The sequence below is a fragment of the Lissotriton helveticus genome, chromosome 2_2, assembly GCF_964261635.1.
Source record: "Lissotriton helveticus chromosome 2_2, aLisHel1.1, whole genome shotgun sequence".
Classification (NCBI taxonomy): Eukaryota; Metazoa; Chordata; class Amphibia; order Caudata; family Salamandridae; genus Lissotriton; species Lissotriton helveticus.
In genome coordinates this window covers 56953742-57242099 of record NC_136060.1, presented here as the reverse complement: position 1 = coordinate 57242099, position 288358 = coordinate 56953742, and positions in this window count along the sequence as shown.

Sequence of the window (288358 nt, the reverse complement as noted above, 5' to 3'; positions counted from 1 at the left end):
GCGATAACATTATCATCCCTTTAGCGGCAGGAAACTGCTGCTAAAGCGGCGATAAGGGGCTTGCTAATATGCCCTATAGAATTCCAATAGAAGCCCAGGTTCTGGTGTGAAGGACAACAAACCTGGGCTTCAATTGGCATTCTATAGGGCATATTATCACGCCCCTTATTGCTACTGCAGCGGTAGTTTCCTGCCGCTAAAGAGGCGATAATGTTATCGCCCGTTCTTGATAATATGGCCTGACATTTTTATAAGAGCGACTCAGCCAATTAGTGTAAGAGGAAGAAGTGTCCAACTATCTAGTAGATCTCTGATTTTTTTCAACATAACCTCATAGTTCATTTTGTGAAGCTCTGCATAGCAATTAGTTACATGTATCCCCAGGTATCGGATTGGGTTAGAGGAAAGAACTTGCTGCAGAATAGTACTTAGGAGGATACTGCAAAAGGTGTTCAACATCAATTTTTCTGTTTTGTTGTGATTAATTTTATATCCCCCAATTGATTGGAACTGTGCAAATTCTGCAAGCATTTTTCTAATATTTTGTTCTTCAGGCCTGAGACATAAAATGATATCAAATGCAAAGAATTTTAGTTTAGACATTTCTTCGATCGGTGCTTCTATACCTAGATTTGCCCTGATAATGACAACCGGTGGTTCAATAAAAGAAAGTGAACAGTACGGTGGCAATGGGCAGTCCTGCTAAGTTCCCTGATTTATGTCCACTGTTCCTGCTAAGCTAGAATTTACGATCTTTTCATTTTGAGTGTGTTCATGTCAAGCTTCAATTTAAGCTCTCGTTATGAAACATGCATAATTCCCAACTATATTGCGAATAACGCAGTCCCATGAGTTTTTCACAGTGACTTCAGCAAGTAAATCCAGCTCCAATCTTTTGTGGAGTCAGAGGAAGAGAATCAGGAATTTCCAAGGTAGCCTGACATGTAATCACTGATTCCTGATTTACTCAGGAGATTCTCTGGACTCGACCTAGTGTCTCTATTAATTCTGCACCCTGAGATAAAAACGCCCCAAGTATTGGTAACTCGTGAGATTCAGAATTAACGCCCCCACCAGAAACTCTGTAATGTTGTTCTTAACACTTATTCTAATTATACTGCGGTATTGCAATAATGGTAGGATATGTGTGTGTGTCATTGACAAAGGTTTTGGATGTCCATGTTGGCACGGACCTGAACAGTTCAATGAGCACAAGTTTGATGTAGGAGTGTTCGGATCATATCTGGGTTTGCATTATTATATTGGATTTTTTTAAGAACCCGTCTAGTCTCCATACAGACATGAGTAAATTTGTTTGTGATGTTTCAGGCAGGAGGTTAATCAGTGGTTGTGGTGGCACATTTTCTTGGCAGTTAGCCTTTTTCAAATGCTAGCATGATGGTAATTTGGTGCACCAGGGAACGGAAGTGTCAATTTTCACAGCTGGTCTTTTGAAGGCTTGTTGTAGAAGCTGTGGTCAACTGGCAGCTTCCAGCATGTGCAAGGGAAGCACAAAAAAAGCAAAAAACGTAAACAGTGGTCAATTCTTTGGAAAGTACAAAACATATATCATATGCCTTTGCCAAAAATAATAGCATGCATTACATCGTGTAAGAATTATTACTTTTTCCTGGTCTTACAACACAGTGTTAGGGCAAAATTTCAAAATCCCTCATTGTGTATAGTCATTCGGGTTATGTGCTCAAAGACATTACACATCGCACATGAGGAGATTATCTCATCTGTGCTCATGCACACCCACTTCGCATAGTAATAGATAGACAATCTGTGCAACTGGTAATGCACATGAAGGAACAAAGGGATAGTCTTTTAATTACCCACCCAACGTCAAATGAACAAAGAATGGCAGTTCTGATAACAGGGATTCAATGCACACATGATTGTGCCTCACATAGGGCCAGATTTATATTTTGGCGTATGAAATATTCACCATTGGCAAGGAGGAGGGATTTACGTTTGCCAGGCCATGACTACTCTACCCGTAAGATTTATAAGTAACTGCCAAGAGTCAGTCCTTTATAAAGGATATTGGCATGAGCCGCTGTCACGGTGGTTCCAATCAATGCATTTTACTGTTTGTTACATGGCTGTGCCTGAAGGAAGGAGCCCTGCAACAGACACTATATATTTTTTTCCTTCTCAAAATCCCAAAGCAGGATTTTATTTTTGTAACAAAAACAGTAAGACTTCCCTCACCATGAGAGGCTTCTCCTATGGCAGAGAGAGATTTAAAGTGTTTTTTCTGTTCCTTACCACCAGGTTTTACCTGGCGGTAAGAAACAGTAAAAAATGACTACATGTTTTCCCATCCCAATTGTGTGGGCAAACGTGAAATCATTTCTCCAATGGTCCTTGCTTCCCAGGCTGATAGACCCACAGAATAGTTGCTACTCTTATTTACCCAAAGTTCCACCCCCATTTAAATACAGTGGGCAGACCACATTCTTGGGGGTGAGACTACTCTCTTAGTATTGTGATGGAGTACCCTTACTGCCAAGAATTAAAAACAGGGCTATAGTGCCAACAGCAACAATGTGAATTGACACCTGACACTAAAGAGAACAATTTTCACTTTATACAACGGAAATTGTAAAAACCACACATTATTCATAACATTTTCTCGGTTGGGTCTTGTTGGCACTCTGGTTCACAATGTTGATTGTTGTATTTGTTCATATGAGCTGCTTTTATCTAGGTAACTACAACATACCCACTGCTCTCTTTCTACATTCAGCCACTACCTCTCATCAGTGATTTCAGCTAACCAATTAAGGTTTCCATTTTGAGTTTGATGTGATTACTGACATGGAAGGCAACAAACTGGGAACCATATAGAATGCAGGGATAGTGTAGTCCTACTATTTTTCTACCTACTGGACATTTTTCCAGCTAAATGCTCTTGAAAATCTTATGTTAGAAATGACATAATACACAGCCAGATGTAGGATACATTTTTGCGTTCAGAAAATGCCCAGTTCACAGAATTGGGCCATTTGTGACTCAAAGGTGCTTTTTTATGTATAAACCACAAATTGTGATTCTGTAAAAACTTACCAAACTAAAGTTAGTGTTTACGACACGATATCTCTTCAGTATTTTGAGGAGGTGTGTTTAGAGCAGCCCTTCCAAATACCGACTCCCAGTGGTATGTATTATTGTTTATGAATTAATTCCGTTTACAAAAGATTCATGTTTTATGACTTCATCAAAGAAGGTCGTAGCCATTTGTAGATGAAAAGTGATTCCCCAAGGTATCCCTTGCCCTTTGTGAATGTTGAAAAATACATTTTTAAGAGTAGGTATTAATCCTATGTTATAGGGCTCCGTTTCATGTATTGTGGAGCAGAATTGCATTGTGGAATTTTGGGCTGCAGAATCATATGTTGTCTGTGTTCCTGCACCAAATTCTCCAAGGTGTGGAAACAACAGACCTGATTTTAATGGCTGTAAAATCCAGTCAGTTAACTTTCTCTGGGTAGGGCCACTTTGCAATTTGGAGCCATTTCCCGTCCCCTGCTCAACCCTTAGTTGAGAGACAGGGTGGACAAGAGCATGTAATGCAGTTTGGCCTCGACTGTTCCTATTGGGGCAGGATCGAGACTGATTTGCATATGGCTGTGTCCAAACTTAGGTGGCATGGTGGGCAAACAATGATAGATTGGATTGCCAGTGGCTGAGATTTATTCAACCATTCCATTTATAGACTTACTGTGACAGGTAGGCCCACACTTGAGTCCTGTGCTCACTGTGCCACTGGAACCAGGCTATACCCGGCTGATGAGCCCTAAGAGGGACAAAACCAGCCATGCAAAAATTCATCTGAATGAAAAATCGAGCTGACTAAGCATTGATTTTTTTTTTATAATCAGGGCCATAGTTGGTTGACCAGTCATTGCATTTGTCCTTCTGGTAGATTATGTACATGGTTTTCTAATAGAGGAATGCCTTCATGAGCAGCCTAAGGCATTTCTTTTGGTGCCTTTAGTCAAAGATCAAAGTTTCTTTATATACTGTGGTACAGTTGTATTATTATCTGTTTGTGTACACCAATATAGCATAGTATCAGAAAGCTGTAGGGGTGTGAGAAATTGGGAAGTTTTATCTCTGCAACCGTTTCCAATATCAATCGAAAAATGGAAATTCTTGCCCATTTTGCAAGGTTTTTCACTTTAATACATCAGGCAAAAATGGTGATTTGTGTCACTATTTATGTTGCTCATATAATTATGTAATGTTATTAAAAAACTGTTCTGCATAGTGTATAGTTAGCAGAAAATAGTGTGTATCTCCACTACAATGCCATTCTTCATATAAAACCTCTTTAAAACCTCTAAAGTAGAAACATTCGACATATATTTTACACCGAGGAAATATGATGCAAATATCCAAGAAGGATGAAAAACTTCATGAGTAATAATTGGCTATCACAAGATATTCCACCAGCTTTGTAACGAGTAGAGTTCCGGCTGCCCTTTGTAACATGGGAAGACCCATTTTCTTTACTTGCATGAGTGCCCATGACACCTTTCTTGGATGGTGTAAACACGGTTCTTCAGGCACAAAGAAATAAGTTTGAGGTCGTGGTTTGAAAAGTTCATTTCTTTCTTTTGTAGTTTCAAACGCCCTTTGCCAACATGTGTTTTGCCTCAGGCTAATCAAGTTTCAGCAGACTTCATCAGGGCTTAGCATCTACAAAAAGGTCATAGTCCGATTTGGGTGTTGTTGAGATTACTGAGATTTAATAAGTGGCCCAGAAACTGGGACAGGAGGCCCCAGACATGCCGTGTGCATTTGGGGAATATATAGCGTGATTAACACCTTCTATGCTGGTGACGGAACCACTCCGTCACCAGCCTCGGATGCGCTGTGCTGGTGACGGAGTGGTTCCGCCGCGGCGCTGATTTTGTGCCTGCGCGGCGCGTTCTATTGAGCGGGCGGGGCCGTGACGGAATCACTTGTCACAAGCACAGCGCGCCAGAGGCTCGTGATGGAGCGGTTCCGTCATGAGCATGGGAGCGCCGCGTGGCCCCCCTTCCCCCTAGCTCTACGGCGGAATTACCGCCGCAGCCAAGGGGTTAAACACATTTTGGCAAAGGACATTTGAAACTACAAAAGAAATAAATTTACATTTGAAACCACGACCTCAACCTTATTTCTGTGTGCCTGAAGAACAGTGTTTACTGAAACCTCTTCAGTCTAGAAAGATTGGATGGCTCTTCCCTCTTCAGGGCACCAGATAACACTTGGACATTGATTGAATAAGACTTTGATTAGACTACTTTGATTAGTTGGCGCACTCTACCATTACCTAGTAGAGTGCGCCAACATCCTAGCCATGGCATTCTTTTGCTTCTTGGATGGTGTAGCCTGAGTTCCTGATCTCCTTTTTTATTTGATTGGTTGAAAACAACAGGAAATGGTGTACACGGTGTGGGACATTATTGTTAATATGCAAAATATAATATTCATTTATTCATTACAATTGCTGAATGTGTGGAGGGCCATTAATCCTGAGAGGTGAAGCCTCTAGTTGGTGCTGATTGCCCCCCCTACCTTTAACAATGGAAATAAACAGCATGTTACACTCAGTGGAACATCTATCCATATGGTTGCTGTCATGATGGTTTATCATGTACATTAGTTATAAACAAAAGTATATATGAAACCCTTTCCAGAGCAGAAGAGGTTAAATACATGCAGTGAGATATAGACAGAATGCCGTGGCCTTGTGAGAATGGTCCCATTTCTGAATAAGATCTATGACACCATTTTATTTTCAATTTATTTGACTTTACTCTAGTAGTAACATGGAATCTGAGCTGTAGTAATAAATGAGTGAACGAGTGTTTATTGGTATACTTGTAAACAATGCGTTACCTCAGAAATGGATAGAAGAGAGGAATTGGCACTGCGATTCCTCATATATAAATAAATGTAGCTTGGTGTCCGTTCAACATATTATTATTGTTGGCAGATCTGAGGGCAACTGGGCCATATATATGTAAACTCTTAAAATGTTCACTTCTACAACCATTATCACCATGGTTTGAGTTCACTTGCCACTGACACTTTTCTCCTACATTTCGTAAAGCAAATCCGTTCCTTGTCTCAATTATTGTTGCTGTTCTAGTGTTCCCACTGCGACATCGTGTTATTCCTTCTGTGTGTGCGGGGTCACATGGGCGTGGGGGATGTTAGAGAGGGCGTTTTTCCCCAGTCCTGTGATTTTGTCAGGAACCCAGACTTTTGCTTCAACATCTGATGATAGAATTTGAACCAAGCCTTCTCTGTTAATGCATGCCAGCTAACATGATGACAAGTACTAGACGACACCTAACAGCTCGTTTGTTTTCCCTTTTCGAAGGGACATTTTTTAACATTTAGAAACATGTATTCGTGACATTTGGGGCCGGTAATCGCGTTTATTATCTGGTCCTGCAAAAACTTCTGGCGTCCTTCGTTTACAAACTGCAGTACCTACAAACCCTCAAATGCATCCAATTGACCAGATTCTCCACATAAGTCAATGCCGTTTTCTGCTAACGCAATACTGAAACGTATTGCAATACATCCCTTCTCATAGCACAATTGCCTAAGAGCCATAATCCCCTATTGTAACACCTAGATTTGAACTGTTGATTAAATGTTCTGGGCGGAAAAAAGTGTCCACCATGCATTCATTAATGGTACTCAAGCTCTAAACTGCAACACACATCTTGTGTTTAACAGTAGCGGATTTAGCACCTGTTATGTGGGATAGGGCCTACAGTTCAAAAGAGCATAGCACACGAGGCTCATAATGAAGAGATTTTATGGGTGTTATTTTATGTTTCTGAGGCTATTTTAATGAAGAATAAAAAAAGAGACTAATGAAGGATTGCTATGAAAAAGTTTAAAAGTGTTCTTTTTCACACCCTTTCCATTAATCTAAAAATCCATTAATAGCTTGAACTTCTTAGTTGGCTTCAAACAATAGTTTTTTATCAATTTAAACTGCTTGCGCTTTGTATGCTCATTGAATGCCAGCATTATGAGATAATAAATCAAAGGAGAGTGCTCTCGAATGTAATTTCCTCACCCACTTATTAAAATCGTTTTCATGAAGCATGAAGGCAAAACTTCTGTAGATTGAGAGATATTGTAATTGGCTATTCAATTTTTTGTTTTATGCTTAATGCCCTGGAATACATGGATTATTGTTATCTTGAATTTTAGATGTAGGATGTTGATATTGTATATTTGGCGATAATGAGTTCTTTTTCAAGTTCTTGCACACCTTACAGAAACATAACGGCTTTAGGATTCAGCTGCAATAATCTTGCTGTTCGCCAGCGTTTAATTCTACAACCATGGATAAATATCATGGAGTAACAATACTTCCATTTGTTTCATTTAGCAGAAATTAAGTGAGGGGTTAATTCGTGGATTTCTTTCTCAAAATAGTCGTGTTTTACTCCTATCTTGTGCTGATTACTTCTTAATTTCCATGCCTGGTTCAGGCAGCGTTTTCTTTAAGTAATTGTGTCTAAGTACTTACTTATGTATGTTTTATTCATACATTTTTCAAGAGTAAGACATGCTTAATGAGGCTCTGTATTTCCATTTCATTTTATAAGTAAGTAACTCCTGGACATAAAGAAACAAGGCAAACCTAAATCACCCAGACACACACATACACACCACACGCTTAAACACCATGCATAAATGAAACTTTGAATGTTTAAAAGCATATCTGTTTTCTTAATGTTGATTCAGCCAATGTCAATTATAATAATGCCAATTATCATGATTAACATGCCCAAACTCTTAAATCGTACTACTCTACACTGTATCAGTCTGTCCACCCAATTCATTTTTTGAAAAACTGCAGCACTTATTGTGATATTTCTTTGTGCTAGTTAGTAGCATTGATTGTTATCCTTTCTCCTTAAGTGGTCAAGTGCTCTCTTAAGAGCCCAAGCATTACATCATCTTGCACTGTGGTATACTGCACACTTGTTGTGTCCTTTAATCGCTGCTCTTTGGAGACAATTCATAATGGAGAAAGCCTGATCATAAGCACACAGCGCATGAGGAGTTCATGTTACTGACCTGCAGAGAGACAGTGCCACGCCAGCTCTACTAGCCTTTGCTCACTTAGCCAAAAACGTGCCTCGGAGTTTAGCATCCATATTGAATCATAAGATTGTGTCATAAGATGTTCTGTCTAATGTTGGTATGATGGAGTGGGGATCCTTGCATTTCATGGATGCAGCTCCCGAACAGCTACCACTTGAATGACATTGAGAAAAATCCAAGCTATATTGTATCCTCCTGCTAGTCAGTCCATCAACTCCCGCCACCTTGGCCTATGGGGCGGAGCTCCTAACCGGGCTTATTCCTTGAACAGTAAATTTGGATGCGAAATGTAGATTAGAGGCTAGATCGAGTGACAAAGGCGGATATCGCAACACGGCAGAGCAATTGATGTGCAGATATGGTATGTTGAAGGTTTACTGGTTCCTTAATGCCAAAATTCGACCAGTACTCAAGTAAGGACTCCAGTGTGAAGTAGAAAAGAAAACCAAATTCTCCATATGATACAAAACATATTTTAGCTCACATAGAATGAGAAATTATATTTTGAAAAGATGTAGAACAATATATCAGTGCCACACACACTTTGCCTAGCAATACGGTTCTAGAGTTTGGGAGATGTTATGGAGCATGGCCTATGCAGACAGCTCTCTTGGAAGAAGGATTCCCACCACAGTCTCTTGGCAGGAAAACTGGGTAAATGGCCACGGTATGCACACACTGAAGTCATGGTAACTCTGTACAGAGTATGACCCAAACCCAACTTATGTACTAGTCTTCCGGGAATGGCTGGATAATGGACCGTATAGCTTCTTAGGATAGGAGGACTAAACGTGCAGCTGTGGCCAGCAGACTTTGAGCACTGTGGCACTGGGTATAAAGTATAGCTGAAGGTCATAAACTCCTGAGTGTAGTAAAATGCCGTGTTCTGTAGGGTGAGTGGCTTGGAATTGGTGTGTCAGGCTTGGCTTTAAGCACACCTTGTGCTCACACCCTGCTGGGAATAGCTAAGGCTGTATAGAGGTAGTTCCTGTGACAGGGTAATAGGTGTAAGGTGTAGCTTGTTCCCTGTGACCGCTAGAAACAAATATGGTACATTACAACACAATGCATTACATCGCAAGCTTTTACAACGTCATCGTTACAGCACGTTGTTCCAAAGACCACATTGTTAGTAGGTGATGCATTTACATCACAAGTCATTGCAGGGACTTGCACTAGGGGGCATGCGGGACTTAGGAATAATATTATTTACTATTCCGACTCTAGTTTGCGGAACAGTAGGGAAGGTGTTGGAAATAATTTCCAATATCTCAGTGCCCCCTAGTGCAAGTCGTTGTAATGACTTGCGATGTAAATGCATTGCATACTAACAATGCTGTCGTTGGGACGACCGCGTTGTAATAGTATTGCAATGTAATGACAGCGTTGTAAACACTGTTTTACCTAAGAACAACTAAATAATTAGCTTACTGTGCTCTCTAAACAGTTGCACTGTGTGCAGAGCATGGCATGATTGAAGGACACACTCTATCCCCAGTCCCTACTTGACTGGAGGATAAACAAAGGAGACTCTGATGGAATGGGGACATGGTCATTCATAACTGCTATTGAGGATAGGGAGATTGGACACAAGGTACGTCTGAAGGTATATTTTGTGCTTCGAGCCGGAATAGCACAGCCCTTTGTCATGCTTCGTGATTTCTGGGCAAGGGGAGTTGGTGCAGTGTGTAACTGTGAGCTCCGAGCCATTTTACCATGGCCAAAGATGTCATATCTGTTGTCATCAAAGATATCATATATGAGGATATGTGTATTGTATTCAATAGTGATATAGTTTCCTAGCTATACTGAACTTTTAGATGCAGTAGAGTCTAACCTTGGGATGCTTATCCAATAATTTATGAGGTGATTAAAAGTTAATCTGAGTTGCATGACATAGACTACGAAACATTGAAGAATCTGGCTTGGGATATTAGACCTGAAATGGTGTTTCCAAGACCAATCAACTTCATTCCAAGCCTTTAAGGTAAAATTCAGAGTGCCCATAACTATGACATTGTCGATTTTCCTTATCATCATCATCATCATCATCATCATCATCATCAAAACAACTTTATTTTGGCTCATTTGAACCATAAAAGTGCACAGTACAGAGCAATATATATATAATTAAAACATTAAAATACTCATCCCAGTTCATAGCAATAATTACATTATCATACAGCAACAATTGTCAAATGGAATTTCACGAAGCTCAGATAAAACCAAAGGAACAAAAGCCTTGAAAGGAGTCCTAGAAGAAAAACTTGTTAGGGGCCCGCTATATCCCCCTGGGTTATCTTAAGCAGAAAGTCAAATATATTGAGGGGAGTCAATACTACAATCATAAGAATAACGATCTATCATAAGAATAAAATAAAATCCATAAAAACCACATAAGATTCATAAAACATCATATAAGTACTGTAGCCCTCTGCTTAATAGCACGATCAATATAAGTGGCAATGGAGCAGCAGATCTTGATTGTGGGTAAGGTTTGCAGATAAATAAAAGCGCCTCCACAGTAACTAATGTTGGCTGGCCTAAAGATAGGCAGCAGATAGCGTTTCCTCAACAATGCATTCAATTTACAAAGAATTAAATAAAAATGTAAGGTGGTCTGCACTGATAGGTCATCAGATGGGCATAAAGGAAGTTGTGGAAAGTAAGTACCTTGTGACGGAAAAGCAGTGAGAAAGTGCACTGTGCAAAGCCTAAGCCTCATCAAATAAGAGTTTGACGTGCAACTTAAAGAAACATTTACTGAATCTGTGAATTGTATATATAAATAAGGAATTCGGGCTGTTTCTAAGTGACCAGGTTGAAAGAGACTGAGATCTGTGTATCAGTCCAACGTTTAAATGTCTTTAAACATCCCATATGACGCTACTTGAATTCCTTTTCACATCCCCCACACCAGAGCACCCCCTCCCTTTCTTCGCACGTTCCATTGGAGCAACCTTTCCTTCTCTCCTTATCTAAAACAGTAAATAATATACTGCTCACCTGATGATAACAAATAAATTCTCGGTGAAACGGAAATTGGTTGTTAGCACTCTTTTAATTTAAAAGTGAATGTATTAAATACAGTTAGCTAAACATTATATGCTCATTAAATCATTGAAAAGTAACATTTGTAGACTCGATAAAGTCTAGAAATATAGGTTAGGACCACTGCTGTTAGTATCATACGGCACCCAGGTCCATGACAAGTATTGGGAAACCCCATTTTTTGTAATGGCCATATGAAGCAATCGCACAGGATTAGTCTTTGTATACTGTTGAGAGTTCCTTTATGTTTCTGACCAAGTTTGCGGGCAAAATTAAGGATGGCCTCTACTGATTTGGAGAAGGCAGCAGCTCAGCTTATCTTCAGTGGTCCCCATGAGAGTCGAGTGTCACAGGGGATGCCAAGGTAGTTAAAGGTTGGAAGAGAGATAACTTTCTTGTTTTTCACTTCAAAGGAAAAATTATCCATCTCCTTTTCCTCAAAAATCATTATATGGGTCTTGTTTTGGTTGATCATGAGATCTAGACTTGCCATAAATTCACAGAAACAATCAATCAGACATTGTAGACCGTTTGCAGTCCCAGTAATCAGCCGCGGTCTGTAATGGGTGTACCTGCAGGGCGGTGACGTGGGGAGGGGGAGGGGCAGGGTGGGGGTAGTAATTGATGGATTACGGAGCTTTACAGGTAAATAAACATATAAATAAATAAGATGAATTTCGTTGCGTGAACTGCATCCCCAAATGCGATGCAGAACGCGCAACGAAATTCTGTATCATCTGCGTAAATCAGAGTGCTCTGAGCACCTACACAGGGGCAAGCACCCCTAATATTAAACAGTTTCTCCTCCAGGCTGTTTATGGAAATGGAAAACAGAAAAGGAGCCAGGACACAGCATACGCCCCTAGCCAGGCTGAAAGATGGTGTGGCAGTCCGTACCTTAAGCTGGCAGTGGCATAATTGTGCAGATCTCTGAGAAACTTAATGATTAGAGCTCAATCATGATGTCCCACAATTTGGATCTGTTTACAGAGTGAAACACAGAACTCAAGTCCATAAAAGCCAGATATAACTTGCCAACCTTAGCAACATTGTATTTTTCAATTAGCAGATATAGATTTAAGGACTGCTCGACTGTGCCAATGTCGGAATGGAAGACAAATTGAAGGTCCGAAAATGTGTTACATTCCTCGGCCCAAAGCTATACATGGTCCAACAGAACTCGACCCATAATCCTCACAGTGGAATTAATCAGTGAGATAGGGACATTGTAGTGGGGGATCAATTTTCTTGATTTATACAATAAACTAATTTATGAATATTATTAGTCTATGAATAAAAGTGGCAGATGGGCTTGATTGAAGATAGCAATACTTATTGTAATTGTAGCTGCATTAATATATTGCTTTTTTACCCCTGAAGAGGCATTAAAGCACTGTACAGTGAGTAGCACACTACTCTGGAACCCAACACTAGTGGTCAATTTTGTGATCATTTCTAATTAATTTTATTTTTATCAGTTATGTGTGTTCAAAAAATGCTCATGCAATTACTTCAATTACTTTTTAATAGATCATAATAATACCACTTAGGTGTGATCATTAGTAAGAATTATGTGATTTCAGATGAATGGTTATTGAGATAGATAGGCTGGTGGAGATTAGTGTTAGGTTGCAGGGATAGGATTTAAAAGAGGTAGAGGATGTTGTCTATGGAATGAGGTGCCAACCAATTGCAGGATTATAATATTAAGAACTGAGACAGACAGGCATAAGACTTAGGGGAGACTATACTAAAAAATAGATGACATGCAGAGTATTGAAAGTAAGAGGAGGGTAACTCCAAAGAAAGAAATTAGAGAAATCAAACTGAAGGAAATCAAGTTCAATTTTTTATGCCCTGCTTTAGGGGTATCGTAGATGGCTTTATGAGATAGCCAGCAATCTAAGAATGTAAGCTGTAGAAAGAAATAGTACATACAGTGTTCCATGTCATGGGCAGGCAGCCTAGACATTCAAGTACAGGGTTACACCTCATTTAAATAATAAAAGCTGGAACATATTGTATGCCAAGCTTAGGGCATCCCTTTAAAACATAGTCAGGCTTATCCCAAGCTTGGTGCAGGGTCCATACACTGCCCAAGGGAAGGTGCGCAGATATCCACTTTGGAAAGTCTCATTTAATGGTCATCTCAAACTATTCTGCATGAAAGGAAGTTTCACTTACTAAATAAGTTATTTAACTTTGTCTGGAAGCATCTCGCCGTGCATTCAGATTTATACCTTTTTGTGCCCTAATCCCATTGTAGATCATTTCTAAGGCACAGCAGAGCACATAAAATCCAAAGTGTATGTTGTCAGTATTTGTGTATGTTGTCAGTGTTTGTGTATGTGGCCAGTGTAGTATGTGCATTGTATGCATAAGTGAAGCACAGTAACTGAGTCCTGTGGGTTCATTTGTGCCAGCCCCTCCCCTCAGTCTGTTCCTGTGCACAAGGTTATGGTCAAGGTGAGGTTATGTTCCCAGATAATGGGAGTGTCTTGCTGACATTCTTGAACCTGTAAGAAAGAGACACTAAATTGGGGTAAAAAGACACTTGTTTCCCACAGATATTCCATTACATTATTTTGTTGAAAGGGGCTGCTATTCAAATTGTGTGAGATGTGGGGTCTTTGTTTTATTTCTGGATTACTGCTGACATCTTTCAGCAGCCACCTGGCATGACAGGTCATGCAGGCGATAAGCTATTAAAGAGTGGGTTTATTTCAAACAAAGTACCTGCTGTTTACCCTTTCCTTTTCTTTCTCTCTTGGGCCAGTGATTTGACACACTCTACAGTATAAAAGCCATTCAGGCAAATAATTGGCAGTTTATGCTTTCAATTTCTTTTTGGGTTTCACTGGTAAGTGTCATTGTGAGATTTCAATTTGAACTGCACTACATATCCAAATTTGACTGTAGTGATGCATTCTGGTGTGTCTGTGGCAGAAAGATAAACAGTAATACTACAGAAATGGATTACATATGTGATGTAAGGAAAAATATTCTAAGCCAGCACTATAAACATTGATACTGAACTTCTTTATAACTGCAAATGTGGCCATTACATTTTGGCAAAAATAAAATGTTTACTAAAAGATGTATTATTTGTAAGGGAAATTACTTGCACTGGTTCAAGTACAGGGGGATATGTAAGCTTCTCGTATGTCTCCTCCTCTATCCCCATCTAAGTTAACTTCTGGCAGACTATAGGAGCAACTGAGGTACTGCCAGCTGCCAGGTGCTTAACGTGACTGGAGAAGCCCTGGAAACCAGGACGCACACTATACTTTTTACAACTCAGCTTTGGCCTAATTAATATCATGTGGATTACTGGTACTTGAAGGCAATTTCTTAATAGTTGAGGCTGAACAGATGTTTATTCAAATGCAAATGAAAGCCTACTACATGTTCTTGAATCTGAGGAAATTTCACAAATTTTGCTTAATGTGAAATTTGCAATTTGTTTCAATTTTGCAGGCTTAATTGAATGTATATTGTAAATAATCAAGAAGTACCTGATGTGTTTTTTTATTGGTACGTTTATGAATACAAATTTATTCATTGTAATTTATGCCATTTTGAAATTGCTCATTTCCATTTTATTGCTTTTTAGGTCTGACTTACCTGAGCATTGATGCGTTGAATGAGAGATCAACCACCAAGAATTACAGGCAGCATTTGTGACATCTGCCCACCTGTGGGCGGAGGAGATGTGGGTGGAAAGCAAACCACATGTCTGATGCCGGTGAGATGAGAAGGTAAGGCACCCTATCAGACTTCCTCTCTTGGAGTCACCTTTAGCAGCACAATGTCATAGTCACTGACTGTTCGTTATAATCATAGCCCAGTTCAGATAACCAACAAAATAGAACCAGAGTCCTATTTACAGTACGTTTCTCAAAGTAAATGCTTCTGACCTCTAGGACACTTAGTGAAGATTATTAAGGGGATACCAAGATGCAGGGGCTGGCCAGTTGGTAGCTTGTCTGGAGGGGTGGACCGCCAGCTTGATCCCAAGATTCTACTACAAGCTTTTTAACTGAAACAACTTTAATATATGCTATTGGAGCTGGAATTACCATGGCTGATGGCACCAGATCTTCCCTCCATTTGATCCTCAATAAAGGACTTAAAGTTTATTCATCCCAATTACAGGGCCTAAAAGAGTCCTGTATTTGTATTTTTCTTTGGTACCTCTCTGCATCGGTAGTGGATCATTTGCCCGACTGGTGCTTTCCTTGGATGTGGCACCCATTTCTGAGGCTCTTGAATCGATCACTGATTTGCCATAACCCATGATCACAAAAGCAGAAACAGAAATTACCATTAAAAGATGGTTGGGCAGAATTTGAAAAATATTGTCACCATCATTGGGACATGCAATAGGCCTGAGGATATCTAGAGTCACAAAATTGGCCTGTGGACCTGGAATGGTCTTGTCCTGATAAATTCATAAAACCTGGGAGGTCAATGCCTGCTGACTTGCATTATTTCTATGATTACCACAGATGTCCAAGTGACAGATTGAGTGAGTAAAGGAATTATAACTGATTTAATGAACTATTTGCACTTTCACTGTACTGGCCATGTGTACTTACACTATCATGGCTTAATCTTTGAGACAAGCATATGCTGCTGCCAGGATCACCCAGGTAGCTGCCCCTCCGGGAGAAGAGGCTGCATGGCCATCCCAGACCAATCTTTACACCCCTCATAAACCTGCATGGGTAGGGAGGCCCTACGTACTGCAGAGATTACCTGGACAAGGTGAGTCAACCTGCACTGGTGGTCCTGCCTACTATGAGATGATGGAATGAAGAGGCTGGGACAAAGTGTTGACTGAGCAAGACTCAAGAGTTCTGGCCTCACCACCAACATGAGACAGTGGTGGCACCCACGGAACAATAATTCCTAGCTGCTACAGAAATGCATTGGGAGGAGAAAGGGCAATGCTGTGGCACACTGTGACACCAGACTGCATCCAGTTCTGACATCAACCCCCATTTACTCTTGCTTTACCACTGAAGGTAAAGCTGCCTTTAAGTTTGGCCTTTACTGTGCTGCATGGGGAGGATCACTTGAAAAGAGAAATATGAAATTGCACAAAAGATACACACTTGATTCAGATGGTCGAGAGACTGTAGCGTCTTGCTGGGCCAGGTGAGCCTGTGGGGAATATCGGACGACGCTGAGAGAACAAGGGGGAGGCGGATCTGACCTGTGGTGAGGCCCCTCACTGGAGAGTGCACACCCGGGCCTGCTGCCTGCGCTTCCTTTCCCTCTCCCACCCTCGAGCACAACCTGCGGCAGCGGGGTCCCCCCGAGACCCTAACTGAACTACAAGGCCACAGCTTTCCATTGAAGGGAGGCTACAGCCTTTATGGTTATTGAAAAATACCAGAAGAAATATTGATCATTGGAAATGCTGCTTATAAACATGAGTTTAATACCCATTTAACTGTTTGTGTATTTTAAGTTCAAGGGATCCAACTGATACTTTCTCCCTGCCTGGTGTTTGGTGTTTCCTGCGGCCATTGCTGCTGAATTTGCTGCCAGCAATTCAGCCAATCAGAGCGCCAGGAGGTGTTTAAAAACCGGACGCGGGCTCCCGCAGCGTGGGCTCTGCAGATACTTGCTCCCTGCCTGTGATTGTGAAATCTCATTTTGGTCAAGATATGACATGCTTATCCGATGATTCTACCCGGAGGTGGTCATACAGTGTTTCAAAGAATTCTGTAAAGATGTGGCCAATAATTTGACAAGATCAGTAAGAAGAAATGAACCACAGGAAACAAGATGGTTTAATGCTGAGTGCTCCAGGTCGCAAAAAGATCTTTAAAAAGCCTTGCGCATAGTCCCCCGTGGTAAGGATTTAATTAGGATTGCGAGACAAACTTATAAACAAGCAATTGGGCTTAGGAAGGACAAATTAGGAAGACTTGCCTGGGAACATCTGGAGAAACCTAGCGCTCTCAAGTTTTCTAAGGGCTTCTGGGAAGTTATAAATCATCTCCTTTTCACTCACAAATGATGTAAGGAACATGGAATCAACAATAACAGGGGAAGCTTGAGTAGCTTATTTTTTTAATATATTCAACCCAAAAGGTGTTTCATCACAAGATCAAAGAGATAAAATAGTTGTTCATTTGGAAACTGTGAACCAACTCAGTTTATCTATCTCCCTTGGTGAGGTTGAAGACACATTGGCAAGGGGTATTCCTGCAAAAGGCCCAGGGCCAGATGGGGTGCCCCTGGACATGTTCAAAGGCAACCCCCAACTATGGGCACCGTTGATGGTAAATGTTTTTAGAGCAATAATAGAGGGCCTCATCCCTAGTTCATAGAAAGAGGCAGTGGTGGTACCAATATATAAGAAAGGTAATAGGAATGATCCTGTATGCTACAGGCCAATTTCCTGAATTGATGCTACGTGCAAAGTTCTGGGAGGGTAATTTTTGCTCTCCTGGAATCATGGGCCAATGACTCTGGTCTTATATCCCACACACAATACAGTTTCAGAAGGGAAATGGGAACGAACGAACAATGTCTTAATCTGTCCCTAGTCATGGGTAAGTACATGAAAGCCAAGGGCCTTCATGGACTTATCCAGTGCTTTCGACACAGTCAACAGGGGGAAGCTGTGGACACTTATGGAAAAAATGGGCTTTGAGGAAGCCTTATTACCCTGTTATGTAGGTTGCATGCGTCACCCACTGTCTCTACACGTTATGTACCAGGAGGAGAGAAGACCAGGCCTATTGCATCTACAGAGGGCGTACGACAGGGATGTATGTTGGCTCCTTCTTAATTTCTTTTATATACAAATGGGGGTGGAGAAACTATTACTAGAACAGTAGTTGGATTATTCGAACATAGGAGGTAAGCCGTTTACCTTATTGTCATATGCTGATGAAGCGGTTTTTATGGCTCTAACAGCCAATAGCCACCAAAAAGCTTTGATTGCTTTCACTGATTTTATGACACACTGGACCTAAAAGTAAATTTCAGTAAGTCTCTTATCATGGTTTGTAGCCCAAAACAGACAAAAACGAGAACATTTGTGGTAAAAGAAAAGATTATTGATAAGGTATCTAATTTCACATATCTGGGGAATGTTTTTAACAGCAAACTGAATTGGGATCATTTGATTGCAGCCAGGGTTTAACACACCAGTAGAATCATAGAGGGTCTGTTCCGCTTTGCGTGCATGCTGGGACATAAGTCGGTGGCAGAAATCTCTATATAATCAAAAAGCCTGTCAGTAGCAACTTATGGGGCAGGAGTATGGGGCAATCAAAAAGCAGCCAGATACAAATTCTGATACAAATTCTGGAAAATAAATTCTTGAAAAATTGCTGATGGTTCTCATTAGTTCTATCACAAAATGTTGTCACTCTGAAGTGAAATTGGACTATGTTAAAAATAGAGTAAACATCGCCCCACTGCTTCTATGGGTGAAAGTGTGGACTTCATTCACCAGGGCGATTATTGGAGATTGTATGAGTCTGGAAAAGGTCCTGCCTATTCCCTGACTCTGTTATGTCAAAGATACTTTTAATAAGATTGGATCGGGAAACTACTATGATAATCTTGATGGCATACAATCTAACATGAAATTAACTATAAAAAATGCATATTATAATGAATTAAGAATGTCCAATTGGAACAATGAGAAACTAACTTACAGGCTGTCATGCTATCAGCAATTTTATTTGTCTTTTATTTGTCTTTTACTATTCATACACAATCATGTTTCCTCTTGACCAGGTTTCGTCTTTGCACATTGCACTTTCTTGTGGCTTTTGCTAAACAGGCAAGTTGGTGTGAAAGACTGACTTCCTGTCCCTGCAATAATTTAGCCCAACAAAGCACAATGCACCTTATGCTGTTTTGCATGCTATATGAAGACATAAGGGCACGCTTTATTATGCCTATGTTGAAGGAAATTTGCCCTTGTTCAAGAATGTTTTAATTATTTACGATCTTTGTCTACTGCTGCTATCTGCAGCGCTGTGCTCAATTCATTAGAACTGCTTTATTAATTAGGAAACAATATGAATTGTGATAGGGGACCTGGGCCTCGAGTGATTTTAGGTTTTAAATTTGTTCTGTAAACCTGTGATAGACTGAGAAAATGTTGAATACTATTAAAATCTGTCTTAACATTTTAAACTGCAAATTAATATATGTACTCATCCCAATTGCTGTATAGAAAGTTTCAAGTCTTGTTTAATTATTGTATGTATGAATGTGATACTTTTATGATTCACATGAAGTTATTTGAACTTGAACTTGAATCAGATGGTCACAGGTACAGTCAAAGCAATTTCCTGCAAACAAAAGCCAAGGCTGGTGCAGCGGTCCATTCCCAAATGGACAAAATATGCCGGAACAATCATAGTATGGTGCTGGTTAGACTATCTCCAAGCAGATCACTCTGCCTGAGATGCTTACTCAGTTTAGTACATGCTCTCCAAGAAGCCTGCTCCTGAACGAGCACCTCAGGCAGGGGTGGAGGGAGAATTCGGGGCAAGAGCAGGCTGGCCAGGTCCTTAGCAGTGCCCCTGGAAAACAAATAGATGACCAACATGTCCTGAGAACCATGTCTCTACTAATATGCAGGAAGGCCACTAGTCTTTCTTGTTAAGCGTGCACACAGGGTGAGAGAGGGGGTTCATTCAAGCAAATGTGTCCTGCCTCGGCTAACCCTGTCTGGGCTTGAAGCTTTAATAGAGACCTTATCTAGATGGTCAGGCTTCCCCAAGCAGGCCGCCTGGGATGGCCCAGGATAGTTTTTCTTTGGAAACCCTTCTTGTTCTTTGGAAAATCTGGCTCTCAAATAGGCTCATCAGGTAGGGGTGGAAGTCAGTGGGGGCCTAGGTCTCTGGGGGTCTTTGGTGAGCCATCTCAGGCCTTTGTAGCACCCGTGGAACATGAACAGATTACTGAAAGCTCTGAAACACCATGTCACACCAAAAGGAAGGCTGCTAGCCTCTCTTATTATTATTTATTTATTTATTTCAGTCAATTTACCATAAAAGTGGAAATAAAAATGCATCTCAGTCATTAAGAAGTTATATAAATATGAACCAAAATGCTTTACAAAATGAATGTGCAAATGAGGTTATAATGCAAACAAAATTATGGGCAAATGTTAATAGCGAATGGGCAATGTTAAGTCATACCCACAGATTGCATAGTAGTAGGTTCAGCTTAAATGGCTGATATAGTTTGAGCGCATACCTGAATTGGATCAATTGAATATAGCATACGGTAATCTGTAGGATCTGTAGTTTGTAAGTTGACAATTGGCCCTCTGTAATAGGTTTCCAAGCAGCATGAGATACATTCAGAAACAACATATACAAGCAATACATCAAGTGAATATAAAACTTTGGAGTATAAAAGTGTACTGACACAGTACAGCTACAGTGCATATAAAATATTACATCCTAATAGCGACAGTAAAAAATTAAAAAGGATAGTGCAGAACCCAATGGAGAGAAAATTACAGTGCTTAATGGGGCATCTTCAAGAGATTGGGCAGGTGTGTTTCTAATTATCCATGCCAAAAACGGGTATTTACTAAGTGCACACCCAACACTGCTTAAGGTGTTAGTTTTAAAGACCTTAAGGGAAGCTGGATAATATGTTAAACCAAGTTGATGACAAAAAGTTTGAATCCATATCCGTCTACGTTTTATTGTAACTGGGGCAAAAGTATACAAACTGTTCGATATTCTCATTTTTGTTCTACCAGTTTTTACGAAACAGAGAGCCTTGAATCACAGTGGACTATTTAGAAGGAACACATTTAAGGGTAAAATGCCAAGTCTCAATTTGATAAAAAGTATTTTGGCAAAGGAGTAAAAATCTCATCTAAGAACACTGCTAATTTTGAGAGCGGTTTGTGAGTTAGAAACAGATCAGAAAGTGACCCAGTTTTAGAGGAACAGTGCTATTGGGTCGCAACATAATCCCACTAGGCGTTAATTAAATGTATTAGTATTTGGTGTGATGGAAGACGGGATAGTGTATAATCTCTGGAGGCCCAGTTTAGTAAACGATGTCTTTTAGTGGGAAAATCACTTGGTTTTACATCCATTACAGAAGAGGTTTAAAGACAGCTAGATGGTCAACCCCTTTGGGGCAGTAACAAATATTATTGGTAAATTAGGAGAGCTAGACGGAATTTTGAGTAATGATCTAAGGAAGCTGAGCTAATATGCCACCAGAATACTTACATAAGAAATGCCCCATAAAGCACAGCTGATTACTTTTAAAGCTGGGGAGACTGCCTTGGCTTGGGAGGATCTGTGCATTTTTATGAAAGCAGCAGCTCTATGCTGAATTACTAGGCTGCTTTTTTAATGTTTGTGGAGTCCCTATAAGTAGGATAGAATAGGATTAAATTTAAAAAGCGCACCTTTATCCAAAGGTGTTAAGGCGCTAAGCGGACAAATACATGCTGCAGCAACAAAAGTGCATCTACAGCCACTTAGGATGTTAAGAGCCAGGTTTTCAGATGTTTTTTGAAAACTAGGTAAGAGTCTGCATTGGAAATGAAGGAGGGCAGGGAGTTCCAATGCTTGGTGGCCGCTACTTTTAATGAGCGACCTCCCCATCTAGTCCTGTGAAATCTGGGAGTCACACGTTTTATCTTTAAGGAAGATCACAGAAACCTCCCAGGGGTGTACCATTGGATGAAAGTTTTCAGGTGTGCGTACCCTTACTCTGCATGGCCTTGAATAACATGCTGAAAGCCTTATAGCAAATATGCTTCCTGATGGGGAGCCAATGCAAGGAGCAAATCCTATTCCTGATGGATTGTCAACTGGGAATTTTAATAATCAGCTGTGGCCCTGTGATCTGTATCACCTGCAGCTTGTTAAGGGAGACCACATAGATGTTTAGGTACAGGACATTGCAATAGTCCAACCAAGAGGTGACTAGAGCGATTCTGATAGACTGATGCAGTTCGGCCGGAATGAAAGATAAAATCTTTCTCAGAATCCTCAATACATAAAAACAAGTAATCACTGTGTGGCTGACCTGTGCATCAAAGCCCAACCATCATCAAAAAGCACCCTGGATTTTTTGCTGACTTGACCGGAGCAGGGAGAGGACCACTGACTGCCAGCCACCAGGAGTCCGACCAGAAGGAGTTTTTCCCCGATTGAGATAACCTTGGGGACCACCCCTGTGGATCAGTATTGAGTCAGTCAGTTCTCCTGAGCTACCTTATCTTACTTGGGCATAAGTAGATTGGTGGAACCTAATAATATTGTCTAGGTTATGGCAGGGAACACCCATTGCTCTGGGAACTTCCCATAAGATATTTCTGGGTACCAGATTGAAGGCTGCTCTCAAATCTACAAAGGCCATATACAAGTGGTCTTTTTGCAGAACGGTATATCTCCAAGAGAGCATCTAAATGTTTGTTTAATGGTATTGATCTTCCAGCAAAAGTCTGCTTGGATTGGAGATAGGATTTTAGAGTCATTCATCCATTTTTCAAGTAGCTGGGAGAAAAAAATATTTTGTAGATTATCAAGAAGGCTAATAGGTATATTAGCCTTTGTATATTCCTTGGGTGTTCCTATTACCTTTCTTGTACATTGGATTGATGTAGTACCCAGCCAAGGCTCCATTTAATATCTGGGATTGTGTCGGGACCTGGGTGGAAAGACTCTATAGTCTCCCTTGTGTCAGCCAATGAGAAAGCTGGAGGATCAACTTCAGGAATTGCTTGGGCCATAGCATTCAATGTGGTATTTACTGGGTAAATAAGATCTAGGACTTTATCTGAGTATAATTCTGGAAAAAAATTCCCCAAAAATAAGGTGGCACAAATTAATCAGCATAGGCGTTAGCACCTACATTAGCTGATATATGCAGAACACTGTATCATTTCCATTCTGGGTAGCCACTACAAGGTCCTCCCAGTTGGCATTGTCTCAGCCTCGTATTAAATTTAAAATTCACCTATAAATTTACTTATCTTCTCTTACAGCAACTACATTATGAAATGTGATGGCCGGGATGAGATTGACTTTGGCCTGATTACATTGTTTGACAAACCATGGAGTAGTTGTATATCCCTTGTTAAGGCTTTCCTTGGTAGGCCTATTAAAAAGAACTTTTAGAGAAGTGAACAAAATCTTGTGTCTGTCTAACACTAATAAATTCTTGTTAGATAATTATTTTAATGAGGCCAAGATAGACAAGAATACAGCATTGATTTTAGTCAGTAATAAAAATTGCCAGCAATACATGGCCAAGTTATGCATGTTTGCAAGAATGGGTAGAATTGAGAATACCTTCTTAGATTAGACTCATCATCAAATGTTTATCGGAAGGTGATACTTCAAGAGCATTATGGTCATTGTTCACTGTCCCACCTAGATATCACCGTGAAGTCTCGGAGTACCCCGTAAAACCTAATATCCAAGATACAGTAGTCAATTCCGTTTTTCTGAATTTCCCGTTTGAATGTAAAAGTCCTGCCCCTATCAGATTTTGACATCCCATAACAGGCTCTGAGCCCATATGTTAAAGTTAAAGATGCTATTTGTAATGCAGCTGTATGCCAGATTTTAATTGGTTCGTGCTCTAAAATGGGAATTTATGAGGTCTCATCTTCCCATTGAATTATGCTGATGATACAGTCAAGATGTTCATAGATGATGTTAAAATCTCCTGCTAAAATCATAGGAGGAGGGTTGTTGCAAGAAGAAAGATAACTATCAAGAATGGCTAAGATGTTTGACTCTTTGCTATTTACTGACTGTAAATATTAAATATATTGATTGATAGCATTTTAGGGGATCTGATATTTATCCCCATGATATAAGAGATGTCCGTTCAAGACTGGGCAGGACTGGACTGGGCCACCCTACTAACTTTTGTTTTACCCCTTATTTATACTGATACCGTACGCATTGGTAATTAACTTGCACTTATTTCGTACCTAATATTTATAGTTTTTTACCTCATAATAATATATTACTGTATATCATGTCTCCTAGAACCACTAGAAACACTGTGAAAAAACAGGCCCAGTCTGCTGCTGAGGTTATCGGTCCGATAGATCAATTTATTACCAAAGCCAACGAGGCTATTGAACAGGGTATCACTCTATTGGAACGGAGAGTCTCGCAGGACCTGTATATTGCCAGACGCTCCTCGTTGGGCCTACTGGCTATTGCCAAAACACCCCAGCGCCCCGTTGAGCTCCCCCAGCCACTGTTAGTGTCCGCAGATTTGCATACAGTCCCTCGTACTGTGGATCTGTCTGTAACTCTAGATCTCTCCGATTTACACCAGTCACTCGAAAAAAAACCTGATATTTTTGGTAGCCAATCCGCTGTTGCCCCCTCTCCAACTTTTGACAGGGGCATACGCGAGGGCGCAATTCCCAAAAAAAGGAAGAGGAACACCAGCAAATTTCAACAAACGACTAACCTTCCCCCATTATCCAATTCCACAACCTCGTCCATTTCTCATCCCCCTCCTTCTCCAATTACAAATTTTGTCCCGACTCCCCATCAATCACCCCCTCCTCCACCAGCAATCGTATTAAATCCTATTACAGACAATCCAAACAATAGTTCCCCTTGCCCTAGTAGTAGTGATGACGAGGGTTGTACGATCGAGAACGATATCTTAATATCTAACCCTCGCAGCAACGACAACCAACTGCTTAGTAAATTTGAAGAATTAATTAAATTCTATTTAAAGCCTATAGAAAAGATAATGTACCAGGTCCAATCCCAGCTAACACAATTCTCCTTAGCCCTGAACCCAAGTAAGGGTACTATTAAAGACTCAAAGTCAGTCCCTGCGAGACCCCTTATTGACACCACGAAAAAACCTGATCGCGGTTCGACTGCTTCTACTTCCGCTACTATTACTCAAAAGGCTCCACAGATACTTATACAGAAGAAGTTACCCACAATTTCCACCAAGCCACAGGCACCATCTATTCCATTTAACCCTTTAGTGTCCCAACCGCTAACTACCTCCAAGTCCCAGATGCCTATTCAATCAAAACCTCCACCTGCTCTTCAGTCTTTGGCCCCCACCCTCCCCAAAAGCTTCGACGGATTTAACAACATCCCGAGCAACCGAAAGAGGAGGGGCCATCCTATACACCTCCCGCCTGAGGCATCCCCCTTTGTGGTTATCATGACAGGTGTTCCGGAACTCCCTCCTAATCAGAATGAATTGGTTTGGTCTTTAAAAAACAAAGTCATTTATTGGTTGTCCAACAATAGACCTCTACCTAACTTTATGGACAATAGAGTCACCACAGTGCGCAGAGTCCCCTGGTTGGGTACCGTGCCTAAAACTCTTAAAGGCGACTGCGTTATAGTGAACTTTGCCGACCCGAATACTGTTGAGCACATTTGCTCCTGGAGTGATCACACTTCCACAGAAGGGATAACCACCCATAACCTGTCTTACTTCTACCCCCCGTTGCCAATACACAATCCTGGCCCGACCTGGAGCTGGTCAAGAGTAGGGAACTGGGAAAGAAACAGAGACCGTGGTCACTGGTCAGGAGACCGTGGTCATTGGTCAAGCTACGGATACAGTAACTCAGCGCCTGGGAATTTTTCAAACTGGCGTGGTCCATTGTTATCCAATAGATACGATTGTTTAGATATGGTCGACTGACCATCAGTCCCCTCCGCAATCACCAAAGCTATCACTAACACTCAGAGTCATTTTAAACCTATAACCAGGAAAATTTCGCCGTCAAAATTTACTCCGATATCCTCGCCTGGCTCTCATATTGAGCCCTGTACCCCTCTGCTAAATTTATCTTCTCAACCAATAATCCCTCGGGTGCAAGATCTCGATCATGCCCATTCAACCCATTCTGAGGAGACAGATATACGGCACCAACACACCACTTCTATTTCTTTTGACACCAATCCCACTTTCCCTACTTCTCTTCCATCTACCCTGACTGGCGACTTACCACCCTTAGCTCACACACAAGGGGCAAATCCTACCCTACCAACAACCTGGGATTTTCCAGTAATCTACTGGAATGTTGCGGGGCTTAGATCTAAGATACTTCTCCAATCCTGGTTAGACGTGATTAACAAGCATAAACTAGCCTGCCTTCAAGAAACCTGGGCTATTGACCCAATTCACATCCTGGGTTATAAAACCTTTCATATTACCGCCAGTCCGTCTACCCATGGAAGATCCAAGGGAGGTTTAGCCATCTATATCTCCAATCAAATTTCATTTTTGATTAATAAAGTACCTTTGGTGTCCCCAACTTACCAAATCCTTAAGCTCACCCCTGATAAAAGCTCCAATTACTATTTTGTTAACATGTATAACAACACCTCACCCACTGACTGTGTAAAGTCACTGATCGAAGTCTCTTCATACCTGCAAGATCAGAAGGCTAAGAATACACATATGCAATGTTATGTTGTGTGGGGTGGGGATTTCAATGTTTATTTATGTAGTTGTGGAAAAGTAAATTTTGCCATGTCATATGTGCCTACGTGTTCCCCATCTTATGCTATATGTGCATGATCGATATGCATGTATTCCCTTCTGATCGATTAAAGACGCAATTACAGTTGTGTCCATCTCCAGTATGCCAGTTTCCAGTCTTCGTGAAAGCAACGAATATTAGGCCTATGTAAACCTACGTTGCCACATTTTACAGTGTGCACGTTAATTCATTGAATTGTCCCCGTTTCTAGGCCTCAAAAGGGCCCGGACTCAGATTCAGCTCCTGTCTCCTGAACCCTCTCCGAGGAGCGATACAGCCCCCACCTGCATCCCTGACCCTTCGCTTACTTCTTGCCACGCAGTGCCCGGCCCGGCCTGGCTCTGCCTCCGAGTCTGCCAAGATTATGTTATGCTTCTAGTTATCAGTCCAGCCCTCCTTCTCTGCATTCCTAAGCTACTGAATCGCATCAATAGTTTCCGTCATGGTCTAGCCTTTATGTCTCCAAGTAAGAGAAATACTGTATTAATATTCCTAGCACACGCAATACATATAGAATTATGCATGCACCAGTCTTAGTGTCTATTAGCCTTTGCCCTGATAACTTTTGGATTCTATCAACATGTACTCTAAACACCAGATACTAGATATGCCTTGGGTACATGTCGCTCTGACACTCCAGACTTTAGTCTCCTCTTCTAGCGCAGAAGTCATAGCCCCCAGTTCCCCCTGGTAATACGTCATTGCCCATTTGCGCGCACCACTAGGTTAGAGGTCCCAGCTGCCCAGGTAGCCCCCTCCATGTTTCCGCCCCGTTTATGACATATTCTGTTACGTTTACATCACATGTCTATGTATACGCCCTGTACACGCCTTCTTGTTACATCATTTTGTCCTTATCTTTCGCGACTGCTACGAGTCACGCCTACTGCTACGCCTACTGTATTGAATGTAATGTATTTGTTTAAAGTATATATACTGTATACCCATATTAAAAGTTATCGCATTATTCCCAGATCCTGCCCCCGGCAGCTGCCTTCATTCCTTTTCCGTACAGGCTGTCCTGTTACTGTCCTTTATGCTTATTAAAGCCTGACGACTCAAGATACCTCGAATCCTGACTCTTATTTATTGAGCTACCTGTTTATAGAGTATCCTGAAAAATAGAACCGGTAATTAATTATTTACTTACCACATAATGGCGCCCGAATAGGGACTTGCCCTTTCCCCACGCGCCGGAGAAGCCACGCAGGCCCCCTGATCCTCTGCAGCCGTGACGGAACCATACCGTGCACGTGCAGATATTTCTGCTTCAAGTATCCCTCAGGCCCACGGAGGAGACGGAGGTTGCGGTCCAGCGTCCAGACGAGGCGGTGAGGAACGCGGCGAGTCCCGACCAGAGCCCAAGCCGAGAGTCCAAGGTCCGAGGTATCCGGAGGCCCACCTGTAACTGAAGTCCGAAGTTCGTAGTCCGTCGTCGTAGCAGTCCAGTCCAGTCCGAGGCCTTCCGTTCTTGCTGCCCGGTGAGTACCGTTGCTGGGGTAGTATCTAGACAGGGTCAATTGATTTGTCTCTGGTCCGTGGGTTTGGGTACGCAGATCCAACACGAAGTGTTCACCTAGGTGGACGCGGGTCCTGACGTGTCTCTTTATGGGACCGGTAAGTTTCGTGCTGTTTTAGCAGTGCATCTAGTCATTCCAGTAAGTTCTGTTCTCAAAAAATTCATGTATTCTGTCCGAACTGTTATTATAAATGTTATTTCATGTGTTTTCAATGTCGTGGTATGAGTGATTTGTTTTTCAGTTATTATTGTGTTTATCGTGTATTGTATTGTGTCCAGACTCTAGCCTAAATTATGCCTCTGTTCTCGAAGTTACGCCAGTTAAAAACAAGAAAAGGATTATTAGAGGAAGCAGTTCCTGTCCCGCCTAGGGACAGTCCAGGTCATTTTATGTATCATAAGCATGGCTTAAGTGCCATATTATATCTAGACTTATGGGTGGAGTACACCAAGGAATTAGAAGAGAAATATAGATGGCCCGTATCAGGTACATGGGATGCCGAGTGCATCATGCGAGTAGAAGAAGCATTATGGAAAAAGAAATCTAGACAGTCCCAGAAAGATGCCATCGAGTTATGGCGCAAAGAATCTCACAGAAGAACGGAAAAAGAAATCAGAAAGACAGAATTAAGTAGAGAATCCTTAGAAAGAGCCCAAGAAAGGGAATTAATCGAAGTAGGTGAACGAGTTAAAGCCGAACAGTCAGACAGACAGAGAAATGCCCTTATTAAGGGTATGTATCCTCTTCTTGCCGAGGGCTTGCCGAAAGCAACCCCGGAAGCACCATGTAATTTTCCGCCGCCATTAGTTCCGATTAAGCTACGTCACAAACCGACCGCAGCTGATATTTTCCTCTCGTCCTATTTGGACGACACAGTCCCAGCCTATGCAAATCCTGTTCCGCCAGCTCCCGTAAATAATGTAATTCCTGTTCCTCCAGACACCGGGGCACCCGTTACAGCACCTGTTACGGTACCCCCGGTCCAGCCTACAGTACATGTACCCGCTACATCAGTCACTCTACCAGCACGTACAGTACACACCGACGATTCTAGTCTAGGGGCCGTGGGGGAAAGTCCTCCTGGAACCCCGCCTCAACACAGACGTGTGACATTACTCGAGCTACATGCACGAGCGTTACAGCGTTCGCCCAAAAATCAGTCAGTTGCCGATATCAAGCGAGCTCTTACCGAATGCCGTTATGATCCAGTCCCAGGCGATGATAATATGGTCCTGTATTCATTGCGTGTAAGACGGGTGACCGAATATTTGGACACCCTACCGAATATGAAAGGTTATCTAGACAATATATATTGTTTCATCCGTACAGGAGTAGATCCAGGAAGTATTGGCGACGCCATGGCTCAAAGGAAAGTCGAGATTCAGCTCATGCTTTTGAAGTTTCTAATTAATTGTTTAATAAGAGAACAAGATTATCCGGATAAAGATCCGGAAGAAATGAAAGTCCTGACCAGATGGAGTGACCATATAGCCGAGGGAAGACACAAGACTCAGAACTGTATAGAAAGTATGTACAAGAAAATCCGTAGGGAAATAATAAAGTTACACGAGAAACGGGAAGCAGCACGAGTAACCGAGAAAGAGGACGACTCTGATACCGAAGAGGTAGACGACGAGAATCCCTCCAGAATAGCGTATGTAGGTAGAACTAGACTTCCCGACCGACATTCACACCTAGAACACAAGAAAGTTTTCCCTCCTCCAGTACCAGAACAAGGTTCTCTTGAGCAAGTATTTCAAGCTACCGATCACATTCTGAAATCACGAATCGGTTATAGTGAACTTAGTACCATGCATGAACAAGAACTAGCCCGATCAGCAGTCCGATGGACTACTGATTCTACCACTTTTCCTGACGAAATAGTGGCACAAATGTTTCTGAAACTGCCCCCAGCCGAGCAGCGACTGGTGGGTATGTATATGATCCAGCACCTCATTACACTATATGAGGGACAGCATTCTGATCCAGGTCCGTTACATGATGTTCTGAACGAGTTACTCCAGTATAGATGGAGAGGTCTAGGTACCGATTTAATTAGTATCATTCTAGAACAGCGCCACAAATATCGAACGTTTCTGAATCCGCATTTTGTTCATGTCTCACCTCCAGAAAGTAAATCATTTTACATAGATAGACAGCATCCTTTACGAGAAGTACACCCAGTTAGGACAGCGGGTGGTGAACTAGAACGAGTATTTGTTTACACCCCTATCACAAAGATGGAACTCTTAGAGATGAAAAAGTTAATTCCCTGTCACGACAAAGATCCAGCAGGGTTCCATCGAGAATTAAAAGACATGCTCCGTATGGGAGAATACACGTATCCTGATATCATTAAAATGTTAAAGGTCCTGTTGCCCGCAGGGGTATATGAAAAACTCAAGGAAAAAGAATGGGAGGTGGGAGAGAAAAAGATAGATTGGACAGCTCTAGAAGCTGAAGATACTTCACGAGTACCAGGTACCGGTCTAGGGGGTAAAGTTAAAGAATTGCCCGAGTTATTGATACAGGTTTTGCCAAGATTACTAGCCACGAAAAAGGAAGATTGGGATGCAATCTCAGCTTGTAAGCAGAAACAGGATGAAGACACTAGTGATTTCTATTCTAGATTTGAGAAATGTTTTATTATTAACAGTGGTTTGAAGACAAGTAGTGAATCGTACCCTCATCTTTTTGTTACCAAACTAGTCGAGAATTCAAGTCCACAAGTTAAAAATCGAGTATTGAAAGTAGAAAGTAGTTGGCAAGCTAATACTCCGCCACAAATGCTACAAATGCTCCAGTATCACCAGAATAGAATCAGGGAAGAGCAAGAACACGAAAGGAGACGTATGAAAGACACGAAAATGAAAGTATTAGTTGCACAATCTGTTCCACAAGACAGTCAGAAGAGGGGTCCGAATCAAGCCAGTCATCCTGCAGCTCCCGTTAAAGGGACTTGCAATTACTGTAAACAGCCAGGTCATTTTATAAACGAGTGTGCAGTTCTGAAACACAACATAGCTACTGGTAAGACTAAAGAAAGACCACGTCCGCCTAGACAAGAACAAGTTTCACAGACTTCTCGGCCACAGAATGCACAACAGACAGTTCCAGCACCGCAGCCTATCGCTGCAACACAGCATGTTACACAGCAAATGTACCAGTATGCCCAGACAGAGTATCCAGAGTATCAACAGTATTCATGAAACAGCCTAGAGAGGGAGGTAGGCTTGCCTCTCATCGAGATACCTGTAGATCAAGAGGGTCCCTATGTACACAGTCAAGTATTAGGGAAAGACAGAAAGTTTCTGATTGATACAGGGGCAAGTAGGACTACTATCAGTCATGACGAGGTTCCAGGGGCTCCGCTCTCAGGCTCTAAAAATGTTTCCCTTGGATTTTCAGGAAAACCGATTGTTAATGAAATTTCGAAACCAGTTTCCCTAGAAGTTGGTCCATTGTCCCGAACTACTGATTTGTTACTTACGAAATCATGTCCAGAAAATGTGTTAGGCATTAAAACATTAAAAGAATTAGGTGCAGTAATTTGTTGCTCCCCAGAAGGAGTCCGATTGTTTTTACGTGACTTTAAAGGTCACTATGTATTACGTGATTTTGATCCAAGATTACTGAATATACCACAGCATTTATGGGCGCAAGGTCCAACTGATGTAGGATGTATGCACATCACACCCCATCGTGTGACTCTCAAACAAGGTATAGTTTTGCCACGAATCAGACAGTACAGATTGCCACCTGAGGCTGTAGCAGCCTTATCCAAAATTATTGACGAGCTTATTGCTCAAGGAGTGGTTGTAGAAACTGACTCCAATGTATGTAATTCTCCTATCATTCCGGTCCTGAAACGTACTGATCCAAATGCACCTCCAGTATATCGACTAGTGATTGACCTACGAGAGCTTAATAAATGTATCATACCCCAGTATCCAGTAGTCCCAGATATTTCTTCCCTATTGACAGCCATTGATTCTGAAGCTACATTTTTCACAGTTATCGATCTCAAGAATGCATTTTTCAGTGTCCCCATTCATCCAGATAGCCAGTACCTTTTTGGTTTTTGTTTAAATGGAAGGAGCTATAAATTCACACGAGCTCCTCAAGGCTTCACAGAAAGCCCTAGTATTTACAGTCAAGCACTCAAGAGACAACTAGACAATATTCACATGCCAACTGACACTGCCCTGCTCCAGTATGTCGATGATCTACTGATCACAGCCCGTTCTGAACGTGACTGCGAGCGTGCGTCACTTACGGTTCTGTATTTCCTGGCCGAGCAGGGGCACAAGGTGTCCCCTTCCAAATTACAATTCTGTGTACAGCAAGTGATCTATTTAGGCCACTTACTGTCCAAGTGGGGTAGGCAGTTGACACCAGACCGTATCCAGTTAATAGCGAGTCTTCCACAGCCCAAGACACAGAAGGAGGTACGAGCTTTTATTGGCCTCACTTCTTACTGCAGACAATGGATTCCTCAGTATGCATTTCTAGCCAAGCCACTGATACAGTTAACGACACAGGAGGCAGCCGTAGCGACTGTCCTCCCTTGGACCCAGGAACATACACTTGTTTTTAATGAGTTAAAGAAAGCCTTATGTCAAGCACCTGTTCTAGCAACTCCGAACTACAGTAAGCCTTTTACACTTTTTGTCACAGAACGTGATGGTACTGCATTATCTGTTCTCACACAAGATCAAGCAGGACAATACAAGCCCTGTGCTTATTTCTCGAGCACACTAGATCCAGTAGCCCAGGCTCTGCCTGCGTGCCTCAAGTCAGTTGCAGCCACAGCTCTAGCTATCAGACAAAGTGATTCCATAGTGTTAGGACACTCCCTGACAGTACAAGTTCCACACTCCGTGGAAGTTCTTTTAAACCGAACACAGACTCAACACTTGACAATTGCACGTTTAACAGGTTATGAACTGACACTGTTCCAGCCACACATAGAAATTAGACGCTGCAACATTCTAAATCCTGCTACACTGTTACCGTCAGTTATTTCAAATCCTGCCACACATGACTGTGTGGAAATTGTTAACACTATGACAAAGCCAAGACAAGACCTGACAGACATTGCATTACCTGATCCCGACCTGACACTTTATGTGGATGGTTCATGTATGAGAACTAGTACAGGAGAACTAGTAGCCGCGTATGCAGTGACTACTGAAACTGAAGTTATAGAGACACATCGTATTGACACCCTGTCTGCTCAGGCAGCAGAGCTTGTTGCTCTGACCCAAGCCTGCATACGTGCCAAGAACCAGAAAGTAAACATATATACAGATTCACGTTACGCATTCGGAGTCGTACATGACTTTGGAGTGCTCTGGCAGGAGAGAGGTTTCATGACTTCTCATGGAACCAAGATTCAGCATGGTCTCCTCATTCAAGCTTTGTTAGATGCAATACATTTACCGACAGCTATTGCTATCATGAAGTGCAAGGCACATACGAAAGTTACTGACATCATTTCCCAAGGTAACGATCTAGCAGATCGAACGGCCAAGCTTACAGCTCAGACTCCAGACATTCCAGTTAATACGACACAGACACTCACTCCAGATCCGACTATTTGTATGACAGTCAAGGACCCTACACAAGATGTCATAGACATACAGTTACATGCTACTCCCGAAGAAATCAAGAAATGGTCCGAACAAGGAGGGGTCCAGACAGATCAAGGATGGTTGACGAAGGGAAAAGCCACATGGTTTCTCCCCGACTCTATGGTTCAAGTCATTATTAATACCGCACATAGTCCAGCACATCTAGGAGAAAAAGCTATGTTAGACAGTATTCAGAACCTTTGGTTCAACAAGCACTTACGAGCTGCAGCCAAGCAGAAAGTCCGTACCTGTATGATATGTTGTCAGTTCAATCCAGGTAAAAGTGTCCCGGTGGAACAAGGTGGATTCCAACCTCCTGACCACCCTTTTGAAGTCCTCCAGATGGATTATATTCAGATGGAGCGATGTCGAGGTTTCAAGTATGTCCTCGTAGTTGTATGCGCTTTGTCCAGGTGGACAGAAGCATATCCAGTCCCAGATTACACAGCCGCGACCACTGCCAGGCAGTTGGTTCGTGAATTCTTTCCCCGCTATGGACTCCCTAGGGTCGTGTATTCTGATAACGGCCAGCCATTCTCATCTGAACTTATGAAACATGTTTCCCTTCTGTTAGGGTACCAGTGGAAGTTCCATTGTGTGCGCCATCCTGAAGCAGCCGGTCTCGTAGAGAGACATAATCAAACCCTGAAAATTCGCATTGCCAAAATATGTAAAGAGAAAGGTGTAGACTGGCTAGTTGCCCTGCCAGTTGCTTTATTTTTTATGAGGATGGTGGCACATTCCAGATCAGGTCTGTCCCCGTATGAGGTCGTATTCGGCCGCCCCCCAAACATGTGGGGTACACCTAGACCCCGCAGTATTACAGATGTTTCCAGTAATATGCTGACAGATTACCTAGCTTCCTTGATGTCTGCCCTACACTCTTGTCGTTCACAGGTTGCCGCCGCATTTCCAGACAACACCGAGGTGAAACGGCATGAGGTCATTCCAGGCAATCTGGTGTTGGTGCGGAATTTTGATCGTTCAAGTCCGCTGGAGCCCCGTTGGAAGGAGCCCCGCCTCGTCTTGTTAACAACAAGGACTGCAGTGAAGCTCGAGGGCAGGAAAGGATGGGTCCATCTGTCCCATATAAAGAAGTTCCATGGACTACCAGACAAGACTTTTGCTAAGGACTGCCTAAAAACAGACTCTGGACTCAAAGTTCCTTTGTTAGAGAAAACTCCGCAACAGGAGTATAAACTGAAACTCAGGTCTAGTAAAATAAGTCAGCCAGTTTAATTGTCTAAGTCCCTCTCGGGTGAAACGGTTAGACAGGTCCCTGACATGTATGAGATAGACCCCCATAGTGAGAGAGTTAGTCAAAACTCTATAAGATGTATCGTTTTTCTCAGTTTCATATTATTTTTGAGTCTTATGGTTACCTGCACAAGTTATGCTTTACATTTATGTTTTCCAATTTCACATGTAAACAAGTTTTCTAATGCTACAGTAGAGCACACATTTAGTGATCTGCCTCCTCACGAGCTATCCTATCGTCTTGCTATGCGAAATAATACATTTATCAGAATGTTACACTATTCACACCAGACCAGCAATGCCACTAATTGTTGGGTGTGTGGTCGACTCCCCCCTTTTAAATAATGAGCTAGTTTTGACTCGCTAGTTTTAAATAATGAGCGAGTAACATAACTTCCCTACCATTTTTTCTATTTTACAGACAGGGAGTTATTTTAAAATCATCTGAATCAACCGCCTCTGAGCGCAACCAAAAAGGTAACCATCAGTCCTTCATCTCCTTAAGAGTTTTAGTTAAGAAATTGCTATCCTGTGACTATATAGTATAGATGTTTATGCCAGTTTTCTTTCTATCCATTCTGTAGGCAATCATCACAATTAACTATCCCCACATCAGGAGGATCATACCTTTCCAGTTTCACATAAATACGCATTACTGCGGCCACTACTTTTTAACTCCGGGCGGCGGGTCTAAATGAACCCCTACTCCTTAATTAAGGTACCTTCATCTTCTAAAGTAAAAAACTATATCCTTACTAATTGTTTAGTTAAAATTAAAAAATCAAAAGTTGAAAGATCGAATATATTGAAAGATCCTATAATTTCTTTAGGAAATATAGAAATTTAAATCAACATTCGAGACCAACGAATCACATCAATGTTTATGGAATATCCATCTGCAAACCTCAATTAAAATAGGTAATACACCAATCTTGTTCGTCTATTAAGTATTGGCCATGAAGAAATCATAAGACTAGGCTATAATAATAAGGGCTCAAATGTTCATTTACTGTTTCTTTATGGTTTAGAATATCTACATAACATAAACAAAAGAAAGGGTACTCGTTGGACGTACAGACCAGATTGCGTCATCGAATTACAGCAATATATTTCGTGTTTTTAAAGTAAGTGACCTTATTTATGATATAGATGCATTGCATATTATTATTTAGGTCATGCTAGAATAACTTCCTGATAACTGCGACCATCTCTAGTGTTCTCTACTTCATCGTTCACGCTAGTTAGAGGTTCAACTAGAGAGATACAAATATCAGAATCCCTTTATTAACCATCCAATGTAAAAACCCTTTAAACTTACAACATTGGGAATAGTCAATCTATGACTATAAGACACTGTCTTCTTTCTGTGACCACTAGTGCAGATAAAAGATTATGGGTTCAATGATCTACCACAGTTACGCATGTATGATTACCTTCAAGGCAAGGAAACGAAATCCTTAATAGTAATGTTATAATATAAAAACGTTTGGTCAAAACAAAATGGAAAGTCTGAGACTACTACAATAACATTGGATTGTTCTGAAGTGTTTTTATGTTACACAACAAGAGTAATATTGTACATAATGTTTCTTTATATGATATTTTCCTTTTTGTAGATACTATCGTGGCTGCTCCAGAAGAAGGCGCTGGTTCGCCGAAACGCGCGTAGAGATTAATTTAGCCACATTTTTCTCTTAAAAATTGTGTTCATTTTATGTAACTTCTACCTCGTTGAATTATTTGCTTCTTTTTAACAGTGTTGTTGTGTATTCTCAATTCATTGAGTTACATGTGTTTAATGTAAATTGTAAATGTGTATTATTATTTCAATGTGTTTTAATAATTTGTGAATAAAATTGAACTCCCCTTTTTTACAAAAAACCAATGTTTTAGCTCAGTTCATTTCGACCTCTCGTTACGCTCTGTTGCCTAGATTGATTCATATCAAATTATTTGCTTTTCCCTGGTCTAGGAACTCTATTTCCATGCACTCAGGGGGTCCTTGATAAATATTGACGCAACGACTCCCCCCTTTCCAGACACCGAAGGGAGTTCTGCCACTCTTTCCTTATCCATTTTCACATAATGGTTCGTGTGGAGCATGGTCCACGTTAACGTCATCCTCCAATGATATGTCCCTTCTGAATAGAACTTGTTTTCCAGACAAGCAAGGTCTCTCCCATAGAACAGGGTTAGATCTAGAAAATGAAGTATATGATTTAGGTAATTATTCTTCGAATTTCATGGTCCCGAATGTTCAGTCTGATACTACTCCAGATTTGCCTGCTATTTCAGTACTACCAGTCAAAGGCGAATTATGTGTCAGAAAGAATGGTTCCGCACATGTAGGACATAGTGATTGTACTACTACTGTCGAGTATAGTGACAGTGGGAAATCCATTTTCAAAGCTTCACGTCATTCTTATTTTGTTTGTGGTCAGACCGCATATGTTCGTCTGCCCCTCGATTGGGATGGAACATGTTACATTGCCTTCCTACTGCCACCAGTTTTTCTAGCCCCATCTGATTATCACAGAAACACACGTCTAGTATACGTCAGACCTAGAAGGGAGATCGAGTCCCCAATTGTCGATCAAACTGAAACTACTCTAGAACAGTATCAAGACTTTAATAAAGGTTTCTTCTTCTTTATAGGACCTATCCAGAATAGTAAGTTAATACGTAGGTTAACCAGAACCCTTGAAGCAGTAGTGAATGAGACTACTTCTGCTCTAGGTAACTTAACTGAAGAGCAATCTGCTATGAGATTTGTCGTGCTCCAAAATCGTCTCGTTCTTGACGTCATACTGGCCGATAGAGGAGGAGCATGTAGAGTCATCGGATCTAGTTGCTGCATTTTCATTCCTAATAACGCGCCGTCTGTTTATTCAGCTATAACCAGACTTCATAAAATTGCCCATCAGTTACACCAGAATCCAGGCACCTGGACATGGTCCGGTTGGCTCTGGAGTATCATATCTGCCTGGGGATGGAAAGTATTGTCATTCCTAGGTATTGCAGTAATGATCATATTCAGTTGCTGCCTCTGTATACAATGTGGCCCTGCGATTTGCGGCATGTGTGCTACCTCTTGTATTCCTAGTCCTAAATCCCGTTCCAAGACAATTCGAGACGAGCAAATGATGCTATATGAAATGATAGATGGTATCATGAATATTGATGTTTCCTGATGGAAACGTAGGGCACAAGGAGGGAATGTGGAAAAGTAAATTTTGCCATGTCATATGTGCCTACGTGTTCCCCATCTTATGCTATATGTGCATGATCGATATGCATGTATTCCCTTCTGATCGATTAAAGACGCAATTACAGTTGTGTCCATCTCCAGTATGCCAGTTTCCAGTCTTCGTGAAAGCAACGAATATTAGGCCTATGTAAACCTACGTTGCCACATTTTACAGTGTGCACGTTAATTCATTGAATTGTCCCCGTTTCTAGGCCTCAAAAGGGCCCGGACTCAGATTCAGCTCCTGTCTCCTGAACCCTCTCCGAGGAGCGATACAGCCCCCACCTGCATCCCTGACCCTTCGCTTACTTCTTGCCACGCAGTGCCCGGCCCGGCCTGGCTCTGCCTCCGAGTCTGCCAAGATTATGTTATGCTTCTAGTTATCAGTCCAGCCCTCCTTCTCTGCATTCCTAAGCTACTGAATCGCATCAATAGTTTCCGTCATGGTCTAGCCTTTATGTCTCCAAGTAAGAGAAATACTGTATTAATATTCCTAGCACACGCAATACATATAGAATTATGCATGCACCAGTCTTAGTGTCTATTAGCCTTTGCCCTGATAACTTTTGGATTCTATCAACATGTACTCTAAACACCAGATACTAGATATGCCTTGGGTACATGTCGCTCTGACACTCCAGACTTTAGTCTCCTCTTCTAGCGCAGAAGTCATAGCCCCCAGTTCCCCCTGGTAATACGTCATTGCCCATTTGCGCGCACCACTAGGTTAGAGGTCCCAGCTGCCCAGGTAGCCCCCTCCATGTTTCCGCCCCGTTTATGACATATTCTGTTACGTTTACATCACATGTCTATGTATACGCCCTGTACACGCCTTCTTGTTACATCATTTTGTCCTTATCTTTCGCGACTGCTACGAGTCACGCCTACTGCTACGCCTACTGTATTGAATGTAATGTATTTGTTTAAAGTATATATACTGTATACCCATATTAAAAGTTATCGCATTATTCCCAGATCCTGCCCCCGGCAGCTGCCTTCATTCCTTTTCCGTACAGGCTGTCCTGTTACTGTCCTTTATGCTTATTAAAGCCTGACGACTGAAGATACCTCGAATCCTGACTCTTATTTATTGAGCTACCTGTTTATAGAGTATCCTGAAAAATAGAACCGGTAATTAATTATTTATTTACCACATAATGACTACAAAAAAGGTATTTTTGGGCTTCAGGATGAGCATCATCTTCCCATCACCCACTTTTCTCACTCTAGTATTGGGATTGGTTTTAACAACTGTCTTTTTTCACTAGCCCTTGAATTTGCGAATGAACTAGTGTGTCCTGCCGCTGAGTTTAAACCGACTTTTCATGGCAGAGGTCTCAATACTACCATTGATTACATTCTTTGTTCGCAAACTTTCCACACCCGCTTAAAAAAATTTATAACTGGCACTGATCATTCTAGTGATCACTACTCTAACAGTATCACTATTATATTCAACTCAGCTCCGTCTATTCACCCCAGGGACAGTCTTTTAACACAGCGTTCCCTGGAGATGAGTAAAACTAATGGTTTTACAGTATAATGGTCAAAAATTAACCCTACCGAGGTCACCAGTAGCATAATCCAAAAAACCCTTCCCTCAATATCAAACTGTTTGGTGGAGTCCTCTTCTCCTCAGCTGATCCTTTCAAGCTTTGCTAACATCCTAGTAGCCATTCGGCTGGAGCTTACCCGCCAACATAAGAAAAATGATAAGGATACCCGGGGGTGGTTTGATTCCCATTGCCGTAAGGCCCTTAGCGCACTTAAACGTGCATTACATAGCCAAGATAGAGATCTGGCCCTAATAGCATCATTAAGAAAGAATTACAAGCTTGCCCAAAAAACTCGTAAGCAGGAATTAAAAAACATTCTCTGGGCTCAACTGCATGAGAGTGCCAGGAACAAGGATTCCACGTCGTTTTGGCGAACAGTTAGGTCTCCTTTCCTAGCGAACGATTCAGCTGTCCGCCACCTAGACGTGGCTGTTCCCGCTGAAAAATGGGTTACCCATTATTCAGAGATCTTTGGGGACTCCCCTTCAATACTCCCCACCATTAGTTCTGAGGAGACAGTCATCACTGAGGATAACATTTATCCCATTGACCTCCACTTCGATCTTGTGGAGGTGACTGCGGCACTGACTTCCTCAAAGACCGGGAAAGCTCCCGGCCCGGATGGAGTCCCTCTCGACATCTTTGTGAGCAACTTAGATTTGTGGGCTCCTATTGTCTCGCAAGTGATATCTGCAGCTTCACAAGTCGGTCTTATCGATTCCTGGTCTTCCTCCGTGCTCCTACCCTTTTACAAAAAGGGTGACCGCGATAACCCGGCTTGCTACAGACCCATTTCCCTCTTGGACTCGCTGGGTAAGGTCGCTGGGAGACTAATTCTGGAACGTCTCCAGGATTGGGCTAAAGAGAAGAAGATCTTGACAGACCTACAGTTCGGGTTCCAAGAGGGATTGGGTACTGTTGAGCAGGCCCTTAACTTGACGCTACTTATGGGCAAATACGCTTGGGCTAAAGGCGGTAAGCTTTACCTGGTCTATGTGGACTTAAGCTCCGCCTTTGACTGCGTAATTCACTCTAAACTCTGGGAGATTTTGCATAATCTGGGCATCGATCCTCCACTCCTGAAATTCCTTTGCGAGCTCTACTCGGATGCCAAAGCACGTGTGAGATGTGGCATAAATGGTGAGCTCTCGGATTCTTTTAACATCACAAAAGGTGTCAGGCAGGGGTGTGTCCTTGCTCCATTTCTATTTAATATTTATACAAATGGACTGGAGCAAGCGATGCTGGTAGACAATAAGGATCTTCCCTGTATTAACACCCGGCCAATACCCGCATTACTGTACGCCGACGATTCAGTCATCCTAGCGAGAACACCAATCCAACTCCAGCTCCAACTGGATAAGTATTGTCAATATATGCTTTCTCTTGGTTTAAAAGTCAACAAATCCAAGACCTTTGTTATGCAAATTGGTAAGAAAGCTCTAAAATGTAAACCTCTTTATATTGACAGTACTAGGCTAGAAACTGCCAGAAAATATCCATACCTAGGGATCCTTATCGACGACCATATGTCCTGGAAACCTGCCACCTCTAGTAAGGCACTGCAGTTTCAGCGCACAACAACGGCGCTGTCTTCTTTTTCAAGGAAGCTGGGCAAACCCGCTCCTGCTGTACTAATGAAAATATATCAAGCTAAATGCCTGAGCGTGGCCACCTATGGAGCGGGTGTATGGGGCTACGCTCCTGTTAATGAGCTCCAAATAATCGAAAACGATTTCCTAAAATATGTATTAGCCCTTCCCCGCAGTGCCCCTAACTACGGTAGCCATGTTGAGCTCGGTTGGGATTATCTTTCTGACACCATTAGATACCAACCGATCCTCCTCTAGCATCGTATTTGGACTAAGGAGCAATGTCTCCTTACTCGGTTGTTAATTACCGATTGCTTGACATTGGCTTACTGGAAAAGGATCCCCTGGCTTTTGTATGTTTTTAACTTTTTGAATGACTTGAATTGCCCAGCGTTTTTCACAAATCCCGTCTCACTAACGTCTATCCCAAGAAAGACTCTGAAGAATCTATGTGCCACCCACTTAAGAGAACTACGCTTGGGTTCTGAAAGCGGCAAACATACAAATAACCATTTAATGATGGCACAATCCTCCTATGGTATTCAACCATATCTGTCTTTTTATTTATCAAACTATGATAGATATGTTTTAACCAGATTTCGGTTTGACTGTTTTTTTCGTCTTGTTTTGTTCCCCGAGCCCTTAGATTGGTCCCGCGAACTAAGCAGATGTCCCTGCGACGATTGTTCCATCCAGTCCACTTTGCACGTAACATTATTCTGTAGCCTGTATGAGACCCCGCGCAAACGCTGGTTGGTCCCACTACTCCGACAAATCGGGCTGAGAAGATGCAGACCTGCTCTTTTGGCACTACAGTTCCTAGATACTCCTTATGTTGCCAAATCTATAGCTTGCTTTCTAAAGGCTTGCTTGAAAATTCGCTCACAATTCGCTGTTTCTGCATCTTAAAATATAAAATATTTTGTTTAGTGTGTGTATGTCTTTCATTCTTTCGCCACACAGGATATCATTGTACAGTTGACCTCTAGAAAGATTCAATTTATGTTTCTGTATATACCAGTCAATATCATCTTTTTAACTGCTGTAAAACTTTTTATAATGAACTTTTATGATTGTAAACTCAATCGAAATAAAGTTTGATTTGATTTGATAAGAGATGTCTAATTTTTTGACACAATGGTGAAGAGAAATCTTTGCCCAAATAATCAATCTGCCAGAGAGCCTGCCGTTATTGGATGAAATAGCTTTGGTGCAATAAGAAATGTACCCTACTCTATGAACTGGGGACGTAGCCCAAGATTCCAGTATTAGGACAATATGGAATGTGTCCATAAAATGATTCAATGCAAGATCAGTGACTTTTGTGGCATACCCCAGCAGTATTGAATGAAAGGATACAAATGTTAGGAACACATGCAGAATCATCGTTAGGAAAGGCTGGATTAGGCAGTGGATTAGAAAGAGAGGGAGAAGTATTTGTAAGGAGATGACATGTGGAATCAGTGTATATAATGCTAGCAATCTCAGCAGAACTCAGTTAGCCAATATCCTATAGTGGGCTGCTGAGATGAGACTGGGGGCCTGGTAAACATTTTTACACAGCAGGATGATCTTCATCAAATTGTATTGTTGAAGATTGTGGACAGTCAAGTGGGCAGTTAGATTGCAGATGGGAAACAATAGACCTTTTTTGCACATCAGAATGTCCCACCATAGAGAGCATGCAAGAGAGCTGAAAACAATCAGGTGCTATGTATTGATGGATGTTATATTTTAATTGGATGGTAGAACCTAATGGTGAAATCAAACAAGCATCCAGGTTCATTAAGCCCTCAGCCAAGTTCTGGTGAGTAAAATCTAATCTAATGTATTCTAAAGAGTTAGATCTTCACATTATACATTGGCAAAAGGGGATGTCAGAATGGATAAGAGATACACAACCCTCTGGAACTTGATCCAGTGATGACCTTGCTGATCACAAAATATAACTTCACTTGAGACTTTTACCTAAGTTTAGGGATACTGACCACGTAAAGATTAAAACCCTTTCTACAATAGAAAGAGGAATTATGAAGGAGTGTAGTGTGTTGATGAACTTTCTTAGAACTGTATAGATTAGTGTCCCAGAGAGGTTTCCTGAATGTGGCCTGTCTTGCCTTGGAGAGGGGATAAAAAGTTCCTGTTCGCTGGCCATTTTCCCAGTTTAATGTTGTTGCCATTAGAGATTTCATTCCCCATCCTCCTGTAATGAAGTTGATTAATGATCAATGGAGGCTCGATTGACGGTACAACAGGATTTGGATATTTACTCATTGGGGGCACAAGTGGAACAAAAGTCATGGCATACTGTTCCATTATGGTTCTTGGAGCAATGTGACAGCCCCCGGGGGGGGACCCCTTAATAAAAGGTCCTGCAGCTTCTTGGACAATTATGTACAGATTTGAGCTCTCCTGTCTCATCTTTAAGTTTACTAGTGGCATAGAAAATATATTTTTATAAGGGAATATGTTTAAGGATGGATTGTCGAGTAACAAAATAATCTGTAGGATTTTATGAGTTTGACATCTGTGTGCCCATGTGGTTCTTAAACACAGCAAACCTATTGCTACAAGGAAAAGGGTGTTTACATGTTTCCTTTTCCATGTGTGCATTGGAGTCTTGGGAGGGAGTGGTAAGACAAGTTTCAGCCAAAGGGTTAAGAGGGGAGGCTTATTTAATGGTATAGGCGTGGCAGGTGAAGTTCATTTTTCGGATTGTATAAAAATGTGGGTAAACTTAGATGCAGATGTGGTGCCCTTCTGAGTCGTGCCATCATTAACAAGTAATTCAACCTCTTCAAAAAGGGTTTTGATTTCCATAATAGTGCAGTTTTCTGCTGTATGTCCCAGCAATTATTGTTAACTTACCAGATCCAAGGGGAACCTCCTCTGCCTTTCTCTTCCCCATAAGAACTGTAGACAATAGCTTCAGGGTGAATGTCAACTATATGCAAGAAAAAGCCAGTTCTTTATTACTAATGATAAATGAAAATAGAATGAAAGCAGAAAATAATTAAAGACAGAAATTTGTCCAACTGTGTTTCAGGTGAAACACTGTTTTTGAATTTCGAGGAATGGCTCTCCTTTCAGAAAAGGAAAGCATGAATAATGCCTCAGTTAAAAGAAAGGGAGCCCCAAAACAGAGACAAAGAAAACAAAAAGGTGTGGCCCAGCCCTGCCTCCTCCGAGCGGTGACGGGCTTAGGACAGGATCACCCTTGGCCCATGTGTTGCCAAGGCATGGCCTGCACGCATCCCACGCAGCGGGTGTTGAAGTGGTGCTCAACGTCGCTGGAGGGTCAAGCTTCTCGTTCTCCTCATTAGGTGTTGGTGCCACTCAATCATGATCTATTGTGGGGTTTGGAGTCCCAAAACAAAAACTGTGGTGTTCAAGGCAGCTGCAGTTGAAGTGGTGCTAAATACCACTGAAGGGTCTAGCTACTTCTCCCCCTCGTCACACTGGGTTTAGTGCCACTCAGGCAGATGTATTGCGAGGGCTTTGAGTAGTCTGTGGCCTTTCTTGTTATTTGTGGACATCAAGTGACGGACAGTGAAATTCAAGAGAGTGTATCCAACCTCCTGGTGATGGGACCAGGCTTAACTCTTCAAATAAGTCCTCATCAGAGTTACGAGGAAACACGGCAATCTGGTAGTGACCGTCTCTCCCACTGGGTATGCCACAAGGACTCAGAGGAGGGTCACTGAATTCCTCCTCTAAAGCATTTCTCTCTAAACTGGAGGGGCACAGAGGGACTCCATCAGCTTGGACTCTGAACAAAGACCCAGCCTGAGGCATAGCCTAGCATGGGCACCACCACAGAGCTCCAAGCTGGAAAATATATTTTACCACAGCAGAGCAGGTGAGCCCTTCCTGAGCCTGAGGAAGCCTGTCCTGGGCACTACAGTTCCCATGATTCCCTTTCATATGACTGCAGGAGCTCTGACATGGGCCTGATCAAAATATTTTCACTCTGGTGAATCTGGGGAGACCTCCATGGGTTTTTAGTCTCCTGGCACTCTGAGACATGGTGAGCCCTGGGAATTCTGAGACATGGCAGGTCAAGGGATGGACTCCATGGTTCATGAGATCACCAGAGCTCTGGCTTGGGGCCCTGGCAGGTGTTTCCACTACTCCAAAAAGCAGAGACTGGCGATTTTGTTGCTTGCATGAGGCTTTGGAAAACATTGCACCATTCGAGGAGATTAACCATATGAGCAGCAGCACAGCTACACACTTGCCTTACTAATAAGAAGGCTGCCCATTTGCAATTATTTTAATTTGTGCACACTGGGTAGCAGAGGAGGACATCCGAAAAAAAATGTATCCAAACTCCTGGAGCCCTTTCTGATCTTGAAGATTAAATGAGTTCTCAACTGACTTCGAGGGCAGCCCGGTCGTATCTTCAAACCATTCACTCCTATTTGGCATAGCACAGACGATTGAGCCCGGAGGATGGCGATCTGCTAGAGCCATGCCTTCTGTAATCCATTTCTGCTTATATTTCTGGGGCTAAGCAGGCTACAGCTCAGGCCCTCGGTCAGACTTGAGATCCCACCAGACAAAGGGACTCCCTCGTTGGTCTGCTCAGAGCATTTCACTGCAGCAGAGCAGAGGATCCCTCCAGGGCCTGAGAAAGCCCAATCTGGGCAACCTGAGACCTCACATGAGCCCCACCACAGCCTGATGCAGGGCCTGGACAAGGCTTTTCAGTCCAATAAAGCCCTTTCCCGGCCAGCAAAAGCATGTCCTGGGCACTCTAAGACACTGCAAGTGTGGGGCATGAACTTAAGGCAGGCCAGTAAAAGCTCTTACCTAGGGCTTAGTCAGGGCTTCTTTTTCCAGCAAAGTTTCAAAGCACTCTCCAGGCCTGTGGGATGGTCCACTCCAAACACAGGTCTCAGGGTTGCTTCCATTTATGCTCAGAGGCCTAATGACTCATGAAAATGAAATAAATATCAGGCCATGCACTCATGAGTCACTGAACTGAAGCATGGGCATATGTTTGGCAGAGTTCTTAAAGAGTAAATAGCCATGCACATAGATCAGCCATGTCCTAAAGAACCACACCTACATCTGTTTCATGGACTCACAGCCCTCACATCTTGTGAGATGTGCAAGAGTGGGAGAATAGTATTAGGATTAAGCTTGATCAGCCTTACTGGGCGGGTAGTTTGCTGTTTCAAACATCCAGTTCTTATTCTTGGAAGCATCACACCAGGTTTCAGTGGTCCTGCACGGCAGCAAGATCCTTGTAAGTTTTGGTAGCCACTGTTCTAGCAGACTTGACTAAACCATTTAAATTAACAGAATCATAAAATGTTTTTATTTTATTTTGAAGGTTTTATAGAGCGCGAGCAAGACTCTTGCGGATATCAGAGCGCTTTATAATAGGTAAGATTAGTTATACAATGAATAAATGCAGGTAAATCAAGAATACATGACATCTTGTGCAATGTAAAGCAATAAGGTGTAAAACAGAAAAATTCTGTTAAGTCATGAAAAATGGCAAATATAAAGACTAGGTTGTATAGTTGGAGCCTTTCCATAGTAAGGAATCCTTTTGAGGGTATGAATGTTCTCAGACTTTCCTTAGTTTATGTTTACATGAATTTAGCCATGAGAATCGATTTTACTTCCTTTTTGAAAGATGAAGTGGAGGAATTCAGTCTGGTTTAATGGGGTAGAGCATTCCATATCCTGGGTGCCATCCCAGAGAAGGAGCGATTATACGTTTTCTTCTTGTGGAATATTTGTGGATTCAGAAGAAGGTTTTCGGCACTTCTTGTGGATCTTAGACCACAGTGATTGTCAGTTTCTGTCAGATAGCTGGGTGCATTGTGGTGTATGGCCTTGTGTGACATGCACGCTATTTTCAGGTGAATTCTGGCTTCAAATGGTAGCCAATTCAAGGATTTTAAGTCTGGAGATATGTGGGACCTTCTTTTCGAGCCAGTGATGAGTCTCACTGCAGCAATAATAGAGGCTCTTAGGGGTGCTGTTGTAGCTTTAGGAAGGTCGCAGAGAGAGATACTTCCATATTCTGCATGAGGGATAACTAGAGCTTGAACTGCCAACTTCAAGTCATTGCTTGGCAGGAAGTGTTTCAACTTCCTCAGAGTATTTATCTGGAAGTTTGCTCCCTTTGTAGCGTTGCTAATGTGTTTCTGCATATTGAGGTTGCAGACAAGGGTTATACCCAATGATTTTGCTGAGTTCACAATAGTTGGTTGAACATTGAATGCATTAAGATGTTGGAACCAGTCATGCATTATGGGGACTTTGGCAGGTGGCGTTATTAGGAGAAATTCAGTTTTTAGAGCATTCCATTTGAGATGGTTCTCTGCCAGCCATGTCTGGGTAATCCTAAGCGTTGTGTTAAGCAGTTTAATGTCTTCTAGGGTGTGGATCTTAAGGTAAAGGAAGAGAAGGCTTGTACTGTTCTGATAAAGGATTTGTAGCGCTTCGTCAATTATGTGTGTCATGGCTGATTCTGTGCTGTGATATGCTCAGAAGCCTGATTGGTATTTGTTAAGAAGGTCGAAGTGATCAATATGTTTTGTCAATTGGAGCTGTACACATTTTTCCAATAGTTTGGCCAAGGTTTGTATATTGGAAATCGGGCGATAGTTGTTTAGGTCTGTAGGGTTAGCTTTGGGTTACTTTAGTATGGGTGATACCTGTCCCACTTTGAGGGTGTCCGGGATGCAACCTTGTTGAAGTCAACTGTTAATGATTTTGGTCCAGAGAGGCTGAAGCAATGGGGTTAAGTCTTTGACCGCGTTTGCAGGGAGAAGGTCGGTGTGGTGATTAGCATGCTTTAGAGCACTGAGAATCTTGCCTATAGTTTCTTCAGTGTAAGTATCAAAGGAAGACCAAGCTGCGTCATTTTTTGGGTCAAACTTTGAAGTGATTTGTTGTGACGCCGTTGGGAGAAATGGAGAGGTTTTGGTGTGTGGACAGGAGTGTAGGATTAGATCATTGAGGAGATCTTTCTTGATGTTGTCAGTCTTCAGATTAAAGAAAGTAGAACATTCTTCACAAGTGGGTTGTGGACGGGCTATGTCTTGTAGTCGTTGAGGTGCATGCTTAGATGGGGTTTTGATTAATTCAAAAAGTTTTTTTGACGATTTCTTGCTTGGTCTAGTTGGTGGCTGAAGAAGTTGGCTTTAGTGTGCATTTCTCTTTTTTCTTAGAATCTTAGGGTGCTTGGCGGATGGGAGTGATCTCCAGTTGCGTCCCGAAGTTCTAAGAGAGCGTCTATCCTCGTTAAGTAGACCACTGTACCAGGGTTGGGAGTCTTTCGTGGAGAATCTCTTTAGTTGAATGGGAGCTACCTCGTTGATTATCGAGGTCATAGAATTGAGGTAGTGGTTGGTGAGATCATGTACGTTGGAAGAACCAGTAGGGGGCAGAAGTAGATTGTAGCTGGAAGAAGGCAAATTTTTAGGGTTGAGTTTTTTCAAGTCTCTTTTCCATACCTTTGGTTTTGTGGATTGAACCGAATTAAGTTTCACTGTTTCCTTAATGAAGGTGATGATATGATGGTCTGACCAATCACAGGGTTGGATTGCCTCAAGCTGGGTGGTATAACTTTTGGAGATTATTAAATCCAAGATTGAGCCTTTTGTCTGTGTAAGGCTGTTGCAAATTTGGGTGAGGTCTAGGGTGACGAGGACGTTTTTGAGACTATTGACCACTGTATCGTTGTGGTTGTTCCAATGGAGATTGAAGTCACCATGGAATATTTAGGTGTTTTGCCATACGGTGTTCATTGTGACCATATCAATGAAGTGTTCGGTGAAGATGAGATTGTCCCCAGGTGGGTGATAGATGATGTGTAAAGAGCATAATGGTTTGCCATTGCTGTTGATGTCGAGGCATACGCATTCGTAGGAGGGAAATACCGGGGATATGGCTCTGTTAACGGCGATGTTACTATGGTGTATACATGCAATTCCTCCCCCTGTCTTACCACTCCTGTCCAATCTGATGATGTCATAATTTGAGGGTACTAGAATGTCGATGAGTGGCATGGAGGATTCTGTTAGCCAGGTTTCGGTTAACATTATCAGGTCCAGATCATGTAAGATATTTGCATGATCTGGAAATTTGGTTGCGATCGCCGCTCTGAGGCACATAGGTGGTTCTCTCAGGACCTTAAGAAACAAAAACTTGCACTGCGCCATACCAAGAGGAAATGGAGATCCAGCTACTCTGTCAAAGACAGGGAACTCTTTATCATTTCCCGCAGAGAGTACAAAACTGCTATTTCTTCCATAAAAGCAGCTTATTTTTCCTCTAAATTACTCAATGCTCCCAATAATTCTGAAGTGATCTTTAAAATTGTTAACGACTTGTGCAACGACACCAGAACCACGCTGACACAGACTCCTACCCAAGAGCTCTGTAACTCTTCAAATCACTTTTTCCTCGATAAAATCTCTGCCATTAAAGCTACTCTCCCCAACACCTCTAACTGGGAACCCCCACAAGACATTGCAAGTAACCAAAGTACCATAGATACGCTTCAACCCATCTGTACTAAAACCTTAGCAGCACTTATGACTCGTGTTAAATCAGGTTCCCCCGACGACTGCTGTCCCCCGTACATCGACAAAGACATATTTACCACCTTGCCCCAGAATGAGCTTCTTTTTCTTAATGAGTCTCTGTCCCAAGGCATGGTCCCTAGTGCCTTCAAGCACGCCATGGTTGTCCCCCTTCTAAAGAAGCCTGAGGCAAATCCCAGTAACCCTATTAATTACCATCCTATCTCCCTTCTGCTCTTCCTCGCTAAAGTCTTGGAAGCCCACGTGGCCAGCTGTGTGTCCAACTTCATTGAACGTTCGGATTACCTAGAACCAAACCAAGCTGGTTTTCGCCCAGCACACTCCACGGAGGCTGTGATCTTAGCGGTAATGGACACCAAGAGGGCCAACGCAGACAGAGGTGAACATCAAGCACTGGTGCTCCTGGATCTGTTGGCCGCGTTCGACACGGTTGACCATACCATCCTTCTTAACCGTGTCGAGCAGGCCGGCCTGTGAGGAGCCGCCTTAGAATGGGTTGAATCTTTCCTCGCAGACCGTACCCAGGAAGTCAGGCTCGGAGAATTTACTGCTCCTAAACTTCCTTCCACCTGCGGGGTCCCACAGGGCTTTTCTCTGTCCCCGCTGCTTTTTAATATCTACCTCAGTCCTCTCATTCATTCACTCAAAATCAGAAACATTACATTATTCAATTATGCCGACGATCTCCAGATCATCTTCTCCCTAAGCTCCCCTAACGCCGTAAGCGAGTTTCAGGCCATCTTACTCCACATTCAGCGCTGGATGGACATAAATCATTTGAAACTTAACCCAGGCAAGAATGAGCTGGTCCTGCCTGGAAATAGTAAGTCCAGCTGGGGCTCGCATTTTTGGCCACCTGAACTCGGGCTCCCCCGGTCCCCTCCTCCCCCGTGATAAGTCTGGTGATCATTATTGAGGCTGACCTCTCGCTTCGCGGGCAGGTGGGCGCTGTGATCTCTTCCAGCGTCTATCAGCTACGGAAAATAAGGACGATTGCCCACCTGCTTACTCACTCCGCCTTGATTCAGGTGGTAATAGCATTGATACTCTGACGGCTCGACTTCTCCAACTCCATCTACCTTGGCCTCCCTGCTGGTTTGCTAAAAAGGCTTCAAATGGTCCAAAATCAAGCAGTCAGACTGATATTCAAACTCCCTAACTGGTCCTCGGCCAGCTCTTGCCTTGCTCAACTCCATTGGCTCCCGCTGGCCCATAGAGTGTCCTTTAAGACTGGCTGTTTTGCCTTCAAATCTGTGCATGCAACTGCCCCAAATTTATCAGCAGCCGACTTACCAAATACATCCGGAGGCGCTGCCTACGCTCAGCCCACCACCTCCTGCTTACCACCTCGTCTTTTAGACGGAAACGTCTGGGTGGCTGCAGCTTTTCCCACCTGGCTCCAAAATTCTGGAATTCTCTGCCTCTGGCACTCCGAAGCTGCAAAGACCTTATCATCTTCAGAAAATCTTTGAAAACATGGCTATTCGTGCAAGCGGCTGGCTAAGCGTTCTGGCCATAACAGCCTTCCTCTCAGCGCCATGAAACCCAAGGGTGTACGCGCGGTCAATAAATACTTGTTAATATAACATAACATAACAGATAATGAGGTCAGCTATGTCAGCAGTGTGTCTAGTGGCCGATCTACAATTTAGGAGTGAGCATTTAAAACGAGTGTGATGAGGGAAAGATTGTGGTCATGACTGAGTGGGATTCTTCTTAGATAATTGTCAATGATTCCTCTATCGTTGTGTGTAGAGGATCTGTGAGGGTTGGGGAAGATAGTATGGATGGGCATGTGGGCGGGAGATATGGGGATCATTAGAGAGGGTTCGTAGGAGTACAGAAGAGAGCGAAGATAGTTCTCCGAAAAAGGATTGATGCTTCGCATTGGGTGGGTAGCAAAATTACGGGAGGGAACTGATTTCAAGCTGGGTAGGATACGTTTTGGGGGGAGTGGTAGGTGAGTCTGGAACTTGCTTGATATAGTAGTTCTTGAAGTGTGATGTATTCCTATAGGTTCTGTATCGATCCCCCTATTCCTGACCCTGTTCTGGTTAACAAGTTAACTAGCAGCCATCCCATGATGCAGAAACCGTTATCTGATTAAGCCACACCACGGCACAGGAACATGTTATCTGATTAGGTCATAACGCTTGCCATCTAATTAGACAAGCAATATTCCTCCAGCCCCTGATAAGGCATACGGAGTTCTCAAAACAAATCAAACCTATGACAACCTGGGAAAAACCCTGCGGCCATTGTTTTGATTTCACCGAGAACTTCAGCAAAAGAATGTGCTAACGACCAGCTCGTATGACATCCTTATTGACGTATCTATGTCCATCCTTACGTCAATCTCGGCACCTTACAGGTATAAATATTACCGGTATTGCCTTAAGCAAACACACGCGGTGGTGACGAGATCGGAGCAGCCAGACTTGCCGAAGCCCAGAGCAGAGCAGACCCCGCTGGCGCAGCCCCGCCTTCCTGACGCGCTGAGAACGAGACGCTGCTTTCTCCTGCCGAGAAATCCAGCTCCGGCGCTTCCGAGCAGCCCTCGCAGGCAGCTTGGAATATCGAGACCAGAGACGAGAGATACCATCCCTCATTCATCCTAAATTCCAGGTACAGAACTGAATAACCCCTTGCAGAGAATTCTTGAGTCAGTCACTTGGCAAAACAAACTTAACTTAAACTGCTACTTTCTATTCCCGCCCACGTATTAGGCTTAGGTCAGGTACACTGGGGTAGGCGTAGTTAGAAACACCAGTTGAGTACGATTAGTCAAATGTATATGTGTATGTATCTATTTTATCCATTTGAAACCACCTTATGGCTTAGAAACCATATAAATGTTTTACAGTATTATTTTATACTTCTGCTTTTATTGTATGCACTTTACTTAACCATAAGTATTGCGATAATATCGATTCATTTCTCTTGTATGAGAAAAGAGACTGATCAATAAATACCATCTTTTTATTGAACACGCCAGTCTCTTCCTTTTCTCTACAATCTGGTGAGACTAAGAATGCACGTACTGACTGAGTAAAATAAGTTGTCTTTTGTTTTCACACGACTCTAGAGATACACTCTTGATTAGGGGAGAGCAAAGTTGTCATGTTCTATGGTTGTCAGAAACTAAATCCCTTCTTGTCTATCCAGGGAGGTTCAACTCCTCCTTGCCTATTCGAGAAAGTTTCTAGTGAACTCTGAGCTAGCTGGCAAACCCAAAACTTTAAGTCTAATATCGACAATAGAAGACCTAGTTAATGTCTGGTCTAGGCCTATACTATTGAAGGTATTATTCCAATGCGCAGAGCCTATTGGGATAATAGGAACTACACTACATGGCGCCCAAACGTTTGGAAAGGCGATAAAACTAACGCAAGACATTAGAGTAACTCAGTCGTGCTTTTTCACTCAGACCCCTTTTTTCCCATAATACTCCAAAGACGTCTGGAGTGGGTGAAAGGTCATATCCGCCAAACCTCGCAGGAGGAAACTCCTATGTATGGTTCTTGGTTTAGTCAACGTTGAAGGATACACTGTTCCAAAATATTGTGCATCTAATCTTTGTTTCCATAAGAAACCTGATCTGCAAACAAACGGAATAACCTTCCTGACGGTAAAATGGTAGACAGTGATGAAGAAAGAGAAACAGTTAGAATAGCAGCTGAACTCGCAGCAGCTGAAACTACTATGCAAGAAGCAGACCCGGATATAATACTCATCCCGGTCAACATAAGAAAATCTATAACTTTAAAACTTATAGAAAATGGACTGACACCTAGAGGTGGCACAGTCATATTCGTAATAGAGGCACACGAATATCGGCAGACAGAGGTATTCTATTCATGGATACACTTTCCAGCAGCAAACGCTGTAACAAAGCACTTCCACTATTACAAAACAGAGGAACCTCCTGAAGAGTACACTCCTTTCGAGGAGGTGGAAGTACCACTTTAATTTCAAGAGCACCTGCTCTTGTTTAATGGCGCCCTAAAACATAATAATCACATCACCAGGCTCGGTCCACTAGGTAGACCAGGAGCAACGTGGCCGGTCCTAGCCGGATACACACCACATCCAGACATCGAAAGAATGTCTGCAGCAGATCTTTTAATACAAATAAAACAATTAATAAAAGTACATAGACAATTAGTCCAATATGTAATGCGGACTTCAACAATTCAACCAGCAATTAAAATTCCACAGCTGACCCCTCATCAGGGGAACACAAATAAAATTACACCACAGAACATACAGTCCTGCCTAGGTAAAGTACCAGCTAAACGGGAACAAATACCATTCTGGTTAGCACAAAAAATCACCCAAATAGAGGCGGTGTTTCCAGACACCACCCCGTTGGAAAAACACAGGATTCTGACTATCTGTCTTCCAATGGGAATCGCACCACACGTGGAGGACTGTGACACTTGGGGTACAGTCTTTGCTTCCATTTACACAAAAACGCATGGTGTTCCATCCATCTCGGTAATACCAGATGTGCTAAAACAAATTCAAGATGAATACGGTCCAGAACCCGCTTTAACTCTTGGTATGAAATTACTAAAAGACTTCAAGCAGGTCTCGGCAATACTATTAGCCAACATAAAGGGAGAAGCAGCAAACGTGGCGATCCGCCAAAGGTTAAAAGAAACAGATATAGCAGACCAACCAGCTGAAATTGCCAGAATTATAGAAAAATCCTATGAGGAACTAGGTAGAGATAGTTTAGGTGGAATACCGGTAAAATCCCGACTGATTGAAAGTCCTGAAAAAGTATTTTTTAATAATTTAACATCACAAAAAAAGAGCTGGGATGGAAACAAACAATCCAATCCTAAAGAAAAGAAATTCCAGTCCAGAGGAAGGTCTCCTCGGCGGAGAGAAAGATCTCCAAACCAAGGACACAGGTCTCCCCAAAGTGAGCCCTCTGGGAAAAGATACAATCTTAGAAATAGGGATAATATTAAGAAGCCTGATAGATATCAAGAAATTGATACACGCCCCTCTCAATCTTTTCAGACTTCCTCGCAGAAATCGGAAAGAAGAGGACGATCAGAACAAAGAGAAGAGCACGCCAAGTCCAAAGACAAGGAACCTGCTCATCTAAAAAAAGAAATTACAATTTCCAAAAAAGAAGGTAGCCAGTATTAAAGTAGTTAACAATGCCGAGAATACTGAGGACACAACTGAAAAACGGAGAATGGGCTCAGACAATGCTAGACAGCGCAGCAGAAGTGAGCATAGCTCGCAAAGTCCTTATGAATCATCTGGAGACAGTGGACACGAATGAATATCTTCAAGTGGAAACTACAGACACCAGAGTTAGCAAACCTCACAAAATATATGAAATAACTTTACGTATAGAAGGGGATAAGACTAGAAAAATAAGGGGACTATTTTGGGATAATCTCTCCAAGGGCTATTACATCCTTCTAGCTGAAAAAGACTGGCCACCAGAGTTTGTCAGGGACTGCCCTCATGGTGAAGAAATAATTATGCCTGCCTTCTCAAATCATATCCCAATTCATAAAAAATACACACTTGCCAGAAAGTGGGCAGTAGCTCAAGCTCCTGCTTTATATAAAAATCACGTAGGATGGGATGAGGACTCTCCTCCTCACAAAATCCAGTTAAAAACACAACCTACTGCACAAAGACAGTACCCAATTAAGCAAGAAGCTAAAAAACAGGTAAAAGAAATCCTAGATCAACTAGAATACCAGGGGGTGATTGAAACTTGCACCTCACAAATGAACAACCCTTTGTTTCCAGTTTCCAAACCAGACAATACATATCGTCTAGTTTTGGATTACAGACACCTTAACTCATGTTGCAAAACTTTTGCAGTGCAAAACTCGCATAGTGCTGCACTAATGAATAACATAGTGCGCAAAAAATACAAAACAACATTAGACATCTCTAATGGATTCTTTTGTCAAAACATAGCACCAGAGAGCAGATATTTGTCCGCGTTCTCAATAAATGGCGCTCAAAAACAATTCTGTCGGTTACCCCAGGGGTTTAAGAACAGCCCAGGATTATTCTCAGCGAGAGTAACAGAGTTACTACAAACATATGATGACGAAGCATTATCTTATGTCGACGACATATACCTGACAGATGATGACTTGGATACTCACTTGAAGAGAGTGAACACCATAATACTTGGGTTCGCAGCAGAGGGTTACAAATTCAACTTTAAAAAATCTAGAATTGCCCATCTAACAGTCCTGTTCTTAGGATATGAATTATCAAGTGAAGGCAAAAGCCTGGCTGACAATTTCCTCGAGAATTGTGCCGTACTCCAAGCACCTAGAACAGTAAAAAACCTACAGTCAATTCTAGGCTTCCTAAATTTCGGAAGAACATACATTGCAAATTACGCAGAAAGGGTCAAGCCCCTTTATGATCTAATAAAACCAGATTTTAAAAGAACCAATTGGACTCAAATACACACAGAAATTCTGAGATCCTTACAAACAGACATGTTAATAAAAACAAAATTAGAAACACGTGATAACACACGCAATCTTGTGATTCGAGTCATCCCAGGAAGATGCGGATTCACATACCTGACCTCTAATGAGGGAGAAAAGGTACCAATTGCATTCAACTCACACTTGTACACAAAAGCTGAAAACAAGTTCAGCATTAAAGAAAACATTGTTCATGCAGTTCAAACCGCAATAGCTAGAGAAAAAGATAAAGCTGACGGTAGACGTATTACAGTCAGAACAGCAGAATCAGCCTTTGAGGCATTAACAACACCGTGTAATTTACCAACAACAGCATTGAATCCGGAATGGATACAATGGGTGAATTTAATTACAACGGACAAAGTAAAATACTACTTTGATCCAGAATTAAAAGAATTGAAAAATCTAGAATATGAAAGAACATTCCCTCTGCCAATCGACATTCTGCCCTTACGACAATACGCCTGTGTAATCTATACAGACGGACATGCTCAACCCTCCGTTTGGGGAGAACAAGCATACAACCCCACATGTGAGATTACAAAACAAGTGTGGCGCGGAGGTAAACTAAGACCTCTATTAACAAAAACACACTCAGTAGAAACTAATTCAGAACGACAGACTGAAATAATAGCATTGAAAATGGCGCTAGATAATGCAGATCGCGAATTCCCGACACTCATAGTGTCCGATTCATATTACTGCATCAAATCATATAACAACGATTTGCAGACATGGATTCAAAACGGTTACAAAGATGACACAGGTGCAACAATAAAGCAAAAACTGCTTTGGGAACAAATAGTTCTGTTAAAAAAAGAACTACCAAAGACTCACGTGATACACTCACTGAGTCATCATGGCGTTCACGTTGCAGGGAATTCATTGGCTGAGACAGCCACAGCGGTAGCAACTAAATCGGCTTCCGTAGCTAGAAAAAAGCGTACAGTGAAATACATTGACGGTGAAACAATGCTGGCGGTGAAAACGTCATCAAAAGGCGACTGCTCAGCGCTACCGATCAACTATCCACTCAATTATACATACATAATCGATGCAAACTCCGTCCCTTTTGCTCGAATCCCTGGAGTGGGGGATAGGGTAATTCCAAACAAGGACAGGAGAACGTTGTTAATAGCAGATGCACATATGGGCGAGGGTCTCAGACACCTCAAACTAAAAGATTCTCTGGAAGAATTACAATCAGTGTACTGGTGGCCAAGTATCACATTTTTGTAAAAAATTGCCCGAACTGCAACAGAAATCGCAGTGGCGAGAGAAACGGTATACTACTGTGGCGTTTCACTCCAGAAAGGATCAACAGTAATAAGCCAAGCGTCCGATTAACATATACAGGCTAGTTTCCACTTATAATGTAGATCCCCAGCACTCGGCTGACGTCTGGACTGTTATACAAAGATTTGCGAGTCTAAATGGCATATACGCTAGGAGCATGCTACGTTTGACCAATGTTTTCACTTTAGCCCTCAAGCCTGTGGGGAAACATGGCTAAATGAGCATAGCACAGCGGGATTCTTCTCACTTCCTTCCTGAGGGATACGGGATGGTGTAAAGAAAAAACCAAGGCATAAAGCTATCTATAACGGAAAGGATATTAGGTTCGGGAGCTGGGTGGGTCAAACATCTAATAAGTGTCCAACGTAGTCTAAACGACCTGCCAAGAAATTCTCTGAAGGGATTCAGTCCGTACGAATTATTGTTTGGAACTAGGATGTTAGTCTTAGATCTTGACAGTCAGACTTCAGTGGTGAAGGAAAAATGCTTTGATATCAAAGATCGTTTGGCTATTTTGCAGGACTTAAACAAAACAAGAAAAGACCTGAGCAACATAAAGTTGAAACAGCAGCCAACAACCACTGAAGAACCACCACCTGTCCCAGCAAGACCTGTCTGGATTCCAAAAGTCGGGGATCTAGTCAGAGAAAAGATCGCGGTAAAGAAGGAATTTGGGCCTTCTTACAGAAAAGCAGTTCCTGTCTTGTCTATCAACGGGACAAGATCAGTTGTACTACCGCCGCTTGCTGGTAAAAAGGAGAACCGAGTTGTATCCATCGACCTGGTAAAACCTCAATCATGTGGCCGATAACAAACAGTAGGCCAAGTGGACTCCCGATAAGTAGTAGAACACCAAGGTTTGCTACCAATACAGAGGTCCTAACTAAGAGGCTAATCACATTCGAAACGCCTACAGAAGAACAACAAGGACTGTGCAACAATGCAATGGAACTTAAACCTCTGAAAACCCAAATAAAAACATTTAGTAAAGACACACCAACCTACAATGAAGTAACAAACGAATATGCAAGAAACAGTAATCCTGAAGCAATTGGAACAATTGACAGAACTGCATCCGGCTACTTCATAAACTTCGATGATTCCTCTGAAGACCTCAGTGAATCAAAAACACAGCCATCAACAAAAACCTTTAAAGATAAAGCTAAAGAACTTTTGAAACAACTGAAAGAAACCTATCTGATTTCTCCATGGATTGAATTTTGGGTGGGCTTTGGTGCATTTATCCTCATACTTTGGCTCATCATGGTACTAACTTTGGGACGCTTCATTGAGGGAAAATATGCTAAAATGGACACAGCAAGTCAGAAAATCAACTTGATCCTCAAACCACACACATCTTCACACGTCGAGAAAAGAGAACTTTCTTCAGTCAACTTCACAGCCAATCCTATACCGGGTGGGGTAGCATGGGACAATACTGACTACGAAATTTATGGTCCGGTCGAAATCCTGAAATATCCACACCAAATCAAGATCTCATTGAGTGACTTTGTAAAACCAAGCTCATTTGCTGATGATTGGGACTTTGAAAGTATAAATAATATGATGTCTGACCTAGTGATGTCTGCTAAATTTACCAAACATGATTATTTGCAGGGTTCGACTAATTATGATAGTATGTACTGTTAACACCACTATGGTACCCATTTTTTACATAAATCGGCACAACCTAGAAATGTTTTAAATTATAATCAATGGGAACATTGTGCAACCCCTCCAAAAGGAAGCTCAAGAACCTTTTATGACAAATATTCATACTTTTCAGGGTTCAACACAAGTAATGCTGAAACATTTTATTTCAAACTGTCAAATAAGACAGGGACAAAGACCATGCTTACAAACACGAAATTGATATATTCAGACTCATTTTTTGAACAAATGAATACTTTTGGTTTTGATTATTGGGACAAAAATAATGAAGTAAAAAGTGTTTGGGGTACAAAAGAATGGCAAGTAGAAGGTATAGAATCATTGTTTAGAGCCTGCATGATCCCAGAACAAATTATATTTTTTAATGACACTGTTCAACAAACCACCTGTCTTGGCTTAGCCAAAATCAAAGACTTAAATAAACCGTCTATTCCAAAGCCAACAATGAACAGCAATAGCTCTACAGATGAAGAGATAGACGTAAACTATGTATTAAACCAAAACAGAACACATCCTGATTGGAAACAATGGTTGATCTGGCCCACAGATACTAATAACTGTCAAGATAGATTCCTGAACAAAACACAGGGGTTCACATTGACCAGGCCAGACCCTAGATATTCCCAAAGACAACACCCAGGGATAATAACCACCTACAGTGTGGGCAAATTATGCCTTCAATGGCTACAAACTTCCACACTGACAGAAATTAAGCAACACCTAACTTTACTTACAGATGGTGCTGACTTGCGTGATTTCATTATGGGACCGCGCAAACAGCGTCAAAAACGCTTCATAGCAGCCTCTGTATATGCAGCTTACAACGAGGCCTGGAAGGTAACTCAAATTGAGACAGCGGAAAGTATACGGGAAATTGACCGTATTAATTTGGAAAAATCACTTTCTGTAGTGGACAATGGGTTAATGACTCTGTCCTCCAGAATTTTTTCTTTGGACAGCATTGTGTCTTCAGCAATCGACATAATATCGCAAGACTTACTGTTGTTACAACAAGGTCAGTCTCAATTGCGTTCTATTGCACAGCTTGGCTGGACGTTACAAAATCTGCGTTCAGGCTATGTGCCTTGGCGTTTAATCAACACAACGTCACTATTCAATATCTTTAACCTTACTGATAAACAAATCAGTATGGCACAGAAGGGTGCTGATTATACAATCCTGAGCATTGAGAAACTCGATAGATTACCAGTGACAATGTCAGAACGACCTGTCAGTGAATGGATAATACATGGGATAATTAATATTCCAATATCAACCTTCAGGTTTCAATACTGCCAAAAATATATACAGGCTGGCATGTACGAAAAATTGGGAAAAGGGTACATTAAGACAACATGGAATTTGCCCTATTCACATGCATGTGTCAGTAATAAAGGACAGAAAGTGTTTCTTAGTGGCAATAATTGTGCGATGTCACTAAGCGGTACACTTCTGTGTAATGGAATTAGTTTGCATGGAGCCTGTGAAGGGAACTCAAATAACCTTTCATGTCACCAGCTAGGCACACCTGCAACAGAGATAGAACCATTTTTTCAAAGACTCTATAATGGGAGTTACATTCTAATTGTGGACCACAGATGTTGTAGTCTTATGCCCGGGACTCCTTATCTCGTAACTACGACTGCGAAGGTCAAGTGCTGTGGACGCTTATTGTTCCCCAGCTCCTTTCCAGACAGGGAGGCAAGGGCATGGCCTAACTTGAAAATTACTTCTATTCGAATAGATACTTTAAGCAGAATGAAAGCAGTGCTTCTTCAGACGCCGACCAGGCTCACGTCATCAAAAGAAACGTATGATCTCCTAGTCGCAAGGACGACTGCAGAGATTCACTCATTGTTATCAACTAATTCCCCCATACATTTCGCGGAAATCCTGAATGAAATCTTAAATATTTCTGATACCAGTGGAGTCTCAAAAGTATTTAAGACAGTATTTTCAATGGCATTAACACCATTCAAAGCCATACTGGGTATTTTTCCTGATTTCGTCCATTCGATTTTTGGCGGACTTCCCCTCATTTTGGGACTAATTGCAGGAATCCTATTCTTAGTCCTTATATTTCGTTATGGCAAACCATGTCACAGACAAAACACCTGCGACAAGGGAAGAAACAATCCGAGCCATTGGATACCGGGACCGGATATCAAAAATCCTGGGACTTTCCCGGCTTAGAGACCTGAACATGACTTGGTTTCTTTCATTTCGACCAATATGGCATTGATGTGTTTTACCTGTATTAAGGTGCTTGCTGTGCGGAGAAGAATGCGTGTTGGACACCTGTCTGACGCTACAATCAGATGCGCCAATGGATGCAGAAACATTGTTGAGTCCAATAACGGCTCATGCTTTGTGCTGCCCTCAACGGCTACCAATCCTGATGACGGCATTCGTGGAAACTTCACCACTACGATTTAGGGGTAGTGAAGTTCAAGATGAAAGCAGCATCGATCAGGTACGACCTTCTGTCAGCAATACTAATCAAAACGTCAATGGACACAATCATGCGCACAAATGCATGGTTACACCTTTTTCCGAGTTAGTGGAACTCTCCCAGGAAGCTGTTGACAGCTTTTTCGACAGTCTAAATGATATGATGTTCTCACCAGAGCAGAAATAGAGACTTTTGAGCAAGCTAGCACACGGCGTTCCAAACACCCTGAATTTGGCCTTCAACTTTAATGATAAAATTACATGAACAATTTTCCCTCCAGTTCACGGACAGCAAATTTTTCGGCAGCCCCAAAATATTTTTACGATTTTTTCGGGACACTAATCATCTGCTTAAAGTAAGAACTATTCTTAGAGAACTAAAATTTCTATTTTTAGAAACTTTATAGACATTAGCTGCCCGCTGGTATGTTCATAATTATGTTTATTCTGTGATGAAATGGTCTCGAACTTTTTTTCTGTATTAAGAGCCATTTCATGTGTAAATTCTCATATACAACTTAGCAATAGTGTATACATATGCGTGATTACTTTAGCATTATTCTACAGCGTGAGTGCATATAATACATATGACTGCTTTTTCCGTATATTAGATAATTTCGAAATGCATTATGTGTATTTTGGGGTGGTAAGGTATACACGATACTCTACAGTATGTTTTACTATGCCTAGATTCGTAAATATGGCCATAGTTAGCGTGGAGTGGGTGTGATGTATTCCTATAGGTTCTGTATCGATCCCCCTATTCCTGACCCTGTTCTGGTTAACAAGTTAACTAGCAGCCATCCCATGATGCAGAAACCGTTATCTGATTAAGCCACACCACGGCACAGGAACGTGTTATCTGATTAGGTCATAACGCTTGCCATCTAATTAGACAAGCAATATTCCTCCAGCCCCTGATAAGGCATACCGAGTTCTCAAAACAAATCAAACCTATGACAACCTGGGAAAAACCCTGCGGCCATTGTTTTGATTTCACCGAGAACTTCAGCAAAAGAATGTGCTAACGACCAGCTCGTATGACATCCTTATTGACGTATCTATGTCCATCCTTACGTCAATCTCGGCACCTTACAGGTATAAATATTACCGGTATTGCCTTAAGCAAACACACGCGGTGGTGACGAGATCGGAGCAGCCAGACTTGCCGAAGCCCAGAGCAGAGCAGACCCCGCTGGTGCAGCCCCGCCTTCCTGACGCGCTGAGAACCAGACGCTGCTTTCTCCTGCCGAGAAATCCAGCTCCGGCGCTTCCGAACAGCCCTCGCAGGCAGCTTGGAATATCGAGACCAGAGACGAGAGATACCATCCCTCATTCATCCTAAATTCCAGGTACAGAACTGAATAACCCCTTGCAGAGAATTCTTGAGTCAGTCACTTGGCAAAACAAACTTAACTTAAACTGCTACTTTCTATTCCCGCCCATGTATTAGGCTTAGGTCAGGTACACTGGGGTAGGCGTAGTTAGAAACACCAGTTGAGTACGATTAGTCAAATGTATATGTGTATGTATCTATTTTATCCATTTTAAACCACCTTATGGCTTAGAAACCATATAAATGTTTTTACAGTATTATTTTATACTTCTGCTTTTATTGTATGCACTTTACTTAACCATAAGTATTGCGATAATATCGATTCATTTCTCTTGTATGAGAAAAGAGACTGATCAATAAATACCATCTTTTTATTGAACACGCCCGTCTCTTCCTTTTCTCTACAATCTGGTGAGACTAAGAATGCACGTACTGACTGAGTAAAATAAGTTGTCTTTTGTTTTCACACGACTCTAGAGATACACTCTTGATTAGGGGAGAGCAAAGTTGTCATGTTCTATGGTTGTCAGAAACTAACAGCCTGATTCATGTAGGTAAATTGCACTCGCAAAGGGCCAGATTCTGAGAATCTGGCCCTTTGCGAGTGCGATTTTTGCATTTGGTATTCATGATACCAAATGCAAAAATCGCTATGTAAGAATTCGCATATTTGCGTGGAATGGCATTTAAGGAATCTCTAATAGAGATTCCTCAAATGCTATTCATGACACAAAACAAAATAGCGATTTTGGACTTTTGGGGCCGCTATTTACCGACAGGTCAGACCTGTCGGTAAATAGCAAAAACTCAGAAAAATGCTTTTAAAAGCATTTTTCAAAGTTGCATGTAGCACACACACATGTCCTTTGGACATGTGTGTGCGCAACACCTGTCCAAAAGTGCATTTTAGGGGTGCTACAGGGCGTCCTTTGGACACCCCTGGCACCCTTAAAATCGCTATCTTAGTTGCGAGTAGCAATTTGCTACTCGCAAATCCCCATTCATTCCTATGGGCCTCTTGGCCCATAGGAATGAATGGGGAGTATTTGCGAGTAGCAAATTGCTACTCGCAAATAAAGAACATGTAGGAATCGCTATTTAAGTAGCAATTCCTACATGAATGCCGTTTTGCGTGTCCTCAATAGCGAATCGCTATGATTCGCTATTAGGGACACGCAAAACGGCATGTACATGAATCAGGCTGTAAATCCCTTCTTGTCTATCCAGGGAGGTTCAACTCCTCCTTGCCTATTCGAGAAAGTTTCTAGTGAACTCTGAGCTAGCTGGCAAACCCAAAACTTTAAGTCTAATATCGACAATAGAAGACCTAGTTAACGTCTGGTCTAGGCCTATACTATTGAAGGTATTATTCCAATGCGCAGAGCCTATTGGGATAATAGGAACTACACTACAGAAGATATAGAAGTTCTTGAAGATCTAGTGTGCCATGGTTGTCTCAATATCATCTCTTTAAGAGCTTGGAGTTCCTCTTTGATTTGGTGAAGTGCGGACATAATCTCCGCGAGTCTTGTGTCTGGAGCGGTTATGAGTGGGGTAGGTGGTTGTGATATGAATGTGGATGGCTGGAAAGTGGAATGGTTAGGAGTGTGATCTGGTGCAGGAGTGAGTAGGGTTGGAGGCGTTGCTGTGTGTGCAGCTGGGACAGTTGTTGATGTAGATGGCTGAGTTGCTAGTGTAGCTGGCTGCTGAGTGGGTGTGGGAGGTGTGATTGGGAGTGGTGGGTGTTCATAGGGTGGTGTGTTTTCGGAGTGGTAATGGGGTGTTCTGTTGTGTGCCCACAACTGACCTGTGGGGGGTTGACTGGAATGGAGTGAGTACTTGTTAGGATTGTTAATGTGGGGCAAGGATGAGGTAAGGGGAAAGCTGATTAAAGAAGGGGTGATGTTAGGGGGAGCTATTATCATGCTCGGAGGGGGTTCAGTTTCTATTGTAGGTGTGTACGTTGTACCAGTAAGGGAATGGGGGAGTATGTATTAGGAGTGTCATTGTGAAGCAAGGATGAGGTGGGCGAGAGATGATTATGGAAGGGGTGATGTCAGGTGGGGCGGGAGCTATGATTGTACCCGGAAGGGGTTCAGGTTCTATTGGTTCAATATCTATTGGCGGTGTGTATGTTGTCTCAGGCGTGCTAGGTGGAGTTAAAGTACGTGGGTTAGGTGAGGTGAAATGGGGAGAGTTGGTGGAAGGGGTGGTCAGGGTGGAAGAAGCATATGGAACCGATGCCCATAGTGGACGTGGTAGTGTAGGGGGGCTGTCAGAGGGGGTTGGAGATGTGACATCTTGTCTGTTGTAGGTGGGAATAGCTTGGGTAGTAATTTGGGGATTAGACATTTGTTGTTTAATAATGGGGAAGTTGTTGTCCAGGAGATTTAAACTACGGTCCATGGATTGAATGAGGATTGTTCCGTTATTGTAGATGGTGATGGTTGCTGTCGCATGGAAGAGCTGGGATGGGGCAATAGAAATGACTAGACCATGTGCAGATTTCCTAGTGGAAGATATTGTAAAAGTGGCTAGGAATGCTTCCCTCCCTTGGGCTCTTCGTTTTGTGTGGAAAATTATGTCAATGCTTGTGTTCCCGTAGTGTAGTGAGAAATAGGGATCAGCGAAGAGAGTGTCAGGGTGCGATTTTATAAAATTGTGCTTGAAACGTTTGGCAGCTTTTTTTGAGCAATTGTGGGGATAAATGATGTTGTAAGTATGTGTGCCTGTGAGTTCCATGATATGCGCAGAAAGGTAGGTGCTGTGAAAGAGGCGCAAAAGTGTGTATGGGTGTAAAGGGCTCAAGAGGGATCTGTGGAATCCGGTGAGAAGAATTTGGGAAGGCGGCCGGTTAGGGGAAGGGTGAAATTAGCAGCTGCGGCTGTGACTCATTTATTAAGGGATGAAGGGGAGACGGGGGATTGTATCAGAGATGTACTGATGGTTGCACCATGGGTACCAGGTGCTGGGTAGGAAGTGGGGTAAAATAAAAGAAAACACACAGGCCATAGAGATAGAGAACGGGGATAAAAGATGAGGGAAGATTGTTACTAAAGTCTGGCCTGAAGTGAGAGAGAGGAGACATCGCTAGCTCTTAAAAACTAAGGGTTATAGCACTGTGGTGATGGCAGTCTAAGATGGCCGACTCTTTAGTAGAGGTCTTCCAAAACAGACATATGGTCCTCTGTTTGTTTCCATTAAGTGAGGGAGAACCAGCGAAGTCCAATTTTACTATCCATCAAAGTGTAGGGGGACTGAGGGAGAGCCTTTTCACTGATCCTCAAACTGTTATGGTCTATAGTCCTATTTCCCCTGCAATGAAATTAGAATCCAAAAGACGTGTTGTCAAAGCATACTTAGAGTGACCAGTGGGTGGGAGGGGGAGGCCCCTTGCCCTTGTTAAATCAGATATCGTCAATTTTGAGATAGTAGAAAGCCCAGATCCACTCACCTACTAATGAATATGTACATGAAAATAAGGTAAAAAACTTTACAAAATATCTTGAAACACAACATCAATAAAAAAGTGCTGAGAACCCCAGTGGATGTTTTTAGAAAATGAAAAGATTTATTGTTCCTATGGACTTAAAAGAGTAAAAAAATGTAGCCTGATCGGGGCGAAGCACAAAAGACTGAAGCTTCATAGCAACCTGTGGATAAACAAGCTGCCAGTGTTTAGTCTTTTACTGTACTGAGTTTTAGGGCCAGTGAAAGAGATTCAGAGTAGACATAAAACATCGTTCAGACTTGTTCCTTCTACAGCACCAGCATTGTTCTAAAGAACAGTTGCCAGGACAGGATAGCATTCGGACATCCATTGTACAATGATGATATATTGCTTTCCTGTTAGGCATCTTTTGCATGGCAGAGCAGAACCAGCATGATGATTGCTCTAAGAGAAGAAGGACATTCTTTTTCTAAGTCACCGAAAAGTAGGACCTTCAGTCCACAAGGTAGGGTGCCTAGTATTTACAAGTAGTATCTGCAAGAATTTAATGTTGGCATGTTCCTACAAATGCTAGCACCCAAAGGTTATTTTCACTGTTAGGGCTGGTGCTGTACTATCAAAAAATATTAAAATTCAAATAGCACAGTCAATCTGCTATTTTTAATATTTACAAAAATTTGATGCATTGGTAAAGTGAGGTTTTTAAAAAATATTTAGAAAACATGGCTTTAATCCTTTCTCTGCCACGTTTGTAATAGTTACATCATCGGTTGTGGCGCTGGTGTGCTGAGGACGTAACCATTACGTCCTTGGCACATCACTTTTGTTTATAGTTCAGAGAATTCCTTCTTTTTTTTCAGCCTCAGGCGCTGGAGAAGAGCTTGCCCAGCCCTCCGGGTGATTTTTTTTAATGAAATGATGATTGCATGCTTGGCATCATTACATTGAAAGTGAAACTGAAATGAGCCAATCGGCTCATTTCACTTTTACTGCTTTGGTGCTTGTGGGGCTATCTCAGACACCTGAGCACCAAAGCACACGGGAGAGACATCATTGTTCAGCAATGTTAACCTATGTGAGGAAAACAAGAATGCTGTTTTGCAGGTAAGCTTACAACTTAAAGTCTTGGTTTTCAGGATGAAGAATCAGCATCAGGCACGGTTCAGGTAAGTAGCAAATCTACACCTTCAACAGCACAGGGGCGGCTGGGTGCAGAGTTTATCCAATAGAGACAGGGAATAATCAAAGAAATGCTGCTCACAGGTGAGTTATATGGCCTAGTAACACAGTCTCCAGGGGATAAGGTAAGCACAAGGCGGGGGTTCACAAGGCAGCACCAAACTTACACCATCAGCGGTACAGGGGCAGCCAGGTGCAGAGTGCGATCAGAATGTTGGGTGCCCAATGCAAACCAATGGGGAAAATCGGTTTTAAAGACAGGTTACAGACTCAGGACAGAAGGCCGGATGAAGAAAACCCATAGCTGCCCAAGTAAGAAGAGATGCTAGAGGTCATATGGATACCATTGGTCATGCTCCCCAAGGACCAGTGGATTTGGGTGCAGGGGTCTCATTAGGCATCAGAAACGTCTTATCAGGTAGGTCGTGGACAGGGGAAGTCTTTGAGTTGACGCTGCAGCTATCGAGGTAGAATCTAGCAGGGGTCAGCCTTCGGTGGATTCTTGCTCAGAAGTGCTGGAGAATGTTCACAGGACAGGTGGGCCACTTAGACTTGGGCTGTGGGCATCAGCACCGGCAGTGGTTTTGCCGTGCTTCAGGGTAGAGATCTTTGTTCATTAAACTTTGTTTCTTTTGGAACGGTCCGCTGTCCACAAGAGCTCTTGGTCTTTGTTGAAGGCAGGCAGCCCTCCTAAGGCTTTCGAGGTCACTGGGCTGCAGGATGGATCATCTTTTGATGCAGGATCATCAAGGGCTGCAGACAGACCTGTAGGGCTGGGGCCATTCAGTTGATGTCTGTAGTCTTCTATGCTGGTGTGACCCTGTAGTGTTATGCTCTTCTTAGGTCATCAAGAATCTGATTTCAGGGTCTGGGGGTGCCACTTAAATACTAGATTTAGGGACGCTACGGGAGAGTGACAGGTAGGGACCAATGGTTCTCTTACCTGGGGTGTCTACAGTGCACCCTCTATGATGCCACCCTGCTGTGGGAGGAGGCAGAGCCCTAGCCCTGATTGCATGAATACCACCATCTTCAAGCTGGTGGGAACTGTAAAATGTGCTTCACTTCATTTCTTGTACCTGATGGGAGGCGTTGGTGAAGGGAAGCACACCTCTTACTCTTACTAAGTTTTCACACCGGTTCTCCTGCCAAAAGTGGGGGTTTGAACCAGGGAGCTGCCATCTGCTGCTAGCTGCAGAGGCTGGGATCAATTTACAAAGGCGGCAAGGCCTTTCAAGCTTCCCTCTTGAGCACTGTGCTCATCCTGGAAAAAGGAGATGTGACACCTCCACCCACGATGTCCTTTGTTTCTGGCCTCAGAGAGCAGAGACTCTCGACCCAAAGGTTTAGTATACCTAGCTTGTATAACTTAGGGTCAGATGTACAGACATTAGGAATACTGATTTCCTAATCGCAATTATCTCTGAATCGTAATTAGGGAATCTGTATCGCTAAGGTATAATTTTGTTTCCAAAATTGAAAATCCTAGTAGGTCGCAAATCAACCTACTTCATGAATATTAATGAGGCAGGTTGCAATTTGCAACCCATAATAAACTCCAGCCATCACACAGATGGTGGCCTGCTGAGGTAAATAGACCACCATGTCTGATATTGCTTTATAATAAAGCAATCTTTTTTGTTTTTTAAATGCAACTAGTTTTCCTAAAGGAAAATGGGATGTGTTTAAAAAGAAAAAAAGAAAACTTTGAAGTTGAATTTTTTAAGAGTGGGCAGTGGTCCCAAAGAAAACTATCTGCTGATAAAAAAATATTTTTCAACATTGTCAAAGGGGAAGGGATCGCAAGAGGACTTCTTACCTTTTGCAAATGGATTACAACCAGACTTCAATTGTAAAACAGTAATACATATCATAAGGTTTCGGTACTTGGAAGGGAAGCCTAAAACACGTTACTGAATCTAAATTAGCATTTTGTATATGTGAAAAATAATTTTTCCACTCACTCATGGCCCATTCCTGTGAACCAGGCCATTTGAGACTGGACACAATGATTTGAACATCTGGCCCCTAATGTCTTGATTAGTGTACTTAGTTAGACATCAGACATCATCTTCACTTGTGCTGTTAATTATTTCAGACAGGGAACTCAAGTGGCTTATCTACTAATCAGCTAAATTGTTTAAATCTTCCTATGTTCTCAAATGTACTCATGATAGACCTGTTAAACATATGTGTGAGGTCTTAAAATCTGATGTCACCTCTTATGATATTACTTCCTGTAAAGTTGTGATGTCGCTTCATGTGATGCCACACAAAATATCAAGCACAAATTATGCCACTTGCATACTGCCTCACTTGGTTAGTTCCCACACTTCTTTTTTGGGACGTGTGCCTTGTAGACAGCTCTTGTCCAAATACATATTAGGTGAACAGCCCTGGTCTGTACTGGTGTGCAACCCGAAGTTGTAAAGCTGCTGCAAATTGGACCAAACTTCCAATTCCCGAACAAAATGCTGACTGTTAAAGGAGGGTTTTATTTAAGCTCTTATGTGCAATGCCTACGCGCACCTTATATTGAACTGGCATGACATTTAAAATGTGCAAATGTAGCATGTAGCTATACTATTAAGTATTTGGCCTAAAAATTGACAAAGCAAGCTTCATTTTACAAGTGGCCTAAGTAGATGGGCTAAGACATGTATAAATTATTTAAAAGCTGGCCTTACCTTGATATATCTTTCATGAAAGCTTCACATAACACTGCAGAATGTTTCTGATCAAAAACAATACATTTTTGAAAGTCTTTGCTAAAAATTGTTTATTGTTATATGAAATGAAAACTTATTTCACAAAGTTACAATGCATGAATAGAAATGTTGACCCTTCTACCACATTTAACTCATTTAATAATGAAAAAACGTGGTGCTGAATAATATTCTTTTGCTGTTTATGTTTCTATTTCACATAGTCCATTGTTTAGCTGACATACAATTTATTTTAGTAGAAGGTTACAAAGACAATTGTAATAATGTTTCACATTTCATGATTAGTGACTGTAGTCCATTGTCCACAACGTAGGAAAGGAAAAAGAGACTCAACGCAGAAGAATACCGAGAGCTGTTCAGACAAGAGGAGAAAAAGAGACAACTTGAACTGTAACATTTCTTTTAGACTATTTATATTAAGGGTAGGTTAATGCTTCCCATTTTCCGTTAGACTATTACCTGTTCCACTCTGAAACTAAACCCTAACTAATTTATGCTGAAGGCTGAACACTGATTTACCACCCTTTTTCCAAACCTATTGCTGATTGCAGTTTGCTTGTAAATTATTATTTTTGTCTTATTTGCTGATCTCTACTGGCATTCATGAACCTCTCTTTAGGGCAAGTTCTGCTGACATTTATTGAGTGACTTTGAGCTTCATGCACTAATTACTCTTTTCATTCAAACTTGAACCCTTTATGGGTTCCTCCTAACACCATTTTTGCCCCATTCTTACAATATGGATTATTTCCTTTATGGAATGCCCTTGATGAATTATTGATATGATTTGATCTAACAATATTTTTATAATCAATGTTATTGAACTGATCTATTGAAGTACCTGAATAAGAGATTTTACTAAGCTGAACGTAGAAATAGAACTGTGATTATGATGGTTTGTGATGCTAAGCTCCTAATCTTCTCATACGTGATGGGAGAGGTCTGGTGAAGAGAAGTAAGATCAATGAACGAGTAGGGGTTAACCCTGTTTGAGTAAGATAGAGATATTATGCCATTTAATTTAAATTGATTCCTGCTCCAGCTTTCTCCAGCACAGGAGCTAAGAAAACTCAAAGTTAGTACTTACACTGGAGAGAACACAGCTGTAAAAGATGGAATTGGATGATTTTTTTTACACGAATAACTGTCCACTCTTTAAAAATGGGCAGGGCCCTGATGGAGCAAGGATTCACACGTACAGCGACTTGCTTGAACTCATGAACCTCGAATAACCCTAATAGTAATAATCAACTTGTTTGTCTTATTAATTTTCCCTTTATTCTGACATCGGGGTGTCCCAGTGAAGCTTGCCTATGTGTTTACTAATCCTAATACGCTTGCTACTAAGATGGCTGCTGCTACCATTTCATGATACATTACAAAATATGGCCTGATGACCCATGCTGTACTCCATTTTGCTTGACACTGAGTCTGCGCGAGATCTACGAGTCTCCACAGCAATGACCTTTGGAACTATACCAAGTGGCAGTCCCAGCCAAGATGCGCCTGGGAAGAGGCATCTTCACCTAGTAGAAGATGCGGATTTGTACTAAATGTATCACAATTGTATAAATTGTTAAATTCACCATTGTTATGTGTAAGGAACATGTCATGGGAACCCGAAATTCAATGGGCCGGTATGAAAGATTCAAATGAGGGGCTTGAGAAAGTCAAATCCTAGGAGGTGTGATGACCTGTCCTCTATTTTGCCCAATCGAAATTGGGGATTCTTACACTTGCAACATTTGGGGGGGTGGGACACTGATCCAAAAACAGTATAACTAGCCTAGTTTAGCTAGAGAAATTGTCCGACTTGTCCGAATAGCTGACCTGTCACTGACCCTACGCACTCAATAGCTGATTGAAACAGAGGTGCTGCGGAGCACTCTGTCCAACAAACTCACAGACCCAATCGGGGTTTTGAGAACCTTAAGTGCTGGCGAAGCACTTTGCTGGGGAATTCGAGAACCCAATCGGGGTTTTGACTGATAGCTGCAGAGAAGGTGTAGCACAGGCATTGCAACTGAACTGCGGGTGCTGATCTTACCTTGGTGATCCTGTCCTGATCCTAATCTGGTTTTCCTGTCCTGGGTTTCCATGCTGCACCTGCTGGCCTACTGGCGACTCTATTCCTTGGGGTTTTCCTGTCCTTATCTAACCCATGGCCAGGGTTGTTCTCCACACTGTTCTAGGTAAATATAAATCTGTTAGGGAAATACACTTACGTCTTTTCTTGCTTCCTGAAACTGTTAAAAGTCTTATTTGCACTTTGTTCCTTTTCTCACCTTCCCTGTGCTGACCAATAAATAAAGTTTTACACTTTTGCTGTTTATTAGCGTGTTCCATTTCTCCCCATCCTATAAGTCAATTGTGAAACACTGTTCATGAAAATATAGATGTTCCCTTTCTTTACCTTCCTTTAGTCCAATTCAAGTGATTGCTCTGAATTTTAGCATGTTCCATTTTTCGTACCTTTCCTATAGCTACATGGTTATTTCAAAATATTCGTAATTATCAATCAAGTCCCTTTTTCCTGATTCTCCATTCTAGTGGTACATATTCTAGCATGTTCCTTATCTTTCCCGTACTCTAGATACTAAGTCAAATTTCTGAAAATTCTTATTAGCATGTTCCCTGTTTTTACCTTCCTTTAGAATTCCAATGGTTGGCATAATCTATTTTCTACATGGTTATAGGATTTTTATGTTTTTGGTCATTGATAGTCTACTCACTGTGAACTTTATCCTTCCTACTTCTAATGAAGACTAGATAAAGGATTTTCAAAACTTCCTGAGTCTGTGGTTATTATAAAGAGTGCACATATTATAAATGTTATTGTATTTTGGTGACTGTTTATCTTTTCCAGCTAGCTCCCTGATCCATTATGATCATAGGTACCTGTGACAAGGATTGGTAAGTCAGGTACATAGGAAATAGGTAGGAACGAATTAGGGTTACTGGTAGTAACGTGTAGGTTACCCGATTAATAAATATGGTAAATTGAATTTATGGGCCCAAAATGTGCATATGGTAAAAAATAATAGTCGGGTGACCTGCGCGCGCTATCAGTAATTTTCTGGTAGCAGAGCTATGGTTAGGGACTAGTTAAAGGTAGGCAGGACTAGTTAAGATAGGTAATAAACTGCTGCTAAACTGTGAAAATGTTATTGCTGCTAAAAGTATCGATCGATCAAATGAAATTGTTTTGAAATGTATTGAAATGTTTTGATTATTCTTTGAAATGCTGCTATATTGATTTAATGTTCTAACCAACTCGTTAGTGAATGTTATATGTTGTCTGGAATCCCCGGGGGCAGAATAGCAAGTGGTAGAATAGAAGCCACGTCGCAGTGAGGTCAGTTGCTCAAGGAAAATTGATGCAGGTTGGGCAGAACTGGAAGCACTAATTAGGGTTTCTGTATAAATGTATGAATGCATGGTAGCAAAGAGTTCGCTGGGAAAACTTCTATTGTGATATCACCTAGTAAGTGTCACACGAAAGGAGTAGCAGGTTCGTCTGAGCTTGATTGTTAGCAAAGGGGTTCACTGGTGAAACTTTTGGCTTAGTATATAACCCAAAGTGGATGAGTCGAAGGAGCAGCAGGTTCTCTAATGCTTGTGTGAAGAGTAGGCAGAAGGGATCTACTCGTAGTATATGAAAAGTAAACAAAAGGGATTTACTTGCAGTGAAACAAATCTTTTCTTTCTAGACACTCGAGTACAGTGGCGAATGTTTTTGCGTTGTAAAATAAACAAAGCACTTGCACTTTAATTAAAAGAATTGAGTTTACGATACCTTGTGAAGGAGGGAGTCAGTTGCGGAGCTGCGCTGACATCCCTCAGTTTCTGGCATTTCAGCTGTCTTCAGCCCGGCTTGCTTGAATTCAGTGGCAAAGTGAGCAAGGGACTCACGTCTGAGCATACCCTGCCAACTTATGGCGAACCACTGGATTCAAGCAAGCCGGGCTGAAGATGGCTGAAATGCCAGAAACCGGTCCTCGGAAGCTTGTTTCCGGTCCAGGGAAGGCATGGCTTGGCAGTTCGGGCTGGACTGTTCCCATGAGGCACAGGGTCAGACTGATTTGCATATGGCCATGTCTGAACTGGGGTGGCAGAGTGGGCTAAAGAACGGTGATGGATTAAACCCAGATCTGTTGACTGGGTGTGAGTGTTTGATTGGTTCAGATGCTCCGTCCATCACCACCCCCTTTTGTACCACTTTGTTCACCATAACTTGGCAGGGTATGCTCAGACGTGAGTCCCTTGCTCACTTTGCCACTGGATTCAATCAAGCTGGACTGAAGACGGCTGAAATGCCAGAAACCGGTCCTCAGAAGCTTGTTTCCGGTCCAGGGAAGGCATGGCTTGGCAGTTTGGGCTGGACTGTTCCCATGAGGCACAAGGTCAGCCTGATTTGCATATGGCCATGTCTGAACTGGGGTGGCAGAGTGGGCCAAAGAACGGTGATGGATTAAACCCAGATCTGTTGACTGGGTGTGAGTGTTTGATTGGTTCAGATGCTCCGTCCATCACCACCCTCTTTTGTACCACTTTGTTCGCCATAACTTGGCAGGGTATACTCAGACGTGAGTCCCTTGCTCACTTTGCCACTGGATTCAAGCAAGCTGGGCTGAACACGGCTGAAATGCCAGAAACCGGTCCTCGGAAGCTTGTTTCCAGTCCAGGGAAGGCATGGCTTGGCAGTTCGGGCTGGACTGTTCCCATGAGGCACAGGGTCAGACTGATTTGCATATTGCCATGTCTGGTCTGGGGTGGCAGAGTGGGCTAAAGAATGGTGATGGATTAAACCCAGATCTGTTGACTGGGCGTGAGTGTTTGATTGGTTCAGATGCTCCGTCCATCACCACCCCCTTTTGTACCACTTGATACATTATTGGCAAAAGAGGGCGGAGTCTGCAGAATGCTGAAAGCGCAGCATTGTTGCACCAACATACCTGACAAAAGTGTGGAAATTAAGGGGTATGTGAGGAACATTACTAATTTGGAAAAATAGCTTAAACCACTGGAGGTTGACAGTGCCTGGAAGAGACTGACTGATGGTCTCTATGCTGTAGGACATTGGTTTTCTAACCTAGGAAAAAGTCTTTTGAGTAAAGTACTGATGCCAATTGCGGGAATAGGGTTAGTAATGTTTATAATAGTAATTTGCTTTAAATATCGAAAACACCAAAAGAAGTATACTGTGAACAAGAGAGGTGTGAAACGAAATGTTGATGAGCTTGAATTAGAAGAACTAAATAATCAGATTTATAAAAGGGTTAAAAATTCTCACCCTAATAAAGAAACTGAGAAAAAGCTGAACAGAATGTTTGAGGAGATTGAACTGGGTAAAATGTGAAAAAGTTGGCATTTGGTTCTATTAATTTGTAAGGATATAAAATATCATCAAAGAGGGGATTGATGGAGCAAGGATTCGCACGTACAGCGACTTGCTTTAACTCATGAACCTCGAATAACCCTAATAGTAATAATCAACTTGTTTGTCTTATTATTTTCCCTTTATTCTGACATCGGGGTGTCCCAGTGAAGCTTGCCTATGTGGTTACTAATCCTAATACGCTTGCTACTAAGATGGCTGCTGCTACGCGGGAATTTCTTCTGCGCATGCGTCGGTCATACCCATGTGATGTGACGTACTCGCAGTTCTAGTGGGAAATCTTTTGCACTTGCGCACTAGAATTAAAATGGCCACTTTGTGTTCTCACATGCCTGCAAGCTTGCATCGCTGCTTTTGCTAAGCTGTTCGTTCTGCCTAATCTTAATACTATAGTTTAGTATAAGGTAATGGGAATAATGTAGGGATTCCTGGTATACAGTGCATTCATTTTTTCTGTGTTCTAAAACTGTTTCTTTTCCATTTCATGATGCATTACGAAATATGGCCTGATGTCCCATGCTGTACTCCATTTTGCTTGACACTGAGTCTGCTCGAGATCTACGAGTCTCCACAGCAATGACCTTTGGAACCATACCAAGTGGCAGTCCCAGCCAAGATGCGCCTGGGAAGAGGCATCTTCACCGAGTAGAAGAAGCTGATTTGTACTAAATGTATCACAATTGTATACATTGTTAAATTCACCATTGTTATGTGTAAGGAACTTGTCATGGGAACCCGCAATTCAATGGGCGGGTATGAAAGATTCAAATGAGGGGCTTGAGAAAGTCAAATCCTAGGAGGTGTTATGACCTGACTTCTCTTTTGCCCAATCGAAATTGGGGATTCTTACACTTGCAACATTTGGAGGGGGTGGTACACTGATCCAAAAACAGTATAACTAGCCTAGTTTAGCTAGAGAAATTGTCCGACTTGTCCGAATAGCTGACCTGTCACTGACCCTACGCACTCAATAGCTGCTTGAAACAGAGGTGCTGAGGAGCACTCTGTCCAACAAACTCACAGACCCAATCGGGGTTTTGAGAACCTTAAGTGCTGGCGAAGCACTTTGCTGGGGAATTCGAGAACCCAATCGGGGTTTTGACAAAGCTGCAGAGAAGGTGTAGCGCAGGCGTTGCAACTGAACTGCGGGTGCTGGACTTACTTTGGTGATCCTGTCCTGATCCTAATCTGGTTTTCCTGTCCTGGGTTTCCATGCTGCACCTGCTGGCCTACTGGCGACTGTATTCCTTGGGGTTTCTCCTGTCCTTAACTAACCCGTGGCCAGGGTTGGTCTCCACACTGTTCTAGGTAAATATAAATCTGTGAGGGAAATACACTTACGTCTTTTCTTGCCTCCTGAAACTGCTAAAAGTCTTATTTGCACTTTGTTCATCTTCTCACCTTCCCTGTGCTGACCAATAAATAAAGTTTTACACTTTTGCTGTTTATTAGCGTGTTCCATTTCTCCCCATCCTATAAGTCAATTGTGAAACACTGTTCATGAAAATATAGATGTTCCCTTTCTTTACCTTCCTTTAGTCCAATTCAAGTGATTGCTCTGAATTTTAGCGTGTTCCATTTTTCGTACCTTTCCTACAGCTACATGGTTATTTCAAAATATTCGTCATTATCAATCAAGTCCCTTTTTCCTGATTCTCCATGCTAGTGGTACATATTCTAGCATGTTCCTTATCTTTCCCGTCCTCTAGATACATCATACTAAGTCAAATTTCTGAAAATTCTTATTAGCATGTTCCCTGTTTTTACCTTCCTTTAGAATTCCAATGGTTGGCATAATCTATTTTCTACATGGTTATAAGATTTTCATGATTTTGGTCATTGATAGTCTACTCACTGTGAACTTTATGCTTACTACTTCTAATGAAGACTAGATAAAGGTTTTTCAAAACTTCCTGAGTCTGTGGTTATTATAAAGAGTGCACATATTATAAATGTTATTGTATTTTGGTGACTGTTTATCTTTTGCAGCTAGCTCCTTGATCCATTATGATCATAGGTACCTGTGACAATTGGTAAGTCAGGTACATAGGAAATAGGTAGGAATGAATTAGGGTTACTGGTAGTAACGTGTAGGTTACCCGATTAATAAATATGGTACATTGAATTTATGGGCCCAAAATGTGCATATGGTAAAAAATTATAGTCGGGTGACCTGCGCGCGCTATCAGCCCCAACTATCAAAGGATGTCAGAAGGATTCCTAAGACAACCCTAACCAACTTACAAAAGCATACTTACATTTGTGCAAAACGTGGGACATTTCTTAACTGTGAAACAGTTATTATGTCTACCTAGTACCTCTTTATCTCTGAAACCACTTCAGTAATATGTCACAGAAACACAAAGGCATTCCTGCACACAAGTGAACAAATATTACAATGGTGTGAATTGTACACCCACACAACCAGTATTTGAGATGGGCTGTGCAAGTATTTCATGCAATACTGAATCACAAAAAAGGCACATTACGGGGCCGATTCTGATTTCGGACGGTAGGGCTCGGAACGATGGTCAGAGCCCTTCCGCCCGAATCGGGAAAGTGCCGGCCGGATTCCTTTCTGACCGTGCTATTCCGATGGGATCGGTCGGAAAAGAATCTGACTCGGATTTCCGGATGACTTACAACAGGCTCAGAGAGACAGCCCGCCGTCTGGAAATCGTTCAGTACTCCCCCGGTCGCCTCTTTCCAACCTTTACTGCCTTTTTGTGCCGGTGTTTACGGCACGAAAAGGCAGTCAGAAACTGTCTTTGGGGGTCCCCAGTAGGGCCCCAATGGGTGCGAGGCTGCCGAATGGCGGCCTTAGGGCACCTGTGGTGCCCCTCTGTTGATCCCTACACCCGGTGGCAGGCACAAAAACAAACAATAAAAAGTACAACTTGAGATATGAATTATTAAAGATTAAATGCAAAAACAGTGCTTAGAAGTCACTAGCCTTCAAAAGGTTCCTTGAGATCACAAGTGACCAGTACAAATCCATAGTTCAGGCCGATTGCAATGGAGGGCAGGCCGGCTACAGAACCTATCCAATGCCCACTAAAAAAGTACCTTGTCCAGAGCAAGTGTTGGCATCGACAGCTTCACTACATCGGTTTCAATCCACGCAGATGGGTCATTGTGTCAGAGTCAAGCCTTGCAGTCGGTGTCAAAGGATTGCACTGCGTAATCATTGATCCTTTCAGACAGGACCAGCATCGTTGTCGAATCGACACTGCATCAGCGTCAGAGGGCACTGCATCAGTTATGATCAGCACAGTGTCACTGCATCCATTTTTGCAGAAAACAGCTGCAGAACCCATTCCTGATGCCAAGGACTGGAGTGGGCACCTCAGACAAGAGTAGGACTCACAGATTGTAGATTCCAGCAGCACCAACAGAGTTGCAAGAAGCCTTTCAGGTCTGGTCTCTCTCACTCCCAGGCAGAAAGCAGCAGGCAGCTGCCCAGCAGAGCAGGAAGCAAAGTGGTAGTCCCTCCTAAAGCACAGCAATCAGTAGGTAATAGGCCAACACACTAATGCAGTTACAAAAGTGGCAGTCCCTCCTGCAGTAAAGTAGCTCTACTTCCTGGCAGAATCTCCTTGGTTCCAGTGGAGTTCTGAATTGGTTGTGTCAGGTTTCCGGGACTTCTACCCACATGTTCCTTTGAAGTGAGGGTGACATCAAAGAGGAATTTGAAGATCACAGAGTCCCTTCCTTTCCTGCCCAGACTCCAGGCTTACTACAGGAGTTATCCAGCTCTTTGTGTGGGGAGAGGCACAGCCCTTTTCAGGTGCAAGTGTCAGCTCCTCCCTCCCAATTCACCTCAGGAAGGCCCAACAGCCTGGTGATGGGTCATCAGGCTTGTACATGTCACAACCTTCTCCCTTTGTGTGACTGTCAAGAGGGAATGCACAAATCCCACCTGTTGCCCATCCCAAACGTGTATTCAGAGACAAACAGAGGCGGCAAATTGTTAAAGTAAGAAAAAGCCAAAACGAATTTAAGAGTATTTCAATACCAGGACATGTAAACTTAAGAAACGTTTTTAATGCGCGGCACCCTGCCCATGGGGCTACCTAGGGCCTACCTTAGGGATGACTTACATGTAATAAAAGGAAAGTTTTGGACTTGGCATGTAATCGAAACATCAGTTTAAAACTACACGCACAGGCTCTGCAATGGCAGGCCGGAGATATGTTTAAAGGGCTACCAAGTGGGTAGTACAATCAGTGCTGCAGGCCCACTGGTACCATTGAAATTACATGCCCTGGCACATATAGAGCACTTTACTGGGGACTTATATGTAAATTAATGTATCTAGTTGTGGTTAAGCCAATATTACCATGTTTTGAGTGCAGTGCATATGCACTTTAGCACTGGAGCAGGGGTAAAGTGCTCGGAATCCTAAAACCAGCAAAAATGAAGTCTTCAAGACAGGAGGTAAGAAGGCAAAAAGTGAGAGGAAACCACGCAAAGTATGCCAGGTCTAAAAGGAGACTATCTTGTAATGAATCTCTATGGGAAGAAAAGACACAGACTGTCCTGGTTGGAGGTTGGTAGTACGCACAATGATCAACTAATTCAAATAATCGATATGTTTATTTTAGGAAGGTATGAGAGCAATGTTATCTTCCTATTACTGTTCAATACATCATCACTCTGTTACAAAATCAATCATACATGGGATAATTTAAATTTATAACTTGCTGATGTCAACTGATTCTGGAATTGTATGTCTGGTGTTGGAGTCCTTTGTTATTGATATGCTTGAAGAGAATGCTTCATCCTCAGTGTCTTCTGCTGTTTTAGAATGGTTTTGTTTAAATTGGAAGGTGGACAGTTGAGGCCCTGAGTGCAGGGAAGAAGAGGAGTTTACACTAGGGATGCAATAAAGAGTTTAAGTTACTTCTGTGCTTATATATGCACATCAACGCTGCATGATCTGAGTCCAAGATTTGTCTATTATATCGATTTTAATCATAGCTCTGTTGCATTGGAGGAAATAGTTTGATTAGATCAGTGGTCAAAGTGGGGGGAAAAAGTAGGGGAACTGTGGCTAGAGCATCAGGGGGTGGGAATAACCAGAGAATTGGGTCAGTGGGCGGAGTCAGAGGTGTGGCTAGAAAGAGCACAACATACCAATTTTTAGTATGTTTGGTATTTCACTGACTAATTACAGCTTATAACTTTATTTAATGCAACCAATAGATACACTTTTATTTGAGGTTAATATATGAGTTGTTGACATTAAAATACATTTACAATGTGGGATATTTTTTCAATCATAGAATGTCCCAAATACACTTATAAGTAAAAATATAAGCCATTTGTCTCCCAGCCATGCAGTTTCTTTCATCAGCACGTCTCCTCCCTTTTTCAAACCATTTCTGAACATAAAATTTGGGTTTAAATTCTATGACAGGAGACCCCGCGTTTTAGGGAACACTGTTGTTTACATCATTCTGTTCCTCACGGTCAATACAAGATTGTAGTCCTACAATTTTTTATGTGCTTCACGCAACATGTCATGAAGCCATCATTAGATGCCTCTTAGTTTCCTGTTATTGTATCTAGACGTAGCACTCAAAAGTGAGTATATACACCTAGAACAACCCAGACATGTTCATTTTGCAGATGCTTTATGTAGTATATCAGATGAATGAGATACAACTACTATATTAGTAGTTTGTGTAATTACTACTCAAGGTAGTTAGCAATGAGAATTGCAAATGTATCATTTCAGGAATTCTAAGTGTAGGAAGCTGGCTCTATATATACTATATGAAAGTAAGGTATAGTGTACACAGAGTCAGTGGATCCTCAAAGGCTTACAAAGGGTCAAATTAGATAATACCTTACTCTCTATTTATAGTAGTGTGGACGAGCAATACGGCTTTATCAGAGGGTAGTGGTGAGCATTTATTGTAAACATTCAGGCAAGAAATGATAGCACACACTCAAAGAATAAACTCAGACCAATCGTTTGTATAAAACCACTTCTTTTATTGTATTTTATTTTTAGAACCAAGCAGGACTTGGTACTGGTAAGTAAAATTGTACTTTCACAAACAGGTTGATAAGAATGTGCAAGTGCAATGATGTGTACTTTGTTACAGGTCGGTACAATGCTTAAAAAACAGTTGTACTTACTTTTGGATTACTTTTTGATTACTTTCTTGGTCAGTTGTCCTACTCAGTGTGATATGCCTAGATAGCACACTGGGACATTTTCTAGACGAAGGTAAGTAAAACACTTTTACATTAAAAACACATTTACTTAGGTTTCCATACAAACACAAATCAACACAGAACTTTTTCAGAGGTAAACAGTCTATGCAATCCTATGGAGGAAAATGTGGTTATCGGTTTGCAGGTAAGTAATCCATCTTGAGTTTCAGGGGTTAGAACAAGGAATCCCCCAGGGTGAAGGATGCACTCAAAAAGCACCCTCAGCGGCACTAGGGCAGCCGGGTGCAGAGTGCTGACGCCCAATGTTAGCCTATGGGGCTAGTGGGCCTTAGGTTGGTGGCTGCTCTCAGGCAGGCCACTCGTTCTTGGAGCCAAGCTCCTAGGGCTAAAGTCAAGGCAAAGGGGTCCCAGGTCAGCACTATGTCAACAACATGAGTGGTGCTGGGGCGGCAGAGGGCAGAGTGCTTAGGAGGGGTCATGAGTCGATTGCAATCCTATAGGGATTGCCTGTTTTGTGTTTTAGCTGTAGACTCGGTCCAAGAAGACTTCTGGTAGGAACCAAAAGCTGGGCAGGTAAGTTTGGGGGCTCGGAGACGTAGGTGCACGTCAGGTCCTCTTCTCCAGGTTGCAGGGCTGCCGATGCAGGGGTGCCTTTGAAGATCGAATTTCACCTTACCGGGCCACTCACGGTTGGGGTTCTCCGTGCAGAGGCTGCAGGCAAGGTCAGGGAATCATGGAGGGGTCAACCCATGGTGAACTTGGACTCTGGAGCACTGGGGGACCTCGCTGGGACTGGTGTGCCACTGAATCAAGTTTCTTTGTCTTCAGCAGACTCAGAGTCTTTCTTTGGAGATTCTTTTGAACAAAGTTGCTGTTCACAGGAGATTCTTTTTTTATGGCAGTCAGAGGTTGCTGGCTGCAGGACAAGACGACTGCTGGCGCAGGACCTCTGGAAACTGCAGATGGGCTTGTAGGGCTGGGCCCAAGTCAGTTGTTCTCTGTTGTATCCTCTGCTGGGCATCTTCTTTCATTCTTCTTCCTAACGGGTAGGGCAGTCGACCTCGAATCTGGGGAACTGGGTTAGAGTCTCGGCAATGGCACTGAACATCCTGTGATTCTGGACAAATCACTTAATCTCACCGTGCCTAACAAAGAAAATTAATCTGTCCTCATTTAATGCAACTGGTTCTATGTAAAGCGCTCTGATACCCGTTTTGGGTCAGGTTTGCGCTATATAAAACTGTATAAAAAAAATATATAAAAAATAAGATGTGGGAATCTACATTCTGGGTCCAGGGCAGTCCCTAAGACGCAGTATTTAGGGGACGTTTTAGGGGTCTCGGATTAGTAACCAATGGGCTACTGACCTTAGGGGAACTTAACCCTTGGTGTGCTCACCCCACGTGGGGGAGTGGGCACAAACCCTAACCCTGATTGGCGAGTGACTGGCATCTGCAAGATAGTGGGCACTGAAGAGTGGGCTTCACCATGCCTCCCCATCTGAGGGGTGGGGTTGGCAGAGGTGGGCACACCTTCTAGGCTGTTCTAATTGCGCCTGCCTGTCTTCCAGCCGAAAAGGAGGTGAGGCAGGAAGGGGGCCTGCTCCTAATAGCAGGAGAGGCCAGGGGGTGGCGTTGCAAAGGCAGCATGGCCTTTGAAGCTCCCCTGCCACAGATGGATCTTCCTGACCTAGGAGAGGTGTGAACACCTCGGCCCAGGAATGGCTTTGCTCCTGGCCTCAGAGAGTGAAGGCTCCCACCCCAGGGGTCCAGACACTTGCCTCGTGGGGGAAGGCTGGTATCTACCAATCAGGGAACCCACCAGAGGATGGCTGTTTTTCAGATGGTATCTCTAAGATGCCCTGTGAGTGCAATCTAGAATAAATCCCACACTGGCATCAGTGTACCTTTCTGCACAAAAAACAATCCTGAGAGGCTTTTTTCACTTTCTATGTTTGCTGCACATATAGAAAGAAGAAAAAGCAGGGAGAAATAAAGATAATTCTCTTTGTTGTGCCTCAATTGGAGAGGCGTAAGATTTTGATGCATTCCCAGGTTTACAAGTCCTTGTAAATCTGGGAATGCATAAAAAACCATTGGAGTTGAGTGGGAATACCCACTGCAATGCCTTCCTTGTGCAGAGTAAGTCAAAGCAGTGATTTGCACTGTTTGCATTACTTCATATTTATGACACCATTCAATGCAATGCAAAGTGGCTTTGCGTGGCTTCATAAATATGACTTTGAGATTTGTGTCATGCATTTACCATGTTCCATGGCGCAAACATGACGCAAGTCCTTCGTAAATGTGCCCATTAGTTTGGTGTGTGTGCAAATCCTGAATTGCTGATCCTTGGTAAGTTGCACTACTACTGTTGGAGCAAGGCCAATGGAGGCACCAATGGATGAGGCAAACTGGCCTCATCCTATGTGGTCCTATAAACTCAATGACAACGTCTCTGTTGATCTAGGGTGTACTGCTTTGTAGGCCTGCCTGCAAGACTGCATGTGAACTTCAGTATGGATTGTGGTGGACAGGACTTAAAGGTTAAACCACACTGGCCACTGGTAGGTCCACCTGCTGGTTTTAAGAGACCAGGGCTTCTATGGCCTAGCAGCGCCTTCTAAAGTCCAGTAGGGAAATGTGCTCCCTCAGGATAGTGGTCTGGTGGACTGGTCAAGAAGCCTGATCCTGGTTCACCAGTTCCAGATATAGTAGCTCTGGCCATAGTGCCACATCCTCTTCCCCCTGAACACCTTTCTGCCCCACTGAGAGAAACACGCACTGCCTTCAGCTACAATCCAATTGTGCCCTGTTATAAACACCTGATTGTGACTCAATTAAAACTACACACTGCCTGGAAAATAATAATAACATCCTGGAAAAGGCAAACATTCATAGGCAATGCAAGATTATGTAAAGCATGCAAAATATAAGCAGGAACAACATGATTACCTTAATGCTTTAACACTAACAGTTCAGGAATCAATGAGTGATCTTTGCCTCAAAGGTTGAGGACATGAATACAGGGCTCCTCTTGTACAAAGGTGTGCCTTTGTTGCACTTATGGACAGCAAGGAAGGGGTTAAGCAGGGGCCAGAAGATAAAGGGACTCTTCAGGAAAATCTTATCTGACTCATGGAAACCCACAAGGGCTTCTCAACATTCATGTCATCCAGTTAGCTGCTCAAACATCAACATTATGTATTCAAGTGTCCTGAAAAGGATACCCTTGGACCTGTCCGGCTTGGCTAACTAATTTGGGAAGTGAAGGATGCATCCAACTTTATTTTTTTGATTGACATAATAGTATGCTAGTGATGCTAAAAAGCGTTGAAAAAAAATTCACAACCTAGGAGGTCCCAAAGGCAATACCCATTGGCTTTGCTAATGCTTGTTTAGATATCTCATTATCTAAATGGGGCACTTTTAATTTGGTGCCAGACAGGGCTGAACTGGGAACCCAAAGCAGCCCTGGTACTTTGTCCATTACCTGTATGGTGAGTTGCGAGCGAACACAGTGAGCGAGCCGGACCACTACAAATGGGACATGGAGAAGAGGGTGTTCTCTCCCCAAGAAAGTGTTTGGAAAAAATGTGATTAATGGTGCATTCTACAACACATTTAATTATATATTCAATTGTATTGACATTTAGTGCACAGTAAATGATGACCTTACAGTGCACAAGGTTCCAACAATCTTGTTGGGGCTCTCCAATGTTTCCCTCACAAACACCCTCTAACACTACCCCCATCTCACCATAGCCCCTCGCACATGTATTCAATTTGTTTTATAGTGCCTCTCATACCAGTGTAGGGACTTAGAGAACTTTACATCATGCACACATACATACAGGGACAATGAATCATACATGTGTTAATCAGTGTAGGATTCACATGCCATCTATTCTGGTAGGCATTTTTAAAGATCTGGAGAAGCACAAACCCAGAATTCAAAACGTAACACAGTTGTTGGCTTGACTATAAGGAATGTATTTCTACCCAAACAAACTCCTTTTAGCAGTATTAGGATAGTATAAGGCTGGGGGAAAAAACATAACTTCCAAATCTGCACTATGCACTTTGCATGCAGCTCTTAGATAGCAGGTCATAGCTCAAGGTGCTAGATTTATTACAATTGTAAGTTATGCACTGCAAGTAACTAAAGGATCTCAGTGACAAAAGCAGTAACCCACTGAGCTATGCACATTAAATAAAGTTCTCTGATATGTATGGTACACGTTCTTTGCGGGAGGCATATTAACCCTCAGGGCTACAATAGATGAGTCAAAACTTGCAATCAACAATACTCCGATGTCTCTTCAACAGGAAGAGAAACCACCAGAGATATAAATATTGACTGCTTTATTGTTGCATGAAAACTGCTGTGTTTACAAGGAACTCTGTAGTGATGTATGCGTTTTTGAGATTGAGAAGGGAGTTAAGGGGAGATTTACCGAATCTCCATGCAATGCAGCGCAGCCCCCCACGAGGCAGCGCTGTGTTGCGTGACAGGGAGGGAGCAGGAGTGAGACATATTTTCAGAGATATGGCTCACTCCACCCCTTTCCCTTGTGCCAGCACTGATTACAGCTGCTTTGCGCCACACATACACAACTTAGCGCCATAGTGTTAGGCTGTGTGAGTGAGTCCAGCATAGGATTTGTACAGGAAGTTTATTCTTCCTGTACAAAGTGCTATGACCTGACACATGCAACGTTTTTCTCACATTGTATGAGTGCTGCACAGAGCAGCACACATACAATGTCGGAAAAGGAAGGAGAAATTAAGGCTCTTCTCCTTCCTTGCGCCTAATTGACAAAGGCGCAGTTTTCTCATGCTAAATCCAATCTACTTTATTTAGTAAATTGGGTTTAGCCTGAGAAACCTGGGTGGTTAGTTGGGAACACCCATGCTCCACCTTTGGTACGCCCCCATGGCACTACGTAATGCGAAGCAGAGCAATGCGCTGTTTCGCATTACTTTTCAGCTAGAAAGTGAATTGGGAAAAAAAGATGTTGTTCCGAATTGTATCACTTTTGTGATGCAAACACAGTGCAAAATCTTAGTAAATCTGCTACTTAGTGTGCAGGACAGCCCTTCTGGTTTTGTCATTGGGGGCGGTTTTGCTGCCCCAGTAACAAAACCAGCCTCCCACTTCTCTAGCCTACCTCCCGATGCCCATTACGCCAGTCCAACCTCCTGGGCCTATTTGTTTTCACTGTCTGACCCTTGGAACCCAAAGCAGCCCTGGCACTTTGTCCATTAGTATGGTGAGTTGCGAGCGAACACAGTGAGCGAGCCGGACCACTACAAATGGGACATGGAGAAGAGGGTGTTCTCTCCCCAAGAAAGTGTTTGGAAAAAATGAGATTAATGGTGCATTCTATAACACATTTTATTATATATTCAATTGTATTGACATTTAGTGCACAGTAAATGATGACCTTACAGTGCACAAGGTTCCAACAATCTTGTTGGGGCTCTCCAATGTTTCCCTCACAAACACCCTCTAACACTACCCCCATCTCTCCATAGCCCCTCGCACATGTATTCAATTTGTTTTATAGTGCCTCTTATACCAGTGTAGGGACTTAGAGAACTTTACATCATGCACACATACATACAGGGACAATGAATCATACATGTGTTAATCAGTGTAGGATTCACATGCCATCTATTCTGGTAGGCATTTTTAAAGATCTGGAGAAGCACAAACCCAGAATTCAAAACGTAACACAGTTGTTGGCTTGACTATAATGAATGTATTTCTACCCAAACAAACTCCTTTTAGCAGTATTAGGATAGTATAAGGCTGGGGAAAAAAACATAACTTCCAAATCTGCACTATGCACTTTGCATGCAGCTCTTAGATAGCAGGTCATAGCTCAAGGTGCTAGATTTATTACAATTGTAAGTTATGCACTGCAAGTAACTAAAGGATCTCAGTGACAAAAGCAGTAACCCACTGAGCTATGCACATTAAATAAAGTTCTCTGATATGTATGGTACACGTTCTTTGCGGGAGGCATATTAACCCTCAGGGCTACAATAGATAAGTCAAAACTTGCAATCAACAATACTCCGATGTCTCTTCAACAGGAAGAGAAACCACCAGAGATATAAATATTGACTGCTTTATTGTTGCATGAAAACTGCTGTGTTTACAAGGAACTCTGTAGTGATGTATGCGTTTTTGAGATTGAGAAGGGAGTTAAGGGGAGATTTACCGAATCTCCATGCAATGCAGCGCAGCCCCCCACGAGGCAGCACTGTGTTGCGTGACAGGGAGGGAGCAGGAGTGAGACATATTTTCAGAGATATGGCTCACTCCACCCCTTTCCCTTGTGCCAGCACTGATTACAGCTGCTTTGCGCCACACATACACACCTTAGCGCCATAGTGTTAGGCTGTGTGAGTGAGCCCAGCATAGGATTTGTACAGGAAGTTTATTCTTCCTGTACAAAATACTATGACCTGTCACATGCAACATTTTTCTCACATTGTATGAGTGCTGCACAGAGCAGCTCACATACAATGTCGGAAAAGGAAGGAGAAATGAAGGCATTTCTCCTTCCTTGCGCCTAATTGACAAAGGCGCAGTTTTCTCATGCTAAACCCAATCTACTTTATTTAGTAAATTGGGTTTAGCCTGAGAAACCTGGGTGGTTAGTTGGGAACACCCATGCTCCACCCTTGGTACGCCCCCATGGCACTACGTAATGCGAAGCAGAGCAATGCGCTGTTTCGCATTACTTTTCAGCTAGAAAGTAAATTGGAAAAAAAGATGTTGCTCTGAATTGTATCACTTTTGTGATGCAAACACAGTGCAAAATCTTAGTAAATCTGCTACTTAGTGTGCAGGACAGCCCTTCTGGTTTTGTCATTGGGGGCGGTTTTGCTGCCCCAGTAACAAAACCAGCCTCCCACTTCTCTAGCCTACCTCCCGATGCCCATTACGCCAGTCCAACCTTGGTACCTGGGCCTATTTGTTTTCACTGTCTGACCCTGGATGGAGTCCACAAGGGGTTTTGGTGCTCTGGTGTCACAGAACCGGACACCTGGGGCTGCTTTTATGTTATATTGTTACAAAAGGTAAACAGTATTTTTAAAAGTACCACATCCCTGAACTTAGACAGAGCAGCAGTACACAATGTATCAAATAAAATAAGGAAATAAGGAAGACATTAAACGTTTTCTACAGGTTTTTTTTATAGCACCAAGGTTTGGACACAGTTTGCCACACATTCCACACTGGAGTCCTCTTACTTCTCTTGGTGCGTCCTCAGTCTGGATGAGCCCGAGAATAAATGGCAGATCAGGTCAAGGGCGGTGCCGCCAATGCATCCTGATGTGACAAATTGTATTAGTCACAGTGGGGGCAGGCAGGTAGCATCATCAGTAAATGGGATGTAAATCATTGCAGCAGCAGGGCCATCAGAGGAAGCCTATTTCTTGTGCTGCTTGATTGCTCATACAGTGCAATACTGCTTCTACAGTGTTGCTGGGCAGGACCCTTCCCATAGATACAGAGGGGAAGGGGGGCAGGTCCCACAACTGCAGAGCCTTTTTCAATGTGCACCACACAGGGCTCATAATATCTTTTCAAGTTCAGACGATTCCTGCCGTCCAGGAACACTTTAGAAATATAAAGGAGTAGGGAACGAACTTTGTTAACCCCTTCCATGCGCATGACGAGCTGAGCTCGTCATGAGTTGCGCCGCTCGCATGCTCATGACGAGCTCAGCTCGTCATGTAACGCGGCTTTTCGCAAAAAGCCGCACAGCGCGAAAATAGCGGCCGCACGCATGCGGTTAAAATTAAAAAGTAGGGGCATGCCGTGCCCTTCCGATCCCACCCACTTCGACCACTGGATTAGATCATTATTAAGGAAGCTAAACAATGTATTTCAAAACTTTATTAAATTAACTCTGACTTTAGAACTCTGTGTACTTATTAATGCATTGTCCTACTACTGCTCTCCAGATGTGATGTCAAATCTGCATCTGAAAAACAATGTAGAATGTTGAGGATATAGGCAAACTCATTTAATTGTATGCTGTGATATATCTCAAAAGAATAGGGTCCCCCCACAGAATGATGTGATAGACCCTTAAAACTCCCTTATCTCTCAGATAGCCATCAGATTTAGGCAGGATTGGGGGACATGTGAGTGGTGCCCCCTTTGCGATGCACAAGACTGCAGAGGTCTATGTGATGGCCATTGCTGTATGGTAGTAGAGTCCCTAGGCAGAAGAAATTCTCAATTTTCGACTTGAAATCGTTGAAAACATCAAGTTTTACAAACTGTTGTTAGCCAGAAGGATAGGTTTGGGCTGGTGGAACGGAGGTGTCATGGTAGACACAGGTTTGTTACAAATTTGAGAATCATCGAGGCTTGGACTGTTGAAATTGAGTGTTATGTTAAAACTGCCATTCGTATCTCGTTGTCTATGATGTAGCATGCAAATGAGCATATTCTACATAAAAATGTCAAGGTGTATTTTCTGAGAATTATAGTTGAGCTAGTAATCTATTTTATTAATTCTTGTGTCCTTTCCAGCTCTTGAAATTACTTCTTTTACTGAGTATTTTGAGCCTGTGACAGTTTATTGAGGATTTACATATAATTATCACAGTTGCTAGATTAGAATAATAAAATACTGTTAATATGGATATGGATGTGTTTATCAATAAAAATGAACTATCGTCTTAATTAATAGAATCGCCAGTTTGGAACTCCACATCGACGTCGACACGCAAGTTTATAATCAGGCAGGCCCAGTGATCTCGGCCCGGGATTACTGATTGATGGGTCACAGGTGGGAAGATGAATTGCTGGCATGCAAACGCTCGGGCAGCAAACTCCAAAGCAAGTCCACAGATTGGCACAGCGACATTCCAATGGTCAGGGAAGATTGGTCCAATAAAGCATACATGGCCGGCGGAGGTACTCACACTTCTAAAAACACCATAAAGTCAAATGCCACGAGTTAAGAACACAAAGCCAATCAGGACAGAGCACACGCAGTGATCACACGCTCCCCATGCCGGAAATCTGGATACATTCACCACTGGCCACACTGAGTCCACGTAGGGTGGAGACTACCTGTAATAACCATTTGACCATTCATTTATGACTCAAAGGCAGCAACCAATATTCCACACCATGTATGGCACGCCGGAAACTTTACTTGAAGTCATTTTGTATGTAAGAAGAGCATAAACCCAATGTAAATTGAGACAGTCCTCAGACTTAGTGCCTGTAACTATTCTCCCGAACTGTTTAATTAAACAAACTGTTACTGTTTTGCCAAAAGCCTATCGCCCGAGATAATCCAGACCCAATGCAATGAGACAAACATCACTGGTAGCATAAAAGGCCACTTTTATTCGTTAGATCAGGCAATTTATAAATATCCGTAAACCTTCAAACAGTTGTAATTTTACATTTATCTTCAGAACCGTTGAATTTGCATATTGTACCAAAACCATAACATTTATTTCTGCACTTGTTTGCTTATAACTGTATTGTTCCAAAACCAATATAACTTCCTTTTTCTTGAATTCACCACCATGTTTCAAAATCTTTCACTTTTCCATCTTTTCTTTCCTTTTCCCCCATCCTGTACCTCCCACCACCCTCTCTCATGAAGGACGGTCAAGTCCGCTCTAGATCTTGACCTCCCCCTATTCCGCCACTCCCAGATAATAGGATACACATCAATTGCCTGACCTACAGTGGCATATTGCATGTCTAACATCTCTGTCTTTGCATACAAGCTTGTTAACAACATAAACCATTTTATTGAACATCTTGTCATCAAAGGGTGGGTGGGTGGGCCTCGCCTAAAAACTCCTACCTCCTATGCCTGTAAACTCCCATGGCGCCTCTCCCCTGACTAAACTCCTGCGCAGCAATCTACGCGCGCGCCCTGTCCTAACGCGTCATTGCTCCGGGTCCGTCCACCCGGGCGAAAATCCGCGGGGGGAGACTGCTTCGCTCTGCTCCCCCCGAGGATCGCATCGCCCGAGATAATCCAGACCCAATGCAATGAGACAAACATCACTGGTAGCATAAAAGGCCACTTTTATTCGTTAGATCAGGCAATTTATAAATATCCGTAAACCTTCAAACAGTTGTAATTTTACATTTATCTTCAGAACCGTTGAATTTGCATATTGTACCAAAACCATAACATTTATTTCTGCACTTGTTTGCTTATAACTGTATTGTTCCAAAACCAATATAACTTCCTTTTTCTTGAATTCACCACCATGTTTCAAAATCTTTCACTTTTCCATCTTTTCTTTCCTTTTCCCCCATCCTGTACCTCCCACCACCCTCTCTCATGAAGGACGGTCAAGTCCGCTCTAGATCTTGACCTCCCCCTATTCCGCCACCCAGGAAAAACCTTGGATTTTTCCTGACCCCACCCGAAAACCAAAACCATTCTTATCTTACTTTGTTGTTACTCAGTTCAGCCCGCTTTTTTTTTTTTTGGAAGACACCCACAAATCCACTTCCGAAAGTTTGTATAACATGTCTCTAATTTCAAGCATGTAATACGCCATCCCCAATTGTGTGAGGTGGACAAACAAACAAATGGCCTTCCTTCCCAGTGATGCTGTCATGGGCTGTCTGTATCCCCAAACCCACACAGAAAATCTGCATAGCCTTGTTTAACTGTTCTTGGCTTTTGCCATGGCACTATGGCACCTTGCATTCCTCCACTGTTGTCTAAACACAAATTTGTTCCACCCTAGACTGGTCCCTAGCCAATTCTCGTATACCACAGCTAAATCTAATTGCATGCGTTGAATAAACTTAAACCCAATAATGCCACAAGGTCATTCTCCCCTAGATGGAGGATTAGCATGTCAGGGCCACCTCTGTCATACCCGATCTTTGCCAATAAAGGGAACAAAATCTCTCAGCGCATTCCCCCTTTGCCGCACCAGTAAAGTTCATGTCCAGCACCGGGGATACCCAAATTCCTTCCCTAGCTTTGGTGGTCAGCAAAAATCACGACCCACTTCACAAATGAGTGTCCCCTGATCCAGATTTGTTTTTTGGCCAGACTCAAGCCCCAAATTGCACTTAGAAATTCATGCCATGCAAGCTACCTACGCATAGAACGGGAACAACCATCAAACTTCCAGCCACCGGGTAGTTTTTTTTTGTTTTTTTATTTTTTTATTTATATATTTAAATATATATATATACACATACACACATATATATATATATATATATACACACACATTTTATTTTTATTTTTTATTTTTTTTTATATCCCAACCATGACGCCTCCGCTCACCTCTCCAAGTCTAACAGAAATGGATCCCATACTATAGGGGTTCTGGACAACTAACGTCAACAAATTTACGGAAACACCTCCAGCACCAGAAAAAGATAATATTGTCCCAGTGTGCAGGACAAAATCCCACCCGTGACTGAAATGAGGGGGTAGTAAAAAGGATTCCCATTCTTGCCGTGGAAAACGAACCCCAATACCACTCCCACTCAGTGAAAACCATGCCCACCTGCCCCTTTGATCCGGTTGTACTGTCACGACCAAAATCCAAATTACCTTCTGGAACCTATACATTTGTAGATTTCCTGCCCAAAGGACCCCTTAAGCCCCTCAAATCTGAAAACCAAAAATGCCCCAAAGAACTAATATCATATGCAGCCGAACACGACTAAGCTCCCACCCAGCAAAACAGCAAACGAGCAAGTACCGTAGAAGCTGTTGTAACCAATCAAAAGAAATTGGTTCCCGCTAAAGCAAACTGAATGAGCCCTCCCCTTACTGAAACTTGGAACCTTCGCTTCAATAAAACCACACCCTTCAACTCTCTACCCCAACCACTGCCCATTAAAAGAAAGCCTTGAAAACTAGCCCGCAAAACGTGGTATAATGACAAAACTTTGCACGCTACCGGTCGTGCCCACACAGCCTACTAGCTATTACCTATCTGACTTTAGCTGCGCAGCCCGCTGCTGAAAATTCTTGGGGATCATCACGCCCACGATGTCCCACTCGCTGACCTTGATTCATCGTGAAATCCGCTCGTGACCTCTGAAAAATACTGGCAGACATGAAGTTACCCCGAAAAAACCCCGACCCCAATTCCGGATTGACTACCACCGGAACCACATTTCCAATGTATACCCCATATTATCGACACCACTGTTCATTCATAGCCAAAATTTTACTCCGTTTGATCAACCAGAAAAGTTGCAATAGTATCGTAGTATTTGGCAATTCGCCCTCACCAATTTGCCATCATACACCATCAAGAGGTCCCTGCCTGCGTCGCGACTGGTAAAAATACACCTTATGACCCTCCCTAGTAGCAAGGTCCTCCACCAATTTCTAACCGCTCCAGCTAGAAACCGCCATATACTTACCCTTCGCAGTAACCCTGCGAAATACCTTTCATCACCGCAGTTCCAACGTCCGAGTGTGTAACCCCACACCCGAAGCGACCACATTGAGGATTAGCAGCAGAGACCACCGCACTAGTAAAGTCTCGTGAATACTGTGACCTACGCAAAGCCGCTCCTGCTTCGCAATGTTGATAAAGAAAAACTAGGACCTGCCCAAGGAACAGGTCCGCCACCAAATTTTAACCGCTCCGGTCAAAACCGCCATATACTTACCCCTCGCAGGAGCCCTGCTGATACCTTTTGTCTCTGCCGTTGTTACAAGCCACCCCCATTGAATCAGAGTCAATGTCCACTTGAGGGTGGCAGGTGGATGACGGGGTTCCCTCTAGACGCTGCACGCCGTGGCCACTTAGCTCCTCCGTCTTCTTCCATAACCGAGCCCATCCGAAGCAAGTCAAGGACGATGGAAATGCCGTCCCAGTGTGTCCTTGAGGTTTGATAGACTGCCATTATTGTAGTACTACCCTGTACCTGAGTTCTGCACTCTTTGGTAACCTGCACATAACTGTTCTTCTTGTAACACAGTTGTCTACCACCCGCTTTTGCTTGCTGACGATACCTGCACCATTGCCGCCACTGCCTATGTCATGTGCATTCCCATGGTTGAGCGCCCCCGACCCACTGCAGCAGTATACCACCGCTTGTACGTAGTACGCTTCATAACCTGCTCATAAAACATTTTGTTCCTTATGTAATGCACTGCTTGCCAACCCCTGTACCCCGTTCTATCCGGACCGTCACCCCGCCCCAATCAATGCCACCCTCGCTTCTGCCAGTTGTTCAGCTACAATGCTCCCCCACATCTCCAGACATATGCCTTCTCTATGTATATAGAGCTAACTCTAATCACTAGTATATGCAATAGACCTTTGTACTATCTACCCTGCCTCTGAGGCTTCTAGAGTATATACATTTGTATCTCCTCCTTATCCTTATGTGACTTTACATCTTGTACATTTGCAATAAAACATTTTTTTTTTACCTGTATGTAAAGCATGTAATCTAAATTCCTTAAGTTTTTCAACCAGTTCCCCTGTAAAGCGCTCTGACACCTTCGGGCCAAGTTCGCGCCACACAACATTGCACAAATAAAGAAATAAACAATAAATCACTGTTCCCCTGTGAAGCACTCTGACTTCCCTTGACAAAGTCCACACTGTACAAAAACGCCCAATTAAATTATTGAATAGCGGCACACCGCCCTGCCTGCAGAAGCGCTCTCGTCGACTTCCTCGCCTAAAAACTCCTACCTCCTATGCCTGTAAACTCCCATGGCGCCTCTCCCCTGACTAAACTCCTGCGCAGCAATCTACGCGCGCGCCCTGTCCTAACGCGTCATTGCTCCGGGTCCGTCCACCCGGGCGAAAATCCGCGGGGGGAGACTGCTTCGCTCTGCTCCCCCCGAGGATCGCATTGTCTTCTGTTATTTAAGGAATTATACTTCGAGCACCAATACATTAACATCTGAAGTTAACCCACTTGGCTCTTTTCGATGTACAGAATTGTCTAAATTTCACTGATATAAAAATTGTCTTTGTTTCTGTACTTTATACAAATGTCTTCACACTAAAAAGCATTTCCTGGTTTCGCCATCTGCACAGAATACATACATCTACAAGCCAATAAAGGTAAACATAAGGGCACATGGGTGCACGCTGTACGTCACTCTGGTTCATTTCGATTTGCGTGCGATATATTCGGAGAAAGACAGTCTACTTTCAGGATAGCTCGATTAATGAAATATATTTTTTTTAAACAAATGTCGTACAGTAGAAGCAAGTTGCCAGCCCAAGTGACTGGATTTATTATACAATTGCCAACTTCACAAAGCTGCAAATTGTCGGATCGAAGTGGCCAACTGCAGGTGGGTAAAATGCTGGAGCTTGTTTTTCATTACGTGGGTGAGGTGCAAGATGTAACATCCCCCTCCATGCGGTTTTATGTCACTTCACTAAAAACATAATGAACCATTTTTTTGTCCCAAAGCTTTGAAACTATGATGAGGAGACGCTTCCTGCAACAGGTTGTTCGCGGCAGTCTAACTCACCCCGGAAGCTTAATCGATACAATAAAAACAGTCTGAACTACTTAAGGACAAGCAGCACTAATAATTAATTGAAAACCCCGCACCTGCATCCCATCCTTAATAGAACGAGCCAGCAGTATCCACGGCCAGGTCTTTCATGGGCTCCGTAACATTACAATCCAATTTCGTCTCACACAGCTGCATCGTGCGTAAAGTCTCCTGCGCCAGACTGCCTGACACATGAAAGTGCCGCCAGCACTGGGAGCGACACCAACCATAAATCAAAGCGCCAGGACTGGCTTCACTCGCAGCCCTAACTAAACATAATTAAAACACGCGCCATTTTAATGACGGTGCGTGCATGCGGTGAAATCCATGTCTGCCTTTCATGAACCCCGCTCTCGGTGAGCCTGCGCGTGCAGCATCAGGAAATCAATTACTGACGCAGCTTCATCAGTTAGCCAAAGCGAGGTGGAGCTAATGTGCTGCAAACACAATTATGTTATCTCATTATTGAAAGCAAAGCATTCAAGCAAGTGCTTTGTTTACATTTCAGCTTATTAACGGGACGTACGCCACTGAAAGGCCACTGCATTCTGTCAATAGATTACTCTAAAGAATCATCAAAATGCAAAAATGCAAATCATACTAACAATACTAAGAAAAGAATAAATACAAGTAATTTGTTTTATATAGCTCTATACATCTCACATCCGTGGCTTATAAGCAATGACTACTAGAAATGTATAACATTTAACAAGTTTCTCCTTTCTGCTTATTCTTCAGGGGCACCATGGGAAAGAGTATGCATTGTCATTTTTTTTATTGGGTTGAGAATATTTATGAGGATGCAGCCTATTTTATTTGAGTTTGTTCTTTATAAAGGGATCTGCAAAATCAGTGATTCTGCAAGTGTATTTAGCCGATCTTACCTATGCTAGCCCTCGGCAGCCAATCCACTTGTTCTTGCTTGACAGAATATGCAACAATGCTGCCAATGCCCGCCATTAATATACATGACACAAAGGTACACCAAGGGATAGATTACTGAAACGTTGTGCAAAGCAGTGGGGCAGCCAAAGTTGTCATGCTCCTCTCTCCTTGAAAACGCCACGCAGAGCTACATTTTCACAGCTTTGGGGCTGCTGTCGTTGCCTGCTCTGACTCTCAAACAGGCTGGCTAGTGTCACACATACATTTGCAACCTAGTGCCCCCCCCCCACCACCACCCACCAGCAGCCTCAAAGCTTGAAAGATAAAAGGATAATAAAACAGGTTTATTATTGTCTTATTTTTCAAGCACAAAGCGCTGAGTCTTGGGGTAGGGCCATTGTGGAGGCAGTCACAGAAAGAGAGTTGTGGACACTGCTGTCAGTGCACATGTGGGTTTGGCCAGCCATCTTAGGTTGGCCAAACTGACATGCGCACTGAGATGTCACTAAACTGTGCTGCATTGCTGGGTTGGAGACAGCAGGCACAGGCTCCCACTCTCTCTGGGAGTGCACTCAGGCCAATCCGGTTGCTGATGTCATGCTGCCAGCAGCATGTGAGCAGCATCTGGATTGGCCGCAGGGTAGTCTGGAAGCCTGTGCTGCTGTGGAGCCCGAGAGGAGCAGAAGGGTGACAATGTGGTGGGTGCCAGGTTAGTTTTTTTTTTAATGTACTTTCTTTTCGTACCCCACCCCGCTTGCCCACCACTCTCCACTGACACCAGCCGCAACTGCAAATGTGTAATGTCTATGATATATTCTAACCCCTTCCCTGCGGGGGTAATTTCCCCACGGTGCAGGGGGGCGGTGGGTGAACGGGGCGCCACAGTGCTCGTGACGAGACCAGCTTGTCATGAGTCACGGTGGAGCTGTGGTCATGAGAAGCAGGTCTTGTCACGACCCCGCCCACTGATTATTTTGACTGCACAGGCAGGGAATCAATCGCGCGTGGGCGGCGCGCAGCGGATATGACGAGACCAGTTTGTCATGAGCACAGCTCCACCGTGACCCATGATGAGCTGGTCTCGTCATGAGCACCGAAGAGGCTAAACTAAAAAGAAGTAAGACACAATTTTAAAAAAATCAACAGTTTTATATGGGCTGTACAGTGCAAACACATGCAATATTTTAAAAGTTTGGAGAAATAGAAGCATTTCACTAAGTTAATGCCTACTTCGAGGAGTTATTATTTTTTTGCCATTAAACCTTGTCTACAACTGTTAGACTGTTAGTGCTAGGGCTTCCTGTGAACAACCTTGTGTAGTAGCATAGAAATGCATATGTATCACCCATGGTACACTCCAAGACAGAAATAATTCAAAGTAGTGCAAAGTAGCATAAAGCGTTACTATTTGTTACTTATAGGCAACTTTGCAGAGGAAAAAACTTTGTGATGAACAGTAAATAAAAAATCAATACTGCTTTGCATCACATCTGGTGACTTAGCACCGAGAAAAAGTGTTGCTAAATCTGCCCATAAGTCTTAATCTTTCTTGTCACATACTTCAAGAATATATAGGTCCCTTGCTCACTGTGCCACAGGAACCGAGCTACAACTGACTGAGGAGACCCGGTCAGAACGAATAATTAATCTAAGGATCACTTTTATGAATACCTAAATAAATAGCCCTGCACGTTGCAAGCCACATTAGACATATCAAACCAAAGTTCTAACCTCCTCCGGAAGTCAAAGATGCCTTAATATAAAAACATCTAATTACTGCAAACTCTTAAATTCACAATGTCCTTTGCATCAATCCAGTCCTTCAGCAGAGCTGTAAGAACTGTCTGGAACTCCCTGACTCTAATAATAAGGTCTCAGACACATCTTTTTCGGACTCCCTCAGAAATAACTTGAAGAAGCAGACATTTAAATGCATTCTGTCAATCCCCCATTATCTCATGCGTCTTGAACTGCACAGCTATAACTCAATGTAATTCCCTTCTTTTTCTAAATATATCTGTTGATGAAATTTTGTATCTGTTACTTTTACTGTTCTGTTTAGTTCTGTCTGTTTATGTAATCAAATTGCTCTCTCTAAAGTAGGAAAATGCCACACTAGAAAAATGTTCAATTACCCATAATAAGGCACTCAAAGTAAGAACATTGTTCTTAACCAAATATATATGCATTCGAAAATATGTGTCCCTTGTTGTGAGCTATATTAATAGTTACTATAGTTGTGATTTGGAAACAACTCCAAAATGGACACCTGCAAAGCAGTTAAAAGTTTCAAGTTATCAGTTAAATATCTTAGTTACTGGTTAAAACCCAACAGTCTGTATCTAGCTATTTGCCTATGGGTTTATGTACATATTCACTGAACAACCAAAGGTTAAAGTAACGTTATAGTTAGGTCAAATGTTCAGTAGCAACATAACGTTTTAAACTCTAAAAACACAGAAATTCACCAGTTATAGTTGCAGTAATCACAAGTAACTATGACTCGTACCCTAAGGCAACTATAACTCACACCCCAATCAACAAGATGCAAGGCGCAAGCAGAGTCAGGACCCAAGAAACAACCAGGGAGAAAATGAGTACTCTAGAGATAACCAATTAGAGGCCGAAACACAGGGTTAGAGCCTGTGCTGCAATAGAACGACGGCTGTCAAGAAGATACTCACTGTACCTTCCCAATAGTAGGCAGATGATGCTGGTGGGGGAAGGGTGGGGGAAGGGAGGGAGTGAGGAGCTGGTAGCAAACAAGATGTTTGGAAACATGTTCTTTACAGTTATGGACTAAAATGTTTGAACTGAATGTAAACATGCTATACAAAGCGAACTAGAATGCAAAATATGTTGAGGCTAATAATATGAGGCTTTGTGTTCTAAAATCAGATCGGGCTCCCCGGCGGACCCTATGCCACACGCCCTTTTCTGCCAACTACACTCCTTAAACTCTCCAGTGAGTCTCGATCTGGCCAATCTGTCCTTGAGCTCAGTTTCTGTTCCTTGGGCATGGAAGCATGCTAAAGAGGTCCCACTACTCAAAAAGCCCTCATTGGACCCAGGTGACCCAGAGAATTATCGACCTATCTCCCAGCTCCCCTTCCCGGCCAAGCTGGTGGAATCCCATGTGAACTTTACTTTGGCTAAGTTCCTTGAGCAGAATGCTATTCTTGCTACAACTCAGCATGGTTATCGGCCTCTGCACAGCACCGAGTCTGCTCTACTGGCTGTGTTAGAAACTATACGGGGCAGTCTGGATGTTGGGGACTCTGCGGCACTGGTCCTTTTGGACCTAAGTGCCGGCTTCGACACTGTTTCCCATGAAATTCTTCTGAAACGCCTCAAGGAAGTGGGGTGAGAGATGTGGCATTAGCCTGGTTTCGGTCCTTTCTTGAAGACAGGTCCTTTCAGGTCTTTGTTCCTCCATACCACTCTCGGGAGGCTGCTCTGGAGCTAGGAGTCCTACAGGGCTCTGTTTTGAGCCCTCTCTTGTTCAACTTATATATCAGACCCTTGGCAGAGGTGGCTAAGAGCAAGGGCTGTCCTTGGTGTCTTACACCGACGATACCCAACTGGTATTTACTTTCTCAAAGAAGTGCAATACCAATGTGGGTAAGTTTAAGGACGACCTCTTGCCTGACACAACACTCCCGAGGCGGAAGCCGGGAGCCTGACACAACACTCCTGAGGCGGAAGCCGGGAGCCACGAGTGCCGTTTATTTTTTAAAGAGCACTGAATTAATAGCTGTTTTTTAAAATAATCACCTGCTGTTGCACTTTATCCTTGAGCACTCGCCCCTTCTTAGAGCTGCTCCCACACCGCGCAGCCAAGCTGAACGCTACCGCGGACCTGCCAACTAATTGCCGCCATAGTGCAGGGAAGTGAGCCACGCCCACTACCCTTAGGCCACGCCCCACCCCGTGACTACATAAGACGCACTGTGTAAACAAGCCGCATTAGCCTGACACAACACTCCTGAGGTGGAAGCCGGGAGCCACGAGCGCCGTTTATTTTTTAAAGAGCACTGAATTAATAGCTGTTTTTTAAAATAATCACCTGCTGTTGCACTTTATCCTTGAGCACTCGCCCCTTCTTAGAGCTGCTCCCACACCGCGCAGCCGAGCTGAACGCTGCCGCGGACCTGCCAACTAATTGCCGCCATATTGCAGGGAAGTGAGCCACGCCCACCGCCCTTAGGCCACGCCCCCCCTCCTGTCCTCATAAGGATGTGCCTCCACCGGACGCGCAGCGGACGCGCGCTACGGGCGCGACGCCAGCGCGCCGAAGGTGCACCAAAGGTAAGCCCGTCTGCACCCGTCCGCGCCAGTACGAGCCCAGAGCCCAGTCCCCCTGTTCCTATCACGGTAGCACCCATTACCTACTCGGCAGACACTCTTCGAAAACTGGCAACAAACACTCCGGATCTCTGTCTTTATTCAATCTTTCCTGAAGAGTATCATAACAAATGTAACCACTGTACTTACAAACACACGCCGCAGCCCAACCCCAAAGTACGGACAGTCAAAATGGCCCTGCTCAACTGTTGGTCGCTTCCTAAACACAGCACCGAAATAAACTCACTAATTTTGAATTATGACATTGAAGTGCTGTTCCTCACGGAAACATGGATCAATTCCGCATCTGACCCAGATATAATTCAAGCACTTCCGCCAGGCTACACAATTAAACATCTGGATAGACCGCAAGGATCAGGAGGTGGATTGGCAATAATCACGAAAATCCACCTCACCTGCCATTTCAAGGACAGTCCAATCCTCAACTGTGAAAATGTTCAATTTTCCCTACATCTCTCCCCGGAAAAAACTCTGTCGGGTATACTTATATACAGACCCCCGGGACCGCTTGAACAGTTCCCTAACTCTCTGGTAGAGACTGCAACTTCCCTAGCCTGTCTATCGTCCAACTTTACAGTGCTAGGAGATCTCAACATCCACTTTGACGATCCAGGGAACAAAACAGCGGATGACCTCAAGGAAGATCTCGCTGCAATCTCTCTCTCTCTGAAAAACCTACTGCCCACTCATAAAAAGGGCCATCTTTTGGACCCCATCTTCTCAAATATCCAAGAACTCTTCACTTCCTCTCCCCTACCTATCCCCTGGACTGATCACCATCTTATCCTCTTCAGTATCCGCCCTATCACCAGTCAAACCAGGCCCAGCCTTCCACCCCAAGTGCCTTCGCGCCCGTGGAATAAACTCAACACTGATGCCTGGACCCACCAGCTCATAGCCTCCACTACTACCTTGAGCCAAGATCCTTCTCTAGCAGACATCCAATTCCGAGATTGGATAGAATCGTCGCTGGACGTAGTTCTTCCCGCCAAACAGCTCCCTAGTAAAAGAAACTCATACAAATCCCCCTGGTTCACCTCGGAACTACGAGACCTCCGTAAAAAATGCAAAAAACTGGAACGTATCTGGAGAAAAGACTGGTCCCCCAACAACAAAGAAACCTATAAATCGGCTATAAAACAATACAAAACTCTTATCAAAAAGACACACACCTCCTATTATGAACAGAAAATATTGGCTGCATCCAACTCCTTCAGAGAAACCTATCGCGTGGTAAAAAGTCTCTTGAAAATCCCTGAACCGCAGCCTGCCGCTGATCCCACCGGTGCCAGGTGTACTTAACTCGCAGAGTTTTTCTCAGCCAAAATTTTAAAAATCATAATGACTTTCCCCAGCACCCACCCCCTAACCGTCCCCCCAGATGGGCCCCTCGACCCAGACGCACCAACTCTGATAGCCTTCCTCCCCGTCTCTACTGAGAAGCTGATGGACACTCTCAACCGGGTGAAGAGTGGATCCCCAGACGACCCAGCCCCCATGAGCAAACTTAAATTAGTAGCCCCTACTATAGCTCCCCATCTCACGAGTCTGATAAATGCCTCCCTTTCCCGCGGCACAGTCCCCGCCAGCTGGAAAAGTGCAGTAGTGCGTGCACTCTTAAAAAAGCCTCACCTAGACCCATTGGACCCTTCTAATTTCAGACCCATCTCCCTCCTCCCAGGAATCTGCAAAGTGGCTGAGAGAATTGTAAATGAACAACTTTCAACTTTCCTAGAGACTAACAACCTTCTTCGCCACTCACAGACAGGTTTCAGACCGGGACAGGGGACTGATACCCCCCTGCTGGCTGTGACTGAGGAAACAAGGTCCATTCTAGACGCAGGAGGATCAGTGGCAGTGATCCTCCTGGACTTGAGCGCAGCCTTCGACACGGTCGACCACACCATCCTTCTCCACCGCCTCCCAAAATCGGGCATTTCGAACACTGCTCTGGCGTGGTTAAAATCCTACCTGGAACACAGGACCTTCCTAGTGGCCGATAGTCACGGCCACTCTAAATCTCTTCCCTTGAATTGTGGAGTCCCTCAGAGCTCCTCCCTGAGTCCCACTCTTTTTAATGTTTACATGGCCCCTCTTGATGACATCGCCTCTCCATTCGGCATAAAAGTGGTCATGTACGCTGACGACACACAATTAGTCGTCTCCATCAACCAGGCTGATCAATCAATGGATAATCTAGTCTCCTGCCTGCATAACATCTCTGTATGGATGGGCGACTCCAGGCTCAAACTCAACGGAGATAAATCTGAAATTATGCTTCTGGGCAACCCAAACATACTCCCCAAAACCCTTGCCTGGCCAGCTAGCATGGGCACCCCTCCTATACCAAAACAAGAAATCAAAAGCCTAGGCTTCTGGCTAGACCAAGACCTCAGCTTCAGAGCCCAAGCAAGGAAAACAGCCGGCACTTGCTTTGGGCTCATGCGAGCAGCCCATAAGATCCTACCGCTCATCCCCCCCCAATCCAGAAAAATTCTGATTCGGGGCCTCATCTTGTCTAGATTAGACTAAGAAAACGCCTTATACCTAGGGGCACCTGTAGCGGTCATAAAAAAACTGCAGCATACTCAGAACGCTGCTGCAAGACTACTGACTGGAACAAAATCCAGATGTTCAGCCAGACCCTCCCTCAAGGCTCTTCATTGGCTTCCCGTTCAAGAACGCATCTCCTTTAAAGCCTTGTGCATCTCCCATAAAATCCTACAAGGCAAAGGTCCACCAATACTGAGACCCCTCATCAAACCACACAAATCATCCCGTCAGCTCAGATCGGACACCCTGTTTCTAGCAAGCGTCCCCAGAATAAGGAAAGCTCGTGCTGGCGGTCACCGCTTTTCTTATAATGCTTCCAAACTTTGGAACAGTTTACCCCTCAACATCCGCAAAGAAAACAATCTTCTTGCATTTCGCAGATTATTGAAAACCTGGCTGTTCCCCCAATAAACCAGCCCCAGGAGTTCTGTCAAGCTTCATGTTTAGCGCTGGGACGCCCAATGGGTAGCTACGCTCTTTAGAAATCCTAAATCAAATCAAATCAAATCAATCAAATCAAATCTTGGCTGTCTCAGACTGGATGGCGGCTAACTGTTTACAGTTGAACGCCAGCAAGTCTGAGATTCTCCTCTTTGGCAAGGACCAAGAGCTTTGGTCTGAGCAGTGCTGGCCTGATCGCCTCAAGCCCACCCCCGCCCTAAAGAGGCGATTAAAAATCTGGGCGTGTAATTCGACAGTGACTTGACTTTTTATAAACACACGAAAGCCGTCGCTGGGACCTGCTTTGGGCTATTGCGTGGCCTCAGACCATTGCTCGGTTTCTTTCCCCCCAAAGTGCGTCAGACTATCATTCAGGCGTCCATCATGTCCAGATTGGACTCTGTCAACTGTCTTTACTTGGGCGCCAACAAGGCGAGCATTAAACGCCTTCAGAGGGTTCAGAATGCGGCGACTCGGCTTTTGGTTCCATTGCCTAGATCTCACTCAGTTGCACATGTGCTGCCAAGGCTCCATTGGCTGCCAGTTGACCGGCGTATTGAGTTTAAGGCCCTTTGTTATTCACATAAGATCTTGACACTTCAGGCCCCACCAGGGATACTCCACTTGTTGGAGTACTATATGCCGGGGCGCCTGCTCCGATCTGCTGACCTTGCGCTAGCCCGTGTTCCACGCGTTTGGAGAGCGAGGGCTGGTGGTCGTTCCTTCGGTTATCTGGCTGTGAAACTCTGGAATTCGCACCCTCTCACCATGAGAGCAATGCCGAACCATCTGGCATTTCAAAAAGCCTTAAAGACCTGGATCTTTCCCCCGCAGGTAGGCTAACTATTGCTGCTTCACTGTTCGGTCCTGGATTCATGGGGTTTCTGTTTGTGCTGGGACGCCTCATCGCTGAAGCAGCTACGTGCATTACAAATCCTAAATAAATAATACATTGATCAATCTAACGATGATTGTAAACAGAATAATGTTTGCCTGGAAAAAAATTAATAAAGAAATCTTTAAGAAGAAACAAAAAAACTCACACCTCAATGGTGACTACAACCTTTGTCTTTTTCAGTGAATTTCTAGTTTTTTTTGTAAAGAAATATTTTATTACTGTATGTAAAGCCAACCCTACTCCCAGCAATGCAGACAGGCCTTGCAACCAAACCCCCTTGCAAACAGCCAACACCCCATCCCCAAAGCATTTCTACTTTAAATATGGGTTCCCAGGTGCCCACCCAGGGTAGGCACCAAGTACCATGTTTAGTGTTAGGGAGGGAGTGCCGGCTCCCTTCATGGTGCGGGATCCAGCATTGCTCCCACCCAGAGGGAGCAGCTGTATTCTGCTTGTTATCTTCGGGCGAGAGTAGTGTTGGTTCTATTTCCCTGCAATCAGGAATGTGGACAGGGAAACAGAGCACGCATCTGCTCCCAGCTGCTAGAGCATTTTTAAACGGCAACCGGTTAGGAGCCGACTTGCATGTTTGCTCTCATTTTGGTGGGAGATTTAAAAATGCTACTGCTGGATGGGAGCAAACATATGTGTAGGAAAGTGCCTCTTTTGGACATGGTTAGCCCCCACATTTTGCCTAGAAAATGATGTAGTTTTAATTAAAAGTGCACAGAGTCCCTGCCAACAAGGTCTCCTTTGCTAGATCTCCTTTCTTAAACTGTACCTTTTGTGTCTACAATTGGCACTCTTTTATCTCACATATATGTCCCTCGTAAAACGTACCCCTGGTACCAAGAGACTTGTGGTTAAAGTAGGTCTCTAAAGGCTGCAGCACGAATTGTGCCGCCCTAAAGGACCCATCACCAAATCCATGCATACGGCCACTACAGCTTGTATGTCTTGCTGCATGTATGACTTGACCCTTTTTGCAGGCTCATCCCTGAACTTTTTGCCGTCCTCCTTGTTAGACCTGGCATCTTTGGTGTGGTTTCCCCAGACTTTTTGCCTCTACCTCCTGCATCTTTGCCGCTGTGCTGGATTTTGTTTTTGCTGGATTAGATGCATTGGGCACTTTGCCACTGCTGATCAGTGTCAAAGTGCAAGTGCTCCCTAGGTAAATTGTTATTGTGATTGGTTATCCATGATTGGCATATTTGTTTTACCAGTAGGTCCCTAGCAAAGTGCACTAAGTGTGCCAGGGCTGGTGATTCAAATGCTACTAGTGGGCCTGCAGCACTGATTATGCCACTCACAGGAGTAGCCCTAAAATGTTGTCTCAGGCCTGCCACTGCAGTGCCTGTGTGCAGTTGCTAACTGCCATGCTGATCTGACCAGTGTCCACACTGGCCAGGCCTAATCCTTCCCTTTCTGCACACATTGGACACCCCTAAGGAAGGCCCTGTGTACCTCACAGGGCAGGGTACAGTATATGTGAAAGGTAGAGCATGTACTAGTGTGGGTTACATGCGCTGGTAGTGAATTACATCCATTTTCGTTTTTCACTATTGAAAGGCTATCTTGCCCATTGGCTATAATGGGGAATGCTGTGTATAATGTTTACCTGCATATCTTCCCATAGGAGCAAGATAGAAAATAAAAGTCTGGTATCCCTGAACTCAGAATTTAATAACACACCGTTTAGGAAGGATGTTTTTTAAATCCTGTGTTTGAAAACAGCACTTATAGAAAGTGGCTGTTTTCTTGTCTGACCTTTCTTTGTGCCTTGGCCTGTTTGTGAATTGACTGTCTGGTTTGTGAGTGACAGGGGGTGGGGTGGCTCCCAGAGGCTGAGTGAGTCACCACTGGGCTGAATAGCTCAATCTGCATCTTGAGTGGTGGGAGGGGATAGCACCTGGGCCTGAATAGGGCTGTGCCTGCCTTCTACAATGCTGGCTCCACCTCCTGCTGGGCGGCTGACAACCCTGCACCTATTTCTCAAAGGAAAGAAGAAGTCAAGTAAACAAAGTGCTCCAGGGCTGAACAGAACTGGTTCTGACTAGGCCAAGGCCTCTCTGCCCTCAGAGAACAAGAGAATATTGGTATAAAAAGGCTACCCAGACTACAGAAAATTAGATCATCCTGGAATCAAGAAAGAACCTCTGCCAAGGAGAAAGCTGGTAGACTGAAAAAGAAGGACTGACCTGCTGTAAGGATGACCTGCAGTTTCTTTGCTGCCAAGGAGAGGGGAATGACTTTGCTGTTGCTGTGTCCCCTTGCTTTAAGAGATCTCCAAGGGCCTGAGGAGAGCTGGCTTCCTGTTAAGAAGTCCCAGGAACAAAAGGACTTCACCCCCAGTTTCCTCCCTGAACTCTGCTGTGTGAGTTCTGACCTGCCTGGAGTGCTTGATCCATTTGTGGGGCCTCTGGAGGTTGTTTCCTGCTGTTTGGGGAGCTGGACAAGAAGAAAAGAAGAAGAGCTACAGTTTGCACGCATCGCTCCCTTGCGGAGCGCATCGTCAACAGTGCAAGAAAATTCCCGTCACCGCGAAGACCGTTGCAACGCCTGTTCCCGCTGCAAGAACCGACGCATTGTTTGCTTGTGGAGTGCATCGCCCTGGTGCGGGAAGATTCCTGTCACTGTGAGTATCGTCGTAGAACCTGTAATTGCTGTGAGAAACCCTTGCACCGCTTGCTTGCGTACCGCATCATTTCGCTGCGAAGATCGTCACAGAGTCCAGCGCAAGCGCATCGAGGTGCCGCGGCAGAAGAGGATAAGCGCTGCGCCGCTGCACCAAAGATTGTCGCCGCCCCAAAGATTGTCGCATCGTGCCTGTGTGAGACGCATCCTACTGGGGAAGCTGCGCTCCGGAATCCACACAAGGTATCGCCTCGCTCCCCATACAGACCGGATTCGTCACAACACTCCCGCTGCGTGCAGCGGGGTGTGTTGCATCACCTCCCAGGGTCTCAGGAGTGACGCATCGCTTGTTTTTTGACGCTTTAGTTGCCGCTTGGAACTTTTGTTGCATCTGCAGGTACTCTGGGCTAAAAGTGACGCAACTGTGGTTTATTGTGACGCAAACCCTTGAACTCTTTGAAAATCATATTATTGAACAGTGTATGTTGGATTTTTGTTGTTTTGGTCTTCTGTAGTTTAGATAAAGATACTTTATTTTTATAAACTGGTGTGGAGTCCATGTGTGGTGTTTTTACTGTGTTACTGTGAGTGTTGGTACAAATACTTTACATATTGCCTTTGATAAGCCTGTCTGCTCGTGCCAAGCTACCAAGGGGGTCATCAGGGGTTATCTAAAGAGTGTATCCCCCTTACCCTGACTAGAAGAGAGGGTCCCTATTTGGACATTGGTACGTACCTCTGCCAGCTAGAGACCCACAAATCTAACACTCCTATATTTTTTCTGACCTGTTGTTGGCTATTTTATGACTCTGGGCATTTTACCACTGCTGATCAGTGCTAAAGTGCATAAGCTCTCCCTATTGTAAATTGATGAATGAATTAGTTATTCCATGATTGGCTGGTTTGGTTTACCTGTCAGACCCTAGTACAGTGCACCAGGAGTGCCCAGAGCTTGTAAACCAAATGCTGCTGGTGGGCTTGTAGCACTGGTTTTGCCACCAACAGAAGCAGCCTGTAAAAGTGTATCTAAGGTCTGCCAATTCAGATCCTGTGTGTAGTCTGGTACTGCCATGTTGTATGAGCACGTGCACCCACTTGCCAGTCCCTAAACCTTCCTGTTTCTTCATATCAGACACCCCTATGGAAGGCCCAAGGGCAGGGTGCAATGTAGTATAAGGTAGGACAAGTGTGTGTGGTATGCCCTAATAGTGAACTACAATCATTTTCGTTTTTCACTATTGCAAGGCTACCTGCTCTCCATAGGCCAGAATGGGCAGTTATATTATAACATCTTATAATCCTAACTGACACTGAGAACACTATTTAAATTAGAGTTTAGTATGTCTGAACTGAGAATGATAAAAGACATATTTTAGTGAAGTTGATTTTAACATTCTGTGCTTGAAAATACCACTTTTGGAAATTAGGTATTTTCTTGTCTAACTATCCACGCCTGCCTCTGCTAGGTTGTGTATTCCTTGTCTGGAGTTTGAGTGACAGGGGCTGGGGATTACAGGAGACAGGGTGAGTCCGCCCGTTGGTGAATACAGAGATCTACCTCTAGATGGGAGGGAGGAGTAGCACCTGGGATCTTAAGAGGACTTTGCCTTCCCTCCACAATGCTGGATCCACCCCCTGTTGTGCGTTTGGTGTATCTGGCCTACACTGTGAAAGGAGAGAAGGAGTCATGTCAACAGAGTGCTCTAGTGTTGTGCTTTCCCTCCACAATGCTGGCTCCACCTCCTGTGGGGAATCTGATGTTTCAGCCATGCACTGTGAAAGGAAAGAAGGAGTCATGTAAACAGAGTGCTCCAGGATTGACCAGAACTGGTATGGACTAGGCAAAGGCCCCTCTGCCCTCAGAGTACAAACGATTTTGGGGTATAAGTATTGGGACTCTGATCCCTAGAATTTTGATCACTTTTGGACAAGAAGAAGAAACCTTTGCTGAGGAGAGGAACCAGAAGAAACTGAGGAGAGACTATCCCTAAGCTGAAGAGCTGCTTGGGGGATTGGCCTGCAGTGGTTGCCTGACTGCCAAAGAAAGGAGAAAGGTCTTTGTATGCGCTTAATTCAACTTGTGAAGGATCTCCAAGGGCTTGAGAGAAGAGCTTGCCTACTGCTGAAACCTCTGGGACAACAGACTTCAACCAGCAGCTCCCAAGAGTTCTTTGGAAGAGCCTGCTGCTGTTTTGGGCCTTCGGAGGGACAGCGTGTCACAAGGAGCTGGAAGCGTGGCTCACAGAGAAGAAGTGTGTCGTCGTTGTAGCCGCTGCTGTCACATCTCTGAACAAAGGTGTCGCCGCTGTATCTGACATATTGCACTGCATCACAAGAAACGTCTCGCAACATCGAAGAAGCGTGTCGCCATCGCAGCCGCTGCCGTCACATTTCTTAACAAGGATGTCACCGCTGTAGTTGACGCACTGCACCGCAGAAGCGCCTCGCATCCATGGAGAAGCGCGCCACCGTCGGAGCCGCTGTCGTCGCATCTCTGAACAACGGTGTCACCGCTGCAGCTGTTGCATCGAGCGGAAGCGTCTCGCATCAAGGGAGAAAAGTATCACCGCCAAACCCGCTGTCGTCGCATCTCTGAACAAGGGTGTCTCGTCTGCAGCTGACGCATCGAGTCGATACATTTCACAACATCAGAGCGCGCTGCATCAAGAAGAGGCCGTCTTTATTTCTTTGCACCAAAATTTCTACGCATCACCATCTTTGCAACACTTTTGTTTGTCGCATCTAAAGCTACATTGACTCAAAGTGTCACATTTTAAGATCTAAAGAGAACTAAGCTAATTCTACCATTTTAAGTACAGTATTGTGGATTTTTATCATTTGTAGTTTTGTGTTAAATCTATATAAAGAATACTTGTTTTTACTATACAACTGTGTGGTGTCCATCTGTAGTGTTGTCACTGGACTACTGTATGTGTTCACAAATGCTTTACACACTGCCTCTGAGATAAGCCTGTCTGCTCGTGACAAGCTACCAAGGGGGTGAGCAGGGGTTATTTTAGGAGTAAGCTTAGAGGCAAGGGTCCCTATTTGTCACAAGTACCTTCCTGTGCCAACTAGAGACCCCTAAATCTAACAATGCAGATAAAACAGAAGAGTCAACATGGCATGTATCCCTGTGTACCATGCCCACAGACACTGCATGAGATGTAGGTAAGTCACCTCTCTAGCAGGCCTTAGCACTTAAAACAGGATGCTCTATATCTGCTGTGAGGTCATACCTGAATGTGCAGATATGTCTCTGCACTATCCTTGTAGATTCCTGGATATTGTAAGAGACCAGGGAAGCCGTAGGAAGTGTATGGGCTGGATACTCGTCATTACCGAGGTTCCCAGCTCCATGATGGCTTCACTGAAATATGGGATGTTTGGTACCAAACATCTCAGCATGATAAAACTGCACTGATCCCAGTGTTAGATTTATTTTTAAAAAGTGCACACAGAGGACCACTTAGAGTGGTCCCTTGTCAGGGTGAATACTGTACTCACAGAGGCCCGAGGTTCACAGGAGCAGAATGAAGCACTTATACCAGCTCCCCACCAAAATCCAACGCAGCCTCACAATCGTAATTGAGGTCTCAGTAAAAATCTGTCTTCACTTAAGCCCCTAATTGTATGGGAATCCCTTTTCGAGCCCTATCAGAAGGCTCTCAGGAAGACACAAACAGAAATTCAGTGTGGTTACGTATTGCCTGTTTATTGCCCCAAGTCACGTCTCCTCACCCTTGGTGTCATCCCCTCTTGTTTCTGGATTGTCTGTCCATAGTAGGAGTTTGCCTGATTACTGCCTTGTTTATATGCCTGCATATATACACTGTTTTAGCACCATGTTGAAACTATATCTACCATTTACTCTTTTGGTGCTTGTAATCACTTTCTTCTGCTTCTGTCTAAATGATTATACCTGTACATGTATTCTATACAGGAATAACGTTGGTTCAATAAATATATTGAAAAAGGCCCACTGTGTATTCTCTGTATATTACTCTGAGCACAGGTCAGCAAGAGTGACTGAGTGAAAGATTCTGATCTGTTTCCACAATCCCTGAGGGGTCAGGGTTGTCATGTTCAGTGCTTGCCAGAAACTATTTGCACCCTGTTAAGGTTAGGCGGGGCTTATGGTGGCATTGTGAGCTAATTGGTCTCTTGGCCAACATTTCCTGCTGGGTTGATTGGAATTAATCTATGTACCTAACCCAAAGTTTATGTTGTCTAACAAATGCACAGGTCCTACAGATTAGGAGTAACTACGTGACACCACCCTCTAGCATTGTGCTCTTCTGCTACTCTACACTGCAGGCACAGGCTCCCAGACTGCCCTGCAGCCATTCCTGAAGCTGCTCTCATGCAAGAGAGCAGTTTCAGGTTTGGTCTTAGCGCTGTGAATTTGTGCTCCCAGACAGACCGTGGGCCTGCTGTCTCCAACATGTCAACGCAGCTCGGGTTGGAGAGATCTTCAATGTGCATGACGGTGCGGCTGGCCTGAGACGGCCTGCTGAACCATCATGCACACTGATAACAGTGCCCACCACTACCCCTCTAGTATTGTCACCATCCTGGCCCCGCCCCCAAGACTCGGCCCACAGTCACTTTGAAGAAAAATAAAGTGATAACAAAACAGGTTTTAAACCAGTTGTATTATTGCTTTACAACGCTCTTTCGCCATAGAGGAGGAGCCTCCCCTGCTGTCTGATAATATCCAGTCTAATTCAATTCAATCCATTATGCTTAGTGTTTAAAGCCTTATATGAAACTGGCCCGATGTTTCTACAAAGCGCTCTTTCAATCACTCTCTGAGCACAGTATCCATCCTTCTCTTGACTCCACTTTGTTTTAAAAAATCTTGACAGGGAGGAAGGGCCTTTTCCATCATTGTGCTTTCACTTTGGATTGTTTTAACTCTCTGGCTGCATCAAATAAAATGCCATAAATCATTCTACAAAACAAGTAAGGCTGAGCTCTTCTGCTTAGTTGCCCTGAATGGATAATTACCCTGTGCTTCATAAATACTTCTTTCATTCATTATAAATATTTCAATTATCTAAGCTGCATTTTGAAACTCGTGCAGTGTGCATTTGGAAAGCAGGTGCCACCCTAAAGCAAGCTGGTCAGATGCATTAGATGTGGACTAGGAAGAAATATGATGATGACCCCCTTAATTGTGTGCAAGTGGACCTAAACCACCTATTCTAATTCTCTCTCCCTTTTCACCTAGAGCTGGTACCCTGTACCCATTTGCTAATTGAAGGCAAAAGCAATTGCAAGCAGTTCGATTCCGAAATCCTTTGCATATCCTTAGTTTTCCTGAACTATTTTGGAACACGCATTAGCTTTGTCCTGAATCCTGACTCTGATTATTGTGAACTTCTAGAAAGACTTTTTAAAAATTCTGCAGATAGAGAAAGTAATTAATATAACACAGTGCCCACACGGAAAGGGGCAATAGAGACACCAAACCCCAACTTGCCAAAGGCTGTGAAGGTCATTCCTTTGCCCATGGATGGGGCGGTGTGTCACACTGCCCCAGGGACAGCTTAAGGATTTTGGGGGCCCTGGGCCAAATGTATTTCGTAGGCTCCTGTTCGGAACAGCTTTGAAGTTATGATCCACTTTCAGCTCTGTCATGCTCTCTTTTACAAAGGTAGACTGGTCCAAATTCTAAATGTGTTACAACTAATATTTATGGACAGTGACTTGTGTTTTCAATAGAGTAACAAAGCAGCGACTCACCAATATGACTGCAAATAATCTCAGTGACATATGAATATGTGAGGTCCTGTTTTGATCTGAAAGAAAGAAACCTTTTTATGGATGTTGTGAAATGAAACATAAACACAACATTTCTCAGAAAATGTCTGTTATGGACTCTCACTTATCACACATTTTAGAAATAAAGTAAAGGAAAGCGATATTTGAAATAATCTGCTTAAGAATTATTGAATGTGATCAGAGCGATTGTCTGAAGAACTGTGCTGGCTCTATCAGGAGGTACCCTGAAAGGTTGGGGCCTAGGGCTAGAGCACACTTTGCCCATGCCATAAAACGTCTCTGCTCTGCCCTGCTTTGTTAAGGATTAATGGGAGTTGAATTAAAACCCTTCTCGCCTTTCCCAGCAGCAGGGGTGGGATGATGCCCTGTCCCCTTAGTTCGCCTAAGGGTGATGGAGGATATGTAGAGGGTCCCGCGTATATCTCAGGAGCTACTTCTAGTCAGTCAATCAATTTTATTCAGAAAACCCCCCACAAAAGTTGCATTAAAAACATACAATTTCATATCGGAATACAGTTGGCTTATGCATACAAAAAAAGTTCATCCTTTACTAATAGCACATACAAAATATTTCAGATCAGCACATTTTGCATACCAAGGTCAGTGAGAGCCAAATAAATAAAAAAAAGCATGCAAATATTAATCATGCCACTAATTTATAGCTTTTCCTCACTGCTAAAATGTTGCATCTAAAGAGAAAGTGCTAAGACAAAAGTGAGTCAAATAAAAGGTTTGTGTAATGTCCTGATATGTGCTGGGCGTTAGGACCAGCACATGAGGCTAGAAGGTTGGAGGAGAGGCGAGTGGCGGAAGAGGAGGAGCGGGACAGAGAGAGCAGGGCAGTGCAGAGTAGGGATGATAGGATACAGGTGGTTAAAGAATAAATCTCCTGTACAGTAATAAAAGTGTCGGTGTCATCTGTGACAGTGCAACGATACTACAACTGGCGACGTAGGTGGTGAACTGTTGCCTGCTGCTTACCTGCATCCTGCGTGTGCTCTGCTGCCTCAGAGCCTTGCTGAGTCACGAACTGGGTGCCCACCCCGGTCGCGTTGTGCCTGCCGTGTTGGACAATCGCTCCGCTTCCTTGGAGCTGGGAAATCTACAGCCGCGCTCTGGGAGCTCACCCAGCCGCGTGTATTCCCGGAGAAAGTCTGGGCTCGTTGCGACCCGGGAGCTCACCCCGGTCGCGTGTGCAAGGGAGGCGGCGCTGTCCTTTGCTTGTGATCCAGCAAAGCCCACCCCGGTCACGTCCCTAAAGCTGCAAGTGCCCGTGATTGACTGCCGCCTGTACAGGAGTGCGAGGTCTGATGCTGTGCCCGGTCAGGGGCTACCAGGTACCGGCGTCTATGGGCTGCTGTTCTCACTGACTGCATCGGGTCTGAAATCTTAAAGTCAGGCGCCTCAACCAATCCCCTGTGAGCTGTGCCCAGCGGCCATTTTGAGGTCAGGCATTTGCTCAGAAGTGCAACAAGTATTGGCAAAAGACTGTCAGAAGTGCTTTCAGGTGCCTAATAATACGCCAAGCGGCCATATTGAGGGAAGTATGGGACTGCCAGCTCATCTGGTCGTCTGCCCTTGATGGGTATTGATGCAAGTGGCAATAATCACATTTCAAGTAGTTTGTGGACTATTGTTGTTTTTTTTTTTCTCTTCAGTGGTGCCGGCTATTGACCACACGCCATAGCAGGGTAAACAACCTTTACAACGCAACTTTTACATCGCAGAGCCTTTACAACGCAACCATTACAACGCAAACTATTACAACGCATTGCTCTGGGGGGCGCTCTAGGATAGGGAATAGGTTAATTTACTATCCAATAACCTTCCCTAGTGTCCACGGGGACTGGAGTTGGAATAGTAAACTAAACTATTCACTATCCAGCACCCCAAAGCACTATGCGTTGTAATGGACTGCGTTGTAATACTTGCATTGTAAAGGCATGCAATGTAAAAGCATGCGTTGTAATGTCATACATCCGCCATAGCACAATTGAGAAGTGACGCTGCCGGTGGCGTTCTACACCAGGTGGCAGACGCTGTGACTCAATTATCCAGCACGCAGCATTTGCTCCACCACATTCCTCTGCGATGTCCGGATCGTCATGCCTCTGCTCGCGCCAGCACCAGGCAGGAGTCACCTACATCCACCGCGCAAATGGGTGGACAGAGACATGGGTTGCTTGGAGTCCCTTTTCTACGCCCACCCACACCCCTGGTCCTCATTTTGGGAGGAGGTATGGGCCTTCGCTGGCAGGAATGGCTAGAAGATTTTGAAGACTTCATGAAAGGGTCTCATGTGACCGAGGAGGAGCAACGACTGATTGCATTACGCAATTTAATTGGGAAAGATGTTGGTCAGATTATAAAGGAGCTTCCAGCTGATGCTGCTTTGTCCTATGCCAATGTGCGTGATGCACTAAACAGATAATTTCTTCACAAACGAAACATTGACTACGAAAGATACATATTTAATCTAGCTTCTCAAGAAAAAGACGAGCCCATGAGTACCTTCGTCACGCGACTTAGGCGCTTGGCCCGCTACTGTGAATTTGACTCTTTCTCGACGGAAGACGCCCTTCCCCTGCGAATCATAGAAGGATGTCAGTCTGAGTCGTTACGCAGACGCCTACTAAAGAAAAGCTACTCCCTGGATGAGATAGAAGAAATTACGCGAGTACACGATCAGGCAGAAGAACATGCCAAGAAAATGGAAGCTGGAAGAGGTGAAAAACGTAAACAAGCATTCCGGCTTCAATCACGCAACACTAACAAGTCTTCCTCTGCAAAGCAGCGATCATCCAGATTCAAAGTTCCGTCTCATTATGCAAGTCGTCAGCATCACAGCTCGAGCCGGACTGACAAACGACAAGAGAGACAACGTAAATGTTATCGCTGTGGATATTACTTTCCTCACACAGAGACTTGCCCTGCATTGGGCCAAAAATGCAGGAAGTGTGGCCGGGATAACCACTTTGAGAACGTCTGTGGAGCTCCTCGAAAAGACTCCCATAGAGACAATTACAGACAATCCAAAAAGTCTAACACTCGCCACCATGCCAAAGCAGTGTGGGACTACAGAGATTCTTCCGCTGGTTCTTCGCAGTCTAGCTGCCAGTCTCGTGGGACATATCGTTCCCGGCGATCACAATCTCGTGAGTCAAGGTCGCTGTCACCAATATCCTAAGACTGCATGGTTGCAGATCCGGACCGGTTAAAGAAGTACCTAGACTAGATCTGAAAATGGACACGCACTGGGCCAAATTGGTCCTGGATAGCGGAGCATCTCTTAACTATATTTCAGTTGCAGAATACAAGAAAATGAATACACCACCAAACTTGCATAAAGCCAACGTGTGGCTGTACACGTGGATGTCAAAGAAACTTCTTCCATGTTTAGGTTACTTCCTGACCAATCTCACATACAAGGACAGAACTATTTCAGCTCACATTCATGTCATTGATGGTCCTTAAACAGATTGTCTCCTTAGCTTGCCCACAGCAGAACGACTTCGACTAGTAGACATTTTGTATAAAGTCGATGATGAACCTGACATAGTTCACAAGTTTCCAAAATTGTTCACCAGACTTGGAAAGATGGCTCACTGCCAAGTTCGATTGCACATAAATGAACAAGTGACTCCTGTTGCACAACATCACGGGAAAATTCCATTTCACCTTCAACAGTTTGTAGAGGAGAAACTGCAGGATCTTCTCCAGGCTGACATCATTGAGAGAACACCAGGACCCACTCCCTCGGTCTCTCCTGTGGTCGTTGTGCCTAAGAAGGGCTCACCTGGCAAAGTGCGCCTCTGTGTGGATATGAGGGCACCTAACACCGCCGTTGAAAGTGAATGACACCCGGGGCCTCATATCAGCGACATGATTGCATCACTCAACGGGGCACAAATATTCTCCAAACTAGATCTCAATAAGGGCTATCACCAACTGGAACTTCACGAAGAGTCGAGATACATCACCACATTCTCGACTCATCAAGGCCTATTCAGATATAAAAGACTCAGCTTTGGGGTCTCTTCTATGACCGAGATTTTTCAGGAGGCCATCAGAAAGGTGATTCATCACGTTCCCAAAACTCTAAATTACAGTGACGACATCCTAGTTTATGGAGCAACAATGCAAGATCATGACACAGCGCTGGATGGAGTTTGTCATTCTCTATTGTAGGCCAATCTCACTTTACATTAAGACAAGTGTGAATTGCACAAATCCACATTAAAATTCTTCGGACACATCTTCTCAGGTGCCGGAATGAAACCAGACCCAGAAAAGATTGCCGCCCTGAATGATACCCCGAGGTCACGAGACGCGGGGGATGTGCGTTCCTTCTTAGGCATGGCCGGCTACTGTGCACGCTACATCAAGGACTATGCCACCATCAGCTACCCCCTGAGAAAGCTGACTAAACAAGGACACCCATTTCAATGGACCATGAGATGTGATTAAGCTTACCAAGAAATCAAAGCGCCGATTGAATCTACCAACAATCTTGCATTCTTCAATCCGAGAAGAAAGACTGAATTCACCGTGGATGCGAGTCCTGTAGGACTGGGAGCGATATTAGCTCAATATGACAAAGAGAGTGACCAACGGTATGTTGTAGCATATGCCAGTAGAAGCCTCACGGACACAGAGAGAGCATACTCACAACTGGAAAAGGAAAGCCTGGCGGTAGTCTGGGCCTGCGAGCATTTCCACATCTTCATAAATGGGAAACACTTCACACTGCTAACGGATCACCAGGCCTTAATAACCATTTTTCGAAACCCCCGAGCCAAAATGCCACCTAGAATAGAGCGCTGGGGTATCCGCGTTCAAGAATACACCTATACTATCATTCACAAGCTGGGAAAAGCTGCCAATCCTGCTGATTACATGTCCCGACATCCCAAGGCAACGTCTAAATCCAATCCATCATTAGCTGAGGAATACATCCATTTTGTGGTGGTTCAAGCCAAACCACCTCCAGTCCCCATGGAGGCCATCCGCTGATGCTACCAATGACGATGCCACACTACAAAATGTCAAACGTCGCATTCAAACAAACAGTTGGAGGCATTTGGACGAATCGGGGCACAGTGAGCAGATTGACAATCAGGAACTGTCCTCTTTCAGATATGTGAAGGATGAGCTGTCCATCACCTCGGAGGGTCTCATACTAAAGGACAAAAGGATCATCATCCCGAAACAGTTGCGCCAAGGAGTCATCAACCTAGCACACGAAGGGCATAGAGGCATTGCAGCCACGAAAAGAGCGTTGCGGGTACGGGTCTGGTTCCCTATGCTGGATCAGTTGGTGGAACTGACACTGAAAGACTGCCCACAGTGTCAGCTAGTAAGTCGAGAAGATCCCCCTGCTCCACTTCAAATGTCTGAACTGCCGGATGGCGTCTGGCAACATGTCGCAGGGGACTTCTTTGGACCTCTACAATCTGGCAAGTATGTCCTAGTCATAATGGATGAATACTCTTGTTTCCCAATTGGGCACCTCACAATGTCAACCAAAGCTGCCATCGTTATACCGATACTTGATGAGGTTTTTGCAGCATGGGGCATACCGAAGGTAGTGAAAACAGACAATGGCCCCCCATTCAATGGATAAGATTTTGCTGAATTTGTCAAACACTTCAATTTTAGACACCGGAAGATCACTCCTTTGTGGCCCCAGGCCAATGGCATGGTGAAAAGGTTTATGGCCACTTTAAAGAAAACCATCCAGCAGGCTGAGCTTTCAAAGTGTGATGTGCAAGTGGCCCTAAATGAAGTATTACATGCCTACCGAACCACATCGCATAATACTACAGGCAAATGTCCGACAACTTTAATGTTGGGTCACACTGTATGCACCAGAATACCAATTTGGGAAGACGCAGCTAGAGATCTGTCTCAAGACTCTGAGCACGAAGAATCAGCAGCCACAGACAAAAGGAAAAAGGAGAAGATGAAAGAATATGCCGACCAATAGAGAAAAGCGATACAGCCTTCCATCAATGAAGGAGACTGGGTTTGGTGCGAACAAAAACAACAAAGAAAAGCCGACTGTCGATATCATGCATGCCAGCTGCTGGTGACAAAGCAAAAAGGGACCATGATTACAGCCGAGTCGGAGAACAAGAGGGTTACAAGAAATGTGACGCATTTTCAGAAACGCACACCCAATATCGGAGAAGCGTTGACTGCACCCCACAGCGTGGAAAAAAGAGATGCACCCGAGTCAGTAATTGGCCATCGACCTTCCACAGCTCCTATTGAAAGGGAACAGGCGTCTCAAGAGGCCCATCTCCAGCCGCAACGAACTCATTGAAGACCAGATCGACTGATTGAAGAACTGTAACTATGGTGTTTGAAATATCGTTAATTTAGCATGCTCGGACATATCTCAAACAGTTAAATTTGTTTAAGAAGGAGGAAGATGTAATGTCCTGATATGTGCTGGGCGCTAGGACCAGCACATGAGGCTAGAAGGTGGGAGGAGAGCCGAGTGGCGGAAGAGGAGAAGCGGGACAGAGAGGGCAGGGCAGTGCAGAGTAGAGACAATAGGATACAAGTGGTTAAAGAATAAAGCTCCTGTACAGTAATAAAAGTGTCTGCGTCATCTGTGACAGTGCAACGATACTACAGGTTGTAGTAAATAACTTAAAGTTATCAAGTAGGGTTCTATACTAGGAGAAATTATGAGGGAACTGTACGAGGCTACACTCGGCATGTATTTGGGATTGTTCTGCCCTCTCCTTTAAACATTGGCTTAGGCACACACTTCTAATCCTTTATTCTGGGACACCAAGCTCTAACACAGACTGTTTGATATAAGCAAGCAAGGGATTTTTAGTGAACTATTCAGCTCTAAGCAATCTTTTAATACAATCTTGAAAATGGTGCCTCCGTTTTAAACCAAACTTTAATACATAGTGATAGAGGGGCTAATCGTATAGGATCGGATGTGTAATTGATCCCTAATTCAGTGTGACAAATGTGAGTGGCAGAACCCATTGCTACCTAAAGAAGTCTACACATAAAAGTATTTTCCTCTCTTTGAAGAGCACTAGAATGTACGTGACCCCCATGTGCTCACCTTGTATAGAGCTACTGGAATGCATTTACTACTACACAACTGTGGCATCACAATCTGGTGTCTGAGTCCAAGCAAAGTGAAAAATTGCCTTGGTCACCCTTGCAAATTTCTGTGAGCTAATATTTATTAAATGTCCCCACTGCAACGAATTGACAAACATGATTACCAAATAATTAAATATAGTGACCTTATTAACCTCCACCCCCCAAATAAAATGTGACTTACATTTCATAATCTCGGTCCACTCATCGTCTAAATGGTTTGCTAATATTCACCTTTCAAGCAAGATTACTCTTGATGACGTGTGCAGTTCTGGGGCACAACAGAACCATGTTGAACAAGAAAGGATTGCAGACCATTAACGTACAATAGAAGCAAGAATCAGGCTAGGATACAGTCTTAGCATATGCCGCATTCAGAGCTCAGTGGAGGTGACATTTTCCATTTGGGCCATATCTAATTCGGACTACAGTATCAATATGGCATTTCTTCCATAGGATGATCAGGGCCTCTTATACTTCAATAGGTGCTAACATAATCCATAGTTTGGAGCTATTTATATTGTCAAAGTCACAAGAGAATATCTAGTCATTCTTTTTTGCAAAGATTGGCATTCATGACAAAGTTTGGTAATGAGGCAGGATGCAGCATTGTACTTTGTGCCTAGAGAAACAGCTTGGTGCCAGAAATTAAAATACATCTTCACCATGTAGCCCATCTTTTCAAAGGGTGCCAAAAGTTTTGGCAAAGTGATTGCATACCAGGCAGACTGATTGCACACGAAGCAAGATTATGGTAGGAGTAATTGCTGTAGGTATTTGATTTTAGCAGGACACAATTGTGGCATGGGCAGTCAAAGGTATAAATACATTGTTAGCATCTCTTTGAGCTCCTCTACTTCCTCTGATGCTTTTTGCTGCACTGTCTAATTCTTTGGCAGCAAATACATGTTAATTTTAAGCATGGATTTCCTTTATTCATTTGAAGGCAGGCAGGGGACAGATGATTGCCCCCAGCAATACTAAAAATATACTCTAGGTATGCATGGGTTTCAGAATAGACCAAATCTATTATTGGAAAGCAGCATATTGCTATATAAAGCTCAATTTCCCTTTGCCAATATATCAACTGTTCTTCGTTCATTGACAACCCCTTTTTGTCCAAGTACTTAAGTACCATTCTCTCTGCTGGTTTGCCTGACAAAGATTCCTTTTTTAGCTTTCGGAGACTGTAAGATTGTCCAATTGCCCCTCTTGAAAAGATTTCCCTAACAAGGTTTGTTGCCATTGATGATGTCAATGAACTAGCGGTCACAAGTGAGAAAAGACACTCTTGAAATTAAGCTGATGTTGTTCTAAATGCTGGCTGCAATGCCAGGAATCTGGTGCCAATGCCGCTATTTATCTTTGAGGAGGACAGTAAAAAGGACATTTCTCTTGTTGTTTGGCTATCGAGTTATACATATTCTGGTTCACATACCCACAACCTTCGAAAGCTCTCTAAGTGTTAGCTATGGGGAGCAGCCTTCAGGCTTAGTTCAGAAGAAGTGTAAAGCAGCTTGTTTTACCAGAACATAATCTCATAGGTATGGATAAAGTGAAAAAGAACCTCCCGTTACATTTATAAACATATATATTTATTATAAGACACTCAGTAACACATTTAAATATCTCCTAGCTGGAGATATACTCAATACACACAATACTTTGCAATAGAAACAGGTAAGTGGCACAAATACACAGTGGTCCCCAGGTAGAGAACAAACCATATACTAAAATAGTGGTATGCAAACTACGACTCGAGTCAAGACAATGGTCAGAGGACGTAGAAGTGCGGGGGAGCCAAGGAACCACCCAAGGTGAGCATCTAGGAGCCATACGGATGTCATGTGCAGTGTAGGAACACAACAGCGTTCTCCATACAAATCAACGTGTAAGTTGCGGTTGCAATTTTAAAGACAGAAGACACCTCCCAGTTTACTCTATATAAACCCCATGGAAGACAAGAGGCTGGAGAGCCACACCACCCGCGGATACCTTAGGAGCCAGGATACCTGCAAAATGGAAACCGGGTGCATAAGTGTGAAGTGGCGTCCGAAACCGTCATCGAACTCAGTGGGAGACTTCAGAAAGATACTGCTGCTGCAGAAGGTAAAAGTGTCCAGTGGAACTCAAATATGGATTCGAGATGTGAAGAACTTGCAAGCAGAGGGGACAGAGTCTATGACTCTCAGGAGTGTCCAGGAGGCACGGAAGGTGGATGCCCACTGATATCAGGTGTTGCAGGAGAGATGACAGTGAAATTCAGACTGAAGCTGTGTTGACCAGATCATGCTGTGGAAGACCAGAAGCTGTACATGATCTGTCCCACACCGGATGTCGAGAGTTGAGGGATCGGTGTCTGGCGGGAGCACCAACAAGCCTTGGCAACTGCACTCAATGAGGAAGTTGAAGGAGGTACAATGTCGGGACCAGCAACGTCCAGGGGACTCAACACAAGCAGGGGAGTCAGGGCAGGACCCAAGCAATTGGGGGAGCCCAGAAAATCCAAAGGTGACCCTCAATAGAACCCACAGGCCAAAGGAACAGGAGTCCCAAGAGGACCTCGAGCAGTTTACCAAAAAAGCAGTCCAACATTGCAAGTGATGTGGTGAGGACAGAGATCTTGGTCACTGCAGATGCTTGACATTGGGGCTACTAGGAAACTGAAGATCTTGGTGGAAGAAAGCCAACAAGTCAATGTGGTACACAGGGGTTCGGTTCCTCCGGCTCCAACAAGGGATACTGGCATCAAACTTGGTGAGAAGACAGGGCAGGCCTCGATGCAGGTGGAGAACTACCACCTGTATAGCTGAGCCTTTCAGAGTCCATATGAGGCCAGGACTAGCTGACCAGTCAGCTTAGTTATGGTGTCTGCGGATTCAAGGAAGTGACTCCTTCACTTCAAAGAAGATTCCTTCAGGTGTCTTGGATGTCTGCACGCCCTGTACAGGTTCCCATATGTAGCACAAGCACTGATGTTGCAGCTGACAAGCAAGGTGGAGAGATCAGGAGCAGCAGGAGTCTTTCCTGTTGTAGCCTTGATGCCCACAGCGAGATCCAGCAAAGTCTGAGTGCCCAGACAATGAAAGTTGAAGTCATGTCTGAATTGTATTGTCTCCCATGACAAATCTAGAGACCGACCCACAGGTAAGCCCTTAAATTCCCTAAGGAAAGGGTTGGGACGATACAGGGGGGCCTCCCTAAGGAGGGTCTTGACAAGGGGGAGGATACTCCCTTGTCCTTTGTCCAGTTTCGTGCCAGAGTGGGAGCCAATGGCTCTCAGAACTGGTTTGAGCTGGACTATGCATGGAGGGCACCAAATGTGCCCTGCATGCAGACTATGTGGAGCTGGCAAGTGCTCCCACCCTGCCCCAATACACTAAACCCTGTCTCGGAGGTGGTCACACCTCCCTGCAACAGGATGCCTATTGTTCTGCCTTCCCCTACTCGACTTTGGCTCAGCATCAGGAGGGCAGAATCATGTGTCTGGTCGGCAGCAGCCATGTTGTGCTGGCCCTATCTGGAAGAATGGTATCAGGAGCACTGAGGGCCTAACAGAGGGCCTTTACAGTGCCTGGAATCATACCTTCCACACCATTTATGGTGTGGGGGTATGATTCCAACATGTTTGATACCAAACATGACAGGGTTAGTTACAGCCAGTTTCGAGATGGTCATCACGTAATGACACGTTGGTAAGTAAATAAGATAGGTTAGCTAAGTAGGTAAAGAATAGTATGGTAGGTAAAGTATGGTGCAATGTAATAATATTAATGTCTAATAATTAATACTTTTTTTAAAATCTTTTTTATTATAGAACTAAAACTAACAATACAACAAAAAAACAACAATAAACAGAAAGCAATGGTCAGGAAGGGTACATCACTGAAAATAAATGTCTCATACATGCGATCAATAAAAATTAAAATAGACAGTAACAATGACATTCAGGCAGATCATAGTTTTCGATCTCTAAAGGGATCCTCCATCTACATTGTCAGGAGCATCATCTGCAAAGGGGGTACACAAAAGTCCTCTGTATTCGTTCTATGGGTCCCATATTCTACTCCATTTACCCGGGCTGCCTCTGCATTCGTATATCACCCACTCAGCTTGCATGCACCAGTCCATATCTGCAACCCAATCCGTACTTCGGGGCACAACTCCTCCTTTCCATGTTCTGGCAATATTTCTCTTTGCTACAATACAACCCAGAGAGACCCACAGTTGTTCGGTATGGTTCAGATATGTAGCTTCCCAAATGTATCTCTCCAGGGAGGCAAAAAAAAAAGGCCATTCCATCACATCAAACACCATTTTAGTGTCTAAGGAAACAATTGTCGCGTCCTCCCGTATGGTGGAGGCCGTGCCCAGCACCCCATAAGTGCGATGGAGATTGAGTGCTGTGTTTTTTTCCGGCATAAAGCCGAATTGGTCCAGGTGGATCAGCTTATGTAAGTGGGGCGATAAGCGAAGGGCCAAAAGCTTAGCTAGGATTTTGACGTTCGAGCCAAGAAGGGAGATCGGTCGCTAGGAGCCGCATTGGTCTTGGGGTTTTCCTTCTTTGTGTATAACTGCAATGTTAGCCAGACGTTGCGGCTTGACCAAGCCCCCATGCTCTCCACTTTCATTATACATTTGCAGGAGATATGGAGCTAGGACCTGCAAGGCTGCTATGTATAATTAGATTGTGAGGCCACTGGGCCCCATGGCCTTTCCAGAGCGCAATGCCCCAATTTCTTTAAACACCTCCTCAGAATTAAGAGGGGCATCAAGATCAGACACATCTTGGGTAGAAGTTGATGTAAGGACATAGAGACGTTCAAAATAGTTGGCAAAAATCTCCACAATTCCGTCCCGGTCACTACATCTCTCTCCGTCCGGAGCAACAATTTCAGCAATCCATCAATTGACCGTCTCTCGTTTATCCAACCATGCCAGTATTTTACTGGCTTTATCTCCCATTTCATAAGCCCTTTACTGAGTAGAGTGATAATGCACCCGGGCTGCCTCTCTAGCAATATCATGGTATTCCTTCTGCTTCACTGCAAGCCTATGAGAAGTGTCTAGGGAGGTAGATGCGATAAGATCCCATTCAAGTTTAACCACCTCTAATTCAATATCTTCTAGTCATTTACTTTTTTCCTTTCGATGGCTTGCCACAGCTGCCCCCCCACACCCACGAATCACCATTTTGTACGCCTCCCACAGTGTTATATCTGAGTCTACGGAGCCCTCATTTTCTGCAAAATCATCAGACGTGGCCTTTATCAACTTAGCCCGTATGTCCGGGACTTGGATATACCATGCGTTAAGGGCCATCTCTTGCTGTGAGCGGGGAGAAACCCCACCATAATCTGCTAGGATCAGGGAATGATCGGATATGCCCCTGGGTAAAAAGGATATGTCACCCATCATGGAAAGGTGAGAGACCTGGCAAAACAAATAATCAATACGGGACAGACTCCCATGGACCCTGGAAAAGAAGGTGCATTGTCAATCTAAGGGGAGAAGAGTACGCCAAGTGTCAATCTGCCCAAGGGCTGCTAAAAAGTCCGATAGCAATTTTCCCTGTGGCTCAGGTCGTCAGGATGGCAAACGGTCTATTTCTCTGGCTATAGCGGCGTTACAATCACATCCCAATAAAAGGTCTCCCTCAGGTAGATTTAGCAGGTGTGAGCCAGAGCGGTCAGGGTGGAAGAGTGAAGTTTGGGGGGAATATATAGAGAGGACACATTGAGGGAATGGCCCTCCCAATCCCCAGATACAGTGACAAATCATACATCAGGGTCAAGGGTGACCTTCTTGACATGAAAGGGAAGGGAGGATCTTGCAAGGATACCCACCCCCCTGGGCCCCGTGATATAACCTGCATGAGCAAGTCATTTGTAACCCCAGCGGTTCAGTGCCTTATATGAAGTGCCCAGTAAGTGTGTCTCCTGAAGAAGTATAAGGTCTGGGGAGTGTCGCTTCAAATATTGCAAGACCGAACCCCTTTTGATCCGATCGCCCAATCCATTAACATTCCAGATAACCAATTTGAGTCGCCCGGGGGCATGGAAACTGCAGGAGTGTTACCCATTAGAACCATGAAACCGGAGCCCCAATTCCCACCAGGCTCGATGAACCATTTTACACAATAAGGCACAATGCATAAACATACATTTGGAATTCCTATAAGCATCAGCTACCATCGTATAAATGCACATAATCTACATAGGCAGATTGCTTAAAACATAAAATAAAAAACAAACAACCCCCTTTGTAGAACACCTTGAAACCTCTCCCCACCCTGCCTCTCTGCAACGTGGACTCAGAACTGCCCACCACCCCAATTTGCAGAGCGCTTGAATACCCATAAATAACCCAAAGGGAAACGTTACCTAACCAACATACCCCAAGATTTAACCCTCTTCCCCAGAACATCAAAATATGTGCACAAAATAAAAATAATAATATCTGGAACTGTGAGTGGGAGTCTATAACCCCGAGCACATCAATAAACCATGTCCCAACGTTCCTATTCTTCCCAGAGAGCAATGACAAATAAACAAAAGTTGTGCGAAAAATACCATTTAAAGACATATGCACTAAAGTCAATATGTGCATAACAGACGATTCTTGCCCCTAACTCAGCCATTTGCAAAATACAAAAAATGTATCTCAGCATGTAATGGCTTCTATGATACCTGCACCATATGAGTTCAACCAAGCCTCCCTGGAGTCGTGTGCTTGTTCCCGGGAGGCAGCGTCCCGACTGGGAGCCGATCTCCACCTCTCCAACCAGTCCTAGGTCTCCTCCGGGGAGTGGAAGAACAGCGACTTGCCGTCTGCCTGCACCTGTTGCTTTGCTGGGAAAAGCATGGCATATTTCAGCTTGTGTCCCCTAAGAGCATGTTTGACTTCCAGGAAGTGCACCTTATGAGTTAAGTCTGAAGAAAAGGTTATACTGGAATTCTCAAATTTTAGGGGTGGTCCATTCCTAGCAGCCTGGAGGATGACGTCGCAATCCCAAAAATTGAAAATGCGCACCAGGATGGGAGGCCCGGTTTCGGAGGGCCCCCAGGTACTCTATGGGCGCGCTCGACGGAAAAGTAGATAGAGAAGGATCGAGGGTGTAGATGATTTTGGATTAAGTCCTCCACAAAAAAGATCAGTAGCCGGCCCCTCTGCCCGTTAAGGAACACCTAAAATGCATATGTCGTTCCTTTGTGCGCGCCCTTCATAGTCCTCTAGCCGGGCCTCAAAGTCAGTCGCCTGGGTTTGTAAGTGCTTAACCACCGACCACAGGTGTGTGGTGGAAGTCGTGAGTGTATCGATGAACCCTTCATTTGCCTTGACTCGGTCCCCCATATTCCGGAGGTCAGTACGAATCAAATTGACATCAATGAAGACAGTGTCAATTTTGAGCTCCAGCGCAGTGCGGACCGCCATTATGTCCGCTAGAGATGGGCCTCCATCAGTTGACAGTTTCTTCATGCCGCACCTCAGAATCGGCTGATATGGAGTTGGCATATTTGATCATTTTTGGAGCGTGGATGGCTTGGGTCCCCTCGATGTGGCCATTGTGCCCTACGTCTCCACCCCAAGCAAGGAACGGCAGAGATCAGCCTCGTCTGAAGACATGTGAAGATGACCACAGACCGGCTGTAAGTTGTTAGGCTCTAGTCTTTATAGTGATGGGTCACACGCGCCACCGGAATTTACGTCAGGCGCAGCCTGGGCCCCACAGAGCTTTTCTCCCCGGGATAATACTGCCTTGATAACAGTGGGTAAGAAATGTCGGGGAATGGCACCTTTTGTTGCTGTTGAATGGTGCCCCCCACTCCCTGAAAGTGGAGATCTTCAAACTGATAGAGGACAACGGAGGGGGTAGAGAGAGTCAGAACCACTAGGCTCGGCCTCACTGCCCTCTGAGCAGCCACAAATCTTCGCGATATCCCCCAGAACAAGCGGTGGCGCGGGATCGTAAATGTCGTCCCTCTGCTGCCACCCATTAATCCGGCCATCGAGGCAACAATGCTCCGTGTATGCTGTTCGGCCCCAGCACGTTGATTAGGGTGCCCAGGCTCATGAGACTTACTGGCAATCCAGAGCCCCTCACATTGGCTCCCGGCTCAGGAAGATGCACCCAGTCCACGCCCTCCGTCAACAATACGGTCTGACAGACGGAGGCTTTTTCCAGGGATGAAGTCTTTCAGCTCGTTCCCGGGCCACGACGCAGGCCGCGTGGCATCTATGCCAGGTCCATCCCTGTCTTGCAGCCATAGGATGTATTTGGCGCTAGCGTCGGCATTCGGCCACCAAATTGCCTCAACGAAGGCTCCGGGCAGACAGAAGCTCGAGGCACACTTCTGATCTCGATAGTTACGGGCAGTTGGATCTGTGTAGCGGATTTATTCGGGGAATTAGCCTGTGGCCGACCGGAGCTTTACCCCAGAGCGGCCATCTTGGTCATCGGCTAGCCACGCCCCCCCTAATAATTCAATATTTGAGTTATAAAATAGTTTTCTAAATGCCTTGCTTATAAACCATACCATTGGTAATGAGAGGGAGAAACAAGTGCAGGTAAACTGTTGTCAAATGGATGTTATTTTCATTACAACTTAAGAACTCCTGTGTGCTCCCACATCATTTCTAGGTTAGCAAACTTTGCTGTAACTACAAAAACAGGTTATTATGACTACATAGTAAAACAAATGAATGATCAAAGACCACTAGTGGTTAACACTGTAGTGTTTTATAATGGCTTAAACATAAAACAGTAAAGCTTTAAATCAGCAGTCAAAATAGAGTTGTGTCACTAAAGTAAGTAGCAAAGAACACACACTGCAACTCAATTTAAAGTTACTCGTCATCTTGCCTATGAAGTTTAACAAAACCAGATCACCAATCTAATGGTAACACACTAGGGCAATGGAGCTATAATCAAAATATATGGCCTTGGTGGAGAGCCAATCCAAGCAATGGCAAGTCACAAAAACACATCCAAGCATATGGATAAGGAGAAGAGGACTACCCTAAACCATTTCTACACTTCTGAGAGAAAAGACTACATTTCTAGAATTCAACATATTTTAGCACATTAGAAATGCAATTTAGAACATGTTTAAATACAAATGAAATGCACATTTTGGAAATGACTCACAAAATGTGTGAATACCTTTTAGAAGAACAAATAAATAAAAACAAACAATATTGTATGGTGATAACTATAGACGTGAAAGATGTTATTAGAAATGCTTCATTAATAATTTGAAACATTGGCACCAACAATCTATGCTTTAGCCTGTGCAGTGACTAGGTCCAAATCCTCCTTTTGACTTTTGATCATAGTAAAGCATTTTGTGCAACAGCCTAACATTGATGTCATCCTGGAAAGGTGCTGACTTTAATATTATGTTCTTGAATTCCTCTTGCCCCATGTTAGATAATTTCTACTGAGAATAATATACTTATTGAAACTGTAAGGAACAAATGATGGCATAAACTAATAAATGTTGATTCAAATTAACTTGATCTATGTTTTCATATTTGCAGACTAGCCTTTTGTTTCTCTATTGAAACTCATAGTGCATCTTTAGTTTAGGTAAGACGGATCTCATGGGAACTTTTCCTCATGTAACAATTTGCTAGAAAACGTTATCAATCGAGGTGACAAGGTGACAAGAGTGCCGACTATAGGAATCGGAAGAAGATGCATCTGATTGGACATTGAGTGAAGGCATCTGATGAATTGATGCATGTATTAAAGGTTATAATAATCAGTGTTCCCACCTAGTTAAACACCACACCTCTACTTTCCCTTTGCCATCTGGCAGTTTTGCTGCTGGGTTTCTCTTTTACCAGAGACTCTTCTTGTTGGAGAGTTGATTTCTTTTTAGATATCTTGAGGTGATTTCCTTTATTAATTTGTGATCAGGGCTACTGTACAGCTCGGCACTCGAAACAGTTGCTTCTGCAAATGAGGGGAACTCGTCCGAGTTTACCAGAACTACTCTTCATGAGAAGTTCGTCCTTTATTTTCAGCACTTTTCATACCAAACTCTTTATGGGTTTTTATGTAAAATAGATCCCTTAGCTTGTGTTTTGTGTTTCTTTATGGAACACGTCTTGATTGCTGGTTTCAAATCTCTTTATTATATCTGTAAATTACTAAACAGAGTAAAGATATTTGAGATTTGAACCTTATTGATAAAATAAAGCCTTTAAAAACTATCTTAAACTCTTGTCATTGACTCATCGTAAGTTATAAAAGACCATAATGTTTTGATTACTTTAAACCACAGGGAGATCTAATTATGAGCACAATGAAAAAGGTCCAGTGGCCTCTCTGGAGGATTCCCTATGGTGCTGTTTGTAAGTGGGTATATGGAAAGGTTTAAACCATTGAGGTGAGCTGTTCCTACAAGTGTAGGATCTAGTACCGATACTGCCAATTTCAAGAAAGTTACCGCTTGTCACATTTGCAATAGGGTGGGGCATTGGAAGCGAGAATGCTGATTTATTCCTGAAAATATTGCAGAACAAGTAAAAAATTCACAGGGAATGACAGGTCAAAGAATGCAGATATATAACGGTTTCAAAAACAAATGCATAGTCAGAACCAAATGGCACCGGTTGTATCAGGTCAAATAGGAAATCCCCAGATGAATATAAATCAGGTACCAAAATGAAACCAAATCAAAATCAAAATGTTATACCACAAGTTCTGAACTTGAATCCAAATATATTAGTACAACTTCCCTTCTTTGAAAATTGATGAGTTTGGTTCTGAAAATTCACAATGACTGTGCCTGAAAGTGGAAGAGGACTGTGTACTGGGTGCAGTCCTAGAGGTAGATCAAAGTGGTCCCTATGTAGATGCAAATGTCTATGGTCACAATGTATCATTCTTGATTGATACAGGAGCCACCGGATCCACAGTTAGAAAAGTGGAAGTTCCAGTCTTAACTCTTTCGGGAAGAACAATCCAAGTACACAAATGTCAAATCTAATTTCAGAAGAGGTCCCCATCAGAATAGGAACCTTTGAAGAAAAACGCAAATTTGTGATTTGTGATTCCAGTCCAGTGAACCTATTAGGAAGGGACTAATTGGGCAAATTGAATTGTACAATTTATTGCATACCAGATGGTGTTTAATTTTAGACTCATGATGAGGATGGTGATTTCAAATGTTACCCTTTTTACAGTTGCTGAACTGCCAGAGTATCTCAAAACTGCAGTGAATACTGAAGTTTGGGATTTTACAGGAAAAGATATCAGACTCATAAAAGGGGCAGAACCAGTCTATATCCACATAGAGCCAAATACAATCTTCCCAAAAACACCACCTTATCAATTGTCCACAGAAACAATTGCTAGGATACAACCTGTAATTGAAGATATGCTTTAGAAAGGCACATTGAAAGAATTAATTGACAGTCTGTGTAATTCACCTATATTAGGAATTCAGAAACCAACCAGGAAATGTAGAATCATACAGGATTTGAGAAAAACTCATGATATTGTGGTGCCTTGTTAACCTGTTGTGCAAAATCCTGAAAATGTGCTTTTTCAAATTCCATTTACTGCAGAATGGTTTGCAGTCATTGATCTGTGGCAGGCTTTCTTCTCAGTGCCTTTGTACGAAGACAGCCAATTTTTATTCTCATTTGTGTTCAAACAGAGAACAATCACTTGGTTGTGTGTCTCTCAAGGGTACACTGGAAGTCCTTCTATTTTTAGTCAGATGCTAAAGAAAAACCTTGAGTATTTGCAAATGCCCTGTGATCCTGCTCTTTTTCAGTACATTGATGATTTGTTAATACCTTCTGAATCTCAAGAAGCTTACAAAAATGACACCTTTGAATTATTCAACCACCTGTCAGAAAATGGACATAATGTGTCTCCAGGTAAACTGCAGTACTGTCAAAAAGAATTTCATTATCAGGGACCCTTGATTATGAAAGGAGCTAGAAAGGTGTCATAAGCGAGTGTGGAAGCCACCCTGCAGATTAATCCACCACAAACACATGGAGCACTCAGAATGTGTCTGGGAATATTTGGCTACTGTCGACAATGGATTCCAAATATTTCCCTGACAGCAAAACCTCTCCTGAGGTTGACACATCAAGATGTGTTAGACCCAATCCATTGGGATAGGAAATGTACCAAAGCCTTCCTTGAGCTGAAAGAAAAATTGTGTCACGCCCCAGCTTTTGGAATGCCAGACTATACAAAGGATTTTACCTTGTTTGGTAGAGAAGAGATGGGTGTGCACTTTCAGTTTTAACACAGATGCATGGAGGAGCCTGAAGACCTGTGGCTTACTTTTCAACAAGCCTTAGCTCTGTAGCATCAGGACTCCCCGGCTGCTTGAAGGTGGTGGTCGTGGTGAGTGTAAGTCTGGAAAAAAGCAAAAACATAGTGATGGGACACCTATTGATTGTGAGGATTCGTCATTCTGTTGAGCTGTTGCTCACCGGAAGAAAGCCACAGTAACTGATGCATAACAGACTCAGTAAATATGAGCAGTCTGTTTGCACCAGATAATGTCACCATTAGGCACTGCAATGTGCTAAATGTTTCTACCTTGCCTGTAATTGATCAAGAAGACAAAGATGAGGATTTTGGTCATGATTACCTGTGTCACTGAACTATGCACAAAGCAACGACCAGACATAAAGGATAAACCACTGATTCCACCTGATTAGGTCCTATTTGTTGATGGTCTATGTCTGCTAAGTAATGATGGCATACTGAGAGCAGCATATACCTTGTGCACTATAAATGATGTGGTTGAAGCCTCCTGGCTCCAATCTAACTTTTCTACACACGCTGCTGAACTAATTTCTCTTACCCAAGCATTTAATTTATCTGCACCATTGAATGTCACCATATTTACAAATATCCATTATGGCTTCAGTGTAGTTCACGACTTTCAGCAATTATGGATGCAAAGGGGATTTTTAACTTCTACAGGATTGCCCATCAAAATGGGCACCAGTGGAGAACTAATTGAAAGCATTAAAGTTGCCTAAGGAGATTGCAATTGGGAAGTGCCTGGGACATCAAACAGGTAGTGGATATGTTGCCATTGGCAATAGATGCACTAACTCAGTAGCTAGGTATTGTGCCTTGCTAGCAGCAAAATCAATGGAGATTTTACAGTAAACTATGGTTTCACAAACTGATGAAGAGTGTGCTCTTGCAAAGAAGATGGAAATAATTGGCAGTTGGGAAGAATTAAAAGGAGTACAATAAACTGTAACAGAAACTGAAAAAATGGGTTGATCAAGGCAGGTTGTACCAAAAATCCAAACAACATTTGGATGTCTGAAGACGGGCGACCAGTGTTACCAGACAGCTTGTTGTTTCCAAAGGTAAGGTAGTGTCATGGGTACCTAAACAATTGTAAGGCTTTTCAGACAAAGTTGCATTAATCCAAGATTCTGAATAATTGCTGGGGAAAATTGCACGAGATGTGTCACATGTCAACAACTGAATGTAGGGAAAAAGACAACAGTCAGAGGTACGCACTTAGTGAGATCAAGTGTTCCTCTTAACAGGTTATAAATGGATGCCTGTCTAAAACAGGCCAAGATACATCCTTGTGATTATCTGTGTAGTCTCCCAGTGAGGGGAAGCCTACCCAACGAGGAGAAACGACAGTCTCACTGTAGCCAAACAGTTACTATGAAAAATCATTCCGAGGTTCAGAATGCTGGTCCTTCTTGAGTCAGAAAGAGAAACACACTTTAACAATGAAGTGATGAGCATGCTATGTGCTGCATTACAGATTGAAAATTACATTGCAGCTACAAGACGCATCAGGCATAGTTGAGCAAATTAATGGAATAATAAAGTCCAGATTGGTGAAAGTTTGTGCTTCAACACCATTGAAATGGCCAAGTGCATTGCCTTTGGTGCTGATGAGTGTCCAATGTATGCCAGATAGAAAGACTGGCTTATCTCCTCAGGAAAACCTTATAGGGAGAACCACAAGATTACCTGCTGTTCCAACTAATGCCATGGTGAACATCACTGATGACGTGATTATGGACTACTGCAAATCTCTCACTGATGTGGTTCATTCTGTTTCTCATCAGGTGTCAGTTGCTCCATCAGATCCCCATCACAAGCAGTGCCACAACCCCAATTCGGGTGACTGGATCATCATCAAGAAGCATATTTGAAAGACTTGTCTTGAACCCAAATGGAAAGGCTCCTACCAAATTTTGCTTACGAACAACACTGCTGTCAAATGCGTAGGAGTTCAAAATTGGATTTAGGCCTTACAAACATGGAGAGTGAGCAGTCCAGAAGAAGCATCGTTGGTCTATTATCCTAAAAGAAGAGCATCAGTGGTTGCACCACCTGTAGAGAGACCAGGCCAACCTGTGGCACCTGCAAGAGAGCAGGCAGGAGAATAAGCAGCAGAAGAAGCAGAAGTGCAGGAAGAAGTAAGGGGTGAAGGCGAAAGACAAGTACAAATTTCTGAAATATCACTAAGGGATATTGAGGCTTCCAGTGGAGAAATTAGAAAGGCTGAAACAGAATTCGGAAACAAAGAAAATGCTGCTGAAGAAACAAGCTCTGAAACTAAGAGACAGTGTTGACAAGCTGAATGGCCAAGAAGTTAAAGTAAAAGGTAAATTAAAAGGAGTTCATCATATGCCTGCATTCCAGAAACAGTACCTGAAGAAAGCGAAACAGAGGTTGGCAATTTGCTTGATCAAAATCATCAGGTGGTGAGAAGATGTAAGAGAACTCGAATTCCTTGCAGAACATATTCAGCTCCTGAATGGCTCTACTACGTGAACTCAGCATTGAATGTAACTTTGATACACATTTGCAAGGAAAACCCCAAATTGCTAGAACCTCCATACAAAGAGAATTAAGACTACAATTTGGAAAGTTTAACAAAAATAAAGGAAGAAGTCCAACAATACAAGTTTAACATTGAACTGTATCTGTCAGAAGGTTGTAATTGTAAGTACTTGTTTTACAGAAGACTAACCTTGGTCTGAGAAGAAAGTTACCGAAGATTAGGGATAACATATTAGAAGAACACAGAGTAGGGTCAAGGATTGTCTGATAGAGATCTGTCTAGAAGAAAAAAAAGAAAGAGAAGAAAAAAAATGTCAATTACTGACTCAAAAGGATGTGTGACATTAGAAGGCATTGTAAATACATTATGTGTGTGGTTTTCATAGTGACAGTTATCATGATACCCACAGTAATAATAGGGTTTTATTTGACAACTGAACCTAAAACCCCTTAACATTACTAATGATTATGCACAAAATGTTAGAGACAATGTCTTTACTAAAGACTTCAGGAATTTTAAAGGAAAAGATTACTCTACTAATGTCTATTCTAGGTTAGTGCAAGAATATATGACAGCTTTGGATGTTAAGAGTTGTTAGGCTTGTGCACACTTGCCATCTTCAGTTTCTGAGGAAGTCACCTATTATCTCTTACTCTTATCTTATGCATTCTCAAGTAGCATTTTACTGTCAATAGTATGTAGGCGAGAACATTTTGAATATTTATACTACAATTATGACTTAGTACTATCAAAATCACCTCTGAGAAAAAGCATGAATGTACACCCCCAAAGAAAAATAATGGACACAGCTTGTTATTATCTCTTTCCCCCTTTACCATTTAACATTTTAGAATCTTACAAGAGAAATGTAATGTGTCTGATGAATCTCAAAGAAAGGGCATACAGTAGGACTCTAGAATAAAGAAACATATACATGAAAAAATTGCTGATCAGAAAGAATATGTATTAGGGAATGTATGGCTAAAGGAGAAAATCAATTTAGGAAGATAGTGACATATCCTAAACTTAGATTGGACGCCCAACTTAAAGGGAAGGTTTGCTGTTATAAGAGATGAACACAAAAGACAGCAAGACATGTAGGAATTAGCATTTGTGACCACACTTTGAATTCTTAGGGGGAACATGGCAAATTTTACAGGGAGCTGAGAACATCATTCCCGAGTCATACTACATTTGTGGACAAAATGCTTATTTTTTATAACCTGTTTTATGGGAAGGAACATGCTATCTAGGTATATTAATCCTAAAAATGTATCATGTCAATAGTTAGAAGCATTAAGTGTAACACAACCACATAGACATAAGCGATCGCAGGGAATGGAGCTTCATTAACAGTAGATATATTTGGAGCAGTAATACCACCAGTGGGGATAAAATAATATGATGAAAAGATCCAAAAACTAGCTACAGTGGTGGCAAAATTGCAACTAGTACATTTGGAGTTAATTGCCTATTAATACAGAACTAATCGCTATACGGTCCATGGTTTTGCAAGAACGTCTAGCACTTAACCTCCTTCTGGCCGTGAAGGGGTGGTCTGTCACATGCTGATGTTAACTCACTGCTTTTTTATATCCCAGATGAGAGTAGGAAAATAGAGGAGTTTGCAGGAAATATATCAAGGTTGAGGCCCAAATTCCAGGAATTTAAAACATGAAGTCTGTATGAAAATTTCAGGAAAGGTTTAAATACAATTGGCAACCGGTTCTCAACAGCAGGGAAGGGGATAATAAATTGTATATTGATGCCCATACTAATTGTTGGATAATGCCTGATACTCCTATATGTCCTATATTTGACCTGCAGATATGTATTGTATAAGAGACATGATGCTTAACAACAAAAATGTTTTGATAAACACATGAGTTTAGTATGAATAATTATTGGGGAATACATTAGGACATTAAAAGACGCAAGGGGGTAAAGAGAAAGAAATGGGATACATTGAAGGATGAAACTGCATTTCAGATTTGGTTGTGAGGGTGAAACCAGCGATTATTGTATGATATACATCATCAAAAGGGGGGATTTTGAGAGAAATGACTACATATTTAAAAACCTATGCATTTTAGCACATTAGAAATGCAAGTTAAAACATGTTTAAATACAAATGAAGTGCACGGTTTGAAAATGACTCACAAAATATGTGAATTCTTTTGAGTAGAACAAATAAGTAAGCCCAAAAACATTTTGTATTGTGACAAATGTATACGTGAATGATGTTTTTAGAAATGCTTCAATTTTATTTGCATGTTTTTCTATAATTTGCAACAAGCAACTATACTTTAGCCGGTGCAGTGACTAAAACTGAAGCTTTCTTATGACCTTTGCTCATAGTAAAGTATTATGTGCAACAGCCTAGCATTAATGCCCTCCTAGAAATGTGCTGACCTATAATATGTTCATGTATTTCCTTTCACCTCATGTCAGATATTTTCCACGATGAATAATAGGCTTACTGAAACTGTACGGAACAAATGGTGGCATAGACTAATAAATGCTGATTCAAATTAACTTTATATATGTTTTCATATTTGCTGACTAGCCTTTGTTTCTGCACTGAAACTTATAGTGCGTCTTCAGCTTAGGTAAGAGGGTTCTCATGGGAACATTTCCTCGTAACAATTTGCTAGAAAACTGTTTCAATTCAGATGGCAAGAGTGTGGAATGTGGGAATCAGAAGAGGATGCATCGTATGATTGACAGCATGACCTCACGAGCTGTTTTGATTGGACATCGAGTGAAGACCTCTTCGATGAATTGACACATGTATTAAAGGTTACAGGTTATAATAACGAGTGTTCCTAGCTAGTTAAATGCCACACCTATACTTTCCCTTACCCGTCCGGTAGCCTTTCTGCTGGATTTCTCTTCTGCCCGAGACTCTTCTTGGAGAGTTGATTACCTTTTAGCTGTCTTAAGGTGATTTCCTTGATTAATTTGTAATCAATACTACTGCACAGCTCGGGACTCTAAACAGTTGCTACTACAAATGTCGGAAACTTGGCTGAGTTTTCCAGAACTACTCTTCCTGAGACGTTTGCCCTTTATATTCCGCATTTTTCCGATGAAACTCTTTATGGGTTCTTATGTAGAATACGTCCCTTATCTTGCACATTGGGTTTCTTTATGGCACACATGTCTTGACTGCTGACTACTACTAATCTCTTTTATTATTTCAGTCAATTACTAAACAGAATAAAGATATTTGAGATTCTAACTTTATAAATACAATAAAGCCAATAAAAAATATCTTAACTTCTCTTCATTAACTCTTCATAAGGTATAAAAGACTAAAACGTTTTGATTAAATTATTCTGCAGGGAGCTCTTATTCTGAGCATAGTGGAAAAGCTCCATCGACCTCTCTCTCGAGCCTCTCCGGAGCCTGGAGGATTCCCTATGGTGCCATTTTTGAGAGGGTGTATGTAAAGGTTTGAAAAATTGAGGAGAATCCTTTTGGGCTCTAGCACTTCTCTACAATTCATTTTGATGAACACATGACCACAGAACTCTCAGCAAACTTCTTAAGCCGTCCGTAGTGGGTCCCTGAAAGGAAATTACTAAATAAATAGGGAAACTTCTTACTTGAAGGAATATAACACCAAATATAAGACCGAGGCAACTCATCTAATGATATCTCTTTTGGAAGTAACGTTTCCTTAAATATTGGAGTTCTTTCCATTACCAGATGAACCCTAATCAGACCCTAACTACTACGTTTTGCAATCATAGTAAAATGAGTACTACACTATTAAAGCATATCTGAAATTAATTATACACTTTGTTGTTGCTCTTGGTTTTATTTTATAAAGAAAATGCTGAAGGACTCCTTGCATGCAAAGGTGGCGTCATTGAGCTTCATTAATAGATACATATATGTGCTAATACTTTTTCATAGCAAGAACAAAAATTCAGTGGTCAAGTGCATTATGATTCTGGTGTTACTATTAAATGGTATGAAAAATGTTTCAGAGGGCAATAGGTTTGTCCCAGGCTTATTAATCATCTGAGGTTGATCATGGAGTGGGCTGTTTACTCTTGGAAGAGAGATGTTTTATATGATATTTTTTTGTCTAATGTGTTGCTCTGTATTTCTTTTGAGATGAAAATGGGCAGTGCCTGTTAAAGTTTACTTTCTGATGGGGGAGATTTTGAGAAGGACTACTGAATAAAGATTAGCAAATACGATAATTTCATAGTCGTTTGTTAATGGCAAATGGCATTAATTCTGCACTTATATTCCGCAGTCCTGTGAGTTATAAGCAAATAGCAAGACATATGAAAGAAACTGTATGTGTCCTTTACACAATGATAGATTTGTAAAAACAATGCAGGAAATCATGATTCACCAAATATATGAATCACGCTTAAGGTGACAGAAGAAAATCCTATACATTTTTTTTGGAAGTTTTTCATTTAGTTTAAAAAAAGTCATTCAATTTCCAATAAGAAGAAACATTTAATTTCCTGAAACTAGGTAAGTATTCGTTCCTCACAATATTCAACGATGGGAATTGAATAATTAAACGTCTATAATCATAAACCTAATAAATTATTCCTCAACTAGGTAGGACGGTTTCCGTTCTAGTTGGAAGGCAAGCCAGTGATGAGGTTCGATGTATTCCTCAACTTCGAATCTGTTATAACCAACAATTATAATTAACCTAAGGAAACAGCTTAAATATTTAAAAGCAATACTAGTATTAACACTAATTCATGTTCCAGCAGTCTTACCGGTGAATAAAGTTCGATCGTCCTTACTCGTGCACGCATCGGCGTCTAGCATTGGCGCCATCTTGAATTGGGTTTATATACTCTCGTCTTGATTAAAATAGAGATCGGACTATACTCTCAGAGGTATATCGTACATTATAATTAGGGAAGATCAACATTCTAAACTGTATAATAACTCACTATTTAACAGAGATAAAGTTCAATTATAATTTAGTTGTTAATATTAAAAAGTAGTGTTACCATGGCATATTTAAATTGCACTCGAAGCGATGTCCTAATAATATATCGCAGATTAAGACCCCCCATTTATTTAGGACAACTATGATGTTTATTTGGAATTATTCTACCGATTATTTTATTGAGGACTAAAACTATTAAATTCTCGTGTAACCCATATTAGGAAACGTGTTTGAGGCTATCGGGGCTATTGTTACGAACGGTGACGCCATCTTAGCGTGTTCCAATAGCAAAGATTCATGTTAAAAGCAACTCTATCATGAATAAGCAAACAATAGTCAATCTTACCTAAAGTCCTAATTACACAATACAGTAAATATAGTTCGACATTCTAGCATCCCTAATTATATATTATTAAATCTTATATATTAATAATATTAGTAACTTATAGTACTTGCATTTCTCATTTTAGATAAAGTTGTGTGATGAAAAACTCCAGGAAAAAAGAAATGAATAAAGAAATAAATAGATAGAAGGCTATCAATTAATTTAGTGAGTTGACCCTTCACCATAAGGTTAATATCCAGAATGCAGTAACGGAGGAAATAGATATAGAGACATATAAGAGAAAAGATTCCTCAATATTTACAATAGCTAGTTTACGATCCAATCTCTACAGTTTTTTTACATCATATATAATAATTTTCTATAATCAATGTATACATTAATATTCTACGAGTTTAGTAGCCGCTCTACATATAATAGAATCAATTAATAATTTTCTAGGTGTAACACAGAAGATGAAAAGTAATACACACACCTAACTAAAGGATTTTTTTGCATATATATATAGCTGTCAACATTTTAACTTAACTCAGGGATGTTGAACCCTCCTATTTACCTAAGAAGTATTGCATTTCGCTATCAATATTTATCCCCATCTCTACCGCGTGAAGTCTAAATATCCAACGTACTTCAGCTTGCCTAAACATGAGTTCTCTGTTCCCACCTCTAGCATTAGTAGGAATACATTCTAATCCATGAAAGGAAAGGGCTAGCTGTTTGTGGGGACATATTGCGGCATGTAACCCTATTGGAAATCTAGGATCCATATTTTTAAACGCCCTATAATGTTCAGATATGCGATCTTTCATACTCCTGATCGTACTTTCCACATATATCTTGGAGCATTTACATACAATGATATAGACCGTGTACTTGGTAGTACAGTCTATATGCTGTCTAATGGTATAGAGCTTAGAACCATTATATCTGAAATCCTTTATATCTTTGTAAGCAAATCTGCACATGCTGCAATTTGTACATTTATAGGATCCTATATTATGTCTATGCAGCCATGTTTGGCTTGCACTGTCGTTCTTAGGGTAGCTGGGGCTAATCATATCTCCTATGGTTCGACCTTTTCTATATGTCACACTCGGGTATTTAGAGACATAATTATTTAATTTTACGTCCGCAGTTAACAGATGCCAATGACGTTTCAAAATATTAAATATTTTGTGCGACCAAGGGTGGAAATTGTCACTAGTCTAACTGGTGATAACTTAGATTCTTTCAATTTTCGTGGTTTGAGAGTATCCTACCTAACCAATGCAAATGCTTGTTTTTTTGCTTTTAAAACAACTTTATTATCATATCCTCTTGACAGGAATCTTTTTTCCATGTCTTCAGTAACATTTTTAAATTCTTCATCTTCTGAGCAATTTCTGTGTGCCCTAGAAAATTCTCCATAAGGAATAGAGTTTATCTGGGTTTTAGGATGGGCACTATCTGCATGAAACAGTGAATTGCATGATGCCTCTTTTCCGTACATTCTACTTTTAATTTTACCTCCTTGTATAAATAGTTCGACTTCCAAGAATACAATAGATTCTACACTATAGTTCATCGTGAATTTCATATTAAAATCATTGTTATTTAGAAATGTAAAGAAACGTTTCAGTTCAGAGACTCCTCCGGTGCATATTAGTAAACAATCATCAATGTATCTTCCAAAATAAACTATGTAATCATGCCATGGGGCACCGGACCGGCCCCAGATATGCGCCGCCTTGAACCATCCCATGAAGAGACAGGCAAAAGACGGTGCAAATTTGGAACCCATCGCGGTGCCATGAGTCTGTTGATACCAATCTGATTTGAATGGGAAGACATTATATTCCAATATCATACGTGCCATATCCACCAGCATATTAGAGTGGTCAAGTAACTCTATAGGTCTTTTATATAAAAAGTGGTGTAGCGACTCTAGGCCCTGTTCATGTGATATCTATACTACTATTATAAAGAGAGAAGTCTGTCCTTTGAGCCAGGTAAACTCGAAAAGTACACCACCAATCTAAACACCCAAGACATCTATGAAAACCTCAGGGCAAGCAGAAGGACATAGGCGATATAAAAATAAAAAATATACGTTATTTAAAACATTTACAAATAAAAATAAAGTAGTCCCTAGAAAGTAGCGCCGGCCGTGGCGTCTGCGTGATGACATCGGGAGCGCGGGGAGGAGCGGCGTTCAGGAGCAACAGGAAGAGCGGAGGACATGAGCGCGGGGAGGAGCTGCGGAGGACAAGCGGAAAGGAGCCGCGAGAAGCTTAGGAACAGTGGCAGCGCGGGGAGGAGCGGCGGATGAGGTAGTGGACAAGCAGTCAGGAGCGGCGAGAAGTGGAGGAGCAGTGGAGCGGTAAACAAACCAGCGCAGGGAGGAGCGGCGTATGAGGTAAGTCAAGCAGCCGCGGGTGCGCAGCAAGGGACGGGCGGGGGAAACAAAGCGTGGGCACAAGTGGCCAGGACCAACAAAACGGCCGCTCTGCAGCACCTCTCCTGCTGCGATGCTGCCCCCAGCCCTTTTCTGCCCCGGGCAAGGCCGGGGCGGGCTGCTAGTATTGGTATAAATAGCAACGACATCTAGGGTCACCATAATCATAGAGTAGTCCCAAGGAATATCCATAATGATATTGAGAATATGCTTAGTGTCATGTATAGTCGAAGAAAGATTATTCACATTGGGTTGCAGAAAGGGGTCCACAAATTCAGAGATTTTTTCAGTGGGTCCACCTACACCAGACACTATTGGTCTGCCTGGTGGTCTAGTAGCATTTTTGTGAATCTTAGGGAGGCAGTTTAGACAAGGATAGCATGGCCTATCAACAGTTAAGTATTTAAATTCATCTTCGTTTAGTAAACCAGAAGAAAACCACACTTTCATTTGATCATTGATTAGTTTCACTAATTTAAAAATAGGGTTACTGGATAATTTTTTATAAAAGGTCTCATTACTCAATTGGCCTAGAATCTCGCTCTCATAATATTCTTTATCTAAGATAATGATATTGCCTCCCTTGTCTGACTTCTTTATCATAATATCCTTATTAGATGTCAAATCTTTCAATGCTGTACGTTCCCTTGTTGTCAAGTTATCTGCATAAATCGTAAGTTTATGATTATGTATCCGACTTTCAATTTGATCAAGGTCATTCTTTATCATTCTGTAAAATGCATCTATATTATTGCCACTTAAAAGTTGAGGTGTCCACTTTGATTTAGGTTTACGACCACTATCAACCCTGTGATCACTACTATACTCTAAGTCTTGCAAAACTTTATGCATAGTGATTGGGTCTTCCTCATTCTCTGTGATGGATAACAACATGGCAGTATCTCGAATTTCTTGAATACATACATCTCCAACAATATTATCTGGTGCTTGATTTTTATTCACATTATCATCATAGGCAAAAGTATTTCAATTTTAGATTTCTGATAAATTTATACAGATCAATTTTAACAGAAGTTAAATCACATGATGCTGTCGGACAAAAACTCATTCCTTTACTTAATACAGTAATCATATCATTAGATAAGGAAAAACTAGACAAATTGACAACTTGGATATCATTATTACCATTATTCACTGTTTGCTCTTGCTCCAAGAGCATGTATTCACTCTCTCTCTTGCTACTGGATTTGTCCTTTCCTCTGCATCCTCTCTTTATCTTTCTCTCTGATCTCCTCTTTTTTTTCTGATTGTTTTTCTTGTTTCCAATTCGGATTCTCTGAACCTCGCGTAAAAAACTGTTCCCCAAGGATGTACTAGCCGTTGATTCTGCATTACCATCTTCAACCACCACTGAGACATTACTAGATGAAGCGGAACTTACACCACTCATCAAAGAGGTCTTACTAGTGCTGTGTTGCAAATCTTGTCTGACTAAAGTGTAAAAATGTTTGGCAAACGTAAATACCCATCCATTACGGTAATCATTTTCATCTCTTTTCAGTTTACGTGCCTTTTTATCTTTGATTTCATCTTCATATTTTATTAGAATACCTTCCAAGATCGCATAGTTTTTCTTTGTAGCATGTGCTAATTTCAAATACTCTATTTACTTTTCAACAATATCTGCCTGTTCAGCTGCTTGTGTAGCCTTTCTATCCGAATTTTCAATAAGAATATTCATAAGTCTCATGGAGTTCCCTGTAAGCTCTTTTTCCCAGGTGAGGAGCAAGTCCTCCTCAAGGTCATCATAGGTGGAAAATATATTTGAACGGAGACCCCTCGGAATTCTCTCAAGATGCATATATTCTTTTAGGGAAGCTCCATCCCACCTTTTTGTGATTTCTGTTTTTTTAAGGCGCTCTAACTTTAAAAATTTAATTTTGAGACCCTCATTAATTCTATGTGTACCCTGAGTGACTGCCTTACTAATCGATTGGCCTGCACATAGATTCTTAAACAGATCTTCTGCCACTTTACTCGTGTCCATTCTGGAGCACATATTAACTTCTATTATGCAATCAGGTAGACACTAATTGCAGCAATCCCTATACATTAAACATTGAACAGAATTGGCAGTAGGGAAAAGATGCGCAAATTAGTATAACAATATTTTACCGTACTGTGATCAACAAGCATATGCTCAAAGGTCAAGATACAACCACTACCATAGATTGTAATTATAGATAGATAAGTTTCCACCTTAAATTCAAACACAATTTCTCTTCCCGAGCAACTCTAGTGAATTCAGATTGTCCATATCACATAACAGCACTTTCACTTAGTAGAGTTATCCGTCTTATCTTTATTTTTCAATTTGAAATCTTGATTCATTTCAATCACCGGGTTCCTGACATAGATGGTTCAACAAATTTTGCCAACAGATTTTGCCTGCCAACACGTGTTTCGTCTGGCTTCTCAGCCAATGACTTTGTCAGGGCTACAAATGAGCAAATTCGTTTTTAAGTTCATATACATTAACCATGACAGATCACATGGTTAAACGATAGAGTGGACTCTTATAAAGTGAAAATAAATAAGTGAAGAGATAGGCCTACAGGGTGATAGTAGTGGTCAAATAAGTGCATCTAACATCATGAAAAAGAAAGATTTCAACTATAAGGGGCCTGTAGGCCTATCTCTTCACTTATTTATTTTCACTTTATAAGAGTCCACTCTATCATTTAACCACGTGATCTGTCTTGGTTTATGCATATGAACTTAAAAATGAATGTGCTTATTTCTAGCCCTGACAAACTCATTGGCTATGAAGCCAGACGAAACACGTTTTGGCAGGCAAAATCTGTTGGCAAAATTTGTTGAACCATCTATGTCCTGTACCCGGTTATTGGACTGATCCAAGATTTCAAATTGAAAAATAAAAATAAGACGGATAACTCTACTAATTGAAAGTGCTGTTATTTGATATGGACAATCTGAATTCACTAGAGTTTCTCTGGAAGAGAAATTGTGTTTGGAGCACCATTGTCATTGCTTGTGCCTTTGGGTGTATTTATGTTCCTTGTTACTGTCCCTCCACACCTACTGATGAGCGATCTCTCTCTCCTATTTTCCACCACCATACATGCTTTTGCCTCACAAACAAATGTTATTAATGATGAATATTTTCTCCAGATGTCCGTGCTTATTGTATCGTGTGCAAAACTATGTGCTGCATATGTTTTAGATGGCTCCACTTTTTGTGTTATTTAAGGGACATAGTTAAACAGACTTGAAATATATATATATATATATATAAATATATATATATATTCACTGAAAAAACCATAGGTTATAGACCATATATAGTTAGGAATTAGCATTTACAAAACCTTGAAAATTCACTGAAAAAACCATAGGTTATAGACCATATATAGTTAGGAATTAGCATTTACAAAACCTTATTTTACTCACACAAAACCATTGAAATTCGCATATATAGTTAGTTGTACTAACTATATATCGCGCACCCGCAATCCACTGCTGATCATGTCACATATTACATCATTCATGACATGGTCAGTGACATCACTGATGACATCACTGATGACATCTCAAATGACATCACTGATGACATCACTGATGACAACATCCAGTGACTGTATGTTTCTGTAAAGTTAAAATATGTCTTACATATTGAAGAATGAGTGGATGTATAAGTGTCTGGACGAAGGATTTAGTAGGTGCATGACTGACTGTATGAGTGAGTGATTAAATGTGTCTCACTGAGTGCATGGGTTAGTGACTAAACTGTCTTAATTTGTGCATCATTATGTCTGTTGTTTTGTAAACTGCTGCATGTGTTGATCAGTAGCTATATGAGTAACTATATGGGTTATTGATTGGTTGCCCAAGTATTTGTATGGGAGACTGAGTGTGTGTGTGAGTGGCTTGCAGGTGTCTGACTCTGTGCATAGATGTGTGAGCAGTTGATTCACTAGATGTATGGGTTCAAAAGTGCATGTGGAAACAGCTGTATGGGCGGTTGACTGTGTGCATGAGTGTATTGGTGAGTGAATGGATATCTCAGTGCTACATGTCAAAGTAAGTACATATGTAAAACACAGTACATGTGAGAGTTGACATATATAAATAACTGTGCATAAGAGCCAGTGAATGTGTGAGTGGCTGTATGGATCATTCTGAAATTGTATCAGGGATTGTATAAGAGAGTAAATATGTGTTAGTATGTGTTTGAATAAGTAAGGTGTGTATAACTGTATAGTTGAGGAAATGGAGGTGTGATTGATTCTTTGCATGACTGACTAGGTGTGTGAGTAACTCCATGGATGAGTGACAGTCTGTGAGTGTCTGTTTACACTGAGTGTATCTAAGGTTATATTAGAGTCTGAAGAGGTTCATCGTATTATCACATGAATGATGTCATCAGTGATGTGCTCAGTAATGTCATCAGTGATGTCATCAGTGATGTCATTTTAGATGTCATCAGTGATGTCATCAGTGATGTCATTTGAGATGTCATCAGTGATGTCATCAGTGATGTCACTGACCATGTCATGAATGATGTAATATGTGACATGATCAGCAGTGGATTGCGGGTGCGCGATATATAGTTAGTACAACTAACTATATATGCGAATCTCAATGGTTTTGTGTGAGTAAAATAAGGTTTTGTAAATGCTAATTCCTAACTATATATGGTCTATAACCTATGGTTTTTTCAGTGAATTTTCAAGGTTTTGTAAATGCTAATTCCTAACTATATATGGTCTATAACCTATGGTTTTTTCAGTGAATTTCAATGGTTTTTTAATAGCAAATATCAAAAGCTTTAAAATGTATTCTTCTTTAATTCGAAAAATATATTTTATATGTTTTTAATACCATTTTTTTATGTATTTTCTTTTTATTATTTTTTTTTGTTTCGCTCCCGGTCCGCGAACCGGGTAGCTTCCCGTTAGCTCAATTTGGTGCCGCGACCCGGTCCGCGAACCGGTAAACGTTCCGTTTGCGCAACTGCCGCGTTAGAAAACAAATTCGTGACGCATCTCGTAATCGCGACGTATGGCGTTCTCGCGTAATGCGTCTTATGACGCGCCGCGTTAGCGCACCCGGAAGTGCTCCGGAGCGCGAACCGAGGCGCGAAGCGCAGCGCCCCGGAAGCGATCCGCGGCGCGCAGCGCGTAACGTAAGCGTAACAGGTCATGTAACTTGTTATCAAAACTTTTCATTGGTTCATTTCACTTTTGGTTTCCTAATGATGTAAAGCTAGGTCATGTGACCTACAAATAACACTTTTCATTGGTTTAGAACTATTTTTTTCCCAAATGATGAAAACCCCTCCTTGTTTCCTCACTCTGACTTTCAACTTTGTGAGAGGAAGACCTTTTTTGATTACTAGAAATGGCAAGTCTTGTAGCTGCAGCTGGTGCACCCTCACCACCACCACCACCTCCTAGGAAGAGAGGACCACCTCCTCAGATTATCATTCAGCAAGAGGAGGAAGAAGAGGAAGAAGAGGAAGAGACGCAAGGGGAGAGGCAGTTTTTGCCTGAGGAGCCAAGAACTTCTCATATAAAGGAAGATTTCATATGGCAATTTTTTTTCATTTCCTCAGGGCCAAAAGAAAGTAAATGCCCGCTATGTAACTTGCCTTATCTGCAAGAAAGATCTGTCCAGAGGGACATATAAAAAATATAGCTATGGCAATTATACCATGCATCGCCATATGCAGAGGTGGCACCCTAATAATTATAGTGCTGCACAAGTACGTGACCTGCAGGCTAACCCCCCTCCTGTGGCCAGAACATCAAATGTAGAGGCAGTGACGGGACCAGAGGCGAGGGAGACGGTCCCAAATATACAGATGAAGTTTGGGAGTATCAAACAAGTCTGCGTTTATTGCGGCCAATTGATTTGCTACAGAGAAAGTAGCATCACTCTAATCAACAGAGCTATCGACAATCATGATTGTCCAAAACGCCCCAGAAAATAAATTATCTTTTTTTTTTGTTGCTCCTGTTGAGCCCTTTATAATGAATCATTTTCGTTTCCTCCCCCCCCAAAAAAAACAAAAAAAATATAAAATCGTTAAAAAAATACAAAAAAAGTAAAAAAAGTTCAGAAAAATAATAAAAAAAATATAAAACAACAAAAATAATTTAAAAAAAGTTCTTTTCAGAACTACCTCCCCTGTATAAAAAATTGCTAGAATGTTTAGCACTCTGGCAACCTGTATTTCTTTTGATTTGCTTCCCGGTTCGCGCGCCGGTACGCGAACCGGAAGCGAACGAAAAAAAAAAGAAGAGTAAGTATAAGGAAAGGAAGCAGAGAGTAATGTTAAAAGAAAGACAGCTAGAGGGAGTAACACAGAGATACTGTTTAATAGATCTATTTACCGAAGAAAAGATGGAAGAGGGTATAATTGTGAAAAACAAAATAGATAAGGAAGTGAAAGAAAAAAAGGAGAGTAGAAGAATAATAAACAAGAGTTTCTTAGAGAATGTGAGTGAATGTTCAAATTAAGAAGAAAAACAGTAAAGGATGTGGAATGAGAGGTAGGGATAGAACCGGATTAAAAGAACAATCCTGAGGGAAAGTGTTAAGGAAACAGTGAGCAAAAGTAAATAGGAATAAAACAAGATGTATGATAGTGACTAAGGTTAAAACATGTGGAATAACAGAGAGAAAAAACAGAAAGCAGAAAAGAAGAAGTGACAGAAAAGGAATGATTGAAACAGCAAAGAAATGTAAATAACATAGGGGCATATTATCAACACAGGCGATAAAATTATCGCTGCTTTTATTGGCAGAAATCTGCCGCTAAAGCCGCTTTTGCAGCAGAAAACTGCCGCCTAAGCCGCTTTTGCGGCAGTTTTCTGCCGATAAAAGCAGCGATAATTTTATCGCCTGTGTTGATAATATGCCCCTTAGTGTGCTTGAACTACAGGGAGAAAGCATAATGAACAAGTAGTGAAAGAGTGATCAGTCAGAGACAGTGAGAGTAATAGAGACGGAGTGAGTGAACAGGAGTGACGAACTATGAGAACAGAGGGACTGAGAAAAAGAGTGGAAGGAGTAGAGTAAGTAAATAATAGAGAAAGGAATGAGGGAATTAGCAAAGGAAGGAAACTGAGGGTTAAAGAAATGAAGCAGTGGAACTAATAGAAGTTAAATGTGATAGAAATGTAACGAAAAGAGTACAAAACATTTACCTTATAATTGTCGTTAACTTAGTCACTTGTTATTTTTATACTTTCAATCTGTGAAAGAAAGAACAAAAATTTGAAAAATATTAAAACATGTATTTAAAAATTAGAAAAGACAAGGGAAAAGATTGAAAATCATCCAATTTTACAAAGAAATAAAGTTAGAGATAAACATGCAGAAAAAAAGAGAAAGAAACGGTGATAGACAGTCAGAGACAAAAAGAAATTGTAATTGAGTAAATTACTAAGAGAAAAAAGGAAGATACTTTCAGTGACAGAAAAGAAGGATAGAAGAGAAAACTAAATTGAAGTTGTGAAAGCTACTAAAAGAAACTGAGTAAGGTAAACTATATAAGGAAAGGGTGAATAAGGAAAAGAGAGTGAGCGAGAGAGGAGACAGAGGAAGTGAAGGAAAGAGTGTCAGATACAGACTGAGTGAGGCATCTACACAATGTGATTCATAATGTTAGGAAACACAGGTAATGTAATTGAAAAACGTTCAATTTTTTTTGTTTATTCCACAATCACATCACTTGTGTTTCCTTTGCTTAGGTATCTCCTTGTGCAGATGTAGTCTAGTATATGAAAGACTACGCAGAAGGTGACCACTGTATGCAACAACTTTGACACTTACAGAAGCCTCTGCTTCTCCATGCCCCCTACACAGTCCTAAATATATACATTTTAAACTAACAGTATCTTGTTGCAGATGAAGTGAGGCCTATCTTGCAACATGGTGCATCTTTTGCACTGCTGCTGTGTCACAAAAGTGACACAACGGCAGCGCAAAAGAGGTGCACGGCCATCATAAAACTGCCCCTAACATTTTAAATGATTGTTTCAGGATGCCGATAAGGTGTGGCCTATCCAGAGATTTGTTTGAGGTGAGGTCTACTCAGAGTTACAGATTAAATGTATGCTTGTTGAAGAGTACAGAGGAGATAATACATGTGCAGGCCTACCAACGAAGTGAGTCATGTCCACTGCACTCTTGAACAAAGTCCAGACCTCCTCTGTCTCCCTGGACAGGCCTAAACCTCATCTGCACAATGTGATTCGTAATGTTAGGAAACACAGGTGATATAATTGAAAAACGTGCAAATATTTTTGCTCATTTAACAATCACATCACCTGTATTTCCTCAGCTTAGGTATCTCATTGTACAGATGTAGTCTAGCATATCCAAGAGTACGCAGAAGGTGAGGACTGTATGAAACAGAGCAATGTACATTACTCACCTCCCTTGACACTTACAGAAGCCTCAGTTTCTCCATGCCTCCTACACAGTTCTAAATGTATATCATAAATACAAAAAGTACAAAATTAATTATACATGTTAAATGGTTTATTTTTGCTGTTCTGAGAATATATCACATTTCACTAAAAACAGTGACTTGAAGGTATTCATCATATAACAGCGGGGAAAAAAAACACAATCAAAATGATTGTGTTTAAAAAACCCATATAACATAACCAATCAGAAATCAGAACTCCTCAAAAGTAACTTACTTTCCATGACGTCGAAGGATGTCCTATGAACAGCTTATACTCTGTTGTGCTGTTATTATTTTCAGCCCGCCACTTTCTGAAAGAAAAGCTCAATCGTTTTGACAAATATGTTACATACAATAAATGACTTCTCGCTCTCTACCGCACTTCTCCTCAAGGCAAAATCGTGTAAGAGCCATTTATAACTCTTGGAATTCTTCTAAGCAAATCCCGTCATTTTCTTTTTCCGCAACTTTCAGAAAGAAAACGTTCAAGATCACTTTCACAATCCTGTACTAGTAATATCTCACCCTTCTTGCTCACTCATGTTCCACATTTCCTATGACACTGATACTGCTTACTATGAAGCAGACTCACACTACCTCTATGACTACTACAATTATTTAATTCTCTACATCAGTTTTAATCACAAAGCAATTTAAAACAGTACATAAAATTATATCAACTCCTAGAATCATTATAGGCCAGTTACCTACCCTAAATTCTTTCTTCTGAAAACAGAAAGTAAGAATATTTTTAAATAAAAAGGCAACATTGTTTCATAGTGAAATGTGAATAATTTCCGGAACATCAGCTTTTTTTACATTTTGAATAAGATGTGTAATAAGTGGATGTTGTCAAAGGACCATCATGTCATATAATACCTGCAGTTAGAAATGTTCTTCCTAAAATCAACGACTGTGTAGCCACAACATTTTTAATTAAAGTTGAAAACTTATTTTCATCAGGTTTATATAGTTGGAATTTTTAAATGACATTATAACCAAAAGTTTGTTCAAAATATGTCGACAGCATTGCAGACTTACATTACCTCTACTCCATGTTTTGATTGGCTGCTTGAATTAGCTTATTAAAAGAAACAGTTTTTCTGAGCTCATTCAAAGTGCAGTTATTTTTCCATGACGTCAAGTGTTATGGTAAGAACACCGTTTGCTTTGGGAAATACTCTGTTGTCCTTTAACTAATCCGTGCCCACCACTTTCTGTAAGAAAACCTTCTTTTTTTTCAGTAACTACTTAAAACTCAAAAATTAATTTTGACTCTGTACTACACTTATCCTCAAGGCCAAATAGTGTAGGAGCCATTAGAACCTCTTGAAATTCCTCAGAGCAAATCCCGAGATTCTTTCCCTAAAATTTTAGTTGTAAAAACACCAGGTAAGAATTTTTAAGGTCAAAAGGCAATTTTTTTTTTAAAGTTAAAACAGAATCATTGCAGAATGACCAGCCGTTTCTAGACTTCAAATAAGCTGTGTAATGTCCTGATGTTGTTGAAGGACCGTCATGATATATAATTGCTGCAGTTACAAAAGTCCTTCCTGATATTGACAACTGCGAAGCCACAAATTTTCAATAAAAGTTGTCAATTTTGTTCCATCAGGCCTACATCGTTGGAACATTAAAATGACATACTGGCCATATGTTCGTATAAATAATGTGGACAACATTTCAGACTTACATTGGCTACACTCCATGTTGTGATCGGCTGCTTTTACTAGCTTATTAAAGAACACTGATTTACTGTCTGGCAAAGTTAAATATATACATTTTTCTGAGTCTACACTAGTAGTACTTGATACCCTACAGTTCTCGCAGTCATGCTGCCATTGATAAAAAAAGGCCAAATAGGTGATCTACATCTACACCTTCATCTTGCAATACATCAAGCATATACATTAAACACTCCTGACAATCTTGCTGAATATTTTGAGAGAATTGCGTTTGACCTGAACATTTGTCTAACAGATTTCGAATTTCAGACACACTTTCTATTTTTGTTCTATCAGTGCTACATTTCTCTAACACAGAATTCAACAAACTGCAAAATCTTTGATCCGAATTGACCACAATCTCTTCTTTTAAAGTTTCTAGAGAAAAGACAACATTAACCACAACATTAGCATAGCAGTTGACACCAGAACTATTTTCAAATTGAAAACCAACAACATCTTCAACAGAATCCATTTTTTTTCTCCTTATAATTTCAGGTTCATCGAGTTTTCGTCTTTTTGCTACAACCTCCCTACTATTGGTCACATTTCTTCGTTTCCGGCCTACCACACGTTTCTCAAACAAAGGATATTGAGGCAAATGTGGCGCATACTCTCTTCTTAACCTATTGTATTCCTTAACACAATCTAGATCCGCACAAATGTTTGTGACATCACAATCAATCAAGTACAATCCCAATAAAGTTCTGACTCGTGACAATGCCACATATGCCATACCCTCCTTGAACACAGAACTGCCAATATTCACCAATGCACTGTCTACACTTAAACCTTGCGATTTATGGATTGTCACCGCATATGCCAAGCAAACAGGAAACTGCTTACGGCGAACATATAAGTCTTTTACAAGCAAAAACCTAGCAGAGCAACGACCAATTAGCTGTACTTCCTCAATGCCATCAAATTTAATTTTTTAAAATTCAATTCCACCTCTATTTCTGTATTTCTCAAAATCAACAACATTACCCATTGATCCATTTACCAGACCTCTTTCAACATGTAAATTCCTTTTAAAATTATACGGCAATTTAAGCACACATTCAGAGTCTTTTCAAAACCAGCAGTTTTAGATATAGTCTTCTCTAATGAATCCAATTTTGATTTCAAATTCTCAGACAAAATAATTGTTGCTCCCATATGCTCTATTCTGTCAATAGCTTCCAGTTTCACAATCTCTTGGTTTTCTAAATTCAACATTTTGTTGTTGAAGATGGCACATTCTGCAAGAGTTGGCATCAAACATATTCCAGATTTCTTCTCAGTAATTTTCCGAAAAATATTCTCAGGCACAACCTCTTCTTCTGGATACAAATTTGACAGTAATCGTGCATGTAAAGCTTCTTTCCCATGCTCAGTCACTTTTCCAATTCTAACATCTTGTAGAATATTCTTATAATCTTCATCCTTCGCTTGACGCATATTTTCACGCAGTTCAGCATAATTGAAGTTTAACCATATAATGACAATGCCAATGCTCCCTAGGCACTTCCTGGTATCTTCATGCGTGAGCATTTTGAACACAGGTTGTCCTTTCACTGGTGTCAGCTGCAGAAGATCACCGAAAACAATGATGTGTTTGCCACCAAATAACACATCATACTCTGTTTTGAGAACTTCTTGCATTCTCAAATGCACAAAGGCAAGCATGACATTGGAAACCATGCTTACTTCGTCAATGATAAGAAGTTTCATTTTCCTCAAGACTCTTGAAACTTCACAACAAGCATCTCCAGATAACTTGTGGTATTGTAATTTGTTATCATGCTCCACTGGCAGCATCAGTAGACGATACAAAGTAATACCTTTAATATTATGTGCTGCCAGTCCAGTTGGAGCGGTGACAACACAAGACAGTGATGACTCAGTCCTTTTCTGCAAATAACATGAAATTGCTTTAATGAGGAAACTTTTTCCAGTTCCCGCTTCTCCACTCACGTACAGTCGGATAGGCTTCAACGACGTACATGAGCACTCTTTCTTCTCATGACTTAATCCATGATCTATTTGCTTGGTAACTTCGTCATATATTTTCCTCTGCTCAACGTTGAGTTGTCTTTCCAAGTCTTCTAAGTTAACCGCATCCTCCTGAGCATGTGCCATGGCTCTTTCCACTTCAATCATGGCAGTGGCAGCTTCATTTTCGATAACTGGTCCTCCTAGTGGATCCTGACTCAATGAAACAGAACTCTGACTGTCCTGAGAACTGTCTTTAGCAATCTCGGCTGCAATCGTTGCTTCCTGCTCGATTTCCGCATTCAACATTTCTAGATATTTGGGAAAAACAGGACATTATATGGTCTCCTATGCGGCATTGAAAGAGTCTTCGTAACAGAGGAAATCTCCAAGCAGTTCCTCTTCTGTACGCCAAGGCTTGAAAAGTTGCAAAAGTGCTAATTAGAAAAACTCTTTTCTTTCAGGAGATTCGCCACTCAATTTTCGATGGTTTACCAAGTGGCATTTTCTTTGCTTGACCAGACATCCCTCACTTCCAATTACAGCATACACTCCTTTATCAATATCTTCTTTGATGTTCCTCTTGAATATGTAATTTTGTAGAACCTCATACAGACAAACATTCTCGAGGTGACTGCTTCTATTTGGATAATATGTATCCAACATGTTGGTCTTCAAAATATCTGTACTGTTTGGCTCCTTTTCCGCCAAATACTCAATTTCCCGTACAGGTTTCAGAACTCGATTACGCGTTGCAGCAAGACCAAGACTCGCCCAAATGATACTCCTGGATTTGGCATAGAGACTTGCTGAAGACAACCGGTCAGAACATTCGTAAGCTACGATTTCTCGATGCGACAACATCTTCAGACTGAAACTGTACAACTTCTTACTGAGGCTCTTTTCATGGGAAATGTCCTCCCACATATCCTTCAATTCTGTCTTTTCTTTTTTGGTGATGTAAGATGTCACATACCGAGCCACAGCCATACAGTTATCAGCCACAAACTGTATATCCATGTTAGCATTCCACATGGACAAAATCACTGGGTTGTAGTCGTTGATGTACTTGGACTCTTCATTCCTTTTCAAATTGTAGGTATTTTTGGGTGATTTCTTCATCACATTATGTCGCAGCGAAGACATCAAACTGTTCACTCTTCCTTTAGAAATCACCGGTCGTGGAAAGGCGAAACGACATTTTGTGTAGAACTTGTCCTTGTTTCTGAATTTATGACGACAGTACTTTCCACAACGATGGCTTTGGAAGCGTAAAACTTGTTCTCTTAGGATTTTGTCTTCCTTTGCCTTTGGAACAGCACATGTAGAATACTGTTCTATGAAACTCATTACTAAGTCATCCGGATCTGTTCCAAATTTGGGTGCATCTTTGATCCACAGCAGCATATGTATATGAGGAGCACCTCTTGCTTGGTACTCCTTTCTCCAGAAGAAATCCAACACCTCTCCAAGAGGTGGATTTTTCTTGTTCATGATGAAAGACATCATAGCTTCAAATCTATGATTGAAGTACCTGCATACATTCACTGGATCCAAAGAGCACAGTTCTCCGGGTGTCTTGAATTCGATATTTTCAATGTTTCCATTTGCCTCTCGTAGAAATTCAAGTAAGTCTTCCCAGCCATACTCGGCACAGCTGAGAGTGAGGAATCATGTGGGAGTTCCTAAGTTCCTCAGCATACATTTTAAATCACCATGACGACGGTACCAGTACTCATTAGTACCACGCTGACACGCCATGAGATTAATCAGGTGAGAATCCAAAATACTGTCTTGCACATTGACTTTATCCATAAAGTCCCTTGCCGAGATATTTTGCATGTGTACACCACTTTTCAAGTTGTGGTTAACTGCATATGACAGTCCAGACAGATCGCTTTCAAACAGTAGATGAATTAAATAGGGAATGCATTGACGAAACCTAGGATCTTCTGCATACAATCGTAAAGTCCGGTATTCAGAAGCAGGAATTATATCAGGTCGCTCATCATATCTTCCTCCTTGACCTGTTGGAAATAGCTGTGGGAAACACCGAGCTTCCAAACTTTCCTCCCAAACACTAATGGGAGTTCCTTTGGCTTGTTTCATTTGAAACAACTCAATAGCATTCCCCATGACTTCCTTGGAATGCACAGGATGAACACTATAATGTTCATATATTTCTTCATTTTTAGAGGCTTCTACTTTCTCAATTTGACCAGCACACACATCGCTATCCTCTTCTTCACTTACTTCCTCTTCTGCAACATATACATTCTTGTAGTACTTATTGTTTTTCTTCAAATACAATGTTGCCTTTTTGATTTTCCTAACATCCACTAAATCTTGCCAGATTTTCTTACTCTTTGTCGGAACCCCATTAACTAAGATAACCAGAGGTTCCTCTTCCACTTTCTCTACTCCAATTGTATTAATGTTTTTCTTCAAATCTAGAGGCAAATAAACAACTCTTCCCTTTAATCCTCTCTGTAAATCTGATGGAGGCAATTTCCCTGTCTTTGGCTCCATTCGTACAATAGCCTGAAAGGGATGGATACTTTGAATCAAAATAGATTCATAAGTATTTAAATCCTTCAATTCAGAAGGAATCTCAACCAATTCCAGATTATTATTAACCGCTCTAGCAGGCATCCGGTTTTGATTTAATTTGTTACAACAATAAGTACACACACGTTGATCCGATCCCAAATCAAAACAATTTTCTACCATCAAGTATGTTGCAAAATCCTTCCATTCACTATTATTTTCCCTTTCACTTTTCGCATATAAATCCACTAACTTAGTCTGATTCTTATAATAAGTGCGTCGACAACACACACAAGTGAAATTAGGCCTCTCACTTGATTTCACCTGAAACGTGGCAATTTCTTTCTGAAAATTATCTGTACTGGAAACCTGTACACTATCTTCCACATTACCTTCTTCTTCTGGGTCAATTTCAACATTCTCCTCTTTACTTGCAAAGTAACAAAACTCAATTTCTTCACAAATATTCTTCACATCTAATTCAGAACCATGCAAAAGAGCAGTGCATAATTGTTTAAGCATAATTGCTGGACTCTTAGCATAATACAACATTCTAACTAATTTCCTCACTTTATTATGATGCACTGCTAGCATCCTGAAATGATGAAAAACACTCTGGCATACTCTCCTGGAAAGACAAGCCAGTGAATGACCATGCAAACCTGTCACTTCTCTCACTCTGCAAGGATCTAATTCTTGCAACAACTACTTTTTCTGTTTTAAAGTTTTCTTATTAAATGTCCGTACAAAATCACAAAGCAAATTGATGGAATCCTGTCGCACACTGCAAATACTACTACACTTCCAGGTGTACACTGGTCCCTTAGGACGTCTTCCTAAAACCTCATTACCTAACACCTCTTCTGCCTCTGTTGTCACAAGTTTTTCTTTTTCAACTGGACAACGATCTTTCACCTCATAAGCTTGACCACTGGTGTCAACTGCATGCACCAAATCGGTATCCTGGAAATAACTCTCCTCATTAAAAAATGCCTCACAACTTGAACTATGCATCCATTCTCCTGAAAAAACTTCACAAAAATTACTACGATTAACTGTTCTCTTCCATCTACTATTTGTTTTGAAATCATAAATTGCCTTGTTTAGTTTCCTAAATCTATTGATTATCAAAATAAATAACTTTCGCTTAATTTCGAATGCCTAATCAATAATTTTCTCAACTTTTTTTTTTCTCTTATAAAAAACCACTTTCTGTTGACCTTTCTTAATATTTTTTAACAAATTGCCAATTATCCTGTTGCGGAACGGTCGTCTACGAATGTCCCTAAACTGATTTTTCCTTCTACTACCATGCACAGAGTTATCTCCTGCTCTAGCAGTAACATTTTTGATTGGCCTTTCCTTTCCGTTTAAATTGGCTCTCTTTTTCTGGAGTAAAACATGTTCTGTAGTAATACTTTTTTTTCTACAAATGTTTCTTAGGAATGATTTCGTTGTCTTACTCGGAGCTTTCTTGGTGACTTGACGAGTTTTTATTGTAGAGGACTGCTGCAAGCATTTAGTAATCTGCTGTCTTTGATGTTTTGTAGCCTTTCGGCTTCTTTCTTTAGATGGCATATTGTAATTTTGAAATGATCTGCAGTTGAATCTGTGGTAAAATATAATAAAAAATGTTATTAACCACTATTACCAAACAGTAAATCAATAACAGTCGTCAACAATTTAACACACTACTTGTCAATTTTACATACAATAATTTTTAGTGCATTGGCAAATTTAGTACTCACAAATAGTAGCAAAGAAATAGAATGCTTCTACATTTGACCTTTGCTCTTTTATATGTGAATCTGAACTAATTTTTATCAGCATATTTCCCTATTTTATTAAAGACACTTCACACAAGCTGTTTTTGAAGATGTGTTTAATTTTAAATGAAACGGTTAACATGGTTACTTTTCATTTCCAGTAACTTTTAAAAATAACTGTTTATAGTTCCACAGGCTCGAGCAGGTCAGCTTCCCACCCTATGTCATACAATTCTGACAAATCGGCATCCTCATCATGTTCTTCATCATCCTCAGGATTTAAATCATCCAAGGGATCTACTTCCACTGATGTTTCAATCACAATTTCAATGATAATATCGAGATCAACAGATTGCTCATTATCACTCATGCTTGATGTTGTCGTTATCTTTAAAGAAAGAGAACAACAATGAGATGTTGCAGAGTAAGAGACAAATCTCAGAGACTATAATTGTAAAATTGTTTAACAAGAGTAACATTTTGCAGATATTATTTAACCATGTCCAGCGATGCTGAGGAGGTGAGGCCTATGTCCAATTTTTCAGTGAACAGGACTCATCTCTTCTTAACCTTGGATAAGCCTCACCAACACTGTGTCCCCTGCTAATACTTAAATTTAAAGGAGCAGATTTATGTTAACTGGCGCATCCCCAGGGATGCACCAGTTAACGTGCGCCACTGCTCTGCCACCCATGATGTGCCGCATTTACAATGCAGAGCACCATTGAGCAAAAACAGCACAGATGCGTCACGCATCTGTTCCATAAAAACGGCGCATTGCAGGAATCACGTCGTAAGCGCGACATATCTACTGCAATGCACAGGGGCAAGCCACACATTGCATGGTGCATCACTCCTTATGCCTGTTTCAAACAGGCGTAAGGACTTGATTCAGCAATGCCATAAATGTGACTCAGTGAAATCTTCTTAATTTTACTGTGTTAGTTTTACAGGGCTTTCATGCAAATGACTGCCCACCCTACAACAAAATGCTCACATGAAATCTGACGCAGGTTTCATGTGGCACAGGACTTTACAGCATGACACATCTGCCTAGATGCATCAAGTTGTAAATATGTCGCAACATAGCAAATCTTTTGCACCGCTGCTGCGTCACAAAAGTGACGCACAGCGGCGCAAAAGAGGCACACGGCTATCATAAATCTTTCCCTAACATTTTAAATGATTGATTCAGGATGACGATAAGGTGTGGCCTATCCAGAGGTTTGTTTGAGGTGAGGCCTACTCAGGGTTGCAGATGAAATTTAGGCTTGTTGAAGAGTACAGAGGAGATAATACATGTGCAGGCCTACCAATGAAGTGAATCATGTCCACTGCACTCTTGAACAAAGGTCAGACCTCTTCTGTGTCCGTGGACAGGCCTAAACCTCATCTGCACAATGTGATTCGTAAAGTTAGGAAACACAGGTGATGTAATTGAAAAATGTGGAATTTATTTTCCTCATTTCACAATCACATCACCTGTGTTTCCTTTGCTTAGGTATCTCATTGTGCAGATGGAAACTAACATATCAAAGACTACGCAGAAGTTGAGCACTGTATGCAACAATTTTGACATTTACAAAAGATTCAGCTTCTCCATGCCCCCTACACAGTCCTAAATGTTTACAGTTTAAACTGACGGTATCTTGTTGGAGATGAAGTGAGGCCTGTCTTGCAACATGGTGCATCTTTTGCATCACTGCTGCATCACAAAAGTGATGCAACAGCGGCACAAAAGAGGCGCACGGCCATCATAAATCTGCCCCTAACATTTTAAATGATTGATTCAGGATGACGATAAGGTGTGGCCTATCCAGAGGTTTGTTTGAGGTGAGGCCTACTCAGTGTTGCAGATGAAATTTAGGCTTGTTGAAGAGTACAGAGGAGATAATACATGTGCAGGCCTACCAATGAAGTGAGTCATGTCCACTACACTCTTGAACAAAGGCCAGACCTCCTCTATCTCCCTGGACAGGCCTAAACCTCATCTGCACAATGTGATTCGTAATGTTAGGAAACACAGGTGATGTAATTGAAAAACGTGCAAATATTTATGCTCAATTCACAATCACATCACCTGTGTTTCCTCAGCTTAGTTATCTCATTGAGCAGATTTAGTCTAGCATATCCAAGAGTACGCAGAGGATGAGGACTGTATGCAACAGAGCAATGTACATTACTCACCTCCTTTGACACTTACAGAAGCCTCAGTTTAATATTTCTGAGTTCAATATTTATTTAAAGAAGCAGACACCAAAAAGACCTTCTCATAAATGTGAAAAGCGTTTAAAAAAAAAAAAAAAACGATGTTCTGGTCATAATTTGAAAACACAACACAGGTCCTATGTAGAAGCACACCCTATCAGTACTTAAATTAGCCAAGCACACATGGGGGCGTATTTACAAGGACCTTGCACCACGGGGAAATAACTTAAATTAAAATGGGGAAAATAACATCAAAGGGACTCAAAGGCCTTTTAAATATGCCCCAAGCAGCCTATGAAACTCTAGCAGTACATATCAAGAAACTTAAATGACTTCAATAAACGTTTTTAAACACATCAAGTAAAGCAGTTATTCAACTACATTCAAGGGGAAGTGACTTAAAATGCCCTAACACACATGAAAGCGTATTTTTAAGGCTCTTGCACCATTTTTCCATCACTTTTAACATGGCTATGTAACTCAAAGAAACAAAATCTAAATTTGCCAAGCACACATGGGGGCGTATTTACAAGGACCTTGCACCACGGGGAAATGACTTAAATTAAAATGGGGAAAATAACATCAAAGGGACTCAAAGGCCTTGTAAATATGCCCCAAGCAGCCTATGAAACTCTAGCAGTACATATCAAGAAACTTTAATGACTTCAATAAACATTTTTAAACACATCAAGTAAAGCAGTTATTCAACTACATTCAAGGGGAAGTGACTTAAAATGCCCTAACACACATGAAAGCGTATTTTGAAGGCCCTTGCACCATTTTTCCATCACTTTTAACATGGCTATGTAACTCAAAGAAACAAAATCTAAATTTGCCAAGCACACATGGGGGAGTATTTACAAGGACCTTGCACCACGGGGAAATGACTTAAATTAAAATGGGGAAAATAACATCAAAGGGACTCAAAGGCCTTGTAAATATGCCCCAAGCAGCCTATGAAACTTTAGCAGTACATATCAAGAAACTTAAATGACTTCAATAAACGTTTTTAAACACATAAACTGAAGCAGATATTCAACTACATTCAAGGGGAAGTGACTTAAAATGCCCTAACACACATGAAAGCGTATTTTGAAGGCCCTTGCCCCATTTTTCCATCACTTTTAACATGGCTATGTAACTCAAAGAAACAAAATCTAAATTTGCCAAACACACATGGGGGCGTCTTTACAAGGACCTTGCACCACGGGGAAATGACTTAAATTAAAATGGGGAAAATAACATCAAAGGGACTCAAAGGCCTTGTAAATATGCCCAAGCAGCATATGAAACTCTAGCAGTACATATCAAGAAACTTAAATGACTTCAATAAATGTTTTTAAACACATCAAGTAATGCAGTTATTCAACTACATTCATGGGGAAATGACTTAAAATGCCCTAACACACATGAAAGCGTATTTTGAAGGCCCTTGCACCATTTTTGCATCATTTTTAACATGGCTATGTAACTCAAAGAAACAAAATCTAAATTTGCCAAGCACACATGGCGGCGTATTTACAAGGACCTTGCACCACGGGGAAATGACTTAAATTAAAATGGGGAAAATAACATCAAAGGGACTCAAAGGCCTTGTAAATATGCCCCAAGCAGCCTATGAAACTCTAGCAGTACATATCAAGAAACTTAAATGACTTCAATAAACGTTTTTAAACACATCAAGTAAAGCAGTTATTCAACTACATTCAAGGGGGAGTGACTTAAAATGCCCTAACACACATGAAAGCGTATTTTGAAGGCCCTTGCACCATTTTTCCATCACTTTTAACATGGCTATGTAACTCAAAGAAACAAAATCTAAATTTGCCAAGCACACATGGGGGCGTATTTACAAGGACCTTGCACCACGGGGAAATGACTTAAATTAAAATGGGGAAAATAACATCAAAGGGACTCAAAGGCCTTGTAAATATGCCCCAAGCAGCCTATGAAACTTTAGCAGTACATATCAAGAAACTTAAATGACTTCAATAAACGTTTTTAAACACATAAACTGAAGCAGATATTCAACTACATTCAAGGGGAAGTGACTTAAAATGCCCTAACACACATGAAAGCGTATTTTGAAGGCCCTTGCCCCATTTTTCCATCACTTTTAACATGGCTATGTAACTCAAAGAAACAAAATCTAAATTTGCCAAGCACACATGGGGGCGTATTTACAAGGACCTTGCACCACGGGGAAATGACTTAAATTAAAATGGGGAAAATAACATCAAAGGGACTCAAAGGCCTTGTAAATATGCCCAAGCAGCATATGAAACTCTAGCAGTACATATCAAGAAACTTAAATGACTTCAATAAATTTTTTTAAACACATCAAGTAATGCAGTTATTCAACTACATTCATGGGGAAATGACTTAAAATGCCCTAGCACGCATGAAAGCGTATTTTGAAGGCCCTTGCACCATTTTTGCATCATTTTTAACATGGCTATGTAACTCAAAGAAACAAAATCTAAATTTGCCAAGCACACATGGCGGCGTATTTACAAGGACCTTGCACCACAGGGAAATGTCTTAAATTAAAATGGGAAAAATAACATCAAAGGGACTCAAAGGCCTTGTAAATATGCCCCAAGCAACCTATGAAACAAAGCAACATTTTAAATACACAACTTTCTTCATAATTTTCTCCCTAAAGCATACTATTCTCTATCTAAATTAAATGAATCTTTTCTCACCTTAGCAAATACTTTTTGAGTTTCAAAACAGTCTCAGACACACACCAATTTGTCTTCAGCAGAGCAAAAGGTATGCACTCCAGAGGCTGCAACCAACAATGGCACAGAAATGCTGTAATTCATCACACATATCTCTCATGTCACCCAATCAAAACTCTTCCCTCACTTTTTTCAAATCAACACCCTTCCCCCTTCTTCCCTTTCTGCCTTTTTTCCATAGCAACCACCTCCTGAAAGACCTCTCATGTTTGCAAGTTCACACAACAATGTTTCAATTGAACTCTGAACTCTCAGTACACCTGCGTATCCAGTGCAATCTTTCATAAAATGATTTTTTCTTGACCATTCAAATTACATCTTTCAAAGAACTCATCCATGCACCCTAACTTTCTGTTTTCAGCAATCAAAATCCACAAATCACTGCTACTGATCAATTACCACAGAAACTCCACAGTTTTTTTCATTACATACTCCTACTGTTCCAACTGCCATTTCATTCCCACACTTCATCTGACTGCAGCAGAACCTCCTCTCACCATGTTTTCTGTCTGGATTATTGGACATAGTTACATCCACTGGGCTCAAAGGTATGCTGATAACAGAAATTTACACAACCTCAATTTACAAAATGTGGAAATCAACTGGATTGGCCACATAGGATTAAGATGTCACCAATTGATACCATTGGTGAAAACCTTTTTGCATTTGCCAAAACCTGACCTGTTAATTGTGCACTGTGGAGGAAATGACTTGGGCACTTTGACTGGGGTAGGTCTGGATATGCTTTTAAAAGACACCTTTGACCAATTGATGGCACTTTTCCCTCAAACTGCCTTCGTATATTCAAATATATGCCAAAGACAGAAATGGAGGTGGTCCAACCAATTTTGTCCACAAATTGAGAAATCGAGGAAGCATGTAAATAAGTCTGTTTCAGCTTACATGAGAGACCATGGAATGGGCTCCATCTACAACAATAACTTGCGTTACTACATGCAAGATATCTACAGAGCAGATGGAGTTCACTTCTCAGATGAAGGGAACAGAAAATTCATCCTGAATTTAAGACTGTGCATTGGTACCTACTTGTAGGTACCTAAATCAGCCACAGGACCCAAAAGCTCTTTTCAGAGCTACCCTACATCTGATCACTCACAATTATTATTTTACTCTAACTTTTTTCACTAATTTTCACCAAAGTACGCTCCCCGGAGCGCTACCCGGTACGCGCACCGGACGCTAACCGTGCAAAAATTTGAAAAAAAATGGTTTTTTTTCACACATATGGGCCTCCTCAGCGACCCTCAGAAAACCTAGGGGGTCAGGATACGTCTACCGTGCCCCCTTCTACCCATTCTCAACATTATTTGCCCTCCATCTTGTATCTCAATTCTACCGAAACACAAAATGGAGGACTCCCGTAACGCTGCCGGTTCGCATACCGGGGCGCGCACCGGGAAGCGCTCGCTCAAAAAAGGTGGGAAAGTAATATACAGAAAAACCACTGGAGACACTTTCACCAAATATAGATTAGCTCATACTACATACCAATCCCTACCATTTTCACAAATTTGGTTGGAATTCCATTTAGCTATTAAGCTGTAGACCTCTCTAAATACCCTGAGGTAAATCACTTCACAAAACACATCTGAATTGTTGGAATTGACAACCAATTAAAATGTTACTGTCATTTTCTACTTTTTTTTACCTGACATTTGATTGGTTATGTACCTGAATATATATAAAGAAAGAGAGAGAAGCACAGCCATTTTGACTACTACTTCCTGAAGTATATTGCAAGAGCATTTTCACTGACAACTTAAACTTGTTTTTAAAAGGTAAGATGTTATTTTGTAAATTTGAAAGGAGAACTATGTCATGCACTTTAAATTAATTTGGGAAAACATTTTCAGATAGTTATATACTGTCCCTCTGTAAGAGTTAGACATTGAGAAAGGCTTGTTTATTATAATTATGGATTGATTTAGGTTTCTGTGGTATAAATATGAATTTACTTAGGCTTCTTCACAGGCACTTTTTAATAGTACTACTTCACGCCTGAAACCATACAGTGCCCATAGATTACTTCTCTGTTATAAACTCACAAGTACCTGTCTGAACTTAAACCCAACAGTGACCTATCTCTACTGATATATTTATTTTTTATGCAAATTACAGCAAGAAAATGGAAGGAGAGCAGAATATTTCCTTCAAAATTGTTCTGGAGAACAACACAGAAAAAGATATTGAGGACAATGATGACTCAGATTTCATGGATGAATCACGGGACCATGAATTAGTTCAATGTGTAGATGCAGTAGATTCGCTGATTGAAAATGAGGACATTTCCGACAATGTGTTGTTAAATGTTCTGTTAAATTTGGAAAAAGAATCACAAAAATAAATGTATATTTAATAAAAAAGGCAACAAAAAAAAACAACAAAATGAACAATCAATAAACATACAATATTTAAAAAGTCTATCATTCTTTTTTCCTTATAGTACGCTCCCCAGACCGCTTCCTGGTGCGCGTACCGGGCGCTCCCCACGCGGGGCCCTTTTAAAGCCTCCACATCAAACCTAGGGGGTCAGGGAGGATCTGCTATGCCCCCTTATGGTCATTTACCCCTTTGTTTTGGCCTCCTCTTGTCTCTCGATCCTACCGAGAAACAAGATGGCGGCCGCTCCGGACTGTTTAGAATGTTGACAGACACCGGAGAGCCAATCAGCTTCGCTTCGCGAAGTTCCGTTACGCGTCAGGTACGCGAACCGGGGCGCTGCCCGGAGCGCGCTTACAGATATATATATTTTTTTGAACGTTAATTTCTCAAAATCCACAGGAGCACATATATTGAGACCTAGCAAAGGCACATCGGGCTACCAGTCCCTACAATTTTGCCAAGTTTCTTGGAAATCCATTCAGCCGTTCGACCTAAAAGTGAGTCCAACCGCCCTATGGAAAATTGCATGGGAAAAACGCGTTTTGGGACCCCCCTTTTTTCTCGGCCTCCCCTTGACGAAACACCCCCAAATTTTCAGGGGCTGCTCAGAAACAAAATGTTCCCTTTTCCTGAAAATTTCAGCCAATTCCGTCCTCAAACGCCTAAGTTATTTGACATAGAATTTTCAAAAATCCCTTAGAGAAAAAATCCTAACTATATATACCTACTGGCGACCGCCAGTAGGTAATATATATATATATATATCGACTCCACAGCTTCCCAGTGCCTGGACGCACTTAAACAGGAACACGGACTCGGTAATATGCCAAAATCAGATTTTATTTTCTCATTGCTTTAAATCAAAGGAACGGTGCATGCCTCAAGACAAGTTTTGGACACGAAGCTGTGTCCTTGCTCACTTGTTATATATATGTATGTATACATATATATACAAAAATAGGGCATATTGTAATTTGGTTAATAAACTAAAGAAAAATCAGGAGGTAGTCATCAAGAAATCCGACAAAGGGGGGAATCTTGTGTTATGGCCCAGAAAAGATTACATAATAGAAGTCCAGAGGCAACTTGATGATGTAAACTGTTATATAAAAATGAATGCTAAGGAGAATGAAAAATCAAAAAAATGTTTTGTATAAACAGTTGTCTTCTTGGAAAAGAAGAGGTCTTATTTCAACTGATGAGTACAACTACATGCATAATGAGTTCTCGGTACTGCCCATCTTGTACCTTATACCCAAAATCCATAAAAATGTTACTCCCATACCTGGGAGACCGATTATCTCTGCCATCAATAGCTTAGGAGAAAATGTAGGGCGTTATATAGATTTTTTCCTACAAAACTTGGTCAAAGAGTTACCAAGTCAAAGATACCGGTGATTTCCTACAGAAAGTAGAACAGCTTCAGAGGTCTAATGAATATATGTTAATTACACACGACATAGAAGCTCTTTATATGAGCATTGACCATGGGCAAGGGATGAATTCAGTCAAACATTTTTTGGGTACAAGATCTAGCAGGTTATATGAACATAGTAAGGTGGTTCTGGAACTCATACACTGGTGCTTACACAACAATTACTTCCTGTTTGACAAAGACATGTATAGACAGGTGAGAGGCGTGGCGATGGGGGCCTGCTTCTTCCCCAGTTAGGCATGTCTACATGTGGGCTGGTGGGAGGAGCAGGTCCTCAAAACCACGTATCAGGCGGAGTGGGCGAGATACATTGACGATGTCTTTATCGTCTGGAGAGGAAGTGAAGAAGAAGCGTTGAACTTCATAAGGAAGATTAATCTGAACACCTTTAACTTGAAATTCACTTCCTATATACACAGAAACACAATAGAGTTTTTAGATGTACGGCTGTACACTAATAATAACAAAATTGAAAGTACTCTATACAGAAAACCCACCGCGAGAAACATCACTCTGCATGCCATGAGCTCTCACCCAAAGCATCTCATTGCTAGCATTCCCTACGGAGAAATCCTTAGGTTGAACGTATTTGCAGCAATGAGAACACATTCAAGACCTGCCAAGAAGAGCTGTTAGACAGACTTAAGGCCAGGGGTTATACAGACAGGATTTTGCAGGAAGCAAAAGACAAAGCGGCTGGAAGATCTAGAGCCAGTCTTTTCGAATCTGAAACCGATACAATTACAGTTCCTGACACTATTGCTGCTTACAAAGTGATGAATACTCCCAGACTTATTACCACCTACAATAGGGAGGAGAGGCAGGTAAGGGCCATTATCAATAAACATTGGCCTATTGTGCTAACAGGCAACGTTCTCCATGACAGGGTGGTGAACAAACCAATCATCACGTTCAGGCGCAGTAGCACAATTGGTTCAGTTTTAGATAAGGCCTCAACAGAGATTAAGAAGGCTACTATTTTGCTGCAACCTGCGAACGGGTTCAGGAAGTGCTCCACTTGTCGGGCCTGTAAATTTGGTCGGAGCATGTCCACATACACAACCCCATTTAGTGTCATTCCTAAAAAAATTGAGGGAACATTCAACTGCAAGACCGAGTGTGCTGTATATGTCCTGACGTGCACCTGTGGGCTCAACTACGTTGGTAGTACCAAGCTGCAGGTGCACGTCAGGATCTTGCAGCACATAAGGGCCATTCTCCACGGTGATGTGACATATCCTGTGGCGAGACATTGTAAAAAAACTCATGCCAATGACATTAACTGTCTCTCGTATTACGTTGTGGACTCTGTAGCCAAACAGAGACGTGGCGGAAACAGGGAGCGTTCACTCCGGCAGTTGGAAACTAAATATATCTTGGAGTTTGACTGTAAATGGCCCAACGAGTTAAATACGACGGAAGATATGCGCCATTTTTTAAGAACTTGTAGTATGGCGTAATACTATGCTCCGAGCAGATGATGTTTATTGTAACAAGATCCTGTTTCTAGTCTGATGACTACATATTTGTAAATTTGTAAATAGATGAGGATTATTTGCTTTGGTTCCCAGTCAGTGGTCATTTTAGCCATCTCTCTCACTTTCTTCCGTCTAATGATCTGTAAAAAATCATTTATTACGATATATAATTGAATCAAAAATTATCCTTGATGTACATTGTCAGCCCATAACAGTATTAGAGTTTGTTTTCAAACCTATATAATAATATGGGAGAATACTGTGGTTATAGCAATTGACATGACAGATCGCGACGTTTTTATATTATCCATCTTTTACACTTTATATTTATATATGCACCGGCTTACACATTAGGCACATAGTTTACACTTTGGGGGCAACCTTTTTTGTTGGATATATATATATATATATTCACTGAAAAAACCATAGGTTATAGATCATATATAGTTAGGAATTAGCATTTACAAAACCTTGAAAATTCACTGAAAAAACCATAGGTTATAGACCATATATAGTTAGGAATTAGCATTTAAAAAACCTTATTTTACTCACATAAAACCATTGAAATTCCATATATAGTTAGTTGCACTAACTATATATCGCGCACCCGCAATCCACTGCTGATGATGTCACATATTACATCATTCATGACATGGTCAGTGACATCACTGATGACATCTCAAATGACATCACTGATGACATCACTGATGACATCATCCAGTGACTGTGTGTTTCTGTAAAGTTTAAATATGTTTTACATATTGAAGAATGAGTAGATGTATAACTGTCTGGACGAAGGATTTAGTAGGTGCATGACTGAATGTATGAGTGAGTGATTAAATGTGTCTCACTGAGTGCATGGGTTAGTGACTAAACTGTCTTAATTTGTGCATCATTATGTCTGTTGTTCTGTAAACTGCTGCATGTGTTGATCAGTAGCTATATGATTAACTATATGGGTTATTGATTGATTGTCCAAGTATTTGTATGGGAGACTGAGTGTGTGTGTGGCTGGCTGGGAGGTGTGTGACTCTGTGCAGATCAATGTGTACTTGTATCGATGATTGTATAAGAAAGTAAGTATGTGTTAGTATATGTTTGAAAATGTAAGGTGCTCTATGTTTAACTGTATAGACAAGAAAATGGAAGTGTGATTGATTCTTTACAGGACTGACTAGGTGTGTGAGTAACTCCATGGATGAGTGGCAGAGTGTGAGTGTCTGTATAGGTGTATGAGTGCATATGATAGTGTTGTAAAGATGAGTGATTGTATGTATGAATGATTGTATGGGTGAATGAGTGAATGTGTGTGTAGACGTAGGAATCAGTGAGTACGTATGTAGTAACTAGTATTGGTGTGTCAATGGTTTCAAAAATTATACTCTGTATTTAACACTGGGTGAAACAGAGGTTATATTAAAATGTGAGGAGATGCATTGTATTGTCACATGAATAATATCATCAGTGATGTGGTCATTGATGTCAAATGAGATGTCATCAGTGAGAGGAAATAAAATTAAGTTGCAGGTTAATGGTACATGTGATACAAAAAACATTATCTACATGATCAAATGTCCATGTGGGCACGCTTATGTTGGCCAGACAGAACGGAAACTTAAAATAAGGTTAACAGAACATAAGAGTAATATCAGGACCAGAGTGGTAAAATCAGCGCTTGCCAACCACTTCATTGAACAAAATCACCAAATCAATCAGATTAAAGCTTGCATTTTGGAAGTGGTCCAAAAAAATGAGGAGACTGATAACAGGAAAGCTCTACTAAAACGAGAAAACTACTGGATATTCCACTTACAGACCTTGCGCCCACATGGGATTAATGAAAGGACAGAATTTGGTTGCTATCTTTAAATCGTTACTTAACTAAATTGAAAGTTTCATTGTTGTGCTGTGCATGTTTTTAAGTTATTATTCTGATTTACTCATATTCCCTAAACTGCCCTTTGAAAACTATGATTGCACCCTGAGCCCTTTACATCATCTGTAACTCTGGCCCTTTAATCAAAACGCGCGAAACCTTTTAAATCAGCCTGGCCCATAGACGTCACACGCTAACTTTCCAGCAGCGAGATGCAACTCGAAGGGCTGGTTTGAATCTTGATTACATTGTAACCCGGTAAGAGCATTGCATTGAGTGTGTTACAGTGCGCTCCCGTTTAGAGTAGAATTGATAGCAGCGCAAATTAAAATATGTCACAAACAATCGTCATAATGCATGCTTTTGTTATTCAGCACTCTGAACCGTCAGTTTTAATTGTGAAACGCCATTGCGCACAGTTAACTTGTTGTAAAGCAGTTTGTACTCTTCCCGGTAGAAATATATCGCGCTGAAGTTTAATTTGAAAACGAATGTTGTGCATATGAATAGAACAGGACAACATGTTTATTTAGAAATAGAATTACGCTATGGGCTATAGAAATGACACAAACAGAGTGTGTATTTATACATGAGAACATGAAGGACTGTTAGGAATACCGGAGTATTGGAACCACGTGTTTTTGTAGATTTGGTGACTGAGATAGGATGTTGTTAGGAACGTATATAATGTATTGGTTTAATTATTCTTTACATTTAGTAAATACAGCGTGATAGACACAATTTTTGCTTGTTTCACAGGTTTCCCTGATGAAGGCCTTTTCAGGCCGAAATGCATTGGAATATAATTCTTTGAATACAATTCTGGCATATGTAAATATAACTGGATGAGAAATATATATGTGGACTGTATGAATATGACATGGAGAAATTTATGACCACTCATGGAAACAGTCACAAGTATGAATAAAATACTTCAGAAAATTACAAAAGACAAACTTTGTTGAAAACTTTATTGTTTAGAACATAGCTGAGGAATTCAGCGCACAACTATCAGTGCCCTAGGGGACACTCGCACCTGCCGGTGCCAGTGCGACTATTTTGATGTCATCAGTGATGTCATCAGTGATGTCATTTGAGATGTCATCAGTGATGTCATCAGTGATGTCACTGACCATGTCATGAATGATGTAATATGTGACATCATCAGCAGTGGATTGCGGGTGCGCAAAATATAGTTAGTGCAACTAACTATATATGGAATTTCAATGGTTTTGTGTGAGTAAAATAAGGTTTTTTAAATGCTAATTCCTAACTATATATGGTCTATAACCTATGGTTTTTTTCAGTGAATTTTCAAGGTTTTGTAAATGCTAATTCCTAACTATATATGATCTATAACCTATGGTTTTTTCAGTGAATTTCAATGGTTTTTTAATAGCAAATATCATAAGCTGTCGAATGTCAAGTACGTGGTAAGTGAAAACATTTTCGTGTTTATGCACACTGATCTGCTTTGAATGGTGCCCCCCCCCTCATTTCTATTAGGAGTACTCTCTCTTTGCACATAGTGAAGGGTAGTTAACGCAGGCCTTTGCCCCCGTTGTAATACGTCGTGCCTGCTTCTCTCTCCATTTGATTGATTGTTATCCAAGTATTTACTGTTTTAGAATTGGTTCTCTTTGGTTCATTCTCTATTTACAAACAAACACAGAGTCGCAATACTCTGTTTAGTCTTTGCAGATAACGAAAAATCGTGTAAAAAAAAAAAGAAAAGGAATCGAGCAAAATCAGTAGGCCACTAACGGGATCTCTTTTTGACCTCGCTAAAATAGAAACATTAGGAACAACCCCTCATGACAAATACAAAACTAGTGAGATGAACTGAACTCCACACAATGATGGCTGCAAAACAGCTCGGCTCCGCCACCCACCCCGCCCAAAATAACGATAAAGAGCGGCTGCCATGATTGGTTGCGGAATGGCCACGACGGAGCTACGAAATGGTACTGCTCTCATGCTAACCCCAGCTTCAGTCTGAAACATCCAGAAACACTGTAGACTACCAATTCGATCAGTTCCGGTAGCGCCCCAATGTAACCCGGTAGAGATGAACTAGCCCTCCCCTCTTTGACTGATGGTTCTTGTTGCCTGTCCCTTCTGTTGTCATTTAACAGAACTATTTAGCCTGCTGAAAGGGGTTGTGTTCCGACCGCTGGTTGGTGGAGACATTTTGACTATATTCTGGACCTGCGTTGTCACGTAATGCGTCATATGACGCGCCGCGTTAGCGCATCCGGAAGTCATCCGGGGCGCGCAGCGCGTAACGTAAGCATAACAAGTCATGTGACTTGTTAATAAAACTTTTCATTGGTTCATTTTACTTTTCTTATTCTAATGATGAAAGGCTTGGTCATATGACCTAAAAATTACGCTTTTTATTACTTCCGAACATTATTTTTTCTTAAATATATGTTATAATGTTCCAGGCTAATGTACTTTCCCGGAAAATTTACAACTGTCCTGCAAGTAAAATATATTCTTTTTTCGAAAAAAAGAGCGTTTCTTCGTCCCATGACGGAGCCAATGAGCAAAAGAGGGTCGACCTGCTGTCTTAGTCGCCGATACGCCTGAATATGAGATTCTTATCGATCACTTTATGTTGCAGGAATAGAAAACACAACAGCCCTTGACCATTTATCTTTACTGCGTTCCTTCGTATTATACCTTTTACCCTTCATGTAATTGGTCTGCTTTATTTCACTTGCCTTTTAATGATTCTAAAACAGTGACTATTATTAAAAACTTTACCAATGTATATACTACTACCATGTTTTCTTTTAAAAACCTTTATTGTGAAAATGTCATTATACAAATACGAGCCTATAACCACGTGGCCGGCCACGGAGCAAACTGTAATCGTATATGATGAGTAGACATTTACACTGTAGAGGAACGTAACGGGCGGGCCATTAGGTTGCAAGAACTAAGGTGTCTAACAGTTACGGAATCGGTGGACGTACATTTTATAATTAAAATACGACAGGGCCAGTTAGAATAAAATTATCTAGATATACATTTGCGGGCAAGTACCATGGGTGACGTTAATTCGAACTTTCAATAGTACAGTAATCAATAACACATCAGAACTTAATATCAATAGGGATGTCGAAATATTCAATCAATTCTCATCCCCGCCCGCCATGTGCTTCAAAACTGCATACGTATCTCGTGATTTCAAGGTTCTGCAACCAGTACACAACAAGGAGTTACGAGTCCCATTTATTCCGGCGCCATTTTGGGCAAGGACGGGCAGGTCCAGGATATAGTCAAAATGTCTCTACCAACCATCGACTATGATGATGTTCATATGCTGTATTTATTAGAGTAACACTCATCTGTCCACATGAAATTAATTTGCCACAATCTAAACATGTCATTTTAATCTTTCCAAAGTTCTTCTAAATATTTGGGACCGTTTCCCTTGCCTCTGATGCTGTCAGTGCCACTTCTTTGATGAATATACTAGCAGGTCAGGGGTTCTCCTCCAAATCTCTCTTTTATGCAGCACTATAATTAATTGGTGCCACCTCTCCATATGACGATGCATGGTATAGTTACCATAACTATATTTTTTTTCGGTTCCCCTGGAGAGTTCATCGTGGCAGATGAAGCGTGTAACGTACCGGGCATTTACCTTTTTTTGCATGTACAGGAAAGGAAAAAAAAATCGAGCGTCCGAGTTCTAAGGTGTCCCAGGGCCATTTTAGTGGACCAGGCCCAAATCCAAAGAACAGGCCGCCATTTTGAGAGTCCTGTTGCAGCCGCCTGTCGCTGTAGCATCAAGAGCAGCCGAAACTCAGCTGAATGGCAACTGAAACGGTAAAGGGGCGCCCCACTACAGCAGACGAGCCTCCACCTAGGAAGGCCCGTTCACGCCGCCTCCCCCCCCACCCCTTCGGGCACCCCACGCCGTTATTCGGAGCAGTATTGTAGGATGGCCACACCAGTGCGGCAACTTGCTAGACATCACCTCGGTGGTAACCGAATCTCAACGCCTTGTGGTGTCTTCTATTCAGAAAACATTGTTATGCTGCCTTCGACCTATTCGCCGCAAGTGCGCACACAACTCAACTGCATAGCTTGCTAGACACCACCTCGATGCCATCCGGATCTTGGAATCTCAGCGCCTTTTGGTGTCTTCTCTTCAGAAAATATTGTTGCGCTGCCTTTGGCCCCATTCGCACATCGGTCCGCTACTGACGCCATCTCACAGGCTAATGGGGCGCCCCACGCCGACTTTCAGCATTGTAGGATGACCACACCAGTACAGCAACTTGCTAGACATCACCTCGGTGCCATCCGGATCTCGGCGCCCCACTGCAGATGAAGTGCCTCTCAACTATGAAACCACCACGGTGACATCCGGATCTTGGCGCGTTGTGCTGCCTTCGGCCTATTCGCACATCGGTCCGCTACTGACGCCATCTCACAGGCTAATGGGGCGCCCCACGACGAGTTTCAGCATTGTAGGATGACCACACCAGTACAGCAACTTGCTAGACATCACCTCGGTGCCATCCGGATCTTGGCATCTCAACGCCTAGTGGTATCTTCCATACAGAAAATATTGTTGCGCTGCCTTTGGCCCCATTCGCACATCGGTCCACAACTTAGACATCACCTCGGTGCCATCCGGATCTTGGCATCTCAGCGCCTTGTGGTGTCAGTCAGAAAATATTGTTGCGCTGCCTTTGGCCCCATTCGCACATCGGTCCGCTACTGCCGCCATCTCACAGGCCAACGGGGCGCCCCACGCCGACTTTCAACATTGTAGGATGGCCACACCAGTGCGGCAACTTACTAGACACCACCTCGGTACCATCCGGATCTTGGCGCGTTGTGCTGCCTTCGGCCTATTCGCACATCGGTCCGCTACTGACGCAAACTCACAGGCCAACGGGGCGCCCCACGCCGACTTTCAGCATTGTAGGATGGCCACACCAGTGCTGCAACTTGCTGGACACCACCTCGGTGCCATCCGGATCTTGGCGCGTTGTATTGCCTTCGGCCTATTCGCACATCGGTCCGCTACTGACGCCGCCTCACGTGCCAACGTATTTTCTCCGCATTTTATAGCCTATGCCGCATAACAGGTATGTGACTTGTTTATAAAACTTTTCATTGGTTCATTTTACTTTTGGTTTCCTAATGATGGAAGGCTTGATCATATGACCTAAAAACAACACTTTTCATTGGATGAAAACTTTTTTTTTTCCCAAACGATGAAAGCCCCACCTTGTTTCTGGATGTTTCAGACTGAAGCTGGCGTCAGCATGAGAGCACCACCATCTCGTAGCTCCGTCGTGGTCATTCCGCGAGCAATCATGGCAACCGCTCCCCCACAAGAAGCCTACAGGAGTCGGGGGCCCCCAAAACTTTTGATGAATCCTCAAGGCTGAGGGGACGCTTTCGAGAATGGGGTCCAAGACCTAGCAGACAAGCATCCGATTTCCAAGGTGTCCCAGGGCCATTTCAGTGGACCAGGCCCAAAAAGGAAAGAGCCTGCCGCCATTTTGAGAGTCCTGTGACAGCCGCCTATCGCTGCACCGCAAGAGTGGGCGCAACTCACCTGAATGGCGGATTTTGACACAGTGGACCAAAAACGGACGGAATGGCAACTGAAACGGTAAAGGGGCGCCCCACTACAACAGATGACACTCCACCTGGAGAGGCCCGTTCACGCCGCCTCCCCCGGGGCGCCCCACGCCGTTATTCGGAGCAGCATTGTAGGATACCAAAACCAGTGCGGCAACTTACTGGACATCACCTTGGTGCCATCGTTCTGCTGCCTTGGAACTATTCGCACAACAGTTTGCTACTGATGACCCACCCCCCGCGACGCCCCACGCCGGAAATCTGGACGTTGTGCTGCGTTGGGACTATTCGCGCAGCCGATTGCTACTTCGTTGTTTTTCCCTAAAAATGTTTATATGTTATTACTATTTTTGTTTTCTTGTATATATTTATAAGTTATTAAAGTTTTATAATCTTACTACTTTGTCGGAGTGCTATATATTTTTAATGTGACACATAATTGTAAAAACTTTGATGTACAAAGAGTCATCCCTGGAATCTTCCGCTTCAGGCTCGGTCCCCTCCCCAATCACAATAAAGGATGGTTTTCAGATAATAGGAACGCGTCTGCTGTGACGGATCTCATCGAGTGTGGGCCTTGATCTACTATAACTCCTTTGAAGAGGGGTGATTCTTTACAGCTGGGGCCATAAACTACATCTGCAGGGCTAGCTGATACCCTAGGACCAGCCTGGACAATCGGGCACAGAGGAAAAGGAGTGTCAGAGGGTGCGGTAGTGAATAGGGTGAAAGGGAGGTGTCGGGCGGGCACAGGGTGTGATTCTCAGGGAAGAGCAGCGCAGATGGGGGGAGGTTTATTACCCATGCATAAGACAGAGAGCGGGGGTGACCACTGCCTGGGGGAGATGCTTGCGAGGGTGGGGAGCCATGCTAAGGATCGACAGCGTGCACAGAGTGGGTCTGGTCAAGGCATCTAAAATGGCTGCCGTGCACGACAAAAGTGTGGCATTTGAAAAAAGACAAGATGGCGCAGACAATGTTTTTCAACACTTCCTGATTTCCTTCGAATCGAACGTTAACAGACGTTGGGGCATATTACCAAAGTTAAGCGATATTTATCCCTAACGATGCTTAGCAACGATTTTTTTACCGCTAAGCATCGTCAGAAATTATCGCAGATTAACCTTGCTATTATCAAGGTTTATCGCAAATACGATAATAAACGACCGCAATGCATTAATATCGCTGAAAACTCAGCGATATTCATGCATTACCGAGCTAATGCTCTTAGCCATGTTATCCACCTCCCATTGGATAACATGGCTAAGAACTGCTCAGGGCAGGTGCTAGCTTTTGGAGATATTCGCGCTTATCTCGAATATTTCCAAAAGTTGATAATAGGAGATAGCGATGTTAGCGACTGTTTCCAGTCGCTAACATCTTGGCATGCCCACTTTGCATGTCATTAGTTATAAATATCACTCACATGCAAAGTGGGGCCCAAGATGGTCGCTATCTCCTACTAGCCGTCGCTAACTGGTGTTAGCAACAGCTAGGTAATACAGATATAATTTTATCTCCGCGAAGCGGAGCGCTGTTACAGATATATATCTTGTTTTTGAACGTTAATTTCTCAAAATCCACTCAAGCACATATATTGAGACCTAGCAAAGGCACATCGAGCTACCAGTCCCTACAATTTTGCCAAGTTTCGTGCAAATCCATTCAGCCGTTCGATTATTATTATTATTTTTTTTTTTCCCGCGGGGCCCTTTTAAAACCTCCACATCAAACCTAAGAGGTCAAGGAGGATCTACTATGCCCCCTTATGGTCATTTGCCCCTTCGCTTTGGCCTCCTCTTGTCTCTCGATCCTACCGAGAGACAAGATGGCGGCCGCTACGGACTGTTTGCAATGTTTACAGACGCCGGAGAACCAATCAGCTTCGCAAACCTCCGTTACGCGAAGCGGAGCGCTGTTACAGATATATATCTTTTTTTGAACGTTAATTTCTCAAAATCCACTGGAGCACATATATTGAGACCTAGCAAAGGCACATCGGGCTACCAGTACCTAATATTTTACCAAGTTTCGTGCAAATCCATTCAGCCGTTCGATTATTATTATTTATTTATTTTTTTGCCCCGCGGGACCCTTTTAAAACCTCCACATCAAACCTAGGGGGTCAGCGAGGATCTACTATGCCCCCTTATGGTCATTTGCCCCTTCGCTTTGGCCTCCTCTTGTCTCTCGATCCTACCGAGAGACAAGATGGCGGCCGCTACGGACTGTTTGGAATGTTCACAGACGCCGGAGAGCCAATCAGCTTCGCTACGCGAAGTTCCGTTACGCGTAAAGTCCGCGAACCGGAGCGCTGCCCGGTCCGCTGTTACAGATATATATCTTTTTTTGAACGTTAATTTCTCAAAATCCACTGGAGCACATATATTGAGACCTAGCAAAGGCACATCGGGCTACCAGTCCCTACAATTTTGCCAAGTTTCGTGCAAATCCATTCAGCCGTTCGGGCTAAAAGTGAGGCCAACCGCCCTATGGAAAACTCAATGTTAAAAACACGTTTTGGGATCCCCCTTTTTTCTCGGCCCCCCCTTGACGAACCCCCCCCAAATTTTCAAGGGCTGCTCAGAAACAAAATGTGCCATTTTCCTGAAAATTTCAGCCAATTCCTTCCACAAACGGCAAAGTTATTAGACATAGAATTTTCAAAAATCCCATAGAGAAAAAATCCTAACTATATATACCTACTGGCGACCGCCAGTAGGTAATATATATATATATATATATATATATATATATATATATATATATATATATATATATATATATATATATATATATATATATATATATATATATATATATTCTCACCAGCCATACTTCACAATTCAAAGAAGGCGCTGACTCCGTGAATCTGAATCCAAATGTTTTATTCTTAAGATCAGCTGCTGCTTAGACGCGTTTCGGCGTTACCGCCTTGTTCACTACATCTGCTGTTATGTTTAGGGCATGTATATATACACAAGAACATGGGTGTGTCTAGCAATTAGTATGACAGGTTTAAACCAGATGTTGCCATGGTTACATAGTGGCAGTACCCGAGTGCGGAGTGTTTGGTGGTTCTTAATGAGGGCGTTGATATGGGCAGAAAGCTGTTGGACATTCAGATGCCTACCCACTGGGAGCATAATTTTGGCCGAAAACGGGAGCAACATGGAGACCCACTGTGGCTGTAATCTTGCAAGACCTCAAGTACCAGAATCGTTAGAACCCGTTGGGGGCGTGACAATTGTACAAATTCAAATGAGGTACTGCACTCTTTGTTTGACTCCTGGCCTGCCTGTGACCAAGGGCGTGGGAGCCCGAAACGTGTCAGGCTGTACTGAAAGGGCCCTGTGTTGTTCATCATGCTGGCTGCACCTTCCTTAAAAGAATTACCACCTACCTGTGAGGCTCTTTCCATTTGGGGGCAACCTTTTTCGTTGAATGTATTACGGCTGGTCCGGCCGTGGAAATTGCTCGCCGCCCGAGTGCGGAGTGTTTGGTAGTTCCTAATGAGGGCGTTGATATGGGCAGAAAGCTGTTGGACATTCAGACGCCTACCCACTGGGGATCATAATTTTGTCCGAAAACGGGAGCAACATGGAGACCCACTGTAGCTGTAATCGTGCAAGACCTCAAGTACCAGAATCCTTAGAACCCGTTGGGGGCGTGACAATTGTACAAATTCAAATGAGGTACTGCACTCTTTGTTTGACTCCTGGCCTGCCTGTGACCAAGGGCGTGGTAGCCCGAAACGCATCAGGCTGTACTGAAATGGCGCTGTGTTGTTCATCATGCTGGCTGAACCTTCATTAAAAGAATTACCACCTACCTGTGAGGCTCTTTCCATTTGGGGGCAACCTTTTTTGTTGGATATATATATATATATATATATATATATATATATATATATATATATATATATATATATATATATATATATATATATATATTACCTACTGGCGGTCGCCAGTAGGTATATATAGTTAGGATTTTTTCTCTATGGGTTTTTTGAAAATTCTATGTCTAATAACTTTGGCGTTTGTGGACGGAATTGGCTGAAATTTTCAGGAAAATGGCACATTTTGTTTCTGAGCAGCCCTTGAAAATTTGGGGGGGGTTCGTCAAGGGGGGGCCGAGAAAAAAGGGGGGTCCCAAAACGTGTTTTTAACATTGAGTTTTCCATAGGGCGGTTGGCCTCACTTTTAGCCCGAACGGCTGAATGGATTTGCACGAAACTTGGCAAAATTGTAGGGACTGGTAGCCCGATGTGCCTTTTGTAGGTCTCAATATATGTGCTCCAGTGGATTTTGAGAAATTAACGTTTAAAAAAAGATATATATCTGTAACAGCGGACCGGTTAGCGCTCTGGTTCGCGGACTTTTCGCGCAACGGAGCTTTGTGAAGCGAAGCTGATTGGTTCTCCGGCGTCTGTCAACATTCCAAACAGTCCGTAGCGGCCGCCATCTTGTCTCTCGGTAGGATCGAGAGACAAGAGGAGGTCAAAACAAAGGGGGAAATAACTATAAGGGGGCATAGTAGATCCTCGCTGACCCCCTAGGTTTGATGTGGAGGTTTTAAAAGGGCCCCGCGGGGCAAAAAAAAATAATAAAAATAATAATTGAACGGCTGAATGGATTTGCACGAAACTTGGCAAAATATTAGGGACTGGTAGCCCGATGTGCCTTTGCTAGGTCTCAATATATGTGCTCCAGTGGATTTTGAGAAATTAACGTTCAAAAAAAGATATATATCTGTAACAGCGCTCCGCTTCGCGTAACGGAGGTTTGCGAAGCTGATTGGTCATTCTGTCACTGGGCTATAGTTGGGCTACATCTGGCTGATATTTGGGCTACATTTGTTTTTTTGTGTGTCTGGCGGCCATCTTTGGGCTACATTGGGCTACATTGGGCTTCATTGGGCTACATTCGGCTAATTAGCAAATAGCTCATCGCAAACTAGGAATGGTAAAGAATCGCTATTTATTCCTTAAAGTTCGCTATTTAGGAAATGCAAATAACTTTGATGATACATATGGCGGTTCATCTCTAACAAGATAAGAAGCATAGGGATAGATTTATGATGACTGGCGCATCACCAGGGATGTGTTAGTCATTCTGTGCCGCTGTTCCGTCACCTATGGTGTGCTGCATTTACAATGCGGCGCATCACGGGGCAAAAACAGCACAGATGCGTGATGTATCTGTGCCGTAAAGGTGGCGCATTGCTGGAGTTGTATCGCAAGTGTGATGAAGCTCCAGCAAGGGTCGGGGGTGCCCCTGTCGCAGGGTTTCTGTTCTCACACAGAACTGTGGACAGAGGATTGGAACCTCGGCGAATTAGGGTGTCCCAAAACTCACGTTAGTAATCAAAAACTATTTAGCAAGCTAGGTACAGTGTCACATTGGATATAACAAACTCTCAATGTTTAGACAATCCAGAATATGAACTTATAGTACCTCAGGATACGTGGAACTCATGAACAGTCGGTCGTTATATATTTCTTAGAAACCAGAACATGGAGTTAAGAAGAACACATGTGTATTTGAAATGTTTATTTACTAATGCCGTCTTCTCAGGCGTAGTACCTTAGATAATAAAAGTACACATATTATCAGTAGCAAAATTACCAGCATAGTTACTAGTACATAAAAAGTGAATGGTGATAGTATGTTAACATGCTGTAAATGAATAAGAGTTAGCAACACTTATAAGCAGCCGCGGGCCGTGGAGGGAGTTACGGTGAGGCATGGAGGCGGGGAGGGGGAGAAGCAGGGTGGAGAATACAAGTACACATATTATCAGTAGCAAAATTACCAGCATAGTTACTAGTACATAAAAAGCGAATGGTGACAGTATGTTAACATGCTGTAAATGAATAAGAGTTAGCAACACTTATAAGCAGCCGCGGGCCGTGGAGGGAGTTACGGTGGGGCAGGGAGGCGGGGAGGGGGAGGGGCAAGGTAGAGAGGGCTCCACCCTGCTTCTCCCCCTCCCCGCCTCACCGTAACTCCCTCCACGGCCCGCGGCTGCTTATATCTCACCCTCCCTAATACACATATTATATTATTTGCTAAGAAGGTCTCTTTGTGTTGGTTTAGGGCGTGCCCATACTTTAGTGTCTTAGATTTGAAGGAATCACATCAGCATACACCAGCTCTCTCTTCATGTGAACCGCATCAACTGTTGTGTATGTGTGTTCGGCAAAGCAATATAAAACCCGCCTCATGCCCAGAATTGGCAGAAGTTGCACTTATGTTATGAGTATGAAGTCGTGGAGATCAGACCTCATAACAATTCTGTATCGTGTTGTTCTTGAAACTTTAGCACTCGCTGTACAGATATAGTTTAACAAGCAAAGCAGATAGTAGAGCAATAACATATTATTCTCATGTAAACCACGATGAACTACTAGGTGGAAAGCTAAAGCAACAACTAAATGTCGTGTGCAGAAGTTGCAAAAAAGGAAAAATGGCGTTTAAACCGGTAATGAGCCCATGCTAACTTAACACGGTGTAAAGATATCCAGGACCTAGATGACACCTCCTCATGATCCGGAAACGAACTGAATAAGATAATAGAAGTGCCATCTCATGAGAGCAGATTGCAAGTTTATATGTGGACGGTCCGCAAGGTAAAGCATTAAAAACTAGGAAAATTCAATGCTAAAGAAAAATAAAACAGCCAAGTACTTTATCGAGTCTTAAGCCAATAGGCAAGGTAAATAATAAAAACTTGACAATTAAGTCAATGAATTGTCAATGAAATGCTAGTACTCAGCATATGAAACATGAAAAAGGTCTATGACATAACTGTGTATGCAAAATAAGCTGCAACAGCCTCCAACAGGAAGTCACCGTCTTCATCCGAAAACAGTTCAGCCATCCAATTTAAAAGCGGAAAAGAACATACGTGCTCTCCCAGCACCGGATCCTCTATCACCATCAGAGGACAGCTCGGTGGGTTTTCAAGAAAGCTGTGTTCCAAGAAAGACTGTGCTGCCGCCAGTAAATTCCAGGGACCAAGTAGTCCATGCATCAATGCCACAGCCATAATCCTTTCGCCAGGACAAATCAACTCGTGAGTAATGATAGGAGTCATCAGCTGATTAAAGTCGACGTCAGGAGAAACCGGTCCGCAGAGACACAAATCAATGGCCCAATCGAAATCACAGGTCAGGCAGTGAAATACAGGCTGGACACAGGTGAAGTAGGAGAACCGAAAAGATAATCCATATGCCGTGCTTAATATCGCCAACGGCATTGTGCCATAATATTCTAGCATGCGATTGCGGAACAGTGTCAGCAGCTGCAGGGTCGGAGGTTGCATAGGAGGGACATCCATATTTAAAAATGTAAAAAAGTACAAGAGCGTCCGCTGGTAATGCAAGTAAAAATGCAATCCACGAACCAGAGTGGAGAAAATGGAATGAAAGGGAGTAGGGATGACTCCAAAGATTTTCTCAAATGAAGTCACGAGACCACTGGTAACAACTTTAAAAAAGTGTGCCAGGGATTTTGTGGAGGATGCGTTAAAGATAGTCGGAAACATGTTGCTGAAATTGAAAGGCAAACCTGTGTACGGGTGTTCGCTATGTGAAGTACGAAAGTTTCACGGGCCGAACTCAAGGCCACCTCTCTCTGAGACAAAAGAGCTCTTATTCTTGTCATGCTGTTGAAACGTGTCCCAAGGTTGGTATTTGTGGCCAGATTGAAAACTCCCTATGTTCATGTGTGGGAGGAAATAGAACATTTCTGCAGCAAATAACCCGTTCACTTACTGTTACGATAAAAGGAATACTTTTAATTAACTCAGAACAATCTTCATTATTGAGCATCAAATAACTACCATTTTCCAACAACTTGAACGTGGGGATGATAGCAGGAACTGGCGTGCCTTGCATCACGCAAGCCATATTTGGTCGCTGTTTGTTGCATGAATCGTGTAACTGTATGTGCCTACACATTAGTGAATGATCTGGCGTCTCAGTGCATTCCTCTCCATTCAGATAAACTTCTTGATCATCTTTGAAACATCTGTATGTGTATGGAAGCGACCAGACCTCATGAACAAAAGCACTACCTAAAGGTTCATAAAGACCTATTGGTATATATTTCATACAATTTGAAAACTTATATAAAGCAAAAGGCAGCGTTATTAAACCGTCGATAAGGCATGTTGCCAAAAAACCCGCAATCCTCTGCTGATGATGTCACTGAGCATGTCATGAATGATGTAATATGTGACATCATCAGTAGTGGATTATGGGTAATAGTATCTCTAGTTTACTCCCCTATAGCTGTCTTTCTTTTAACATAAGTGTGTGTTTCCTTCCCTTATACTTACTGTTTTTGGTTCGCTTCCAGTTCGCGTACCAGCGAGCGAACTAGGAAGCGAACTAAGAGAAATAGAGGTTGGCACAGTTCCAAATATTGTACCAATTTTTTAATAACGGGGAGGTAGTTCTGAAAAGAACTTTTTTTTTTATTTTTCTGAACATTTTTTTACTGTAAGGTTCCCGATTCGCGAAGCGGGAACGAAGAAAAAAAAATATTTAAAAAAATAATTATTCATAAACATATAAAATATATTTTTGGATTTAAAGAAGAATAAATTTTACAGCTACAGATATTAGCTGTTAAAAAACCAATGAAATTCACTGAAAAAACCATAGGTTATAGACCATATATAGTTAGGAATTAGCATTTACAAAACCTTGAAAATTCACTGAAAAAACCATAGGTTATAGACCATATATAGTTAGGAATTAGCATTTACTAAACCTTATTTTACTCACACAAAACCATTGAAATTCCATATATAGTTAGTTGCACTAACTATATATCGCGCACCCGCAATCCACTGCTGATGATGTCACATATTACATCATTCATGACATGGTCAGTGACATCACTGATGACATCACTGATGACATCTCAAATGACATCACTGATGACATCATCTAGTGTCTGTGTGTTTTTGTAAAGTTTAAATACGTTTTACATATTGAAGAATGACTGGATGTATGGAAGACTGAGTGTGTGTGTGGCTGGCTGGGAGGTGTGTGACTCTGTGCATATCAATGTGTACTTGTATCAGTGATTGTATAAGAGAGTAAGTATGTGTTAGTATATGTGTGAAAAGTATGGTGTTCTGTGTTTAACTATAGATGAGGAAATCGAAGTGTGATTGATTCTTCACAGGACTGACTAGGTGTATGAGTGCATATGATAGTGTTCTAATAATAACTGACTGTATGTATGAGTAATTGTATGGGTGAATGAGTGAATGTGTGTGTAGACGTACGAATCAGTGAGTGCGTATGTAGTAACTGGTATTGGTGTGTCATGATGTCATCAGTGATGTCATTTGAGATGTCATCAGTGATGTCATTTCAGATGTCATTAGTGATGTCATCAGTGATGTCACTGAAGTATGGTGTTCTGTGTTTAACTGTATAGATGAAGAAATGGAAGTGTGATTGATTCTTTACAGGACTGACTTGGTGTGTGAGTAACTCCATGGATGAGTGGCAGTGTGTGACTGTCTGCATAGGTGTATGAGTGCATATGATAGTGTTGTAATAATAAGTGACTGTATGTATGAGTTATTGTATGGGTGAATGAGTGAATGTGTGTGTAGACGTAGGAATCAGTGAGTGCGTATGTAGTAACTGGTATTGGTGTGTCATGATGTCATCAGTGATGTCATTTGAGATGTCATCAGTGATGTCATCAGTGATGTCATTTGAGATGTCATCAGTGATGTCATCAGTGATGTCACTGACCATGTCATGAATGATGTAATATGTGACATCATCAGCAGTGGATTGCGGGTGCGCGATATATAGTTAGTGCAACTAACTATATATGGAATTTCAATGGTTTTGTGTGAGTAAAATAAGGTTTAGTAAATGCTAATTCCTAACTATATATGGTCTATAACCTATGGTTTTTTCAGTGAATTTTCAAGGTTTTGTAAATGCTAATTCCTAACTATATATGGTCTATAACCTATGGTTTTTTCAGTGAATATATATATATATATATATATATATATATATATATATATTCTCACCAGCCATACTTCACAATTCAAAGAAGGCGCTGACTCCGTGAATCTGAATCCAAATTTTTTATTCTTAAGATCAGCTGCTGCTTAGACGCGTTTCGGCGTTACCGCCTTGTTCACTACATCTGCTGTTATGTTTAGGGCATGTATATATACACAAGAACATGGGTGTGTCTAGCAATTAGTATGACAGGTTTAAACCAGATGTTGCCATGGTTACATAGTGGCAGTACCTGTCTTTAATAGTCTTTTTACACTTTTTTTACCCATATTTGCAAGCATTGTATTGGAAACAATTTTTATAAATGTCTTAAAGATAACACAAAAATAACACAAAACATAAGGTGTCTTTAGCTTTTCTGGAACCTATTACTCATTCAACAATGTGCCACAGTGATAGCTGAATTAAGGTTCACAGAAACCAAAAGCAAATAAAGAAAACATTATTATAACGTGAGTGACACCATTCAAATTAACACATTATACTTTCCCATTACACTAGTCCCTGCCATGAATGTTCCTGTATATAGGCCCTATTCTAGTAGCCCATCTGGTTTGCCTGTCAGCCGTGTACATCAGCCGTGCCATGTGGACGCTGGAGCATGCACCGGGATACGTCTGACTCAGCCGTTTCCCGGGGAAAGAGAGGGTATTTGTGCATACTCAATCGGACAATGCTCGGCTACATTAGGGTAAGTGTTCAGATGTGTGGTATTCCTCCGAAAAATGAATCGATATGCTAATCTGATATTTGCCGAATACTAGTCTGAGTCAGTGCTCGGACCGGGCATTCGCGGATGAGTGTGTCCGCGGCTTGCCGTGCAGAGCTGTCGGTAAACGATTTTTACAAACAGCCTGTCTCGTTTAGCGCTTCCTCTGTGGGAATCTGTTTACAACATGCTGGGCTTACCGCGGTACAGTGTGTAGCTAATAGTTAACGCTACGCGGTATTCGAGTAATAGGCACCACATGAATGTGGGTCTAAACTCAAGGCTAATTATTCGGGGTGACACAGTGGTTTCCGAATTATGGGGCTACTTGAAAAAAAGAAGGTGGAATATCACTGGGAGCATAATTTTGGCCGAAAACGGGAGCAACATGGAGACCCACTGTGGCTGTAATCTTGCAAGACCTCAAGTACCAGAATCCTTAGAACCCGTTGGGGGCGTGACAATTGTACAAATTCAAATGAGGTACTGCACTCTCTGTTTGACTTCTGGCCTGCCTGTGACCAAGGGCGTGGTAGCCTGAAACGCGTCTTTCTGTACTGAAATGGCGCTGTGTTGTTCATCATGCTGGCTGCACCTTCATTAAAGGAATTACCACCTACCTGTGAGGCTCTTTCCATTTGGGGGCAACCTTTTTCGTTGGATATATTTATATATATATATATATATATATATACATATATATTACCTACTGGCGGTCGCCAGTAGGTATATATAGTTACGATTTTTTCTGTATGGGATTTTTGAAAATTCTATGTCTAATAACTTTGGCGTTTGTGGACGGAATTGGCTGAAATTATCAGGAAAATTGAACATTTTGTGTCGGAGCAGTCCCTGAAAATTTGGGGGGGTTTCGTCAAGGGGGGCCGAGAAAGAAGGGGGTCCCAAAACGCGTTTTTCCCATGTAAATTTCCATAGGGCGGTTGGCCTCACTTTTAGCCCGAACGGCTGAATGGATTTGCATGAAACTTGGCAAAATTGTAGGGACTGTTAGCCCGATGTGCCTTTGCTAGGTCTCAATATATGTGCTCCAGTGGATTTTGAGAAATTAACGTTCAAACAAATGTATATATATGTAAGCGCGCTCCGGGCAGCGCCCCGGTTCGCGTACCTGACGCGTAACGGAACTTCGCGAAGCGAAGCTGATTGGGTCTCCGGTGTCTGTCAACATTCTAAACAGTCCAGAGCGGCCGCCATCTTGTCTCTCGGTAGGATCGAGAGACAAGAGGAGGCCAAAACAAAGGGGGAAATGACCATAAGGGGGCATAGTAGATCCTCCCTGACCCCCTAGGTTTGATGTGGAGGCTTTAAAAGGGCCCCGCGGGGCAAAACAAAATAAAAAAAAATCTTTTTTTTGCGTGGGGAGCGCCCGGTACGCGCACCGGGAAGCGGTCCGAGGAGCGTACTATGAGGAAAAAAGAGAGACAGGGTATAAAAATTTTAGCAATTTTGTTATAAATGGAAGGTAGTTCTGAAAAGAACTGTTTTTTTATTCTTTTTCTTTTTTTTTCTTTTTTTTCTTAATTTTCTGAACAATTTTTTGATTTTTTTGATTTTTGAAAACTATTTTGTGTTTTTTTAGTGTTTTTTTAGGGGAAATAACAAAAAAGCAGGGTTTGAACATGTCTCAACAGGAGCAAAAAAAAATAAAAAGGATTCATTGTTTTCTCATCTTGTTGCATTTATGATTTTCTCCAGCTCGGTTAATCAAAGTAATACTCTTCTCTCCATAACAAATAGTTCCTCCACAATATATACAAACTATTTTGTAGTGTTCAAAAGGAGCTTGAATATTGTGGATTATTTCTCTGCCTTCTGGTCCGGCGAATGAGCTTTGTCCACTGGAGGTGCTGGGGATGACATTTGGGGGGTTGGCAGCAAGATCCCTTACTTGTGCTTGGGAAAGATTATTAGGATGCCATCGCTCCATGTGGCGAATCATTGTATGATTCCCAAAGCTGTATTTCTTGTTGGGGTTGCCACGAGAAAGTATATTTTTACATATCAAACAAGACACATGGGGTGCATTGACCTTCTTTTGTCCAGGTGGAATTTTAAAAAATTGCCATATGTAGTGCTCTTTAATATGACTCTGCCTTGGTGTTTCTGGCAGGAACTGCCTCACTTGCTCTTCCTCCTCCTCCTCCTCTTCGTCCTCATTATCTTCCTCTCTACCAAAGTCCAGTGTTGGAGGTGGTCCTTTTGGTGGTGGTGGTGGTGGTTGCTGAGAAGCACCAGCTGCAGCTATTACAGAAGCCATTGTCAAAAATAGGTCTTGCTCTCTGGAAGTAGAAAGTAAGAATGAGGTAAAAACAAGGAGGGGTTTTCATCATTTGGGAAAAAAAAATAGTTCTAAACCAATGAAAAGTGTTATTTTTAGGTCACATGACCTAGCCTAACAACATTAGGAAACCAAAAGTGAAATGAAGCAATGAAAAGTGTTATTAACAAGTCACATGACCTGTTATGCTTACGTTACGCGCTCCGTGCCGCGCCCCGGATCGCTTCCGGGAAGCTGCGCTTCGCGCCTCGCTTCGCGGACCGGAGCGCTTCCGGGTGCGCTAACGCGGCGCGTCATATGACGCATTACGCGACAACGCGATACGTCGCGTTTACGCGACGCGTCACGATGTTGTTTTCTAACGCGGTAGTTGCGCAAACGGAACGTTTACCGGTTCGCAGACCGAGTCGCGGCACCAAATTGAGCTAACGGGAAGCTCACCGGTTCGCGTACCGGGAGCGAAACAAAAAGAATAATAAAAAAAAAATACATTAAAAAAATGTATTAAAAACATATAAAATATATTTTTCGATTTAAAGAAGAATACATTTTAAAGGTTTTGATATTTGCTATTAAAAAACCATTGACATTCACTGAAAAAACCATAGGTTAGAGACCATATATAGTTAGCTGGACATTTTATTGACATAAAACCAATGAAATTCCATATATAGTTAGTTGCACTAACTATATATCGCGCACCCGCAATCCACTGCTGATGATGTCACATATTACATCATGCATGACATGGTCAGTGACATCACTGATGACATCTCAAATGACATCACTGATGACATCACTGATGACATCTCAATTGACATCACTGATCACAACACTGATGATATCATTCATGTGATAATACGATGCACGTCCTCACACTCTAATATTACCTTTGATACACCCAGTGTTAAACACAGACAACCATTCTTGAAGTCATTGACACACCAATACCAGTTACTACATATGCACACACTGATTCCTAGGTCTACACACACATCCACTCATTTACCCATGGAATTACTCATACATATAGTCACTCATCAATACAACACTATCATCTGCACTCAAACACCTATACAGACACTCACATTCTGCCACTCATCCATTGAGTTACTCACACATCTAGTCAGTCATGCAAATATTCAATCACACTTCCATTTCCTCAACTATACAGTTATACACAAAACACCTTACTTATTAAAACATATACTAACATATACTTACTTTGGTATACAATTACTGATTCAAGTACACAATGATCCATACAGCCACTCGCACAATTAGTGGCTCTTATGTATAGTCATTTATGTATGCCAGCTACCTACACACACACTCAGTCTCCCATACAAATACTCGGGCAACCAATCAATAACACATATAGCCTGTCGTATAGCTACTGATCAACACATGCAGTAGCTTACACACCAGACATACTGTTGCCCACATTCAGACAGTTTAGTCACTAACCCATGCATTCAGTAAGACACATTTAATCACTCAATCATACAGTCAGTCACGAACCTACTGAATCTTTCATCCAGACACTTATATATCCTCTCATTCTTCAATATGTAAAACATATTTAAACTTTACAGAAACACACAGTCACGGGATGATGTCATCAGTGATGTCATCAGTGATGTCATTTGAGATGTCATCAGTGATGTCATCAGTGATGTCACTGACCATGTCATGAATGATGTAATATGTGACATCATCAGCAGTGGATTGCGGGTGCGCGATATATAGTTAGTGCAACTAACTATATATGGAATTTCATTGGTTTTATGTCAATAAAATGTCCAGCTAACTATATATGGTCTCTAACCTATGGTTTTTTCAGTGAATTTTCAAGGTTTTGTAAATGCTAATTCCTAACTATGTATGGTCTATAACCTATGGTTTTTTCAGTGAATATATATATATATACATATATGTCGCATAGGCACTCTCCTAAAAAAATGTTTTAACTTGTCAGATACTGCTCTATGATGTCATTGTATACACCACAAGCCCGTTATTTTCATTACTTCTTATAGAGAGCATCTGCTTACAATTAAATTTGAAGTTTTTGTCATGTTTTTCACTTCCAGCCTGTGCCCTTGGTCTTCTTTGTTCCACCATTCATTTGTAACTGTTGTCTTCCACTTTTTGTACTTTACCTCCTGATATTTTTTCCAGTTGTTTGTTGATTCATGTTATTTTGTCTCTTAATATTTGTCTTTTGTTGATGTGAATTTTCACATTTTTGTTTTCTTAATATTTTGGCTGCAACATGACAGAGCAGGAAGGCCAGAGAACGGCCCACCACCACTCTAAGTAGCATCAGATTGTATCAGTGGGGGAGGCTGTTATTTATGTTCAAACACCTCCCACACATGTGAATGGCAAGACTTAAAGGCTTCCTGTCCTCCCAGAGGACTGTGTCCAATCTAGGTGTGTGCTAATGATGCTGCTCGCAACTGGCATTTCACATTGCCTGCAACAGATTCAACATGCCTGGGTGGACATTTTTGCATGGTTGGGCACCCTCTTCAGCAGCACAGCTTAGTTATGGGCGTGTTAGCTAGTAAGCAGTTGTTAATATTTGTACTTTTTTTTTAAAGTAAATCAATTATTTACTGTAGGAAAGTAGGATCTGCGTTTATGGTCACCCCTACTTTTTGCTTGATGTAATGCTGTTTCTGACTAGTCTGACTGGGATCCTGCTGATCAGGACCCAAGTCTCTGTGCTTTCTCCTCTAAATTGGTATGATAAGTACTTAGGTACATCCCAGATTGGACACTGGTGTACATTTATCAGTCCCTAATATATGGTACTAAGGTACCCAGGGTATAGGTACACCAGGGTCCCCGATGGGCTGAAGCATGTATTATGCCACTAATGAGAGAGCAAACAATTTGTAAATACAGGCCTGCCATTGCAGCCTGTGCAAGCTGGCGCTAGCACCACTTACGATAAATATAGATTTCCCTATATCTAAGGTCACTGCACTTAAAACCTATAAGTCACCCTCTGAGGCAGGCCTTTCAATCCTGAAGGCAGGGTGATTGGTTCTAATCTGCTCCCCCCAGCGCCTTGAGAACCACATGGGTAAAATAGCGCGCTTCCAAATTCCCTAATTGATTGGTTGCCGGTGCCGATGCATGAGCCGAACACCCCCACAGCCATCGGACTCTATTCTCCTGGGCTGTGAGACAGCCATATAACATATAGAGGGGAACGGCATTGTTACGCGCTAAACATCTCGAAACTGGCTGCAACAAATCCTATCATGTTTGGTATCAAACTTGTTGGAATCATACCCCCACACCATAAACGATGTGGGAGGTATGATTCAATGCACTGTAAAGCTCCTCCGGGAGGACCTTAGTGCTCCGAGTGCCAGTCTTCCAGACCCAGACAGCACAACATGGCTGCTGCCGACCAGAGACACGATTCCGCACTCCTGCTGCTTAGCCAAGCTCAAGCAGGAGAAGGCAGAACAATGGGTATCCTGTCACATGGAGGTGTGACCACCACCCAGTCAGGGCTTATTGTATTGGGACCAGGTGGAGGCACTTGCTAGCACCACTTTGTCTGCTTGAAGGGCACAATTGGTGCCCTCCTTGCATAGTCCAGTTCAAACCAGCCCAGGGAGCCATTGGCTTCCGCTTTGTGGCGAAACCTGAAAAAAGGACTTGGGAATCCCGACCCCTCCCCTGGATGGGAATCCTGAATCATCCCAACCATTTCCTTAGGGTACTTAAGGACTTACCTGAGGGTTGGTCCCAAGATTAGTCATGGGACAAGATTAATTTCAAACACCACTTCTTCTTCAACCATCCGGGCACTCTTGACTCCGCTGGACTTCGCTCTGGGCATCAAGGCTGCAACTGGGGAGGCTCCTGCTGTTCTTAATTTCATTGCCCTGCTCGCCTGCTGCAAAGTCCGTGCCTGTAAACCATACAGGAACCTTTCAAGGCCAGTGGCTATTCAAGACACCTGGTTCCTAGAGTATCGACAGTTGTGGTGGCTCTCCAACCTTCTGTCTTCCATGGGGTTTCTTCAGGGTCCACTGGGAAGGGTCCTTCTTCTTTAAAACTTGCATTGATCCCGCAGTCATGTTCCCACTGTGCACATGGCCTCCATGAGGCTCCTGGTTTCTTTCCTTCTGGTTACTTACCTTGGGTGGTTCCTTGGGTCTATGGCACTTCTACTTCTTCTGGGTATAGTCATGGTTTGTATACCACTATTATAGTACATGGTTTGGTCTCCCCCTGGTGACCACTGTGTATTACGTGCTACATACCTGTTTCTATTGAACATTATTGTGCGCATTGTGTATATCTCCGGCTAGGATATATCTGTATGTGTTAGTGAGTGTCTTATAACAAACGCATGTTTTTATAAATACACTGTGTGGCTCTTTTATACTTAATCTATACCTATAAGATTATGTCTGTTAAAACAAGCTGCTTTACACTCCTTCTGGACTGAGCCTGAAGGATGCTCTCCACTGCTACCACTTAGAGAGCTTTCTAAGTTTGCCTGAGAACAATAACATTACCATAAGCGCTGTCTCGATTGGTGCATGTGTACACCATATAGCAAGCCAGCTTCCCACATTCACTATGCTGGATGTGGGACCTGGAGATTCTTTTCACTTGCACACCATTGTAACTTTACATATTGTATGCCAGCTTAGTACATTTGTGAAGCAATGTTAAAAAAATCAGTCAGCAGAAAGGTGCATGCCTGTTTGTGTCAGCGTTTTCTTTCAACTAGAATGCTACTCATCAGTGATGACCTGTTGCAATCACAGTCTCCCTGCGTGTGTCCTCTCTGATGAGCCTTGTAATTCTAATTCCCCTGCTACTGGAGGTACTAGGACAGGTGTTAGGGGAATGGAATTCATGTTGTAGGCTGCACACTTGTAATTAAAGATGTCTGGATTCTCCTCCAGGATCCACTGGCGTCATGAGTGGTGCAAACAATCCCTAGCAGTCTCATGTACCGTTGTGTGCAGCATCAGGCTGCGGAGATATGTGTTGGGGACAGTGTATATAATTCTTTCTCGGAGGAAGACAGGAATTTTCGCACAGCTTTGCGAAGGACCAGGTTATGAACCTTTGCGGACACAATCAAGGTGTGATAAAAAAAAAAATTGCCACTTAACCTACATATACACTTACCTTGCTTAACACTTAACACTTTACTTTTTTTTTAAAAATGTGTTTAATAGATTTTATTCAAATGATAAGAAAATTGCTACAAATAGCGTAGCAGGTAGAGATCCGCCGCAACATGCGGCACATGAATAAGATATACATTAATTGATGTGCTATCGGCTTTATCTCTGTCGTCATCATCAATATTAGACACCAACATTGCAAACAGAGCACTATAACAAAAATAATATGAGAGATAAAACATGCTCTTGAGATTATGTGGAGACAATAAAGGGTCCAGCCCTAGAGAAGGGGGTAGGAGGGTATGGGAGGGCTCCCAGACAAGAACCTGAGATCGCCAGACATTCGTAAAAATTGTGTATATGTCGACAGGCGGGGAGGGTTAACTCTACACTTTACTTAACATGCACATAGAGTAACTAATGTTAGTATGCTCTCCTCGACTTAAACTTCCTTTCTTAAAATTGGAGTAAAAGTGGTAGGTCTGGTAGTCATGGATTCATATCCAGGTGGGTCCAATCAGTCTTTTATCAATATTCAATCAAAGAGCTTGATAAAATGAGTACAATTAAGATGGGTATCAATAAACATCCTTTTCATCTCATCAATCCCAACAGTCAGAGACTTTTTTTGTGTTTGCAGATTGTCTATGTGTAGTAAGTCAGATATATGAAAGTTGCAGGAGTGTTGAGTTGTTATTAGTTGTATGAAGGATTATTCACTGTCAAATGCCTGATGAATCTCTGTCTCCCATTCTGTTGCAAGATTGATGTATATGGGAAATGTACCCCCTGTTGTGTATTATAAGGATATTGAAAGTTACCACGGACTTCAGCGACCACCTAGACGAACAAGGTCAAAGTCTGAGTTCACTTATAAGTAAATGGAACTCTGAGGTGACCTTGAAATATCCTTACACTCTATGGTGGTGGGTACCTTACTTCTTTTAATAAATGGCCACACCATCACACTTTCCACAAACTATTTACATGCTTGATGTTGTAGTTTATCATATTAAAGAGATGGCATGTTTGCTAACATGAAGACTTTTAGGTATTTTCTGTAGTGCAAAATTAAACACACCAAACAGCATTTGGATATGAATTGCAAAAAGCTATTAGAATCAGTTTAATATTTGTCAGTTTTCAATCAATCAATCAATCAGGGTTTTATAAAGCACACTACTCACCCTTGAGGGTCTCAAGGCGCTGGGGGGGTGGATGCAGCTCCGGTTCAGTCGAAGAGTCAGGTCTTGAGGTTGTTCCTGAAGGTGTGCAGGGTGTTAACAGGGAGCACATTCCAGACCTTGGCTGTGAACTAGTAGAGGCTCTTCCCCCTGCTCTGTTTCTGCGGAAGCGTGGGATTTCTGCCAGGGTGAGGTCGGCGGAGCGGATGTTCTTTTTGGGTACATGGAAGAAGACTCTATTGGGTCCGATGTTGTGGAGGGATTTTAAAAACAGTTTGTATCTCAGAATGTAAATACATTGGTAGAGATTCTGCCTTTCCAATAATTCCCCCCAAATTACAAAACAAAAAACATGTTGCTATAACTATCTTCTTTCTGCTTATCACTGATCATGTTGAAAAATAGAGCAGAAGAAGCAAAAGCCACATTTAATTTGCATTTACTACAACTTTCATTATGCTCTGTGACTTGCCTTTCCCCATGTCTGCTGGCTCTGGCAGCAGGCATTGTGACATACGAATTCAATTGTAATACCTGATTACAGTTGAACAGCACCATCATTTCTTTATTACAGGCGACTAGGTGTGTCACAAATAGCCTGTAATAAGCACATTAGAGGCATACTTTTATTCAGGGATTGCAGCATCCCTTGTATTATAAACTGGTGTTTTAGAGGTAATCCTGACATTTGATTGACTAGCTCTACTTTTGTCAGATAAATGCTGTCAAAGAAAAAGATTATTTGCTCTACTATATTTTCATATTTATTAATCAAAATTATAATTACCCTTTTGATAAATTACCTTTTTAAGCATAGGCAGCCATTGTTACTAGTTAGTGAAGCTGCTAAAACAAATGCGTTGTAGCTTCACAAACTGCCAAATGTTTACCAAAGTTGAAATCTTGCTCTAGAAGCTTCAAAGAGGTCGCTGTGTGACTAGGTGAGGGTTCACACTGACATTCAGATCTACAAGGGGAAGCTTGAAATACAGCAGAGAAAATCAGACAATTCTCTACAGTCTGCTGTCCTCTGAGGGACTTCAGGTCACAAGTAAATAATGTTCATGCTTATGCTGTATTAAAGCGTTAATTACAGAATAACGTATTTCCAGGTGTTATTAGAGAGAGAGCAGAATAGTACTGAATTTGCATTTTTACTTTTACAAAGTCTTTCATACTGCCTAAGAATATAAGCAGACTGTTAGCAGACTGTTAGTGTGTTCACTATGGGAGGCACTTTCATGGTTGGAACAGTTTTTGCAGGGTGGCCCAGGTGACCATTGTTTTGTGATGATTGGCGGGGATGGTGCATCCGGTATACGAAGAAGACCGAGGGATGCTTTGCATGCACTTTACATTTTATTGGTGTACCTTGTTGCAAAAGAATGGTCTATATGGGTAGTGTACTGGTGTCAGATGTAGTGAGTAATGGGATGCATTACTCCAACTCTTTGGATTGTCTAGTTTCCCTCCTGCGTGGTATTGTGAGGTAGCTCAACTTGTTGGACTGGAAATTGCAAAGTATATTGGGTCATATCAGACAGTTAGTATGGTAGTTCCTCTTCCTTTATGTATCCAAAGCAAATGGATGGATCAATTGTTTGTAATGTATATGTCAATAAAAAACTAGAGCTATAAACCCCATACCAAACATTGATAGCTGAGTAAATTAAAACATGCAGAGGTAAAAAAGCTGCATTACCAATACTTTTCTGATTTGTCGACAGGCAAACTCTAACAAGTAACCTAAATCCTGTTTTTCCCTCCCTGACTCCAACCCTAAATTTTCCTTTTACATCATCGGGTGGTTTTGCCATTTTATGGTAGTCAAAGTTTTAAAAACCTTTATTCTACACTCTCTTTTACACAATCCCAAACACATTCTATTACTGTAACCGTAATCGAACCAAAATCTAAACTAATACCTCTTCGTCTTTCACTCATTTAGCGCTGCTATTATACTTACCTAAACTATAATCCCAACTCCAACAATACCCAGGAAATTCACCCTTGCTTCCACTATTCCTTACTTACTAATTTCCCCTAAAAGTTAAACTACCAAATCTAACCCAGAAATGATAATGAACCAAATTTTTCTGAAATGTTAATATTCAAATGCTAATCTGCAACCTAAATCCATTTTTCCCTCTTTGAATCTAACCCTAAACTTTTCCTCTTACATCCTCAGGTGGCTTTGCCAATTTATGATAGTCAACATTTTAAAATACTTTCTTCTTACACTCCATTTTGCACAATCCCAAACATATACTATTACTCTAAACGTAATCCAACCAAAATATAACCTTAACCCCCTTAATCTATCACTGATTTAGCAATGCTATTACACTTACCTAAACTATAACTCTTACTCCAACAATACCCAGAACAAGCATTTGCAATGCAATAGGTCTCGCATTTGCAAGAGTTTAAGCTATTGGTATTGTAAATGACCATCTGGCACATGCATCAATGTAGACTTTTGCGATTACTTAATTGCGGTTATTTAGGAATCGCAATTAAGGAATCGCAAAAGCCTATGCATTTGGGAATCACCATAAAAATAGCGATTCCTACACATTCCTAAATTGCGACTATCAAATTGCTAGTCGCAATTTAGAAATGCTGTCCCATTCATTCCTATGGGCCTCCAGGCCCATAGGAATGAATTGGAGATTGCATGAGCAATTTGTGAGTACCAGTAGGTACTCGCAAATTGCTCATGCAATTTCAAGGGTGCAAGGGTGTCAAAATTACACCCTGTTGGACCCCTGAAATTGATCTGTGCACATATGTTGCACACACACCTGCCCTAAGGGCAGGTGTGTGCGCAACATGAAACTTTGAAAAATGCAAAAAAGTGAATTTTTCAAAGCTTTTGCAAATTACCATGAAGTTCAACTTCATGGTAATTTGCTACTCCTATTAGCGGAATCGCTGAGTTTTTTTACTTTAATGCATTGCATTTAAGGAATCTCAATTTGGGATCCCTTAAATGCAATTGCAATTTAAGGAATCACAATTAAGAGATTCCTTAAATTGCGATTTTTGCATTTGGGATGATGCATCCCAAATGCAAAAATACCGGTCGCAAAGGGGCAGATTCTGAAATCTGCCCGTTTGCGACCAGTTTTTCCTTTGATGAATGTGCCTGCATGTCTTTTATTTATGTATTTTGAAAATCTGTAATGTGGTGCGTAAACACAAATTCTTTACGAGAAGCAAGGCTTTCAGTAATTGCATCTCTTTTACCACCAGCCGTCCGTCTGGTAAGCATGGACTACAAGTACAAAGAGGCACAGTTACTGCCAGCCTTGCTTGTCGGAAGAAATGCCTATAAGGACAAAGTGCGTGTTTATAGTATACTTGCAGGTTTTCAAAACACATAAATAAAAGGCATTGTCATTTACAATGCCAAAAGCTCAAACTCTCGCAAATGCGAGACCTATTGCATTGCAAATGCTTTTTTTTTTTATGAATGGGTGCCGGAAGCTGTCCCACTGTGCCATTGGCAGTGGGTGTGTTTTTATGAATGGAGGACAGCTGAATAAACTGCAGTGTGCATTGCCCCCCCCTTACTGTATCTCCTGGGAAGGGGGATGGGATACAAGCTGCAAAAAAGAGGGGGAGGGCTGATGCTCGAGTAAGATGGGGCGGAAACGTATCAGGGGGAAGAAGAGCAAAGGTGGCGGAGGGCAGTAGAAGAGGATAATGAGAGAGAGAAGAGGAGGGTAGGGTTTTGAGGCAATTTAGGGCACAAAGAAAGAGGGCACGGATGAGTTAGAGGTAGTAGGCAACACCAGTGAGAGAAGCAGGCAAGTGAGGAGAGAAGGGTGGTGGGTTTCGGGGGAAGTCGGCAGTGGTTTGGAGGTGAGAGGTTGTGGGGAGTTAGAAGAGTGTGTCGCTTTTGATGACTACAGGATTATCGTAGAGAGGGTGGGGCATGCAGTTGGTTTAGAATGACACATGTACCAGGGGTTCGGGAGGGGGATAGGTGAAGTTGGGGAGTTCAGTCGGATAGAGGTAATGCGATGGTGAAGATGGGTCTGAGGGAAAGGTATGGGCAGGAGATTTAAGATGTAAGATGGTGAATGAAAGGTGCGATTGAGAAGAAAAGAGTGACGTGAAAGATGAGCAATGGAACTTCTGAACATGAGCTTCACAAGCACACCATATTTTGAGTGGGAGTAGCTGTTCAAGGGCACCCTGGGCAGGGAATGCAATGAGTAGGGGTGTGCCAGTGGGAAGGAGAACTGTGCAGGAAATGCCAAGAGGTGTAAAGTTAGAAAGAGGCGGCGCATGCAGGGCCAAAACCGAGGGAAGGTTCTCAGTTCGCTGTGCCGCCAAATACAGAGCACCCGAAGTTTCTTTGAAAGAAGCAAAGGACTGTGATCATCTTAATGCACACGTGTTTCTGGGCACATATGAAGGCCTGACTGGGGCTGAGTGGAGTGTTAGACAGACAAAGATGAGGGCAGGGGATATAATGGTGAGAATAGGGCAGAGTGTGTGTTGAGGTGGGTAATGAATGAGGCAATGAAGGTATAATAAGAAAGTCCGCTCTCGCCTGTTGCCGCTCAAACCTTGTCGTGGCGTTGGACAAACCTGCAATTAATGCATAATAGAGGAGGGGTACAGGGAAGGGTAATGGGAGAGAAGGCAACAGCCCCCATCCTCTCCCGCGAGCGAGAGGACGCTTAGCTTGCACCATGAAACCTGCCATAAACCCGCAAGGGGCAGAGGAAGTGAGGGGGAGGCACGCAGCAAAAGGCTGGTGTGGGAGGCAGTAAAGGCATACTCTCCCCCGAGAGGATGTGAGACAGATATGCCACAGAGTGTTTGCAGCGCATGTGAGCAGAATCCACGTCCAGATGAGCTTTATTTTTTATTGGCAGTTTTATATAGCGTAAATTTGACCCCAAGGTATTAGAGCGCTTTACGTGAGCACCAGTTGCGTTAGGTTTAAGTATTTTCTACCAAAAGGTATTAATCTTTTAATACAGACACGCCGACTTGCTGAAGGTAGGTTGTATGGCGCACTGATTTTGGTTGGGCTTGCTGCCAGTGTGTAAGACCACCTGGCAATGTGGGAGGGGCCCACTGGAAGACTATTACAGGGTAGAGGGTGTAGGGGCTGCCAGGTGCTTTCCTGCAGATATTACTTTAGTTTTGAGAGACCCGTGCATGCCAGCGCAAGTACCTGTTGTGCATGTGCAGTGCATGCCAGTGAAAAGACAGCGAAGGCACACTGCCCTCAGTGCATGTCTGTGTGGAGCCAGTGCATGCCACATTAGGCCATCTGTGAAGAGACAACGCAGCTTCGTTGTATGTAAAATAAAAATCTATTTCTTTACTTTTTCAGCAATCGAGGCACCCACGCTTTAGCTTAACATGGCTAAAGGTAAAAAGCGCTAGTGCTGCCAAAGCGAAAAAAAGTAAATAAATACAAAAATGGATCGATCAATTGTATGTAATATATATGTCAATAAAAAACTAGAGCGATAAACCCCATACCAAACATGGATATCTGAGGAAATTAAAACATGCAGAGGTAAAAAAGCTGCATTACCAATACTTTTTCTGAATTGTCAATAGGCAAATTCTAACCTGTAACCTAAATCCTGTTTTTCCCTCTTTGACTACAACCCTAAATTTTCCTTTTACATCATTGGGTGGCTTTGACATTTTATGGTAGTCAAAGTTTTAAAAACCTTTATTCTACACTCTCTTTTACACAATCCCAAACACATTCTATTACTTTAACCGTAATCCAACCAAAATCTAAACTAATACCTCTTCGTCTTTCACTGATTTAGCGCTGCTATTACACTTACCTAACCTATAATCCTAACTCCAACAATACCCAGAAAATCCACCCTTTCTTCCACTCTTCCTTACTTACTAATTGTCCCCTAAAAGTTAAACTTCCAAATCTAACCCAGAAATGATAATGAACTACACCTTTCTGAAATGTTAATTTTCAAACGCTAATCTGTAACCTAAATCCTGTTTTTCCCTCTTTGACTACAACCCTAAATTTTCCTTTTACATCATTGGGTGGCTTTGCCAATTTACGATAGTCAACATTTAAAACACTTTCTTCTTACACTCTATTTTGCACAATCCCAAACACATACTATTATTCTAATCGTAATCCAACCAAAATCTAACCTAATCCCCCTTAATCTATCATTGATTTAGCAATGCTATTGAATTTACCTAAACTATAGCCCTTACTCCAACAATACCCAGAACAAGCATTTGCAATGCAATAGGTCTAGCATTTGCAAGAGTTTAAGCTATTGGCATTGTAAATGACCATCTGGCATATGCATCAACGTAGGCTTTTGCGATTCCTTAATTGCGATTATTAAGGAATCGCAAAAGCCTATGCATGTAGGAATCGCTACAAAAATAGCGATTCCTACACAATCCTTAATTGCGACTCGCAAATTGCTAGTCGCAATTAAGGAATGCTGTCCCATTCATTCCTATGGGCCTCCAGGCCCATAGGAAAGAATTGGACATTGCATGAGCAATTTGCTAGTACCAGTAGGTACTCGCAAATTGCTCATGCAATTTCAAGGGTGCAAGGGTGTCAAAATGACACCCTATTGGACCCTTGAAATTGATCTGTGCACATATGTTGCACACACACCTGCCCTAATGGCAGGTGTGTGTGCAACATGAAACTTTGTATAATGCACAAAAGTGCATTTTTAAAAGTTTTTGCAAATTACCATGAAGTTCAACTTCATGGTAATTTGCTACTCCTATTAGCGGAATCGCTAATTTTTTTACTTTAATGCATTGTATTTAGGGAATCTCAATGTGGGATCCCTTAAATGCAATTGCAATTTCAGGAATTGCAATTTAGAAATTCCTTAAATTGTGATTTTTGCATTTGGCATGATGAATCCCAAATGCAAAAATACCGGTCGCAACGGGGCAGAGTCTGAGAATCTGCCCGTTTGCGACCAGTTTTTTCTTTGATGCATGTGCCTGCCTGTCTTTTATTTATGTATTTTGAAAACCTGTAATGTGGTGCGTAAACACAAATTCTTTACGAGAAGCAAGGCTTTCAGTAATTGCGTCTCTTTTACAGCCAGCCTTCTGTCTGGTAAGCATGGACTACAATAAAAAAGAGGCACAGTTACTGCCAGCCTTGCTTGTCGGAAGAAATGCCTTTAAGTACAAAGTGTGTGTTTATAGAATACTTGCAGGTTTTCAAAGCACATAAATATTCGGCATTGTCATTTACAATGGCAAAAGCTCAAACTCTCGCAAATGCGAGACCTATTGCATTGCAAATGCTTTTTTTTTATGAATGGGTGCCGGAAGCTGTGCCACTGCGCCATTGGCAACGGGTGCGTTTTTATGAATGGTGGACAGCTGAATAAACTGCAGTGTGCATTGCCCCCCCTTACTGTATCTCCTGGGAAGGGGGATGGGATCCAAGCTGCAAAAAAGAGGGGGAGGGCTGGTGCTCGAGTAAGATGGGGCGGAAACGTATCGGGCGGAAGAAGAGCAAAGGCGGCAGAGGGCAGTAGTAGAGGATGATGAGAGAGAGAAGAGGAGGGTAGGGTTTCGAGGCAATTTGGGCACAAAGAAAGAGGGCACGGATGAGTGAGAGGTAGTAGGCAACACCAGTGAGAGGAGCAGGCATGTCTGGAGGGAATGGTGGTGGGTTTCGGGGGAAGATTGGGGAATGCAATTGGGAAAAATTTTACCGTTCTAAAAGTCACTCTGTAGCTCGTTAATTTGCCGGTTCTGGGGCCCTTGTTGCTCCTGGAGATTCCCCTAGCAGCAATCAATTACGCTGCGAGAGGGCGGAGCTGAGGACCGGAATTCCGCGATAAAGGCGGCTTGAATCGCCAGGAAGCGCTCTTTAGGCCAGTTGCTACTAAAATACTTTGCTGCACATGTTGTATTGGTTTTTAAATTGGGGAATGATTTTACCGTTTTAAAACTCACCCTGGAGCTCGTTAATTTGCCGGTTCCGGGTCCCTTGTTGCTCCTGGAGATTCCTCTAGCAGCAACCAATCACGCTGCGAGAGGTCGGAGCTGAGGACCGGAATTCCGCGATAAAGGCGGCTTGAATCGCCAGGAAGCGCTCTTTAGGCCAGTTGCTACTAAAATACTTTGCTGCACATGTTGTATTGGTTTTTAAATTGGGGAATGCAATTAGGAACGATTTTACCGTTTTAAAACTCACTCTGTAGCTCGTTAATTTGCCGGTTCCGGGTCCCTTGTTGCTCCTGGAGATTCCCCTAGCAGCAACCAATCACACTGCGAGAGGGCGGAGCTGAGGACCAAAATTTGGATTTTAAATGCAGTGTGTCAGGCGGCAGCGCAGTGGACGGGCGCAGCGGGCGCGGCGGCGGCGCGCCAATGGCACGCCCGTCTGTGCCCGTCCGCGTCCGGTCGTGCCCAGGGGCCATTGATAATGCCTTTATTACCACTTACACTTCTGAAATGCTTAAAGGCTGGCACTCTGTTGATATACATCCCACTGATAATATTTTGTCACTTCTTTCAGAATCTGAAATTCTTACTAGCCGCACTACTTTCCCAGAATTACAGACGTCTACTGCCTATCAGAGACCCTTACAGATACAGTCTAGGTTAGGAAATATGCCCCTGACAGTTAATTATCTTAATACCCGTTCTCTTGTTAGACATAGGTTGGACATTCTTTCTCTGTTGATCTCAGAGAAACCTAGTGTTCTTCTGCTAACTGAGACATGGCTTACCGATGACTCTGGCCCTGATATGTTAGCGGCCATCCCTAATAATTATTATATAATTCACGCTAATTGCACATCAGGCAAACTAGGTGGTGGAGTGGCAGCCATTATCCGCTCTGATCTTACGGTCTGCTCTTTACCTAGTCTCTCCATCAAAGACACTGAAAACATTGTAATAAAGTCTGAATCTCCGTGTGATTGCTTTGTTTGTGTGCTACTTTATAGGCCTCCTGATAAGATGCCTTTCTTTCCTTTAGCACTCAGTGATCAGATGGCTAAATTAGTTACTGATCATGCTAAAGTCATAGTTGTGGGTGACTTTAACTATTGGTTTAATGACCCTCATGAAGGTCCACACTCGTCTGAAATGTCGGACCTTCTTATGAACTTAAACTTCACACAACAGGTACTCTCTCCTACTCACCAGAAAGGGCACATTCTGGATCAAGTTTGGACTAATGGCATAAGTACTTCTACTCCTACCATTATGCCATGTTGTTGGTCCGATCATCAACTATTGAAATTTACACTCAGCTTTCGGCCAATGAGAAACTTAGCATACCTAAAGGTGGCCTTGTTAGGAAATGGAATTCTATAAATGAAGAAGACTTTCTCTCCATGCTTTCTGACACTGCTCCGTCTCAGGGGACAGACATTGAGACCACGGAAGCTAATATCTCTGAATGGTTACTGAATGCTAGCAATAAGCATGCTCCGCTGATAAGGCCAAAGACAGCGCGTCCGACTGAGGCACCAAGATGGTTCTCTTCTGAGCTTAAAAATCAGAAACTGTCGTTGCGTCACCTAGAGAGACAGTGGCGTTCAAACTATTGTCCGGAGAAAAAAAAAGTATCTATATTGCGGCCAGGAAAGATTATAAGAAATGCATACTGACTGCTAAAGCCAGCTACTTTTCTTTACATATCACCAATTCCAATAAAAACTCTAAAGAAATATTTAATATAGTTGATGAACTCTCCAACCCAGAGAGAATCCTGTTAAAGGTTCCTCCATCCCAGACATTGTGCGATGCTCTCAATGATTACTTCATTGATAAAATCACTACCATAAAGGATAATATCCCTAAGCATCCTTTCATTCTACTAGCAATATAACACTTAATCACTTTCCTAGTATTAATACTGAAACCTTCCAGAAACTCCTAACTAAGGTCAAATCGGGTGCCCCCTCTGACTGCTGCCCGCCCCACATATTCAAAGACTGCCTTACAGTTATCTCTGGCCCTGTTCTTACCCTCCTGAATGTCTCCTTATCTACTGGTCAAGTTCCTAGGGCTTTTAAGAAAGTCATAGTGGTACCCCTCTTAAAAAAACTTGGAGCTGATCCTACGCTCCTATCCAATTATCACCCTATTTCCTTGCTTCCGTTTCTTGCCAAGATATTGGAGGCCCACATAGCGAGCAGCCTTTCTGATTTTCTGGAGGAATCCAATTATCTTGATCCTCATCAGGCAGGGTTTCGGGTGGCTCACTCCACCGAAACGGTCATATTGGCAGTCCTGGATACTCTCCGGGATCGGGCTGATATGGGCTCTCCCCATGCTTTGGTACTGCTGGATTTATCCGCGGCATTCGACACGGTCGACCATGCTATTTTGGTCGACCGTGTCGGACTTGCGGGTATTGGAGGCATGGCTGCTGGCTGGCTTGCTTCATTCCTGGATGACAGGTATCAGGCAGTTCACCAAGGGCCTTTTCTGGCACCACCGTGGAAAATCACTTGTGGAGTCCCACAGGGATCGGCACTCTCGCCGCATTTGTTTAACATTGACATTTCTCCCTTGATTAAATCTCTTATAGATAGGAATGTGACAGTTTTTAGCTATGCGGATGACCTACAGTTGGTCTTTAAGATAGATGGCTCCCATAGCTCGATGTCGGACTTTCAGGCCACCATGCTGCATATACAACAGTGGATGGACCATAACCATCTTAAATTAAACCCAGGGAAAACAGAGATCGTTTTGACAGGGGACAGTTATAAATTCTGGAGCCCTTCTTACTGGCCCCCAGCGCTGGGTCCTTCACCTTCCCCTTCCTCTTCGGCTAACACCTTGGGAGTCTCCCTCAATAACGAGCTTACATTAAAATCACAGGTTGGTAATGTGATCTCTAAATGCTTTTTCCAGTTGCGAAAGATTAGGTTTTTCACTCACGATGCCCTTATCCAGATCATAATTGCCACTGTTATGTCGCATTTGGATTATGCCAACTCAGTATATTTAGGGATGCCACTCTATCTTTTTAAACGGATGCAGCTGGCCAGCCAAGATGGCAACCAGTTACGCCTCTGCTTAGAAAATTACATTGGCTCCCTATCCTGCAGCGCTGTGCATTCATAACGGGCTGTCTTGTGTTTAAAGTACTGCAGGGGAAAAGCCCTGCCTTTGTCAACAGACTGATTCATAGACATATTCCTAGTCGAAACCTTCGCTCTGCCCACCTGTCGTTACTCACTATCCCTACTTTCAAACGAGTTAGACAGGGAGGCCGCATATTTGCGGTCCTTGCCCCCAAACTCTGGAATTCATTCCCCTTGGATATACGGTTCTGCACTGACTTCTTGCAGTTCAGAGGCCTTCTTAAGACCTGGCTGTTTGTGCAAGCATACAATTAAACTCTTTTTTTTGTAGTTACTCTGTCTATTCAGCGCCATGAAGCCACCCGTTGAAAGTGCGCTCTACAAATGCCCATTAACATTAACATCAACATTAAGATGGCAGTGGTTTGGAGGTGAGAGGTTGTGAGGAGTTAGAAGAGTGTGCCGCTTTTGATGACTACAGGGTTATCGGAGAGAGGGTGGGGCATGCAGTTGGTTTAAAATGACACCAACTTTCTATAAGGGGCATTTTCAAACTTATAATGTTAAATCTGTCTTTAACTTTAATAATATTAAATTGCAATTCATTAGGGTGTAAACATACTTTCTCAACTGCTCCCAATCTGAATTTAGGACTTACTAATTAAAATAAGGTAACCCAGTGCTTGCCTGCAGGAAAGATAGACCTTTTAACAGAGAAACACAAATTTAGGAGTTTTCCACTTTCTAGAAAAGAAAAACTTAAACACGCGTCTTATTTCTTAAATACCATGCACCCTGGCTTACATGCCTTTACGGCCTACGTGGAGGTGTCTTACAAGGATTGAAAATGAAGGTTCAGGCCTGGCAAAATATTTATTCGGCCAAGTTGAAAATAGCAATTTAGAGGCTACCTTATTGGGTGGCACAATGAGTTCTGCAGCACACTAGTAGCATTTAATTTACAGGCTTTGGGCATATGTAGTACCATATACTAGGAACTTACAAGTAAATCAAATGTGCCAATTAGATGTAGTCCGAGAGCACCATGTTTTAAGGAGAGAGCACAAGCACTTTAGCACTAACTAGGGAGGTCTCAGGAGAATTAAACAGATGACAGAGTTATCATGTAAAACGTAGCATACAATGGCTTACATTACATTTATAGCGAATGAAGTACCACTCCCAGCATGTGCCATGTGTATTCATACCCACAATATTAAACGGATGCTTGGAAAGCATCTCATGCTATATTAATCATTGTGCGTTAATGCAGCCACTAGCAATTTGTTTAACGTCACTTATTCCTATTCCAGGAAGGTGTAACACTTTTAAAGTCTAACACTGCCAGAATTCTTTTGTTGCTTAAACTTTCTCAGGGAGCAGGTTTGAGTCTGCCTCTTCAGCCACTGACTTGTTTGGCTAAGTCTCTTTCAACCATTTCATGAAAAAGAGTCTTTTAAGGTTCTGCTCAGCCCAAAACATTTTTGGCACATTTACATTTTACTTTAAAGTAGCTTCTGTCTGCATGAGCAGGGATGCATTTCAAGAACTAAGGATCACAGCATACCACAAATGGCATGATGGGGTCCTTTGCATGAGATTGTTAGTCTAGTATCAGGAGCAATTTCAAAATGCAATATCTTCAGTCTATACGAAGCATGCTTGTGAAGAAATTTGGCCGACCAGAAATACAGAAAATAACCTCAAATAGAATAGTCAGCAGCCAAAAACAAAACTACTATAAAACAAAAAGTACTTTGTGTTGCTCTGGTTCGCTTTGGAATCGACTAAACGTTGTTCACTTGCCTAGTTCAACCATTTCAAATAAGAAGATAACAAGTTACTTTAGAAAAAATAATATTACATGCGATTGTTTATGTGAAAGTAGCAAGTGGAAGTTGAATATGGTAATCACTTCTCACTTTGAAGTAAAAACTGTGCTGGAAATGCTTGGCTAGTTATAACATTAAGAAAAACACCTCACAGACATAATATGCAGAAGTTCGCACTTAGTGGCACAGTCTAAACCTCACTGCAATGAATATTAATTTTATTGAGTTTCTGACATCTTGTGTGAACACATCTTACAGAAGAACATTATAAATCACAAGGCAACATAATTGCTTCTTTTTTCAAGCCATTTCTAAACAGAATTATGTTGACATCATTTACTGTGTTAATGAGGGTAGTTGTGAAGGCATGGAGGTATTGAATTGAAGTAGAAGGGAGATAGAAAGATATAACAGAAATGAAAAGAAGCAATTTCCAGAGGCATAGTGTGCTATCGGTAATATGGTGGGTCAGCTTCTCACAAAACATAAATAGACTTTTAAGGCGATACAGTGAGCGCAATGTAATTCGTTATAATTATTCATTTTTGTACTTAACTCTGTACTGCCGTATGCCAGAGTTTACTAATCCCCACCCTGCTCCTTCCCTGTCCCGCCCCCACCGCCTCGCAGCACACCCTTGAGGAGCCGCTACTGCTGGATCTACTGAAACTACTGGATCTAGTCGCATCTTCGCAAAGGAGGACCTCTGCTGATTGTACTCTGTGCTTGGTGCTTGGTATTCATGATGGACCGTGACCATGGGGAAAGAAGGGAAAATGGGAGTGTGAGGCGATCTAAAGAGAGAGAAGGTCACGAACAGTCAGTGGAGTGTGTAATATTCAGAAGTCCTGGGGGAGCTGCTGTGGGCGATTCCAGTTAGAAGGCGTCTAACGGCAAGTTTCTGATCAGTCTCCGTGTTCGGAGCATATACAGTATTGGCGTGGAAGTGGTAGCATGCTAAGAGTCCCGAGAGAGGGGTGATGGTTCATCACATGTCAACGAAAGTCATTTGGTCACTATAAAGTGTGGAGTGGCAGAGAAGGTGGTGGCAAGAAGCAGCCATTGTATACTTCTACCACTACATGGTGGTTCCAACTGAGGTTGCATAGATTGATAAGGGGGTCTCTGAGTACTCTCCTGGGTACCTACATGGGTGGGATCAGATGAAAGGTTCTCATTTTTGTGTAAATATCTCTACATTGTCTAGAAGCCTGTAAGTTAACCTTTTATATGATGCTAATTTATACATTTCAGTCAGGAATGTTTCAGATGTAGGACTTTGTGGTGCTCTCCAGTGTTGGCGGCTGCATATTTTCACTAAAGTGAGTTCAATGGCTAACAATCGTCTCTTGAGACCTATGAGTGTCTGGAGGTTGGCTGTATCATACAGTAAAATCAGCATATGTTATAAAGAGATAGGCATATGAAACGACTCATTCAGGGTACATTGAATGGAAAACCAGTAGTTCCTCAGGTGAGGCAATGGAAAAGTATATGTGGGATATACACTTTCCTGGGAGCATCTCCAGAAGGAGGTATGGTGTAACAGTCCTGTGTCTGGAGTTTTTGTAGAGTTCAGTAGCAGGTTTGAAGTGCTTTTAGAGCATAAATTTAATTTTGGACTCCATCATCCCCTTTCTAGATTCCTAATTATTTCGGTTCAATCGGTGTCTATGTATTCTATATGGAGTAGCCATTGAAAGTACTGCGTAGGTACATTAAGAGAGGCCGTAAATGTAGGTGGTGTACTGTGAGATTTTTGAATTTGCAGACCACTTCTTTAAACATTCCCCAGTGCGTGAAGTATTGCAGAACAGGAGGGTCTCCAATCACCCATGTAAATGGGTACACCCAGTTAAAACGTGAGTCCTTTAATTTTAAGTATTTCCACCCCTGGGTCCAGAACAAGTGATTTTCATCTTGCAGGACTGCAAAGGTTATACGGTCTCTGCCAAGTTCCCAAGAGACAGCCCGTCCCCCACCTCAATGCGGCATTATGCCAGACGGGAGCTTTCGCATGTATTCTAGCATCATTCTTAAGCAGTTTATGGGTGTGTATGTCTGGACATAGTTTCAATGATAGGGTTGGTGGTTTGCAGAGTTGACGAAATATGGCTATATAGCATTTGGCCAGCACCCATGATTTCTCACTCATCAAGAACCCAGAGGGCGTTGTCATCCAGTCTTGGCTGTAGGCATACCATATGAGGCAAATGAAGTTCTAGCTAGTAATGCTGTACTCATGGGAGGCTCATGCCTCTGCATTGTCTGAAGACAATTTCAGTGTCAGCCTCATGGACTCCAATAAATAAGTATTTAATAATCCCTCGTAATATAGAGGTTTTGATCATGAGGGTTATCATGAGGTTTAGCATGCCCAGAAGTTCATCCCCATTTTACTGCCTGCAATCTCCCTGACAGTGATAGAATTAAATGGGTCTATTTTGCATAGGCTGCTTTAGTCTTGGCCATGAGATGATCAATGTTGACCCCTTGTTGCTATCCATACCCACTGTTAGATAGCTGCAGCTACATATTCCAAGGCAAGGAGAAAAAATAGGGGTGGGGCACCCCTGGTAGGTTCCCTCCCATGACATGGAAATGGTCTGAGACAAACACTCTGCAGTTAACCTATGCTGTGGGGGTTCTGTAGAGAGATCAAGTCGTCTCCTAGTCCTAGCCCCCAACCCATATGGAGACTGGTGATGTGGTTGTAGTGTGGGATGTTCAGGATAAGCCTAATGGAGGTGTTCTGGATGGGCTGCAGTTTTTTTGGAGTTACTGTGGGGTACCTGCATATAGTCTCCTGCCGCAGTTGAGTCTGCTGCTGACGAGTACATTGGTGACCATTTTCCTGTACTCAGTGGGGGATCACTGAAACAATATCAATGTCAAGAATATCGATTTACAAAAATATTGAGGAAAAAATATAGAATACCAAAATATCGACCTCCTATCTCCAAACAGGTGAGTACAAAAATATCAAATCAAAAATATCGATGTAAAAAATATAGGGCCAGATGTAGGTAATTCTATTTTACCGATTCATAAATACCGAATTTTACCGATTCAGTATTTATGAATCGGTCAAATAGAAGTAGTGAGATGTAGGTAAATTTCTATTTCAATTTACCGAATCTGTAAAAATCGGTATTTACCGAATCGCTAAATACCGATTCGGTAATGCCCATTGATTTCTATGGGCATTGAAGCCCATAGGAATCAATGGGCATTACCGAATCGGTATTTACCGATTCGGTAAATACCGATTCCAGCAAGGGAGCAGGGGGTGTCACTTTGACACCCTCTAGCACCCCAAATACAGGCATGTGTGCCATGTGGCAGACAGACATGCCCTAAGGGCATGTCTGTCTGTCACATGGCATAGGTGTGCATGCACACATGTGCATGCACACCTGGATTCGGTATTTTACCACCCAATTGGATTGGGTGGTAAAATACGGAATCTGAAAGGCCTTTGGGACTCAGAGGAGTCCCACCTACATTTGGAAGTGACCGAATCGGTAAAATTACCGATTCGGTATTTTACAGAATCGGTAAATTTACCGAATCAGTAAATTTACTGATTCTGTAAAATCTGAAAAATTCTGTAAAAGCCAATTCCTGAATACCGGTCGATAACGGCCAAAATCGGCCGTTACCGACCGGTAGTTTGTGTCCTACATCTGGCCCATAGTTAGTCAAAATATTGATTTTTTTTAAATGCTTTAAATTAATTAAAAATTAATGAAATAATAAATATAATTAACTTAAACATACTTAAAATACTTAAATAACCTTAAAAATAATAAATAATTAATGTAAGTGAAAAAAAACATACAAATTGATTTGTTAATACATATATATATATATATATATATATATATATATATATATATATATATATATATATAAACGTAATATTAATAAAAAAATTACAATATTATTACCGTAGGATAGCGGAAAGGGTAAAATTTACTATTCCCACTCCAGAGAGTGCAACAGTAGAGAAAGCGTTGGATAGCGTAGAGATAAAAATTACTATTCCAACTCCAGAGAGTGCAACAGTAGGGAAAGCGTTGGATAGCGTAGGGTAAAAATTACTATTCCCACTCCAGAGAGTGCAACAGTAGGGAAAGTGTTGGATAGCATATGGGTAAAAATTACTATTCCCACTCAAGAGAGTGCAACAGTAGGGAAAGCGTTGGATAGCGTAGGGGTAAAAATTACTATTCCCACTCCACACAGTGCAACAGTAGGGAAAGCGTTGGATAGCGTAGGGGTAATAATTACTATTCCCACTCCAGAGAGTGCAACAGTAGGGAAAGCGATCGATGGCGTAGGGGTAAAAATTACTATTCCCACTCCACACAGTGCAACAGTAGGGAAAATGTTGGATAGCGTAGGGGTAAAAATGACTATTCCAACTCCAGAGAGTGCAACACTAGGGAAAACGTTGGATAGCAGAAGGGTAAAATTTACAATTCCGACTACAAAGAGTGCATCAGTAGGGAAAGTGTTGGATAGAGTAGGGGTAAAAATTACTATTCCCACTCCAAAGAGTGCAAAAGTAGGGAAAGCGTTGGATAGCGTAGGGGTAAAAATTACTTTTCCCACTCCAGAGAGTGCAACAGTAGGGAAAGCGTTGGATAGCGTAGGGATAAAAATTACTATTCCAACTCCAGAGAGTGCAACAGTAGGGAAAACATTGAATAGCGGCAGGGTAAAATTTACTATTCCCACTCCAGAGAGTGCAACAGTAGGGAAAGCGTTGGATAGCATAGGTGTAAAAACTACTATTCCCACTCCAGAGAGTGCAATAGTAGGGAAACCGTTGGATAGCGTAGGGGTAAAAATTACTATTCCCACTACAGAGAGTGCAACAGTAGGGAAAGCATTGGATAGCATAGGGGTAAAAATTACTATTCCAACTCCAGAGAGTGCAAAAGTAGGGAAAGCGTTGGATAGCGTAGGTGTAAAAATTACTATTCCCACTCCAAAGAGAGCAACAGTAGGGAAAGCGTTGGATAGCGTAGGGGTAAAAATTACTATTCCCACTCCAGAGAGTGCAACAGTAGGGAAAGCGTTGGATAGCATAGGGGTAAAAATTACTATTCCAACTCCAGAGAGTGCAACAGTATGGAAAGCGTTGGATAGCGGGAGGCTAAAAATTACTTTCCAACTCCAGAGAGTGCAACAGTAGGGAAAGCGTTGGATAGAGTAGGGGTAAAAATTACTATTCCAACTCCAGAGAGTGCAACAGTAGGGAAAGCGTTGGATAGAGTAGGGGTAAAACTTACTATTCCCACTGCAGAGAGTGCAACAGTAGGGTAAGTAAATACTTCATATATAAATAAAAATAAATTAAATATGAATACCAATTAAAAATTATTTAAAAGTAATTAACAATTTTTATAATATAATTAATCAATTGAAAATACAAATAAAAATTAATTATTAAAACTTATTACCTATTAATACAAATTATTTACCAATTAACAATTAATTAATTAACAATTATAAAATAATTAAAAATTAGAACAAAAAAACAATAAATAAATTAAATATTTAATTAATTACAATTAAATTACTTCCCACCCTATTCCCCTATAAACACACAACAGAAAATAAATTATTAAAATTAACATAATTATCAATTAATCAATTAATTAAAATTATTTACCAATTATATTTTAATTAATTACCAATTAAACATTTAAATAAGATTTAATTCAAAATAAATACCAATATATACATTAAAAAATTAAATTATTTATAATTAAATGACTTTCCACCCTATTCCCCTATAAACCCACAACCCGCTACAGAAAATAAATGAATAACATTTAAATAATTATCAATTAATTAATCAATTAAAATTAATCACCAATTATATTTTAATGAATTACCAATTTACAATTAATTAGCAATAATTAAAAAAAAATACCAATAAATAAATAAAAAAATGTAATTAATTATATTTAAATTACTTCCCACCCTATTCCCCTATAAACTCACAACCCGCTACAGAAAATGAAATAATACAATTAATATAATTAGCAATTAATCAATCAATTAAAATTATTCACCAATTATATTTTAATGAATTACCAATTAACAATAAATTAACAATTAATAAAAAAAAATACCAATAAATAAATTACAAAATTTAATTAATTATAATTAAATTACATTCCACCCTATTACCCTATAAACCCACAACCCGCTACAGAATTATATTACCCAAAAATTAAATACCATAAAATTAATTAATTAAAATAAATTATAAAATAAATGTACGCTTTTCACACATATACTAACTAAAAAATCACTTTAACAAATTGGATATTATTAACCGGTTCCATGCTGATGACGGAACCGCTCCATCATCAGCCGCGGTGGCGCTGTGCTGATGACGGAGCGGTTCCGTCATGGCCCGCCCGACGCGCCAGCGTGGCGCTGATTTCGCGCCTGGCGGGGCTGATTTTGCGCCTGCGCGGCGCGTTCTAGTAAGCGGGCGGCGCCATGACGGAACCGCTCCGTCATGAGCACAGCTCAACCGCGGCTGGTGACAGAGCGGTTCCGTCACCTGCATGCGCCCACCGCGCGGCCCCCCCCGCCCCCTTAGCTCTGCGGCGGAATAGCCGCCGCAGCGATGTGGTTAAAAAATTGAAATTAACCTATCTTACCTCAAATTCGATATTTTGGTTGTCTATATTCTGTCCATTCTATATTTTTGTTGTCTATATTCTGTCCATTCGATATTTTGTCCATTCTATATTTTTAATTTGATATTAATGCTATTCTATTCAATTTTTTGTAGTCTATATTCTGTCCGTTTGATATTGTGTCCATTCTATATTTTTAATTCGATATTAATGCTAATCGATATTAAAAACTCGATATTTTAAGTGTATACCCTCAGTGGGGATCCACTTGAAGATCTTGCAAAGGAGGCAGTGCATGGGGAAGCTGGAGGATTAAACGGCATTGAGTTGGCGGTTCATCGAAAGCGAGGAATGCAGGATGATGCTGAGGTTTAGTGTGTGGCCTGTGGGTGTGGGGTGATTCTGAGCGCTGTGGACCACCAAGAGTCATCCCAGGTGGATGGGGAGGAGCCGAGGATGAGGACTTCAGTCTTGTCCGAGTTAAACTTCAGGCAGCTGTCTTTCATCCAGGTGTCACCTTCCTTCATCCCATTGTGGAAGCTGCTCTTGGTGGCTGTGGGTTCGTCTGTGAGGCAGCGAGCAAGCTGGGTGTTTTTGGCCTAGGAGATGATGTTGAGTCTGTGGATTCTACTGGTGGCTGCAAAGGGGCCATGTAGATATTGAGAGGGTGAGGCTCAGGGTGGATCCCTTAGACACTCGGCAGCTGATCTCTGTGGGTTCTGAGTTGAATGGGGGATGTCTAACTCTCTATTTTCGTCCGGTAAGAAAGGAGTGGATCCATTCTAGGTCTCTGATATGAATGCCAGTGTCATGGAGTCTTGTTTATAAGGTGTGGTGGGAGATAGTGTTGAAGGTGGCTGAGAGGTCCAGGAGGTTGAGGGCTGCAGTCTCGGCTCGTTCAAGGAGGGTGGGGATGTCATCTGTCATTCCGAGGAGAGTGGTCTTGGTGCTTTGATTGCTTCTGAAGCCTCATTGGGAGAAGTCCAGGATGTTCGTTGATTCAATGAACTCAGAGAGTTGGGCTCTCATGGTATTCTCTATGCCTTTGGCTGGGAAGGGAAGCAGAGAGATGGTTCTGTAGTTCTTGAGGTCTGTCAGGTCAGCAGAAGGTTTCTTCAGCTTCTGTTGAAGATGTGGTGAGGGCAGAGCTCTGAGGGGGGTCCAGACTGGATGCTCTTCATGACCTAGAGAGTGTCGTCCAGAGGTGAAGGTAATCTAGTTGGTCAAGGTCTGCTGGGGGCTGGATCCATTGGGTGTGGTGGTTGTGGGTGGGTGGGTGAATCTTGGGTTGCGAAGCTGTTGCAGATCTCCTTTATCGTGATGTGAAAGAAGGTGGCAAGGTTGTCATAGAGGTATTTAAAAGTGGATGTCTGCTGTCTCTGTGATTGGTTTAGTGAATTATTTGACCATGGTGAAGAGTTCTTTGCAGTTGTGTGCGTAAGCATTCATGCATTCCTCAATGGCTGATTTCTTTGTTCTTATGATGCGTTAGTGGCATGCGGTGATGGCAGATTTGAAGGGTGCATAGTCTGCTATGATCTTGCTACGCCTCCATCTTTACTCAAACCTTCTATAAGTACTCTTGGACTCTTGGAGGGTGGAGTAGAACCAGCTGGCTTCCTTGGAGGGCTTCTTGCCTGAAGGTTTCCTGAGGGGGAAAGAGTGTTGGCACAGTCAGCAATATAGCGGTGTAGGTTGCATGCTGAGATGGTGGCACTCATGGATGTCTGTGGTGGGGTCTTGCTGGGGGAGGAGGTGAGCTGGTCATCGTTGACCTTGTTCCAGCTTCTTCGAGGATTGCAGTGGGCATGGTGGCATGCGGTGGGTTTGGTGAAGAAGAAGTGGATGCAGTGATGGTGATCCAGTGTGGCTCAGAGGTGTGGCTGAAGGAGATGTTGTTGCTTGCAGAGAAGATGGGGTCAATCATTTGTCCTGTTTAGTGGCTTGCAGTTGCGACCAGTTGTTTGAGTCCAATGGTGGTGAGGTTCACAAGTGGGGATGAAGTGTTGTGGTCTTCCAGGTTGTTCAGGTGGAAATTGAGGATAGCGAGGAAGATGTAGGCCTTTGAGGCTCGAGCGTGGTGAGAGATGAAGTTGGTATGGCTTCGCTGAATGGGGGCGGGGTCCGGGAGGTCTGTAGAGAAGGGTGCAGTGGAAGGTGGTATTCAGGTTGGTCTGGATCTGGAAGTGGAGGTGCTCCATGTTTGCTGAGTGGTCGTCGAAGCTGGTTGTGAGTCGGAGGGTGTCTTTATGTACGATGACAATGCCTCCTCCCAGGGTCGCAGTCCATGTGTATGATTTTGTGTCCGTCGGGGCTGGTGGTCGCAATGTCTTGGACTGAGCTGGGGTTCATCCAGGTTTCTGTGAAGAAGTTGATGTCAGGGGAGATGGAGTCAAGCAGGTCCCAGATCTCCATGGTGTGTCTTTTGAGGGAGCCGGTGTTGAGTATGATGCATCTGAGGTGGTCGAGTCCAGTTCTTGAGGGTCATGACGTCGGTGGGTCTGGTGTACAAAGGCCAGCTAAGGTTCAGTTGCAGGTGTGGCAGGTGAATGGGCCTTGGGTGTTCTTCGGTGATGAGAGGTGACAGGCGGCAAAGGAAACAGGCAATGATAGGTCTTGGTCTGACCAGATTACCCTTGAGAGGGGCTATGTACCATATGCTGTGGGACCTCCATAATTTGAGTTGGTCGGTGTAGGTTCATCCAAAAAGCAACATGATTCTTTGGAATGCTTTGATTCCTTGTACAAATACACAGTAAATCAGATAGGCAATGTGTGGATGATTTTGGAACACATATTTCTGAAATATAAGCAAAAGGTTATGCAAAGAAAAAAACCCACAGCTCAATCCTTTCTATCTATTTGAATGCCTTATTCAAATACAATATTTGCAAAATAAAATGTCTTACTATTTAGAAGTTCAGAAAAATTAGTAGACACACATTAAATTGTGACAAGTTGTGTAAAACTGCACAATCTCAGTTCTTGTAAGTAGGGATATAGGATCCCTTTTAAACAAGTATATTTGATGTGTAGTACAGAGAATATGAATTCAAAGTATCTCTCTTTTTCATATTCCTTTTTAGTGGAGCGGGCTGGCTAAGGATCATCTCAGCAGAACCTGAGGGAAAGTAAGAAGGTCCTTGACTACTAGGCAGGTACAACCACTTGACACCACGAGGGGGAGGACGAAGCCACCAGAAGCAGGGGGAGTGCACCAGCCCAGAGAGAAACTAAATCTCTCATCAAAGGACTCCAGGCAAATATTGAAGATCCAAATGGAGGAGTGGGGAGGTGGACAACACTGGAAAGGACAAAGCATAAGTAAGATAAAGGCAGACAAAAGTGGGAGGTGGGCTATAGCTCAGCTGATAATTAGGAAATCGAAATTTGTATTTTGTGTATTGTACAGTTCTAACAGCGATGACCCTTCTATATTTGATGTGATGAATGTTGAATTGTTGAACTGAGAAAGGGGAACGGGTGGTGATGGGCGATTTTAATTGTATTATGGATTATGGGATGGATACAACTAGGCGGGGTGCATTTCATAGAATGCGAAAAACAAGGGCTGCAATTAAGGAATTAGGGCGTTTACAGTGTTTGAAGGTTGTGTGGAGGGCTTTATACCCTTTGATTACAGGGTATACTTTTTATTCAGCCCCACACAAACTCTAATCGCGGATAGACATGGAAATATGCCCAAAAGTAACTTAAGATCATAACCCTAATCTTTTAATAATGAAAATAGAGGATAAGACAAAGAAACCCAGAAATTTCTCATTTCCCAGGTATCTGTTGTCAGATGAGGAGTATGTCGCTAAAACAAGAAATCAGCTTGAAGTTTTTTTCAGGGAAATTATAGGATCTGCCTCCCCAATAGTAATTTGAAATACTTGCAAGGCTGTTATCAGAGGCCATACTCAACAATATATTTATCAGCAAAATAAAGATCAAAGCAGTAAGGATAAAGAGATTATTTTGGTAATACGTACAGCAGAAGACCAATTTGCAAAAGTAGTAATAAAAGGGGCTAGTGATCTGGAAAAAATAGAAGAACTGGGATCTCTCTTAATAGACCTTCGGTCGAAGCTCAAAAGTAAATTTAGGGAGAAAATTATGGCAAACTATAATAAGTACCGTAGATCGCAATATGAGTTTAGTGAAAAAATAGGCATGATTCTCACCTATAAGGTTGCAGATGATAGGGCTAAGGCTCACATTAAGGCAAATAAGGGAAGAGATGGTATTTTGTATAAACAATCAAAACAGATATTAGATCAGTTTGCTTTATACTATCAAGCACTGTATACTCCTCTATCTGACCCTCAACAAGAGGATATTACTAGCTACATTCAAACTAATCTTCTAAAAAGCATGGAGATGGAGACTTCGAACTATGAAAAATTGGAGAGGGCAATCAGTGGTCTGCCTTCAGGTAAGGCAGTAGGGGAGGACGCAATTCCCTTGGAATTTTATAAGATCTTTAAAGCTATTATGCTGGAACCTTTTAGTAAGGTTACAGAATACATTGGCATTAATGGTAAAATTCCAGACTCTTGGAATAAGACTAAAATAATCTTTTTTTTTTTTAAACATAAGCCAACGGAGGAGTTTGGGTCATACCGGCCAATTTCACTTTTAAACGCAGACGTAAAAGTATATGCGAAAATTCTTGCAAATAGATTATCCCCTATAATGCCCAATCTAGTTTCCTGTCATCAGCACGGGTTTATTCAAGGGCGTGACACAACAGCGCATGTTAATTTGGCAGTGACCACTTTCGATGTGGAGGAGAAGGCAATCACCTCACTCGGTATGATATTATTAGACGCAGAGAAGGTGTTTGGGGTGGAAGTTCTTATGGGCAACATTATCAGCCGTTGGGATTAAGGGCCAATTCAAAAAGCTGATACTCGCTCTATATGATACACCTTGTGCTAAACTTGCATACTTAGGAATACAATCATCCACTTTCTCTATATTATGTGGCACTCGACAGGGCTGTCCCCTCTCACCTTTAATATTTGCTTTGTATATAGAACCGTTTATACAAGCTCTTTTAAATAATCCCGGTATAAATGCTTTTGAGGTTGGAACTAAATCGCTAAAAGTCATTGCCTGCACAGACGATGTGGCGGTCTTTTCTGTAAAGCCTGCAGAAGCGCTAATAGCGATAACTGAAACAGCCCAGGAGTTTGGACTAGTAGCAGGCTACAAACTAAACGAAAACAAGACTCAAGTTTTGTTAAATTATGAGCCAACAGATTCTATTCCGGGGTTATGCTCGGTGGCTATATATTTGGGTATAAAAATAACTGGGCAAATAGGTAGAATATTCCCTCTGAATTATGATGAACTATTGAAGGAAACAGATAAATCATTGAAAAAATGGCACAAATTGCTTATAGGAATTATTGGCAAAATCAATATAATAAAAATGAAGGTATTACCTAAATTTCTTTATCTTTTTCACGCTATACCATTGGGGATCCCTAATTTATTTTTCAAATGATTAGACGGTATTCGAAAGCGCGTCGATCGATAGAACAATTAAAACTACCCTTCACACAAGGGGGTCTAGAATTTCTTTTTAAGCTGTACTTTAGGGCCACTTGCTTTGTTCATCTTCAGAGCCTTATAAACCCTGAGAATATTCTTTTTTGTCATGAGTTTGCTTTAAGTGACAAGACTAATATGTTTCTGTATAGGATAACTGACCCAAACTATTTTAAAAGGGTCAAATTTAAGACTATTCGGGATAACGTTTTTATATGGCATATTATTATGAGTAAAAATAATATATCTGTGTATCATGACGACTATCCACTATGGCATAATCCAGGATTGCCAGAGATATTTCAGGATGCAAGGGGTAGCAGTTGGGAGAGGTGTGGGGTTAAAAGCCTGGGGGACTTATACGATTATTACGGTTTGATGTCTTTTGAGATGCTGCAGGTTGTATATAGGCTACCTGATGATATGTGATTTAAATATTATCAGATACGGGATTATTTCTTAAGAGACATAAAATTGCTGAATACAACGGATTCGGAGGTATGGGGCTTTTTAATTACAGGAGACATAAAGAAATTGATTAGTAGGGTTTACAATTGGCTAAATAGCCATACAATAGAGGAAGCTGGTAGATTAGTGGAACAACGGAGAAATGTGTTAGTGGAGCCAATAGTGGCGGGACTTATTTAAAAAGCTTTTAGCATATAGATAAGGCTGTTCACTTTACAAATTTATGACTGCAACAACATCGTACGTTGTGTCTCCTGTATTATACTCCAGAAAGAATAGCTAGATGGTCTAAAGATAATGCTATGACCAGCGAACGTTTAAAATGCCCCAGTTGTAAATTACATGCCTCTGATACAACACACATGTTTGTAACTTGCCCAGAATTGGATATTTTTGGGTTAAATGTTTGGAAGGTCTTATCTCAGAAGTTTGGGATAGAGGCATCTTTACTGCTTAGGGAGGTCATGTTGGGTTATAGCTCCGAGCATCCTAAAAATAATAGCTTATTTTCTATACTGTTAGTTTCGGCTAGACTAACCATAGCCAGATAATGGATTTCTCCAAAACGACCATTGGTTATGGATTGGTGGCGGTTGGTAAGACAAATTTATGATATGGAGCAGGCGCTGGCTAAAGTAAGAGGCCATAAGTCAATGGTAAAGTTTCTGACAATTTGGTGGTCATTATTTTTGAACGACTTAAGTATTGTGTTAAATTGATTTAGGTTGGAAGCATGTAAATATAGTCGATATGACATTTGTTTCTTTTTCTTTTCTGATATCTTTTGTATACACTGTTGAATGCTTTTGTACTAATCTCCAGTTGACCAATAAAAAAAAAAGGAAAAAAAAAAAAAGGAAAGGACAAAGCAGATCTACGGGCTCCTTGTGACCTTGAGCGAGATCATCCAGTGGTGTCCAAAGAGTAAGCCTCACCACTCACTTGGTCTGCACCCACCCCTCTTTAACTGAGAGGCCCCTCATACCATCACAGCTTCCAGCTGCACATCCTGCACAAGCATCATTTTCTCCTTCCAATGCCCATGCAGAATAACACCAACAGTTGACAGCAAATTTGGCCACCAACACCCCTCAGCCCATTTAGCTGTCCATTCCCTTTCCCTAGAATGTGTGTCATTGTCAGCTCTCAAGGATGTAGTGGCGTAAATTGGAGAGGTTCATTGTTTAATCTCTGGAACATTTGGGACTGAATTGGAGATGTCCTGGTGCTCCCAGTCACTTAACAGCTCTGAACTATATGTTTTCTTGTCCTCCATGTCATTACATCGCATTTGCCTCCCCACACCTCCCTACCTACTGCTGTCCTATTTTCCAGTTTGTCTGTTATTCATGTTTCCCCCACCCCTGTGTTACCTTTTTCTATGGGTCCTTCCACACCTGCCCTTTAACATCTGCATTAGAGGAGGTTGTTATCATCATTGTGGTGAAGGCAGAGAATGAGGATTTCCAGGTACATGTCCCTCCAAGTTAGTAGTGTGACTTTGAAACCTTCTCTGGCTAGTGGGGTTGACTTTTTTTTATATTTTAGGGCAGTGGATTATTAATTCTGTAGTCTTTATGGACTTGTTTTGTAATTGAAACCCTCTTTGCATAGACTGCTTCCCTTGACGCTTCCTGCTTTTATTACTTGCCCACTTTCTCAATGTTTGCATTCCCCCTCTGCAGCAATACTCCACTTTGTTTACTTTTGCCAATTCCGATAGAAAGTGTACATTTCCCAAATGTTGATTTTGTGAAAAAAGAACTATTTTGTATTACATATCAAATATATATATATATATATATATATATATATACAATAACATAATTAATGTATTTCTTGATTTTTCCAGTATTAGCAGATTAATGCATCGTAGGTCAAGCTCAATACATTTCACGCTATTTAGAAAATGCATTCAAACTCATATTGACTTTCACACACAATACACTTTGAATGTAAACAAATACCAGAACACAAATGAATCTATCGTATGTGCCATGTCAAGTATTCAAAATAGATTAAAGATAAACACAGGTTTTGTGTAAAACCGATATAAAGACATTTATTTTACAAGATATTGTCAGGGCATGTGTAAGAGATAGACTAGGCAAATTGTACAAATGAACAGTTATGTAGGGTTTATCCTACTGGTCGGCCTATGAAATACTTGTGGTGAGAAAATTGATTGAGAGTGCTCTTGTCGCTGTATTATTAAAGGCTGAGTTGGTGTGGGCGGAGTGTGAGGTGATCCATGTGTAGGTTGGGGTTATGCAGGTGGGGGTAATAAAGGCGGCTGTGGCAGAGTAGTGAGGTATACAGGTTCTCCCCTAGGTTGACGTGCCTCTCTAGAATCTTGTGCTTGTATTGGCTGTATTGGCTGTGGAGAGCAACACTGGCATGTTATGTTTATTTATCCACCAAGGGAGAGATAGAAGAGTCTACAAGTGCCATGTTCTCTTCCATCGTATGCAGTTCATAACCAATAGAGATAAGCCTCCTATCTTCATAATATCTGTTTTAGAATCTCTTGGCATCCTGTTCCACTTCTTCCATTTCCTAATCTCAGATTCCACTGGTTTTATAAAATGAACTATCACCATTGAGTTGTCATCCAGTTGAAAAATGTCACTGGATGGGTTTGACCGCCCCTGAGGGAGCTCTTAATTTCTTAATCTGAGAGACTTTGTAGCAAACGATTCAAAGTTACCTAGTGGCGTGTCCTAAACTATTTATTTTATTTGTAGGTCCCCTGGTAATAATGAGATCCAGAGTCACATTATTATTGAAACGGTTACTATAATTCTTAAGGGGCTTATAAGCAGACACCAGTCAGATCCCCACATCATCCCCTTCATGATAAAAATAAGGTAAAAATATACATTAATAAGAAAAATAAAAAAATATGGGGAACTGTTGAGTGAGACAATAGTAGTAGGAATAAGAGTGGAACAAAGATGGAGGAAGGGGAGACATATAGTGATATCAGGAGGCAAACACAGATGGGTCGACAGAGTGATAAGAGGAAGACAGAATTTGGAGAGGGCAGTGGGTAAACAGGGAAGGTAGAAAGAGGAGGAAACACAATTTTCCAAAGATTAGACGCAGCACAGTATGACACTACTCATTTACACAAGCCCTCTTGCACAGCCACAAAGGCACACAGTAATGTAGCCACAGAAAACAGTTGATAACATTTTTTAAAAATGACATTTTGCTTATATCCTAACTATTTACCCCCATGGTGTTCGGACACTGAGATGACCGACTGAGGAGTCACCATGGAAAATCAGGAAGCCTCGTGATTGGGTGAACATTGAGATCAAGCTTTCCAAGTCAGTGACATGCAGGTGCTCTGGTAGTGTGTGATTGCTGATCTGAAAGGGGTGTGAGTGTTGTATGTAGTGTGACTGCAACTCTATGAGGGGTGTGAAAGTCGTGGCAGTAGTGTGTGCCATGGTAGGCTATGAGGGGTGTGAGTGTGCTGTCAGAAGTGTGTCAATACTAGTTTGGGAGAGGTGGGAGAGTGCTGCCTGAAGAGTGATAGTTGGGTTGCACGATTACTATTGATGGTGTGAAAATGCTACTTAGTGAGAGACATGGGAGTGAGGGTGCTGTCTGTAGTGTGTTTGTGAGAATATCATTGGTAATGTGCGACTGCCAATCTGTGAGAGTATATGCACGTTCTGTCAGGAGTGTGTGACTTAGTTGGGGAAGGTTGTGAGAGCAATGTCTTTAGTGTGACAGTTATTTGAGAAATATGAGAGTGCTCTCCAAAGTAGTTGACTAATAGTCTTTTACAGGTGTAAGAGTGCTTTCATTAGAGTGTGACTGATGCTCTGTGAATGGTTTCAGAGGTCTAGTGACAGTGCGACATAGCTACTCCATAAGGTATGGGAAAGTGTGGTCTGTAGTGTGTGACTGCTAATCTGTAAGAAGTGTAAGTGATGTCAGTAATGTGAGATATGTCATCTCTGATAGATTGATTACTCTCAATGTGAGACTGCTTCTTTGGAAAATGTATGAATTATTTCAGTGTGAGGGCAGCAAGAGTGCACTTTGTAGCATGTGACTGATATTCTCTGGAGGGTGTGAGAGTGCTGTCAGTAGTGTTTGAGTACTACCCTGTGAGGGTTGTGAGAGTCTTATCTGCAGTGCTAGCTTGCTACTCTGTGAGGGGTGTGACAGTGTTGTCTTAAAAGGGTGTGAGTGTTGTTGTGCGTATATATTATGAGAGTGCTATCTTTAGTGTCGTTGCTAGGCTGTGAGTGGGTGAGAGTGTTGTTGGTACTGTGCGACTGTTATTCTGTTAGGGGCAATACAGTGCTGTCTTTAATGTTATTGGTAGTCTGTGAGGGGTGTGAGGGGTGTGAGAGTGTTGTCTTTAGGCTTTGAGAAGTAGTATGAGAGGGAAGTGCGAGTACTGTCAGTAGCGCAGGGCTACTGTTCTTTGATGGGTGCGGGTGTTGTTTGTCCCACAAGCCTTCTGCTTTATGAGGGGGTAGTATTGTTTTATTGCTACTCTGTAAGTTGTTTGAGAGTGCTACTTATGGAGCGAGATTCAGAAATGAATTACATTTCCACTCGTGAAGTTACACTTCCATAATTAATTAATAATATTAATGATCTGTGCTGTGTGTGTATTAATTCATCCTACTTTAAAGTTGCATCTACACAGAACACGCGGGAAACTAACATGTGTGCTTATAAACGTGCAAAATGTTGCATCTTCATGTTTGTGGAAATAATAAATTAATTTTGTCTATTGTTGTGTCATTACTAATAGCGGCTGATTTAAAGAATAGCATGTGCTTATTTTGCCTTTTGTCTATGTGGTGTTACTCTATTCTTTACAGGTGCATAAAGAATCCTACTGGATTAAATGAAGAATGGTAGATATAAATGCTGCATTATTTGTTTGCTTCTGCTAGGTAATTTAGATTAATGGGTTAATTATTAGCAATAGTGGGTGGCAACAGAACAAACTGTATTTCTTTCATTAATTTCTCTTTTATGTTTGTTTATATAATAGTTTTACAAATGAAGCTTAGAGATGGCTGCAGAAAAATAGTGCACTTTTAAAAAGTGACGCAAGAAAAAGGTGGCGCAGAAAAATGACGCTTTCTGAAAAGAGGCCGGTTGATGAAAATGGCACAAGAGAAAATAATTCTGAAAAGGATGAAAAGCCTATGAGCTTTTAATTTGAAATGGTTTTGGAAAGAACTGCTAAAAGTGACTCTGTGGAGAGGTTTGTAAATGTACCACGAGAGCTCAGAACGGACAGGCTCAAGGTTGGAAGGAAGAGACGTGATAGATTTTGCATTGCTTGAACTTCTTTCGCTACAAAATGTAACAGCCTGAGGAAGTGCTGCCAAGACTTCGTGTATGAACAATGGACTAGTGAATAACGCGGTCATGAGGAAGAAGATGTCATATTTTACTGTGGCATGAGGTGTCTCAGCCAATGGAGAGCTAGTATTCATCTGCTGGAATGTGAAAAATAGTTAGCTCAGCTTATTTTAGGGTATAAGAATCAGCTCAAAAAGCAGACATTTGGCTTGCGCTCGAGATTCCTGAGGGACGTGTTATGCTGATGGACAACATATGTAAGGAAAGGAGCTTTTTATTAAATACTTTATTTCTAGGTGATGAGGGTAGAGACAGAGAGATAGTTAGGGTTTGGAAATGCTTAATTTTACTTATTTCTGCTAATGAATAATAATTCTTGTATTTTGCTCTCTTTATTAATTCTGAATAAATCTCTCTTTATGACTTTTTCTAATTGCTTGTTTAATAAATTTCCAAAACCTGAGTTTTTCTAGATATGTTTAAATAAACTTTCTAAATGACAAGCTGGTCTTGATTATTGTGGATAGTTTAAAACAACATCTTATCGCCTCATGATTCAGTCGCTCTGTTGTTGATATGGGTCTAGTGTTGTATGGTAAATTTAGTGGTAGTAGATAGAGTCATTTATGCAAAATTTTGGTGAGAGCGCTGGATCAATTTCCTGGTAGCAATCGGACGGTTATATGTTGTTTTTGACATACATGTTACATGCATGACACCTATATGTTGGTATATTCATAGGATGTATGTTTAACATATGTTGAATTAGTGATTTTGTCAGTTTGTTTAATGTAAGGAATTTTTCCAGCAGTGTGAAAATTCCCAGATTAGCAATGGCTAGATTAGTGTAACGCTGTGATCAGGACGCTGATATGTTAGCAGGTTACACAAGTACATTTGTTCTGCTTCTAAAGGTGATATCGCCGCATATCATCGTGTTGTGGACGGACAACACATGTTAGGGATATAGGTGTGAATGTATGCATAGTGAGGATTGTCTAAGAAATTTGAGCAGCATGAGTATAGGGACAATGAGCCCGTTCTAAAACTCACTGTGAAAAGAGTAATAGAATATATCTAAACTTGAATGAAGGGTAAGTGTTGATTTTTCCTTCCAAAGGTTAGAGTCCTAAGGATAGAAACATTTCTCTTCCAAGATTAGGTTAGAGGCCTAAGGAAGAAAAATAAGCGTTGTTTTCTCTCCTAAGGTGAGAGTCCTGAAGATGAAAATAAGCGTTGTTTTCTTACTGGCGATTCTGGATTACTACGGTTGGTTAGAGTCCATACCGAAGTTTTCATGTATGTATGTTTTAGGGTTTTCCTGTTTGAAAGTGCGTGAATGCTCTGTAATGTCAATTGAGTTGAATTTGAATTGCTAAATGTACCTGCATTCAACTGAAATAATTTTGATTATTATCTGTTAGAAGGGTAGGGTAAGAATTGCTCTATTAGCGATTGAAATTATTCTGTGAGAATAGCGCCGTCTATTCCAGGCTGAGAATACTTGAACGAATGTATAAAACTATCCTTTTTAGAGAAGCAGGCAGATGAGTTCGTTTTATGTAATTACTAAATTGTACCAAAAGTAATATTAAGGTACTTAGGAACGTTCAAGATAAAGTCTGTGCTATTTAGAGACTTTATAAGGTGTTGGGCACTATTTAAATACACTTAAAAGTACTGCGCGCTAATAAATATCAATTTAAAAGTATCACGATCCAAATTGTGAAGGAGGGGCCAATATTAGGAGCGAGAGCGTGTGGAGAGAGCCTGAAGCTGCAGCAGCTGTATGCGTCAGAGCCGCCGCGCTCTGATTGGGTGAGGCGTCCGGAGCGTCATAGTAAAGCTGCGCTCTGATTGGTTAAGACGCCTAAAGCCTCACAACAAAGCAGTGAGAGCATTATATTGATTTAGAGTGGTCGTGCAATGATTAGTTGATGTGCGCCACCACAGTCATCCAAATTGTTTATAAATTTAAATGTCCCCGTTTTTAATTTTCTTATTTGGAAACAATAACGCAAATAAATAATGCCTGTATCACAGCTAAATAAATTATTACTATTTAAAAAGTATGCCCGATTTAGTTGCTTCCTAAAGTGTGATAACGGCCGGCGAATATTATTGTCAACACATCTTGTAAGGGAGGGACTGTCTAAGGAGTAGAAGCGCTGAGAGAGAGCTGGAAGCCACAGCGGCTGTGTGTGTGAGAGCCGCCACGCTCTGATTGGTTAAAGCTCCCGGCGCGTCATAAATAGAGCCGCGCTCCGATTGGCTAAGGTGACCGTAGTGTCATAAGAAAAGCTACGCTGTGATTCGCTGACAGCGTTTTCTGTGTTTAGAGTGATTACGTTCCAATTGAATAATGCGTGTCACTGCATGCCGAAATTTTATTAAAATTTAGTAAGTGACTACAAGTTAATTACATATTAAAGAGTATATCATAGTGGATCGACTGTCTGTATGGTCTGATCCCCAATACATAGCAGGAATACACTTGAACATAAAATTAAGCCCTCGCTTTAGTTTCCCTCGCTATAATCGCGCTGTTGTTTAAAAGAAGAAGCGTGTAAAGGCTTATACGTGTGGCAAGCATTTTGTAAAGGAGGGGGGGCTGCTTGGAGCGTAAGGGGAGAGCTGCCAGCTGCAGCGGCTGTCTACGTAACAGCCGCCGCGCTCTCATTGGTCGGGGTACCGTAGAGTCATAACAGGGCCGCGCCCTGATTGGTTAAAGAGTCGCAGTGTCACAGAAGAGCTGCGCTGTGATTCGCTGACAGCGTTTTAATGTTTAAAAGTAGTTGCCTGTGATATTTACATTTGCAAGTGTCAACGTTCCGAATTTTGTCCTCGTCACAGATTGCGCTATTAATTTAAAGAAAGAAATGCTGACTTGTATGCAGCCACTGACGAGTGTTGCGCAACAATAGAAGGGGCTGAGCGTGAGGGAAGGAGAGACTGCAGTGGCAGTGTGTGTTATAGCAAAGGTAGAATGTGATTGGCTGGGACATCGCCAACAGCGCTGTGATTTGCTGAGGCGCAGGGGTGTGTTACAGCTGATGCATGTTTGGGCTTTGGAGCGGCTGGAGAATGTCACGCGTTATGTCTAATCTAAGTGGCTTGTTGTTGTAAGCCGACGAGCTCCGAGTGTTTTGGCTTTATTTCTATAAATGTGAGTGCCCTAGCATAAAATTTTGAGTTCATCCCTGAAAACTGTAGCGGCTGTACACTAATTGGCTAAATGGTTTGGCGTGTCACAGCAAAGAAGCATTGTGATAGGATAAAACTTCATAGATGGTGTATTTTGATTGGCCGAGGCAAATTGAGTTATTGTAATAGCGCGAGGGAAGGGAAAAGGATAGAAGCAGCAGTATATAATACTAAAGCTATACTGTGATAGGTCAAAACATTTGTTGTGATATAATTGGCTGATGTATGCTGTTTTTCTTCTGCATCAAGTGTTTTAGTTTTAATATTCCTTAGCGCTAATGCCCAGAATTTCGTTATATCTAAACAGATCACATAACTGTACAAAGTTTTAAATGTACTTTGGGAAATAGGTATTATTATAAAGTAGTGAATATCACAATAGCCACCCTGATTAGGACAAAAACAGCAGAAGTAATTAGAACAGGGGTCTAAAGGGTTTTTTTTGCAGCAAGACTTTTTATTTAAGTTAAAGGCAAACACATCAAGTTTTCTTTTTCCACAGGTGTGTAAGTGCAAATAAATACATTTTAAACATACCACATTATATTTAGGTGTTTTGTTGTTGTAAATTGAATACTTTATATTGCTGTTTTTGCAAATTAATGTTTTTCTTTCCAGGTTTATAAAAATTTGTGATGCAGGAAAATTAGGAGATATATTAAATTGACCAAATTATAAGATTTTTCTACACGTAATATTGTTAAATTAATTAATTAATTGATCAGCAAACGCTATAAGGCCAATTAAGTTAATACATTTACCTATTATAATTATATTTAACTATTTTTAACATGGATAACAAATTTCTAAAGAAAAAGAAAATGATTTCTTGGTACATGAAAATGAAAAAGGTTGTTGCAAAATGTGAGAGTAAATTAATGATTCCCAAATTAGCAAAAATAAATAATAAACAAGTCAGAGTAGAAAATATTGATCAATGTAAAATTTATGTTGTAAATACAGATCAGGACAGAAATTCAAGAAGACACCCAGAACAGATTAATGTAACACCAAAAGTCACGATTCAGATTAATAGAGTCCTAGCTCAAACTTCTTCTCAACGTGACGCAACAGAAAAGCATGATGAAATGACTAGTACTTCTGGAATTAATATTCCTGATCATGTAAATTCATCAAATGATTTAAAACAGTCCATGAATAATATGGAAGCAATGACAGTACCTGTGTTTGGAAACGATGAAATTAGTTCCACAGATTTATCAGTCTCATTAAATTCTGAAATTAAAAATTTTGCTGAAAAACTTTATTCTAATGTACCTGAAATTGAACCAGTAATGATTCCAACTGAGCAAGAAAGAGGGATGACTCCAGTTCTAGCTAGTGAAAAGTCTGATATTGATCTGATTGATTTGACACAGTCTGATGAGTCAAAATTATGGTCAAAGGAAAAGGAGATTGAGATAAATGAGCTAAATAAACAGCTAAAAATACAGCGACAGGTGATGATTCAGCAGAATGAGATGGCTTCACCGCCATTGCAAAATTATGTTAATAAGCAGACAGACAATACAGATACAGGATTAAATAAAGAACAAGAAAACAGTCCACAAAGAATAAATGTACTCCCAGTATCTTGGAATGAATCTGATGGTTCTTTTAGTGAAGACATCCAAGCAATAGATGAAATTGATCCACAGATTAAAAGAAACTTGACAAATGATTATAAATGTCAGGATGTATTAGAATTTCACAAAAAGCCCAGACAGGACATTAAAGATGTTCCTCTGCCAGAGTCAGGTTATGTCTACTTCACTGATGGCTCTTGTCTAAGAACAGAGGAAGACTTTATGAGAGCAGCATATTCTGTCTGCACAGTTGTTGATGTTGCTGACAGTGAATACGATTATAGAGTTGTGCATTATTATGAACAGCTCTGGTCCCAAAGAGGTTATTTAACTTCTGCAGGTTCACCTATCATAAATGCAAATTTAATTAAAGGATTGATTGATGACATTCAGTTGGCAGAAAGGATTGCTGTCATAAAATGTGCAGCATACAAAAAGAATGATGAACATGTTTTGAGTTCACTAATACTAACGTCTGTAGTTGAAACATGGCAGGGAGTCAAAGATTTACAAAATGAAGCAACTCATGAGGAAAAAAATACATGGTTGAGAGCAGAATATAGAAAGCGAGATGAGGATGAGATTTGGACACACAAAGATGGCAGAGTAGTTTTACCAAATAGCATGATTGCTGACATGGTCAGAATGTACCATAGTTTTGAACAAATTGGAAGAGATTCAATGGTCAAGCTTTTCAGAGAAATTTGGTTCAATACAAAATTTAGAAAAATTGTAGAATTTCTTTACCAGAGGTGTCTGTCTTGCCAACAAATGAACACAATTAAGAAAACAGTTGTGGGAATGGGAACAGAAGGACACGAGAGTGGTTCATTCACCAGATTACAAATGGAATTCATTGAGATGGCACTGCATAACAAACTGTGCTACGTTTTTGTGATTATCTGTTTGATTCCAAGATGGGATGAAATATTTCTTATGCGACATAATGATGAAATTACTGTTGCAAAGTTATCAGATGGCAGAAGACATATTGAAAACAGACAGCTCCATTGTACAGATAGACCAGAAATTTCAGATTTGTGGAGCAAGAGAATGGTACTATAAGGAACAGAGATGTAAAATTGTACCTAGCTACAGGTATAAAGTGGACAGATGTCCTTCCACTTGTTTTGATGTTTCTGAGAAGTACTACTGATAAAAAGACAAGTTTAAGCCCACGTGATATTATGATGGGCAAGGTCATGAGTCAGGCATTCATACCAGTGAAAAGAATGATGACTATTAATGATAGCATCAATTTGGAGTACTGCAGGAATTTATCAGATGTAGTGACTTCTGTGTCTAATCAAAATGGAACTGAAGTGCAAACAAGAGAAAAAGAGCAAGCACATGATCTGTTACCAGGTGAAAGGATCAGGAAAAAGGTTCGTCTAAAAAGAAATTGTCTAGTGCCAAGGTGGCAGAAAGGGAGGCTAGTTAGTCTTGTCACAACAAATGCAGTGAAGTGCAAAAGACTGAAGAGATGGATTAACACTGTCCATACTTTTCGTGTACTTAAACCTGAAAATCCTGATGAGGATAGTGTCATCATTGCTGATTCAGATTCTGAAGAAGAGACTGAAAGAAATCCAGATCTTGAAGATCGACAGGTTGGTCGACATCTGGAGAATCTGAATAGAAAACAAGCCTTGAATGAAGAAGACTTGAAAGTTGTGACTGAAGATTCAGAAAATGATGAAGATCTGTTAGACAAAGAAGCAGAAGACGAGTCTAATCAAGTTATGATTGAAGACCAGGAGAGTATTGAAAAGCAGAAAAGAAGCTCTGAAAGCAGGAACAGGAATTCTGAAACTGGGAAGTTGAAGGTAATGGAAGAAGAAAATGAATTGCCAAGTACCAGCTATAAAGATGATGTTCCTAACGGAGTGAACCTGCCGAGTAAAGAAGTACCTGAGTCTAAAGTTCAAATTTCTGACACTGAAACTGATGAGAGTGATGAAGATTCTCAAATAAGAAAATTGAGAAAAAGAGCTTGGAGAACAGAATATAATGTGACCGAGTCAAAGAAGAAATTACCAAGAAAAGGTGAGAACTGGCCAGGAGAAAATGAAGGCCTAAAATTCAAATTGGTACACAGATCAAAAGAAAAGTTTGATGAAATATCAAGTAAAAAGATTCTGAAAAGAAAAGTGAAACAGGAAAGAAATTAGAAGTGAAACCTATAGTGGAGGTAAATAGTAGCAGTCAGAAAGAGATTGAAGACAATAGTGACAATGATTGAAGTACATACCTGTCTAAATTTTAGGTTTCCTGTTTTTGGCGTTAGGCTGAAAAAAAAAAATGTGTTAGGTGACACAAGGTCGAAGAAATTGTGTTAGCTGAAAAATAACTTGTGACGCAAAGTCGAAGAAAAACTGTTAGAAGGTTTAGGGATATATATAAAAAAAATAATAATAATAATAATTTGAAAAAGGGGGGTGTTAGAAATTTTTAGAAAATGTAGACAACATTTTTGTTTTATTTTTCCTTGCAAGCTTAATGAAATTACTTTCATGTTTTTGTAAATAACAGCTCAAGATGCTCAATCTTTAAGGGATGTTGTAAGATGTCTCTGATATGTATGCTCCTAATAATTCTACTTTAGTTAGTTTTAGTTGTCATTTTCACTTGAGGAAAAGAAGAGAATTTACAAAATGAGAAAGGCATAAGAGAGAGGGATAGAACTGGAGGAGTTTCTTAAAACTCAATATGAGAGTTGTAGGCAAACTGATGAGACAAGTCTTTAGAAATACTAACACAGGCAAAATCGAATCATGTTCATCTTAGATAAAATTTTTGCTAACATTTTTGGTGGTGTTTGGTGATTTTAAAATCACCAGATGAGGGAGTTGATGGAGCGAGATTCAGAAATGAATTACATTTCAGTTCGTGAAGTTACACTTCCATAATTAATTAATAATATTAATGATCTGTGCTGTGTGTGTATTAATTCAACCTAGTTTAAAGTTGCATCTACACAGAACACGCGGGAAACTAACATATGTGCTTATAAACGTGCAAAATGTTGCATCTTCATGTTTGTGGAAATAATAAATTAATTTTGTCTATTGTTGTGTCATTATTAATAGCGGCTGATTTAAAGAATAGCATGTGCTTATTTTGCCTTTTGTCTATGTGGTGTTACTCTATTCTTTACAGGTGCATAAAGAATCCTACTGGATTAAATGAAGAATGGTAGATATAAATGCTGCTTTAATTGTTTGCTTCTGCTAGGTAATTTAGATTAATGGGTTAATTATTAGCAATAGTGGGTGGCAACAGAACAAACTGTATTTCTTTCATTAATTTCTCTTTTATGTTTGTTTATATAATAGTTTTACAAATGAAGCTTAGAGATGGCTGCAGAAAAATAGTGCACTTTTAAAAAGTGACGCAAGAAAAAGGTGGCGCAGAAAAATGACGCTTTCTGAAAAGAGGCCTGTTGATGAAAATGGCACAAGAGAAAATAATTCTGAAAAGGATGAAAAGCCTATGAGCTTTTAATTTGAAATGGTTTTGGAAAGAACTGCTAAAAGTGACTCTGTGGAGAGGTTTGTAAATGTACCACGAGTGCTCAGAACGGACAGGCTCAAGGTTGGAAGGAAGAGACGTGATAGATTTTGCATTGCTTGAACTTCTTTCGCTACAAAATGTAACATCCTGAGGAAGTGCTGCCAAGACTTTGTGTATGAACAATGGACTAGTGAATAACCCGGTCATGAGGAAGAAGATGTCATATTTTATTGTGGCATGAGGTGTCTCAGCCAATGGAGAGCTAGTATTCATCTGCTGGAATGTGAAAAATAGTTAGCTCAGCTTATTTTAGGGTATAAGAATCAGCTCAAAAAGCAGACATTTGGCTTGCGCTCGAGATTCCTGAGGGACGTGTTATGCTGATGGACAACATATGTAAGGAAAGGAGCTTTTTATTAAATACTTTATTTCTAGGTGATGAGGGTAGAGACAGAGAGATAGTTAGGGTTTGGAAATGCTTAATTTTACTTATTTCTGCTAATGAATAATAATTCTTGTATTTTGCTCTCTTTATTAATTCTGAATAAATCTCTCTTTATGACTTTTTCTAATTGCTTGTTTAATAAAATTCCAAAACCTGAGTTTTTCTAGATATGTTTAAATAAACTTTGTAAATGACATGCTGGTCTTGATTATTGTGGATAGTTTAAAACAACATATATAGATCTTATCGCCTCATGATTCAGTCGCTCTGTTGTTGATATGGGTCTAGTGTTGTACGGTAAATTTAGTGGTAGTAGATAGAGTCATTTATGTATAATTTTGGTGAGAGCGCTGGATCACTACCACTAGTGAGTGACTACAACTCTGAACATAGTGATAATGATGAATTCAATGAGAGAATTCTAATCTTCGGCGTGTTTAAAGAGTGCATCCAGTAGTGTGAGCCGTCTTCTCTGTGACCGCTAGAAGGATGTTCTTGTAGTGTGACACTGCTATTCTAATCGGGGTATGAGAGTGCTCTTGGTAATTTATGTGTGGATGCAAGACTGTGAGGCATATGAAATTGTGGTCTGTATTGTAGGAAAACAACTAGAAAAGCTGTGTAGACCATCAAGGGTCGCACCAATGTATATATTTTTGTATTAAGTAAATTCAACTTGTCATGCTCAACTTTCAGTGACACCACTGCTTAGGTAGGAATCACACTACATCCGGAATTTTTCAACACAAACTGAAAAAGGAGTGCTGATAATGACACATTGTCTAACTCATTTTAGTAATGGAAGGTCAATAGAGAAAAGAAAAAATCTCAAATATCAACTATCCAACCAAATTCAGTCGGTCATTGATCGAAGTAGTCGTGTGTTAATATCCAAATCCAGATTTATTGATTTCATTGATAAATGTCATTCAGCCCACCCAACGTGTTTCATCCACAAGGAACTTCATCAAGGTTAGAACATCCATGTGTTAAGTATCTCAATATAGTTTAAAGCCTTCCATGGCCAGAATAATGAGCAAAACAATCCTAATTCCATGTGGCCAAATTCTCCCCTAGTGGGCTCTTCACTATTTTGGACACAGCAATAAACACAGGACATCTTTCGTGAAAAAGGTCTGTAGTGTTTTGCTTCTCAGTGATGAGTGTGAGAGTGCCATTTGCAGTTTGAGTCTGTGTGGGGAGGGGGGGATTGCAATCCGCATGAGAGTGCTACTTAGAGAAGTGTATTATTATTGTCATTGCAACTCTTTGAGGGGTGTGGTTGTTCTCTCAATAGTGTTGCTATGTGTAGTATAAGAATAATACTCTATGAGGGTTTAGAGTGTACTGTCTGGAATGTGAGATTGCTAGTCCATGAGGGTGAGAAAGTAGTCAGAAGCCTGACGGCTATTCTGTGATGGGTGTGAGAATGCTGTCAGTAAAATATGTAACTGCTACTCTTTGAGGGGAGTGAGAGTGATGTTGGACATGAATGTATGTCGTTCCTTGAGTCATGTGAGTGCTGTCAGTAGCATGTGACTGTTAGGTTTTGAGGAATGAGTGTTGCTGGCAGTGTGATGCTTCTTAATGTCATAAACAGGCACTAGTGACGTGCTCCAGTGTCTCGGTGAGCTAGGGAGTGCGGGTAGAATACTCACAGCAACATATTGCATAATAAAAACAATTGATAATATGCCAGTCTTTTCCTTATGTCTTTAATAAAGCCTGTGTGCACACATGCATTTACTGTATGAAGAAAAAAACTGCAAATCCATGATGTTACCATGCGAGCAAAGAAAAACCAATACACGTGAGAGTGACTAGCGTATAGTATGCTGTCTTTATGACAGGCTAAGACATCCGAATAGCGTTCAGTTAATAAATAAAAAGAAATTAACCAGGAAAGTAAATACATAAATATCATTCCTGCAGTGTAATAAAAGGATTACTAGTGTGATAAAAGGACTACTAGTGGAATGATGTGACCAGCTATAATATGCCATGGTCTTAATAGACAGCTCAGCCAAGCAAGTGCAAACATTCAAAACCACATAAAAGATAATGGGTTAAGGGCCTGGCATTGACATACTTTCTATGTTTTTTCGATTGACTATTTATTTTTTGGATAGAAGAGTCTAATACTTATGTTTCAATACACATTCCGACCCATTAAACTGTAACCAGAACATTGGCAGCAAACAGGATTCAGAAAGCGGTTGTGTGGTGGACTAGGGAAGGCTAGGGCTACAAGGCCATGATTATGAAAGGAAGCAGGGGATGATTCTAGTTTCTATCCAGGTGGCTGGCAGTTGCATTAGACATTCGTTCATCAGTGCCATCGGTAGTTGTAATGCCACGGGGAGCCGGGGAATTCAGAGGCTCATACCTCTGAGATGCTTTGTCATTCTCTGCGCTTTGTCATTCAGTTTTTTGCATGCCACTTGCTTAGGAAGATTAGGCTCCCACATGGCGGTAGGGCAGCTACAGACTTGAGGGCACGAGCAGCGTAAGATGTGGTCACACTTCCGCTGTGCAACCCACTGGTCCTACGTGCACTTCCAGCGTCAGGACTGCTTGCACCCACTCAGTCACGAGCACATCCCATTGACTATATTTAACAATGGATGCTAAGGGGTCTGTATGCCTTTTTACACATACAAAACTCAAGGACGGTTCTGACTGAAAGATAAAGTATTGTCCAAAGACTGGGCTGCCTTTTGTGGTGAGAATTATGGTGAATTGATTATCCAAGCAGCTAATTATGTCTAAAAATATACCACTCGGGTGGTGGGTGGGTAGTTCGGGGGGTGGAGGAGTTCGGGGTAAAGAGTTTAATTGTTGTTTTCTTTTTTGATTTCAAGAAGATTTTATTGAGAAAGAAAATTATGCAAATAGTAAAACCAAATACAATATAAGTGATACATTCGGCCATAAGCTGAAAAAATACAAACATGAGCTCAACTTGGGAAGTTAGTAAAGTATCCGTGAATAAGATTAAAAAGAAATCGATGAGAAATAGAGGATCCGATCCAATATAGGCCTTCCGCAAGCGAAGGCAAACCGTATCACTTTCTGATTTGGGAATGGGGACAAGGGATGAAACAGAAGAAGAGAAAGATAAGTAGAAAAGCAAAGAAGATAGTAGCAGAAAAGATGAAAGGGGAGAGAGGACAGGAAAGCAGAAATAAGAGAAAGAAGGAGTCCCACAGGACTAACCCAATCTAGAACAAAGAACAGATACTAATTAGACAGACAAATCAACAGGGAACTGAGGGATTAACCCTTTCGAGGAGAGTTCCATATAATCATCCAAGGCTGTCCAAACCCCTTTAGAAATGGAAGGCGTAAGGTGTGCTAGATCGACCGAGGTGTGGGCACTGCGTAAAAAGGATATCCACGCCCACCACGTATGGTAAGAGACAGACGAAAAGGATTTCCATTCCATAAGAATGATTTTAACCACCACAGTCAAGAGAAGATCTAGTAACTGAAATTCCAAAGGGTCCAAAGGGAGAGGGGTAGGAGCAGCCAAGGGACCTAATAAGACTAAGGGAAAGGAGAGATGGAGCTCAATGTGAAAAATAAGAGATAAATGTTTCTGAATGAGGTCCCAAAAAGGTTTAAGTTAGGAGCAATGAAAAAACATATGGGGAAAATCACCAGCTTCCAAACCGCAACTCCAGCAGAGATCATCGTCTTTAAGGTTGAGCGAATGAAGACGTACAGGCGTCCAATGGAGGAGATTAATCGAGAAAAACTTGGATTGCATAAGGGAGGGAGCTATTTTATTACGGAGAGCTAATTTACCAATGGATTGCCAAGCTTCGGATGAGATATGGTCCGTGATGTTATGATCAAAATGACGTGACCATTTTTGTTGTACAACCGTCTGATCAGGAAGCGAAGTAGAGGACAGCAATTTATATATTTTAGAGGCAACATGACCAGATTTGATCCAGATGTGGAAAAGCGAAACTGTGGAGGAGGAGGGGTGAAGACGGACTTTAGAGACGGCAACCTTGATTTTAAGAAAGGTATAAAAGTCGAGATTTGTCAAAGAGTGTTTGTGAGCCAAGGAAGAGAACGGTAAGGGGTCCCCAGAATCACTATACAGATGCTGAACAAGAGAGATACCCTTTGCTGCCCAATATGCCATGAAAGTGGGAGAAATATTAAGCTTGATTTTGGAGTTTCTCCAAATAGAAGACCATCTAGTTTTATGCAGAGGAATGGCCGCCCTCCTATCTAATTTCTTGACCGCAGCAATTGTATCAATAATAATAGAACGGGAAAACAGAATATGCAAGGACGATGTAGTACAAAAAGAGGCAATAGGTAAAGGGGATGCCAAATCTTGTTCTATGAGCAACCAAGAAGGAACATGACGAGTTGGAGGAGCGAACCACAACGCACCCTGAGAGGCCAAGAAAGCGGTTTGGTACTTCTCCCAATCAGGAAAGTTACAACCTCCCATATCACAGGGTCGACGCAAATATTTGTACGCTATACGAGCTCGTTTGCCATTCCATAGGAATTTAGATGTTAGAGTATCAATTTCTCGAAAGAAGGAATCAGACAATTTAAGCGGGAGCATGGAGGAAACAAAATTAATAATCGGCGTGATCATCATTTTTAGAGTTTGTAGGCGACCCCACCATGAGATATGTTTTGGAGACCATGTATCCAAAAGACTACGCAGTTTGAGGAGAGTCTGAGATTCATTATAAGCCACAGTGGCATGAAGAGTAGAACAGAAATAAATTCCCAGATACTTGAGATGTTTAGATTGCCACTTAAAACCAGCCAAACCCATATGAGCAGGAAAACAATAGGCATTTAAAGGGAACATCTCCGTCTTATCCTTATTTAGGGTGTAACCCGAGACCGTTGAAAACAAGGAGATGGTGTCAGAGATAGCAGGGATGGCCAAGGCGATATTGTCCGAGAAAATAAGAACATCGTCCGCGTAAGCGGCAGTTTTAAGACAATGAGGGCCAAAAGAAAAACCTTTTATGTCTGGGTGTAAGTCAATCATCCGAAGAAGAGGATCAATAGATAATAAAAAAACGAGAGGGGACAAGGGACATCCCTGTCTCGTGCCCTGACGAAGATTAAAAAACGAAGACGTAGCACCATTAACTCTAATATTAGCTTTAGGTTGGGAATATAGGGACATTACCATATTAATGAAAGAGTCTCCGAGGTTATGCGCGCATAAGACAGCTCGAAGGAATGGCCAAGAAACCTTGTCAAAGGCCTTTTCCGCATCAAGGGCCAAGGCCGCAGCAGGGAGATGCGATCGCTTGGCAGCCCCGATAATATGACAGAAAGTGCGTATATTATCCCTTGCAAGACGACTTTTTACAAAACCAGTTTGGGAAGGATGCACCAGATGGGGAATAAAAGATTCTAACCGTTTAGCTAGGATTTTAGCAAAAATCTTTGCTTCCATGTTTAGGAGGGAAATAGGACGGAAGTTTTTAGGATCCGAATGATCTTTCCCCTCCTTCGGAATCACAACAATGGTGGCTTCAGCAGCCGAACCAGAAACAGATCCATCCTGGACAAAAGAATTAAAGACCGATTGTAACTTAGGGACAATCGAAGGAAGAAATGTTTTATAAAATAATATTGGATAGCCATCAGGGCCAGGGGCTTTACCAGAATGGGTGGCCTTAATCGCAGTCACTATTTCTTCAGAAGAGATAGGGTCATTTAGAATAGAGTGATCTTCCTCAGAGACTGACTGAATCGGAATTGATTTTAAAAAATCTTGACATTGGTCAAAAGAGGATTGGTTAGAAGGAGTATATAATTTATTATAGAAGTCGCGAAAAACTTCAAGGATTTCTTCTGTTTGGAATTTTTTAGATCCGGTGTGATCCGTAATAGAAGAGATTTGCGAGGACTTAAAAGAACAATCTTGAAATTTTAAGGTAGCAGCCAGAAGTTTCCCAGCCCTATTCTTTAATAGTAGCTTCTTGGACTTTTGTGCTTGGACACCAATATGAGCCCTTTTAGTAACAATTGTATTATATTTGTACTTTAGGAATTTTAATCGTTGTAAGCAAGACGGATCCTTAGTATGCCGGAAGGAGACTTCAAGAGCTTTGATTTCAGAAGATAAATCTGTAAGTTCTTTTTTAATCGATGAGTTACGCTTGGACATACATTTGATAACCTGACCCCGGAACGTGCATTTAAAAGAGTCCCATAAAACGATCGGGGAAGAAACAGAACCCCCATTTTCACGGAAAAAAGTATCTATAGCTGTAGAAAATTCAGCAACCTGGGAAGAGTCATGTAGCACTTCAGTATTTAATCTCCATGAACGAGAACGTGGTTTAGGGGCAGAGGATGATAGCGTGAAACTGACCGCAGCATGATCAGAGACCACAATAGGGTGTATAAGCGGAGCGGAAGAGGATGAGACAAGAGAAGAGTGAACTAGGAGATAGTCAATACGAGAGAAGGAAGAGTGAGGCGAAGAGAAGAAAGAAAAATCACTACCAGTGGGATTATGAAGACGCCAGATATCCTGAAGATGAGAGATGGAACACATGTTAAGCATTTGTTTGTGGGACTTTGGAGGACGAAACTGAAATGAAGAATTCCTATCTAAGAGAGGGTCCATCGGTAAATTAAAGTCGCCCCAACAATGAGACTACCAGCATGTGGGGTGTTATTCAATGTGTTGGTAATGGATTTCCAAAAAGTGGGATCATCAGCGTTCGGAGCATAGATATTCATAACATATAAATCGTGCTGACCATCCGACAATTTAGATAACAGCCACCGACCCTCAGAATCGTGATTAGAAGAAGTTATTGATAAACCAGAGTTCCTCGAGATTAAAGTAACAACCCCATTCCGTTTGCCAGAGGCATCAGAACAAGAAACATCCGAAACCCAATCCTTCTTCAAAAACAAGGCTTCTCTATTAGTGATCTTGGACTCTTGAAAAAGAACCAAATCTGCAGAGAGAGACTTACAATAATCCAAAATTTTCGACCTCTTCACCGGATGATTCAACCCCTTAACATTGAGGGATAACACATTTAAGCCTGGCATGTAGAAGGAGAGGGGTAAACAGAAGACGACACTGATAGTAGAAATAGAAAATACGTCATAAAGACAAAGGACCAACCATGGAACAAAAGAGATACAGTGGGAGCGTGCCTGTGGGAGAACCAGGAGAAAAAAAGAGAAAGAAGAGATGACAAGAGAATAGAAAGGAGAGAGAAAAGAAGTAGGAGGGAGGGTCTAAAAAAGACCCACATAATGCAAGGGAGAACGTGGAAAAAGCGAGCAAGGGACCCGTAAAAGGAGCAACAGTGGGTAAAAACACTAGCCCAATTCTAAAATATAACAGCTGAAAGCAGGAAGAACAGAACTGGTAACAAGGAACAAGTGCTATCGGAAGACATCATTACCATGTAAAGAACAAAATTAATAATGAAAGAGTGCCACATTTCAGTGTAGGATATGTCACAATAATAGAATAAATATCAACAAAAACTCATATGAGAAAAAGCCTGAATAGTATATAAAATTGAAGTGAATAAAATATATATCATAAAAGCTACCACATATTTAAAGAACAAACTCTAACAGCATATGTCAGTACTATGAAGTTGAATTATAGAAGTAAGAGAATAGATATGCATGAGAAAGGAACGGTCAAAAAACAGCACCGTAAATGAATAAAAGAGAGAGAGAAGAGAAGTAAAGGAACAAGAGAAATAGAAATCAAACCTAATATTGCAGAGAACTACACCAAATATAATATACCAATATCTTAGCAGTAGATATATGTATAATGAATATGATTAGTAAAATAAGTAATAACACAGTAAATATATAAGGTACATCCTAAACCGTAGATAAATGCAAGGCATATAATATACTCATTGTAAAAGATAACATCATAAATGAGGAAAAGGCATAACTGTAGAGGATAAGAATAAGCAAGTCAGAATAAATAAGGAAGAAAGTAGGAATGTAGGGGAGCAGATATGGAGAAAAAGAGGAGAAATGGTAGATAAAAAAGAGAAAAAGACCCGGACTAGAAAAAGGAATGAAATGTTAGAGAAGTGATTAGGAGGGACAGAAAAGGACAACAGCTAAGAACTAACAAAGTGAGGATGTGGAAATGAGTATAATACAAAAGAAGAAAACAGTGGAGAGACAAAAAGCGTTCACACAGAAAAAGAAAAACATACGAAGAAGAGAGATAAAATCAAAAGCGTAACCAACAAGACTCAGAAAGAAGGAGAGAGTACAGAGATAAGAATACGCAGGAGAAGGGTAGAATATAAAAAGACAACTATAGTAAAAAACAAGCAACCAAAGAAAGCTGTCCTGAAAAGAAGGTAGCGTGAAATATACACCCCAAGGGGGAATCTGAGAAAGAGAGATGAAAAATAATGATTGACTGAGAAGCAAACAATGAATATATAGTGATAAAAGAAAGCAAGAAAGAGAAGTGAGAGAAACATCACGGAGTATACGACATGTCTATGAGGAAAGGAAAAAGTACGAAACAAAACAGATAAACTCCAATACTGAAGATAAAAGTCAATGTAGCATGAGACTACCAGCAAGAACAGAAAGAGAAAAACATAAGAATGCAGAAAACCACCCTAAAGGAAACCGAAGAAGACAGTTCAAGTGCCCGAGGCACCAGGATCCTGTGAAGTCGCCCTTTGAATCTCCATCTGTATCTCCATCTGATTATCCAGGAAGGTAGCTAAGTCCGTCGGCTCATCGAAGATTCTGGAACGTCCCTTGTAGGAGATGCGGAATTTGGAGGGACCAGCAAAGGAAAAGGGAATGTTCATCTCAGAGAGACGTTTTCTCAGATTAAGGAAGCCCTTCCTCCGTATGACTGTGTCCCTGGCAAAGTCTTGAGAGATTGAAATCCGATGACCTTCCCAAACGACATTTTTAATCTTGCGCATGTGAGAAAGAATTTGTTCCGTATGCTGGTGACGCAGTGGCTTAAAAATGATTGCTCTCAGCTGGGTGGCAGACTTAGAACGAAAAGTTGGAACACGATGTGCTCTTTCTATCTCAAAGTCTCTCTGAAATGAGATTTGTAAAGTATCAGGAAGCCAATGGTACAAAAACTCAATCATAGAGGAAGATGACTTCTCTGCATCTTCCGGCAGGCCAAAAATGCGTAGGTTAGATCTACGATTACGGTCCTCCTGCTCAGTGAGATCTTTACGCAAAGCTGCCATTGAACGCTCCAAGTGGCTGAGAGACCTGGTTTGCTTCTGTATAGTATCCTCAGAGGAACTTATACGTGACTCAGTGGCCGATACCCGAAGCGAAAGGGCTTTGAAGTCATTCCTAATGGCGGACACCTCTACTTGCAGTAAGTCCGTATTAGTCTTTGTAGATTGGGCAATATCATGCACCTCATTAAGGCGCGCTAATATCGCGTCAAGAGTTGTGGTGTCTGACTGAACAGTCTCAGGTGTAGGAGACAATGACTTAAGGCGTTTAAGCGAAGCGCCAGCATCCTTTGGGTCTTTATGAGTTGTGGACCGACCCATACTTGCAGCCATGAGAGACAGACCCTATGAACAAAAAAATACACAGCCACTTGAGAAAAAAAAAACTGCGTAGTTGCACCCCCAAAAAAGAAATACAACACGCCAGACTTAAGGAGCGCTAAATCAATGACAATGGCGGACTTATATGGCGAGCAGGCATCAAAATGAATGGCAGAGCCTCTTATAAATCGAGAGGACACAGCAAGAACATTGTGAGAAAAAAGCAGTTCCAGCCACAGAGAGCAGTGGTGAAGTAAGAGAGAGCCTGCAACACAGTATCTAGCCACTGAGCACAAAAAGCATAAAAAAGGAAAAAAAAAAAAAACGTTACCAAATCAGCACCGTGAGGAATAGTTGCCAGAATTACCCTACACCTGCAATATTGTATCCAAACAGGCCATTTGATGTCAGGGCGCCGGCTCCGTCACAAGCGATAAGATGGCGGCCAGCCGTGAGGAGATCCAGCGTCAGGGCAGCTGACCGGGGAAAAACATGCAGCCGGCCGGCAGAAATCGCCGAAAATGGTATCAGTCAGCTGTCGTCACCTTCCGGCACCAGGAGATGTCATTTTAATGAAGAGGGGCATTGAAGAAGCGGCTGGTAAACTCCGACATCCCCCGCTCGCTGAAGAGCTCAAGCGCGACCCGCCATGTTCCAGCGGCGCGCAAGCCACGCCCCCTAATTGTTGTTTTCTTTAATGGACACCACTATGAAGCCTTAAATGGACCTGGCCAACATAACAACTGGCTTGTAATGATATTGTACGCATTTTACACTGCCGCCAACTGTCTTCGGGAGTTCTTTTTTCCTCACTTGATACAACTGTCATGGTCCCGAAAAATGCAAATAACTGCTTATGTCTGTTCTTTAATGTCAATAAACAGATTTATTACAAAAAATATACCACTCAATCAGTATTAGACTTAGGGCATAGTACAGAAACATCCACATTAAACATCTTTGACAGTGTCTACAAAATGAAACATTCTTACTCATCTTACGTACGTTTTGAGCAGTATTCAGTAAGGTTCAGTAGGATATACTACTAAGCACTGCAAGAAATTGGGTTATTGGTTAAAGAGGTGGACGCCCCACTTAGCCAACAACCTCAATCCTTGCCAGGGTGAACCACAAAGAGCCACTAACTTAACCTATTCTTAAACCTCTGGTAGCTGGAACAAATCAGTCTATCTTAATTTAGAGGCAATTTGTAAAGTGTTTATGCAGCCCACAAACAGTAATAAAGTAAAACCAAAGCACAAGAAAAGTACCAAACCAATTAAGAACAAGCATTTGCAATGCAATAGGTCTCACATTTACTCAAGTTTAAGCTATTGGCATTGAAAATGACAATGTGTTTTTATTTATGTTTCAAAAACCAACACCTAAATAAAAGTCATTGTCATTTACAATGCCAATAGCTCAAACTCGCGTAAATGTGAGACCTGTTGCATTGCAAATGCTTGTTTTGAGTTGTTGTCCTTAATCAGCCCATAACAAGTTCCCTTGTGGGCAGTTTCACTCAAAGCAAAGAACTAGTCTGAGGAATAGCTCATCTCAGTGCTAATTTTTGAGTCACACTTATTATTTCCTCCTGTGTGAGACAACTGGATAGTTGCCAATAAGAAGTTGCCAATAAGCGTATCACTGTGATCTTTTCATAGCTGCATCTGGGCCTTCATCAAGTATGACACATTCAGTCTGTCCTGTCTTAAACTGACCAACACATTTAATTCTGGTACTTGTAGTTTCACTTTTTACATTTTATGGACTGATAATTTCCAGCATGCAATATGATTTGGGCTTAAAAGCTGGGACTGGTTGACGTTGTGACATGTGACCTGAGGCCACTTGGTAGCTATGTTTTGTGAAATGTCGATGTCTGCATTATATGTAAGTGCTTTGCAATTCCAAAACAATGGGACTCCTTGGCTGGAGTTTTGTTCATCAAGATGGGGATCAAGAATTGATACACTCACAGAATATGTATTTTTTGCATCGGCAATCTGTATGGGATTAACTGGTGAGGGATGTAAGACCTCTGAAACAGTAAGGTCAACCAAGCGTTCTTCAAAGAAGTCGTGCTGTTTTAGACCAGTGACACTTTCTGGCAACCTATTAAGTTATTGAATTGGAAATATTTAGATGTTCAATCATTCATCAAGATTGGGTCGCAGTGAAAACCCAGGATTCCTTAAACGTTTAACTAACAAACTGCTCGTGTTTACTCTGTTCGGATCACCACATGCGCTTCTAATACCTACACAGATGAATGTTTGAATGGCCACCTCCCCACCCAGCATGGATCAAGAGAGATCTGTACAATCAGCCATCACACTGGGCTTGTTGACAACGGGCCATGAGCATTTTGACACAGGTGGATACAAGTTCAGGCATTTAGTGGAGGGATGCAATAGGTGGCGATGCCAAATGGAAACAATCACTGCCCCAACACACGTTCTGGGTGCCGCCCACACACCAGCAGGTGCGCAACACACATTGGGCTCACCGGGCTTCAGCCCCCCCGTCGTCTGTGTCAGCCCTTTCGCGGGCTGGCGACTGTCTAATTGCAGCCGCACCTGAGTGCATCACAGGTCTTTAACCGCATGCGTGCGGCGGCTTTTTTCGCGCTGCGCGGCTTTTTTTAAAAAGCCGCGTTACATGATGAGCTCAGCTCGTCATCAGCGTGCGAGCGGCGCAACTGATGACGAGCTCAGCTCATCATCAGCGCTTAAGTGGTTAAAAGACCATTTGCTTGTTAATGAGGCTTTTGTTTTCACCTTTTCTTAGAGCCACTCTGCCTATGGATGGATGAATAAGCCCCCCACCAAAATCTTTTTTAGCCCCCCGAAATTTGGCTCTAGTTGCCCGCCTGCATACCAGGTTGCACATATAGTCAAGGCACAGTGCACAGACGGGCACAAAATCTTCCAGGTCAACCTAATTTACATGTCACTTTAATATTCAGTTTTAGAAGCATCAGTTCTACTCCAGTGAACAATAACACAGTCCCTAGCAAACTGGGCCGCATGCCCTCAAAATAAGAAAGAGAGCTGTGCTCCTCAGTTCTCTTTAGATAAAATTATTTGTCAAACAAGAGTACTCATGTACAGCTGTACACAGAAACACTCACAATGTATAAAGGGTATAGGTAAAGGTGTACATTGCGCAAAAATAAAAACAACAGCAATTAAGAAATACGCATTCCTTACAACAATAAATACACCTAATCACCGACCAACTACAAGTCTCAGATGTGCATTCTTAACAAAGCCCATCAGGACTGCAATGTCACATGCAGCATCAAAGTCCATCAATAATTAATCAAGTCACCTAAATACCCACACGCCCTGTTTACACCATTCACTGAGGCCTTTAAGGAAGAGCAAAACACACAAGATGATGGACAGAATGTTGCACAATGGTAAAACATTCACCCCCAGTCACAGATCTGGGTTTAATCCATCGTTATTTTGCTCGCCAAGCCACCCCAGTTCAGACATGGCCATATGCAAATCAGTCTTAACTCTGTGCCTTTAAGGAAGAGGCCTTCGCTGCCTGGAGGAGCTCGAGAGGACAATAGACGTGTGAAGTCAATAACAAAGCAGCTGCCGGATGCAAGGGGGTGGCGGGGCTGGTTAGGATTAGGCTGAGGGAGACGGGCATCCTGCAATCAAAATCCCTCACTCCACAAGGGGCAGCTCAGCAAGGCACATTCCATTGGGGGACAGGGTGTGGCATAACCCCAGAGCTGCCCACTCAGCCGAGGTTGTAATTGGGAACCACGTTCAGGTCTCGGTGTTGGCTCAACGTCCTACAATTCTGGTAAAATCACTTTATCTCCTGTTGCTACAAAAATGAATGTGTCTTTGTGTAATGGGTGCTCACATAAAGTGCTCCAATACCTTTGCTTCAAGTTTACGTTATAGAAAACTGTAAAAAAAATATATATGTATATGCTGCTGGCTACGAAGACATAACTATCTAAAGTTGCACACAGGGCATGGGAACATTCAGGAGCTATACGGAGTAGCGGCCCCAGTTCCCCTCCCCAGCTCACTGTAACCCCCAACGCATGTTTTAAACCACCTCTCCAGACTACCGGCCGCTGCTCCTCACCTGCTCCCTGTCCCTTACAGGATCCTGTTAATTTTTCACCGCACACGTTCCGGAAGGTTATTCACCAGAGCTCATTCCACCGATCCCATGGTGAGGCGCTGCGGGGCTCAGTATCTCAGCCAAGTAGGAGCATCCAGAGCAGGGGGAGGAGCCATGGGGGAAAATGGAGAACCCCAGGGAGGGTGCCCGGGGAGAGTTAGCCCTGGGAAAGAGAGGGGTAAAAATTTGAGAGCTAAAGAGAGAGACCGGGACAAGGGTCAGACAAGCGACTCCCACACTGATGAAAAGTAATGCCTGTGTTCTTACAATCGATCACAGACAGACAGTGAGGAAGTGGGCGAGCCTAGGAAGGTTTGGAGGGTTTGAAAAAAATTAAGAAAATAACAAGATAAAGGCACGTAAGCAGCATGCGTGCAGCTGCTCGCTCCGGTGGCAATACTTAATGGGAGTTAACTTTCACAAAAAGGGACATACACCAAGCATCGGCCATTACTAAACTCCCATTTTTAAATGACACATAGATAAGCCAATCCTAAGCAAAGCAGGAGTCAAACTCCACAAACTAAATACAACAGATCGCCTACAACACAAGCGCTGTTTAGGCTCAACCTAAAAATAGAGGACATTTTTATAAATTATTTGACACCAAATCAAACAATAGTGCATAGAAGCAGAAACAACTACTCGTGGTCATCTGGTCATGCTTGACTGGACCGTCAAAAGTTCAGGTAGACCATGGTGGAGCAAAGGGACCAGGGTAGGACGGCTGAGGAGTTCTTTTCTCAGTTCCGCTGTGAAGAGTTCCATTTGCAGGGAACAGTCGTTCTCTGATAGTGGTGCAGGAGAGCCATAACAAAATAGTCTGAGCAGGGACTGCCGTAGTCCCGCTCAACATATTTTTAGTACTTGCACTGCCCACCTTTTCATGGCTTATCTCTGCCATGAAAAATCTGGTAGTGCAAGATGTCCCCCAGGCCATGGGAAAACATTCAGGGCGGCATTCAGGGTGGCAAACCATATGGCTCCTGTCCCAGCACGGCATGGACATCACCGTCTATGCCATGCTAGATTTTTTCTCATTGATCTCCCCATTTTCAAGGCACCGCCATGGGAAAGGCCAAAGAACCACCAATCGTATTACAAGTTGCACATTTGCAACTCGTAACGCGGTCGGTGGTGCTTGCATGGCTTTGGGGCAGCGAAGGTGGCATTGTGCCATCGCCGCTGCTCCAAAGTCGTAATCAGGCCATAAGTTCCTACTTGAAATCGTTGCCAAAATCAATTGACTTTGTGATTCTGATTATATGGTATATACTGCTTCCTCCAGACAGATAATGCCACATCACTCTATGAAGTATCCCTAGTGTCTGTCTTTACCCTGCAGCTTGTTTCAGGGGACCAGTATGTACTAGTGAGTCAGAATCACTTCTCAGACTTTTGCCCCTTTAGTGTGAAAGCATGGGTTTTGGAAGATTCAGAGGGCCAATGTTCAAAATTCTCCAGTTCTTATTGATGATCTTGCTTATCTTGTCAGTTGCAATATTGTATGTAGTGATGCAGCTCCGGTGGTCATCTGAATTCACAATATATTTTTCATTAACATACTTTTTCAGATTACACTATTTTGTAATAATTGGCAATATTTTTATTATATTGTGTATCTTTTGGTGATCAGCAACCTTTTTCAATCCATCGATCAAAATTCTCCATCATAAACTTCAGTGCTGCGTGATTAAGCCTGCAATGGAACTCATACTCAAGACTCACCTGAAATGATGTGCGGAATGCTGACAATGCAAACATTCTCCCCCAGTCAAAAGATCTGGGTTAAATACATTATTGTTTTGCCCACTACCCCACACCAGTTTGGACCCAGTCATATGCAAATCAGTCTTGACCCTGTGCCCCATGGGAACACTTCAGACCGAACTCCCAGGCCAGGTCCTCCATGGACCGGAAACAAGCATCCTGGCACCAGTTTCAGGGTTTATCACCCTTTTTCAGCCAAGCTAGCTTGAATCCAGTGGCACAGTGAGCAAGGGCCCCACATCTGGGCATACCCATCCCACTTAGGGCGAAAAGTGTTACAGCAAAGAAATGATGGATGGAATGCTGACAATGCAAACATTCTCCCCTAGTCAAAAAATCTGGATAAAATCTATTGTTCTTTTGCCCAGTATGCCACCACAGGTTGGACCCAGCCATATCCAAATCAGTCTTGACCCTGTGCCCCATGGGAACAGTCCAGACTGAATATCCAGGCCAGGTCCTCCCTGGACCAGAAACAAGCATCCTGGGACCTGTTTCAGGGTCTGTTACCCGTCTACAGCCAGGCTAGCTTGAATCCAGTGGCACAGTGAGCAAGGGGTCCACGTCTAGGCATACCCATCCCACTTAGGGTGAAAAGTGTTACAGCAAAAAAATGATGGACGAAAGGCTGACAATGCAAACATTCTCCCCCTGTCAAAATATCTGGGTTAAATCCATCGTTCTTTTGCCCACCATGCCACACCAGGTTGGACCCAGCCATATGCAAATCAGTCTTGACCCGGTGCTCCATGGGAGCAACCCAGACCGAACTGCCAGGCCAGGTAGTCCCTGGACCAGAAACAAGCATCCCGGGACCAGATTCAGGGTTTATTACCCTTTTTCAGCCAAGCTAGCTTGAATCCAGTGTCACAGTGAGCAAGGGACCCACATTTGGGCATACCCATCCCACTTAGGGCGAAAAGTGTTACAGCAAAGAAATGATGGATGGAATGCTAACAATGCAAACATTCTCCCCTAGTCAAAAAATCTGGATTAAATCTATTGTTCTTTTGCCCAGTATGCTACCACAGGTTGGGCCTAGCCATATCCAAATCAGTCTTGACCCTGTGCCCCATGGGAACAGTCCAGACTGAATTGCCAGGCCAGATCCTCCCTGGACCAGAAACAAGCATCCTGGGACCTGTTTCAGGGTCTGTTACCCGTCTACAGCCAGGCTAGCTTGAATCCAGTGGCACAGTGAGCAAGGGGTCCACGTCTAGGCATACCCATCCCACTTAGTGCGAAAAGTGTTACAGTACAAAAATGATGGACGAAAGGCTGACAATGCAAACATTCTCCCCCTGTCAAAATATCTGGGTTAAATCCATCGTTCTTTTGCCCACCATGCCACCCCAGGTTGGACCCAGCCACATGTAAATCAGTCTTGACCCGGTGCTCCATAGGAACAACCCAGACCGAACTGCCAGGCGAGGTCCTCCCTGGACCTGAAACAAGCATCCTGGGACCAGTTTCAGGGTCTGCCACCCTTCTTCAGCCAGGCTAGCTTGAATCCAGTGGCACAGTGAGCACGGGACCCACGTCTGGGCATACCAATCCCACTTAGGGCGGCAAGTGTTACAGCAAAGAAATGATGGACGGAATGCTGACAATGCAAATATTCTCCCCCAGTCAAAAGATCTGCGTTAAATCTATTGTTCTTTTGCCCACTATGCCACCCCAGTTTGGACCCAGCCACATGCAAATCAGTCTGGACCCCGTGCCCCATGGGAACAGTCCAAACTGACTGCCAGGCCAGGACCTCCCTGGACCGGTAACAAGCATCATGGGATCGGTTTCAGGGTCTGTCACCCTTCTTCAGCCAGGCTAGCTTGAATCCAGTGGCACAGTGAACAAGGGACCCACTTCTGGGCATACCTATCCAACGTAGGGCGAAAAGTGTTACAGCAAACAAACGATGGACGGAATGCTGACAATGCAAACATTCTCCCCCAGTCAAAAGATCTGGGTTAAATCTATCGTTCTTTTGCCCACTACACCACCCCAGTTTGGACCCAGCCACATGGAAATCAGTCTTGACCCGGAGCCCCATGGGAACAGTCCAGACCGAACTGCCGGGCCAGGTCCTCCCTGGACTGGAAACAAGCATCCTGGGACCGTTTTCAGGGTCTGTCACCCTTCTTCAGCCAGGCTTGCTTGAATCCAGTGGCACAGTGAGCAAGGACCCACGTCTAGCAATACCCATCTCACTTAGGGCAAAAAGTGTTGCATCAAACAAATGATGGATGGAATGCTGAAAATGCAAATATTCTCCTCCAGTCAAAAGATCTGGGTTAAATCCATTCTTCTTTTGCTCACTACGCCACCCTAGTTTGGACCCAGCCATATGCAAATCAGTCGTGACCCTGTGCCTCATGGGAACGGTCCAGACCGAACTGCCAGGTCCTCCCTGGACTGGAAACAAGCATCCTGGGACCTGTTTCAGGGTTTGTCACCCTTCTTCAGCCAGGCTAGCTTGAATCCAGTGGCACAGTGAGCAAGGGACCCACGTCTGGGAATACCCATACCACTTAGGGTGAAAAGTGTTACAGCGAATAAATGATGGACGGAATGCTCATAGTGGCAAACATTCTCCCCCAGTCGAAATATCTAGGTTAAATCCATCCTTCTTTTGCCCACTACGCCACCCCAGGGAGGTCCAGGCCTGGCATCCGGTCCAAGGAGGACCTGGCCTGGCAGTTCAGTCTGGACTGTTCCCATGGGCAAAGGGTCAAGACTGATTTGCATATGGCTGGGTCCAAACTAGGGTGTCGTTGTGGGCAAAAGAACAATGGATTTAACCCAGATCTTTTCACTGGGGGAGAATGTTTGCATTGTCAGCATTCCGTCCATTATTTGTTTGTGGTAAGTGTGGGAAAGGCACCTGCAGGGTCAAGGCTATTGGCGTCGTTAGAGGAGCGATGGGATACTTCCGCTTCTTCATGATGGCCTGTGCCATGCCTCACAAGACCTTGTCGTCTTATTAAGGTAAGGTGATTTGTTTTTAGGATGGATTGTGGGTTTAACTCTGAGGATGTTTTTTTTTAAATGCAACTGGGGACCAAGAGGATGTCACGCTAGGTACAGATTTAGGGATCAGGGTAGGGGCTGGGTATTTTTTTAAGGGCTGGGGGCCATGAGGGTGTCACACTGGGATGTAAATTTAGGACTTAGGGCTGGTGTCATGTATTTTTTAAAGGGCAGAGCAGTGGGGTTCATGCTGAGGTCTAAATTTAGGGATTAGGGCAGGGTCGGTAATTTTAAAAAGGGTCAGAGTAGGGAAGTGCCAGGAACCGGTTTGAGGACAGAGGGCAGGTTTCAAGGACAACCTTTATCTCACATAGGCCTTTAACATACATGCTTTACAACAAAATACGTTGTAAAAGCATGCATCGTAACGTTTATGTGTGGTAAAGGCATTCCTCTTGTAACGCATGCGAGGTAAAGGCATGCGTGCAACGGAATTTCATTGTCCTGTAATACAACCGTGAATCCTCTACATAAGATCATACATATTCAATCTTAGTGATTATTTTTGCCTCCCCCATTTTACTTAGAGTGCGACAACAGCTCACCTCATCACCATGAGACCTATGAAACACTATTAGTGCTTTTTATATGTATGTAGTGTTATTTTACACATGTATTTGTATTGTCCAGTGCGTATGTTCAATGTGGATGTTCTATCACAGGAGTTTTGACCAACGTGTGTATTAGATGTGCTCTCCTTGTTTGCCCCATATAACCAGCATTGAGGACGTTTTTTAGGTGCATGGGCAAATACTATGATATGGTGTATTTGAAAGCAAGTGGCGCTTCACTCTAGTTGTGGATCACTCATTCCTTTCTATGTGCCCTCCACATTGGCAAGCTAACTATTGTTTTCTATATTTCAGATATTGCAGAACAAAACACAAAGTCCGCCCGCCATCGCATCGTTAAATGGGACCGCCTGCTATGTGTGTTGTGGTCCTGCATACACAATTAGGATGTGTCCGCCACACTGGTGGGCGTATCCCGCATTTTTTAAATAGCGGCGGGCGGTGCTGTCAACAGCACCCGCTGCAATGCAAAAAAGGCATTTTGCATTTGCATGCACAATATGGCAGGCACTGCGCGGTGCCTGTCACATTGTGCATGCAACTTCCATGTGCCCAACCCCCTAACATCCTGGGGGCCCGTTGAACTGCGAAAACCGCATGCCTTTCCGTGGCAGCAATGCCACCATGGAAAGGCTGCTACCCGCATGCATTGCAATATGGATGACGGTGTCTAGCAGACACAGCCACCATATTCAACCCTTTTCCACCCGGTCGTCTTGTTGAACGGGCGGAAAATCGGCGGACGGTTTTCCCACCCGCCGCAGTACCCCCGCCATCATAATATGGCAGGGGGGGAAATGGGAGGCAGGTGGGACATAATGTTGGGCAGAGCGCCACCGCAATGCGGGCGATGGCGTTCCGCCTGACATTATAATAGACATCTATAGGTGATCCCACTTAGCAGCATTTTATTCTGGATGCAATTTTAATATCACGCACTTTGTTTTAGATGGGAAGGGAAGGGGACACCTGAATAGTTGAAGGGCATACTTGCTGTTGCTGTACACGCGCTTCCTGGCTCTTTAGCCTTACCTGGAAGGATCACACGCCTGATCTCAGTGACCTGTCCTACCCGCCCTGGTCCGACGCAGTAGCTAGTACCGTTGCGCGGAGGGCGTGGTAGGTAGAGTCAGGCACTTCCGGTTTGGAGGGTTAGCGCTCTAGCTGCAGGGGAGAATCCTGCATAAATTCCACATGGCCCAGCGTCCGCGCATCGTGCGCTCCGCCGGCACGCCGAAGCGCGCCAAAGGCAAGCCCGTCTGCACCCGTCTGAGGCCGGACGGGGCTCGGGCCCAGGACCCCTGGATGAGTTCAGGTAGGCCTTACCTACTCACGGCAGGAGTTGTTTGCTTTCCACACTGGTACTGTGTCTAAATGCAGACACAGTATGGACCTTAATGCGAGAGGCTACATTGAGAAGTGTACACACTGTGGGTATTCTATTAGCCACTGTGTTCGTACAGGGCGGACTGATAGGGAGCTTAGCTGTGCCCTAATTAAATGTAGGTCACTCAAGAAACACATTGTGGAAACACGGGACCTTCTGATTGATAGTCAGTTGGACATTCTTTTCGTAACGGAAACCTGGTTAGATGAGGATTCGTCCCCTGAAATATTGGACACTCTGCCCCCTGGATATGGGATATGCAGGTCAGGATAGACCCTGCGGGAGGGGGGAGGGATCGCGGTGGTCCATAAGGGCAATATTAAATGTACTATGGAGCCATTAACCATATCCGATAGTGAAGCTGGCGCTTTTTCCATAACTGTATCGAATAACTACATAATTAAATTTCTTCTTGTTTATAGACCTCCGGGAGGCAGCAATCAATTTTCCGCTAGCCTCATACATAATATACTGAGCCCAGCCATGCGGTATGAGAAATTCATTCTGTTAGGGGATCTTAACCTGCATTTCAACGATGACTCCAATGCCCTGGCCCAAGAGGTTCGTCAAGATTTGCTAACCCTGAAATTAGTATTAAAATCTGAGCTACCCACTCACCGTTTAGGACATCTGCTGGACCCTATTTTCTGCAACTGGGAAGCCCTTAAAACTGATCCTCCTGTGCCGATGGTTTGGACGGACCATTTTTTGGTGCAATTCCAAATTAAGTATACCAAGGGAAATATCTCTGGGAAAGCAGGAGGTACCAATAAAAGGCAGGGAAAATGGACGAAGTTCTCCCCAGAAAACTTCTGCACCAGTCTGGTGCAGGGTGGGCCCCCAGAAGGATTAGGCCCAGCAATTGATGGGGCTTGTAAAGCCCTGGACCAAAGTATTCAGCTTGCCTTAGATACAACGGCTCCCTGGTCCAGCACGGGTCCCATGCGGCGAACTAAATCTGCAGTGTGGTTTAATGCTGAATTAAGAGAGGCTAAGACGGCATGCAAGCGTCTTGAAAGAATCTGGAGAAAGGGCTACTTGCCAGCCCCGGAGAGGGCGTATAAAACCAGCCTCAGATAGTACCATGCTTTGATAAGGAAAATTCGCTCTGCCCACTACACTGAGCGGATTGACAAGGTAGACTGTTCCGCTAAGGAACTTTTTGTGGTCTACAAAGAGCTATCCTCACTGGCCTCTATTGGGGAACAGAAGGCGGGCTCTGCGCAATTTTGTAATCAAATAGCAGAATTCTTTTATAATAAAATGAAGGACATTTATTCTACCTTCCCAAAAGAGGCTAGGGCTTGCTCCGGTAGTGAGGAGACACCAGTGAATGGACCTATAGAAAATGACTGCCTAAGGGCGTTCAGGGTTCCTGATGAGGATCTGCTGATTAAAGTAGCTAGAGGTGTGAAATCTGGCTCACCTAAAGATCCGGCTCCAGCTAAAATTCTGAGAGGAAATATTGAGGCGTTAGCACCTTATATAAGTCACCTGTTAACATTGTCATTTGGATCTGGTAGGGTGCCGATAACCTGGAAACAAGCTGTGGTGCTTCCACTCAAGAAAAAGCCTCAGATTAGTATGACCCAACTGAACAATTTGCGGCCCATATCACTCCTTCCCTACTTTGCCAACATAGCTGAAAAATTGGTTAATCAGCAACTTACAGCAAATGTTGAAGCTCATAGGCTCCTACATCCCTCTCAGGCGGGTTTTCGTTCCTGCCACTCAACAGAGTCTGCCTTGCTGTTCTCTACAGAGGCCTTGCGGAGACATGTGGATGAGGGTCAGACCGCGGCACTGATTCTCCTCGATCTCAGTGCCGCATTCAACACTGTGGCGCAGCACACCTTGCTACAGTGTCTGAGGAAGGGAGGAGTGGTAGGGAACGCATGGGACTGGCTGGACTCTTTTCTCCACGAGCGCAGCTTTCGTGTTGAGCAAGGACCCCACAGGTCGGAGGCTTTTGACTTGAATCAAGGGGTTCCTCAGGGTTCCAGTCTGAGTCCTACCCTTTTTAACCTTTATATGGCGCCTGTGGCATTAATAACTGAGCAATATGTAGTGGAAGTGGTGACGTATGCAGATGATATGCAGCTGGTTGTGGCTTTGACACAACCGGCTGAGCATGCAGCCAGCAGGTTTGCGTCCTGTCTCCAAGACTTGGCTGGATGGATGTCTGATAATTGTCTAAGATTGAACGGGGACAAAACTGAGGTGTTGATTGTGGGCAACTCTCTGTCTCTTTGGACATCAGCATGGTGGCCTCAATCTTTGGGCCCTCTACCTGTACCCAAGGATCAAGTTAAAAATCTTGGAATCTGGATCGATTCTAAAATCTCCTTCGAGTATCACACCAGACTTGTCGCCGGAACCTGCTTTGGCATTCTACGGAGTCTTAGAAAGACGCTTGATTTGCTCCCCGTGTCAGCTAGGAGGGCCCTGGTCCATGCCTTGGTTACTTCCAGGCTGGACTATGGGAATGTCCTCTACTTGGGAGCAAATGTGAAGTGTCTTCAGAGAGTACAGCATATTCAGAATGCTGCCGCCCGACTGGTGTTGATGCTACCTAAGAGATCCACCTCTAAAAAAGCTCTGGAGACTCTTTACTGGCTGCCTATTAGGGAGCGCATCCAGTTTAAAGCTCTCTGCGTCAGCCATAGGATTGCGCAGGGGAAAGGCCCTTGTTTCCTGCGCAACTTTCTCACATCGTACACTCCTACTCGGCTGCTGTGGTTGCAGGGTGCTGGTTTAATGCAGATTCCTAAAACCAAAAGGGCCAGAATGGGAGGTAGATCCTTCGGTTTCCTGGCGGCACGCAGATGGAATACCTTACCCCTCAGGCTCCGTGTGGAGACTTCGGAGGTGGCTTTCCAGAAGGAATTAAAAACCTTTCTTTTCCCTAGGGGCTAGTTTGTGGACGGGGTCACGGAAGCTGTAAGGTGGGATGCTGGGGCCATTGACTAGCGCGGGGACACACTGGTTAGTGTAACCAGGTGCTGTATAAACTCAGGATTATTATTATTATCTAAGTAGGTTTATGGTTTCTTTTTGCGTGCAGTTTATGTGATGTAATAACACTTTTTGCTTATAAAATAAGTAGTGGTCTGAAGGAGTGACATTTACTGTCCTGATGAAAGACACAAGGAAGGGTGGTAGAAACAGGCAGACCGAGCTTAAAAAAAAGGAGGGTCATTAAACCCGAAATAACTTTTTACTTTTTCTTTCCCTATTTTAATCATACCATCTGGAGGACAGAATACAACAGTTTTTCCTACCAGACAGGACTTTTCAACTTTACTTCACAAACCTCTCCATCTCCTATCCACCATCATTTAGGTGGATGAAATACAAAACATGCTTGTGTAACCCACAGGTCGCATTACACCCGTAAGTGATGAAGCATGCCACAGAGTTAACCCTGGTAGGTGAGGGTTACACTGTAAAAAGCTTTTTGTTTTTTTGTCGCAAGGGATGATTGCCCCCATGGATGACTAGGGCACCTTGTTTTTGATGTACGTTCATGTTTAAGAGGATGAGCTCTGCTGTATAATACCTCTTATCATCCCCTGTTTTTGATACTTTCAAAATTGTACTTCCAACCTCAATTTGGAGCAGCCTGTTTGCAGTGAAAATCCAAGATTTATGGAACTGATCTTATAATCAATCATAGCCCATACACTCCTAATTCATCATACTGCACACACCAGTTCTACATACATGTGCCTCATCTACATGAAGAGCTTGGTTACATAAGCCTGGGCAGCCCTTTGGAACCTGCAAGGTCAGAAGACTATTGTCTCTTCAAAAGGGAAACAGTAAAAAAAGACCTATCCAGACTTTATGAATTAACACAGTAACACCACTTCCAGTCTTCTGTACTCTGTTAAGCTGATGGCAGTCATGCTCAGTAAGGAAGACATTTGTGTTTTATCCACAAAGCCTCTCTCTGGGTAACAAGGTCATATTTGAACAGTTCTTATTCTCTTATGAGAGCCATGTGTGGGAGGCTAAAACAAAAGGTTAAAACCACATTGGATACTGACTTTCTGGTAATTCTGGCTAGCATTGTAGCTGATTAAACAATACACTGATGAGTCTGCACACAGCACAACAAACTGCAGGCACTTGTGTTAAGGGGACCTGCTGCAGGACATGGCAGAGCGGCAAACCCTCAGCCAAAAGCCGACATGACTTGGCTGATAACTATGGTCTACAGCTTCTAGGGGTAGTGGGTAAGTAACCAAGACAAGTCCATATCCACAACCTCTGCCCAAGGCAGTCTCTTTGTACAGTGGTACTGGGAGAGGGTGTGACTCCATGTTTACTGCTCTCTGGACATTGCTGAATGTCCTGCAGTCGTTAGCAGCAGCGGGGCAGGCACAGCACATGGCCACAGGGCCCTGCCCGACTCCAATGTGGGATGGGTGTGTCTAAAGGACTCTTGGGAAAAGAGATATGGCTCAGAGTTTGGCCTAAGACTATGTCTTGCAAATTGTGTCGACATGTGAGTGGGCGGAGGCACATGGAGACTATGAGTTCTTGTGGCAGGGTATGTAGTACAGGATCAAGCTAAAGTCAAACCAATGTGTCAAGTGCTCTCTGTGTGGAGACGTGCACCGGAGGCATAGCATATGTTCCTAGTGCAAAATCAATGGACCTTTGCCTGTTGTCAGTGGCAAATTGTTGCTTGGGGTTTCGGCCAGCCATTTATTGTGTCCCATTCTATTGTCTTTAGAACCTGCAGGGCCAATCATTTGGCTTCGCAAATTGTACTGTAAGGGCAAAATGTGGCATTTAGACACACATTTTGTCCACGTCCACTGCTGTCAGAGTCCAATGGCCATTACAAAAGTGGTCTCTAACAGCAAGCAGACACTTTCTTTCTACCACACTTTTGGCCACTATGTCAACATCACTTGTTTTGGTCACCTCTGGTTACACTTTCTTCACTGGGAGAATCTCATACATTCATGTATTCAAAATCTATGAATGCTTTATAATGTACACGCCAATGCAGAAGATGTACATGAAAAACACCTATTGTAGTAGATAATTTCAGAAAATATAGAGCACATAATATTTCTATATATTCTTCTGTTTTTATATGTAACTAAAGTGGTTCCAAATATTAAATGCTTTAGCAGGAGAAACGTTTTAGTAAGTTAATTTCTATTTCTATGCCAGTCAACAAGTTTACCGCTTTTTTCCTTGGTCTATTAAAGGCAGTGCCGTCTTAAGGATGGTTGGGACTGTTGGCAAGACGTTTTTAGAGCCTCCCTGATGTTAAGTTTACTGCCCACTTGCTGCTGATTGAAGCCAGCTTGAAGCCGAACAAACTTTCAGAAACGGAAAAATATGGCTTTCCAAGACCCCCAAATGTCCTTCAGATGCTACTGGGCAAAACGAGACGACTTCATAGGTAGAAGAAGGAAGAGGAGAGAGTCTAAGATATGGAAATAAAGAGAGAATAAGCTAGAAAAAACAAAATCTTTACTTTTCCACGGGTAGCTTTGGAAGGTGGGTGTCGTGGGCAATTGCCCACTTTGCCCATGTCTTAAAAAGTCTCTGTGACGCCCCCAAAATTGTGTTCACTTCCTAAACATGCTTCCTCAATCAATGAAGCTCCTGGCGCGTGCTTTTTCTACCTGGGAGTCATTCTCAGTTGTTAGTGATTGCTCTTTTCGTATTGCTGCTCTCATTGTGTCTAAAGCATCATTTTTGTCAATAGCTCTTGTGCGCAAAGCTCCGGATTCAAAAGCTGCATTAAAACAAATGATTGTAGAAGGAACGCTTCCATCTTACTGCCCACAATGGAGTTTTGTAGAAGCTCAATAAAGACCGCTTCTGAACCTTGACACCCTTCGCTGAGAATAATTGCACTCGAGATGATGAATCCGTGCAGGCGCTCTGTATTTATAGAAGTCAAGAGGAGAAAAATGTGCTTAAGGCCCCGAAAATGGAACTAGTGGTGCAGTATGCCATTAAGCTTGGATCCGTCTCTTGCAAAGGACTACAACAACGGTCGGAGAAGCCAGACATGGGGTTTTACAGCCAGGGTATGCGGCGTCGCTGCTCCAAGATTCAAGATGGAATGTATGAAGAGAGAATATTATATGGACAAATGCTAGCATAGAAAAGGTGTTTGAAAGAAACCCACATGCAGTATATTATACATGGCATCGTCCGATGAAGAAAAGTCCTTATGGCAGCCTAACTGAAAAGCACATAAGCCTGCTAATGTAATTGTTCTGCCGTGAAAAACTGCAAGGAAATCCGGCAATACACCGTGTGCCCTCCTTTTCTGGTTGTAAAATTAAAACAAACATTTGTATTTTAGGAATTCGTATTCGGCTAAAAATAGGAACACGTGCGTCTGCGTACTTTCTTACGCGACTGTGTAGTCAACACTTCAGGAGTTATTGGCCTCGTTAATCAGAGAGATTTGAACCAAATAACTACTTTTTGTTGCAAAAACGTCAGATGGTAAAAGTAGTAACGCATTGAATCATCTTCAATATGTTAACTGTCTTGGTTTCCTTGGTGATCTTGCAGTGATACTATGCTTATTCCAAAATCAATTAAAAATCTTTTTCTGTGTGATTGAATTGGAGATGGATTCAGAACACGTTCTTGGGCACCAATGCCCTACTAGGTCTACCAGTCTGGGATGCAAAACTGGTTTTCTAGATCGAAACATGGTATATATTTGATTACAAATTACAACAATTAAGAATATTTACGTAATCGGTGCTGATCTTCAAATCTGTCAGATCTGACCGTGTGTGAGCTAACATTGGACACCCAGCTTCACCTAAAACCCGCTTCACCTAAAAGAGTTAAATATAAGCATGTGGATTTGTATAGCTCACAGCTACATTAGTCCAAACACTCGAGGCACTTTTGATTTGAGGTGAGAGTTAAAAATGTAGAAGAGGAACATGTTTTGGCAATATAAAATAGTTATTTCTTTTGTACTGCAGTCTGTTTCAGAAATAAGCAGCAGGGGGCTTACAAAGATCATTGATTATTTAGCTTTTAGTCTATTTTAGAGGGCTACAGAAAACTTTGAGGATGACACAGTGTTAAAGAAAAGCTTGTGGAATATTTCGAGGTGTGGGTCGATGGAGTATTGCAGATTGTTTTCTTGCATCTGTATCGCTGCAACATTTCAACAGCCATGAGATGGGAGGAGATACAATGCTATGAAAGATTGGTAGATAGGGTTCGCATAGTAAGTAAATATTTATGTGTTGATTAATTAAAATCATTACAATCGATAAAAAAACCATGCATGAGCAATAAAAAACGACATTATAACTTCAAATTCACTATGAAAAGAAAAAAGACTTTACCAAGTCCTGTTTTAAGCGGCCACAGCATAATGTTTCATAAGATTAACATTTACAAAATCATTATGTACACAAAGAAACCACTTGACCCAGTTAGCAACAGTAAGAAGCATAGGTAGTGAGAAATGTTCATGGTGACAGTTCCTAACAGGTAAATATATATTACAAAAACCTGCAAATTAGATGATATCAATAAACTTTACAATCGAGGTATATGGCAGAGTGCATTTGTGCTGACATTATAATCACAATATAATCCAACTAAAAACCAAGCATTTTTATTCTCTAGATATACTTATTACCACATTAATGGTGTAAGTACCTGTTTTATAACACCACATCATCACAAGATAATAGTTTTTTTCAGCTATTAAAATAAACTTAGCAAAACTAAAAGTCATTTGTGGTGATACCCCAGTAAGACATGTGATGATGGAATTTCTACAAGGTCTTACCCCCAATTCATTAAAAATGGATTTTGTTTTTTAGTTCAAATCATTTTTATTGAAAAAACACACAAGAACAAAGAAAATACATACATGAAATAAAGAGAAAGAAGAGAAATGATATAACAATAATGATGGGGTCTGGCAAAATAATACAAGATAATCATTACAAACATGCTGACCAAAAGATATAAGCTAATCAAAAGATACATAATATCGTGCTCAAGTGCCTATTATTTGCAGTCATTGTACACCTGTGGGTCGCAGGATAAGAAAATAAACATAGAAAAATACCAAGCGTGAGCAATTGCATAAGCATTATGATGACATATGAACGAATTAGATAAAGTTACAGCATACACCATCATAGCCATATAGATACAATATAGGACTATACATTTCCACAATAGGTTATATTCACGGGGGAACAAATGACAGTGATGAGGCATCTAGAGATTTCCAAAGCTTCCTGTAAGACTTGCGCCATGGAGAAGAATGCAGTGCTGGGTTGTCCGCACCTCTCAGGAAGGACAGCCACTCTTGCCAAATTCTAAAGGACACTTCATTAGCATTTTTCCATTTGCACAGTATAACCTTACAGGCTAGGGTAAGCAAGAGGTCCATCAGGTGTCGATCGTTATCATTGACCAGCATTGGATCCAAGACGCCCAATAAAATATATGAAAATTCCCTGGGAGGATGAATGTTAAAAATGTAACCTATGCATTTGTACATTTTATCCCAATATGGCTGTAAGGTGGGGCAGGTAAAGAACATGTGGGTGGTCACCAACAGCAGAGTTACAGTTCCAGCAAGTCGGACTGTCTCGTAGATGGAGTTTAAAAGGTTTTTCTGGCGACCAGTATGACCTATTGAGTAACATGTACTTAGTCTGTGATAAAATAGGGGATATTTTATTTGAGAAGGCTGTGCTATATATTTTTTCCCAATCGAATGAGATATTAGTGGAGTTAGGTTTTGATTCCCACTTAACTTCATTTTGTTTATGAGCTTTCCTTTGGTTAGGTGACAAGAGCTTGTATATTCTGGAGACGGCGTGGCCAGATTTCATTATCAATGTCATTTGAGTGAATAAAGATGGATCGTAGGGGAAACACCCATTACATCGATGTCAAAACATCGTGGTGCCATCGCACCGCGACTTTTACATCGCAGGATCGTTGGCATCGCATGCATTCACTACGCATGCAACAACGGCACGATGCCATTAATATCGCACGCGATTACAACGATACGGCGTTGCCTGCGGTTGAATTCTGCTTTGAAAAAATGTAAGTATGATTAGCTAACTACAAAGACAACGGAGAGCATGCGCGGACAATGACATAACTAAAAACACAAGCACGCAAGTAAACGGACGATGAAATAATTAAAAACACAAGCACGCAATACAAAGACAACGGAGAGCCTGCCGCGGACGATGACATAACTAAAAACACAAGCACACAAGTACGATGAAGTACGATGAAATATGTCAAGATGTTGAATTCGGCTTTAAAAAATAAAAACATAAGCACGCAAGTACGATGAAATATGCAGCGGAAAGGGGTGCGGGGCTGGTGATGTGTGGGTGGTGGATGTATGGGTGCATGGATGCATGATGTGTGGGTGGTGGATGTATGTAACTCGCTTGCAGCTGGAAAGGGGTGCGGGGCTGGTGATGTGTGGGTGGTGGATGTATGGGTGCATGGATGCATGATGTGTGTGTGGTGGATGTATGGGGGATGGATGCATGATGGATGGGTGGATGGATGCATGATGGATGGGTGGATGGATGCATGATGGATGCATGAGGGTGGATGGATGGGTGGATGATGGGTGGATGGATGGGTTGGTGGATGGGTGGATGGATGGGTGGATGGAGGGGGGATGGATAGGGGGATGGATGGATGCATGAAGGATGGATGGATGCATGCATGATGAATTGATGCATGGATGGATGGATGGCTGGGTGGATGGATGCATGATGGCTTGATGGCTGGATGGATAGATGGATGGATTAAAGTGTGGATGGGTGCATGATGGCGGCTGGATAGATGGATGGGTGGATGGATGGATGCATGGATGGGTGGATGGATGCATGGATGGGCGTATGGGTGGATGGATGCATGGATGGGTGTATGGGTGGATGGATGCATGGATGGGTGTATGGGTGGGTGGATGTATGAATGGGTGGGTGCAGGATGGTGGATGGATGGATGAAAGGGTGGATGAATGGATGGGTGGGTGTCTGGATGGATGTATGAGTGGATGGATGGCGGATGGATGGATGGATGTAAGGGTGGATGGATGGGGGGTGGATTGATGGATGCTTAGCATTTGCTGTTTCCGTCATTGCATCCAAATATATGATACAAGTCACATAATAAATACAAGTCAGGACTATTGGCTTTGTCAGTGGTTGTAGTTGCACAAGATAAATAAGCAGCAACTATGGCTTGTTTATAATATTGGAAAAGCTTTGTTAGTTGCACAAGATAAATAAGCAGCAACTATAGCTTGTTTATAATATTGAAAAAGCTTCCTTCAAAGCCCTGGTGACACCACGACAATGTTGCCTCTCCTGAGATTCAAAAAGAGAAGGGAAATCCAGAGAGGAAATTACTCTCCATAAAGAATTTCCCTTCCCCTCCAACGCTCACCTGGCATGACGTCATGCCGTAACTTCTCCAATAGTGGAGAAGTGAGCAGCGCACATCGATGTGCCTGCTGTTACTGCAATCTGGGAGAAAACGGACCGCCTGTGACAGGGCACAAAGCAGAGCCCGATAGAGACCAGTTTGGAGAACTCCTTTCAAAAACAGCCCGTGCTCAGACCAGGTGGGACCCGGCCCACTTAAAGCCATGCCCCTTTATAAAGAACACTAGCGACCGTAGGTAGTCTCCAGCTTTTTCCTAGCTCTTCTAACTTTTAATCCACCTTCGAGAGTATCAGGCATTTTGAAGTTGTCTCTCTCTGTACTCGCACTGACCACTAATAATGTTCAAACTTCACACCTGAATATTGCTTGCTGCCCGTGTCCACAGCTGGGGAAAGATTTACGTGAAGGAGAAACTATTTTTGGGGGAGGTAGAGTGTGACAGGCAGCCATGCTCATCTGAGACTGCCCGGGCGGTGGTATGCACGAAGAGCTCAAGCTGGCAAATTCTTTGTGCGTGAACCATCGCGGTCAGGGGTGGCCGGGGGAGCAGCGGGCATCCCTGGCACTGGGAGCAGTTGGCATAGCTGGCGTGGAGCCGTGGTCACTCAAAACAAAAAACAAAAGCATGACTCATGAGGCCACATGTATTTACAGAAAACAAACCATCTGCACAATACATCAGCATTCCTTGTGCTGTTTTCGAAGCCAAATATTGAAACGTCCAGTGTGATTCTACCAGGCACAGAGGTTTTTCCTAGACACATAAAAATACCTGCAGCTGGTATGGATCGCTTACAAAACGAAACAAAGCATTGGCAATACCAATAGGTTTTGCATTGGTATGCATACAATGTTTTTACTGAAGCGGTGACTGACGACTGGCAAGCATATGCCATTGACAGTAAAATAGTAAATTAATAAAGATTAGAAATTCTGTAATGCAATGGTGCACCAAAAATAAGCAATCTATGACACTTCAAAGGTAAAGAAAACACTTCAACAGACCAATCATCTGACCAAAACCGCTAATATGAAAATTATTAAGTATGTGTGTGTGTTTTTATTAAACTTTATTCATTTATTTTGGAAAACATGAACATACATGAATATAAATATTTCTATTATTCGTTTCGAAAACATGAGGCTGGAAAGAAAGTTTAACCTGTCTCTAGGCCAAACCTACAAAATGGAAAAGTAGAAAGTGGCAGATGCTGCTTTCAGGGTGTCGCTTGTATTATGAATGTATGTGTCTCACTTTGACTGACCCAGAAGCTTGAGGCAAACTACCATGAAATTCTCCTGTATCCAAGAGCAAAGAACGCGTTGTCCTGACGGCGATTTAAAAAACTGCGATGTAATACGCGACCAATAGGAATCACCGCAGTAGCGATGCAACAACGTGCAATGTGAAAACTGCCGGGGAAAGACACTTTGCGATGTATTTGCCACGTTGTAAAGGCGCGCGAAGAAAAGATTACCGATGTATCATCATACAACCGATCGTAGGGTTTAATAGAGCGTGTGGAAAGGAGAGATTTCAATTTCAGGAAGTCATAGAAATCCATGGGGGTTAAATTGTGTTGGATCTCGATGGTTGAGAAAGGTAATGGGTGTGGTCCTGTAAAGCGGTCTTTAGCTAGGCTTATACCTTTGTATGACCAGTGCTCCCAGTAGAGCATGCTACCTTCAATCCGGAGCGAGGGGTTTCTCCATAAAGAGGCCATGTTGGACTTATTTATTTTAAGCCTATAAAGATGGTCAATTCGTAGAAGTGCTCTTTTGGTGTTAAGGAGAACATATCGCGAGTGGAGAAGGTGAGATCGGTCCATGGTAAGGAGAGCAGATAGAGGCATTCTATAAATGAGTGACCTTTCTATGTCCAGCCATACTGGAGTATAGTCCGGGTGTACTGTCAGCCAATTGGCTCCTTGCTTGCAGAGAAATGCCGTTTGATAGTTCCTAAAGTTAGGAAGACCCAGACTGCCTTTTCCTTTAGAAAGCTGTAGCTTACTCAATGATATTCTGGGCTTCTTACCCTGCAATAGGAACGAGTTGAAGAGCTTATAGATCTTGTTTAAAAAATTCAGAGGAGAAAATCATCGGGAGCATGCTCGCAAGGTAATTGACCAAGGGAGTCACCATAATTTTCAGGGTTTCAGCCCTGCCCCACCATGAGAGGTGTTTAGGTGATCACCCTTCCAGTAATGTGGATATCTTCTTATAGACCGAAGTTTCATTGATATGGAGAGTAGAGATCAGGTTTTCTCAAAGTCAAGGCCTAAATAATTAAAACTTTTAGATTGCCATGACAGGCCATTATCGTTTTACTGTCGAGATTGTTTAAGAGTTTTACTTCAGTTTTATCTTTATTTAGTTTATATCCAGACACCTTTGAGAAACTGTCTATTGTAGACATGAGTGCAGGGATAACCTTATCAGCCTCTTCAGAGACAACTAAGACATAATTGGCGTAAGCCGTAATCTTGACCGTGTAGTCATTAAAATGGACCCCAGAGATATGTTCCCTGTTCCTGATGTGAAACAAACATAGTTCAATGGCGAGTAGGAATAGGGAGGGGGAAAGGAGACAGCCTTGTTTAGTTCCCTGTGGGAGTTGGAAGGCAGACGAGATCGATCCTCCTGCATGGATGAAAGTCTCGCCAAGTCCAAACTTATTCAGAGCCGCTTCTAGGTAATTTCAGCCAACTTTGCGGAATGCCTTTTCAGCATCGAGCGTGATGGCTACTGTAGGCGAGGTGGTAAGTTTAGCTCTTTCCAAAACATGTGCTAAAACCCTGGTGCTGTCGCTAGACAATCTATTCTTTAAGAAACCAACCTGTGATGGATGAGTATGTTTAGGTAAGAATTTTTGTAGGCGGTTAGCTAAAATCATAGCGTAAAGCTTACAATCTAGGTTAATAAGGCAAATCAGATTATAATTTTTGGGGAGTGTCGTATCTTTCCCTTCCTTAGGTAGTACTGCAATAATAGCTTTGGCCAGTGTTCCTGTGACTTTACCTGTCTCACTAAATTCGTGAAATAAATGTAAGAGGGGAGGAATCAAAAGCGAGGGGAAGAACTTATAACATTTTGCACTAAACCCATCAGGACCGGGGGCTTTCCCACATTTAAGCAATTTAAAAGATTTTTCAATTTCCAGGGCCTTAATTGGGCTGTTGAGTTCTAATCGTTCTGAATCTGTCAGGGGTGGAAGGTCACATTCATTAAGATATTCCTGAATTTTAGTTCCGTCAACCTCTTTGTTCTTAGAATATAAGGTGTTACAGAAAAGTTTAAAAATATCAGCGATCTTATCTGGCTCTAAGTGAACTACCACCTTATGGTCTTTTATACTATTTATCGTATTTTTCTGTACTTTAAACTTTAGATACGCTGCGAGGCTTTTACCAGCCTTATTGGATTCACAAAGCCTTGCTTCTTCTGCTTATTAAGCCACACCCCAGCTCTATTACTTAACATTTTATTATATTCATATTTTTTGTTTACCAAATCATTCATTATTGATGCATCTCTAGATGCAATGTGTTGATTTTCAAGGGTTAAGATTTCCTTCTCGAATTCGTCAAGTGTTCTGTTGTAATCCTTATTCATGGCTGATCTGATTTAAATGATTTCACCCCTGATTGTGCTTTTCAGAGCCTCCCAGCAGGTTAGGTCGGGCGTGTGATTCCGTTTATTATTCAATAGGTAACTCTAAATTGCATGCTCTATGGTTTTCCTATGTTGTTCTTTCTCTAGCACTTCCTCGTTTAGTCTCCATAGGGATTGGCGGGTTATCAGTTTAGTATTAGAAATGGACAAGGAGATGCAGGAATGGTCTGAGACCACCTTGGGCTCAATTGACGTCTCTACTATTCTAGCAGTGGCATTACTGGTAATAAATAGATAATCTATGCGTGAGTATGAATTGTGAGGTGGCGAGTAAAACATGTATTCTGTACCTGTGGGGCTTTGATATCTCCATGAATCCAGCAGGCTGAATCGGGAGCAAAGGTTAGTAAAGGCTCTATGTGAATTGTTACTGCGATAAGCACATCGCGAGTCCCTGTCCAGGGCGGGATCTAAGGGTAGATTAAAATCTCCTGCCAAGATATGCTTACTAGTGTCTGGGATAGTTTCGATCTGTTTAGAAAGATCATTCCAAAAGTCTAACTCAATTTTATTTGCCGCATAGACAGTGGTGATAAAGAAGTCTGTATTGTCTTTAATCAACTTGGTTGTGATCCATCTCCCATGAGTATCAGCCGTGTAAGATGCTTGTTCAATGTTTGAGTTTTTTTGCTACAAGGGTTAGGGCACCCTTTTTCTTGCCCACCGCTTCATAGCCAACAACTTCATTTTAAAATCTATGTTTGAGCGTGTTGAATTGCTTTGCCTCGATTTTTGTCTCTTGTAAGAGGACAACATCCCCTTTCTGCCTCTGGATGTAGTCCAATATCTTCCTCCATTTAACCGGATGATTAAGTCCTTTAACGTTAAGCGAAAGTATTTTTAGACTATTCAAGGTGGAGGTCCCCGGAGGGGTTTTGGGTGTAGTGTTTGACAGTATAGCGAGTTATAAGAGTGATCGAACGCTGGCAGTGAGTCCGAGCCACAGCAGTGGAGGATTGGGAAAGTAGGACGCTGGGACTGGGCACAGGACCCCCTATTGTTCTTGCGGTATGATGTACACTTAAAGGGATGTATAACCGAGACAGACCTGTATTGTTGAAACAAACAATTAGTGTGTGTTGCATATTGGGACACCGTGATAGTCGAGTTTGTAACAAAGTGCCCCATCAATCTGACACCTGAGGTTACACACAAACATCAGGAGGTGGATATTGGCGTTTGAGCAAAGAATGGCTCTTGAGCAATAAAAATAATAACAACACACATGAAAAAGCAAACAAAATAAACTAACAGAGCATAAACCCCTGCCCTCCCCACCCCCTCTCCCAAACCCTCCCACCCTACCCAGAGAAAAACTAGTAAGCATGGTGACCAGGGGAAAATAGCTCCCCTCCCAAGGCATTACTAAAACCATGTTAGACTATTGAGAACATAAACATCCTCGGAACAGTGAAAGTTAACTACGCAACTGACATTTACTGAATGTGAGGGAGCCAATGACTTGGACCAGTGGAATGGCCGGAAGCACAATGTGTGTTGTCGCTAAATCCCTGGCTGCAGGGACTATCAAATGTGGGTATTTGAATAACATTTGTACTGGTAGATAAACGTTGGTTAGGATACCTTGAAACTAAGCTCCCAACATGATCAAGAGCGGGCCAGCGGCGTGTTAGAGCAGACATGAAACACATATATGGAGTACATAAATGAATGTTCACCTGGTTTGGGGGGTCGTGGTTTGGACGCGGGAGAAGATGGCGGCATAAGCGTTCACCTCCTCACATGGCGTAGCTTTTCATTGCCTTTCGAGGTGATATTAGGCAGAGACAACGTATTTCTCCACATAATTACGTGTCGGAATGTGAAGAGCAGTCTCTGGTCCTAGTTTGACTGAAATCCCTGCACGATCGGACTGGATCCAGACGAGGAACAGCAACGCGGTCCTGGTCTAGTCTCCTCCGCCCTCGCCGGAGGTTTGACCGTGGGAGGACTCCACACAGAAGAGCCCAACGGAGCAACACCGTAGACGGCGGTTACGTCTGCATACCATGATTCAAGACCACGATTGAGTGAGCAAGTAGTTTGAAATTCAATGACCGTATGAGCCCCGAAGACAGAAACGCAGCGTTTAAGTTAATGCGCGCCAATGCACATGCTGTCGGCATAGGAAAGTTAAAGACTACCGGCGATCATGCGATCTTGGGCACAACCGCTTAAAGCTGGCACATATTGTTGGGTTTGTTACAGTCAGCTTTATGTTTTCTTGAGCTCATGGACACCCTACAACGTTTTTACGATCCCTGACACGCAATGTGCATGCTATGTGCAAGCAATCATAAAATAGCGGGCGCTCTTGGCGCGGCGAGGCTGATGAACAGAACCCATCCTGCTTTTCCCCCACGCCTCTATAGGCTATAACTGCACCTTGCGAGGCAAAAGCACGTGTTCACCCATCGACGTAGTTTTCACTGGATGCAGTGCTGGGCTACTATTCATTGCGGTCACATTCCTTTCAAAGTCTTTGTCCCAATTATGAGGCAGTGATCATTTTGGTTCGATTGCGCTGTAGTGTATGGGCTGTAACCACTGTAATACTTTGCCACCATTTCCTTTGTTGCTTTTGCTGCCTGACCTTAAAATGGCTGCCTCCAGGGGGTGTCTATGCTTGTCCTTGTTCTGCCTGACCTTAAAATGGATGCCTAAATAAAAACTAGAATTTTTGGATCCTGTTACTTTCTATTCTATGCCAGCAAGTTGGAATCGCTGAATGCTTCACACCTCATCTAGTAGGGCCAACAACCACAACTACAGAACTGAATGTAACAGCGTACTCTCCTTTTGTGACACCAAGACCGGAAGGGACGTCTTTCTAGCTTATACGCCTTATCCTTGATTTCTGAGGTAACAAAGCCAACAAGGTCACCTTGGTTCTGACCACAATTCCCTGCTTACATTGTAATCAACATGGGCGACAAGGATACTAAAATCTCAAAAGACTTAAGGCTGATCCGCTAAACCCGGACTCACCCATCAAAGGCAAGAAGGACTTAAATGCCACTATGGACACTATACTACACAAACTTTCTGAGGTACACAACCTTGCTAAATCAACAAAGGAAGAGACTTCAGCGATCAGGCAAGACATTAGAGAAACCAATGCGAGGTTGACTGAAACTGAGAATAGGATAAGCCACCTTGAAGAGGCAGAAACAAAAATCTGCAAATCCCTCAACAATTTATCAATCACAATGGACTCATCGGCCAGGAGACTATCTGAGCTTGAAGACAGGAATCGCAGAGGGAACCTTCGCATTTTTGGAATACCAGAGGGCTTGGAGGATACATCTAACTCTTGCTTCTCCTTTCTAGAGTCCTGGTTTTCACAAGCTACCAATCTAACCTTTCTCCATTCACTCAAATTTGACAGGGCTCATAGGGTTCCTTCTAGAGTATCTCCAAACCAAAAAGGCCAGAGACCATTTGTATGCAAGCCTCTGCGTTACCAGCATGTTGAACAGATCTTGGCCTTCATGCGCAAAAACAATCATATTTTATGGAAATCCACTAGAATCTACATATCTCAAGACTACAGCAATGAGACGGTGGACATTCAGAAAGGTTTTCTTGCTCTCCGACCCAGATTGCGCTCCTTAAATTACAAGTTTGGCTTTACAGGTCCAGCAAGGTTTTGTGTGGGCATCCAAGGGGTTCCCTAGGTCTTCGTGGACCCCCAAAACCTCTAAAGACTCCTCAATGGCCCGGAGGATCTATCGATGGACACGATAACGCCTGGTCATTCTGCATCCGGCCCTTCTACTGGTGGCACATGAGTTCTCCTCTGGCTTTCTTTATTACATTGCTGTTGGTTTACTTCTCTGAATTATGCTAATGCTAATATCCAACTGTAATAGAATCTTAGTGGTCTGAAATGTTTTATCTGAGTTAAATCCAGGTTAAACCCAGGTTACTTACTTATAAGAATTGTTTTAAGATATGTTAATGCTCAAAGTTGACTGTAATAGAACCTCTGTGGCTTGAAATGTCTCATCTGAGTTAAATCCAGGTTAAATCGAGGTTACTTACTTATACGATTTAGACCCACCTCTTATCTACACACAGCATTTTAATAAGATCTCAGCATTATCACTGTTTACCAGTTAATCGAATAATGGGACATTACTGGTCGCTAGTGATGGAGCGAGATAGAAAACAAAATTTTGTTTAAACTCGTGAAGTCACATTTCCATAACATGAATAATAATATTAATGATTTGTGATATGTCGTGCTAATACAACTTAGATTAAACTTTACACATGGGGGGACTAACATGTGTGCCCATAAACGTGCATAATTGTTGCATCTTATTGTTCGTGCAAAATAATAAAATAATTTATTGTTTTCGTTTTTGTCATTACTAACTGCTGCAAACTTAAAAGAAGCATGTGCTTATTTTGCTTTTCCTTGTCTGTGTGATGTCATTTCTACTATTCTAGGTGCACATAAGTCTAATGGATTATTGAAGACTGGTAGATATAAACGCTGCTTTATTTGTTTGCATTTGCTAGGTAACATTTGATTAATCGGGTGGGTTAATTAATTAGTAAATCCTGGGGTGAATACAGAATCTACATTATTTCTTACATTAATACTTTTCTTGTGTTTGTTTTATACTAGAAAGCATAAGTTGCCTGCTTTTGGGCCTAGTTTGCTCGAGTTGCTAAAAGCTGAAATTTACTTCTGCAAAAGTCACGAGACGTCCATTCTGAAATAAAGTGTTCGTCAAAAGCTGCATTCACAAAGCAAAAAACTGACGTGCTATCATCATTCTGTCGGACGTGGCCAAGGTCGAAAAAAGAACATTTTGTCAGCCCTTAACTTGGCATCCGCGGAAGTCAATTGGAAGCAGTGAGAACATTATTGTATAATTGTTGCAAACCTAGGAAGCTCCTGGTTGCATTCGGAAAGGACAATGGTCCTTAAGAAAAGTGACCTAATGGAAGATTTGAAATGTGGGTGACATGTCACTTGTCACTCTCAGCCAATGGGACGTCGAAGATTTCTGAAAACTTTCCTTTGCGTAGTTTAGTTAGTGTAGAAAGGTATAAAAAGTCATGCCCCTAGGGATGGGCTGGCTGCTGCTTTCTGACTTTCCGATGAGGGTGAAGTGCTGTCGGACATTGCGTGGAGCACGTAAGAATCCTCAAAGAACTTTATTTTAATTTCTATCTATTTAGCTCAGTTAGGGACTTAGGTTTTAGAAATGCTAAACTTTAAATACTTACTTTAACTTTGATTCACTTGCTTAAATTGTATTTTTCTCACGTTTCTTTACAATCATACTTGCTTCAATGCTAATAAATTACTTTTATAAAACTATCAATTGAAATACCATAATTTAGTAAATAAAATCTTACTTTTGACAAAAAAGCTGGTCTTGATTATTCAGAAGTGTAGGTTACTATTAGCTAGATCACGTCGCCAATGGTGGTCGTTTAAATAGTTAGGATTTGTTATAATGACAATATTCTTTCCGCTAATACATATAATTGTATATAGTTTGTAAATTAGGTGTATATAGATTTAATTTGACTACCTGATTCAGTAGGCCCAAAATATGTCAGGTTTATAAATGGGTCCATAGTTTAGTATAGAATTTTGTTTATAGGTTATGAAGTTGGGTAGCGTTGTTTATGATATATTTTCTATAGGCCGCTGGATCAATTCTCTGGTAGCAGAGGATGGTTGCTAAGGGTAACCAAGGTAATATGTTGGTTGCTAAGGGTTACTGAAGTGTTATGGTATGAAAATAGGATCGATGTTTTAACACATGTTGAGTTCGTTTTTCGTGCTATCTGTAAGCTATACCGGTATAGATTGTGTGGCGAGAAATTAGTCACGCAAGCCATCTGTTCTGTTTGTAGTGATATCGCCGAGTATCACAAGAGGTATCGCCGTGTACCATAGTGTTGTCGCCGAGCAGCACAGTGTTAGGGCTAGGTGTGAATCTTGAATAGTGAGGGTTTTCTAAGAAATTAGAGCAGCATGAGAATAGGGACAAAGCGCCTTCCATAAAACTCACTGTGATAAGAGTATTAGTTATATCCGAGCTTGAGTGAAGGGTAAAGAAGTTTCGGTGCATGATTATCTATAAACAGGTTAGAGTCCTGTACGGGTACATGTTTCATATCTATAAACAGGGGAGAGCCCTGTACGGATAACGTCGTTATTTTGCTAACGGTGCATGATCTCTATAAACAGGTGAGAGTCCTGTACGGATTTCATGTGTGTCCGAAATTAGGGAATTTTCAGTGTGAAAGTGCGAGTTTAATTTGTATTTTATGTTCAAGTGGAACTCTTAGAACTGTCACTTCGCGGTGCGTTCAGAGGAAAGCGAGTTCATAATTATACGTGTTAGAAGGGTGGGGTAAGGGTTACTCTACTGACAATTGAAAATTATCCTTAGTGTGAATAGCGCTGTCTATTCCGAAGTGTGGATACTTGAATGTATGTAAACTATCCTAAATAGTGAAACGAACAGATGATGTCCTTATAGTCATTGTTAAGAATTAATTTACACTGAAAAGTGTTCTTAAAATGGCGCTGTGAAAAGATTTTGTGAAGGAGGGGTAAGCGCCAGGAGTGAGAAACGAGAAACCGCAGCTGCTGTGTACGTCACAGAGCCGCGCTGGGATTGGGTGACCTACGTCACAAACTATACTCTGATTGGCTCTTGAGTCTCTGACGATCTGTAAGCTAATTGGCTCTTTAGGAAAACTCCATTTTTATTGGTTGAGCAGAAAAGTGACGTAGCTCAACTGTCATTGGCTTGTCGGTGTGTTTCGCGCACGGATTGGTTGTTTTGCGGAACATCCCGGAAATATTTTACGAACGATTTTGTGAATTAGATTTAACTCTTAAAATGAGTTATCATTTTAAACATGTTGAGAAAAAGCCAACATTATTTCAGAAATGTAAAAATTTATTTTCACCTGACAAGAAAATTGAAACGCGAGGTGGTAAACTACTTCATAAGTATAAAACACCTGCAGCGTACATGGAAGGTGAATATGGATATCATACTGTCTTATGGTTTGATAGTTGGAAACGCTATACTAAGAACGACGGTGTTTTAACTTGGCCTGATGATGGTTCATTTAACGTAAAAGTTTTGAGAAATTTACGAGAGAAAATGAATGCTCTTATTCCAAAACCGAGACCAACTCAATTTGAAGCTTTAGTTGAGTGGGAAGACGAAATGTATCAGTTACAAAGAGAAGCTAGTGGAATTAAAAGACCTTCTAAAAATCCACCTTGGAGAAGAGAAACTCATGAAGATAGATTGCGAATGTGGAGACAGGGAAACATGAGTGAAGGATTGTATTTAATTCAAGAAATGGTAATGGGCACGCCTACAGGGAAATCTATGGAAAGTGAATCTGAGGATGCAGTTATGGAAGAAATATATACTACAGCTAGAAAGAATCAACCTTTGAGACCTCCTAGATCATGGTCTACTCCGGTGGTTTCTACTGAAACTTCACCGAGTGCACCTCCAATTAATGAAGCTCCTAAACTTTATCCAAATAATTGTGAAATCATTGAAACTCCTAGAAGACCAGAATTTGATAATGCTCGAAATGAAGGTAGACATTTTACAATGGCTCCAAGGGCAAGAGAAGCTCCGAAAGATTATACAAGAGAGGCAAGAAATGTTGAAGATGTCGATTCTAATGAATATTTAAGATCTAAAGAAGAATTAATAAGAAGAATGACAAAAGGCATGGAAGCTGTGACAGTTCCAGTAACGATTGGTCCTGTTCAGCCTGTATTTGACCAAAAGGAAACAAACAAGACAGGATTAACTATTCCTTTAAATGCAGAAATTCAAAAGGTTGCTGAAAAATTTTATTCAGACTTATCTGAAATAAACTCTTCTAGATCAAGAATGCCTGATTTAACCTTTAATGAGGATTTATCTCCAAAAACACCAATGGGTGCTATATCAGATGTAGGGAGTCCTGAAGTCAGGGTAACCACACCAAAACTTGATGTGGCCAAATTAAAAGCGAATATCGAAGAATTAATAATCGGAACAATTGGTCCAGATAGTTTAAATTACTATCGAGATGATGAACTACTGTTCATTTGCAAAAGCATTCAGTGGAAAACAAAAAATAAATATGATCAACTAGAGGATCTAGCAGCGGAACTTGAAATCGATGTAAGCAAACAAAAGAATTTTGCGAAACATTACAGATTAGACTTTTCAGAAAGTGACATTGAGAGTTTGAACTCAATGGGAAGAATAGTACATATAAAAGATTTGATTGTTTATATCAAAAAGCTAGGAGAACTGAATAAGTGGAGAGTAAAATGGACGAAAAAGAAGGAAGATGAAAGATTGGAAAAATTGTCAAAACAATTTCCAATGAGAGAAATTGCAGGTGGAGGATATGTTCATGTCCCTTGGTCGAGACAGGACATTCTGTTGTTTACAAATGACTTTCCAAAATTGAGGGAAAAACCAGTGGAATGGTACAGACAAGTAGATAGATTTATCAAAGTGTCAAAAGTTCTGTGGATTGATTTAGATGGATTTTTTGACATTGTCGTTCCATCAGATCTTTGGACAGAATGCAAAATATCGATTAGTTGGCCAAAAACAGAACCTGAGCGAATCAAAGAAACAGGTGCTCCTAATCCTCTTGTAATGGATTTTTATGAAAAGGTGATTGTTTGGATGAAAAACAAAATTCCACCCAAAGAAGTCGATTGGGTTAAAATAGAAAGGACAGAACAGGAAACAAAAGAATCAGTTCATTCTTTTTATGAAAGACTACTGTTAATCTTTAAACAATACAGTGGTTATGAAAAACTAGATGAAAAAGATATGAGTCATTTTGTCTATAGATTTGTTTATGGACTAAAACCTGAAATTGGAGAAATGATCAGAAATAGCATTGTAGGATGGCAATCACTTTCTGTAGATGATATTCTAAGAAAGGCTAAATATTGCAGTGATGAAATAGAAGTGAGACAGAAGAAGCTCAAGGAGAAAGCCATGTGGGCTCAGGTAAAAGTGGCTGAGCAACAGATTGCCAGCATGGGTAATAAGAACACTAATTTCGTTCAAACTGGAAATACAAACCAGATACAAGGAAAGTTTAAAAGTAATAATTTCCCAAAGAAATTTAGCACAAAGATTGAAGAGTTGAAACAAAGATTACCTTGTTTTAATTGTGGCGAAATTGGACATTGGAGAGACGAGTGTCCTCATCCTCCTAAAAACTTAAAGAATCCCTTATTGAATCCACAGATGCAGAATGGTGTTGACCTGCAGCGACAGCTACAGATGCAACAGGGGTTAAACGAGTTAAACATTCAGCGACAGTTGCAGCAACAGCAACAGCAACAGGTGAATAATCGTCAGGATCAATTGGCACAACCACCTTTTCCGAATTGTGGGGGAGTCCAAAAATATAATCCAAACGTGGGATTTCAGGGAAGTGAACAGGTAATAAAACCGCAAAAACAACAAAAGCAGCAAAGAGTTCAAATGCAAAATGCTTCACAACAGTTTTTATTAGCAGAAAGTCAAGACAGCGATTCCGATGATTATTGCTGACGGTGCCCGAGAGAGGAGGAAGAGTGTGTTGTTGGAGCCACTCTTGAGGTTGACCAGTCTGGTCCTTTTGTAAACGGGAAAGTTAATGATGTAGACATCACTTTTCTAGTGGACACTGGTGCTACCCGTTCTACTGTTAGATCAGTGGAAATTGAAAACCTACCTCTCTCTGGGGATACCATCCAAGTTGTCGGAGTAAGTAACCAGCAAATTAAAACTGACTTAACTGATCCAGTTCCAGTTGAAATTGGAAATTACAGAGACAAACACAGATTTGTGGTTTGTAATAGTAGTCCAGTGAATCTATTAGGCAGATACATCCTATGTAAAATGAATTGCAGAATATATTGTTCTCCTGATGGAGTTGAGTTACAAACAATGGAGGAAGATGGTTTATACAGAATGACAATGATGATGATGGAAGCAGAAGAAACAAAATTGTTTCCTGCATTTGAAGAAAAGGATTTGCCTGAAGAGCTCAAGGAAACAGTGAAATCTGATATATGGGATTTTACTGGGAACGAGATGGGTCTAATGAAAAACGTAGATCCAGTAAAAATTACATTGAAACAGGGAATAGAATTTCCTAACATTCCACAGTATAAAATGAAAACAGAAACAATTGAAGGTATTACACCTATAATTGAAAAATTAATCAAACAAGGTGTATTAAAAGAAATGGAGAGTAGTCCTTGTAATTCACCAATTATGGGAGTCAAAAAGTCAAATGGAACATTTAGAATCGTACAAGATTTGAGAAAGGTTAATCAAATTGTCGTTCCATGTTGTCCTGTGGTTCCAAATCCAGCAGTAATTTTATACCAGATTCCACATGATGCTGAATGGTACACAGTCATCGATCTTTGCAATGCATTCTTTACTGTTCCCTTACATCCAGATAGTTATGAAATCTTTGCTTTCAGATTCCAAGGTAAGACCCTCGGATGGTCAAGAATCCCACAGGGCTATACAGAAAGTCCTTCAATTTTTAATGAGTTGTTAAAAAGATCATTAGAAGACCTAGACTTACCGGGTAGGTCTACGTTAGTGCAATATATTGATGATCTGTTGATAGCTGCAAAGACAAGAGAAAATTGTGTGACAGACACAATAATTCTGTTAAATCGCCTTGCAGAAGAAGGACATAAAGTGTCCCCAGCAAAACTACAGTTTTGCAAACAAGAAATAAAATATCTTGGTCACAGAATTGCAAAGGGAAAAAGACAAGTAACAATTGAGAGAATAAAAATGATTCAAGCAATGTTACCTCCAAGAACACAGAGACAGGTCAGAATGTTCTTAGGAATGGTTGGTTACTGTCGACAATGGATAAGTGGATTTTCAGTAATTGCAAAACCACTACAAAGACTGACAAAGTCAGATGTAAAAGATCCAATTATTCTCAATGATGCTGAGATGGATTCTTTTGAGAACCTGAAAAAGAGCTTATGCCAAGCTCCTGCTTTAGGTATGCCAAATTATGAGAAAGATTTTGAACTGTATTGCAGTGAGAGAGAAGGATGTGCATTATCTGTGTTGATTCAGAGACACGGAAATTTAAAGAAACCTATTGCATACTTCTCTGCAGTTCTTGATCCAATTGCAAAAGCATTACCAGGTTGCTTAAAAGCAGTTGCAGCTACAAGTATTAGTCTCGAACAAAGCGAGGGGATCATCATGGGATTTCCTGTGAAAGTTTTTGTGCCTCATTCAGTAGAAATATTACTGACAAGAGGTAAAACTCAGCATTTAACAAGTAGCAGATTGACAAAGTATGAGAAAATCATACTAGGAGCAGATAATGTTTCGATTTCTAGATGTTTAAATCTGAATCCTTCTACATTACTGCCTGATTCTGAAATTGTTGATGACATTGAAACAGAACATGAATGTTTAGATGTCATGGAATTCTGTACTAAACCAAGAAAAGACATCAAAGACAGACCTTTATCTGAATCGGATTTTGTCTACTTTGTAGATGGCTCATGCTTAAGATCCGAAGGAGGTGTCTTGAAAGCTTCATATTCAGTTTGTACAGTTAAAGATGTCGAAGAAGCATCATGTCTTGAAGGAGTTCGTTCAGCACAAGTGGCTGAATTAATTGCTTTGATTCGTGCATGTGAAATATCAAAGGATATAAGAGTTACCATCATTACTGATAGTCAGTATGGGTATGGAGTTGTGCATGATTATGGACAACTCTGGTCACAGAGAGGATACATGACATCAGCAGGATCACCAATTAAAAATGCAGTTTTCATTAGGAGATTAATTGAAGCAATACAATTGCCGAAAGAAATCGCCATTGTTAAGTGTGCAGCACACACTAGAGGAATTGATTATATTTCCAAGGGCAATGCCTTTGCAGATGAAACGGCTAAATACTGCGCAAGGAAAAATTATTCATACAATCGGGAGAGGAGTAAAGAAACTGATTCAAATTCATTAATGCTAACAACAGTTGTAGAAACATGGCATGAGATTAGAGATTTACAAAATGAAGCAGATGATGAAGAAAAAGACTTGTGGTTAAGATCAGATTGTAGACCACGTGAAGAAGATGGAGTGTGGGTTTACAAAGATGGCAGAGTAGTCTTACCAAATTGCTTGATTGCTGACAAGGCCAGATTATATCATGGTCCAGCACATCTAGGAAGAGATTCTATGGTTAGACTTTTCAGAGAAACATGGTTCAATACTAAGTTCAGAACTATTGCAGAATCTTTTTGTCAAAGGTGTTTGTCATGCCAACAAATGAATCCAAACAGAAAATCAGTAGTGGGGACAGGAATAATTGGTCGAGAGGGTGGTCCCTTTACCAGGTTACAAATGGATTTCATCGAAATGCCCTTACACAATTGTTTGAAATATGTGCTTGTAATTGTTTGCTTATTTTCAAGATGGGTAGAGGCTTTCCCTACACGGCATTGTGATTCAATTACAGTAGCAAAACTGATGCTCAGAGAAATCATCCCAAGGTACGGTTTTCCAGTCACTATTGAGAGTGATGGAGGAAGCCATTTTGATAACAAACTGATGAAGTTAATTTGCGAAGCTTTAAGCATTGAGCAGAAAATACACTGTGCATACAGACCAGAGGCATCTGGGGTGGTTGAACAAATTAATGGAACAATTAAAAACAGAATTGGAAAAATGTGTCTTGAAACAGGTGTAAAGTGGACTGATGCTCTTCCACTTGTTTTGATGTCATTAAGAAGTACACCAGATAAAAAGACAGGTTTGAGTCCTCATGAAATTTTAATGGGAAGAGTTATGAGACAAGCTTTTGTACCTGTAGGTAAACTGTTGAGCATAAATGACAGTGCTATTTTGGATTACTGTAAAAGGTTATCTGATATGGTAACTTCTGTGTCTAATCAGGTGGGAACTGAAGCACAATCAAATGAAAAGGTTTTGACACATGATCTTAGACCTGGCGATTGGGTCAGAACAAAAGTACATCGGAGAAGGAATTGTCTAGCTCCTAGATGGCAGAAGCCTAGGCAAATAATTTTGATCACTACTAATGCTGTAAAGTGCAGAGGATTGAAACGCTGGATTCATCCTAGTCATACTATTCCAGTACCAACTCCTGAGAGTTCTGATGTTGAAAGTGATACCACAGATGATTCTGATTCTGAAGCAGAAGGCGAAACAGAAGGTGAAATAAATCCAGATTCTGAAGATCGACAAGAAAGTCGACATCTGGATACTGTGCCAGTGAATGGAAATTTGACAAGAAAAGACTTGGAAATCATCGAAATAGATTCTGAAGGTGAAGAGAATCTGTTAAAGGGAAAGATAACTGAGGATTCGGTTGTCTCTATCGAAGACAAAGAAGCAGAACAAAAAGAAGTTTCAGACCAGGAGAGTATCGAAAGGCAGAGAACAAGCTCTGGAGTAAGGAACAGAAATCCGAAATCTGGGAAGTTGGGGGTAATTGAAGAAGAGGAGGAAGACGAATTACCGAGTACCAGTAATGGAAAATAAAGTGAAGTTCCTGAAGGAGTAAAATTGCCGAATAGAGAAGTTCCTGAGTCAATTGAAATTTCAGACTACGAAACTGAAGAAAGTGACGTGGATGGTGAAAGTGAAAACAGAAAGAAAAGGACTTGGAAGTCAGAATCAAATAATTCTGAACCAAGGAAGAAGTACGTGAGAAAAGCAGACTACTGGCCTGGTGGAAGATTGAGAGTCAGATTGATCAAGAAACCAAAAGAACAAGTCGAAGAAATCAGTAGTCAAAAGAGTCCTGGAAAAGAAGTTGGAGTTGGAAGGAAAATTGAAGTGGTGTCGAGAAAAGGAAAAAGAATAGTAAGACCAAACCAGAAATACAAGTCTCCTGAGTGGACTTATTTAGTAATTCCACCTGTTATTGACATATATGGTAGTAGTGAAGAAGAAGACGAAATCCAAGAAATTAGTGACAATGATTGAAGTACAGAAATATTAAATTGGCAAAAGGCTGAAGAAAATTTGTTAGTTGACACAAGGTCGAAGAAAAACTGTTTAGTTGAAGAAAACTTATGTATGACATAAGGTCGAAGAAATCTTGTTTAGGGTTTTAAAAAAAATAAAAAAATAAAAATATATTTTAAAAGGGGGGTGTAAATATAATAGATTTTAAAATTTTGTTTTATTTTGTTTTATTTTGAGGCTAAACTAACCAAAAATGCCTTATGTTAAGGAGAACACTTCAAGGTGTTCTGTTTTTAAGAGATGCTGTAAGATGACTCTGGTGTGTCTGCTCATTTTAATTCTGCTCTGGTTAGTTTTAGCTGTGATTATCCCTTTGGAGATGAACAGAGAATTACACAAAGTTAACATAACAAGCAAAGCTCTGGTTAGCCAAACTAAACATAGTGCGTCTGCAAAAGTTATTGATCATCAGCCTAATATTCATCAAGATAAATCAATTAGTGATTTTTCAAGTAATACATTCACAAAGCTATTGAGTGAATATGTTAAGGTAATGGATGCAAAAGACTGCTATGTCTGCGTTAAGTTACCTGCTTCTGTTTCTGAGGGAGTAACATATAATATGCTTCCCCTCACTTATGGTGTAACATGTAGTGTGTTAACTAGCTTATTTTATCAAACTGGACGCTTAGAATATTACTATTCAGATTTTGACGAGATTTTCGCAAATATTAAGATTGAAAATGCTTTAAATAAGCATAAGAAAGCAAAGCAAATGAGAGAATTTTTCCTAGTTACTAACGAACTCACTTATGAGTATGCTTATAAAAATAATCTAACTTGCAAATTAAGTGCTGAAGGAAAGACATTTTTGAATATGGTTGAGGAGAGAAGAGCAATTTATAAGAGGAATGAATTAGTCAAGCAGACTAAGTCTAGATTCTGGCAGAAAGAGGATGAAAAGTTAAATGGCAAAATGCTTGAAAATATTGCAATTCACATAGACAAACCAGTTAGTGGAAAGCTTTGCATTAGGAGAGATAATACACTTTTTGATAATTACTTTGTAGGTGCAAGTAACTGTGAAGATACTTATCAGATTTTGGGAGGTTGGGGATTCAAAGGTGGAAAGGATCCAGTCTTTCCTGGGATTTATTTTGTTTGCGGTGACAAAGCCTACTACAACCTTCCAGACCACTGGTATGGAACTTGTTATGTGGGAATTTTTTTTCCTAAAGTGTTTCATGTTGACAGAGATTCAGAAGGATTGTTTAAAATTCATAATTATGTAAATAGAGTTAAAAGAGAAACTTTTACTGAAGTTCTGGGAGATATTTTTCAAGCAGTAATACCTTTTGTTGGTATAACCTTAAATGCAGGGAGAATCAGAAAATTGTCCACTATAGTTGATAGATTATCAACTGACACAGCTGATGGGTTCCAACTAGTGAATGTTGAAGTTATTGCAATTAGATCCATGGTAATTCAAGATCGCCTTGCTTTAGACATACTCCTAGCAAAAGAGGGAGGAGTCTGTGGCATTTTACATGTACAACATTGTTGCACATATATACCTGACGAAAGTAAGAATATTGAAATGTACATCAAGAATATTACACAAATGCATTCAGAAATAATTCCTTTAGAAGAAGATGATTTTACAGGGAAACTTTCAAAAAGATTCCAAGCAATTAAAAATTGGTTTCATGATATTGGAAGTTCAATTCTTGGCAAGATTTTGGCACCTTTGATCATAATAGTATTCATTTTTATTTTGACCAAAATAGGTTGTTTGTTATATAAAAGAAAGAAGCAGTTGAAAGAGAAGAAAAGAATCTATAAACTTAGAAAAGAAGAAGAAAGGGAAATCGAATTACAGGAGTTACATAGAGAGCGTTATGCTAATTCCAAAGATTATGCGGAAACAGACTTTTAGGATTACTGATACAAATGAATTTGAATCGATTTCTCGGAAGTTTAAATTACCAAAATTTTGGGTGCTGGTGTGGTGATTTGTTAATCACCAGATGAGGGAGTTGATGGAGCGAGATAGAAAACAAAATTTTGTTTAAACTCGTGAAGTCACATTTCCATAACATGAATAATAATATTAATGATTTGTGATATGTCGTGCTAATACAACTTAGATTAAACTTTACACATGGGGGGACTAACATGTGTGCCCATAAACGTGCATAATTGTTGCATCTTTTTGTTCGTGCAAAATAATAAAATAATTTATTGTTTTCGTTTTTGTCATTACTAACTGCTGCAAACTTAAAAGAAGCATGTGCTTATTTTGCTTTTCCTTGTCTGTGTGATGTCATTTGTACTATTCTAGGTGCACATAAGTCTAATGGAT